The sequence below is a fragment of the Numenius arquata genome, chromosome 4 (genome assembly GCF_964106895.1).
Source record: "Numenius arquata chromosome 4, bNumArq3.hap1.1, whole genome shotgun sequence".
NCBI classification, from domain to species: domain Eukaryota; kingdom Metazoa; phylum Chordata; class Aves; order Charadriiformes; family Scolopacidae; genus Numenius; species Numenius arquata.
This window is the reverse complement of record NC_133579.1, coordinates 57709742-57997042: the sequence shown is the minus strand read 5'-3', so window position 1 is coordinate 57997042 and position 287301 is coordinate 57709742. Positions and strand designations below refer to the sequence as shown.

General features: G+C 41.2%; 11 protein-coding genes across 16 annotated transcripts; 1 reads left to right on the top strand and 10 right to left on the bottom strand.

Annotated features, from left to right (window-relative positions):
* Positions 1-57353: 57353 nt before the first annotated feature.
* MYLK4 (myosin light chain kinase family member 4) lies at positions 57354-135736 on the bottom strand. Its single transcript, XM_074146162.1, has 14 exons — positions 135220-135736; positions 120078-120336; positions 71701-71767; positions 70711-71176; positions 69719-69738; positions 66787-66892; positions 65825-65918; positions 64588-64697; positions 63311-63452; positions 60845-60915; positions 59975-60103; positions 59339-59491; positions 58917-58989; positions 57354-57401 (listed from the first exon to the last, which is right to left on the bottom strand). The coding sequence occupies exons 1-14, from the start codon at positions 135273-135275 to the stop codon at positions 57354-57356; spliced, it is 1794 nt and encodes a 597-aa protein (XP_074002263.1). The 5' UTR covers positions 135276-135736.
* Positions 124216-149792, top strand: WRNIP1 (WRN helicase interacting protein 1). The gene is made up of 7 exons (XM_074146163.1): positions 124216-124767; positions 134194-134385; positions 135282-135526; positions 142252-142481; positions 147418-147573; positions 148452-148531; positions 149021-149792. The coding sequence occupies exons 1-7, from the start codon at positions 124216-124218 to the stop codon at positions 149294-149296; spliced, it is 1731 nt and encodes a 576-aa protein (XP_074002264.1). The 3' UTR covers positions 149297-149792.
* A 10821-nt stretch (positions 149793-160613) lies between these two features.
* Positions 160614-168018, bottom strand: LOC141463667 (leukocyte elastase inhibitor-like). 3 transcript variants are annotated; one of them, XM_074146201.1, is made up of 7 exons: positions 167851-168018; positions 166531-166545; positions 165520-165657; positions 164585-164702; positions 163843-163985; positions 162920-163087; positions 160614-162181 (listed from the first exon to the last, which is right to left on the bottom strand). In XM_074146201.1, exons 1-7 carry the CDS (start codon positions 168016-168018, stop codon positions 161780-161782), a joined length of 1152 nt encoding a protein of 383 aa, XP_074002302.1. In that variant the 3' UTR covers positions 160614-161779. The 3 variants fall into 3 exon arrangements, with proteins under 3 accessions (XP_074002302.1, XP_074002303.1, XP_074002304.1); XM_074146202.1 differs by lacking the exon at positions 166531-166545 and adding an exon at positions 166404-166425 and having other exon boundaries at positions 165520-165638; XM_074146203.1 differs by lacking the exon at positions 166531-166545.
* A 1865-nt stretch (positions 168019-169883) lies between these two features.
* LOC141463666 (serpin B6-like) lies at positions 169884-179838 on the bottom strand. 2 transcript variants are annotated; one of them, XM_074146198.1, is made up of 8 exons: positions 179654-179838; positions 177303-177417; positions 176675-176852; positions 175533-175670; positions 174304-174421; positions 173931-174073; positions 172148-172315; positions 169884-171167 (listed from the first exon to the last, which is right to left on the bottom strand). In XM_074146198.1, the coding sequence occupies exons 3-8, from the start codon at positions 176840-176842 to the stop codon at positions 170763-170765; spliced, it is 1140 nt and encodes a 379-aa protein (XP_074002299.1). In that variant the 5' UTR covers positions 176843-176852; positions 177303-177417; positions 179654-179838; the 3' UTR covers positions 169884-170762. The 2 variants fall into 2 exon arrangements, with proteins under 2 accessions (XP_074002299.1, XP_074002300.1); XM_074146199.1 differs by having other exon boundaries at positions 179546-179679.
* Positions 179839-180644: 806 nt separating this feature from the next.
* LOC141463668 (heterochromatin-associated protein MENT-like) lies at positions 180645-190413 on the bottom strand. Of its 3 annotated transcripts, none has more exons than XM_074146206.1 (7): positions 190237-190413; positions 189082-189168; positions 187380-187517; positions 185184-185301; positions 184476-184618; positions 181797-181964; positions 180645-181046 (listed from the first exon to the last, which is right to left on the bottom strand). In XM_074146206.1, exons 1-7 carry the CDS (start codon positions 190402-190404, stop codon positions 180645-180647), a joined length of 1224 nt encoding a protein of 407 aa, XP_074002307.1. In that variant the 5' UTR covers positions 190405-190413. The 3 variants fall into 3 exon arrangements, with proteins under 3 accessions (XP_074002307.1, XP_074002305.1, XP_074002306.1); XM_074146204.1 differs by having other exon boundaries at positions 187380-187498; positions 189116-189137; positions 190237-190404; XM_074146205.1 differs by lacking the exon at positions 189082-189168 and having other exon boundaries at positions 190237-190404.
* Positions 190414-198084: 7671 nt separating this feature from the next.
* On the bottom strand, positions 198085-204225 carry LOC141463640 (heterochromatin-associated protein MENT-like). Its single transcript, XM_074146150.1, has 7 exons — positions 204058-204225; positions 203051-203137; positions 202524-202661; positions 201892-202009; positions 201039-201181; positions 199564-199731; positions 198085-198498 (listed from the first exon to the last, which is right to left on the bottom strand). Exons 1-7 carry the CDS (start codon positions 204223-204225, stop codon positions 198085-198087), a joined length of 1236 nt encoding a protein of 411 aa, XP_074002251.1.
* A 4224-nt stretch (positions 204226-208449) lies between these two features.
* LOC141464158 (serpin B10-like) lies at positions 208450-214843 on the bottom strand. Its single transcript, XM_074146935.1, has 7 exons — positions 214676-214843; positions 213301-213414; positions 211460-211594; positions 210944-211061; positions 210420-210562; positions 209699-209854; positions 208450-208854 (listed from the first exon to the last, which is right to left on the bottom strand). Exons 1-7 carry the CDS (start codon positions 214841-214843, stop codon positions 208450-208452), a joined length of 1239 nt encoding a protein of 412 aa, XP_074003036.1.
* Positions 214844-225988: 11145 nt separating this feature from the next.
* LOC141463621 (ovalbumin-like) lies at positions 225989-231676 on the bottom strand. Its single transcript, XM_074146120.1, has 7 exons — positions 231509-231676; positions 230848-230898; positions 230131-230259; positions 229150-229267; positions 227782-227924; positions 227449-227604; positions 225989-226384 (listed from the first exon to the last, which is right to left on the bottom strand). Exons 1-7 carry the CDS (start codon positions 231674-231676, stop codon positions 225989-225991), a joined length of 1161 nt encoding a protein of 386 aa, XP_074002221.1.
* Positions 231677-247241: 15565 nt separating this feature from the next.
* Positions 247242-251764, bottom strand: LOC141464187 (ovalbumin-related protein Y-like). Its single transcript, XM_074147002.1, has 7 exons — positions 251597-251764; positions 250888-250938; positions 250137-250265; positions 249250-249367; positions 248876-249018; positions 248447-248602; positions 247242-247643 (listed from the first exon to the last, which is right to left on the bottom strand). Exons 1-7 carry the CDS (start codon positions 251762-251764, stop codon positions 247242-247244), a joined length of 1167 nt encoding a protein of 388 aa, XP_074003103.1.
* A 9774-nt stretch (positions 251765-261538) lies between these two features.
* On the bottom strand, positions 261539-267963 carry LOC141464192 (ovalbumin-related protein X-like). The gene is made up of 7 exons (XM_074147009.1): positions 267796-267963; positions 267091-267141; positions 265704-265832; positions 264796-264913; positions 263870-264012; positions 263401-263556; positions 261539-261940 (listed from the first exon to the last, which is right to left on the bottom strand). Exons 1-7 carry the CDS (start codon positions 267961-267963, stop codon positions 261539-261541), a joined length of 1167 nt encoding a protein of 388 aa, XP_074003110.1.
* An 8466-nt stretch (positions 267964-276429) lies between these two features.
* Positions 276430-281405, bottom strand: LOC141464163 (serpin B11-like). The gene is made up of 7 exons (XM_074146941.1): positions 281238-281405; positions 280665-280727; positions 280018-280146; positions 278605-278722; positions 278122-278264; positions 277002-277169; positions 276430-276834 (listed from the first exon to the last, which is right to left on the bottom strand). The coding sequence occupies exons 1-7, from the start codon at positions 281403-281405 to the stop codon at positions 276430-276432; spliced, it is 1194 nt and encodes a 397-aa protein (XP_074003042.1).
* Between the last annotated feature and the right edge of the window lie 5896 nt (positions 281406-287301).

Genomic DNA, 287301 nt, shown 5'->3' with positions numbered 1-287301 from the left:
GCATGTGAAAGAAATTTAGACCTCAACAGAGTATTAATCCCTCTTGCTCTCTTTTATGAATATATTACCTTGAGTTAGCTGGACTCAGGTTAGAAGTACTGTGCAGCATTTATACTTGTTCAGCTGCACATGCATGTACACAAACACTCAGAGTAGCTCTTAGCTCCCCAGCTCTTCAGCACAAACACTTGGAGCCAAGAAGATCCCACATACAAGCTTTGGAAAAGACATGGGAACCCTTAACTACTGTTAGAAGACGATCAGTTAAGAAAAGCACTACTAAACAATCTGGGTCAAAGCTGTCAGGAGCTGGGGAAGGATAAATTCCAACCTGAACCACTGAAATAGAACTGCCCTTGCATAAATCAGAGCCAGTCAGGTACATTTTGACGTTTTATAAACTCATGGCTTAATACAAGAATCTAAATTGCACATCTCCTTCATTCATCTACTGCGCAGTAATGTAGCTGCATATTTACCTGCATGTACACTGAAGACAACTATTTGGCTCAAATACAAGATTAATTTTACCCATCATTTTAATTCTTATTGTAATATACAACTCAAGTATGAGACTTTCCTGAAGAGAGAAAGCTATAGTGTGTGACGGTAGCACATCAGTTTGGAAATGAAAACATCTGCTCTTCAGCTGTTTTGCTGAAATCATTTGATGATTATCTTGCCCAAGTCAAATCAGAGTTAACACCTATGGATTTTATTAAATTTATTCTTTTCATGTGAATTTTCAAATCACATCTTTGGGATGTCTCATTTTATACAATATATGTACATAATACAGTGAGACACAGGGACTATTATTTTGCATTTATACAAGAACAATGCAAAAGAGCTCCTGATGTTGCTATACTGTCCCTTAACACTCTGGGAGGCTCCGCTGTCCTTGATGCATTCATGTTTGCTATACCCCTAGACTAAAGAAAATATTGGATAGACACAGCAGTGGTTTTGTCACAGAATTATTAAACACTAAGAACGAGAAAGAAAAATAGTGTAATTAGTACATTTGGACCTCATTATGTCTGCATTTATTAAGCATTCTACTTTTGATGAAACACTACCAGAGAAGATTGGCAAGCTTTCCCCCTGTCCCCTTGATTATACGGATAGTAAAATGATAAAGATAGAAATAAGACCCATTCAGCATAGAACAGCAACACAGCCACCAAAACCCAAAATATTAATAAAGACCTATCTGTGCACCTTCAAAAACAAATGCACATCTCTTCCCCCTCACCCCCAAAACGCCACAACCAAGAGCTCCTTTTCCTCAGAAGCAGATTTTGGAGAGATAACATTGATTAGCGTGGGAAATATTTGCATTGGTTGATGAAAGCTCTCTATAAGCATAAAAGGTCCTTTGGGCTCCATTAAGGAGATTCTCAGCTGTTATGGAAAGTTAAAATGAAAAAAAAGACAAAGCCCTGTCTCCCTTCAAGTCAATTGGACTGGACTCATGGCATAAAAAGCTACGATGTGCTATGCTCTGGGGACACAAAAGTTTTGGCCTTAGATTTCAAAGCACTGAAGAAAACAAGGAAAAATATTCCTTCTGAAGGCTGAAAGAATCTATTCTTTAAAAACCATAAAGACATGGACGGTAACTTTAAAATTTCTCCAAGGGAGATAAGTACCAAATAACAACAACAAAACCTTTACAATAATTTCACTTTTTTGGAAATCCTTATTCAGCAGCTGAGCTGTTTTCAAGCCAGTAGGCAGCTTCATCTTCTCTCTGTATTTATTACTGTGATTACTGCAAAGGCAAAGACAGAGGTTCTTTATTTTTGTTTTTAAATGGGAAAAAAGTCATCACAGAGACTGTGTAAGAATCTACAGCACCTTAAGAACTGAGGCTATTTTAAATAAATAAATAATTATAAATAGTAATATTCTAAAATAAATTAAAAGGAGAAAACCCCCAAATATTTCCAAGATCCAGTAATTTCAATTTAGATGTGCTATACAAATCCTTCTTTTAGATCATCTGGTCTAAACTAGCACCATATAGTTTCAATAAGGGACTGTGGTTTTTCCCTAACTCTTCTACAAACTTTAATTATTTTAATGACAGTAATACACCTTCCATCTTGGTGCAAACCTTAGTGACTGATGATTTTGCTTAACAGTGCCATAATGCCAATCTACCACACCATTTAGGTGATGGTTGCTGTTACTTCTTGTTATTTTACATTACAATTCTCAAAATACTTTGGCCAATCATACACCCTCTTTTTCAGGCTTGTTCAGCCTAATAATACTAGGTGAATAATAGCTGTCAAGAGATTTCTTCTTTTTCAAGGCCTGTCAAACTAAGGAGTTGACTGTTGCTGGGAGTTGCCAACTACATGATTTATGCTCCTTAGTTTCGGGAAAAGTGATTAAAAAAATAGAAGTGACAAAGTGATTCAGATACTTTGCTGTTATAAAAGAACAGAACTTGCTCCCAGCCATCCTGTTCAAGCAAGTGTTTTCTATTCGTCTACTCATTGCAATACTATGAAAGAATAATGTGGAACATGAAAGCCATGAGGGGTAAGCAGTAGACATGCTCTTCTACATGTCTTTTAGATTGTTGGTATCTCAAGTCTACTACTTTTTCCATGGAAAACAATTTCCTTCTCTCATCTTTCAGTGTCCACCTCTCAAGAGCACGCACTGGAAATGAAGACCAAATACTAACAACTGTTTTTAAAATACAAATGAAAGTCTGTTGACACAATATTTTAAGCACTTGCCAAAGACTGACCTGGTTAAAACCAAATGCGTAGGGCAATACGAAAGACATCATTGCCTTGATTCAGCAAAAAATTCAATTATTTTCTTATACTGAAGTACCTGGCTGTCATTATTGGATGATTAGCCATTATTAGATTATTAGCATCTTGAATGCCTTCCTTTCAAGCCTATTCAGACCTGTTCAAGTAAAAATTCATATTTTATGCATTTGAACTGCCCTGAAATCACTCACACATACAGGAAAAACTTCCTGGAGTGCTTAGTTGAAAATATCTCTTCCTCTGCCCCTTATCCCACCCCCTCTTCTTAGGAGGACTCAAATCTCATTTTAGTCAGCATGAGCTTTGGTATTGACTGCGGTGGAGCCAAGATTTCACCCTTAAAGGGTCAGGAAAGGAAATTAAAGAAGGATTAACCTCATAATTCTCAGTCTGAAAGACAGCCAGGAAAATAGACTAATGTAGTCTCAGCTTGCAAGGTACCAAGATAACGTATTAAATAAAGAGAGACAATTATATGCATAGTAGTTTACATTACTAATGAAAAGATGGACCACCATAGGAAAATAAATGCAAATTTAACTTAAAGGGGAAAAAACACCAGAAGAACATTCATGCCATTGAGTTATTCCCCTTTGTCCATTGAGGAAAGGACTCAATATGTTGTTTATTTCAGTCTGTGTATTCCTTGGTCTCTCAGTTTTTCTTAACACAGGACTCATCCTTACAATTGCAACTCATACATGAGACAGAAACAAACATAGTGATCTTACCGAATCTTACTGCCTTTTTTTTTTTTTTTTTCACATCTCATTCAATTCTCTTGTCCATTTGCTCCCAATCTATACTATGCTTTTGTGTTTCTTCTCCCTGCACATTTGAAGATGAAAGTAATTGGAAGGGTAACATTATTTTTATCCTTTCTGTGAAGTTCCCTGGAGTCTATGGGAAACCATCTTCGCTAGGTACAAATTTAGTTATTTCCCTATGTAAGGAAAATCCCAAAGAAAATTCTCAAAGTGCTTCTGAAAGGATTTAGAAATAAGCATAACGAACAGTCTAAATGGCATTTAACCTGCATAATTAGTAATGTGCTATAGACCCAATTCTGCCAAACACTCACTGTCTAAAAATAATACTTTTCATTCAAACTAGGAGAGAAAACTCTTGGAAGGGTGTACCCTTTGCTAGTGCTTCAAAAAATCTGCTCAATTTTCAGACTCTGCTGTACTTATGGCAACTAAAAGGACCAATCAATCTCTCATCATTCAGTGATTGATCCTTTGCAGGCACAAAACATTATCTAGCTATTTGCAACATTTTCCGGGGACTCATCAAGGTAAAGAGAGATGTTTATAAAAGGCTTCCTCTCTGTTATGTAAGTCTAGACGACACACAAATCCACTAAAGAAAAATGGTAGTAGAAATAATGGACATTTTAGAAGAGAACATCTCCACTTACTTTCCATGACAGTGGAAACACTATCAGAGATATGCAATCATAGCTGTCACATCATTCTATCGAGACCAAATGCTTTTCTTTTCTAAGGATGTGAATCCAGCCCCTCCCAGTACTCCAGTCAAGCGCATGTCATGCAGTTCATCACAAGTACCTCTACCTCAGCCAGCACAAAACTTCTTCTTCCAGCATTCTCCACCACAGACCTATAGATTTACACAAGTCTCTTTCCAATGGCAATGATCTCAGTACCTCATCAGCATAACTACACACTCTTTCAGTCTTACTACATGAGGTCCTACAGCTGAGGAACAGACGGTTCCCCTATTTACTTATTTTTTAAGGATGTGATACACCCCCTTGAAATTCAAGGCACTTCAAATGAACTAAGGTTGTACTGATGGACAGAGCAGTTTAACACTTTGATTAAGGCTTTTCAACATGCTTAATTTTTCACACAATCAACAGAGCCACAAGAGTTCTTCAGATAGAAAGCAGGTGTCCGTCTCAGGTAAGCTGGTTCCTTTGCCGTACTCTGATGACTGTATTGATGAGCTCTCCACTAACTCTGACAGATACATGCAGAAACCTTAATTTGTGTTTTAACACAGAGCTGAATCCCATGCACAGTTTCCATCTTGTGATAGCTAAGCACCACTTCAGTTGTGCCTGGCAGTGACTGAATCCCTCTCTCGCCTCCTCACACAGGCCAGGTCCTCAACACATCCCTCCTATACCTTTCCAGCAAATGACTGGCACCCGGCCTGAGGCTTTATCAGACCCAACCTCTTGTTGGGCAAGTGTCATATCCAAGCCTTGGGGGCTCTAGGAGTCCCATGGAAGCTATTTACAGTTGCAGCAGCATTGCACAAGGATAAGAATAATTACAGGCAGGCAGTCTGGTTGCAAACCAGGCACACCTCCCTCCTGCAAACACTTGAGCAATCTCTAAGGCACTGAGAAGCATTTCAGTAGGCCCTCAAAAGGATCTATGGTTCAGTAAACGTTGCCACCTTTTTCACAGTAATCTCAACACATGACCACTGTGAAAAGCCAGTTCTCTCTGTAACACTTGAGCTAGATCCCCTCAGAGTCACCCATCATCGCTGTACCCAAGCACAAGGTATTTCAGGAGTTGATAATCTCTTTGGGCACCTGTGCTACCATTTGGCATAACATGACTAAGCAAGAGACATGTCAGCACAGCTTGGAGATATGATCTTGGACTGCATGATAAATAGCGTCATGATGCCAAGGGAATAAAGATGACTATGCTAAGTCTTAGTAGACCTAAGCACCAGTGTGTAACAGCTGAAGGGACTGATCATTCTGCATACCCTAAGCCTTACTATGAGCAAGGGCCTGCTGTCACAGCAGTGATGTAGCCCACGTGGAGCAATGGATCTGAAATCACCTGGTTCATATTTCACTGCTTTTGGTGTAATATACAGTCATCTAGCTTGCTCCATCACACCACTCATCATACCTTGAAATAGGGTCCTTGTTAAGCTTTTTTTGGTTTCAGCTGTTTCACTGGAATAATATGACCTTATGAGACATTTTTAAAAAATGTTTTCATATATGAACCATATTTTTTAATTTCTGCTTTCAGTCTCCAGACAAAGAATGGTTATTCTGTAATATAATAAGAGCTATTTACTGGTATTGAAACCACAGACTTACTGTAAGTTTTACAGCATTCAAAATGCAATGTAATTCTTGTCTTTTTTTTTTCAGCCTGTAATAATTTATTGCCATAATCACATCAGCACTGTCTCACTGTTTAAAAGAAAAAAAGTCTGTTGAAAAGCAGCCTGTGAAATACATGTATGTTACTATCTAAATTGCTGTTTAATAGATCAACAAGCTAGTGGCTAAAAGCAATTTAAGTCTGACCGGCAGTTTAATTCTCCTTTTCTTTTTTACTGCTCTCTTTACCTTCTCTCTTTTGACTCAGGTTCCCCCAAACACATACAGACAAACACTCTTGCTAGTTCACATAATGGTACCTTCTGCTGAAGATCAAAATTTCAGCTCTGTACCTTGACTGCAGCAATGACGACATCTGTCTTTTTCTCCCATGTCTGATTAGAGAGACTACCCAAAAAGCCACACCACACAACAACAACAACAGAGAAAAAAGAAACCCCACACCCCAAAGAAACCAAGAAAGCCCAGATATCAAAATCCAAACCCTTCAATTCCTAGGCACATAGTAAGCATGCCTACTGCCTGGGCATGTTACTCTCTAGTTAGGACTAAATGAGTTTAACTTTATTTACAGTACATACCTGAAGTCTTATCCAAAGCTCCTTAATATCCATGGGTTCACTCCCACTGCCACTCTCACCAGGATGTGAATCAAAGCTTTGCTCTGCTTCTCAAGCCAATCTCATACAAGTCTTGCCAGCTCTGCCTGGACCCAGACCTGTACAGATTAGTCCACCCTATTCAGCTCTGTAGATGTCACTGGGGGACCTTGACTCCTCCAAACGAAATCTGTTTAACATCTTGAAATCCTGATCCAGGCTCATAATTTGGTGTGACTGACATCTCCGAAATGGTAATTTGCTGTAGGCCCCCACATTGCTCCCTCTGCCACTTATTCAAGGAGGGATGGAGGCTTAAGGAGACCTCTCCATACCACTCAAGTTACATAACGCACCCAACCCCAAAGTCCCTGCAATAAGCAAGAAGTGATATCCACAGATGCTTATCAGTATAAAAAGCCCTCCTGCCTGGCACAAATTATTATTCTTTAATTATGATGCAGGAGGTGGGCTTGTGCTTATCAATTTGCTCATCACAGGAGTCAGCAGTGGTCATAAAAGCATTTAGCAATTTTCAAAAATATAATCTGGGTATAACACTGAACAAACGTGACAGAGAAATTAACTCTGAATGGCAATCTATGCAATTTACTTAATTTTAAATTTACCTGGCCTTACTGTTGAGGTAGTGATTTTTACTCACATTGTGTGATAAAAATCCATTTCTCTCCTCTGATTGTATTTGTCTTACACTACAAAGGAAATGTTCTTCATCTATTCATCAGTTCAACTTCTTTCACACAAGAAGATCCTAAGGAAACTGGGATTTCCAGAAGCGAGTAGAGTCTCCTAAAGCAGACTTACTGACAGAGAATACTTCATCAGTTTAGAGTTTCTTTTCCTCCAACCATTTATTTCAGCTTCTTTTCTCCCTTATCTTACTTCTTCTCCATCTCCCCCAAAGTTCCCATCCTCTCGGTTGCAGCAAATGTTAAGCCAATTGTTTGAGTGACTGCATGCTAAGGAAGGAGAAAATGTCTAGGGAAGGTTCATACAAAGGAGAATGGATGCTGGAAGGGGGGAGAAAAAGAGATAACTTCTAAATGTGATTCTAAAGAGTTACATTTATTGTCTGTAAAATTATGACTTTTTTTTTTTTCTTCACAGATCCACATACCAACACAACATGATCAAACAGAATTTAAACTAATTGTAACCAGTCAGATTTTGCTCACTTTACTTGGCTTGCTCTGGTTAGGGCACATACACATAAGAACATATTTGCATTTTCACACTTGGATTTTCAATTAATCTCTTTGTTCAGTCTCTAAACTTGCTGTATTCTGATGGCACGGTAGGGAGTGTCTCTTACAGTTTGTTGTTGCGCAGTCAGAAAAGTTTCCAGTTATCCTTCAGTTTTACACTGTAGAATGTAAAGTCCCTTTATGATCCTTGATTTTTCCACCACCTAACATCTTGGCGAGCATTCCACATTTTCTTGAAAGCTATTTCCTTTCTTAAGCAGTCAACCTAAATTTAGTAAAAGCTGGGATGCTGATGACCTCTACTCTTACTTATCCACAATTAGGTAATTCCACAATCACTCTCAGGGCTCTTTCACCAGGTTATTTGTCTTTGTGTCACTGTGTAATACACTCAGAATGAACTGTTGTCTGCTTGACTACCCAGATCTCATTTGGAAGAACAGACCTATCAGACCTTTTAACATCAACATTATTCAATCCTGAGTCAGACAAGATGGCTATTAGGAAGAGGCTTACAACATTTTAACCTCATAGCATGTGAGCACAGTTTGATTTTGAGAGGGTTTGACCTTTTTCCCCACACAATTCTCTCTTTCCTCAATGTAGGAAACCAGATTCCAGAATTTGGTACTGCAATGTTCAACCAAAAGCCAAAAAGATTTTGCTAAACCTATGTCTACAGTCATGTCATAACAGACATGGTGAGCGTGGGGGAGGAGGAATACAAGAAAACAAGAAAAAAATAAAAGAAAACAAATCAAAATAGGACAAGTCTGTTCTTTTGTACTGGATATGGCTTTCTTAATTCCTTTCCTCAGCTTAAGCAAAGGGAATTTTCGCCATAACCCTTTCTCTCCCTGATTTTCAGGCTTATGGGAATAAGGTTTTTTTAGAGGACACCACCTTCAATTTTTTCCTTATGATGAGTCATTCTGTCAGCCTTTACCTATGGTTTTATGCCGGTGGGAAAGCCTAGCCATCTCCACAGGGCAGCAGGAGGCAGAGACACTTCTTTCAAAGCTTCAGCCCTATCCTGACCTGAATGTCATCAACCTCATCAGCTTTATCTCAGTCCACACATAAAATAACTCCTACTAGCATTGCATATCTGTTGCTGTAGGAGCTACACAACAGGGTTTTTAAACTCTCTTCCTCAAACCTGAGGCTCCTCTTTGGCATCTCACCTGGGGCAGGATGACCAGGATGGCAGCTGAGAAAGTCGCGGATGAGGAACTAGCACAGAATAAGGGAAAACCACATAGAAGCACACAGACACACACACACCAAGCACCTACCCTCAGGGCAGGATGGGCAGAGCCACTGCAAACTCAGCCCTTCCTGCAAGGAAAGGACACTAGGGAAAACTGAATGAGGAAACAGAGAGGAAAAGTAAAGGGACCTTTCTTTCCTGAAATGGGCTTTTTTCCTAGAGGACTCAATCTTTCAGCATGTGCAGGCTTAAAACCATTTGTTTCTAAAGCAGTGTTGTCCAAGAGGACTTCAAGACTTGACTACAGTCTCAGAGCTGAGAAGCTGTCTAATGGAGAACTTTGAAACTACGTTCAGGTCAAGACACACAAATGAGATGGAGATGTACATACTACCCTAACATAGTGGATCATAGCTGTCAAATAGGCATCTTGTAGGACTGGCGTATTCTACACCAGTGATTTGGTAACACAAAGTGGTCAAAATGCACAAATTCCTTGACTGCTAATTTTCCAGCAAGGATTTCTATGACATTCTGTTTTTCTGTCGGTTTCTCACACCCCTGAAGATTATACTCCTGACATGTTCTTTAGAGCAAGAACTCGACAGCTTCTCTAGTATTTGTCACACCATTATCATCATATAGAGCATTTCAAATGGCACAGCAGACAGTATGCATGCAATTTATATAAACGGAGCTTACAATCAATAGATCCCAGTATCTAGAAAGACAACAAAAATGTGTAGGAAATCTCATTCTGTGGGGAACAGAGATAAGAGCTCCCATTTAGATTTTATGGCTGAAAATACAGTAATGGAAAAGTAGTCATATTGTACATATCCTAGTGATGTTTTAATGGAGTTGCTATGTTTTCTTGTTAGCTGAGAAGTAGTTTTCAGTCCACCTAGATACATACAATCCTTCCCTTTCGGGAAGGACTCCAGGTTCTGAATGAATTCAAGTGTGAGATTTATTTACCCTGCAGGACATATAAGCAGTGAAATAAATTACGTTAATCCTTCATTTCCAAAGCCAACTGAAGCCAGTGGGGTCTTTGATTTCATATCTACAGCCTCTGCTCTCCTTTGTCTTGAGTTTTCCCAGCCCAACAGGGGGTTATATGCTATTCTCAATAAGGGCCTTCAGGGTTCCTGGTCTTCACCAGAGGTTCAAAACTCTATCATGTAGCAAGTGACACAGGTGAAAGCTTGCTCCCAGTGTAGTGATATGTGACAACTGAAGGATTGCTTCAGAAAACAGGGAATTGTTTCAACGGTGGAAGATGACTGACGAAAGTTGAAAGTCTCAAAGAGCAGTCAAGGTGGGAAAACCCCCAAAAGATGACTGAGCCTTTCTTCTGAACCAGCCATATTTACAAGAAACAAGTACATGCCCACACTAGCCATTTAAAGTCAGAGTGTCAAATATTTAAAGCTAAATTAACCTTCGTTTGCCTGGAGTGGAGCACAAGGAACTCAACAGCAGCCAATCCTGCCCAATGCCCTGTTGCAATGACCACAAGAAAATGCCTAACACCTCTCTCAGCCCCCAAAGCCAAAGCCCTAGACACGGACCGGGACAGGCTCCTCAAACCCACTTGTGCCAAACACCTCTTGGCTGTCCCTGTCTCCCAGTTGCTGTTTGAAGGGCTCCAGTTCTCCAGGAGGCCTAAAGACCCCTAATGCCAGGTGAGGAAAAAAGCCAAAACTATACAGACTCTTATTGCCAGCTGAGCACAAGGGTTTACTACAGCAGGAATGGAAATCATTCCTTGGAAATTGAGCTCCTCTCAACTAACAGGGGGGTTGCTGAGAAATAACATTTGGGTCTATTTTTATTCAGTTTCTGGAGCTGGGCTCCCTTTGAAAGCCATAACTATTTCCCCCACACTTGAAGAGTCTAAAGCTTTGAATCTGTGACTAGGGTAAAGTTCACTGTAAGCTGTATAAGCACAACAGACATTTTGAGAGGTCTACAGTGTCTTGTGTACTTGTATGAACTGCGTTTCCAAAATCAGTCAACACCCAAAGTTCTCATACCACCCCTCCTTACTAAAGCGCCTCAGCACCTTGTTATCCTTACAAAGAGAAACGTTCATATAATGCCCCCACACGCTATTGCTGAACGGCAAGGAGAAACACAAGGACATTAAGGACAAAATCCAGAGACGAGTGAGCGGAGGGAAGTTCCACCACGTAAGAACATAAGACAGCAACCTTACTTGGAAAGAAAGTCTGATGATCCCTACCTCAGGAGAAGGTTCCAGGCTGCAGCTCCAAAGCAGATTAAGGCACCTCCAGCACCCAGGAGAAAGGAGCAGGGCTGAAGGCCCACCCCAGTCCGTCCCAGATCCTACCAGCCAGGTGCAGGCACTTCCCTGCTCATCAAGGGGCAAGAGTAAGAGGCACCCTAGTCCATCCCACCAGACAGGTGCCAGCACTTCCCTGCTCATCAAGGGGCAGGAGGAAGAGGAAATGCACTCCTTTTGGAAGGGCTGTACATTCCCCATATATTGGATTGGGAACACTGGTTCTTAATATACCGTTCTGGACTTGACTTCTGCCAAAAGCTAAGCTTTTCAACACCTGACTTTCAGACACTTAGGTAGTTTTTTGGATCTATCTTTACAAGATTTGCCAAAGATTGCATAGGAAGGCTGCAACAGTCCCAGGTCTTGAACCTCTGGTCTCCTGCAGTCTACACTGAAGTGTTAATCACAGTTTCATTCTTCCTCCCCAACAGGTTCTTTTTAAGAGTCACCGAAAAAGAGAAGAGTTATATCCCATTATAAAATATGTGACCAATCATAGAGCTCAAATTTAATGCATAGCAGCCACTTACATCAGCCTGCCAGCAACTTGTGACAAAGAATTATTCACAAAATGGCAACTGGCCTAAACTGGCAAATGCCTTTGAAAACAGAAGCTGTAATTACACATAGCATGGTTTGGGATAATTAGCTAAATACCGGTCTCTTCTTGGAAAGAGGTACTTTCCAATTTGACCTAAATAACAACTGTGAAACACAGTAGAGTGCAGAAATATTGCGGCCTCTCCCCTCTCCTTCCTGCGTCCGGCTTTCAGCTTCAGCCCTCACCCTGCGCCTCCAAGCAGCGCAGCAGCAGGGTCTGTCTGGCTCCATACACACATTGCCATCCTGTGGCCAGATTCTGCCAGCACAAGTGACTCTCAAAAGCAGGCAAAAAAACCTCCTGTGAACCGAGTTGCCGCTATTTCTAGAGAAAGTACCACATAGCACAAACAAAATAGGGCTTTATAGTAAACACTGGCTTGAGCTAGAAAATGCAAATCCAGCCACATCTTTGAACCTTTCCAGTTCAAGGTTCAGCTGGATTTACGATTCAGCAGACTGTTGAAAAATATCTGAGTAATATTGAGATGCAGGTAAGGAGGAAAGGAGCTTGAGGGAGAGGGGAAAGGAACATCAGACTTTGAAATCTTCATCAAAACCAGAAGTGGCCACCATTGACTTGAGCCCCATGCAGAGCATCAGGGAACAAAAACCAACCGGGGAAGTGTAAACACAAAGGAAAAGCCTCAACATGACAGATGACCCAAAAACCTCTGGAAACTCGACCCCCCTACCGAGAGGCAGTCGGAAGGAGGGTAAGTTGATTAGGGCAAGTGATAGGAGAAAGAAAGCAGAAGCTGAGTGGGAGAAATGGGTTTCTGGCCCATTTCAGAAAGCTGCCCTGGGTGTGGTATCCAGCCCTTTACGGCCAGGGTGAGGGGTACATGCAATTCCTGTAAGGCCATGTTTTGGTTGCCTAATTCTTTTGACCTCCATGGAGGAGGCAATATTCCCCTTGCAACTGCTTAGGAAGGCAAAAGGAAAATGTTGATTAGCACTTAGCAGAGGAAGTGGCTTATTTGGCCCTATTATAATCATGGGAACTTTGTTCCCTCTGCCCCAGTGACCACATTGGTAGCGTTAACTGGAAAGACAAGTAACTGGTAAAGAAACTGCTGAATCAAGCTTAGTCCCATACTGCTTGCATAATTTTCCTTGAACGGACATACAAGGAACCTTAACTTTCTTCATATGTTGAGCCCTCGATGGTTTTCTCCCCAAAATGCCATTTCACAGCTGCGTATTGGGCTCCATATTGGGCCAAAATCTGCCTCTTTCCCCTGGGTGGCTGCTTGGACAGCGATAAGGTTTCGACAGGGGTGCCTGAGAGCAAAATCCGGGCCTGGGATGTACTGCAGCTATCAGTCTATCATCATTAAATATGCTGAACTTGTGAATTATGTCTTGAGAGCCTTTTCTAGGCAAGGGTTTTCATGTGTGTGTTTAAAACAAAAATTTACAGTGCCATAGACATTAATTTCAGCTCAGGGTCACGCGGGCCAGAAGCAATAATGAAACAGTATTTTCATAATTGACATATTTTATGGTTGTATTATTAAATGCTGGAAAGCCAAAGTGAGATTTTCCTTAGTTCTGTTAAATTAACAGCTTAAGTCAATGGACTTATCAATTAATAGGCATTCATCTCAGCACGGGCTGGAAATCCTTCAACGCGAGCAGCTAGAGCTTTTCCAGGGCCTGTTCACGTGTTAGTGCAGAGCAGTCCAAGGCCTGGTTTAGGTCATACTTTACTTTTCATTACGGTGGTGCATTTTAGCTACGTCGTCTCCCTGCCTTCCCGTGTTGCACATCCCCCAAGCTAGCACTGGCTCTGTGAGACCCCTGAGGCTGGGGCTCTGCGGGCCATGGAGGACATCTGGTGTGGGCATTTCCACACTTCCTGAGATCTTGTTGGGTTTCAGATTATTAATGTCATTGAAAATCAGGCCTGGTGGATCTGAACACCAAAAGGAAAATCCAGGAGAAAGACTGGATTTCCCCTTCATAACAGAGCATCACTGTCCTCCTGCAGGACTGCAGAATAGGTTTCTTTTTTCCCTGTTGTCCTCAAAGGCAAAACAAGAAGAAAAAGGGTAGCAATTCAGCAACTTTCAGTGAACAGAACAGGTTAAAAAAAAGAAGAAATCTTGTGGTGTAATTTTCAAACCCTGCTTTGCACAGTGGAGACTACTGAAGCTTATTAGAACACCATGTGGGAAAATGATTTTGTTTGGAAGATGCAAATAGAAAAGAATAATTAAAGGGTAACAGAAGATCAGTTCACTTAGCACTGAAACAGACACCCTGGCCTTAGGAGCACCAAATAAAATTACCCTGAAAAATATCCACGTAATCCTCCCATCTTCTCTTTAGATAAGAGTGGGGCAGAATATTCCAGGGATTTAAGGCATCATTTGTTTACATGGTCATATTTTAATCATCTGCAAGAAGCTAAGGTTACACAACCCCAGCGTTCAAACGGTCCCCTACCTTGCTGTTTATAAGAAGTGGGGCCTGACATTCATAACGTTCCCGGGCTGCTCTGAAGGGACAGGAGGAGAGGGATGGGGAGGGAGGAGGAGGAGGGAAGAGAGGAGAGAAAGGTCAGCTCCCTTTTAAAGCATATCTGAGCTTGCTGGAAGCTTTCAGCGTGTGGGTGGTAGGTGTATCGGCTGACATGGGGAAGTGTAAGCGTGAAGCTGGCCACCCAAGACCTCAGGGTCACTGCTGACACTCCAGATCTCAGAGCTGGGGAAGGCACCTGCTCCCTTGCCAAAACAAACCATCTCCTGCTATGGGCATACTTGAAAAGACCTGCTTTTGTCAGCCCAGGGGAAGAGGGAAAGGGAGGGGGCAAGGGGGGAGGAATTAGAGGGATGTGGGGGCCTTTGGTTTTACTTAAACAGTCTCAAATAACCAGTTTACAATGCAGCGATGTTCTTCAGAATTTATTAAAGGGGGAGGGGAAAAAAGGAGCCGAGGAGGCTCGACTCCAGATCTGGTGAGCATTAATATGCATCGTGCTAGAATTTCATGAGGCAAGCGAGTTCTGTAGCCCTTGCTCTGGTGGTCCTCTGCTGACAGGATCTCAAGCCGCTATTTGTTATCTTTAGGCCTGATAAGTACATCTGGTTTTGATTCAGGTGGCCGCGAGCTTGTCTCAGAGTTGAAAAGGGTGCTTTGCTCAAATTGAATTTTCTCACAAATTTCAAACTGGGATGAGAACCAGAAGAAGCTGGGCCCTGTCACACAAAACTCCCGTTTTGCTTGCTCGGCCCTTGGGCTCGTAAAAACCTGGCACAAATCAGTTTCACCTGTTTGGCTAAGTGAGTACATGCTAAAAGTAATAAAGCTATTAGTGCAATCAGATATTTCTCCGCATGTGTTCTGATGTAAAAAGAAAAAAAAAAAAAAAGGAAAAAAAGAGAAAGAAAGCAGGGAGGTGAACTCTTCTCAACCCTGCCTGTCACATACCTTCTATGTCCCTGCAAATTAGTTGCAGAGAGGCTGCTGCCGCTTCTCCATGCCTTTCTGCCTGGGCATTTTAGGCTGGCAAGGAGACCTGCCTGCAAAAAGCTGTTCCACTCCATCGCCCTTGTCAGAAAAGCAATTTAAGTCACTGCCTGAGGTGAGGAGGGGAAGGGACTACTTTTGTCATTCACCATCTCAACTCTTTCTAGCTCTCTTTGTACCAATACCAGAGTTGCCCCACTTTTAGACAGGGAAGCCTCACCTGGCTCTCCAGCGAGGACTGCTTCAATGCCGAGCAACCCAAGATGCCCCCAGATGCAGTCACTTCCAGAGGCAAGATGGGGCCTGGGTGATTAGCTCCTGGGATGCTATAAAGTTTGAAACACACACTTCTGACACCATTTGCCGATGCAATGTATCATCATGTCCTCACGGCCAGCGTCTTTCATGGTTTATGGGAACAACTCTCAGGCAGACTTAGAAATGAAAGAATTTAAGAGGCTTCTGGCCCCAAAAAAAGACCAGTGACATCTCTAATTAACTCCACTCTGGCAACACATTTTATTACCCATAAATTTGTGGCATTCCAGTGGCGTCTCCTGCTCACACAAGATGCTCTGTAAAATGCTCTGGGAACCTGCTGGACAGAAGATACGATAAAAGCGTACTCTGTAACCCTTCACCCTGTCATTTGGCCATGTTCTGCTTGAGGAACCTTCAGAACAAAACATGGGGGGTTGTTTGATTTACTATCTATTTTCCACATCCCTTTTTCCCATTTCATTATACTTTGCTTTGTTGTCCATTTTTCTTTGCAGTGGCTTCTCTTATGTCTCATTTTTTTAGAGCTTCACCTGCCATGGAGATTAAGAAATTATATTTGTGATACATACTTGTCACGTCAGCCAAATACAGATAGGCTCATCTTAACAAAATGAATAAAGCAAGACTCTTTATGTAAAATAATAATCCTCACAGAGATATTTAAAAATTGCGTCAAAGCAACTCCCTAACCTAGATCCGACTGAAGGAATAGAAAGAATGATACTGTTGGCATTTTTCATAAGTATTTCTCCACATTTTCCAAAACTAAAATGCTATAAAAATATAAGCCATCTGTATAGCTTCTTGCAGAGAAAGGTGTCTTTCTAGAGGAAAAAATTACTAAATTTCCCTTAAAATGTTTTATATGCTAACATCTTTAAAAAGAAAAAAAAGGTGACTGGCTGTACCAGTTCCCTCTCCTAAACCTACAGAACAAGAAAACTGGCTGCTTTCTGACATAAAAGGTCAAGAAAGTGTAAAGAGCTACGTAATACCCATTTTCTCCAATATTTAATAGCAAATATTTAACAGCGAATATTTAACATGCATTTAATTCATGTATTCTTTGGGGTTCTCAAAAAAGTAGCCCATTTGCATGCTCCATCTGTGTATGTGAGGTCTGAGAGAAATTCAGATTTTGAAAGAGTCCTTGTAATTTATCATGGTCCCTTTTATTTAAAGTGCTGTGTAATGAGGTTATCATGCCTTGTTCTTGTGGATGCTCCCATGGAGCTGGCATTTTTGCATAGCATATAGACAGCCCAATGCCCAATTACCTGATTGAGCTCTAAATGAAAGAAGAGACATGATGGATGCTGAGAGGACCGCTGGCCATAAACCAAAGGAGGAATTGAGTGCCAGAGCCAAAATATTTCTGCCCACCAAGTCCCATCTTTTGGGGGGATGATTTATGTGAATGTCACATTCTTAGGCAGACCAATAGAGGTGGAAAGACAACAGAGTATTTGGGTGGCTCCTTCAGCCAGTTCTAGGCCCCTTGGGTGCTTGAGAACATCTGAAGGACTTCTCTTCATCTTTGTGGCTGTAAGGGGTTTCCTACAGCAGCTTGCTACCAGGTAGAGACTCTGCCACCTTTCTGGGATCTCCAGCCTTATAAATGCAATACCGTAACAGGTCTTCATTGACATTTGGGGAGCATTGTGGAAATCAATTTCTGTGACTGTTCTGATACCACCAGGAATCTGGTGGCCCACCCCATCACACACACACACAGACAGAGCTTTCAGACAATGCCTACTCCATCTCTTTAGGGTGTAGCTTTCCTTTAAAAAACAAACAAACCAAAACTCATCTTCAACATATATCTATTTATGTTGTTAGCATGGTCACTTTGAGTCCACAGCATTATGTTGGTCATGGTTCTCCTCCACTCACCTTCATTTACTTCATAGTGAGTCACACAGGTCTGGGACACAGAGGCAAGATGTGGATGAATGCATGCCCATAGCATAACCACTTAGGAAGTGGTTCTAGCATCCCTGTTCACACTAATCATCTGCTCTTCTAGCATCTCATCACTTTCAGTTCCTGCAGATGGGAATAAGGCACCATAATGGCAAGAGCCATAACAGCAGCTTTTGTGACTGGGTGGTACAAAACTGATTGCTGATTTCCACACTTGCTGCCCTGAATACCTTTGCCTCATTGTTCCTCAAACTGCCAGTCTGACTTTCCCAAACTCCAAGCAAATGCAACTTCTTATCTTTCATCCACTTCTGACATCCTGCCTTGCCTTTGCACCCGACCTACCAAAATTCTCCTCATTCTTGCGGTGTTTCTCTAGGCTGCAAATCACAGAAAAGGATGGGAACAATCAATAAAGAAAACATGCTTAATTTCTACTGGTGGGATGCTTCCCTCCACCCACACCGGCCTTGCTTAGGTGGCTGTGGATATAGCATGGCCCTTTCTAAGCTGACAAAGTTCATGCAGGGTCAGCAAAGCCAGCTCACTGCAAGGTCACCATCAAATTAATGTCTGCAGTGTTTCTTGGCCACTTTGTATGATCTTTAAGGAAGCGACAGATCAAAGGGAAGGACATAGAGTTCGAGGATTTTTGCCTTCTAAGTCACGGGGACAAAATGTCACCAACTGAAGAGCAGCAGCTGGAGCATCATAGAATCTTTGACCTCAGGCAGGCTGAGGTAACAAGGGAAGAGTAAAGCCCTGGAAACAAGTCGATGCCCCTGTCCCCGCAGGAGCTGGGGATCATGGCAGCAGAATAACATGTGATGGCTCCTTTGGTCTTTGTGCTGCAGCTGACACAATCCCACTGACCACGGTTTGTCACCTGCCCTTTCTCAAAACTCACCCTAACGCTCACCCTAACATTCAGAACAATTTTTCCTAACTCCTTTCTGTTCTCTCAGCTAAAATATAAGGTGGTGGAGTTAATTTAAAAACCAAAATCTCAGTACTTGCTTGGTTTTTCAGTAAGCTGTTTTACAATGATGTATGCTTTTCCTCTTTACCTTTCTCATCTTTCTTTCCACCAAATATTTTCCAACAGCCACAGTCTAACAATAAAAGCAAAATATTTAAAGTACCAAGAAAAAAAATCTGATTTAAACTGCGTGAAATAGATCACAGCCACAGAAAGCATATAGAAGTAGCAAGAATGTTAAAACTTCAGAAGAAACATACTTTAAAAATGAAGGAGTTGAGCAAAACAGGTTGGAATAAGCAAAGTCTTCTTTTAGAGTTCCAAGTTTCTAGGTTTTCTCTCTACAAAAACTTGTCTTTTTTTCATTATATATTACACAATTCTTAGGTGAAATTCTGTAAATTCAGAACTATAAATATATATATTTTATATTTTGAGTATTTTTTGTTTAATAAAATAAAAATAGGTAAAGAAAAAAAATCTATTTTAATTCAATATGTCAGAAAGGTGCTGGAAATGGCAGGATACAGGATAAGAGCAGAAAGACAAACATATTTACTTATTCTGTGGAGGGATACATGCTGTCAGTAGCATTATACTAATGTTTTTTGAATAGTTTTAATTCCAAGAAATGCTTAGAAAATTTACTTTTTTTCCTCTCCCCAGAAGTTGTACTTTTCTCCGTTTTTTAAACGGATCTTTAAAGTTAACCACAGGCATAATTACTTTTTGAAATAAGATTAGTGTTCAAGTAATTTATAATATTTAAAAAGTGTGTTAGAAGTGAGTTTTGGGAAGAAATGACCCATTCGTACAATACTAGATATCCAGAAAGTCAAAATATAATTAACCTTTGTTTGCCATACATCTCTTCCTGTAGCTAAAGCGCATTGGAAAATTTAATGTTTCAAAGTTAGAGAACAATACTGAAACAGAAAGTACTCAGTTGCAAAGCTAAAAAATTTTAAGTTATGAGAGAGAAGAGAAGGTAGAAAGAAACGGATTTCAAAATGTATTTTGTTTCTTTAAGGATGAGTATTTTTGGTGCAATCTTGAGGTCTTAGGAATTTCAGGATCTATCTTTCAGTTTATTTAATTTTATCTTTCCTTTTCTCAGCCCACAAATAATCCACACACAGATCATGATTCAGTATGTATTTTGTTTACTGATTGCAGTGGAACATATTATCCTATCACTTCTAGAGACATTTATTATGGTGTAGATCCCTCTTTCCTCAAAAGCAGTTGATCTTCACAAGTGTTTGATTTTCTCCACTGACTTGGATAAGCTGCACAACCAAACAGCAACCTTGGCTCCCCAGTTATGTGGGAAAAAGCTTAGAAACAGCTGTTTTGCTGTAGAACTCTATGAAACAATTGTGCAGACTATCCAAGAATTTAACTGCTCTATCCATGTGAATAAACTAAATCACACTATGTTTGGGTGAGATAGTGAGCTATTCATCTCCATTTTTGCAGAAAGGGAAACAGCCTCATCTACAACCATCCAAGACACACAGATGGGAGTGGAACCAGAGCATCCCAACCTCACTTAGGTTCTTTGTGAAAAGCACAGAAAAAACATGCAATGGATGCACAAATTTTATTCAGTTCCTACTCCTTACCCACACTTGAGTCTATTCTTCTTGTTGCTTTGACTTAAAAAAAAAGTATAAGTATGTTGGTTTTTTCCTTACCCTTTTGTTTCCATCCCCTCTCTTCTACCTCTGCTGAAGCTTTACATGAAAGCATTAATGAAAAACACAGATTTTCCCTTTGAGTACTCCCAGCTTACCTGGGGTTACCTACTACTGGATATCAGGTAAGAGATCTTCTTCCACATGCAGGGACATGTATCATTCAGAGAAGCTGTCGAGGAACACCTATATATTTACCCTGTCAGCTACACCTGAAAGTTTCATTAGTTAGCCTTGGTGAGTCACGAAGGGCTGGCACAGCTGTTGCAGCTGAGGAGAAAATAGTCATTGCATGTATTCCCCATCCCAGGTGAGCAAACCCCTGACTCACTGCAGTTTCTAGAGAGGCACTGAAAGGCAAAGTGAGATTGGTGAGGGTTTACCTTAAAATACCATGTAGCAAAGCGCAGCTGCTGACCATCTGCATGGTGAAAGGTGAGCAGGGGATGCTGCCTCTCCCAGTCCAACAGATCCCATCTCCACTTTGTGAATCGTGGTACGGGCACACTTATGCATCGCAGATTTTAAAACCAGAAGGGAGCACCGTTGCCATTTTAGCCTGACCTCCTACATGCATTACAAGGCAACCTGACTTGCCAGTCTTATTATAATTAAACAATTATGGGTTTTTTTTATAATGTTTTGAACACTTTCCCCCATAGAGGAAAGTTAAGCTTATTGGCAGAGCTGCTGTTCCCACAAGCCCCTTACACTGAGTTCACAGAGTGAGGGGTAGCACAGGCTGGAGCAGGTTATAGGTGCAGGAGTTTCTTATCATTCCTGTATTCAAACAAAAGACATTTACTGATGATTTTTTTTATGGCACTGAGCTCTTTCTACTGTCATTTCTGCATTATCAAAATGCTACAAAATTTAAGCGTAGACAGATCTACAGTGAAAATAGTCTGTCAGGTACATAATTTGAAGCAATAAAGAGCCCCTTAAACTTAATGGACATGGAGGCCTGAGTATGCCCAAAGGCATGGAATTTGAGGGGTTAAGGTTGAAAACTTGGGTCCTGTGAACTTTTGGTAGATTTTAAATCCAAACCGGTTCCCACCAGGTACCCACTAACCAGTTTTTTTCAAGAGGTGTACAAGAACCCAACTATCATTTTGAGGCAGCCGGAAGAGAAGTAGTGGAATAGTATAACTTGTGCACTATAAACCTGTCTGGGTATTTCTGGCATTATTGTTAAATTAAAGTTATATTAAAATGAAACACTTCAGTATTTAGCTTTCTGTCTGCCTGGCAGGTTTAGCTACATAAATCTAGTTGGAGAAAATTGGCCCATTTGAATTGGACATTGGATATGGCATTTCTGCACCATCAAGAAAATGGCTGCACATTTTTTTAATTGTTTCCCTCGCATATAATTTTTAAACAGTCTTATAAAAATGTTTTCCTTGTTTCACTCCCCACTGAATTAAGAATGCACATGAATAGTTGCCAGTTGGCCTATGCGACAGTCATTCCAGCAGGCAGCAACGAGAAAGTATGAAGTGGTTTTTGGAAGAACTACCTTTCTTTGCAAAATGCACTAGACTTTGCATAGCTTGAAAGAGATGCCTTTTATTCCCTGCAGACCACTTCCTTCAGCTCAAGAAAGAAGAATTTCCTAACTGGTGAATATAAAGGATAAACATAAAGAATCTTGCATGTACTACTTGCGATCTGCTTTGCAAGTAAACAAACTTTTTGCTGTTTCATTGAAATTTAAGTGGCTTGTATTCTCCAAAGGTTTTGACTGTGCATTAAGATAGAAGTCTCTTGTTGCTGTAGGCATGTATGGTGTTTAATTCTCTCCTGGTCCCCTCCAGAATCTGTCTTTCTCATAAACACATACATGCATACGTGTACCCATGAACACACTGATGATTGCCATGTAGTTGCTTAGTGATAGTTCTTTTTGAGGGGGTTGGAGAGGAAGTCATGGTTTCCTGGAAAACATCATCATGCTGATGTACAAAATGATGATTGAGGTGTATGGGGAGTAAGGACACCAACCAAAATGCTTCATGTTGCCAGCTTATTGGACAAAAGCCATACAAACAGGTGCAAGTTGTGCTGCTGTTCTGTAGCTGAAAGAGAGAGAGAAGTAAATCATAGAATTACAGAATGATTTAGGTTGGAAGGGCCCTTGAAGATGATCTAGTTCCAGCCCCCCTGCCATGGGCAGGGACACTTCCCACTAGAGCAGGTTGCTCAAAGCCCCATCCAGCCTGATCTAGGGCTGCATTCATGGTCGATGTCTCTGGAGCTGTTCAAAAGGAACAGAGAAGGAGACAGCTATTTTATTTTGTTGTATTAAAAAGAAAAGTCAAACAGTTTTCAAAAACAAAGGGAAAAAAAGGTAAGGTTTGTCAGATGGGAAAAAAAAAAACGAGGACGACGAGCAGTGAGTGCAGGCAGGGTGGTTACGTGGTGTGACCGAAGGCACCAGCGCTAGACTGGGCTGCAGGAGCTCCGTGCCCTGCTCCATCAACCCCCTGCCTGGAGGGCACGGGGGCTCCCGGGGCCCCCGGGGCCACCAAACAATCGCTGGTTTGTTGCAGGGTCCGGCAGCCCAGCTGGAACAACACTCCCTGCTCCAGACTGGCCTGGGGAGCTCCTCCAACTGGTAACACCGGGCAAACCTACAGGAAGCACGAATAATTGAAGGTTTTTAGCACACACACACACAAAAAATAATTAAAAAATCCTTGCAACTAATTTTCCACTCCGGCGCTCGCTTGATGCTTTCAGCTCACAGGTAGCCCTGAAAGACATCCACACACTGGGACCAAAGCCCCATCCTGACCCCAGCAGGGACCTCAAATTGATTTTTAGGAGTCCCTACCCCATAGGAATATCTCCCTGCTCTGCCCAGCTCCTCACCCAGCGAAGGTGGTTGATTTGTGAGCACAACAGGGTGAGCACAAACACCCGCAGGGGACACAAACACAGCTTCGTCTGTCCCAGGGCTCTGCCTTCAGCAAATGAGGGGTTTGCTCAGAGGCTCCCAGCCCATGACACAGGCACCGGCAGGTTGCTCCATCTTTCAGGAAGCTCCACACAGCAGTTGCAAGAGCTGCCCATGTAATGCCAGGGAAACCTGGAATAGACACCTTTTATCGCGATCTTTTCGCGTTTCTGCTTTTGAGGATTAGGTTTCTTTCAGTGTGCTCTGGACTGTGTCATCTGGCAAGAGCTGGCTTTATCTAGACCTAATTGTTTTCTCAATTAATCCTAGAGAGAGATATTTTTCCCTCTTGGATTACTAGGCTCATTTTGAGAAGATAATTTAGTGGCTTAATTTAGTGACATTAAAATTAAATTTTAACTTCAGTTTTCCCCCCCATGCTGAGGCATGTAATGAATAAGTTGCCTCCTGGGAGGGGTAAATTTCTCTCCTGTTTTCCTTAGTGGAGAAGACACTGGGGAGGAAGGAAGTAAGGGGTGAGTTGAAAAAAAATTAATCTTTTCATGTTTGGATCCTAATTCAGAGAATTAAGAGCAGGCTAAGAAAAATACAGATTAATCTTGACACCCCAGCATAGAATCAAGAGCAAGATCTTTCTGCTGCCACCACGCTTCTTCTACTCAGATCAAGTTGTGAGGAATAAAACAAACGGTGAAGGCATCTTCTGTCAGTTTTGGAAACACAGAACCCCTGTTTCCCCTTCTAGCATTAAATTGGGTAGACCAAGCCATGGGTAGCATGTTCCCCTCTTTCCTGGTGTCACCTGTGAAGGCGATGGGGCTGTGAAGGGCCAGGTGGAGACGCAGATCCGCTTGTTCCCTGCCACACCAATGGCCTCCAAATGTAGAATAACATCGGTTAGCTGACTCGGGCTATTTAGTTGTACTTCTCCCCTCTTTAGGTCCTCTATCCTGTTCCCCCCACACCGAACCCTTCCTCCATCCCTTTCCACTGTCCTCAGTTCCCCAGCAAGTCCCTGCACAGCAGCCAAAAGAGAGGTCCTGACCCCGCCATCCCCACCAGGGCAGAGCAATCCCGTGGGTAACTGGTCATCCTTGTATAAATTCTGTTCTTCCAGGCAGGCCTGGTTGGTAGTCATTCAAGTTAATAATTTCACTGGGATTTGCACAATGTCCTGGAAGTTTCCAGTCTGGAGATGCTGCTAAGCACCCAAATCTTGTGGTAATCTCTGCTGTGATGGATGATTTTTAATGCTTCTGAAAATCGGGGTTGGGAGGAGGGGGCACACTCAAGAAGCAAGCAAAGAGAGCAGCAGAGCCATCCATCCACTGCTTCTTCACAGAAGGACTGGAGTTTTAAGGGGATTTATACTATCATAAGTTATTTTTCCGGATACTATTCAGATCCCCTTTCTTATGCTTTGCACAGAAAAATCTGTTGACTGTAGCTGAGGTGAATGTGACCTTTGTCTCTCAGGGATGTTAGGAATATTGAATAGGGCCTTTTGTTCCCATAGTAATTCTTATTTTTCAAAACATACAGTGACACTCCATAAGCCAATGACAAAACAGGTTTAGAAAAATCTGATGAAGGATTAACATGTTAAAAAATCAGTTAAAGTCTGTTAAAGAATGGCAATTACATTACGAAAACTAACACCTGAGAGCTGAAATGAACTACTAGTCCTGCTATCAAAGGAACACAAAACACTGGAGTGGCAGCTGTATAATAAAACATGTATATTGATCTCCAAATTTGTAAACTAGAAGATTTAAACTTGTTGAGCAACGATATTTTCTTTTTTGTAATGTAATTCAGAAAATGTAGATGATCCGCTTTCTTCCTTGCCTGAATTTTTAGATATCTTTTTAAAATATACAGACTGCTATTAACTCATGCCTTAAAGAATTATTAGCAATTTTGTCTTCCTAAAAACTTTACCTTTTAAACATGTGCCTCATCACGTATTGATTTATTTCTCTCACATACACAAAAGTTCCTTTTCACACCTCACCTCCCCACACACAACCCCTCACTTGCACCTCACACATCGATGTAAAGAATAACACAGAAATGGCAAAGCAAGCTTTTTCTTGATATCAAGAGTGAAATTAATTTTTAAAATTCTTGCTAAGGAATGTAATAAATTTGTCCATTTAAATGTCCTAATATTTTAGAAATAAGCCATTTAAATTGCCCACATTTAAACACAAATCTTAGTTCACATTTGTCTACTAACTGAAATTATTCATGTTTTATAGAGAACATTTCCTCAAAACTTGGATAATTCACAATGAAACTTTTCAGTAGTTAATAGATTTTTTTTTATTTTTTATTTTTTACTAAGAAAAAAAAGTAATCACCTCAAGAAAAATCTTAAGAGTATTCCTTCGTAATTCTGTTTGTCAGTCTTTCCTGATGTCGCTTAGGACCAGTTATACTTTATTTCTAGGCGTGCTTCTAGAAATTAATTATTCCCATAAACGTAAAAGTTAGACTTCAGAATTGAAAGTCTAATGCTCTCTGCTGATTTCAGACTTCACTGTGTAGGTTGATCCCATTTCGTGCTGAGTGCTGCACGTTAAAAAGCAGGCAAAAAATTCATCTCCAGTGTGACTCTTCAAAGGAGCCCCTGAGATGATCTTTCCCCGTAAGCACGGCTGTCGAGTCAGAAGTGGTGGATTCAGAGGTGCAGTGAGGCCTCTGAAATGCTTTTCAAATGTTTTTACAAAAAGTGGAGAGGTTTTGTCCTTGAGAATTCTACGTGCTTTGCGGAGAGCTCATAAATAAACAGCTTTCAGGATAATGTTTCACACTTCAGCTAAGTCAAGAAAGAATATGTTACTGCAACAATTTCTAAGGAAAACGGTTCCTCACACAGCCCTGTAAAACACAGAAGTGCTTTCTGTCAAGCTTCGCCTCCATATGACTGTGTTTCCTTTGGTGTGAATTAATTACTTATATTCTTCGATCTCTTAAGTCACTGTAGTCGCATACGTAACTATGATTTTATTACTGAGATCTCAGTGTTTGCTGGTTCCACCCTCACTCCCCTCCCAAAGTGTTTCTCAAAACCCTCAACACTTCTTTTCTGGTTTTCGCTTGGTTTGGATTTTTGTTGGGTTTTGGGGTCATGGGTTTTTTTAAACATTTCCTGTTTCTCTCGATTATGAATTCGCATTTCCATCAGAATAGCAGAATATGCACCATAGTCACAGATCACACATAAATCTGTTCCCACTGGGCATGAACAAGAATATACCCATCAAAAGGGTCCTTTCTCATTAACTTACAGTTTAAGCAGTAGTTACAGAGAACACTATAGAAAATCCCTGCTGCAACAATTGCCAATTGTCTGATAAGCTCCTAGACCTATCCAGTTTCAAGAGAAAAAGGTTTTGTGTCTCACCTTGCTATATAATTTAAGAAACCTCTGTGCCGCGCGTGACGATCCCTTTCAGTGTACACGTGGGTCTCTGCTCAGGGGGCTGAGCTGCAACTTCTGAGCGACTTCCATCCACTTTATCAGATTTTAAATCAGGCTTAAATTATGAGCACTATGTTTTTCTTTGCTGCATTCTGCTGGTTCTAGTGGGGTTTCTTGACGGCTTCTCAGCTCCTAATTCAGGCTACCTGTGAGACGCACAGAAGTGTGCTGTAGGGATCAACCGGCTGCTATTTTCTCCAAGATGAAAATTAACAAAACCCATGAATATTTCTGACAAAATCCAAAAGTTTCATCTAAGAATGAGAAAAGTCCACGGCAAATAAGTGCGACAACATGTTGTTTTGTCTCACTCCCTTCTCTTCTGCTGCTTCCAGTTTTATCTCATGGAATTTAAAATCTATTCAAACTGTGTTGGCCCACTCCTGTGCCTGTGTTGTAGGATGATAATTCCATATAAAAAACAGCTGCTCACTTCTTTACATTAAGGTATAAATTGTTGACTCATATCTCTGTTAGTGTGATACAGCAATCCTAATTAACATGCAATCATAAAGCCGATCGTCTATTGGATTTTTCAGGTCACTAGTGAAAACACAGTATTTCTTTCATCATTTTCACATTATCCTGCAAATAATATTTTTCCACCCTATTGAGCTAAAAATTTCATTGTGATTCAAATATTTTATTCAAGGAATTTCATTTCCTGGATTGCCTTGCCCATTAAAATTTCATTTCATTTCCTTATATCTTGAAATATTTTTATTTTCAGAAGAAAAACCGAGCTGCTTTAGTTTGAGAGTGTCAAATCACTATTGTGAAGCGCTCTCACATTCTGTGGAGGGTTGGTTTTTTTTTTCCCAGTCAAGGTCCTTCACCAAAATTAGGAAACAGACCAAACACCAAGAATCTGGACGACGGCCACAGCAAGTACTTTTATGCTGTGGTTAAACCTTGCGGGATTTTTCGCACTACCCCTGCCCCTATAATTTTGAGTGCAGATGAGCTAAAAGAGGGTTATTTGATGGGAAAAAAAAGTGTCAAATTGAAGAACAAATGTGACAAAGCCCATGGCATCTCACAGGGACAGAGCAGGGCTTGCAGGGATGAACCCCATGACAGTGAAGTTTAAAAGAGAAACGGGGCTTTTCAGTAACTTGTTGGCTTGCCTGGCTGTTTTCTAAATGAGGTCTGTATCCACACGCTGCTTTGCAGCACCGATAGGGTTGCTTATGAGGAGCCCACAGCAAGATTTGGAAAACCCGCCTGAAGCTCATATTTACTCTCCTTTAACCCACGGCCAGGGACGTGGAGGAGGGAGAGGGGCAACAGGGGCTGCCGCGGTGGCCGATGCTGCTGTCCCTTCGCCCAAGGTAGGGCGAAGGACCGCCGGTGTGGCGGTGGCCTCGCCTGGCTGGCTGACCTCCCTCTGACTCGGGGCAGGCAGAAACAGAAAGATTTTGTGCTCCAGCAAAGCTGGGCCTTCCCGTGACCCGGGCGAAACCTTCCAGCCGCTTTCCCACAACGCCGCGCCGAAGCCTGGCTGCAGCACTCCGTTTATTTTTTCAGGTGAGTAGGGGCTGTATCAAGTACTGATTTCTCAGTTGCTTTTAATTAGGCTTCTGGAAGCCGCTCTTTCATCTCAGGCGAAGCCTGCGTCACTTCGCTCCAGCTATTTTCGGTCCTAAAGCCGCGGGTTTGCTTTCATGCGGCTAATTGAAGGCACACGGGAAAGCAGAAAAGGGCTAATCCCAACGATTTGAGATATTTTACGGTTAGGGTAAAACCACACGTTTTTTAGCTGCAGAGAGCCACTTTCTAAATTTTAACCTCACAACCAGTTCCCTGAGGGGAGAGGGGTGGCTCACAGGAGAAACCGGCTGTAACGACACGGGGTCCCACATGCTGTATGGGAAGGTCGAGCAGGTGATGGAGACCTGATGGGATATAATAGACTGCCTTTGTTTTTAAACTCTTGCTCTTCTGGTCAGTTCCTCCTTGTCTCCCAGGTAAGCAGGTGAAGAATGCCAGGGGAAGTCCAACGAATTGCCAACTAGACTTTGAAGGCACTGTGCAGGGACATTCAAGGCATGTGACTGCCATTAACATCGGCTGGACTCCTGTGATGGGAATTGCCTTCACAGGCTGGGAAATGAAGCAATAGAAGGCATTTCACCAGCTTACAGGGGACATTCATAGTTACTGTCCAAGTTTTTTGGCCATAACAGCTGTGCCACCTGTGGCCTTGGCATTCATCACCCTGTCCTGCTCAAAGCTGCTGCATGGCCATGTTGCCTTGGACGTCAGTCCTCGGTGGCTGCTGCGTGTTGTGGCGTGTTGCTGCATGTGTTGTGTGTTGCTGGTACTCCCACGCACATGTCCAGCTGCTCACTCAGGAGAAATCCCCACATCTGTCCTGCAGCTCTTGAGGACTCCTCTACTGCTGAAGTGCTGCGTGTGGCAGCAGTTTTGGACAGTCATCATGAACAAGACATCTTACCGCCTCTGTGTTTGTCCACATAGGAAGAAATCACTGTAATGACAGCTTTGGAGCTATGCTTATAGACACATACATTTTAGAGGCAACTGGGTGAAAGCTGGTGCAAATCTACTTAAAATGCATGAACTGGCATGAGTTGATATCTGCTGTGAACCCAGCCCGCAGCCTGATACACCTGAAATACCTTCTCACACCAACAACTGTTTGCAATCAGAGTTTGTCACCCCACGATATAGTTGCTCATTTTCTCAGCAGTGCCACTGAACTGCATAAGGGCTTTTGGCAAGTGTTTCTCCTGTAGCATCAGTGTATGACACTTAATAACTGGCATTTCTTATTGGACTTTGAGGCAGATAAATAACCTAGAGCAATACTCTTGTATTGATTTTTAAACACATATGTATATAAATATATATATACACACATACATGTATATATAAATATATATATCAGTTTGCAAGCATCTGTTCCTGAACATGTAGGACTATGTTTTGTGTAGCAGTTGAATGAATAGCACAAGCAGTTAGGAGCAGAAATCCCTCCATCCTGAAATGTGACAGTGCTATGAATTGTCAGGGAAGGCCCACAAAATGTTGAAGGCGGCCATTTTCTGCCCTGGCTGTCCCAGAGGTCTTTGATAGCTTTTGTCTTTTATGTTTTTGGACTCATATTTTCTTTTTCTTGCTAGCTGGTGTGGCATACAACACATTAAGCATGTGAGCAGCAGGGACGAAGTGTGATGAACTAGGAGATCAGGGATACCGCTTGTACGCTGGGCTGTGGGAAGGGCTCCAAGTTTGGGCACTTTTCTTCTTCTGGCAGTTGAGAGACCTGTAGGAATTCAGGAAAGATCCGAGTTTATGTTCACTGTACCTTGATTAAGTTACCTAGGTGAATGGACAAAGGTTTGCTGCTGTTTAATTTGTCCCTGTGTTCACTACGTACCATGGGACAAACTTTTCCTCTCCAGAACATGGGTGCAACCTCTTGACTCACAGTGCCGTATGCCCACACCTGGGGGGAAAATAGTCCCCTGCTCAGGCATTGGCAGTGGGAATACTCACAGGGTGATGGCTGTGCTCCGGGCTAACGTAACCAGCACAATACCAAAGGCTTGCGATCCAAAGGATGCAAACGGATGGACGATGCAGGGTGGAAAGAGAGCAAGGAGGCAGAGGGGTGAGAGTAACAGTCAGCAGCAAACACAGCACTGTATTTGTGGTCTTTTCTTTCTTCTTTTGAACAATTCTGTAATAAGTTAGCTAAAAATGCATTTCTGGGACAAGGCCTTTTGCAAATTTGGACCCAAAATTAACACGCTTATGGGATGATTCTAAATTGCTGAAAAAATTTGTCCTGATAGTCTTCTAAAGCAATAGGTTTTGGGAAGCCAAACTTCTGTTTGAAGGCTGAAGTGGCACCACGACTTTTCACTCTGAAATGACACTTTTCACTTCACAGCCAATCTACAGCTTCTAAAACATTTTAAAAGGATTAAGTAATTTGAAACAGAAAATAAATAATTCCCATCTTTTAGTATTTCAAGAAAATCTGAACAATTCTGCTTTGGTTTAAATGAAATGTTTTTTCCTCTGATACTTCTACTCAGCACCCGAACTGAAAACCCACTATTCATCCAGTCCCTACGTAGGTAATTGCAGTTTGAAAATGGGAAAGGTTACATAAATTATGCTCAACAGTCCTCCTACTTAATTATTTGCTGGCTATTTTCTTGTAGCTTCAAAGCACAAGTGGCTCTCAAAGCAGGATTTGAACGACACGAAGGTATAGGGCTAGCTTACAGTGGTTATGGGTTCATATTTTGCATATGGAGCCATTATTCCAACTAATAGATCACCACCAAGAGAAGCCATTTAAAATATCTTTATGGCCTATATCCTGACAGGGTAGGAGTTGTAAAAAGGTCATAAACTGTGCCAAGAAGCATAAAAAGAAGTTGGTGTTCTGTATTACAAGAAATGCAAGATAAGGTACTTGCACGTTCCAGGCATGGTGGGTGGGTGGGCAGGGGGCCTAACAATATCCAGATGGGCTCCAGAGCATGGGCTGGAGGGAGGCTCTGCAGAGTCAACCCTTTTCGTCTGCCATTTCTGATCCACGTCACTACCACCTTGTCCCTGAGTTTCAGCCTTCACCTTTTGTAGCCTGCCCGCTCCCTTAGCCCTCACTGGGCTTGTTGCCTCGTGTCCCTGTGACCTCCTTCCTTCAGTGTCTGGGCTTCTCCTTTGCCGTTCCCAACGAGCCAGGAGGCGGTACCCTCCGGGGCTTTGTTCCTCCAGCCATGCTATGCTATGGGAGACCACAAACCCTCTCCACGTCCCCTGTCAGAGCAGGTACCTGCTATCCCTGGGGTTGCTTCAGGGGTGGCAGAGGGAGCCAAATGGGTGGGCTGGTTCTGGAGGAGTTTCCAGTTGCTGGTCTCATCCCCTGACAGCAGTGAGGTTGGGGATTTGGTAACTCTGTCTAAATCCTGCGCCTACGTCCTCTCCCAGTTTCCCCAGGGAGACTTTAAAGAAAATACTGTGGTGGCTGGTGGCTGAGTGGGGTTTGTCTGCTTTTGCTCCACCACATATTTCCAGGCAGGACACACTTATGTCCCCACAGGATTTAGCACTTATGCAAAATGTCCTGTGCATTCCTGCTTTGAATTTTACTCTCTCTCTTTCAAGCAGAATCTTAAATTTTGAGTTTCTGAGTTGACTAATATTTGGATATTTTGAGAAAGCATCAGTGCCCTTAAAATGATTCATTTTTTTTCCCTGAAGGAATATGCTTTTTCCAGTCTTCTTAACTAAATCAATGGAAACTGCAAAGGGATTGATCCCCATTTATGCTGTGACTATTTTACCTTATGCTGCAAGTTTGGACAGACCATATGCTGAGTAAGTTGGATCCCAGGCTCTTCTGAGACATCACAACTGTGGAAAAGAACATTAGTGTAAATAAGATACAGGCTGTAATGAACAAATGTTTGGGTATTAATTCAGTCTTTACTTTGGCAAAAATCTCCAATTGCCTTCAATGAGAATTTCCGTACACGAGAACGGAGCAAATGCTATACAGTAGTTTTCATAACCCTTGTACACACTTGTGAGCACTTACGCAGGCGCTTAGTCCCACTGGGATGAATTGCTCAGTAACCGCTCACCTATCTTGCCGTAGGTTGCACAGGCCACTTCTGAGTAAAACCCATGAAGACCTTTGACTCAGAAAGAACATGTCCGTTCTTGGGACACTCAGGGCTTCCCTGTCAAATTTGGTCTTCTATAGATAGCAACAGTGGAGCTCTGATTATAGCTGTGCTTGCATAACTCCTGCAACTGAGATTCACTGAATCCAAAGTGGCAGAGTCAGCATTATGCCATGATTTGCTGGCATATCACATGTTAACCCTCTGCCACTGAGGCTCACAAACCTGCTGGCGCTAAATAATCATTCCCTTTCAGTCTCTTCACTTGCACTGCTCCTTGCCAGACTCCAGTAGAGATGACTTAGCCAACACCGAGCTCTGCAGGAGAGCATGGGTCTCAATACCTACATTTGTTTCTGACAGACCTCAGCCAATGTGCCTCTCTTTTTCCAGCAAGAGGGAAAAATATACTTTACCATTTCTAGCTCTGCTCCCTGCTATGCCGTCTTATGAGATCTTTTTCTGACCTATATGTTATATAGCTATCATACTTATGTAATGACTCTACTGAAGCCAGGGCCAGAGAAAGCTAATCCAGGGATTTAGGTTCGTTATGGTATGGGATTGCCTGGAGCCTCTCCTTCCACTTGCAATAGAGATGGCCAGAAAACTCCCTCACTCCAGTTAAGGTGGGCATTGTAGCCAGTAACACCCTTTCTCCAAATGTACACCAAGCACCAATGGAGTATGTGTGGGACTGGAGACAAGGATGGGCTCATTTTGGACACTACTGGAATTGTATCTGGCACTGAGGATTTAGGTTTGTGTGATAAGGCCCCTAGTGAATTCCAGCACTCAATCTCTGAAGGCTCTGCCTGAGGAAAACACGTTGGTTTCAGTTTCAAAAGATTCCAGAAGTTTAAATAACCCAAAAGTGCCAATAGCCCTTGCACAGCTACCCCCTTGTAAAGTCCCTCGTCACATGTGTTTCAAACACTGTCATCTTCTAGCCACCTGAAGCTCAGACTTTTAGATAGACTCAATATCATCTTCTCCTCTAAAAGCAAGTCCTCCACACCTGGGGTTTGCTGTGATCCCAAAAAATTTGTCCCTTGCCCGTTTCACTTGTGAAGTTGATCCTGGACACTCAAACTAGGTTGGTGCCTACAGAAAACACAGCCAGAGAAGGTGGTACCCCTCACTGTCTTCCCCCAAAGGCTGAAAGGTTAAAGCACTTACTGAGGATCTGGGAGACCCTGGTTCAGGTCTTTCCTCTCTCTGCAGTAATTTGAACCTGCATAAATAGCCAGTGTGCCAGAGAGAAAGTGAGTGATAATGTCACAGGCCACACACAAAGTCTCCCCTTGGGATGAATGACGCAGATCCGTATTCCCACATAAATGCCCTGACCTCTAGACCTCTCCTTCTCCACTCTGGTGAAGAGTTATTGCCAACAAAATGAAACAGCTTCATTGGTGGGAAAGGCCAGGCCTGGAATACCATACGCAGCCTGGTCATGGCTCACATGCACCTTCACTGGAAGTAGATGTGCGTTCAGATCCCTTCAAACAGAAGCAAGATTTAAGCTAAGACTTGACACATCCCAGAGTACTTTTCAGTGATATCATCTGTGCCTCAAAGCCACAGCTGGAGACTCATCACAACTTCTAGTGTTAAGGATGCCCATAAAAGCCCTGTAACAAACGCCCTAGCACTTTACAGACAATTGCACTTACTGGCCATTGACTACCCAGCAGGCAAGTAGGGACTGCCACCCTTACCAGCGGTAAGAAAGGCCTGGCTTAGGTGGCTATGGTCAGAGCTGCAGATCTCAAACTGGTGTGGGTGTTTTTCTGAAAGTGCACAAAACATGTCACTGTCCTGAACACTATGGCAAGGAAATCTTTTTGAGGCCCCTTTGAGTGTGCTGGGATAAGAGAGGCAAAAACAATTTCTGCAATGTCCTCTTACAGGAGAGGAATGATGAAGTGGAAAGGTGGAGCCATGCACGTTTCTGATCCTCTTCAAATTTTCCTCTTTTGCACGTGTGATGCCAGAGTGGCTGTTACCACAGTCTGAGTCTGCTGGCACGCTGAGGCACAGGGCCTCACACAGGCTCACTGTGTCCTATGTAGGTATAAATACAGCTATAATCCTTCTTGACTATGAGGAAAACCCTGTAGTTCAAGGCTTTTTGTGCATTAATGAAGAGCATTTATATGTGTATACGCAAACACTTTTAAAAGTGTAATCCTTTTGCAGATGGATGTTTTCCTACTGACCAGTGTGCTGTGAGGATAGGCAGTCCTCAAGTGATACTAAAGGGAACGATCTAATTTTCATTTCTGGACCATGGCGGATGATGGATTTTGACTTCCTTAATGCTTAAAATTCAGAGTTGTTTTTTTTGTATGACATCATTTCACAGATTAAAGCAAAATGACAGCCAAACCCCCACGGGAGAAAAGCTAACCAGGGATGAACTTCACCAGACTGAAATTCAAAGGCTTGGGTTTTACATGTTATGTTCCTCCTAAAGAGGAAGACAAGACATATTTGTACCAGTGACTACCTTTGCTCTCTCCAGATGGAAGCACACTCCTTTGCAGCAAGATGTGGGAGGGAAAAAAAGGAACCAAGTCTTTGTCCCTGCCTTCATACACGCACATGGTTCTTGAAGAGGGTCCCTATGTCACATATATATGTAAAACAGCACCCTAATATACAGTGTTGCCAAGGCAATACAGTCATACCCCTGGGAAGCTAGGTTGTGGATGAGCAGTAACATCGTGCTACATTTCTTGGACATGGAGAGTTAATCTAACATCTCATCAATAATTTGTGACTGCTTTCTATTCCTAATAATATTTCTGAGACATCATGCAGCTCTAGAAGAATGAACTATGGTCTCTTCCAGTTCTTGCATCACCAACAGGATTTCTAAGTTTAGGCAAAAAGACCAAACTGCTCCTTCAGTTATATCTGGAACTGGAAGATGTGATGGAAAACTGAAGAATTTGATTTTCAGAATCTTTATTATTAATAATGCCTCAGAAGCCAGGAAGAGCTCAGTTTGATTTTTTAGATCCAATGGTGAAGCTAGGGCAAATTGTCTTTCTATTTGTCAAACAGTAAATCTAATTCCACATTTATTTCTGTTTTCAGAGTACAAAGGCATGTCTTAGTTTTCATATTTTTCATATAACTGTGCTGCCCAAATTCTTAGAAATTTGCCTTTTCTCTTACTGTCACCCCAATCCATTAAGTAACAGTTTTCAGGCAGAGAGCATGCCATAAAGTATAGCATTCTGTTCTGCTAAATTCTTTGGTGATTATCTCAGATCTAAAAGCAGCATTGGCTTCGACCTTTAGTTATAGACTTCTCTCTATTGCTTCTGTGTTGTAGAAACATCATTTACTTTGTTCCTTAGATAAATAGTTTTCTGTAATTTTGTCCCCTTGCATTTTAACCTTTTGTTATGGAGTTAGCAGGAATGACTGAGAAAGGAACATTTCTTAAGAGCTTCTTATGCGATAGAGTGGGAAAATAAGCGTTCGTATGCTGCCAAGATTGGAAGGTAAGGAGAGAAAGGGCATGTTTGGGGCAAGCTCCTTTGGCAGGATGGGGATATTTTGTGGTAAACTGTCTTTCTAATCTGAGGTATTTCAGACCAGACAACTACAGCTGCTGTCAAAGGGAAATGCTCCTCATTTCTGCTGATCTTGCAACTTTGGATAACGTTTGTATTTGCTGCTGCCAGTAAAGGAAAGGGTTCTTCCAGAGGGCACTGCTGATCTAGAGGGCAAAGATATATATAATATTTTTTGGTATACCATGATATGTTGGTCCTAAGGGAACTCAAACATCCAGGAAAGACTGAAGTTAGAAATGTGGGTGGAAGCTTTGCAGCCCACAGATATTTCTAAATCCAAACGACATCCTGAGGAAGTGAGTCTGGAAAGGGACTTTCTCATGCTGTATTCTTTCCCAGCTATTAACAGCGTTATGTGCTTCACAGCACCATTCATGCACCAGAAATGCAATCACTTATCAGAGATGAAGGCTATTTAATCTATTAAGGAATTCAGCCTTCAGATTAATGCATGGCATGCTGCTGATACTCCCTCTCCAAACATAATGTATTGCAGCCATAAATGGTGAAATTAGGCATGACGGATTGAGACTTGCAGTCTAACTGCCTGCCAGAGGGGTTTGAGTTTTCCATAGCCACCCACACTGAAAAGAGCGTCCTTGGCCCCTCAGATGTTTTAGGTACAACTGAAGCAGTCAAATCTTTAAAGAAGTCTATTTGCAAGAGATACTGGTCAAATCTGGGCACCTATAGCAAGATATGTAAATGTGTAAGGAAGATGTTTTTGCAGTGCCCTGTGCATGCACTTTATGAACTTATTTCTTTGAAATTTTGACCCAAGCCTATGTTCCTAGCAATTGGGCAGCCCAAAATACATGATAATAAGTTTGTTGGGGTAGTAACATTTCCTTCATTTGACTCTTAGATGAAAATTTCTTTGGGACTCTCTTTCTTTAGACCACCCAGGTCTGTCCCAATCACAACATCTCTGTCTTTGTTCCAGATATCCTAAAAATTAGGCCATTTACAGTTTCTGTACATTAGAGTCTCATCTCTCTTCCCACCAGGGAGACAAATGAATAGTTGAAAGAGACAAAATGAGGGAAAAGGCAAAAATAGCAGCTGCAGCAGAATGAGTGATGAAACACACATACTGGTTTTTAAAAATGCTTTGTCAGGATGGGTTGTATAGCAATGCAGTTCAAGTCTGCAATGGACTGTTCTGCTGGAGAGGTGACAGCTTTATACTCTGACAGCAGTTCTGTCATGGGACATCTTCAGCACCGTACACACACGTACGCACGAGCAGGCGTGCATGCACACACGTCCTGCAACACAACTGGCATTACCTGGCACTGGTAACACCACAGCTAGAGCGTGTTTTACCTGGAAGTCTTGGAATTCTGTTTCTTGTATTTATGGCACCCTTATGGCACAGAATTAGCTCTGTTTTGCCAGATGAAGAGATCCAGAGTCAGGAAGCTTCGTGAATTAGGGACAGGTTAGAGGAAAAGAGCTCGGTTGATAGGGACAAATATGGAAAGGTACTCAGGCAACTACCGAGAACCTAAGTCTTTTTGGAGCCTAGATATCATCTAACTTTCATAATTCACTGTTGACAGTCTCATCAAAAAGGCTAAGGGCTTAAAAAATGTGGAAAATAAACTGTTCTTCCCTCATTTTAGAGATCTCCAAAGCTGAGACAAAGCCCCTTGGAAGGGCAAATGTTTGCACTCCTGTGTGCACTTATTAAGATTTTTTTCAGTACTTACATTTTTCACAACAGGGATATATCTTCAAAGAAAGGACCACCAACTATCTGCAAATGACTTAGTGGCCTGTAAAAAAAATACAAGTATTTCAGAAACTCTTGCAGGAATAGTACAGATTTTCTGATATTGCAAAGAGAAACACTACTTTGGAACAATGTCATGTCATTACAGATCCCATATGACGTGCTGCTCACTTGGCTGCAACAGATTCCAAATTATTCTGAGCATTTATCGTGTATCTTTTCAAAAGCTACCTGGTGCATTAACTAACCCTTTACGTTCCTTTAGTTGCATTGATATCTTGCCTATTGTGGTCCCTCTCCATCTTCCTGTTATGCTATAGTATCATCTACTGGTGGAAAAGTCTCTACTACAGTAAATGACCCTCAAATAGCCAACAACCACTAAGCAACTTCTAGAGTCAGTTTAGCAATCTGCTTTAAAAAAATAGTTCTAGGAAATGCTTTTAGGTGGTGTAGGTTTCAAATAAGAAATTAGTTCAGATCATACAAATAAACAAGAGGGGAGGAAGGTCAGCATGTTCCAGCAGAGGAGCAGAATTTATTTCCCCAACCTCAAAGTTACAATAATATTCAGGGTTCCAGAGATTTTTCTGATCAAATATTAAAGCTCTGCTTTCTACAAAGCAGGGCTGGCAAATATTTGTATTTTGTACAGGAGCAAGGCCAGAGACCTGGGAGAAAGGAGAGCGACACTAGTGCTGGAGCTGGCTAGTGAGGAAAGAAAATTAATTTATATTGGGACACCTGATTTTCTCTTCCTTACAAATGTGCTATTCTGGAAGGGGATGCTCACAGAAACTAGTTTGTGGATATAGGTGCATCAGTATGAAATCCAGATTCCTTACATCTAAAATTCAGAGTTCTGTCCAACTTACGACATGAAGGGCTGTGTTCAGGTCAGGCACCTAGGGGCAAGCATGAACACCCATTAAACTATGTAAAATGGAGGGATCATGAAGATTCCTTCACCAGACCTTATGCCAAGCAGATGTGTGTGCTTAGGAGCAAACCCGAACGGAGGAGAAATGATTTCTGGCCATTATGCAGTTGTCTTCATCAGGCATGGGGTGGCTGGGCAGGAGACCTGTCTCTCCCACTTGTCTTTGCTCAGGCTTTTCTGGCAGCAACACTGTTGTGACACCAAAGGGCTCCTTCATACATCAGCACCTGCAACTCTTAATGTGATGAGGATTATTTCTTTTCTTCCCATCCAGATCAGACCCTCTGTGCTGCTGGTGCAACTTGAAGTCCCCAGAGGATTAGTTCCCACTGTCTCCCTGCAAGTTTTGGATGAGATGGAAAAAGAAGGAAAACAGTTTTCTGTGTTGCAGAAATGACAAAGGAAACAGCTTTCATATGTGCCCGGGGGCTCAGATTGTAAAGACTGATTCGGTGCTATCTCCCAGTCACAGGTGTGGGTGTTTTTTTAGTGGAGAGGTGAGGCGGGGGGAGTTCAACAAACTCATCTGAGTTTTCTTTAATTCAAGCATTTCTTGTCAGGACTTAACGGAGGCAAAAAAAATATTAAAAGAGCAAAAGCAGGAAAGGGCCATTTGGCTTATCTTGTTCACTTCCTGAAATCCAAACAAACTTTCAAAAAAATCCATATCACACCCTATCCATTCACCCTGTTTCCCTGTGCTGAGGATGGGAGAGTCTAGACAAATCTGGGCTTTGGGAAACCTTTGGAACTTTTTCTGAAAATAGGTTCCAAATATTTTGTTAAAGGCTTCGAACACGTTGAAAAACATTAGCTGGGGGGGTGAGGGAGGTTTTTTGGTTTTATTTATTTGTTTTCACTCTAAGCACCATTGCCAAGAGCACAGGAGAGACGGGCTGGGAGGTCTGCGCCAGCGAGCAATTACTCACACGAGGCAGTCTCGGTGACTTCCTCGGGACACCACTTGCCAGCAGTGACTCATCCAGCCATCACCAAATGTCAAGATCCAGCCCTGGCTGGATATGACAGCCTCCCTGGCTCTTCCATGCCAGGTGCCTCGGGAGACCTCCTCTCACTCCAAGTGCAGGAGCACAGTTTTCCAGAGTCTAGCCACCCGGACTTCCTCTGGCTCCTCATTGGCTATGAAGTTCAGCTGTATGGCTCCTCTTTTTTTTTTGGCAGGAGACTTCTGGCCCCTGGGGTGAGAAGCAGCAGCCCTTCCGCAGCTCCTGTGCCTGGTTTGCAACCCCTGGAAGCCCAGTCTGCAGGGGCGCGCGAGGTACTTCATTTCAAATGAGGTGACTAAAAGCCTGTGTGCTCTGGGCTTTTCTCTCTGCTGACCCAGGGTGTATTTTAACTAGTGGCTGGCAGTTTCTAGACTAATGAAAAACTGATTCTTCTTTACAAGTCAGATTAAACAAGCAAACAAACAAAAAAAAAAAAAAGGGAGAAAAGATCAGCAGCAGAGATATCCACCACAATATTGGAGAGGAATTTCCTCAGAGCGTGTGCCCACCTCCTTTCCCTGCTCACTCCTCTGGCCTTCTGCTATGGTTGCCAGATAATAAATACATTCCCCTTTTCTTGAATCCCACCCTTTGCAAATATTGTGTTCTTTCTCATGTCCTGATGGAAGAAATGCTCCAGAAATGAGCCGGTCTCTCTAGGCATCCTGGAAAACACATGGCTGCTAACTTTCTGCCATAAAATTGAAGCAAGCAGTCACTTCAGCCTGTGGAGATTTAATTGACAATTCACTGAGCTAAGTGACAAAAGTTGGGAGCCTTTATCATAGATTTGACTTCTTGATGTCTTAAGCCTTTCTTGTAAGAACTAGAGAATGGGCATGTTCCATTTCCAGCTGGTTTAAGTGCTTTATCTAATCAATCTATTTGCTTAAATACAACAAAAATATATAGAAGGATTTCAGAACACTTTTACTGCTTCTGTAAACTTTTTAGTTTTATTTAAACAGTCAACAAATCCTGATGCTGTTGAAAATTTTTGACCAACTCCGTAAGGCAATTAGCAACCTCAGAAAAGCCATCAGGAAAAAATCATGGGGTGATGCTTCTGGGAGACAGCTAAGGATGTAAGGGAAAGTGTCACCAGAAAGGTAACATGAAGGGAGTTTTGACCATTTCCCAGCTAATATGAAAATCAACAATCATAATGCCACGTTGCGAGATCCTGAAGTAGCCTGACTCTTTCTTTTATGTTATTTAGCGGAGGCTGGAGGGCTTTGGGAAAAAGTTAGCTCACATGTTCCCCTGGAATACAGGCTGGGCTTTGGGAAAGTGTGGGAAATGCATGTAAATGTTTTTCACACACTTCAGCGTATCTTACATTTAGAAGTGCAAGAAGACAGAGTGAAACCTGGCGGGGGTGGAGGGCAGCAAATAAGTTTTGGTGGATCTGTGCTTCTCAGATATCCGAAACCAAGACATCATGGGGAACTTGTAAGTAATCTCTTTCTCCAATGAAACAAGGACCAGTTTCTAGTTTGGCCATGCAAAGTAACACATTTGGCTAATTGCCTGAAAGTTTGGATTAAACTGTTAATAAATTAAGCCTAAGGAACAGCCAAAATTCACATCTTGCTGCTAAAATCCGTATTTGATTGAAAAATCCTGTGGTTTGAAAGAGAAAGGAATGCTGTGCCAGTTTTATGTTGTTCTTTGGATCGGCACTTAATTGCCTCTTCAGGAGAGGCTCTTCTGTGACCTGCCCCGTGCCGGACAGAGTGAAAGGGGGAGCACAGACCTCCCCATCCTCCCCCCGACCCTCTCCTGGCTCACGCCCCACCACTTTTTTCATTAGCAAGCCTCAGGGCCCTAGTGGACCATGCCTCATTTCAGAAAGAGGAAGACAAATCCAAGGCTCTCAGCCAGTTTCTAGGGATCAATGGGCATAAATAGTCGTGGAAATGCCTGGAACTCAATTGACTTCTAAGAAGGAAAAAAAAGTAAAATCAAAGCCCCAGCCCATTCTGTAAATTGCAGCACTGGCACCGAACTTAAAATTTCAGATGTGTGGTCCTCATGTTTAAAAAGAGGTCTTCCGCTGAGTGAAAAATATAGAAGATGTTTTTTACAGATTCCATGTTGTAATAAATTCTTGACAGTAACAGAGATAGACCAATACAAACTGTGGTTTCCAAAAAAACCAAATCCCCAATATTGCACCATGGGCCTTTCCACTTTCCTGGCCAACAATCGCTTTAGATAGATTAGCTTCTGAGTGCCCTTCATCTGGTAACAGAGATTCCGTCAGGTAAATCTCACTGAATACCAGAGAGAAAGAGATGCCTTTTGATAGTTAAAAAAAGAGGAGTGCAGGGAAAAGGACAAAACCATTTTTTGATATGCCACCCTCTGTAGACTACCACTTTTTACCTCCGAGCCAATCGTGTTGCACAAAAATGACCAAGCGAAAAAGGTCAGGCTGGCAGACCCTTAACTTCAGGATAAAGGGAGACACTGGTGTTACGTTTTGCTGTTTTCTTTGGGTTCTTTGTTGAGAGGGTTGGGGTTTTTTTTTGTTCCTCCTAGTCTGAGCTCCAGTGATCCATCCATCTCTAAATGTTGACACTTTAACCCGATACAAATCTCTCTGCCTAGTTCTCTGTCTTTTCCATTTTCAGTTCAGACCTCCCTTGTGGACTTGCAGTTCACTCTCAGATCGTTAATATCCTCTGCTGGCAAATCCCTCACGATGTATGGAGCAAGAGCGCTTGCCACCGTCTGATCTTCCTTCACCTCTTACTTCCAATAAGGAATGCAACTTCAGCTGCCTTTCGACATTTCCGGCTCCTATTTTTCTACCCCTATCATTTGTAGTTGCATAAGGGCCACTTTACCTCAGTTATTAAGGCTCTTTATTTCTGCTCACTCATTGCTGATGTTTGCCTGCAACCTCACATTTCTAGAGGGTTGGGAGACAGGAGGCAGGACAGACTAAGGCAGCTGAGCACAGGCTTTTCTAACTATCCAGGATGTGGCATAAGCCCAGAAAGTTCCCCCTCCTTCTGTAGAAATAAGGATAGGGGGAAAAAAAAAAAAAAAAAAAAAAAGAAAGAAGCAGCAATCAAGTCTCAAGACCAATTTAAGCAGAATGAATGGGTCTTTGTTCTCTAGGGCAGGGTTTGCATTTATATTTGCTGTGTTAGCCACGGTCGTGATTTAATTGCACATCTTAATGACTTTTGGTGTTTCCCTTAAAGACCCAGAAGCTGGAATCAAGGGAGTCCATAAGGCCCTTTGCATTCCTTCAGAGCAAAAGGTAAACCTTTACTTTTGCAACAAAGAGGAAGCAAATTCTCCCCCAAAGGCTCCAAAACCCAAAGGAAAATAAAAGGAAATTGACATTTGTTATTTTTAAGAAGTCTCAGGATCTTTAAGCCACTCTCGGGATTTTGGAAGGCGTGATGCTTTGATGCACAAAATTAACAATGCTGCCTTTATGTTGAGTGTGCCACCACGCACAAGTTTGCTCAAGAAGCTGAGAGTAAGGACTCCCTCCATCTGCTTCGTCAGCCCTTGCAGCTTTTTTCTTATTTGCTTGATTCAAGTGGTGGCAAAGAGGGAAGATGCTGCCCATCTCACCTCCGCTGCCTTTTGAGAATGCCCATCCCTCGTGGCTTTGCTAGTTAGACACCCGTGACATCTCACGGCTTGCAAGAAAGCTGGTGTGAGCACACGCTGTACAGTGTGGAGCTTTTTTCTTATTTAAAAGAGAACACATGAACAGAGGGTTGGGGTTCACAGGAGAATGAGGCCGATGGTTGATCTCTCACTGTCCTGGGGTGAGACCCTTCCCTGCAAATCAGTGCGACCAAAGGCCCTGACCCTGTCTAACAAAATCACCAGTGACATTCTGGTTAACTTCATTGGTGATCACCGTGGCGGGAAGCAGAGCGTGAGTGGGATGGTCTGTGTCCTCTACCTTCTGCTACCTGGTTTTGCCTATTTGTAACAAACTGCTTTTTGCTGCCTTTTGCCCTTCTCTACCCATTCTATCCTCCAAACGACTAACAGGTTTGTCACTGACAGACTGGGCTGGTGGGGCTCACATTAACTTTTCTCAAGTGAGCTAGCCACCTTCCCTGTCTACACCAGGGACTTGTGGAGGTGGCATGGGCCGCAGCTGGGATAAGCACTAGGGACTCAAGTTGAAGCTCTTCCACAGAACATGCTGACTGGTCCACCAGGCTGCAGCCGAGCTGGCTGTGGACATGAGGAGCTTCACCCCACCCCTGGCTGTTCGTTGTCTTCCCTCTGCCAGAGCTGCTGCCAGAGCTGCTTTTGCGAGTGTTTATTAGCTGCTCCCTGTCAGCATGAGCCGGCTTAGCAATGATCTACCGCCTGAGCTCAGTTTTTTCTTGGGAAAGGCTGGAGAACACTCACACTAGAGGCGAAGGCACACACCTGGGTGGCAAGGGGTTGTGGCAGTAAGGATGGGTGGTGGCCAGCAGTTGGGGATGTAGCTTGTTTAGGCAGGACTTCAGAGGAGAGGTATGACCAAGCCTGGAACAGGAATGGACTCCAGTCAAGCCACTTTGCACCTCTGCTCTCCTTGCTGCCTTTAGCTTGCTTGTCTGCTTGGACTGTAAACTGTGTAGGCAAGGGACTTCCTCTCAGCTGTGGGTTAGAAGACCAAAATGAATGATAGTAGATTAATTTGCTCTCAGTTCTTTTAGGCCTTGCTTTAAAACAGTCTGCTAAACCCTCAAGAGTACTTTTTTCCTCACTGGCAAATACAATACTGCTGGAGTTCCTACCCCATCACCATCATGTGCTTACAGTGAGCCAACCCTGGACTTTTCTTAAGGCTGGGTTATTTCTACCTTCCTCCCTGTGGATGTCTTCCTTCCCTTGGCCCTCACAAACAAGGCTTTTTCTTGATTTATGCCACATTTCCTTAACAAATCTCCTCTGTTGACCCTACTTTGGAATTTAAGCTTTGATCGAAAGAATATATAGCTCCAGCCACTGGTGCCTGGGGTGAAAACCTTTGGACTGACCTGAGACACTGTTGTCACACGGGTTCTTCAGCTGGTACACAGAGAGAGCAAGGCCACTCACAGCAAACTGACATTATTTCTGGAGCCTAGTGACCACTACCTACATATCAATGTTGTTAACAAAGAAAGCGGGTCCTGTTTGTGGACTGGAAACTTCTGTCCTGGCAGCAGTGAAAGCCAGGCACTGGGAACTTGCAGGTCATAGACTAAAGTTGGTGACCTAGTGACCAGTGAGGCTAATGGCAACCAAGAGTGTGGAAACAGGCAACAGGGGAATGAATAGGAAGGACTCTATGCTCCTGTTGTACCTGACACTGAGGTGACAGATACTGGTATGCTATGTGGTATTACAGTGCCTACAGTATAAGAATGGCCTTGGAAAACCAACATATGCATACAAAAGCGACTCACGAGAATGATCCAAATATTTTGTGGTGAGACAGAAAAGAGCAACCATGCTTATCTTAAAGAGAAGGTCAAGGCGGGTCTTGGATAGTCAGCCTAGAAGTACTTCAGTGACAACAAGACATTTGCTAGTAGGGATTTGTTCAGCCCAGCAAATATAAAGCAAGAGATGATGGCTAGAAGGTGAACAAAATCAGACAAGAAGACTTTTTTTTTTTTTTTAAAATGTGCTATAGTTCAAAAATAGATTAATTGGGAGAGGTCTTACGTCATTTAATGTGTTGAAGATCAGACGAGGCAATCACAGTGATCTTCTCTGACCATATAATTTCTGGTTCTATTTTACAAATAATCATTCAGCTTTCATACAAATAGAGAAAGAGATAATATACGGATGGAACTTGAGACCTCCATTCTTGTCCTTTCTCTCAGGGCAGCAACACAACTTCTGTGCAGAGAGCAAAGACAGAATAGGTGCTTTAGTACAAAAAGGACCAACTCTAGCAGTTGCCTAATGCCCTCGCATCCCATTCAAGCTAGTAGAAGAGTACTCGTCATCTCACTTGATGTGTTTAACTTCCTACAGTGTTTCTCAACATACAAACCGTATGATGTGGAGATTTCTATTTACAACAGGTGTGCAAGTTTCTTCATGCTTTTCTACTCACATCAGCTGATTTACATGCAAATACTAGATCACATCTATTTTCTGTTTGTGTTCTGCAGAGGACCTAAAGTAGTGCTATTGCTAAAGGGAGAGTGGTGTGAACTGGCAGTAAGAAGCACTCCCAGCTCCACCATTCACTTCCCCACATTCGCCTTGGCCAGTCTCGTGTTGCACAAACTCTCGGATCCTTTTCTGATATCATACCTCAGGTGCTTCCCTGGGTCCTTCTACTTGGTGTGCTAAGAACAGGCTTGGGGTGGGGAGAGGTTAAAAGCTGTATTTAGCACAGTTTGTGCCTGAAAATAAATGGTGTTGTATTAGTCAGAGATATTTTAAAGGTCACCCATCTCCACATGCACGGGCTGGCAAGGTGGTCCCTAACTGGGGTTTGGGAGTGCCACAGCACCACGTACCCCAGCCAGCGCTGGCAGTTCTGTGTGTGTAACTTGACTTTCCAAAGCAGCCCCTCAATAGAGATGGAAGGGACCATTTTATTCAATAAGAAACAACAATGCTGACCTCTCGTGGCCACACCAGCCACTTGCAGCAAGGTATCACAAGTGGCATCTTCTCGCATCAGCTGTACACAGCTACCAGGCTCTGCTGGGCACCTCCCCTGGCCCTCGGGAGGAGGCACAAAGGGAACTGGCACCTGATCCACCCACTGTCTTTTGTGATACTTCTCATAATGGGGGCATCACCTTCCCATTGCTCCCAGATCCACCGCAGGGGTACTGACTGGTAATTTTGGCCCCAGCTCAGGAAGGTACCTATGGCCAGGACCCGACTTGCTGCTATTGCACGGAAATCAAGCTGGTTGCCCACATTTTCTTGCCTGCTGAACAGTGACCTATCTGATTTGGGAGCACTGAGCATGGCCAAGTGCTGCTGAAGCCGAATATACGCTTGTAACGCAGCAGCAGTAACAAAAAAGAGTTGAGACATGTTCTAACAAGACAAAATTCTACCTTGAGTTGATGTAAAACACATTACAGAAAATTTTATGCGTCATTTATATGTGATGCATATAAACAACATTCAAACAACAAGCTGCAGCCTGATGTGACATACTACATTTTTAATCCAGTTCTGCACTTTGCATTTTCCTCTACCTACTAATGCCTGCGGGACTAAGTCTAACGTTTCAGGCCCTCCAAATAGCTCTTAGACAGCACTTCTACCAAAAAAAAAAAAAAAAAAAAGCCTCCGCTCCTCACAGTGCGTATTTCTTAAGTCTGCACAAATGAACCATAAAAAAAATAAAGCTAAAAGCAAAACGAGGAAACCTAGCAAATGTTGGTGCCAGTTAAACAGTTCCTTTCAGCAGTCTGATAGTTTGGGTTACTCAAGTGTTATCCATGAAGTGAGCTTTGTTGGTGAGGGATCAGAAGCCCTGATGAACCAGAGGGGTACCAAGTGGCAGGCGACACAGTGCTGCTGCAGGAACTCTCAGTTGCCACATAGAGGCCATCACGTTTTAACGAGGCAAGACCCTGCCACGTGTCTTTAAATCATCTCCAGTCCCTGAGACTACATGGTCTGGAATGGCGTTGATACATCCATGGATTTGTCTTTGTTTCAGAGCTGGGGGTCTTGGTACACTCTCCATGAAAGTATGTGAGATTCTGACTGAAGGACTGAGGTCACCTCGAAAGTCGCTTGCCATGATCTGTTTTCAGTGGTCAGATGTCACACCCTGTGTATGTTTTGGAGACAGCCAAAGATAAGAGTTTATGAAACAGTGGCTGGACACCTAAAGCAAAGAGAGAAGGTGCATTTAAATTAGCTGGTGAGAAGTGGATGGCTCTGGAGAAGGATGACTTTCACCTTCCCTTCCTCTCCCTCATCTCTGCCACAGTCATACCCCTGTGTCCACAATGAACAACAGTACATTGTGCCCTGGAGACAGCTTTGCATCTGATTTGCTGGTGGTGGAGAAGATGTTCATTGTGCACCCACTGGCCATGGATGCAAGCTGGGAGCCTGAGGGTGGACATGGCCAGCTCAACACAGGAGCGGTTCTGCTGGGGGTTGTGGCCCTGCTGCTGCACCCAGAAGAGCCTGAAAATTGTTGCTCATGGAGCAAACCCTCCAGCACTGCCTCCCTCTGCAGTTAGTCCCATCGCTGGTGGTGGGGGCAGACCCCCGCGCACCGCACTCCCTGCCAAGGCTTTTCATTGATTTAGGACCTGGTCCAAAAGTGGGTAAAGGTGCTCCTCGCTTTCCACAAGCTTTATAGCGGGCCCTCAAGTGGTACAGCCTGGAGCTGTGAGAGGTTGGTCCTGCCCATGGCCAGGCACGATCACTGCAGTCACCCAGAGCCAAGGGGAGTCTGGCCCCTCGCCCCCATATACATCACCAGCCAGCACTCGCAGTACAAGGTGGCTTAGCTCTCGGATGAATACCTGCCGTATGCAAGAGACGTGATTTTTTTTTCCCCCTCCTCCCTTTTTTTTTGGAGGAGGAGGCTTCAAGAGAGGAATTTGGAAATCTCCAGTCCCCTTCCAAAAGCTTTCATTAAAACAGCCCATAAAAGCAGTCTCTGGAAACTTTAGGAGGCCTTTAAGAAAAAAAATTAAAATTAAAATTCAGTTTTATTGAACAAATGGGCAGCACTGAAAATATTCAGAAAATTAAAATTAATTTGAAAATAATTAAAAATAAGAGAAGCTTAGTGTATGTTTCCAAGTTCTGGGTAATATTAAAGAACCATTAAAAAATTGCAAAGGAAATTTACTGTGAGCAGGTGTTTGAAATAATTGGGGGAGAAAAAGGCTTGACTATTAATTAATGAAGAATTATGAATGTCCCTTGTTGGATTTTTTTCCTGTAGTCAACATATTTTTAACCACATGAACTTAGCGAACACATTTTAAAAGTGCGGAGTTGCTCTACAGACACATACAGGGAGCTGAGTGTTATTTTATCCACATTCGTTTTATTTTCACCAGTGGCATGCATTCAGCGGGAGCTGTTGAGAGGACCAAGGGAGTACGGCAAAGTCTTCCCCACCAGCTACAAAGCACGGACGTGAATATTTTCAGGGTCAAAAGCACTGAAAGCCAGAACACTCTAGCTGGCTTCAAGAGAGGCAAACGAAGAGCAAATGTGTAAGGCCTGGGCATGCACAAGAACTATGGGGTTTCACCCCAAAAGTCCTTTGGAGACCCACTGAACTCATCAGGGCCCCATGCAGACACATGAGCTTGTGCCGGAGCCTGAGGGCAGGCTCCAGATGTGGCTAGGGTACCGTGATGTTCCCAGCTGCTGCTGATGGTAGGTACCCCATCAGAAGACATTTTTCAGAAGAAAGGGGAAGCCTTTGTGTGAAGGCTATGCAGCCCTCTGACTTGGAAGGGAAATCCCTTGCCTCCTTGCATAGGAAAGATGCCAAGAAAGAGGCTTTGCCTGGGCTCACCAGCACCGTGCTGCTGAGATGATTGGTGGTCCCGGGGCTGCCTTAAGTGGGTGTAAAGAGGCAGCAGCTGCATGTCCTGCGCTCGGCTGTTGTCAAATTGTTCTCTAGCCTCTTCGCTTCCTGCAGCTCCCAAGCTCTACCAGATGGGTTGCTATGGCTTTGCTCCCTGTTGGCCAGGAGCGCTGAGCTCCCCAGGGAAAGAGTGCAACTCTTTGATTTAACTTACAGCTTAATCAGGGGGGGCATCTTGTTGTACACTTGGATCTTATACATGCAAAGCTCAGGCCCATCAAATACAGGCTGATAGTAAACGGGAGCCTTCTAGTGTAAGAAGCCAAAGTTGCTCCTCAAGCATGCTGAATGTCTCAAGTGTTGCAACCAGCGGTGAGGATAAACCATTCAGAAAAAGTGCTCCTTACTGAATATAGGCCAGTGCAAGGCAGAGGTTGCTTCCTGCTTTCTCATCCTGTAACTTTTTTCTCAATTTCTCCTCTCGCTCTTCATTTTTTTCACTAGCCAGCCCAATTTAAGGTTGATTCAATTCAGCAGGAAACATTTCTTCTGATTTCAGGCTGTCTTATTAGTCAGTGAACTCCCAGATGGGGTAAGGTTCAGCAATACTGAATAACAAGCCAACAATCCAAGAGTGACGATTTAGGGAGAAAAAAGTGACACCAGCTCCCTGCAGTGACCAAGCACCAGAAATTTCAGTAATCTCTTCTTTCCTCCGTATTACTCACAATCACTCTTCTTTTATCTTCGTGTACCTAGAGACCTTCATAGCTAGCAGTTGAGGAAAAGGCTCCGTTTCTTTGCATTACTTACTAGTATAAATGACAGGCGCATAAAATAGAGCAAAGAAAGCCCCTGGAGTAAACAAAATCAGCATTTATTCCTCAGTCATCTGTTTACAAGATTGCTTTATGTTTTTCACAAAAGAACACATATCAGAGATACACGAGTTAATCTAAAAAGCCAGATACACAAGCCAAAGTGATAAGGGACATGAAATCCATGTGCTTCATAATTTAGTTCTCACATGCCCGTCATCTAACTTTAAGAGAAGTTGCTGTGGAGTACACAAACACTAGTTCTGCCTCACCAAAATGTGATCACTAACTCTACTGACATAGCTAAACAACATATTTACAAAGCACTGTCTCTGCCAGTCTTCAATTAAGATTTGAAACAGATAGTTAGTTGTTCAGCTACCAAGCCTTCATGGAAGGTGAAACAGTCTAATGTCCCTAAATGGATTCATGCAGTGTTTAGTTTTATTCACACGAGATACAAGGACAAGTATCTATTGGTGACGATAAAATTAGTATATGAAGATGCAGCATCCTCCTGGAAGGATTTTGGAGCATCGGTGTTCATTCATCACTGCTGTGTGTTTGATACTAAGCAAAACTGCAATCGTTATCACACATTAAGAGTCCACAAGCCAAGAACTGCCCCGCTCACTGGTGCGACCAGGGGAAGGAGATGGGATGGTTTCAGGTCCCCATCAGCAGAGAGGAGCTGACACTTCTACTCACTGCTCCTGCTCACTGCTGTCAGTGATTTGTAACATCAGCATTAAATTGAAGGTACCTTGACTCTTACTGCAGCAATTTAACCACTGCAGAAAAACTATCTTGACTGAGTTTCCTTAACTGTTAAAAAATTTGGGTTCTTTTTATTTTCACTGGTCAAGACTGGTGCAAAGCCGATTTTTTTGGCAGGGGGGGTGTGTGTGTTAAACTGGGCTCTTGTGCTACTCACATCACAAAAGGTGGACCAAGCACTTCCCTTATTTAATTCTGTGGAGCTGCACTGTTACTCCTGGATGGAATCAAGTTACAGCAGAATTTAGCTTAGGCTTGTAACTTTATTCAGCTTTTAACATTAGAAGGAATATGAAAAAGAAATTAAGAAGTAGCTTCTGTTGAAATCTCCAGAGTGGATTATCACAACTTGCCAGCTGCTTATGCTGTGAAGGTACTCAGGGGAGCGACTGGCTTCAGGTGCTCACAAACATGGATACGATAGTATGGACATCTTCCTGCAGTAAAGGTTTTTACCCATTTCATAGCCTCCAGGATATTCAACATGTAAAAAGAGCTGGAAAGCCACTAGTGCCCCACCTTGAGCCAAATAAATTTGCTTCTAATCGTGATGCCAATGTTAGACTACTCTAGTATATCATGGGCAAAACTCTCTGGGACTTTCTCTAGCTGAACCTCTCCACTGCATCTATAGAAATGGGAATAACACCATCCTAATTCTTTTAAGCACCAGGTGACAGCTGTCTTTCTATGCCTGACAAGCCAAGTTGTCCTTTTATGAGTACAGTTACATCCAAGACCCTGGGAAAATTTGTCCATTACAGAGTGCCTTCAACTTCCAGTGACCTACCACAGGTCGTCCCTGCAGAACAGCCCCTATGTCATGTTCCTGCTAAAGCTGCCTTTCCAAACAGAAAGCCCTCTGCCTCTTTGCAGTCCAGCAGGGAGTCTGTATGCAAACCTGGGGGTGAAATCATCACCTAGTATAAATCACAATGTTCCCATGATGTTGGCCTTTAATTATTACAGGTCAGGAAGAATATAATGGTGTACACAGACCAAATACTGTGTCTTGACACTTTATCTGTTCCACCACAACTGATGTTTCTATATCACTCTTGTAGTACCTGCAGCCATCTCTTTGTGTGGGCGTACAGCTAAATGGAGTAATACCAGCTAGTACAGTGCCTTTCACACTTCAACTTGCTCCCTAGCACAGTAATGCAGTTTTTAAACGCAATTGCTTAAACCAACACGCAACAAAAATGATAATAAGCAAACTCACATAGATGCAGTTGACTTATTAGAACCTAGTCAATTTATTATTATCACCTAGTGGAAAATAAATAATGATGTGTCAAAACATTAATTTAATATAGTAGTCTCTAGCTATTAAAGAACGTACTTAAGGAAAACAGAGCCAAAACCAAACTTGCACACACACACACAAAACAGCATGCTGCCTCAAGTGCAATGACACAGAACTAAGAAGCCACTAAAAAGAGTCTATGTCAAGTTACTATTTCACTAAAATTATAACATCCAGAAAAGGTATAAACAAACGTCTCTGGAGACATTTTTCTCAGGCACACCACTGCAGATAGCAGTGACAATTACACAGCAGTATAATTTTTTTACTTTTAATAACGATAATGATCTTGATAATGCACCTCCCTTTTGATTTGGTGCTGACAATCTAGAGTCTATGGGGCAATAACAAGAAGTACGGTTGGCAATTTCTCCTGCTCTGCTGGGCACCCGCAGGTTCACACTTGTGTTTAACGCTGGGCACCAAATGGCACCTTCTGTCACTGTAGAGACTCACCCAGTCCAACCTCCTCCAACTGTCTTCGCCTCAACCTCATCCCCCACTACAGGAGCTGTCCCAAGAATGAAACAGTGGGGCAGTTTACAGATAAGACTGAACAGTGTGACCATCATTATCCATGTTAGTAAGAATGAAAGTTAAGTCCCTAAAGCATATTAGCCCACTGCCCAGTCACACAAGCAAGGGGCTAGCGAGGTACCCCCTCCTCAACTCCTGCCTTCTAAAAGGGCCTAACTTCTCAAGGGGGGCGAAATACATCAAGCTCTTCCGCCCTCCCTAGTAAATCACGTGAGCTTATTTCTGACAAAGCACTGTACAGATGAACTCCGTGGATGTGCGTAACAGAGACCACGTTCTACTGAGGCTCCTGGAGGTTTTGTGGCTGACTCAGTGCAACACACTCTAACACAGGGCTGATCTTTATGGCACTAAGCTCTTAATTACTACTCAGATGTATATATCCACAAATGATAAATCCTCTTAATTCAACTGAGCAACAAAGCGGATAAGATTGTCGTCAGACTGTAATTTTAGTATAGTTAATAAGATTCAAAATGACATGCAATTTATTCATACCCATGTAAAATCTACCACAGGAAAAACAAAACCCCCAACCCAATCCTACAATACTGGCACTAAAGTGCATAATGGTATCTTGCTATTCCAAAGTAGTCTGCTGCATTTTAGTCTAATCATTGAGTTGCTTACTGAACAAAAAGCTACAATATCTTGAAGGCAGTCAGAACAGGAGTGGGAACTTCAGCCCTAGCAGAAAGGTAGCTTTTCTATTTATTTTACACAGGTGAACATAAATGGTGACTAAAAATAAGCAGCCCAGTTTCTATTGAAAAGTCATACGCTCGTTTTCTTGATTTGAGACTGCTTAGTCTTTTCCCAAAGAAACTTCCATTGCTGCTAGTCAAAGTTTTCTTCAACTAAGACTACAGGTAAGGATTTGAGGGTGGCAGTGCTCTACATGGTATCATAGTTGCATGGTGAGTCATTGTGTGATAGTAGTAATGGGTCTCATGTATTTGCAACAACTAGTACAACACATCAGTATTTCTTAGATTTCATAGCTGTAAGAAGTTCTATGCATTTCCAGGAACAGTCTAAAGAGATCTACTACAATGGCTTTAAAACTTTGGATCAAACTGGCTGCAGAGAATGTCATGGCCATGATGTCCCATTAATGGGCCCCTTCTATTTCAAGATGAATGTTATCCAGAAAGGACAAAGGTATGAAAAACAATTAATTAGGTGGTGATGAATAATACTATTTTGTCTTTATGTTGATCCCCTTTAAAAAAAAAAGACATAATTTAAATATAAATACATATTAAATGTATAGATAAATATATAGAGATAGCTATATTAGTATGTAGTTTGATCAGAACTGGATTAATCAAAGAAAATCTAAAGGCACCACAATATGTCAGCATCACAGAATAAAATACTCACTACACTTTGCATTTATGTAGTTCTGAAACCTAGCAGTCAGAAAGCCATATACAGCAGGCAATAAATCTCATTATTTTAACCTCACAGCCTAGGCAACTAACGCTCAGATTCACTTAATGATGAACCATACCCAAAGAATCTCCGGTAAGTAATTCAGCTTGTTCTGACTTCCAGCTTTTTATCTAGTTAAGATTCAGAAAGGCTTGGGGGCAAGATAAGAAAAGAAAACTTCAGAAAAACAGAGGATTTTCATTTGAGCCTGTACCTAGAGGTTGTAATGAGCAGAGGACTGACTCTCCTCTTTGCCAATGGTCTTAATCAGTCCTATTAGCATTAAACAAATTAGCTGGTGTAAAATCACCCTCTGTTAAAATAACTCTGAATTATACTTGCATATTGAAGAACAGAGTCTGCATGGGTACAAGTGAATAGTGCCTTGTTTCCTTTCTTGTTTAATTAATCCAAGTGTATTTAAAGCAAACAGTAATTCATCAGGCTAAAAAATCCTAAAATGTATCATAACACGGTTGCAGCAAATTCACCTATGTGCAAGGAAAGCCTCATTTCTCACTTCCACTGGTGTTACATTAACATGGCTTTAACTTTCATTGAGCTAATCCTTAGCTCATTTTAGTGTGACAGGAAAAACAAACTTCAAATCTTCTACATAAGGCAGTTTTAAACTGGCTGCAATTTTTTTTTTTAATTATTTGACTCCAGTGTCAAATCAACCTTGGCTACAGACAGTGACAGACTGCCTTCTGGGTTGAGAAAAGCAGCAGTCAATTTAACCTGATAATTTTAACCTTAAGGAGCCTTTGATAAGTAAAACAGGATCTAAGAAAAGATAGAGAAAAATTCCTTATGAACCCAAGCTAATGTAGCACTCCCAGACATGAAGAACACAGTGTCCAGAAGAAACACCTTCCCACAACCTGGAGAAATACTTTCCTTCTTTCAACAGCTGAATAGAGAAGAAGCAGCTCAGCAATGCTGGGACTTTTCCTGCAGCTAAAGTGCTGTTGGTCCATGTAGTAGAAGTCTTGGTCATGGCAGGGGAGTAAAGCACCAAGACTGCTGATATTTTCAAATCTCTTAGCAGCAGTAACCACACAGCAGCTTTTCTGCAAAATAAACAAAACAAGAATCCAGTTAATTCAGCAGTATACTTTTTTTATTTGGTTAAACGTTCTAGGACAACCACATGGTGGTTTCTTTGTGCATAAGAAAAAGAAAGCAACACTGAAGCTTCTTGCTTACAAAGGGTTCTTGCAGCCACCTTATTTGTGAAATGTTTTATACAATATTAAAAAGACAAGGCCTCTTTGTTAAGTGGAGAAATGGTCCTGGAGGTCTCTCTTGAAATGGAGCTACTCTGTTTTTTTGCCTCTCTTGTCATACAGATCACAGCATGAAAAGGCATGCTGCAAACTTCTCCATTTATTTGTGTTACCACTGCAAGCATTTATAATGCCAGGTCTAAATCAGCTGGCACTTGAGTGTATTATTTTGGGTTAAATGTGGTAACCATACTACTTCCCTGATAAAAATAGCTAAAGGGATTCTTTAAAAACAAAGCACTGCTATGACTTTAGATCCACTCATTAAGTAAACTCAAATAAACTCCAAAAAGAAAAACACATGCAGGGGAAATAACACTGCAAAAGCCAAAACCAGGTTTTCCTGCAGGTTAGATCATGGGTAGGTTACTACGTTACAAAGCTATAAAAAGTTTATTTAAAAATAATTTTGACTGCTGTTGGACAGTCAATTTATCTCAAAGTTGATTTTGGTTGTAATAGAAAATTGTGTAATACAGTGCTTCCTGCATTAGAGAGGGAGAATTTTCACCATTTGGTTGTTGTGTGGTTAGTGGCTTGAAATGGAAAATATAGATAAAAACATTAGTCCTGAAACAGGTCAAGAAAACCCGTTTAGAAAACTACTATGTAGAAGCACACTGATGAGTGGACCAAAGCTTCGTGTAACCTGTCCCGGCACCAGTAGAGCAGAGATGAATGCTGAGGAACACAAAGACATATTCATTCCCACTGGATTCCTACTGCAGAAGCTGATGCTCAGACATTACCGTATCAGTAAGTTATATGGCTTCAGAGAGCAAGTAGGATATAATAATGGTACCTTACCCTCAGTGACCTCCAGTGTACCATGGAAAGGCAGCTTCAAGTCCCCAGGATAGCTCATTTAACTTCTGAGTTACTACACTACACTATATAAAATCTGTTCTAATCTTAGTCAAAACAAAACAAAAATTTCAGCCTCTCACAATACTATCTTTTTCACATGTTTCTGGACAAAACCTGTTGCAAATAAAACCCAGAGCATCACTTCCCCTACCAAGCAGATGATGGATGAAGGCAGCATTAAAAATTTGCTTGAAAAGTGGACTACTTTTATTTTGGCATCCATTATTTTGTTACTCATGATGCATGACTAAAAGGAAGTGGTTTTACACAGTGTGTGTGTTCTCAGCCTAATTCACATCTTGACCCTCCACTGAGTTTTGCCCAAAGATGCCCCCAGAACCCTTGAGTGGTTCCCATGGTCCTCCAACAGAGGCACCAGCTTCTGTGGTAGTTGGTAAAAGGGGCTGTGGGAATTGGTGTACTGGTTTATGGAGATACCATGCTGCCTGAGGTAGCCTTATTGCACAGTGGCTGAGTGAGTATGCTTTGGTCAAAGACCAGAGACAGAACATGAGAGCAGACTTGAGTCTCCCTGATCCCCAGGGGAGGCAAGCAAGCCAGCCCGAGAACCACTAATGAAGTGTTTGTTAATGAAAGGGCAAAGACAGGGACGTCAAAATAAAAGAACAGAGAGAGATGCTTTGTCAAAATTGTTTGAGTTGTTATAGGCTCAAAGGGCAGAGAAGTGCCCTGCCAGAACTGGGTTCTCAAAAGTGTGGAGCAGCTTCTTTTAGGGGACACCTTACTTTCATTTCTCTACAGTTAGTGGAGCTGCCCTGAGGGTCTGGCCCGTGCCTCTGCTAAAAAGTAATTACTTTTCATATTTCTACCCTTTTTAAACCATACTCGTAACCACAGCATGAAAACCTGAAAGCTTTCAACACTGAAAAATTATTGGGTGAAATCCTGCCCCATGAGAGCCAGCGGGAGCATAACCATTCCCTCTAAAATGGCCAGGGTTTGCAGCACATATGGCTTCATATATATGAATTTTTTTGCATATTGCTGTGACTTGGAATAAGTGATAGGGCTAGTTTATATTTTGAATGCTTTCCAGACAACAGTGAGGATGGTGGTGGTGAATAGAGTTCGGACCATGCACTTTGGACTATGCAAGATTTTCAGCTGCCCACTGATCCCTTCTGCAGGGGCTACAGTATTTACGTCTGAAGAAACACTTGGGACCTGAAACAAACCTTCTGTTTGGCAGCTCTTTAAGAGGTTATTGAGCCGGGGGTGCTTGAGACACACCATCACTTTTAGCCTTCTTCTAGGGGAAAAGAAAAACAAAAAAAGAAATGAAGATACCATTAATGGAGAACCAATGGAAGATCAATTGTATCTTACCTCTAGTTAAGGTAATGGCAGAACACTGCAACATAAGCATGTTTAGTGAAGCTATATTGCAAAGCACAAGAAGTATGAACAAAAAATACCAGGGGAGGAGCTATAAAGGATGACATGAGTTGTAAGGTTTCTCTTAGGGTAGGGTTACCCCAGAAGAAGATTGGTGATAGGAAGCAGCACAGCAGGTAAGCACCCTGTGTTCTTGCAGCATTTGGAAAAGACAGCCTGTTCCCCAGGTTGCAGGAATCAGAGCTTCACTGGAGCCCAACTAAAGGAGTCAAATTTTATCCTATGAAACCCTCTAAAGAGATACTTAACCATGACAAACTCTCTTATTTTTACTGTGTATGCACACTTATAAATCTTCTAATAATCTCATGGGCATTGCTGTTCTGGGAGATTATAATGAAAACTAAAAGTCAATGAAAATTACAACAATTTATTTGGTTGTTATTATTTCCCATTTTATACTACTTCTTGTTACCCTCACTCTATGTAACAGGAACACCTCACAAGGACAGAGCTGTCAGCACACTACTCAGTCCATCCTGCCCAGAACCCACACCACCTCATTAGCAGAGCTCTTACTGCTTTATTATCATCATAATCTCTATTCTTATTTTAATAAGGTTAATTTGTTAATTAATAATATGGTGTCTTAATGATGACTGTAGTTCAAAAGGCCGCTTGATATATACATCCTAGGCAACACAGCAATCATTTTATTTAACATCGATGTGCTTTGCCTGAAGAGGAGGAAGTGTAAAAATTCTGAAACTTGCTTAAAATTATCCCCCAAGGAACCACTGAACCACAGAGTGGACTCCCTTAGAATCAGCCAACGACTGCTTAACAGAGGAATAAAATCTTGTTGATCCTCCAGTTCAGCCCAACTGAATTGTTTGTGGGAACAAACAATTGCTTCTTTTGTGATGGCCACCTCAAAGGGCAAGAAGGTGCTTAAGTACAAAGGTACAGACTGGGTGAGATTCCAAGCTCTGTTGGGAAAGGTATCCCTTGAGAAGAAGTAGGATGAAATCTAACAGCACTCGTAGGGGACTTCAGGAGACCCTGAAAGGGTTTTCAAAGCAGGAAGCAGAATCATCCCCAGCTGGAAAACTCTTTTCATATGGTAATTCAGTGCTCATTTTGTAAATAGTCTTTTGCTAAGAAATGGATCAACCCAGCAACACACAGCAATTACATGATCTTATATTTCTTCCCAGTTGTGCAAGAACTGATGAGCAAGTGTGAGCATGCAAATTATAACAGCTTAAAAAAAAAAGCAAGGGGACATACATGGCTCTCAGTAGCAAGAAATGCAGCAGCAAGGAAGAATCAAAAGGAGTTAAGAAAACTGTCAAAGCAAATAGTGGTGTGGTAACACAAGAAGGCAACAGCAGTTCTACAATGCACAAGGATATTTAAGTTTAGGGACCTGGAGTCTGCAGTGGAGCTTGTGGTCTGATAACCATGGGTGTTTTAAGGCAGCAGTTGCACTCATTCTCCAGCTAAAGGAAAACCAGAATGCTATTAAGTGTTTTTCCCAGAATCTTAAAATTCAACAATTATCTCCTACAGGTCATGTGTACCGCCATCATGCAATGCTGTCATTTCAGGACACTATGCCAGATGACAGCTAATCCATGTAAATTTTGCTTCACAGCAAAAATGCATTCAGGTAACTTCAGAGCATTTATGGACACAATGAACAACATCAATGAAGTGGCATTATAATATTCTATGTGGACACAAAAAGCTTAGATAATTCATGATAGGTCTGCAATGGAGCATTAAAAGTGACACAACTGCAACATGACAGCATGAAAAATACATTTCAAAGATGCAGGGATTATATACCATTTTTCCTTGATGAGAAGCTTTGAGATGAAATCTTTGGCCTGATCAGAAACACCTCGAAATTCCTCCTCTTCAAAATCCCAGCTACAGGACAGGATATTGTTGAGGGTCTCATTGTCATCATCACCCAAAAAAGGAGACAATCCAGTGAGGCTACAGTAAAAAGAAATATGTTCAATCCTCCTGTCTTTCCCCTTCCTGTACATGATCTCCTATAACTTTCTGTCACTCCTGGCCTATCTTGCAACATGTTATTGTCTAAGAATGTCCCATTCTCTCTTCTATCTGCATGATCACCTTTCTTCCCTAACAAACCAAGCATTACTGTCTTTCTCGGTAGTTCATATTTTCTAGACCTCTGACCACTCTCATGCATACTGACTGGGAATTTATCAAGCAGCCTACAGTATTCTGGAATTGTGATGCTCAAGCACTCATGAGAAATGCACAATGAAACAAAGAAGAAAAGTTCATGGTGATTGGAAAGGAGGAGAGATTACTGAATACGGAATTTGGAAAGAAGCCTAGAATTTTCTGTCTTGGGTGCAAATTTTGTTAATCTTCCAGTATAACAACATATTTGGATGACTGGCACAGTTCAACCTCAACACAGCTTACAACACAGGTCCTACTTACAGCATATAAGCAATGACTCCTATACTCCACATATCTGTAGGAAAGGAGACAAACTCATAATTCACAACTTCAGGAGCAAGAAATTCTGGAGTCCCAAAGTTAACTCGAAGTTTTTCTCTGGGTTGATATCTAGGAAATGGAAACATTACCAGAGGACATCAATTACAGCTCTAATTAAAGTTGCATCGTAAGTTTTCTAGCACTTGGAGGGATTTCAGAATCACACAGGGAATTCAGTAGGAAAACAAGGACAAGTAAAGGTACAAAGTAAAAATAAATATACTCATATATAGAGTGAAAAATGTTTGCAAGCTTTATATCGTACTTGAGGGCAAAACCCAACCACTACACAAAGGAAGATATTCAGGTTTCAAGGACTCCTCAGAGCAGCTGTTATCATCCTTTGGGGACTTCTCCATATCATAGGCATGGAATTTTTAACCAGTAAATCCTTCACTGAGGTTATGGTACCTAATTAAACTAGAAAGTGATATAGCATGGGATATATCGTAAAAGCCTTGATGGTCTCTTACACTCACTTTTGAAGAACCTTATAATATCGGAGATGAGACCAGACCAGATACACCACTGATTTTGTCCATTTTAGCGGTTCCAAGATACTTATGTGCTTGCTAAGTCAGAATCAGCCCTCTTTCAACCTAGGACCTGAAAAAAGGCTTCAGAATAAATCTTTTTTACTCAGCTCCAAATATTCCTTATTAAAAGATATTCTTGGTTAAAAGAGAGACATTAAATTTGTCCTAAGAACAGTAGGAGACCATTATGTATCAAATATGTCATTGTAGACATGTAATTTTTTTTTCATTGTTTCCTAATTCATTTATGATTAGCAAGAACACATGCACATACCTTCTTGCTAATCCAAAATCAATAATTTTTATTTGATTTGCTTCTCGGTTCACACACAGGATATTCTCAGGCTGCCAAGAAAAATCAAAAAACACTTCAATGAGAAACAAGTGTGAAAAACTGGGCTTTTAGTAAACTGTAGGGAGAAAAACTATAAAAACACAGCAAACATCTCATAAGCACCTTTTGCTTTTCTCCTTGGTCAGATTTCTCTGCATGGGTACCCTTCCTGATCTCACATAGCAGTTGGGGTCATGTGCTCTGTGCCTTGCAACTGCTTTTTCTTCTCCTTGGCTTTTCAATTTGACATAAGGCAGCAGTTCAGATAAAGAACTCATTAGAGGGAGTGGGACAGAGAATGCAGACTTCCAAAGAGGAGTTTCAAGATGCTGGCACTGTGATTTTACAGACCTTTATAAGCTGACACTGATTTTTAAAAAAAAAAATAAATAAAAAAAATTGTTGGGCTTTGAAGTTTATCTTACAGCTTTATGTTTCTGAGTTCATGAATGTTCTGGCAGTAACTGTCTGATTGAACACTGATATATTAAGCTAGCGACATCAACTTTATGCTTTTCTCAGATATTTTATCAAAAGGTAGGATTCCCAGGTTAAATCCCTCTGGATTTTCATAGGGCCAAATGCTGTTCTTCACTTCCCTGGCAGGAATCCATTAACTTCCTAGAATTACTCCAAATTCATAGAGAAGGGACTGAGAATAGAATTTGGCCAATTATCTTTGAAATGTAAATACCTAAAATAGAGTCTCGTATTCACTGCCAGCAGTTTTACAGCTACTCTGTCTTGTTGCTCATTGAGTCCTCTTTGAAACAAACCAGCCCTCAACACTTAAAACATTAGTTAACCTTTGTCACCATTACTAATTCATTTTACATGTAGGACTTTTAAAGACCATAGGACTTTTAAACACCGTACGTCCATAGTTTCTGAGGTCCTGGACGATTACAGTCAGGATGAGTTTCTTTCAATTTCAAGCTTTCTTTCCCAAACTCATCTGTTACTGACAGCAATCTACGAACAAGCAAAACAGAAGGGAGAGCCATGGCTGGCAAGCACATGAAAAGAGGTCTCTGGGAAGAATGTCTTGGATTGTATATGTATCTTTTTGTCTGTAGTTTGACCTCATGTTAAAACTGTGCCATATCCAAGAATATAATTAATGTGTCCCAAAGAACCGTGCGAACTTCTTCTTGACAGGTTTCTAGGTAACTGGATGTTTATAAAGAAAGTGAAAAGTGAGTCTGGTCATTAATTAGCAACTGAAGCAGGTCCCAACAAGCATCTGCTCATATGCTTAACCACTACAATAATACATACACTAACAACATCAAAGATATATTATATTAACTCAGTTATTACAAGCCAAAACCAGCAGCCATAATAAAAATCTCACCAAAGAGAAAGCCACCTCGTGTACTTTTTGTTTCTTTTTGCTTTGTTGCAAAGCTCAGGGATCACTAAAAGCTTTATAGCCAATCATAAAGCTAAAGACATCATCCCATTTTATTCCTGCACTAAACAGAGGTAAGAAACAAGTCTATTAATTGATAAAAACTTGGGTTAAGGGAGAAAGAGCCAGATCAAATATTCAGTCTAATGAAAAATACCTTTACAACAAATGTTTTATAAGGGGCAACACTTAACCATCAGCAGTCAACCAGAGTAAGAATGTGCAATTGGTGGTTGTTTTTAAAAAGAAGTGAGGGGACTTTTTGTGTATGTAGTTCAATAATTCAGATAACCAAGCAAGTACATGGCAAAGAATATGCAACACTTCCCTGGGCTTTCAGCTGCACTAGCAGCTATTACCTAACCCAACACAGACATACTGTATTCGTTACATCAGCCACTGACTATTTTTATTTCTTTCATTTTAGCAAGTTAGCAAGTACATTTTAATGTATTTTCCCTTAAGTTGGCTATCTGTTGATACCTTTTCACGACCACAACAGTGTAGTCGTCAGAAAGATGTGCAGGGTTTCCACTGATCCTGAATGACCCTTGAATTTAGTTCCACTCACTCATGCCTTGGTTTCTGCATGGTAAAAAATGGGGATAACTACTACCTCATGTCTGATGTGTAAAACAGAAATCTTGTGCACCTGAATTAAATAACATTTGCACAATATCTTGAGATCCAAATATCAAAATTGAAAATAGCAAAATATTCATAGTCAGCTGCTGGCTTTCTGTAAAATCAGTCTGTGGAGAATTCAAGTGCTATGAGGCTTGATGACATATGACCACAATTCTCATCTAATTTACTTACCCCCATAGTAATTTAACTGCTCTCAATGTGGTTAAAGTAAATACACATTGGTCTAAGGAAAGCAGAATAAGGTTCTTTCTTGTTTCTGCTATGGGAATCTGCTAAGCTGTAAGGCCTACCATTAAGAAGAATTTCCACAACTGCCATTGCACAAAACATACATCTCAATTCTCTACCTTGAGATCCAAATGAAGAATGTACATTTGATGCATGTACTGAATTCCCTCGCAGATATGTTTTATGAACAAGATAGTATCCATCTCTGTCAAATTGCAGTTTTCATCAATAATTCGGTCGAATAACTCTCCTCCTTCCACACTGATAAGAGAAAGACAATGAAGTGATGACCAAGTCCAAATCCAATCCCATGCAGTTAGAGTAATACAGAATTTATACTATTGACTATTTTAATCATGCACAGTTAAGTTCAGTAAGGTGGGTCTACACTATGAGCTTGCACTCTGATCTGCTTTCCAAGAACTAGGTTCTGACACATACTGGCATAAACTTCTTCAAGTTCTGAGAGTCCAGTCTCCCATCCCTTGATACGTATGGAAGTCTTGAAATTTGAACCTTAATGCTGTCTTGAGGCATCATTTTGCACCAGTGAAATTAACAAAGTCACATGGAAAATCAAGACAACATGCTGGAGAATCTGCATTTAGATCTGTGGTCTCCTCCCTCAGAGTTTGAGGGACATGATCCAAAATTTCCATTTTAAACTGTCTAAAGTCAACAAAAATGACTTCCTAATTTCTCATCAGATTTCAGAATGCCTCCAGTTTACCTGTTCATAGCTACACAGACATTTGCCTTTTGTGATATGCTGATGATATAGGCCAAATTAAGAGGGCTCACTGAGAAATGTCCAGAATAGCCAAACTCATGTAACTTGGAACCTTCTGCCATACCTTTCAATGTTTTAGTTACACCCTTTTTGGCTTCCTTAAGACAACATCTGTTTAACTTGACTTCACAGCAGCTATTTTGGGCCTAATTATCCTGATAAGCCAGCATAAAAAAAAAACAGGTTTATCCATTCAGGCACCCCGTATAAGGATTAGGCACAACACCTATAGCTAGCTCCTCTTTGGTGTAAAATGTCTTCTCATTTGCCTCGCAGAACTGGAGATATTCTGGGAGGTCTGTTTCTTAGCTGACACATATTAAAATTTGAAATTAGAGAGAAGATATATAGCACAGCTCTATCCTCAAGTGCAGCAGTGCCTTTACAGTAACAGAAATGCGACACATCACTGGAAAAAATGCATAAATGGCTGCATGGGAAAACTTTCCTCTTAAATTCCATTTTATTTTGTTCCTGAGAACATCTTTCAGATGTCCTTTCCACCTGTAATAGCTCTATTTCTCATTTCAGAAGAAAGTAAAAAGGAAATGGACAATTCCAGCAATAGTGGTAAAGACAGAAAGAGAAAGAAAAGAACACACTTACTATTCCATAACTAGGACAATGTCATTTTTTGATTCAAAGGCATCATATAGCTGGATAAGGTTCACATGATTCAGCTGGTTCATGACATTGATTTCATTCTTCACTTCATCCTGTAAAGATTCGTATTGTTTCAGAAGCCTTTTCTCTAAGAAAGCTACATGAAACAGGACATAGTTTGAAACTGACATCTACATTATCTTCAAGTTTTCACTTGTGGCAACCAAACCCAGGGTTTTCCTTTGATTGCTCCTGCAGTGGTAGAAGTGAAGGCTAAAGGAGCTACTATACTGAACTCAGAGCTCAAGTGGGGGACTGCTTCCGTAATAAGCTATTTGGGGTGAAAGAAAGGGGGGGGACCCACATGGACAAACGGTGGATTCACAGGGATGTAAAGAAAAGAGAGAAGCAGAATAGGACTTGGTTCAACCAGCTGTAGGTATAGAAAATCAAGCTGTGTAAGCAAAGTCCAGAACAGTCCTCAAAGCCTCCCTTTGCAGTCAGGGGAAAGAGACTGGCACCTCCATTCAGCCCAACTATTTTAGACATGCAGTTTAGGATGGGCTGAATCAATCTCTGGTGGTGCCATTCTCTCTCCATTGACTATAAGGGGATTCTTGGTCATCAGCTTGGCCACAGTTGCTATACCTTAGCAATCCCAGTTAGTGGAGACAAATCCCACCCTTGAATGCCATTAATGACACGGCTGTCACACAAAGGATGCTATGCATGTCTTTCCTGTGAAAGCAAGCCCCAGATGGCCATGAGGTTTGCAAAACGCGCCAGACTAATTCTTCTCATCTGTATTTGTGTTGCTATCAGGAGCCTAGATCATGCCTGTTATCAGCATCCCTCACAGTGACATCAAGTCATTGCAGCAAAGGCTTCAGTGTGCTTAGGAGGGAATACGCTATGTTACAGGACTGACAAATGTTTTTATCATTCAAGAAAATGCTAATAGAATTAGCAAAAAAAAAGGAAATCCAAAGACACACAAAGAGCTGAAAAGAAAGTTGGAAAAATTAAGATTTTTTTTAAAAAAAAAAAAAGAGAAAACCCCAAATGAGGACTTTGATGAGTTACTAGAAATTCTGGAGGAAAAGGAAAATAGAACTAGAGACAATGGTAATTCAGCAGGTCCTATCAGTGTGATGGCTTGTGGGCCACTTGGTCATGGTCTGTTATGTAGCTGAAGAACAGTTCATTGGGGAACAAAAGACTGATATGACAATCTACCAACCTTCTGTTTAGGACCTTTCGCTTTTATAATTTTGGCTGCTAGCTTGAGACCTGTTGCTTTCTCTTCGCATTTGTGCACTTGACCAAATCGTCCTCTAGGGAAAAAAAGGAGAAAAAAAAAAATGCATCCAGAGGTACTGGTGTCAGCTCTGAATGTAAACTAGGTTAAAACCAACAGAAATCATCCTCCCCCTACTGGGTTCCGTTTCAATTACTCTATTGTTGCTATTTTGTTGTGTAGATTAGACTTGCTACTACTGATTTAGGCATACCAAAATCACCCACTGTTCTAGCTGAAATTATCCCACTTGTACTTGTATGGTTCACTGTACTCACCCCATAACATGTGATGACTAATCCTGGGGAAGTCAACATACTGTAAGGATAATAACTCACTTATATGCACAATCTGCCCCTCTCCATCTCATCATTCTCTTCCAAGGGAAAGTTGTGATTTCATGGTGAAACTAACCCTTACCCAAGACCATGCTGCCATCAAAAATGACAATATCACTCTCTCCTAAACAATGTCAGCATGACAGACCAAGTAACTACATGGCATGTCAGATTAGCTTGATGATCTATCTGAAAACATGCATGTGTTTTCAGGGATGGGACCCACTGAGAGAAAGAAGGCTACAACGTGTCTCTACATCCTGCTGGTTGCAATGTGAGGTAAAGTATTACAGCATCCCAGGAGCCCTCTCATAAAGCCTGAGGGCAGCTGGCTGACCTAGAACAATACCAAATACAAGCCAAGTCTGCTGGTGCCAAACCTTTTGCCAAAATTCACTCACACAGTAAAATCAGCCTCCAGTTTTCATCCCTCTCTAAAGCACCGTTAGAGCTTAGACTTTCATGACTTTGACTCTAGTGAGGCATGTTGCTTCCATTCACCTCCTAGGGTCCTTGGCTGCAAATTTGTGCCTTGCTTTCCACGATGATTGAGTTCACCTCACTTACCCTCCCAGGATTTCATTCTCGCTGACATTATAATAACTGCTGATCCCCACCCTTTTGGCTGAGACAATCCGGTGATCAAAGGGTGCTGGTGGTGTAGGGGTATCATCTAGAAAAGACAAAAAAGACAGATAGCATATGAGTGGTCACATGCAGTGCTTGTCTATCTTTTATTTTAGTCCGTCTTTTCCCCGGATAAGCTCATTTAAGAACTTAATACACCTACTGTAAGTTTTATAGATAGGTCTTTCTCTGTTATTTAAGACGGATTTTTTTCCAGGAGCTCTGGCTCAAGAAACAAGGTGGTGCTGGGGAGCTACACTACTAAGACAAGGACTCCCTTATTAAGTTAGCATCTTCTGCACAACAGTAGCAAGAGGCAAAGTGAACACTGGTAGACTAAACCAATGTAGCTTCATGCCCACAAAGGGCCTCAGCAATTTATTTGGAAGGAATTCAGCTTTTCCTCTTTTTTTTTTTTGTTTCTTCTTCCCTCAGGAACTGTTAGTAGGTGAGTATGTACTGTAACTCTCCAGTGGTGTAGCAAGAGAGACAGAGCTCTCCTACAGGCCCAGATAAAAGAGGCTATTTCCCAGCTTTTGCTGTTCGTAGTGAAGAATCCCCCTCTCTACTGATTGACACAACTTGCCATTCTCCACAGTGTGGTCATCACCTTTAAAGATCACATTTAGAGCTTGTGCACATGAAGGAGTTTCACCCTGGCAGGCAGCACCTGGGATTTCCTCTATGGCTCAGGACCTGGTGTGGTAGGACACACAGTAACTGTCACGTGCTGCTCTGAAGAATTTCTGTCCTTAAAAAAAGATGGCAGATAAAAGGTAAAGAGGGGCACAGAGAAGCGATGAGTTCCCAACATCACACTGCAGCAGCTATGGAGTTTCGGCACAAATGCAAGTCTCTGATATTATTGTCCGGACCTCCACGTGCTGGACCATTCTGCTGTCCTGATGTCAAAATCCCTGCTGGAGACCAGCCCTGCATGTCTAATTTCTCTTTGGATTTTTTGCAGGGTGTTGCGACTTCAATTTCATACCCACGTTGTTTTTCATTTGATTGATATTCCCGAGAGTGACCTTTGGCTGACCAAGGTGACAAATACTTCTTCAACTGGTTGGGAGGGCTAGAGCCCCAGCGTTTCAACATGAGCTCTCTGGTTTGGAATGCCGGCTCCCTTTTGTGTGAGGCTTGTTGAGCAATTTAAAAACTGTTCATTAATCCAGTGAAAATGATTAAAAACACAAACAAAAAAACCCCATGACAGCATGTAGCTGGCAGGAACACTTTGGTCATTAATGTAGCAGTAGATTGTCCTTATTCACAGTGAATGTCCATTTTTCCAGGACACCAGCTGTGTACCTAGATTTTTTTTTTTGACAGTGTTAATAACTTACAGGGTCAGGAAGTTAGTTCATGGTCAAGGAATTGTGAAAAGCTGGGGCTTCTGGAAGTTTGCCACCTACTTGGGATTCTGCAGAGTTTGAATTGCACGTCCTTAAGTATGGGCCTTTGTGTGTTACCGAGACCCACAAAATGCCGAGAAAACCTCTACCCTAAAGGCAGAATTTGACTCTAACAACACAAACTCCAAGGGCCCCAGCATGTAGATGACAGAAGAAAATGTCTTTCTGAAAGCTCAGCTCCTAAATGTTACCAAGCTTTGGGCAAGGAAGTATTCTTTTAAAGAGACTAGAGTGCCTCTTTATGCTGCAGTTTTAGCCTTCAAGATTTTCCCAGTGACAGACCTATTTTTCTTTTCCTGCACACCAGAGGCGATTTATCCCTCTTCAAGAATGACCTCCCTTTACAGATCATACATGCTCCAAGAGAGACACTCTAACTATGTCATCCCCAACAATCTGCCAGAGCTCAGGACAGGTTATGGAGATTAAAGTTTTAGTACACTATCTCTTGTTTCCTGCTACAAGAGCTTAGCACAAACATTGAATAAATGTTTCCCTTTCCCACGCCGCCCCCTCCCCCCCCCCATTCCCAAAGCAAATAAATTCATTTTGAGTCCTATGCATGCACATGCACACACATATATCTTCAAATCCTTCAGGTCATCCTCTCATGTGCCATCACTTCATATACAGGGATGGATAGGCACGGAAATTCTCAAGCTGGAGGCCTAATATTAGAAATCTCTGCTTCACCCCAGTAAAGACTGCTTCAGAGTTCGGTGGCTGAGCACCATTTATCTGACTGTTCAACAGCATCAGTCAGACTTCCAGACAAAAATCTGCATGTCTTTATTTTATATGCTGCAGTTGTTCTCACTTCAGATTGTAATGGTATGAATATAAGCAAGCTGGTTTTGCAGGACACATCCAGAGCATTGCAGATTCTGTGTTAACACGTGTTCTCAACACTTCCACAGGTCAAACAATTTTGCCACACGTGATATAATTTCTCCCACCACACTATACTTAGGAGTTTCAGCTCCTAAGGAGTTTTAGGAGGGAAAGAGTATAGTATTAGTGGAGGGGTTGTGGCAGAAGCAAATTAGTTGCGACTAATTTCTGCCAGAACAGAAGCCTCTAAGATGGAAGCAAACAAAACTGTGTTATTTCCCATCAGCTAGAATCAGGATGTGCCCATGAACAACAGATTCCCATCAGAGCTACCATGCACAACTTTTCCCACTACTAATTACAATCATGAAAGCATTCTCTTCTATAGATGTCTCTCTCTGATTGTCACTGTAATAACTGGGGAATCAAACGCTTTGCCTTTAGGGATACTTCGTGTAAGAGCTTTTTTTAGTTTTATGGATGCCATCAGCACTTTCTGCATCTAGCTTGTTCTTTTTGTTGTTCATCTTTGATTAGGCCTTCATCATTCACTCGATGCTTACTGCTACCACTAGGCTCAAATTGGCAGGTCTGCTCAGTGACTGAATTATAATTTCCTGTACCTTTTTCGCAGCCTTTACACCTGTAAGGACAAAACATGGCATTAGAGCAGAATACACTTAAAGCAGAGCAAATTTAGAAACATAGGTGAAAAATGCCTACACATATATTGCATTCAAATAACAGTAGGTTATTTTGCTTCATGGTGTAAAATAAACTTTTAATATTCACTTTGAAAAATAAAAATGACCCCTAAATTAATCATGACAGCAAAACATTTCTCTGTTACTGAAATCCTTGCCTGAGTTCTTCTAAATTTAACATTTGGCTATCAATCTCACCTTTAAAGTCATGGGAGAGCATGGGGATTTCACTCTGCTCATATAGGTTCCTGAGAGCTTAAACTTGTTTATCCCTGAAGGGCTATATTTCAATGCAGCAAAGAAAGAACTACAGTAAACAAATTTATCAGTTTAATTGCCTGGACAGAGTTTCACAGTTTTATGTTATCAATTATGTTATTACATTTTGCAGTAGCTTAATTCCCAATTGGTACACGGCCTAACCCAACCCTACTTTGCTCATGCGTTATATGCTGCTGCAGTATATAAACATAACAATGGGAGAATTCTCCTCAGAGATGAAGAATCAGAATCATAGAATCATAGAGTGGTTTGGGTTGGAAGGGAGCTTAAAGATCATTTTGTTCCAACCCCCCTGCCATGGTCAGGGACACCACCCACTAGACCAGGTTGCTCAAAGTCCCATCCAGCCTATGGTCTTGAACGCTTCCAGGGAAGGGGCATCCACAACTTCTCTGGGCGATAACCTAACATAATTTCCATGTTACTAACCTATTTCCCAAGCAAACAACCAAAGCACACTGCTAGTACCATGTACAGTAGATTGTTTGCCTGTCTTTTTTAAGGGTATAATTTCAGTTTAGAGCTCAGATCAGAGAGATTAACCAGCCACTTTGACTTGAAACTTGAGCTACACATTTTTCTAAAGCATGAGTCTCTTAAGAATATGCAGCCTGAGCTTCAGACCTTACCTTCCCTCTGGTGCACCTTGATCATGGCTTTGTGCTTCATCATCTTCATTTTGGGAAGGAGTTGGTGGTTCCTCAACTTCTTTTTCACTCTTATCAGTATTTCTCTCCCCTTCATTCTCCCTCTCCTCTTGTCTTTCATCTCCAGACACCTGATGTTCCTCCTTCCTCTCCCCATCTCCTGGGGACTCGCTCTCTATCTCCTGCCCGGTTATCCTTTGACAAGCATCATCAACAGCATCTTCATCTTGCTGCTTTTCTGTAGTGAAGGATTTCTGAACAGAGCTTCTCCTGTCTTTGCAACAGCTTTCAAAAGCCAAAGTTTCTCCTTTCTCCTCTGCCCCTTCAGTATGAAATTTGGGAGGATCCATTTGAAGCAGAACAGGGCTTTCTGTCTCAGCATTTTCCTTGTTGAGCTTATCAACTTCTTCTTCCTGAGAGCAAGACTGGCTCTTCTGGATGGACCCCTCTGTAAGTAAACAGATTACCAAGGAATCTGTCAGTAATTCTCTGAAAGGCAGTAACAATATTAAAGTAGGGTTGCGCACTTAGCATAACTTCTGTCGCATTTTCAACGAGGCACTTGCTTTCCTCTTCCACTTTCAAGGTCAGTATAAACGTCTCCAAAGCAAGAGCAGAATACTTCTTTAAAACTGCAATATCACGGGTCACAAACTCTTCCTTTCAGATGCAGCACTGGAAAACGTTTTCCTCATTCATATTAATTGTCAGCCAAGTCAAGGTTAATAAACTCCTATGTAACCTTAATAACAAGGTTAATAAAAGTGCAAAGCACTTTTCTGAGTAGTGTGCCACCATGTGCACAGGCATGTGATAAGTAGGTCAATGCTGCTTGGAAAATTTTCACTTATGCTGATGAGCACACATGTAACCCAACCAACTTCACTGGAACTGCTCAGGAGAGTAGTGGCTATTTCTATGCAGTTATACCCTTAGGAAATAGAAACTGATCAGAAAAAAAACCATTCTAACCTGTTGAATCTGGTGGCTTCTTCTCTTTTGTTCCGGTCTCATTCAAATGTAACTTTTCCTTGATGAGCTGTGGAGAAGGCAATTGATGTACTAGTCAGTGTACACAATGTTCATGTTGTATTATTCCTCATGAAATTGCAGCCTGATTTTTCTTGGTCAAATGCAAGTACTCTGTGTTCTAACACATGCTTTTCCTATAAATGATGGTGCTTATTTTAATCACTACCAAGCTGATCAGATTGGTACCACTGTAAAGTAAGAGAAATTATCTCAGTTGTAATCGACATCAGTGTTGGCATAAACAGGAAAGATCAGGATGGAGCCTTAGGGACTGAAAGAAAAAAACATCCAGAAATTAATTGGTGCACTACACTAGCTTTTGCTGTTAAAAACTAGGCTAGTTAAACCAAAGCTACAGTATTTAATATTCTAGTAAAATGTTCAGTAACAGTCTTACTGACAGATTTCAAAAAGTTTTTGCTGTTAATCAACATCTGGTAACAGAATTTTTAATGATCCAATAATTTATTACAGGCTGGCCAAAACAGTTACCAGGAATCAGAGCGTATAAACCATGTCAGCTTGGTAGCTTTCTTTTATCTACATTTTACAATGTTACAGTGACATCTAGAGGTGCTTTATACCAAGCCAGCTCCTCATAAAAAACTGCTATTACTGTGAGCTTTATGGCTATTTACTCATATTCCTATCGCGTTTGCTCAGCGTGTTTTTTCATTGGCCACTCCTAGACTTTTAGTAGGATGGTAACCACAGTAAAACATGGTGTCTGCTGTTACTCAGTTCTCCTTTTCCACCTGCCTTCTTCCTCTCACAGTACCATGAAACTGGCACTATCATTATTAGCAATACATCCGCAGCATGTGGAAAGTGCAGATACCTCCAAATATTTTCCACAGAGACTATTTTTGGTCTTTGAGCTACCAGCTGAAGCATTGTAATACGTATTTCAAAAAAATATACAGGGCCAGGCACTTAATTTTGAGTGTCTTAATCACACAAGCAGTCCCACGGCTTACTCATATTGTAGTCTGAGCATGAATCAATTCTATTGCTAAATATTTGCTCTGGTAAGCCCTCTACATTTTTTATGCTTATTTTTTTTTTTTGTCTTAATTTCATCAGGCTATATAGAAAACAGGCATGAAATTAAAGCAATGTGTATCTGCTATATACAGTGTTCAAACAAAAGGAAACTCCATGAGAAACAAAAACAGTTGAGAAAAATGGGATGAAACTGCATGAAAGGATTTCAGCAGGACTTGTTCAGAATATATTGATCTGCAAGGGACAAAGAAAATGTAATATGAGAACTGAGACTGGCAACTTTTTGGGATGCAGTTGGTCCCAGGAAGTTGCAAGCCACAAAATGAAAAAGGCCTAAATACAGGTAGTAAGTGCCCTTGAAATATAAATTGGAGCCTTGTTCACACAGAACTTAAATATAAATGTCACGTTTCCAGATGAATCACAGAGCATCAACCAATGCTTATTCTGTTTTTTTTTTAATAGTGAAAAGCACTAAAAGAAGTAGGGAAAAGCTTCAGACTTATTCATTCTGCAATGTGACCGCAATTAGTAATGCAATCAGAACCTCACCATACTGCTGAGGACATCAGTTCAGATCAAATACAGTCAGCTGAGCAAATAAGCAGAGAAACGGCCTCCAAGCTCTTTGATGCATGGGGCCAGATTTCACTTCTGCATTCAGAATTAATTGCAGGCACACAGTGCTTCCTACTAAATATTGCTGTAGTTTGCAGGTGTGAAATACAGAAGCCAGCTTTTGAAAATCTGGTGGAACACTGAACGATGCTAAATATCTGAAACTGCCAGAGTGTTACATAAATTACTACAGTGTTTATTCAAGCATCATTTCTGATCTCTTACATTTTAACAGCAGATGCAAAGCTCACACTAATTTAAATGAGAAAAAAAAAAAAAGAACGCAAATGAAACATTCACTGGTATCCTTCAGAATCAATAAATGCAGCCATTTGCAATAAATACAGGGTCAGTAGTGCACTAGAATAAGAAATACAAATATAAAGACCAGTAGTGGACTATTTGTAGACACATGATTAGTCTATACATGAGCATCCCAGTTTCCTCCATGTTTTGCTATTTGTAGAAATATGTGACTTAACTTGTCAAATCTTGACCTGGTGATAAAAACACAAACTTCTGCTCGTTATTTCTTCCCTGTAAAGGGTGGGATTGCAACAGGATCTCTAGAGCTGATGGAAGTCACCACATCCCTCCCGGCCAGTTGCACCCCAGGGGAGGCATGAAGACCTCCCTGTAGTTTGTTGGGCATATGTGCCCCCGTGATGTCCAACCACAGTCAGCCGAGCCAGCTCCGAGAGCCCACAGGTTGTGAGCACCCACAGCCATCACACTCTTCTGAAAATCTCATCTGAAAGGTGTGGTGGTTTGTTAATCCCACTCAAGTGGGATTTGTCCATCCTACTCAAGGACTCTTCATAACACTCCTCTTCCTTCAGTCTGTTATCAATGCTTTCTTAACGGTCTTTTTAACTTGATCCCTAATGGGATTTTATTTATTTATGTATTATTCTTCCTGAACTTTGGTAACATGTAACTTTTTCCAGTCTGTAATTTCTAAAATTATAGGAATCGGTATTTCTTAGTAGAAATTATGCCTCCACCTTATCTTTCCCCTTTCTTTAAGGACCTGAATATGCACAAGAAGGTTAATGGTACTACAGTCATTTTCCCGACTCATACCAGCCAAAAGCTTTCAATTAAGTTTTCACTTTAATTCCACAAAAGGTTACATATAAAAGGTTGCATTGTGACCCTGCAAAATATACCAAAGCAAAAAGGTGTCTACCTACACAAGTTGGTATTGTGTCTTCAAAAATACATACAAAACATTTTCCAGACTTAAACATATTCTTTCGTACAGAGTATTGCTAGACCCTAGGTAACAGAGACAGAATAAAAGCCCACATGATGATAAAAGAATAATAGGAAATACTCTAGAGGCTAAAAATTGAGTATAGATCAATGGAAAAAACCACACTTTCAGAAATTCTTTATAAATTTCTTTAGAAACCTGCAAGAATTAAGCAATAATACATATAAATATAACATATTTTAACAGAAATTTCAAGTGCAGCAAGAAATTAATGTTTTTTATAGACATCTGACTCCTTTTTAATGAGCTGTACTTAGTTAAATTCCTTCTTTATACTGCAGCAGTCCTACCCTTGGAATGTTTTCTTAGCTAACTTTAAAATTCTTTTTATTCACCTAATAAAACTCTTTGATTTTTTTTTCCCTACTGCAAAAATTTTGTAATGAATGGCTTCATGAAGCAGCCCCAACCTTTTAGTTAAAGGTCCTTTATCACCCCATCACATTTCATTTGATGTCAAGACACTATTCTCAACTTCAATCAGCAGATACCGAGACACAAAACTTTGAATATGCCTTAATTATATTTCCTACTCGGTGTCTCTTTCTCATGTTCTTAAGATACTTTGCAGAGCTTTACTATGGCAAGATATGCTGGTTTTGTGTAAGACCTGATCACCATTCATTTTCAACATGATTAAGTCACTTGGGCTTTGTGATGAATTCATTTCGCTTACAGCAAGAAATCAGCCATGGGCTTTGCCACCTGAGCACAGTACTGTGGATGCCCCCAGTGTCTCCACATTGATACACGGGAGAATGCATCACATACAACAAAGAACTTGGGACAACAGCATGCGTGGTGATGCCTCCTGTGCTATCCCCCAAAGCTGGAGTCCATCCCCTCCTTCCCTTTTGTGTTCCTCTTCAATACACACCCTTTTTTCCCTCAGCAATGTAAAATAGTCGGTGAGCGTATTTCTGATACAAATTTATAAACGATACAAAATGTACACATGGGAATTCTGCTTTTACTGGCAGGTGGTACATCTGCTTCCATGTCATTATTTTTCGCCACACTACACAAACTGTTGGCACCTTCAGCCAAAGATTTTGACACTTCAGTGATCTTTATAGAGCTCCTTGAACTAGATAAAAAAATCATTCTTCTATATACACTAAACTTGAGTCACAAGTACCTTTTAATAATAACCTCTGAGCCATGAGAATCGTGATTCCCCCACTAGGAAATACAAGAGCATTTCTGTGTGACCTGCTGCCTTGAAAATACACTGGTAATGAGGTAACAAACTCTGCATGAAGACACAGAAAAAATACTGAAAAATCCCTTGGAATAACACCAGCCTAGGTGAGAAGCTGAAGATCAGTGAAGCCAAAGCCTTGTCCATTCCCCACTTCAGTTTTCTGACTTCCCACCCGCTGCACTGGAGAAGCAGTGACTGGCCTGTTTCAAATGGATGCTTCCTCCTGCCAGGCCATTCTTCTCAAAACAGGGAGTCTTACAGTGAAGAGCAGAAGAGGCTTTCATGCAACCTGGCTCCTGACAGAACCCATGGCCTTGAGCGTGCCATCTGCTATGGTGAAGACACAGCATATTTGCTTTGAGGTCTAGTCACCGTCATTTAACAGAGTCATCATCAGGCTTAAGAGCAGCTTTGGAGGTAGATTTTTTTAACTCCAATTTGATTAGTATAATTTTAATGTCTCTGAAATACATGGAGGCCTGTAATAATGACCAGCAAATCCGAGACAACAAATCCACCTCCTACAACCGGAGCATTGAGTATTACCTGGCTTTGACACACTGCATCTGGGCAATCAAATCAACCTGTTACTATCACTTTTGGGTTTCTCACCTGAACAAATCAGGGGCAACATCAGGCAAGCACAACCACTGGAGACTCTGACTGTCTGTCCTACCAACATACTGGACAGCCTCACATCTAACCCTTCTCTATACTGCTCAGTGCCCTCGCACGTGTGATGACACGGACCCATGTGCTTCACAGCTGCACATGTGCTTCATATGCACCTGTGCCACAACCCCAAAATTTTCTAGGTGCTCTTCTCCACATTTTCCTCATTACCATTAAACAGCTTGTCCTCTACAGTGGGCTCCAATATTGACACAGTGTGAGAGAGGAGGAAAAAAACCCAGCCTAAAAGCCAAATCAGTGGCAGATCTTTTTGACTGCAGGCATAAACCACCCACCTGTTAAACTACTCGGGCATTTTTTTGCTACAATAATAGTTAAGTAGCTTCATTGTTAAGACAGTGTTTCTCAGCTTTACTTACTTATCTGAGCTAAGCATGCAATGATATGAATGGCAAATACCTGCAGAATTCTTGAACTGATCTTCCTAAGTTGCTTTTGGGAAATCAATGTTGGGAGATTTCCAAAGGGTTACAAATTTCAGAAATCAACCCCTGCAGCTTTGATGACTCACTTTGAATTGGACTCCAGAAATGCAGGTCTCCTAATAATGCACTTCAGTTAACAAGAAGGGAGTTTGGGTGGAGGGGAAAGACCTGGAATTTCCCCTTTATAGACAGACCTTCTCCTGTGGCACCTCACCATGCAGGCAGCACCCAGCAAATGCAATGTGGTGAGACTCTTCCCAGGCTCTGCTGGGGCTGCTGCCCAGCCACTCATCACTGCTCCTCCTCACTGGTGCACGTGTGCTGAGAACCCACGATGCTGCTGGGATGGAACCAAATTAATCTTGTTCCAGAGTGGCCACCCTTGTCACCAAAAGCCAGTGTGGTGGACACCCTGCATTTAGTTGCAATGGCACTTTCCTACTGGAGCAGGCATTCAAGCATGGTGCCCTTACTACTGGCAGATGTATCTGACTTCTGATAGGGGCTGACAGGAGACCTCACCTGAAAACTGACTACATGGCTATGATATCTGATGATAAAAGGTGGATTTTAGATGATTGGAGTGGGCAAAGACCTCTTGCTTGAGCAAATCCCTCCTACCACTGTCTCACCACGTTGAGGAACCCTCTGCTTTTACAGGAATGCTCTCTGATGACCTGACTTGTCTTGCTCTGCTGCACTTATCAGTTATCTCTCCATCTTCACCATGAGGTCTCTCTAGTTTTGCAAAGGAATTGCAATAGATTCCTAAAACTGTTGGTGTAACTGTTATGACATGTTAATGTCATGCCCATAAGCCATCTGAGGTGGTGGGCAGGCATTTAGAAATCAGCTATGCCTGCTTTGATTCCACATGTTCCTCAGAGTTGTAGCTACAACAAGAGTGCCCAGGGCAGGATCCTACCCAGGGAACATTGTAGAGCAGGCAGGAACTTCAGAAGCTAAATGAAAGCAAAATTAAACAGCATTCTGAATTGGAAGGGCATGAAACACCTCCTATGGCTGTCGGTAAGGGAGTAAAAGGGGCAAAACAAGATGAAGATATCTTGTCTGGAGAAAACATACTGGTTTTATAGACAAAGTCAGAGAGAGAATTATAACTCTAATATATTAGAGCTCACTCAAAAATTGGAATACCTCTACTAAGAACATATTTAGGTAAAGGCATCAGTCCTGAGTGGAAGAGCATCCCCAAGTATAAAAGTAGATGAAGACACTGACTAGCTGCTGACAAGCAGCAGACAACCCATCTGCTGAGATTCTGCAGAAAGCCTCTACCCTCAAAACCACCAAGGACAGCAGAAAATCTTGCAAACAGATGAAAAAAAAAAAAAAGAAAATGAAAGAAATCCTGCCCATTTGGCTGGAATATGAAAAATTCACAGAACATGGCCAATCTGGAGAGAATTTAAATACTGCATAAGGGACCCCTTGGTATTTGTAGGCAAAATGAAGGAATCAGAATGGTTATATACTGAGGCTGAATGGATCTTAAAACACAACATGGCAAACAGCAGTTTCATTGCAGACTCCTACTAAAGCAGCCAGTGAGTTGTGATTGCAGTGTGATACCTGCATGGGAGGAACAGAGGGTTCAAACAGAAAGCAGAGCTCCCACTGTTGGGGTGTTTTTAGTGTGGGAATCAGCCTCAAGCTGCTCATAAGTTATCAGCCCTATGGCAAAGCCTGCAGAAACGGCAGGAGACTGAAGTTACAGCAACCTGCAGGCAACTGCAGAAAGTTCAACACCACTTTACGATGGCAACAACAGGGATTTTCTGACTCTCCAGGTGAGTGTTCACAGGTTAATAGTATTGAATCTCTAAACTGTTTAATTTGGAGGAAATAAGTGAAGTATTATTTTACTCCCTTTCTTTATAGGTGGAAGGAATAAGACTGAAAAGGAGTTACAGTCATTTTGCAACAGGATTATCACGGACTACTTAAAAAGGTGAATTTGAGGAAAACCTCAGGACTTTTAAAGACCCTTACTGTAGAACTGCTGATTTCCCTGGGCGGTAGTAGTAAGAAAATAACTTAAAACGACAAGTAATACATGCTACTCCTCTCAGCCATGTGGTGATAGGGTCACGCTGCACTCAGTGGAAAACGGCTGGGAGACATTTGGCAGCACTGACAAAGCATGAAGTGTCTGCAGGCTACACAATATTATAACTCCAACCCAAAGCAGAAATAAACTAACCTCCTGTATGAGGCAGTGGAGGTATTTCAGGATGGCAGTAAAAGGCAGGAAAGCAGAAATTTTGCTTCAGAGGAGAATGATCTCTGTATTTTGCAGAGCACAAAAAGTCCCTGTGGAGCCTATGATCTGGAAACTGTTCCAGCTGCTGCTGAAGCCCGAAGAGAGATTACACACCCAGCTGCTTATCACCCCACCTTTACCTCTCTTCCATTCCTCCCTTCTGTCCCTGTTGTTCTGTCTTTTCCACTGCTCTCTACTTAATCCAGTTCTTTAAAATGAGCTAGTTAGGAAAAATTAAAAACCAGTCCTCCAATTAATAAAGGAAAGAGTAGCACCTCTCTAAAGACGGACAAGAGGAAATGGCCACAAGTTGCACCAGGGAGCTTTAGATTAGATATTAGGAAAAATTTTTACACTGAAAGGGTTATCAAGCATTGGAACAGGCTGCCCAAGGAAGTGGTGGAATCGTCATCTCTGGAGGTATTTAAAAGACGGGTAGACGTAGTGCTTAGTGATATGGTTTAGTGATGTCTTTTGTCAGTGTTAAGTTGATGGTTGGACTTGATGATCTGAAAGGTCCCTTCCAACCTAGACAATTCTATGATTGTATGAGGGAAGGATGGGAAAGCAGATGATTAAGCGCTATGTAAAGACAATCCACTGCCTTATCCAGATGAACCCATGGCCACCTATTGCACCACCTACTAGTAACTAAGAAAGATCAGATTATTTTGCAGAATCAGGCTGGGGACAGCCAAGTATTTGTCAGACAGCTCAGCCATTAGAACTAAGAGGTGGCATTTGCTCGTAGCTAGGGCAGGGTGGATGACAACTAGCCACATCATCCAAAATACATGACCATCTCCAGCAGAGCACAAAATTTGGTGCTGTCTTTCTAAATTAGTTGTAGTGAATGGATCACCTTGCTCACAGCAGTAAGGAAACAGAGTAAGACTGTGTACATCTAAAGTGATTGCAGGGTTGCTCGGTGTTGCCATACGGAGTTCACCTAGGATAAAAGAGATGTTGGTCTTACTGCCTGGCAGGCAGAACTTCTGCAGCATCAGCATTGTTCACAATTGTCATCAGATAGGGACTAGAGTCGGTAATAAGGATTGTGTTTAAAGAAGTAAGGATTGATTTCTGCATAATCAGGTAGATTTGTTCATTGCTATACCACCAGCTATCAGTGGTACATTTCAGGTGTAAAACTCTGCAAGGGTGAGATCCCCTATTCCTTTGCTTTTCTTTTTGCTTTTGTCACAACAATTTAAAACCTCACTTGTAAATCCAGTTGGAATACGTAGCAGGCAGAGGCACATGCAACCAACTTCACAATATCTCATAGACCAGTCTTGTCACTAACTTGCTCAGAGATGCTGTTCCTACCCCCTCAGGCAGAGGAGAGTCTGCCCTGAACAGTGGTAAATACTGGCTCCTACTAAACTGACAGCCAAGTTCAGCAGTCTCTGCTGAAGGATATCATACCATGTTCTATTATTCTTAATGCAGGGCTGAATTCAAGTCTGGTTTTACTTAAACCCAAGATGACTAAGTGTTTACTAAAGCCAGCTGTTGTTCACAGGATAGCTTGATAATTTTACGATGGTGCTTTACTAATAAATCAGAAGCACAGAGAGGAAGGTAATGACAAGCTAACATATGTATGCTATCTCATAAAACAAACAAAATATTAACAATGTAATAATATCACCAGTGTGATTCCAGATACACTTGTGCCGCCTTGCCTAAGCCCTCCTGCTACACAAGCTCCTACTAAGTCCACTCAACATCGCCGAGAGTCTGCCTAAACAAAAATGAATCAGTGAGGAGACTACAAAAGTAGCTGCTGTTGGAAAAAGACAGAGACTCTGCTCACCGCTCTCCTCTTTGGGTCTTTGTCACTAGGCTGCCTCTGTTTCCCATCATGTTCAAGCCCCTGACACTCTCTTTCCAGGCCCTTCATATCTCTGAACTCCCCACTGGGCACCGGCATCTCTGCTGTCCTGGCTCCCCTCTGGCCTGCCAGGAGCACGACCTCCTCCTCTGACCTGCACCCTCCACTGCACCCACCAGCTCCCATATACTCACCAGCAAAGCCTGCACAGTCCCCTCCGTCTCTCTATTACCCTGCATTTCTAGCGCTGAGAGCCTCACGCCTACTCAGCCCTCCAGGAGCTGGCAGTTCCTTAACATCCCAGGCCTGATTCAGTTTATATGCAGTTTAGATGAATATGCAATTCCACCGATACAAGTAGAGCTCTGCCACAAACTGCAGTGATCGCAGCATTGCAGAGATGACCTGAGGGTCTCACTACGATGGGGCTTTTACAACAGATGTTTTCACTGATGTTTTGAAAAGTAAAAGAAGTCCTAAACTCAAATGCTCAAAATAAGTAATTTCTTCTCATCAAAGTAATGGTATAGAAGAAGAAAACCTCTCTTTTTTTGAAACTCCTTTATTAAAACCAGTCCAACCTGGTGTTCAAGAAGGGCCTGTAAAAACCACTTTTGTTTTTGGTCTCCTTTGGCAGGGCAGCAACTTTTCCCTTCAGATAATGATGCTCTGGAAACAAGGGTGCACATTTTATATCCTTACATAGAGTCAGATCAGCCAGTTCAGCTGACAGAGCTTTACGAGATGCTCCTCTGCTGATACTCAGCACTGACAGCTATTTTTATAGTTTCCTACAATGACTTGTCTACCTGAGAAGTGGGGCTGCCTAAGAGTAACCCAGCTGAAAAGCACCTGGTTTGCTGTCCAGATCAGTCTGAGTAATATTGGGTGCTTCTTTTTTCAAGGAATGCCATTTCCAATAATAACTTTATGTGATGCTTTTCTTGCTCAAAAACTTTAGAAAAACAAACTCAAGAATTACTCTTAAAATGTATCAAAAAATAAAGCCTGTATGTGACTTTTTTGAGGGGAAAAAAAAAGCAGAAAAGAATATTAAAGGCAACCTTTTTGGTTCACTGTAGGTTAATTAAATATCAACACAATTTGTCAGAAGAAATTCCTTAATTTTCTAATGCTACTGGGCTTCTTTACCAAACAAAGAATAGTTAAACTACCTTTCAAGAGCCTATTATAATCAATGGAGCCTTTCAAGAGATTTTTGTGGTCTTTTAATCTGACCTGTAAAGAACACGATGAAACTCCCGTTACAGTGACACAGGCATTTTTTCCCCTGAGGAAGTTTACACAAGCCACAGCTCCAGTTACGGTAACCCTACCTCAGATCCCAGTTTAGAAGTCCTCCCTCCCCACCGATGTCAGCAGAAATACCAGATTGGAACAGCACACTTAAGTTGTTTTTTGAAATAAAGGGCATACGCATGGACATGCCCTGACCCAGGAAGGATTTTTACCAGTTTCACTAAGCTCTAGACCCCACTCCCTATATCATGACTGCTGCAACTTGATTCCCACAGATAATTATAAATCCAGGGAAGATGATAGTAAAATGTATGGCCAGGACCCAAGCCTACTGAAGTCTGGGTCAATCTTTGTCACCCATGCCAGTGACCCCTAATTATGTTTTACAACTGTAAAGAAATAATTTGAAAAAAATGAAGGTATTTATCACTCAGTAGATTTTCTATATCTTTTCCATTGAAACTTGCTCAGTTTGTTCTAATGCTTTTCATTTTTAGAGCATATTGGCTGTTTTCTCTTAAAAGTTAATGAAATGAAAAAACTAAGCATATAGCAGAACACATCTGTAGCTTGCAATGATTCCTGACAAGAGGAAACACAAACCTGGGCTCACCTTTTCATTCTTCTTCTTGAGCAGGTCAGCAGTTGTTGTCTCTGAGAAAATGTGCATCCTAAAAAGATGTCCAGCTTCTTTTGTATAATCACCTGCCTTGCAAAGTTTACGTTTTTGAACATGGTGTTTTACACTTGAAGTATGAATTACTAATGTTTTAACCTTCTCAACCAGAGGCCCTACAAGCTTCTGCAGTCCAGAAACATTTTGTTCTAGTCCATCTAGTCTTTTAACCTGCCGTTCTGCATTCCTGTTTATATCAGAAAGAGATTTTTGCATTTTAAGGCAAAGCCTCTTCGTTTCATTACTTCTCAGATTTTTATTTCTTTCCATCCTTGGTCCAGGTTCAGATCTTTCCGCCTTTACAATCTCAATGTCTTTTTCAATGCAACAGATTTCTTGAGAAACGCTGTTAAGCTTCTTAAGGACATTGTCTTGCAGAATCAACAGCTTATCTATTTTCTGTTCAAGGGAGGCAAACTTTGTATCCATGATGTTAAAACTTTCAGATGTGCTGACATCACTGCTTGCAACATGAAGAATTTGGGGGGGATCCATTCCATTATCAGGCCCTTGGTTTTGCAAAGCGTTTGGATCAAATATTTTGGCCAAGTTGTTGACCACAGACGTAGAAGAGCTCTGCCTGCTGGATGTGGTCATTTTGCTGGTATGAGTAGGGGAAGGAAATGCTCTGATGATCAGCTGCTTGAGGACAATATCAGTTGCAAATGCTTCCCATCCAGACTGCTCAGATATACAGCCAAGTTTGGCAACTCCAGCTCAACTAATTTATAACCTAGTCTCATATATTTGACTAAAACAGAGGAAAGAGACACCCAAATTATTTAGGAAGAAAAACGCCTTTGATTCATTCTTTATACGTATAAATATGTATCTGTTTCCAAATGAAGTGAATATAGAGATGCGCATCCTAAATGCACTCGGTTCAGTGACATCAGCCCTAGCAGGGACTAGAACTATTTGCACTCCAATGGAATTTGACAGCAAAAAGGCTACGTGATATGTGAGAAGCCTAAGGGTAGAGACGCTTTGGCAGTAGTGTTGTTGCTTTTCAAAAGCCTAGTATGTAATGTGATCCCTGCTCTGAAGAGAATAAGGGTCCTTACCGGGACCTTAAACGTGGCTGCTTCAAATTACTATGTCTCAAGGTGAGCTTTTCAGATTAAAACCTCTATTGCTTGGAAACCCTGTTACGTCAGGCAGGAAGTCAACAGAGTTGTTAAAAAACCAAATACATTAAAGAAAGTAAAAGAAGGAGGAGATGCAGATATTTGAAAAAATCAGAACCCCTTTCCCTACCCTAAATTTTAGCTACCACATAGCTAGATCTTTAATACACAAGCAATTCTCTCCATAGCCAGTATCTTAATTTACTTCTGTATGTATTGAGACTGTACTAATTTACCACAAATGAAGAGGCTTTTATGTTTTACTATGATCTGGTCATACTAATTCCAAAAGACAAAGTTTGATAGACTCAGTTCTTTGCTTTGTTTGCCTGCCAATAAAGGCCTCAAACTCAGTAATGAGTATTCATAACTCAAACTGTTTATATTTTGCTTTTGCAAAAGACCTTAATTTCTTTCAGAAAGACAACATTGGACAAAGAAGAAATGTCATGACTGAGAACAGGATTCCATAGATGTAGGTTTGAATTGTTGAATATTTTTCATGTTGGTTAGAAAACTATAAGCAGAATTAGAAGGAAATAATAAAACCAGAACTTCTCATCTCAAGTCAACTATATTCCACATGAGCAAGAAGCAAATCAGTATGGATCACCTTGATGGAGAAAGGCTGCCTCTGAAATACAAAGAAAAGGCTATTTGGGACAAATGACTCTCATAGATTGACCACACATGGCTCAGTCTGGACTTGTGCCGTACCTCTTATAGAAATCAACAAGCTGGTTGGAAAACAGCCAGACTGCTGCCCTACTCAAAGGATCAAGAGCTTCTTTTGTGTTCCCGGGGAATTACTTCTTTTGCCAACCTCAGTTTCTCCATCCTTTAAATGGGGAGAGTGAGGGATAGTTAGGCAAAGCACATGGCAAGCTCTGAATATCTAACACACTAAATAGCCTTTCAAAATTGCATCTGTTCACTAAATGAAGAGTATGAAAGGTCTTTTCTTTATGTTTAGGTACCAAAGATGTCTTTTAGAGTCAATCACAGTTGAAGTTTCCAAAAGTTTCCAAAGGCATTCTCCCACAGTCATTTATAAATCAACACGTAGTCAGTGTTGATAAGCTAATTCGGGAGCTTGTTCTCCGGTTACCACAGGTTAATAAAGGAAAAAAGTTCCTAGGTACTTTTGTCACCTTCTGAGAGCAGCATGTTACTGTGAGTGGAAGGTGAACTGTGTCCATGCATGACACAAACATGCATTGAAATCTCCTCTATCTCTTCTTTACATAACAGGCATTACCAAGAGGTGACCACCATGTGTTATTGTGCATAGCATATTCACTGAGTGGATTGAGAATGTTAAATGATTTTAAAATAGGAAAAGGGATAGGTAAAAAAAAGACGGGGAGTTTAGGGATCCCTATTTCATGGAAAGAATAATATACAGGACAGCAGTTAAAAAAGAGAAGAATACCAAAGCGAAGAACATCATGATAGTTCCAGCAGAGAGCAGTTGTGTCCGAATCCCTTTGCCTTCTTCCACTCATCTCTGTTAGAAACATAAACCAAACCCTCCTGACAGCTTCCCATCTGCAGAAGCTCCTGTTAGACACAAACTTCCAGAAGAGGTGTTTGCACATCTGTAAAAAGGCCAGGTTTGAAGAGCCATTCATCTTGGATGAAACACCCCTGCAGGAGTTCACAGTGAGCTTCCCCTCTGTCCCCTACACCCTCTGCACAAAAAAAAAAAAGGTTAAAGGTTTATTAGACCATGCCACCCATCCACCTAGGGCTCCTAGGCTGGGGGATTTCATAGGCAAAGCATGACAGCTACAAGGATCCTCTTCAAAAGGACCATTATTTGTATAAGCAAGGAAATTATTAAAAAGAAAAAAAAAAAAAAGGACATACAGATAGTAATGGTAAAATCATGTGTTATATTAGTGTGCACAGCCACATATGTTAAACATTTAAATATCTCCTAACAGTTGCCCAGGGAAACGTTATGTGAAATAACTCAAACCAATACTATAAACACTAATAAAAATGTTAAGCTCCGTGAGGTAAGATCCTATTATCAAATATTATCTGTAAAGTCCTATTTGATTTAATATTATGCCATGACATACAAAAATGCCAGACACACTTAAAATGTAGAAAGAAAACTATAAAAATGCTTCATTAAAAACTCATCAGTATGTGTTAGCAGTTCTGTCTGAAGCTGAAGTGAACTGGAAGAGAGAACTCCTGTGTAGTAGCTAGAAAAGAGGAATAAACGAAAGAAGGCTAACATCAGCTTGCTTTCTGGGCTCAGAAGGCTCTTGCCAGTAACTTCTTCACAGCCGGGAATCTGTGATCCCTGCCTCTTGCTCTGTAAATTGGAAATAATCTTGGATATTCAGATACCTTTCAAGAGTTCACTGAGAATTAATTACTTAAGGGAAAGTGTTACTTAAAGTATTTGGACATGTCTTTCTCTGTGTGGTGGATTATTACCACAGCTATTTTATGGAATTCAATAATATTATATGTAAATCATTTGAGATATTTTTAATAACCAAATACCTGAATGTACTTTTCCTAGTCACTGAAAGAATCTCTTAGCAATCGTACCTACCATTAATGCACAAAATAAGCCTATATAATAGCTTTCTAATTTTCATCGCACAAGTTTTACTGATGACTGGACAGTGGATTTTCCCAGCACCAAAACTGCTAAAAATCTCTCTGTTGAAGATTAAAGGTATGAGCTGCAGCAATGCTTGCCCTTCATGAATGGAAAACATAGAAAAACAACTGACCAAAATACTGCAGAAAGAAAGCAATTCCACTAGTTTTGAAGATGACACAATTCCCTATGTGCCTAACATCGCCTAGTATTGTGTTTCAGAATATTAACACTAGGCCACTACACCATGGCAGTGACAATATCAGTCCAAACGCTGACACTGAACCCTGGGAATTTTTGCACACAGGTGCAACAAACACCGACCCTATATAATATAATCCTAATCAACTGTAAAAATGGATGTTATTAATAATCTGCTAAAAGAATTTTATTTCTTCCATACAATTGCTGCTCCATTGATGTTGAATTCCTTTAAGTGGCAGTTATATAAAAAAATAACCCATATTTCTTTTTTATTTCAAGTTGAATTGAAAAAGGCGTTAAGGGAGTATGTGTAGTTTTCAAAGTATAGAGGCATCTAAAATTTGGAAAAAATTAGCAAGAAAGTAGCAATGGATAAGTTGCCACTACTGTGACTTTCACATTTTTAACATGTCTGCAAACATGATACAAGGAGCCTGAAAGAGATGTGATAAAACTTCATACTTTGTATAGACAGAGATAAAGGGGCTAAAGGTGATGACTGGACAGGCTAGAGAAGTCAAGTCTTCCTTTTGCTTTCTCTCTTGAGCTCGGACTGTGGTCAGTGTTATTTTCTCTGCATACACAAATATGGAAAGCTGGCTAGCAGCAGGAAATTATCACAGACAAGTCTGTTTACTATCCCAGCTTTGTTAGCCATCTGCTTCTGAACAGCCAGCTTCCAGTTCAGAGATGCCCAGACCAAGCTTTTGGCATGTTCTGACCCAAGGCCTGTGAAGGATAGGAGGACCTCAAGTTCCAGCACTTGGGTGTCAGTCTCATAGGTACTAGAGAAAAACATCTTTAAAAAAATTATCATAGCCCAAAACATCCAAACAGTCTCTAATCAGTAAAAAGAGGTAATACTTGCCTTTTAAATTTAATTTCCCATGACAAATTATCAGTGCAAAGAAAACAGCTTTAAATAAGTTGTTCACTTAATTTTCACCAACTCTTGGTCCTTTCATCATACTGCTGAGATTTTAACCACCCTGCCTTACCTTATCTTCTTCTACTGGACCCACATTAAAAGGAGTTTTCCTTCCCCTCCCCGCTTTTTTAGCCTGAGTCTTTTCAATTTAGTTCAGTTCTTCATATTTCCTAACCATTAAAGGCCCAGACAGAGCACCTCGTAAATTTATGGCTGCTGGCATCAAACATTACAAACAAGAGCACAAGTGGAAATGTTTGAATCGTAGAGTCTTATTCCAACTTTCTTGGGCGCTAAGCCATGTGCTGGGATATGCTGCATTTTGTGGAAGGCTGCTATCACTGAACCTCATCTGGAGATCACAGTACCATGCTTATCAATCTTGAGCCGTTCAAGACAAAGTATCTCCAAAACTCCCAAGTCCGGTTTGATATTTTACTGCTGTGGAGGCTTGGGGTGTTTTTTCCCCAGAAATAACATGGGGACGCCTGCCATGCATGAGTTTGCAGCACGTGTATGACGCACGCTGCACATTCCAGCCATTGCTCACTCACATGTATAAGCAGCATATGCTCTCCTGACATTTCTGTACCTACGTCCTGGCAAGGATCAGGTTTGCATAGAGTATGTGTTAAGGGCAGGGAGCGTGAACAATTAGCTTGGACTTACAAACAGTAATTTAGACTGGGCCACTGTAACCTCCACCTTCGGAAAAAAAGACGTTATAAAACAACCTTCCTCAATCACTCAGAGGTGCATTGTATGAAATTTTATGCAATCTAGGTAAGAGTGGATAGGGCATGATGCAATTCAAGTTATATCCATGCTGAATCTCCCTGCATATTTATTACTAAAATAGTGGGAAGACCTGGAGAAAAGTCAGCTGTCTTTATGCAGCCAAAAGACAATGTGGAGCAAATACAGTTCTTGAACTTGTATGAAAGTTTGTCTCATACCTTTAGTTTATTCCTAAAAACTCCCAGTGCTGGAGTTTCCATAACTTCTCTAAGCAACCTGGCATGGTGCTGACAATTTTTCTCTGTCAGAAGGCTTTCCTAAAGCATAATCTAAATTTCCATCTGTGCAACTGAAGTTGACTTCTTGTCCTATCCATGGATGACAAGGACAGTTTACTCTCTTCTCATCTGCAGATACCTTTTCTGTATTTGAAGTTTATTGTTGCATCTCCCCCTCAGTATTCCCTCAAGTATGTAGTTATATTGCACACAAAATTAACTTCTAGAAAATTGTAATATATCACTATAGAGAAAAAAAAATATGTTTCTTCCATGTTTTTCTAAAGAAGTTGCCTTTCTATATAAAAAGAAATTGAAGATACTCTGTGTGTATCTGTGGACATATAATAAATAATAATAATAATAAATTCCTTCGTTAAAATGGTACAAGTCAACATGTTATGCTCTATCTCCCAGAAAACAAAGTAAGATTTGGCTTTCCTTTGAACACATTAATTTCCTCTTCTATTAAAAAAAGTTCTCAAACCCCTAAAATAAAATCTTAGGACAGATAAACGAAAAACGTCAATTCATAAACATACATCATGAGCCAACTTTTCACACGCTCAGATAATAAAATTCTTATCTACTGGTTTATATTTTAATTCATAGAGTCATAGAATGGTTAGAGTTGGAAGGGACCTTAAAGATCATCGGGTTCCAACCCCCCTGCCCTGGGCAGGGACAATTTAATTATTTAAATTAAGACCTTTGTAAGGTTATCCTTATCTACTACTTCTACTTTTCTGCTGCCTTTTTATTTATTTTCATTCAGTGTCTACTTTGTGCCTTATATATATCCCTGCCCTGTATAGCTGGAACTTCCCATGTTCCTCTTCCTTCCTTAAAAATCAATTCTCTCCAGCAATATTGACCACTTTCTTGCCTTCAGCTTTTATCCTACAGTTAATCTTTATTCATTCACTTAATGAAAACTCAGTCATAAACTAAGAAAGGGTAGGGAATATACGTTAGCTAACTTTTATGAAATTCTAGGTCAAATTTATCATTCTAATGCTGTGTCTTTTACAAATAAGCAAAAAAAATATCTTTTTCTGAAACACTGATCAAGCGACATGTAGAGTTTGTTCTCTGATTGGCCATAGAGATGCACATTTTGTGGCTGGACTGGCCATAGGACCTAGCAGAGAAGTTCCAATAATATCTTTTATATCCGAATCATCAATTGTGTTTTATTGTGTTTTAGAGATAAATTATGTCTTTGTGTTTCTCCCCATTGTGACAGTCGTCATAAACTGTAGACATCCCCAGCAAAGGTGGCTACCTCTTTTAATCATTTGCAAATAAGGCGTTTTGAAGAAGACTTTTGTATCATTTACAGAATATTTCTGTAGAAACCTCAGTAAGAATCAAATTTCAGTAAGCCTCAAAGAAGAAACAACTTTAGACTTTGGGGAACAGGACAGCCACTATCTAAAATATTCAAGGATTGCTATATTCTAGTCACAAAGCAAAAAAAGTACTGTATACGGTAGTGTACAAGAGAGAGCTAATGCATGCCTGCTCTTTCTCTAGAACGTAACAACAGCTCCCTGAGAAACAATATAAGCTTACAGCTGCTCAGCTCTGAAACAAATTAGAAAGCAAGCATGAAAGCTATGAACCAGATTCAGAAAGTCATGCTGTTTACTGAAAGTTCCCAGACATCCATGATGGTAGAACAGGAAAACCATTCTCTTCCTCCTCCTCTCCTCCCTCCCACCTCTCCCAACCAAAAAAGATCCATCAACATGGATCAGGGAATTTATTCAAAATGATACATTTCTACAATCAGCAGTCACATTGGACTCTTTCACCGTAGGGGCTGAAATAACTTTATGTCTAAGATTAAGTGACATACTGTGTCATAAGTGATATACCTTTATGGTTCCCCTGGGCTCTGCCCAAAACATTAGTCTGGAACTCTGCTTAAGGTCAGAAAATCAAACAGCTTTATACAGGGCAGGAGCGTACAAGCAAGAAAAGTCTGGCACTGAACTTCATGAGGTAGGACTAGGGAATTTACTGCTCCACAGGGCTCTCTGCATACAACTACTCTACGACCTGTTAATTAATTATGAATTCTGACTTCCTTTACTATAATGACCCTGGTAACTAAGTATCCTGGAGATACCCTAGTGATAAATCATGAGAGCAAGTCCCCGAAACAAACCACAGAGCAATCCTGGTTACAGTTCAGTGATCAGTCTGCAGATGGCCTTTTATATATACTACCACCTTCAAATTTTGAGCCTCTCTGTAACCGCTCATATGAACGCTTTTGGCAGAAAAAAATATGTTAATTGAGCTGTATATCTCTCTGTAGAAAATATCTAGATCTCTGAAGACAAAAATAATGGGAGACGGTACCCACGTTCTGGGGGCGACACTCCTCATACTCGAGTTCTGCAGATCTCTTTCATGTGGAAAAGCATTCACACAGGAGAGGTAATCCACTGCAAGTTTCACAGTGCAGCGTTTATCCAGGTCAAGCACAACTCCTTCACACATGGTGTCCCACTGTTAATGGGATTCTTGGGGTGAATAAGAACTGCACAGCACATAGAAAAGCCACCATAATCAGCATCTGTCTGCTTAACAGCTGAAGCTGAAGTTCCAAGCACTTCACTGTGCACAATGTTCTTTCACCGAAGGTTGGTCTCCACTATCATAATCTCCCGCTGTCAAGATATCGCATCAAGAGTCTCACCTCCGCTTAGCTGTCCCCATTTTACTATACTAAAAACAAAACAAACCTCAAAACCCACTTTCTTAAGTCTGAAAAACACTATGTGATAAATTACCCATTAATAGCCTAAAACTCTATTTCCAGGAAGCCTGTTTAAAGGAAAATTCCTGACTTTCTGAGGCTCAAGCAGAGGTGTCATAACTCTGAAACAGAGCAATGAAAGAAGTACTGTCTCCAGGTGCAGAAGGAGCTGTACCTCATTTCATCTGCTGGGTAGACTGGTTAAAATCTTTGGTTGCAATCCAAAACTTTCTGGCAGCTAGCATCCTGTATTAAAATTTATAAACCACGAAAGGCCTTTTCTTACAAAAAAGTTAATTCAGGATGGATAGGCTGAAAAGACTTGAAAGGGACAGTCATCAGAAGTGGTTATATGGAAAATTGGATGTAAGTAACACCTTTTGCTCCATCAGAACATACTAAAAATACAGCAAATGTAATTTCAGTGAGAAAGAGAAACTGTATTGATTAAAAGTTCTTTAAAGGAGTTGTGGACAAGAGCCCCAAAGCTGCCCTGGACTGTTGTGAGGTACAAGTTTTACAAAGGATGTATTATCTTCTCCAGAAGAATCATAGTGATAGCTCAGCTTCCTTCAAGCTGCAAAACTTACCTACTGTCCAGCCCACGGTATCAGAGCCCTGGTCAAAACAACGGACATCCTCTATGGTGGCTGCCCATCCAACAGGCGGTATCAACAGAAAGAACGGTCGAGATTCACATGTCTCAGGCTGTGACTCTGTGATCAGCTAGCTTTATAAAACTAACATTTAAAAAGCAAAGGCAACTATCTTCAAATTCATTATGAGTTAACCTATTCTCTCTGCTGTAAGAACACTGCAAAGATAACAATACCTAGGCTAGGGAAGGTCCCAGTGTGACAATGAGAGGAATGTAGAGCTCTTTTGCTCAATTACTACTGATTCATTTTCACCTGTGGTGGTTTCTTCCCTGCCGCCTTCTACTGTGGGACAGGCTATGGGAGTGCAGAAGTGGGAAGAAGGGTTTGGTGATTTTTGCTTTTTTTTTTTTTTTTAAATAGCAGTAAACACTCTCCACAACTACTATTAGCCTATTCCTGCATCTTATACTCACTAAGAAATTACTTCATCCTGCTCCACTGCTAAGGCACTGCACCAAAACCAGGAATCCACTCATCCTGTAAGCAAGCCAGGGCATTGGTTACTTATCCAGGCAGGCTCTGCTGAAGCAAACATTCTTTTTTATCAGTATGACTGCAACCAGAGTTGGAATTAAACAGACTTTAACTCAGTAAATCAGCACAAAAAACTGCATGCAAAAAATACCTTGACTCATCTCTTCTTCTTCTTCTTGAAAGTCTAGTGTCAAAAAAAGTTGAATAAATGGCACATTCAAATTGAGTATGAATGTCAGAATCCAGGACTGTGTAGAAGAAGGGAAAGCACCATGAAATGCATATACTGGAAACCAGTGTTTTTAAGGAAGGGGCAATTTGAGCTGATTTTATTTGTAGGGTTTGCTAATTCTGGTGAATATTTATTGATAATTTAATAGATTGTAACTTGCTCCTGGCAAGTTTCCATAGCATACCTTTATGCTTTTAGGATGAAGAATTCAAAGGAAGGGTGTTACATAAAATTTAACTTTTGAGCTATATTTAAAAGTCCTAAAATCCAGGAAGTATTACGTTTTGATCTGTTTGTTCTATACCAATACAATTAGCCCATTCTGCTCAATTTCCTATGACAGAATGAATGAACAGGAGGTAAATAAATGTCAAAGAAATCTCCCTTCCCATCTTCCTGTCCTGCCCAAGGTGCACGTGCTAATGCCATTTTGTGTTGGTGGATATTCTCAGTGACAGAAATGCCTTTCAGCTACATGTCTTCTCTTGCAGCTATTTTCTTCCACCTAGATCATTCATTCCAAGATGAAACATGGCAAGTTCTCAGCCTTATAGCTGAACTTTGAGAGCCATCACAATCACCACCTATTTTTGTCTCCTTTAACCCCCGCATATTCCAACTAGATGATCATTCCAGATGCCCAGCCACCTGGCTGAAAAGATTAGCCACATTCAGTGCCCAATCAATGACATTTGGGAAATTAACAGTATCAACAGCCGTTACAAAGATCCTGTGTGGCACTTCTTCATTTTTCAATTACCTGATGAGATCTAAGAGGTGATATTGTAGCTGGCAAGACACTAATATATCAGACAAGTTGAGATTCACCAAATATCTTCTATAATAAAGCCTTTTTTGTTTTAATTTGTCAAGCTTTAATAGTTCAGCTTGAAACTTCCAAAATTAACATAAATCTTGGCCTTAATGTTGTGAGAAATTTCAAATTAAATTATATCCAAAAAAAAAGAAACTTAAAAAGTCATTTTGTGTGTGCTAAATATATTATCACTTCTTACACAAAAGCTGGGGAGAGGACTCTTGCTGATAATTACTTGCCTTTGCTAACTGAATTAAAAAAATGCTCTGCTCAGATCTCATCAACTTCTAAGGCTCTTATGCCAGAGATAGTCTTTTCATAGCCACATGCAAGCTGCATGGAGCTCAATTTCCTACAGGCCATCGAGTCCAGGGAGAACTTTCTTTGCAGATGCAGGGAATCTGGGCAGGATTTATCTTGCAGATGCTTCTCTCACGTTCAAGGGCCTACAGTGGCATTGGCAGATGTACCCCAGCACACTGACATCTTTTCTCTTGTGCTTTCACTTCTTTCTATGACACCTTTCAGGCAGTTTAGAATTGGCAAAGAACCTCTTTAAATGGAGCAGAGTGAGGAACACAAGGAAAGATGCAGTCAATGGGAAGAAATAAAAGTCCTGAGAATCAAGTTGCTGTGAACAGCTTCCTGTTTATCACCCAGTCCCAAAAAAGTAGTATGTGACCAGATGTTAGGACAGGTCATAAGAACTGGGGGAGAAACTCCGAGGCTGAATATTTGCCATTTTTCAGCTTCTCAATGCTTTTTTTGGGAACCAGTGTCCCTTAAGGTAGGCCAGGAGTAAAATAACAGCTGCATCATTCAGTAAAGAAGATGAGCTAAGTTTTTATTTCATAGAAATACTGCAGGGAAACTGATTTGAGAGGTCAGTTTGGGCATCTGATGAGCACAATGACCCAAAAGACACAAAGCTGGATTATAGCACCTATAACTGAAACACTAATGTGCTAAGACTAACACTAACGTGAAACTACCTTAATGTGCAGGCTAAGTAAAATCATGTAACATTTAAAGCGCTCGGCCTTTAGGCCAACTGGCTAAGCAAAAAGAGCTCTTCCTTTGGCCAGCCGTAGCTTTTCCCAGACAGAAGTTTCTTTTCATAGAAATTTTATCAACATGAAATGCTGGATAAGTCTCCAGTTTGAATAAAGTACATCGGAGTTACAGAAGTTGGCTAAATAAAACAGAGTCTGGCATTACTGATTCATTAATATTCCACTGCTGAAACAGTGTGTTTCAGACTGTAAATGCTGAGGAATTACTTTTTTTTTTCCTTTTAGGACAAAAATATTTTATTAGTGCTGCGCTGCCTGCTGAGAAGCCTCACCTTCCTACCACATCATATCATTTACACTACTGCAGTCCTACCTCTTAAACCCCTGATTTTGTGCAACTGTCAGAGTTTTCTGGGTTTTTTTTCCTTCCAGAAAGTATGAGGCAGTGTTTCATTAGACTTTGAAGAACTCCAGTAGTCAGCATTATTAAACTAGAGTCCAGAATGAAAGCCTTGTGTTAACAGAATGGCTTAAGAATAGCTTAAACTAGCTCAGAAGTGTCCAAAGCCAGGTATTTTTTCCCAGTGAGTACAGAAGAACCAAACCAATGGAGTCTTTGCCAAAATGCACACATTGTGCTTTCCTGTTGTCACCTGCTCCAAATTAAAATTCAGTTACAGTGCACACCTGCAGGCTACTGAAGTGGAGGCTTTAGGTGTTTGGCAAGTCGCTGCTGCAGGATTCAGTGTTAGTTTTATGAGGAGGATTTTAAGCTAAAGACACCAGTACCAAAGTGTGATCCATTTAGGAAGGAACTTCCACACAGGCAGCAAGAACAGGTGCAAAGCAACCTTTGCCAAAAGTAGTCCCGTTTCAGTGTGCTTCACCATTTCACTGAATTTCACTGAATTTTTAGAGTTGGAAGGGACCATAGAGATCATCTAGCCCAACTCCCCTGCTGAAGCAGGATTGCCCAGAGCATGTCAGAGCATGTTACTCAGGACTGCATCCAGGCGGGTCTTGAAAATCTCCAAAGAAGGGGACTCCACAACCTCCCTGGGCAGCCTGTTCCAGTGCTCTGTCACCCTCACCGTAAAGAAGTTTCTTCTCATATTTGAGTGGAACCTCCTATGTTCCAGCTTGTGCCCGTTGCCCCTCGTCCACTCACTGGCAACCACTGAAAAGAGTCTGGCTCCCTCCTCCTTCAACCCACCCTTCAGATACTTATAAGCACTGATAAGGTTTCCCCTCAGCCTTCTCTTCTCCAGGCTAAAGAATCCCAGCTCTCTCAGCCTTCCTTCATAAGGGAGATGCTCTAATCCTTGAATCATCCTCGTTGCCCTTCACTGGACTCTTTCCAGTAGTTCCCTATCCCTCTTGAATTGGGGAGCCCAGAACTGGATGCAGTATTCCAGTTGTGGCCTCACCAGTGCAGAGTAGAGGGGGAGAATGACTTCCCTCGACCTATTAGCCATACTCTTCCCTATGCAGCCCAGGATTCCATTGGCCTTCCAGGCCACAAGAGCACTCTGCTTGCTCATTGTCATTTTGCTGTCTACCAGGACCCCCAGATCTTTCTGTTCAGAACTTGACTCCAGCAGGTCCACACCTAACCTGTATTGGTGCCTAACATTCTTCTTCCCCAGGTGCAGGACCCTGCATCTGATATGATTATGTGCATCCAGAAGCATTTCTGACTGCTCTTTGTTAAGTCTTCAGGGAAAAGTTTTGCCCTCTGTTCACATTTACTTGTGAACTTCTGAAGGCCCCGCTTGAATGTTCAGGTGAAAGCAACTGTACCGCTATGTTATTGGAGTGGGAACCCTTCAGAAGCTGAAGAGAAAAGCTGTCATCCTCTGAACAACTCATGCAGGATGCCAGCTGCATGCACTGGTAAACAGGCCTAGCTTCTTAATGAAGCAGGTGGTCAGAACAAGAATGGCACTCAGGAGAGCCTCAGTGCTCTCCTAGAAACCTGTCCAGAAAAAAGGAAGATGGGGGAAAAGTTAGTACTCTAACTTTTCCCACTCACCCTATGTAGTTGGTCCAATCATTAATTGTATTTCTCATTCTATCTGAGAAAAAAAAAAAAAAAAGGTGGTGACGATGTTTAGCCAGCCAGGTCTGCTTGCACCTGCAATTTCCCTGTGTTTCTGCATGAGGGGACAATAGGCTATCGCTAACTTAGCATTGTTAAAATGCAAAGAAACAGACAACAGAAATGTTAGGGCTCTGGCTGCATTGTACAGCTGACCACAGTGCTCATCCTGCGTTATGCAGTACTATAACATTTAATAAACCCTCAAAAATAGAAAACACTGACTTGAAAAAACATCAGGATTAAGAAACACAGCTATGCAATATAAGAAAACTAACATTCTCTAGAAGACAGATCTTTTGCATTTCTTGATGTGTTTTCAGGCTAAATTGTTACCTTTTTTCAGTATTAAAAAAAGTAAACATAATATTGCTTAAAATAAGTTTGTTGTATTTATATTAATGAAAGATGAGTTCAGGATTCCTGAGTGTCTAGTGACTCTGCTCCTGGGACAGGGAAACACGAGAAGAGCAGTCTTGTTATGAAACAAACTCTCCTCTTACCTCAAAGGCCCTCTCCTCTCTTCCCCTGACCTATCCTCATCTGCTCACTTCTTCTATTTACAGAACTCCATTAACGTTACTCACTCTAATTTGATCACAAGTTTTTGGGCTCCATACAGAAACTGTCTGGCCGATTTCCATGGCCTCTGCCTCGTGGAAGGGCAGAAGGGAGGATCAAAATTGTCCCTTCTCACTTCATGCAGATGGTGGAAGTTTATGTTACAGGCTGGGTTTTTTTTTTTTTTCCCTTTTAAAATCTGTAATATCTTTGGGATCACAGATACAAGTCACACAATTTTTCTCTTTACAATTTGAAGGGAAGACACAAGTAGATAAAGCCGTACTGATACTGCTGTCTGGCTTTCCTCTCCTCTTCAGCAGGATAGACAGCAATTGGTACTATTACAGTGGTTAAATCTGGACATAAACAACAAGGAAAGTGAAGTTACAGAACCTCTAAAACCAATAAATCTACATCTAGTCATCTAAAAGGTGGTTAGCTTAAGGCAGGCATCCTCTACAGACAAGGGAAAGAAACAGCAAGTGATGTCTACAGGACAGTTCAACCCCATACAGGAGGACAAATGGGAAGACGTGTTCCTGGTGGTACTGCTCTCCCTCCTGACTAAAGGAGGAGACCAGCTTTGATTAGACACCTAACTTTTCAAGGGCTATGGGCAATGAAGACTAATCTCACCTTTCGCCCCCACTTTGAACATGGTTACAACTATGCTTAGAAAACAGTCCATCATCATCACAGAAAATTGAGTTACAGCTTTCAGCAGCATTTAAATTGTATCTACCCTTGTCCTCGGCATGAGTCAGTCCTGAAACCCTGCTCCTTCTGCACCACTGGGGTATGAGAGAGAACAATAAACCAGCCTATTCCCGTCTCAAAACATTATAAAGTGGGTCTTTGATTTTGTAAGAAGACATGGCAGATGGTATTTTCATCACGACTCCTATCAATGTATCTCTAATGTTGCTCGGAGAAATGGCATCAGCAAGAATCATGGATTAGACCTTGTCCTGACAGTATGAAATATATGAGGACTGATCACAAATCACAAATTATTTCCTGTCTGCCTACACAACACTGATGAGCATTGCAAAAGGGATTATTCCTCTCAAAATATCTGATTCTTACTCTTCGGAAAGGCCATTTTCATGAGCTGGAAAAAATCCACGTTCTTTGGAAAGGCAGAGCAATTTCACACAGCAATCTCACTTTGCAATTAGGCTATGCTGTTCCATTTCTTGTTAGTCTGCTCAGCTGGTTTTATGGTCTCATAAAACAGCTCATTCCTCTCTCTCTCACTTGCTGTCTTTTCTTTTTTTTGTATTTTTTTAAGAAGTATGCTGTTTCTAACTAATGCTTTTGCCTTAATCTCACTACTCACTGAAAAGTCATACATACACCTGTAAGTAGTATCATGGCTCTAGAAAATAATGATTGCTGTGACAAGATGAATGAGGAATGACTGTCATTTCTCCCAGTGCAAAAGGATGGGGACACTCAATTGAAGTATTGCGCATCAGTTTCAAATGAGAAACAACAGATTCTCTAATTACACTAAATACTTCTTGTGGAGCTTACTGCCACAGGATACTGTGGGGGCGATGGGGCAAATGGACAGATAAAAATACTGGACAAAATTAAAAAGGATAGCTTCAGCAGCAGCAATAGTGAAGATGTGACTTCTAGCCACGAGCTGCTGTCTGGAGCTAAGAGGGTCTCACTGGGGAAGAATCTCACCTCACGTTGCCCGATTTTAGGTACTGCTACTAGCCACCTGCAGCTGGGATGCTGGCCGACCTCTAAATTCAGAATATTCATATTAAAACCCCTGCTTAATTTTTTGTTATCCTTTCTTTCTGCCACTAGAACTTAGTGGAAATATTAATTACTTCTAAGTCTGTCCTACCTAACAGCATGGAAGATTTCAGTCTATTTGGCTTCTCTCCTATCCTGCTTGCATCTGGAAACATTTGGAAGCCTTGCTGTGACCTCACTCACCTTTCTGCCTGTGGGATTCAATTTGTGACTGCTGCATTTTTTTTTTTACCTAAATTTTTCATCTGACACTATGGAAAATGAATTGTGATTACCAGGAGCACAAGTCTCTATTCCCTGACCAATTCATACGATCCAGCGTGAGAATTAAAAATAGTTGTCACTGGAGGTAATGAAAGAGTTTTGAAACAAAACACTAGAATGTGTTGGAAAATGATGGCTCATGAAAACAGAAGACTTTGATAGACACATGAGGATGTTCTTCCTCTAAATAAAATTAACTGGGGAAGAAGGCAAAGCAATGCTTGCAACCCTACTGGAATGAAGCATGTCTATTTTTCATTTCAGAGCAGTTTTGCTTATTGCAGTCCTCTCTTCAGGGGTACAAAATGATTACAATGAAACTGAAAACCTTATGAAATGAGCCAGATTATAAATTGCCTTACAAGCTAATTTCAACCATTTTACTCAGTCAAAGGCTTTGTTAGCTTCTGGAAACCTACTGAACTAACTGAAGCCTACTTATTGTGAAACAGAATCAACTAAATTTGACATAAAAAGATAATTTTACGTAAACCTGGGGATAGCTATATATTTTTTTGTTTTAAATGCTAGTTGTGTTGAGGCAGAGCATGAAGCTCTGACAACAGATGTAACTGTTGGGATCTGCAAATTTTTTTTAGTATTTCTTTCTTTTCTCCTGTTACCCCTGCACTACTACTTGCCGTTTTCCTTAAATTATATGGTTTCTTAACATCATGTTTCAGCCACAGTATCTGCAGAGTACAGACAAATCCTTCAATTCTTCATTTTTGCTGTACTAGCTGTCTCAAATTTACTTCCAGTGGTAAACACGCCACAATGGGGAACATCACCATATATCAAGTAGCTGTGATCAGGCAGATCAGGTACCAGTAATTTTCCTAATGGCGATCCAGTGTCAGAGATCAAGCACGAAGGATCAGATGTCTGCATTGCCATCGTCCAGAATCAAGTGTCATGGATCAGGACTGTAACTGCAAGGAATGAAGTGTCACGTGTGGCAGAGAGGGGAACAGATACTGCCCTGGACCCCAGTTGAGGGAGTGCGTCTCTGTAGCTTCACCACTGGGCATTGAGGACTAATGCAGCAAAGGCAAAGGTGGTTAAATGATGGTTCTTTTAGGTGAGCTCAATGCCTCTTTGCCAAACATTGATTTGGTCACATAGGCATCTCTGGGCTAGCAGTACCTGCAATATTGTGTGTGCAGTTAATCTTTTTAGACACTGCTAGTCATGCATTTGACTTGCTGATCAATATATAAATAGTTACATGTTTAAGGAACATACCCTGAATGCATGTAGTGACAAAGGAACGTCCCAAACTTGCATAGCAGTGCTCCTGAAGGGAGCCAAAGGGGCAGGATTTCTTTAAATGGTCCAATTTGAATTTGAAAAGGACCTGTCATTGCCCTCTACTCCTCTTGAATACATTTTCACTATGCCCACTGCTTTCAGACTTAGTTGAAACTGGGAACTGTAGAGGAACATGAAGAAAAGAAAAATAATTGGAAGAAAAAAATCTAGGATTCTTTTTTAATACTCAAAAAAATTTAAAATATTTCTTCTCATTCGGTTCATGTTTCAAGTTTTTGAGAGCAAGGGAAAATATCAGGGAACTAAGACCAAGTCTGTGCTCAGTACCTATTTTCAGTGCATCCCCACAAGTAAGTTGCATAATACTTTTCTGACTTAGTTTCTCCATTTTTCAAACAGGGATAATAATACATCATTCAGAGGAGTCATAAGGTGTTTTGAGAGCTTTGAGACTGGAAGGAGGCATCAGGCCATGAAAATGCAAATAACTGTTATGTTGAACACAGGAGCACCTGTAACTGTCACGGATGTTATCAGAGCTGGAGTGAAGCAGATATGCATCACACTAAGAGAAAGAAAAATTCTGCCTCTTTTGAATAATGATAGTTCAAGTAAGCAATCTATTTTAACCTTTCCACTTTCTGAAGGAGTTGCTTAAGATTGCCTACTGCTACAGGAAAAATAACCCATAGAGACAAAGCCAGGAGTAATAGCTGAAGGGACATGATTTCTTGAAGTGGTCCAACTTGAATATCAAGGGCCTGTTAGCCATCTGCTCCTCTTGAACACATTGTCACTGTGCTCAGGTCACTGTTCGGAACCATTCTGTGCAAAGCTGTCGATTCTTGTAACCTGGGTGTTCAGACATGATGGAATGCCCATTGGCAGCATGCTCCTTGCCTCACACTCACTCCATGCACAGCATCTCTTAGGCCCTCGAAGTATGAAAAAACTTTCAAAGAAGAATCATTGACTTAATCCCTGTGGTAATACTGTATATGTGAAGATTACATAGGAAGTTGCTGGTAGGCTCTGAATTCATACCATTTCAGCACACCAATATGCAATCACCTGCTTAAACAGACTAATCCCAATCAAGGAAAAATTTCACTGGAAAGGGGACGGTGAGGGAGCATTACACACGCAAACAATTTACATGAATCTTGAATACCTTATTCCACTGTGGTGTACAATAATTTACACATCCCAGAGACTTACAGGTGGGCTTTAATATGAATAAACAATGCTATTTGCTTTTTTGAGGTTTCTTGGACTTTCAGAACTTACTAGAAATTGCAGAGACAGAGTTAAACCTGATTGCAAAGTAAAAGGTTTCAGGCTGCCTCACTAGTGCTGCAGTCCCCCTCACAGCACTACAAGTTAGTCTGCTCAGGCTCAGGACAGACTATTTGAGTACAGTTGTTTTAAAATTTACCTTATTTTTTAAATACTCAACAAAAGAATCTGAGCCAACAAAATACAAGGAGAAAGAGACAGATAGACTGAAAGAAAAATAAATAATAAATACATTCAGCTCTTCCACCCTCCCCTCGCTTCCCACCTTACCACACCAATCTATAGGTAGTTACAATAATCATTAACAACCTGAAACCCTGCAAATGTCTTTAAACTGGAAGGTGTTTCAGTAGCTTGCATCCTGGCTTTCCTTCATCCAAAGAGGGACAGATGAAGGCATCAGAGGAAGGCATGAGCAGTGCCTTGTACGATGATATTGTTCATTCCTTATCTAGACACTGATCATCTGGAGGCACAAATCTTTTTTCTACCTGCTTCATCTAGACCTGGGAAATAAGGTTGGTGGATGCAAGCAGCTTTAATTTTTTTTTAATGTTAATACGCAGTCACAGATCTGTAGATTTTAGGATAGGCTGAGCAGTTTATAGTCATGTATTCCAATTAGCTTGCATTAGTTCCTAAAGATTATCTTGTGATTCTCAAGAATTCCTTAGAAAACAGCTCACTGTCATGATGCCTACCAGTGCTGAACCAAAAAAGGAAACACCATTGTCCTCAGGAAGCACTCCTGGAAAGTACTGACACTAGTAAGTTCGCATAGAACATCTAAAACTATGGTTTGACTCTGTGACACATTTTGATAGTGCTTGGTATTAAGTCCTTGGTATATGAGCCATCTGTAAATCCCATCTATTATTAGCAGGGATAAAGGAAGATGCCTGGAGCCATTTAAGGAGCAGAAACAATTGGAAAGATGTGGACTTGTTATCGTTAACATTCATATCACTGAACACCATGTTCAGAAAGTCTCCTAAGCCCAGAAGACTCATCACCACCTGCAGGTACTTCAGTTCCCAGCTAGCTTTGATATAGATGGTTTATAAGCCAGAACAGAGGAGGCAGCTACAGCCGTTGCACCATTACATTTTGTGTCACAGGTCTGAACCTTTGTCAGTCCAACACCTGCTGTGCTGCTGACAACTACAGTCTTCTAACTTTTCAAGCTGGTCTGACACCATCAGCATCTCTTCAGAGGTCCACAACCTCTCAGAGGGACATGAAACCTGATGTCTGTGTTCCACTGCCCAGAGATTACTGGCAAAACCTTACAGGGTGAGCAGCACATGCCTGTTACTGCAGAACCAGCCAGGCTACGTCTATCACCAGTTCTGCACCTCAACTCCAATGTGAGCCCTGTTTTTCTGTTGGCCTGGAAAATCAGACGAATGAGCTATTCTTATACATGTTTATTCCCCAGCTATTAGAAATATGCACTCAATTTCCAGGCATTTGCAGAGATCACAAGCAGCAAGCTACCAAGAGGTTCCGAGGAAGTTAACTAGCTCCTTGCCAGCATGGCACCCAAGCTCCCTGTCTCTTAGGGCTTGAATCCTCCCACGTACAAACAGTTGTCCGCTTGCAGCAGACTAAGGATAGCAGAAATGTGTCAAAACACCCCCTTTTCTTTTACAAGGACAAGATCTTTCACTCCCAGGCACTGTGGTCAGGGCAAAGGTATGGAAAGCCTCTCTAAAGGTAATTCAGCAGCACTCAACTGATCTCTTTGGGAAGGATTTATGACAGACCCAGCATGAGCAGTTTGCAGAAGAATGTTTCATGCTTTATCTTACAGTGGGCGGCTCTGCTGTGTTGTTTAATTGCTAGGTTTGTTTTCCAAATTTCAGCCCATGTCAAGCAAGCCAAGGTACTCCGTTCTGACAGTCTCTCAAATATCATCGCAAAGAAAGCCCATGAGAATTTCAGGCCCATTATAATCAGCAAAACCTGGTTCAGAAAGTCAGCAAACAAGACTTCTTTTGCAAATTCTGAAACCTGATCTTCATACCTGTTTTTTCTATTTCTGTATCTAGATATTCCCATGAAAAGACAACTCCCAGTATAAGCTCGTTGGCAACTCCAAATATGTCCACTCAAGTCACGCACATGTGAATTTACATTCACAGCAGCTGGCTGAAGTCTGATGATTTCTGATCCCTTGCATGTATACCACAGAGCACATTTACTTGGTATATGATGTGCAAAAGAATGAAAATCATCTGGGAAAGGCAAGTGATTCCTGTATCATATTAACCCCAAAACATTTCCTCCCCACCCCTATAAAACCACAAATGACCTGACATCTTAACTGCTCTTTGTAGAATCCAGCTCCTTTTCATTCCTGAAGATAGCTCTCTCTTTTCTACAGGGAAAGGTCAGTAATGCTAAGAAATCAAAGTAAAGAGTACCAGTCACTTGACAGCAATCAGGCTAATCTCTGCTGCCCACAGTACAAAAGTCAGCGTAGGCAAAGACAAGTATTCTTCTAATAAAAATTGCTATGAACAACTCTAAAACATAAAGGTATATTCTGCCTTGTAGAACATGGAAATACCTTCCCCAAATGCCATATTCCAGTATCAACAATTCCAAAAATCTACTCTTTCATACTACTTGTGGGGTCTGGGCTAACCAGATGGCTGAACCATTTCAGAATCAAATCTTAACTTAGAACAGTGAAGAAGCCAGATTAAGTGAAATGGAAAAAGTTCTCAACGAACAACATATGAGAGACTTTGTAAATATGTGGAAAAGCCAGGAAGGCAGATGTGGAAGGAGCTGAAAGAAATTGTGAGCTTTGAGAAGACTACAGAAAATAAGATTTCTGGGGGTAGGAAGACCAGAATTGATCTCGCACTATCATACCAGGAAACACATAATCAGCAAAGCCTCATACAGCTTATATACAATATAGCTCCACTATGACTATTGTCAACTACCTTCAATCCAAAAATCAAGAAGATCCTGAGAGGAGAAAGAGCAGAAAGAAGAAAAATACAAGCTTTTTTTTGAAATCAACAAAACAACAGAAACAAGGCTCAAAACAGGATAAATAAATCTGACTGTAATATGCTTTACAGGACTGAAATCTGCATCACCTAAACCCTCTGATGAATGACTTTCAGACAACATTGGGATATTAGATATGCCACTCTTCCAGAAAGGTTTTTCACCACTGGAGGTCACTGTAAACTGTAGTTGCTCTTTATCAGCTCCTCAAAAGAAAAAAATTACACTGTGTGTACGATCCACATTTTGGGGTGAGACAGAACTGACATATCACTTGCAGAGTATTTGAAAAATACCTGTCAGTACTAGGTGAAGACTTCTCTTTGCTGGGGACAGACTTATTCTTGTTCCAACTTATTCCAAGCAGAGCAATTGGTAGACCGCTGAGAGTTTAGACATATGCCTGTGTATACACAGGGATCAGTTTTGCATCTGTCAGCCTGGCTCTCTCACCGGTCTTGCAGACACTTCCTGAACATCAGCAAACTAACAACAGGTAAGGTGATGAGGACACAATGGGAGACCTACTATTGCAGCTTAAAAAGTAATGGGGTTTGTTTTTTTAGAAAACAAATGAAGGATTATCTGCATTAGGATCTCTAAAAATGACAAATCTTTGGCAACAGTTCCTAATAAGAACATAAGCCTGCTAGATTTGAAGGTTTACATCCTGTGTAATCCATAGATCACAGTTCATCTGAATGCAATTTTCTTCTCTCTTTTCATTGCGTTCAGATGACCATTATTGGAAACAATCTTTCAAACAATTCCTAGCCCACCCCAATCAATCAGATAGCAGTGCATATATACTATATACATTACAGATCTTAAACTGAAGCTCAGATAGTAAAGGGATGTTAGTCCAAGTTCCTGTCTCCCATATTGTAGGAGTTCTACTGATATGAGTATCAGAAGGAACAGCTGATGTTCACAAAACAGAAAATTTTCCCTGGTCACTTTCAGGGAAAATAAGTATGAAAGCACTGGAAAAGAATAAAGAGAAACGTGCCTGGCTAGTTCCCAATGATTTAAAAAAAAAAAAAAAAAATCCAGCTTCATAAACCAAAGAATTTACATTTCAGTGATACAAATGAAACTCCCATTGACCACAATTCTGATAATGAATCAGTGGCAACCGGGTCAGTTTTATCTGAAATGGACATTTTATTTACTGAAATTGCACTTTTTGGTGGGGAGAGGGAATCATCCTAATGCAGGCTTCTTTATTTTCTGTTCAGTGAAACACAGCAGGCCAATTCCTGGCTTGTGTTAACCAGAATAACTCCAAAGGAGTTTGGCCTCATTTGATCTAAATGGAGAACTTCTGTAAAAGAGAAGCTATCTGGATCTCTGACAATTTAAAAAGAAAATAAAAAGGGGCCAGCTTTTCTTTGCTCCTCCAATTTATCTTTAGCTTTCCCTTTATTCCTTTGTACTTTAACCTATTTCAAGGAATCAGCAACAGAAGGCTTATCACACAATCCATGGTACAACAAAATCCTAACAAAAACCAAACCCTGCAGAATGACGCTTGAAAAAATCTTCTGATGTGATTAAAGCATTCCACCCAGTTAAGCAAAGGCTTGCTACAAAGACAAGTTCATTGAACAGTAACTTCATTGCTTTGTTGTGCCATTCTCACTTTGTTTTTATTTACACATAGAATATGAGCTCCTTGAAAGAGTAATTGTCTTTTTACTGGATGTATGCTCAGACAACCTCAAAGTACATAAATTCATAGTACCTAACAACCTGATTTAGCAAAGCATTTCAGCACATGCTTAACTTCAAGCATGTGAATAGGCTCACTGAAAATAATCCACGACCACCCACATGGTGAAACATCTCCAACCATACCCCTTAGCATGTCATTTTAGCTTACTGGATGGTAGAAAATCTTGGTTTTACACTAGGCCAAATAGTACTTGTTTGCAATTATAATTGAGGAACAGATAACAGTACTTTAAATGTCTTATTTACTTCAGAAAGCTACGCTTTAGTTTCACCTAGTTCTTTCTAATATTGAATTACTCTTTCAGACTGCAGTGGAGTACCACAAGAACCAAAGGAAGCATGGCTTTATAAGCTCATAAGAAAAAAAAAAGCAGGACAGATACTGAACAATGGATAAACAGATGCTCCAAAGCAATGTTTTGTGTTTTTTTCTAGAAAACGTTTATCTGGCATAAACCTCAGTGTTTCATTTGACACACAAATTAATTTCCATTCCAAATTCATGCTGACAAAACTCATACATAACACTACAGACATGCACTTTTCTTCTTGACCTTCCTTGCATCGATAGGTCCCTATAAATTATTATGATTTCCAAGCTAAAACACAAAATGCAGTTTCTAAAGTGAAACGTAAGTGAAAGATAATGTTGGGGTTTTATTTTTAGAGTATCATTTTTTCTTTGGTGTCTGCTGAAGATTTTGGAAAACCATTCATAGTTCCAGATGCTGCATCCATTAAGGGTATGATTCCAGATGCAGGAGATCCTGGGAACTATGAGAGACTTGGCAGACTGGAAATAGAGCTTAAATCATTATTGCCCACCCATACTCTTTCAATTAAGCATTCCACTGATTTTGGAACTCAGAGATTGCTAAGAAGCCAATTTTCTCTACCACAATCACATGGTGCTGAAATGGAGATGACTGAAGAATTTGTGGGCTTAAAGAAGAAAATATCTGCCACACACTTGGCAAATGCTAGCTAATAACATGAAGGCTTTCATACAACGTGTGTCAGAGAATACAATTCCAGGTATAAGAAACTGGTGTGATAAGGAAGACATTTCTTTAATTGCAGTGGGGTCACACTGCAGTAGCAGTATGCCTCAGGCCCCAACCTGGAAGTCAGAAAGTCTGGCTTATAGCCCTGCTTCTGTCACAGATCTGCTGGGTGACCTTGGGTGCTTCTTCTCCCCCTGCGCCCCTGCTTCTCCGTAAAGTTGTGTAACGGCCTGCTACTTAGACGGTCAAGCCTCTGATGTGACAACTGTCACTCACTTACAGCGTCCATAAATACTCTGTAATGCAGTGATACTTTGAATTGCCTGAGGACATAAGGAGCAAATGCTCATCCTGAGCTGGACTCCTAAACTATCTAACCATGCATGAAATTACTGCTAATTACATGCACAGCACAGGCATGAGCCAGCAATAGCACAGTCATCACACAAGCTTTCTTTACAAGTCCCATACTAGCCCTAACAAACATTTTGAATCAATCTGTTAGCAATTGGTGGCAGCCAGAAAATATTTCATAAGAATTCAAGAAGACAGTTAAATAAAATCTGTTTGACTTGTTAGGAATTCCAACCATGAATTCCTAGTTAAAGATGTTCATGCTTGTCCTCTGGAGTAGCAGTGACTCACAGCTGAATTTACAACTTGTATTTGTTGTACAACTTTATTATAAAGATTTTAAATATATATTTTATGATGTAGCATTATGTGTACAAGGTGTTCTCCTTACAGCAAGGAAAAAGTTGTAAATACTGTGTTTAATTAATTCAGTAACTAATATGACAGGAGAGGCAGTAGTTATATGTGGAATCAGGACAATGAAGAGAAAATGCCTTCAAAAACCTTGATCTTGTGTACCATGAGTATTTCGTCTGCTTTGTTAGCCTTGAAGACAGGGCACTATAGAAAAACACTCTCTCTTCTTGGTATCAATAACAAATTCCTCTATTTGTATTATAACAACATCCTGTGTGCTTTCTTTAGCGTAAGGTCATATTATAGAACCACATTTTTATTTCTCTCAGGAATTTCATTTGTAGACGTTTATTAGCCGCTTAAAAGTATTTGACTACATAGTACTTAAAAAAAATCACCCCTTATATACTATACAATGCCTAACAAACAGTTATGTTTTCAATATAAGCAATTAAGTGGTTTGTTTAAATTGCGAGTGAAAAATAAACCATTTTCAGCAAACGTAGAAGGACCAAGCACCACGAATTACGTTGGATTGTCCATATATGGGGAAAAATGAAGCTACTCAACTCCTCAAAATGCTCATTACACATGAGGTTTCCGTTCCAGGTGACAGAAATGCGACCTCTCCTATGCAAAGGCCCTTGTTTGGAATCCTCACACTGTGCCCAGCACTGGAAAGTCACTTTTACTGCACCGTGACTTCTGCTAAACGTGTTCACTAGACATTGCACAAGGCGCCAGAAGAGAAAGGTCACAGGGACGGTCTGGATGTACCTCCCTGCACCTCCGTGTATATTACAAATTGGCTCAGTAGGTAACCTGTAACAAGACACTTTTGAATGACCATGGCCAAAAGAATTCTTTGCTAAGCCATGCATCTAAGGTCAAAGAGGAGTTTCTAAGGGAAGACAGACTAGATTCAACATTTTTACACTGAAATAAGTATCTATGCCTTTGCTGTATCAAAACTGATCACATTTTCATATGTTTTAACAGTCACATATTCCACAGGTTATGATAAACCTCTCACCAAAGTATTCGTATGATCTAAATAAAAAAACAAGGAGAATGAACTGGGGGAGGAGGGAGTGAATTGCATGTAAATGAACACCAGAAAAATAAAGACGACATCTAGAAGCTGCTACAGATTTTTGAAATTTTAGATCCTGGACCAAATGGTGTGCGGGACCTTTGCAAAGTAATCACCATTGATGAAATGGCTGGGATCCAGCAGGCTGAGGGTTCAGAGGCATGCTTCCCCTCAACTCTCAGCATACAGCTATGCAAAGAGGGTACCAGAGAGTCAGCAATTTCATGTCCATATTACAGATGTTTCTGTAGGGATGTCACTGACTGAGAGCGTGACCTGAGGAGACTCTTCATCCATCTGTGTACCTGTTCCTCATTTTACTTCTCCCTTAGTCAGCTGTTCAGACAATGAATTCGGTGAAGTGGATTTCACCTGTACTGTACCTCACACAATCTGAGTTGGGGTCTCTGCTTGCTCATAATAACTCACATAATTATTACCAACGGCCCTTTACAACTCACTGAACAGATACAAGCTTACCACAAGTACAGTTACCTGCCACTGGCAGTAGTATTCTGCTGTAGGATCACATACAGAAAGAAAATTGATTTACTGAAAGTTACTTGTTATAGCTCTAAATTTTATTTCTTGATTAACACCGCTTTGAGGAAGGACCATCATGACCAAAGGGCAGCACTGTTCCCTCACACTCCATTAGGAAGCCAAACTCACATTTTCTCCAGAACTACAGAAAAGTAAGCGAGACTCACAGAGCTGTTTAGATCCCACCCCTCTTCTCACTTTGGGAGTTCAAGGAAGTACCATTCTCAAATATGAACTCTGGTAGAAATCACCAGCTTTTCTGATCACACCAGCCATGTGCCCAAACCTTCACAGGTTTGAGAGCCACAGGACACATATCAGCATGCACAGGAACAAGGGAGTTCTAAGAATGATTTACTTGCAGTTAGTAACAATACTTCTCTAGAAAGAGAGGGGAAAGGATGAGCCTGGAATGGACATGCCATGGGGTCCTGAGAGGACACCAGCAGTCTTGCTCTCAGGCTGCTGTTGGCTCATTTCCCCCCAAAGCTAAGGATTCAGATTATCCAGGAGTCCATGCACAAGCACAGCCCTACTGCCAGTCCTTGGCAAGGGCACTTGCTCCGCTCTTGAAATACTTCTGAGTTCATGCCACCTTTCTATATACGAAGACTTAGGAGATAGCCTGGGAAACTTGCACTTCATGATGGACCTTTTCACTCAAAATAAAAAAACGTAACTTGTATGCAGAACAATCAAAAAACAAATGTCTGTCAGATGTTACCACTCCAAATTTCAAATGGGTTCACGACGTGCAACAAAACTGGCAAAGAGCTCTGACAGTCACTGACTTAAGCAAAATTCAGGAAAAAAATACTTTAGTGCAGATAAGGACTAGAAAGCAACCTTTGGTAGTCTTAACACAGGGTATTTTAAAATCTGTTTTCTTCGCAATGCAATGGATATAGATCTCTTGCTAACAAATACCATTTAATGCACTGGTCTTAGGTATTAAAAACTGGAAAATAAATTTACAGTAGCATAAGAGTAGAAGTGCAACAAAACCAGGACAGTGGAATGAAATTAACTTATTTTTCCTTACAAACTACAATTCACCCAAGAAAAAATGCAAAATCTTAGTGAGCTAGGCATAAACAAAAAAGCAGATCCTTTTTTCAAGCTCATCTGTGAGTGCTGTAACAGCTTCAGACTGCATCAGAGAGAAAACAGAAACTCCCAACCAGACTAGATTTTTTTTATTTGCCAGTGAATCTACAGAAACCACCTTCTATAAAGAACAGAGTGCTAGTATATGTGTTTTACATGTCTATTAATTATCTTCTCTTTACCACTCTTGTTTGACTGTCTTGCAGGAAACACACAATTCTACACTATTAGCGGTTTCAGTAATTCAATGTGACTGAACTTCAGATTCAACATAGATGCGTATCAGGGACAACGTTGTCCTTGACTGTATGGTACTGAACAGCAAGCTCTTAACTTCTGTCAACTTGGTTGAAGAACGGACTTAAAGATCATTACTTAAAGTGAATGTTTTAAAAAAAAAAATCATCATTCAGTATCTGACACTACCAAATTAATTAACAATATGCATAAAACCATGTCTAACATTTTTACTTTCTGAGTGTCCCCTTAGTTTCTCCTTTCTTTCCATTTATCCATGCATATATATCATAGAAGCAGAATCAGTATAAATGGAAACAGCATCAAAAACCCTAGTAAAATCTGGCTGGTTTGCTTTTATTAGTACAGATTCCTGAAAGAACAATTTTTCTGATGGATTAGAGGACACTCATATAATGAGTTTCTTAGGTCATCATGGAAGAGTACACAAAGAATTCTACACTTTATTTTTTGTGTGCTTTCTTCGATTTCTATGAATCTTATTAATCTTGAGTGCTTATATGTGTAGTAATATTTCAATTATTCTCCTTATCAGTGTCCTGCAAGCTCCTCACACAATGTGTGATAAATTCTGTTATATGTTCACACTAGGTCATAGCTCTTTTGGCCAGTAGTACTAGAAGAATATGCAAGTGTGAGGTTGCAGACTTTTCAGATCTCAAACCTTTGACATGAAATTAGTTTTGAGATTCTGCAGGTGGATGTCTTCACAGAAAGAAAGAAAAATTTAATTTGCAGCAGACTAATTGAATTCCTAAGCATTCTGGCAATCTACAACCTTGGACCTACTTTAGAACAAGTGTCTTCCTTTTTGCCTTTCTAAACTCATATATTTCTTTTGTTTAAGCAATGTTTCCTGTTAAGAATTCTTCTAAAAGCCCTTGAGTTAAAACACTATGGGTCATCACAGCACTGTATTACCTTCTGGGAAATCACAGTAAACATACATACTATCTTTGACTGCAACACCTAGTGATTTAATAACTAATGATGCTACTTCTGTGGGGAGATAATGCTACGTTCACTTGACAACAATAGGAAAATTACGGGCATGAGCCTTACTATGGATCTCAGAGTCCCATAAGAAGGGCTGGAAACCTGGCTCTCACCATGACAAAGTGGATAACCTTGAGGCAGTCCCTTGTAGTGCACCCAGTAGAGGTCACTAGAGGATGCATCATGTTTTAATGGCAAAATAAAGCACTCCGACAGCAAGGGAAGAGATGCGTGTTCCTGAAAAGCACATCAACTGTCTAGGATTTGCTGCCAAAGAGACTCTTGTAAAAGAAAGATATATGTGCTGCTCTGGGAAAGAACAGATAGGTTTAACTGGCTACATCTGAACATAAGCAGCATTCATCCAGTTAAATAATATCAATGCTGATTAGTGAAATACATCTAACTTATTAAAAGTATATCTACTACCTGTGTATTTCCAGATGCACGGATCTCTTTCTTTCTTCCACAGCTTAACACAGTCCACAAGATGTGCCAGAGATACGAAGCCAAAAGGCAGAAACTACCTGCAATCCCGGCAGCATTTCTTTGCAGGGGTAGATCCATCCCTTTATTTTTAATCAACTGATTAACTTGGTTCTCCTGCTCTAGCAGATACAATTTGGCAGTCACCCTCAAAACCCTCCCCAGCTCTGTAAGCACCACCTAGCTAGACAAGGCTCAGACAGGCAGCAGGACCCCTTCTCACACTTCAACACATTCCCTGAACCTATAAGGAAAAGAAGTGATGGCCTACTGACAAGCGTGAAACAGGTGCAGGGATCTACACGAGATGTGTATTGCACAGACTTGAATGGCAATTACTCTGACATCCCAGAACTTCTCAAATGAAAGCAAACTACTAGCGCAATCCCTTTGCAGTTAGCAGTTCAGGCCACTAGTCATCTTTTTTTCCCTTCTAATAGGCAAGAAATGGGGAAAAAAAACCACCCAAATAGCAAAATCCAAGACAATCACTTAAAATGTGTTATGGTACACATGCACAGGAAGGTCAGTTTGAAATGCCGTGGCTTTATTGTCCACAGTCCCTTCTGCTCCTGTGCTTGCAGTCTATCTACGTTGCTCCCATATCCAAACCACTACCATGCAGAACACAGGACCCAGCTGTCTCATCCTCTCATATCCAGCATCTGCTCACCTGCCAACCATCAAGTCCTTGATCCAAAGGATGGACATGCCCAATCATTTCAACCACATGGATGCGAAATGCTCAATATCATCAAGGTAACTTCTTTCCCCTAAAATTTCCAGAAACAGACTGATTCTGCTGAATTTTTCCAAGGAATTCACTGTGATGCAAACCCTGCATGGAAAATTTTGGCTTGAGCAGCCAAAACCTGGAAAATTTTTAAACAACTGAAAACAGGATCTTATAATTGGAAATGATAAGCAACTTTAATAAAAAAAAAATCCTGCTACCAGCTTCATTATAAACCTGCAGAAGCTATTTTACTTCTAGAGATAGAAAACTAAAAGTCTGATGAATAAAGCATGTCATGGTTTATTGTCTTATATATAAGGATTGTGAAGGGTGATTACATAAGGTCTTAGGTCTATATATACAGAAGGAATCCTTATATACATCTCCATATAATCCTTATATGTAAGGAAGAAAACCTTATATATAACGATTATACATCTACTGTGCAACAGTTGCCTATAATTACAGAGCGCTAACAGTCATTAGTCTTCAGAAGATGAAGCAGTAAGAAGAAACAGTTCCATTTCCTCCCCACTTATGTATTTATCTGATTGGAAGTGAATGAGCAAAGAATTTAAAACACTCCCTCTGGCTGTGAAGAAATACGAGTATTGGAAATCTCAAGTAATAAAAATTCACAAATCAAATAATGCCATTATTTGAAAAAAGTCAAGAGATTAAAAAAATTATAATGGCTGTTGTCCTTTCCTTGGTCAATTTCTGGCTTCTGAGACTTGACTTCAGAGCACTCTCAAATCACATTTTGAGTTATGATGTAGTTGTTATGTTGCAGAGGGTGGTTTAGTTGTGGGGTTTTTCTTTCTGGGACAAACGTATGTTCTCCCAAGCATGGGAACTGGGAGCATTAAGTAAAACAAAGCTGCCTGAAATCATGGAATTACATACATTGCCACATGACAACAGTGCCGTGAATTTGGGACCTGTAGAGTGCACCACAGAAAGGATATTCCGTAAAGCTGTGCCAGGCTGAGGTTGGCAACATGATGGCTTTTGACAGCATTTCAAACAAGCTGAAAAGGTGGTTGGTAAAAAAAAACGGGCCCAAACTTGGCAGAAGTCCACTTACACTTTTCTTGCCATACCAAGCCAAGCTTTAGACATGGTGCTTTGATTTCAAGGCTGAAAAAAGCCTTAAGGGTTTTGATCTTTTCCTTAGTTAAGAAGTCTCATTGCAAACATTGAGAGTGGTAAGGCACTGGAACAGGTTGCCCAGAGAAGTTGTGGATGCCCCATCCCTGGAAGTGTTTAAGGCCAGGCTGGATGGGGCTTTGAGCAACCTGCTCTAGTGGGAGGTGTCCCTGCCCATGGCAGAGGGGTTGGAACTTGGTGATCTTTAAGGTCCCTTCCAACTCTAACCATTCTATGATTCTATGAAATGTATAGAACCCCTTGCAGGATTTTGTTAAAGAGACATTCTTGATTAAAATTGTAAAACAAGGAATAGGTTTCTGTCAAAATATTTAGATCAATATCCTGAACAGTGTTTGGGGGCAGAGAAAGGTTATTTTGGGTTAAATTATGCAACAGTGATCATTTTGCTCTCTTTTCAAAATACTGCCATGACTCTGGTCTCCCCTGGAAAAAGGAACTTGCAAAGGTATCATCACCACCATCGCCATTTCCAACACAGAGGCTGCAGAGAAAGTAACTGCTAGAGAAATTGTGGCAGTGGTCAAGAGAGAGAAAGAAGACTGAAAGGAGACAAGGCTGATCAAATTCTGCCTGGAGACAAGGAATTAGAGGACAATTGGCCATCCCCAGGACTAGCTTAACTGAACACCAAATATCGAGGATATCCAACAGCTCCAGCTGGCTAAATATTTAAAAGGTAGTCCTTAAACTGTTTTCAAAATATCATCAAAGGGATACTTTTGCATGGAAAATTGTATTGCCAACTCAAGAAACAAAATACTGATGAGTAGTAGTTTTTCCACCTTTGTTAAAAAAAAACAAACAAACAAGAAAATAAACACCTGTCCTGAGCTCAAAGTATTCCAAATGTCTATAGATGTTCAAAATTAACTGGCATAGCAACTATCTATTCAAATAAAACTAGCTAGTGGGAGGTTTGATCTTTATTAAATTATTGTTTTCTTATAAGAGCAGGACTAAGAAACCTTGAAATAAGGGAGTAAGGAAAGAGCAGCTTTGCTTCTTGCCACTTCTTTCCAGGACAGCAAGGGCAGTAGAGGTACTAGAGGTTATTGCTTATACAACAGTAAGTTGCAAATGAGCGTCACATTTTTTTAGCGGATGCTAGGATTCACATTTATGTTTACTAATAATGGGAGAAATTATATTCTGGTACATAAGACTGCAGTTTAACTCATTTAATACATCTCATTTCATGAGCTGAACTGCAGTAAATGATTAGAGTACCACTCTACCAATGTAAGGTTAAATCACTGTAAAAGAAACATTTAAATCAATGAGGTTTACCAATGCCTTTTCTTTCATTTTACAGCAAACTCTAAGCATGCAAACAACCAGTTGCCACTGCTCAGTGGACAGCAAGCAATAGGTTACCCACACTAGTTCAACTGTATCTGAGCTCTAGCTAAAGGTCCTCCACAATCCTTACACCTCCAAGGGAAGCTTGCTGATGTCTGTGCACAGGGAGCATCTCTCCTGTCACAGCATATTACCCACATGAATTACTGTATTGGCACCACGTAGCAAATAAGTAAAAGAAATGGATGGTAAGTCAAGGTAATGGCCAAGCCTTGTAGATGCAAACTGGTAAGATCCAGAAACCCTTTAGTTACACTGTCAACTAGTAATAGCTTCAACCACAGGAACTGCAGCTGTAGCTCTCTAGGTTGCAAGAACTTTAAGAGCAGAGGCATTATGCTTGCAGAGGAACCCTGAATTTCAAATCCCTTTCCCTGGGTGGTCTGCTAGAGTTCAGAAAGCTTTGAAGCTTCACTTAGGACTAAATTTAGCTTTTGTTGAATATTAATTTAATATTGTTCTCCTGAAAAAGTGGTCAATTAATTATTATCCAATGTGGGTGGGGTTATTTTGTTATTAACCTGCTAAATAGAAGCCTAGGAGCTTCAATAGTTACCTTATTAATGTTACTTCTACATTATTAATAGAAAAGAAGGTATAGCATCTGAATCATGGAGACAGGGTTTAAAAACAAGTCACTAACCCTGAAGAAGATAACTTTAAAGTATTTAAAACTGAACAGTTATTGGGGAGAGGGAGTTAGTGCCCTAATTTCAGATAGTGCTTCAAAATCAAACAATTTGAATTGCATTCTCATACCCATCATTTACGAGGTAAGAGCGAAAAGGAAGAGACTGCAGGTTTGCTGACCCGCAGCTTGCAGCTTTGGCTGGGCCATCAGAAGCAGTCTAGGTGGGGAATGTGGAGCCCACTGGGACCTAATGCAGCTGGGTAATTTGTGCAATAGCTTCACAATCAATTTACCTTCGCACAAGCTGGTGCTGCTGTCAAAAGAGGTGGTTTTACCTTTTCACAGCTGTTCATACCCTGTGCCACCCTCTCCCTTGGACCAGCACAACCCCTTGGTGTGGCTGTTCAGTGCAATGGGTCAAGGAAAGATGTGGATTTTTAGTCTTTTTTAAAATCTGGTTCTCACACATGAAAATTATTCCTAAAAACCAAAACATTTCTCACTTGATAACGTATCACCTGAAACAAAACTTTGGGTTCAACCCTGAAGACAAAACTTAGCTGAGACACAAAGCCAGGTGCTGCCAACTGTACAAATGGGGGGCAAGAGGACACTCTGAACAAAACACACACAAAACAAGGTAAAGAGCAGTTTTGCCATGCGTTATTTTGAGTCATCCTCTCCAAGAGCAAGTGGTCCTGGTGGAGAGCTGGTGTGGCAAAGAGTGCCATCTAGAGGACTGCAACACCACAGCTTGTTCTCAGCACCAAGACATACATTACACTGTAAAGTCATTATTCATAATTGATGGTCAACAATTGCTGGGTTTGCTTTCCATAGTTCTATTTTGATGTCTGGCAAGTCCGTTTCTTTTTTAGATTGGGGGACGGGCATTGCAAGAATATACTGTACTGAAAGATGAAAATGATGTTTGCTTATTTTTAAAAAAAATGTATCTAGAAAAACAGTTGGCTTGAGGAAGGGGATAATTTTCTTCTGTAATTCAGTTAGCCTCAGAATAATTATTTCTTCCAGCAAGTACACAGTTTGACCATTCTTTTTCATATGGTCTCCTGAGTTGCAACCCACTCCCATTGAAGTGAATAAATGTTTTGTCACAGCTTTCAAAGTGAGCGGGCCTTCATCCACGGAAATTACGTACTTATGCCCACAAGCATACACATGTAAATTCATACAACTGAGCAAAGTTTACTGTATTTCCTGCCAGCACAATCTTCTTTCCTTCCTTTCCTGATCACTATAATAAAACTGTTTATCAGGCAAGCAGACCAAGCTGAGACCTTTCAAAGGAAGGTCTTGGTTTTCCTTTCGTCAACGTTAACAGCACAACTAGGGTCCAATTCTGTATCCCATTGAGAAATTCCTAAAAAATTTGTGTGGAAGTTAAGTTTTGCAATTAACTTCTAAGCTTGTAAAAGCTTAGGAGAAATATAATGTATCTGGAAACCTCACACCAGTGAGGTATATTACCAGAGTTCAGCTGGACTGCCTTTCACCTTTGAAGTCTTGTCCCCAGGAGACTGATGAGCTAAAATGGGAATACAGAGCTATTTTTCCAGCTTGCATCTACCCACCAGCTGCTCATCTTCTAAACCTATTCCTTTCTCCCCTACTGCACTTCCAAACTCTCCCTGCCTTTTCTTATAGCACTCCTAATGAAGAGCGAGTTCCAACCATTAGATTGAAGAAGCAAACATCAAGAGTTTTTGCAGCAAAAAGTGGTGGAAAATCACCTACCTCAGCTACTATCTGCAATTCATCATCAAATTAAGATACATTAGGAAAGGCAAAGCAGCTCACATAGCCTTTTTCTTAAGCCTAAACGGACAAAACTCAAAGGAAGAGCTACATGGCAGCAACAGCAGTTTTTACCTTCTCGCCTGTGAAAGTTATAATTTTCATACTGGAAGAAACCTTTCTTAAAGGAGTTAATGACACCCTCCAAACCCCGACCATACAGATTTATTTTTTTTAATTCTCATTTTCACCGTAACACTAAATGAAACTCTCTAAAATAAACACATCCTACTTATATGAGACATGGTTTGTTTGTTTTAACATACAAATCATTTTCTATCTCTACAAAGTAAAAATTGTAGTACCTTACTAAAGACTGGAATAATTTTGTACAAATGGAAACACCAATTTACTTTTTATTTTACTTTACACCAATGCTCCAGCATATCATCTGAACAAAAAAAAAATATTCAAAATACTTGAAAAACTGCTTTACAATATCAGCACAATCAGCACACAAACAGCCACAGCGCAGATTTTTCAAGTCTATTCACAAACTGGTGTGTAAAATCAATTTCTCATTGCCCTATTGCAAGCACATTTTCTTAGTTCTTGTCTAAATGACATGTCAATAAAAATACTGGTTCCTCTAGACTCTCCCGTAAAAAAAGCATAATATAAATGTGTTGCAATTTCTAAACACATTTTGGCTGGTCAAAGGGTCATTTCCTGCCAGAGACCCCATATGATGATGCCCAGCACCATTCTTACTGGAGACAGGTGCAGCACACAGACCAGACAACACTGGGCCCTGCAAGCATGGCACACAGCATGTAAGCATGCTCTGCTCCCCCAGCATTAATGGGGAGCAAATGACAAAACTGCCTTAGTTCCTCTGGGAAATCTGCTCTTTCCATGGGATTCATTCAGTCCCCACTAACTCCAGAACTGTTAGATAGGACAAATGCTTTAAAAACATGAATCCAAAAAAATCCACGTTTACCTTCTGATTTTGAAGAGCTGCAGAACCACACAACTTCTTTACAACCTCTGTATTTAAGTCCAGCTGTAAATAAACCCCAGAATAAAACCACACATGCTTGTTTCTATGATTCCAAAAGATTCAAACATGCTGACCAGTCTCTCACAGCTCCAGTACATTTTCATAGATGATAATGAAAAATTCAACTCTACTGGGAAACACACAGAGTAAACTCTTTAACTACCTGAAAGAAGAAAGGGACAGCACTTTTGGAAGACAATTAATTATGCAATTAGTTAGTTAGTTACCTTTTCATCTCCTGTTCCAGGATCTGATTCACTGAATTTTTCTTCCTGAAAGCTTCTAGTCCTCTCCATTTTTTCCATGCTCTGAAAAAAGGCTGTTTTTTCCAGTCTGTTGCTGTTGTATTGTGTATGGAACTCTTCCAGCCTGTTAATCTTTAGTAGCTTCATACTATGCCCAGTTAATTTACTGTCTGTTTTCTTCTCCACTTTAGATTCATAAACCAGGGAACACTCGTAACTTCTGATTTCTCCTCCTTCTTGGCTGTACAAAAGAAAGACAAATAAGAAGCATCAGTGTCATTCGTGCATTTTACTTTAGAAAACTGCCATCGTTGCAATATTTTGTATTTCAACTCCCTCTCCTTATACTTTCTGAACCAAAGCAAAAATGCAGTTAACAGCACTAGCTGTTCACAGATACCCTTCTACCTACTCACCTACATTCAAGCAGGCTACAATTTAATTTAATTTATTCATAGAAACTATTTAGCTCAATCAAATCAATACATATTGCTGTTGCTTGCAGACCTTGCTTCTGGATCACTCCCCACTTTTTAACCACTTCAGTGGCTCCATGTTGCTCAATGTGTTCTCCTTCTCTCTGTTGCAGTTCCAGCAAGTTGATATGCAAGGACCCTGTTGTTAAGTCCACTAAGATTTTAGATAATAAACAAAGTGGTGTAGGCCTGAACACAGTCCTTCCCTCTATTCCCACTATCCTATACCACAGAAATAGGTAATTGCCAAAATGGTGGTGATTTCAGGCCCTCTGTTGAAGGCTGCAGAAGAGCACAGTCCTCAGCTGGGTTCCTTCCCACTGTAGGCCCTTGCTATGTGCCTAGTACTTACAGGACCATCAAGGCTTGTCTAATGGTAAGATTGGCTAGAAAGTTATTGCAAGTCAAGCTGTTAGTTTGAATTAATTCTCTGTAGAAGGGCTTCTATTCCACAGCAAGGTGGTGGCTTCCCCCTGCCCCCCTCAAGTAATCACTTGGTTACATTGGAAAATACGTCCTTTTGCATAACTAATTTTAAAAAAGTAAGAGAAACTACTCTAAAATTTCACTTAGCAACTCTGTGTAGACCCAGGAAATGGAGGACAAAAATGTTTTCATTGTTATTATTGCAACCCTTCCTTCACTGTACTGGAAACCCAGCTACCGAAGCATGGCTATAATGCTTTAGCTCTAGCAAGCTGAATCTCGTCAACCTCATTACACAGCTGATGGTTTCCCTTTTAACTTGCGTAAGTACCATAAACTATATGGCGTAATTAAGAATGTATATACAACCTTATAGTCATTACCAGCACAGAGAAACAGCTTTCAGTGTACAACCAGAGACCCAATTAAATCAGTTATTTTCACCCAAACACCTTCCAACAGAAAATGCTCCTCACTGTGTTTTGACCCCACACCTGTGCACATGCAATAGATTGGACATATACCTACACCAGCTGACTGCACTGCCCATAGTTAGCCCTCCAAACTCCTCCCAGATGCGAGAGATGCCACATAGTATTGTGTGTGACACAGGAGGCAGCTTGATAGTGGTGACTTTTATAGATGATGGACAGCAAAGGACAGTGCAAGCTTGCAAATGAGCCTTCCGGAGAGATTCCTGCTACCACATTATTGTAGCCCTAGAGCGCACTGTTAATATGTGAGATGCAGGGACACCAGCATGGAACTGTAAGACACTCATCATCTGAAGAAGTCATGCACCTGGTATGTAGAAATGCCAGGTCTGCTACTTCTAGCCTCTCTCACCAGCTCTCATGGCTCTGATGTCCCTTTCCATCCCCTTCAGGTTAAAGGACACTACAACATTTTCTTCCCATTTCTTAAGAGCAGGTTATTGAGTTTTTCTAAAAGCACTGACAATTGCAGGTGACATCCGACAAGGGCTCAGTCTAACCTTCCGGCCACTATTCTACAGATCCTTTGATCTACTCCACCCCAACGGGTGATGCCACATACTCCAAAGCTGTCAGAAAAAACAGGTGATGTTTCCAGATGCCCTCCCACTGACTGCATGCCTCCAGCTACTCAAATCCCACAGTGTCTTAGAGCCACCTGGCTGTGAAGACTACTTCTGGCCTGACATGACTGCAACCAAGGAAAGCTGATTCAGGCTCTCCATAGCTCTTCAAAGAGCACATCATCCTCTACGTTATGACCACCAAATGTGGTCATTCATCTAATGAGAATGACATGTCCTACTGAAAGGACATGTTGTTCCTTCAAGATGACCAATGGGTCAGTTATCTGGGAAAATATTAATGGGATTGGAAGCCCAAAGGTATTACTGGGCTCTGTAACCAAGCAGAGACTAGGACTGAGTCCAAACGTTATTGTCCTCTCCCCCATTATTACCTTAATATATCTCTGAAACAATAAGCTACACAAGTGAAAGTTTCTGAGGTGCACACAGTGAAACTTGTTTGCAAGTGCCTCCTCCACAATCCCACAGGAAAAATCCCACCCTGATCCTGTGTCACTGAGCAATGGGAGGCTATGGCATTCCACTTTTTAAAAGAAAAAAGAAAAAAATATATATGTTCAAATGGGTGTTGAGCCCCATTTCTCCCAAAGGAGGGCAAAACCCTTCCTCCCATCATTTACATTCCCCAACTTAGGCCTGGAAGATGCTTTCTTCTGGGTCATCTTCCACAAGCCGATCTCTCACTTTAAGCAAAATAGCTTGCTTCATGACGACATCTTCACTTACAGGCTCAGAAACCATACACACATCATATAAACACAGAAACTTGCGTATCTGTATGCACAGGGGGTATATACCTACAGTCCTACTGCTTTTTTCTGCCCAATAGCAAAAAAAAAAAATATTTGCACAATAAAAATATAAACAATAAAGTAACAAATATTGCACAATAAAAATATAAACAAAAAGTAACAGAATTTGCACAATAAAACTATAACCAAAACAGTAATTTTTATAGAAATGGGCAGGCAAATAAGTATCAGCCAAAATGAAGAACCCACAAAAAAAACCCCAAACCTTTTTCTTTTCACCATCTGTTTTTAGATCGTAACTCCTTCAGCCAGTACTAGGTTTACATGACGGACCATAAAGTACTTTGCTTGAAGATCAGTCCTTTGGCCTCCATCTTCAGTTCAACCAAAAACTTTTATTTCTGACCCGTTGGCCATTTGCCAACCAGCCATTTTAAAAATCGAAGCCTGGGGACAGGTACCGTTAGCCAGTAGCCAGACTTGTTTACCTCCCAGTACATCCTGACATTAGACTGACCTGAATTTTACAAGCTGGAAACGATTACGTAACAGTACATAATTAAACCTAAATATACAATTTCAGAAAGAAAACAAGATGTAATGTGGAAAGAATTACCAGCGGGTCAAGTTCAGGTGGTAAATTAGGATGCAAATGGTACCACTTACTGTGCTTTTCTTTCAAATACAACCTGCCCTGCGTTCACTTATTGGCAGGTCCGCAACTGAGAATGAAGTTTTCACACATTTCAACAAACAAGCAGGTGGACCCCTAAAATGCACAGACCTTGAGTGTTATTGATGGGTGTGATCCCAAAGTAGCTCCACGGTGCTTCAGGCCATTTGAAGGTTGCCGGTGTGACCTTGCTCTTCTCCCACCCTTTCCCCCGGCTTGGCTGCACAGCCCCTCTGTGGCAGCCGGCTGGCTGGAAACCTGCACACCACTAAACCGGCAGCGGCAACCTTGGAATCATAGCCTGAGAGACCACTGTGCATCCCAAATAGATTTTTCAACGTTTTATGTCCAGGTAGAAAAATAGTAACACAGCCTCTGAGGGATTTGCCCCAGGATAACCTGGGAGAGCAGGGGCTGAGGTCAGGCTCCCCTCAGGGCGCCATATTGGCCCCTGGCCACAGAGGCTTTTCTGCCCGTGCGGGAAGCCTCCGCGGTGCGGAGGGCTCTGAGGAGAGCATGTTGTCCCCTTCCTCCCCTCGAAACACGCGAGGCTCCCAGCGGGGCGGGAACACGACGTCGGCTTCCCTTAGTTGCTAGGGGCGGGGAGCGGGGCCGGGCGGACTACAGCTCCCGAAGGGCTACGGGCAGCGAGGGCCGGCGGCCTCGCTTCCTGCCCCGGCCTCGCCTCACGGGCCGGCGGCGGCGGGAGCCGATGGAGGGCGCCGAGGAGGAGGCGCGGGTGCAGTGCCCCGTCTGCCTGCGGGAGCTGCCAGCCGCGGACATCAACTCGCACTTGGACCGGTGCTTGCAGGCCGGGGATGCTGAGGCGGAACCGGGCTCCTCGCCCCCCTCCAAGCGGCCGCGCCTCGCCGCCGCCCTGCCGGGGACCCAAGCGCAGGGGGAGCCGGAGGAGGCCCGCCCGGCCGCCGCCGCCGCCTCCCCCCGTGTCTTCTCCCTCTTCCACAAGGGCCGGGGCGGCGGGCAGAGCCCGGGAGCCGCCGGCAGGAGGAGCGGGGCGGGGCGGGAGGAGGCCGCCGTGAAGCCGGAGGAGGGAGGCTCGGCGGCAGCAGCAGCAGCGGGCGGCGGGGCGAACCTGGCGCAGAAGCTGGAAGGGCAGCCCCTGGCCGAGCGGCTGCGGCCGGACACGCTGGGGGATTATGTGGGGCAGGAGCGGGTGCTGGGAGCCCAGACCCTGCTGCGGTCCCTGCTGGAGTCCCACGAAATCCCCTCCCTCATCCTCTGGGGGCCACCAGGCTGCGGCAAGGTGAGTGGCGCCGCCGGGCCCTGCCGCTGCTGCTCCCGCCTCTGGCGGCGGCGGTGAGCGACCGGGCACAGGTCCACACCGCGCAGCTCGGGTTGGACGTCCAGGCCCTTCTCTCTTTCACGTGGTTCTCGAGGCTGATGAACTTCAAGGATGGGACCTGTTTATTTTTCCGAACTCATCCTTTTTCCCTGTCTTCTTGGGTTCTTCTGTGATATCTTTGCGTTGGCTGATGCCTGCAAGTTTTCACTTGGATTACAAAAGCACAACCTACCACCTGAATAAAATAGAAGTGGCTCACCCCCACCAGCCCTGCTGTCTGCAGCTTGCACTTTGGTTACGCCCACCCTTGTTGGTTTAACATAATTTAGATTTGATAAACTCCAAAGCCGTTAACTAAAACATGGAAGCTGAGAAGCTTAAAAACAGCAACAAAACAGAATCTGTAAAGATACCTAGGAAATGGAGTGAAGTACTGGTAGATTACTAGTTAGGGTTTGCTTTAGCTCACAAATTCCAGCCCCTTGACACCAGTCAGCTCAGGTGTGGCAGGGCTTTCATCCACCAATAAACCTATAAAAATGCACCTGAAACTCATCAGTCTTTGCAGGATCTGACTGCTGCAGGCTCTCATTCTGCTTCTTAAGATACCAGGGACTGACCATGGTGAATCCCAAAAGGCACTGTAATTACAGCATAGCAGTGAAGGGATCCACAGCTGCAGCGAGGGAAGGACCAAATGAATGCCTCAGGTGCTGAAAGGAGTGAGTGCTCAAAGACTGTGCATGCGTTTTGTCCTTTTCCTCTGTATTGCAGATTTGCAGGGGGGTGTGGTGTGGGTGTGAAGTTGAGCAAGCAAAACACATGGTTATCTCTGTCAGTCTGACGTGCGCAGCACTAAGTTTTGCATATTGTATACAGATAGATGATTTGGTTTTGCCTAAGACTATGTGTGGGAAATCTGGGATAGGGAAGATACTGACTAATGAATTAATGCTAGCAGAGAAGTTAAGAACAGAGCAGCAGCTTGCTCTTCTCAGCGTACTTACCTGAAGATAAAAAGAGACTTGATATGTATGGTATTTGAATAATAATGCCAGTTAATCCCAGTTAATAAGGAGCAGGTGTGAGAACAATTGATAGATGAATATGGTTAGCAATGATGCAACAGGTTGTTTAGGCTAGATAACATACACCTGAAAAGAACCAGCTGGTGAACTTAAATAAATGCCACTTTCTTCAAAGTAGCTTGGTAATATCAGAAAGAGAGACCCGAAGAGATGAGGTAAAGAAGGGCTGTTTCTGAAAAAACTCATTAAGGGTGAGGTGAATTGACTGAACTGAGATGGCTAGAGAGAGAAGTGGAATTGAATTCTTTAATAAATAGGAATCTATCTTTTTGAATGAGTAACATGTTTAGGGGTCTACTTCTGTATTCATGTTCTTCTGCCTTTGGTTTCTTATATGTGTCAACAGTATCTTCTTGCTCTTTCTTGAAGCCCCTTTTTCTCCTTAGGAAAAAACCTGTTACAGTGGTGGCTATATACACTCTCTGGAAATTAGAAGTGCATTCACTGGTCTTTGGGTTGTGATCTGATGAACCCACCTTTTTTTGGCTATAGAAATGCTTTTTCAAGAGCTTGTGATAGCTTACACTTGTGTTTCAGGTCTTCTTTAGGAGCCTTCTGTGGTACTAAGGCCGTCTTTGAATAACGGGTGACTTGTTTCATGCCTGTAATAATGCAGCTTTCCCTGTCTTTTCTCATGACCTGTCGTTCTCATCCATATACCTTATGCAAAGTTGTTCTTAGTAAACTTGCTTCTCACAGAGTTTGAATTCTACTGCTCATGAGTCATCTGACCTGGCTCAAAGATTGTGCCTTTTGCCCCATCAAAGAACGGTTCCACAATTTATCTGTTACATTTTCTCTTTCCAAGTACTTAAGGTGTTGGGTAGCTCGTCTCTTTCCTAGGTTATTCCTCAACAAACAGTTTTGAGGCTATATGCTTGGACCATCCATTCCTGGCTGAACCAGAAATTCCTACTGCAAAAAGTTGGACTTTTCCCTTCACCCTTGCGTATCAATATTTCTAGGATGGTGCTGGAGTATAATTTCATCTCAAGCCTTTTTCCCCATAAATCATATTGTCTATCTCAGGTAAATGGCTGAAAGTTCTGTCCTTTACTTGGATGTTAAATTCCTGTCCTTACAGATTTAATGTGCAAGGCAAAATAGTCCCCCTAAAGATGGAAAAAGAAGTCTGTGGTTGCCTGCCTGTCTTCTTCACTTACTGTTTGGGTTATATATATATAACATGTCTAAGAACACATTTCCCGAGGAAGTAACCTGAAACGGGTGGAGGATGGACAGATTAAAAGAAAAGCTGTGTCTTTTTTTATGTGAAGAATCACATAACTTAGTGCCTGAAACTTGAAAGATCTTGTGAAGGAGAAATAAGTATTCTCACTGCCTCAGGACCTGATTGGACTGATAATCAAAAACTTCTGTTAAATACGGTCTTTTTCAGTGGGAAAATATTAAGAAATAATTGTATGTTATGTAGCTTCAAATGTAACAAGCCCACGTGCTAAGCTCTGCATATCAAAGAAAATAGCTTTGCATTAGAGATTAGGTGCTCAAATAAGAGTATAATTAGATATGTTGGTCTAAATTCAGAAGTGATGTGTAAGATGGTCATAGACTGCTTAAACCTCTTCATGCTCCTGCTACCCATGGAATCTGGTTATTGCCACCCATCTATGCTTTCTTCCATTTCTACAGCTAAATGCCATGCTAACCAATACTTCATTTGAAAAGGGTAAAGCAGAACTATGTAAAAAAAAATATAGAATAACTGGAGATGGAATTGATCCTTGTGGCCAAATTTCAAATTAATTTATGTATTGTTTGTTAGTCTGTACCTTTATGAGAAGTAGTTGTTCAACAGGCTTTTTCTAAGCAAGAAGAGAATAATCTTGGCTATTAAACCGCTATAAATGTGGTATTTCATACTGTAGGTCAAGAGTACTCTTGGAGAATTTTCATCATGAATGTAATAAAAGGTAGGTACCCGAGACAAAATACATGTGCTTTGTACTGCTCTGCCCAAGTTGATTTCAGCCTTAGCTGCACTTGACTGTTTAAGGAAGCACAATTAAAATTGAAAAGACAGAATCAGGGTACTTCTGTTGCGAGTTTATTTTCTTTTGAGTTTCCACCTGTATTGAGCCTTCTTATTTTAAGGGACTGTGATCTTTGTGTTTTTAACTTGTCATCCTAATTTCTTAGGAAGCCAAGGTGCTCTAGGTGAAAAAGCTTTGACTCTTTGTTTTACTTTTGTCACTATTAAGCGTTAACACAAGAATATATTTTCTGCTTTTAAGAAGCTGACCAGACGCAGGCCAGAAGAAGAAACGCTGCCTCAAAGAGATGCCATGGTTATTAACTTAGGAACAGTTAGCTTGTTCATCCTGACTATGCAAAATTTTAAAAGCCTGGATGAATCCTAGTGTAATCCGAGTAAGCTGTACTGTGATTTATGACACCTTAATGCAGGGATTTAGATTTTTGCTTGTCTGCCATGGGGCACCAATTTTAGTAAAGAGTTAGCGGGGGGACACAGCGTAACTTGAGCGCTCAATAATTTTGCTGCCACAGATACGGCTAAGCCTTACAAACCTGAACATTCTGTATTTAAATACGGTAAACATTCCCTCTTATGTTTGCTGTTTAACAAGAGAAAATGTAGGCAGCAAGTGTCTGGAGCCCGCTCCCTACAAAAGATAACACAAAGAACACTCACACTTGATTTTCTGGGGTCCATATCTGCAGTCTGGTACTAAGGTAAAATAAGTCGTGTTGATATGAGTGCAAAACATTAAAAACTCCTCCTAAAGACCACCAAAGTGGTCTTTTAAGTTTTTATCAAATCTGCAATGAATATGTATTTTATTTCTGGGACTCCCTTGTATTTATTTTCTTTGCTTTTATTCAAGACTTTGCTATATGACACATTGAAACACAGCAAGTCCAACTTACATGTTTTGCTCCCCACATATTTATCATACCTTCCCTCTGGCATTTTCTATTTCACTAATTCAAGTGGTTACCTAAATGGCTATTTGATTACTTGAGTGTATTTCATCTTCTCTTATTCATACTGCTTGGGGCCTGGTTTGTATCATTTGAAGTAATGAGTTCTTGTTCTTTTGATTGATTACTATGAGATTTTTAACTGAAAATACATGATGTCTTTTACAGTAGCATAGAGTGAAGGTCCAGAACACCTATGGAAAATGAATTTGTCTTTGCAGTTGCTTGGGAGAAATCTTTGAATATAGTGTGCTTGATTTTGCTTATGCTGATCTAAGCCTGGAGTAATTTAGGGTAGCTCTCTAGGCAGGGAAAACCGGAAGAGAAAAAACAATTGTATTTGTAAAGGAGATGGAATACAAAGAGACGTTTCTGGATGCAGCAAATGGAGGCACAGCTCCATTTCAGTAAACATTATGCAATGACCTTGCTTCTGTTTATGCTTGGTCGGACTTGGATTCTGGAAGTGCTGTGAACCACATGCTGTGGCTGTTGTTCAGTGACACCTTACTCCTCCAGTAGTCTCACAGTGGGCTATTTGGGGTGTGAGGAACCAAACAAGATGGGTAAGAATAGCATCTGCCCTTATATAAATGCCAACTGCTGCCACTTTTGATTGCGTTTATCTCTATAGGCAGGGTCGCTGGGCCGTGTTCATCTGCTGTCCTGCCAGTTTCCTTTAGACACAGCCCAGCTCATCTCCTGTGATGCAGGGTGGTAGCTTGGGGTCAACTCAGCAGTGCTGGATAGGACAGACCCCAGCTTTCTAAGCTGCATCCCGGGGAACTGCTCTGCTGGCTGGCATCCAAGGATGCTGGCACTCTTGGTGTCTTACTTAGGACCGTGAAACAGTGTGGTCTTTCCTGACTGCTTGTCAACCACAGTATGGCCCTGCTGCCCTCAAAGGGAGGATTGAGGGTGCGGAGAGGCTCTTGATGGCAACACTAGGCTGTCAGTCTTTTGTCATTCCTGCTGCAAACATAATTCACACTGTGGTTTGCTCTGGAACAAACCAGCAAAGTCACTTGGTGGGGAAGCCTAGATATCAACTAGATTATCTGGGCTCAGGAATAATCCATGCTGCACTGCAGTCTCGTGTGGATCTGTACCAGATCTGCTTTGGTCACCTAAACACTGCCTAGAAGACCATACAACCTTCCAGACTTCTTAGGAGAAGCATGTATGTTGGAAGGGCCCATCTAGGTACAAGGAGAGCTCTTGCACCAGTGTGGTCCCATAAAGTGTAGTATGAATGTCAACATGTAAAAAGGATGCGAGACGTGAAAAGGGCTGTGAGGCTGGAACAGAATGACTGTGAGCTGTTCTGCACACCTTGCAAGAGCTCTCTGACATGACTGCTGAACACAGATATAATCTGAGAGACCATGTGTTTTCTGTGACTGATGTCTGCAACAGCTGTTTTGCTAAATTTATGCAATTTAAGAATGAATGAGGAAAGTCTCCACAAAGAGGCAACCATAGGCAGATCCCTAAAGAAGGTCTACCTGATCTTCCACAAGAGTGAGGTAGGAATGACCTTAGGTTTCAGTCAGTTCCTTGACTGGAGTCTTCTTGACTGTGATCTGACCATGTACACTAGTCTCTTCCCAATTTTTTCAGTTCCATTTTCTGAAGAGAGCTAGGCAGCACCACTCTTTATTCCTGGAAGGGGCTTTGGTGAGCTAGTGCAGTGGGCATAGTTTAATGGCCCGGTAAGAGGTGCAAAAATGAAAAGTCCACCTTGCATCTAAGCGGGTAATCTAATGCATTGAACATCAGCATTAGTAGGACAGGCTGAATTTGTAGTTGCTTTTTACAATTTTCTTCCAGCCATGGCTGTGAGGTTGCATTGACATGGGGCAGCACAGAGAATAGGAAATAGGTTACACTCAAAGACAATTTTCCAGTCAAGGAAACTTGTGGATGTATAGAAAATTCTTGTCTCCTAGTACAAACATCCATGTAACCAAACCAGCAAATCTGATTTACTTATCCACTCTGACAGTGAGAAGTGTGTGGAGCCAAGCACGCTTTGTGGGTTACTTTTATTTAATCTGTAACTCGTATCTAATCTTGGAAGAACTGGTTGCATACCTGCTGGGAGTGAGCTTGTTTGGCTATTTTTTTGTTTGGTTGGTGGGTGTTTGTAAATCTTGGATAGTTGCAGCCTTTGGGAAAGGATATTCTCCTTTGGGCTGACATCAAGAAATTTGCAGGACAGTGGAGGAGAGTTTTGGTAGTTAAGTGTTTGTTCTGTGTGTAATGAATCTGGAAATAAGTGACCACGGGCTCGAGTTTAAAGTGTTACTCACGGGTGAGTGATGGTTCATGAGTTTCTTGGTGGATATGTTTCCACATTTTGGAAAGGCTCCTCGTGATGGCACTTCTTTAGCCTGTCTAAACAGGTAAGTCAGTAAGGTCTTGCAATTTTCAGCATAGAACTTGAGATGATAGGTGTGAGTTTGGACAGTTTGGGATAACAGAAGAGAGCTGAGAATGATTTCTGGAAGAGGCAAGGATATTGCACTGTAAGCTTTGTAAGGTGTAATTTTTAGTGAAGTTAGCAAAAGGTTTGCAAGATCATTTCTGTTCCTATTGCTATAAATACTTTATTTACGGGAAGCAATACTTCTGCTCCTACCCGTAAAGAAAAAGCACTGGTATAATAAAAGAAGCAGAATATCAACTTGTTTACATTTCCTCTTCCTACTTGTTATGCTGGTTCTGATATGGAAATATTCATTCCTATTAAATTGCAGCATTGGTGTCACTATTTAAAAGACTTTTTTCCTAATGTAACAATCAAACATACTTCAAAATTTATTTCTGACAATGAAGGAGATTCAGTGTGTTTTCTTCTGCCTTATTCTGTATCAGGTTTTTGATTTTCTTCTTATCCCTCAAATACATTGCCCCGGAATTTAGTGAGAGAAACTAGGGGTTTAGCATATTAGTTGCAGTTCTTCTGTGCTAGTGCCTTCATACCTAGACTACCCTGCTTAAGTTAAATCTCCACTGGGTTTTATGTTGTCTAGGTTGTAACCTGATAGTAACAAAGAGGGGGAAAACAGTGTAGTGTGTTACTGAGCTTTGCTTGACATGGTAGGAGAAAAAACAGCATAAAAAAATTGAGCTCATGGGAAATAATAGGCTGTCAGAGGAATGGGGGAAGTTCCATTGTGACGGGCTGTATGTGACGGGCAGTTTGACTTGCTAAATGATTAATTGTGCAGAGCAGAAGGAAGATGCCATGAACATGCCTGTCCGTGTCAAGCACTACTTTTGAAAGGCAATGCATGTTATTCTTACTGCAACCTTTGTTCACCCAGAAGTTGGCAGAGCAGGAGAAATACAAGCTGGCTGAGAGCTCTGCAACAGTTTTCAAGTAGGTTCTTGGCCTAACAGTAACCTACAAACAAATCTTTGTAATTTTTTTTTCCAAATTAGGGGTAGAAGTATGGAGTCCTGTGCATGTGTTCAAAAACAATTCCTCACTGATTTTTTTTTTTTTTTAAAACAATGAAACTATCTGTGATCTGGTGAATGAGGACTAAGATGCATTTTGAGCTACCAGTTCAAGCGGAGCTACAAGAAGAATAGCAACTTGATTATTTTTTTTTTTCTTTTTATCCTCCCCTTCCCCCCTGCTGCCACTTTTAGAAAAGGAAGAGGTATGTTTTTCCTTTTTCATCCTCAAATTTGATGTATTGGGGGTTTCCATGCTTTCAGTGATTTTTAAAGCATAAGTACATCCTCTGAAGTACATTCTGAATCAAGGCCCTTTTGTAAGGAAACACCAACTTTGCTTTTGTCAGCTTAGTTTCAAAGATAGTTTCACTTTCGGTTTCCCAGATCTTCCTGATTTCTGTAGACTTTTCTGCAAGTGCTTTCCAGCATGTCTTTACAGTCTTGTCTTCTGTAGTGATACAAGGAGGAGAGGGGCTGGTGCTCTGAGCTCCAGTATTGAGAGAGGGTCTGACACAGGATGCGAGTCTTGTATCAGGATGTGAAATGACACCTCTTCTGAAGACATTCAGGAAGCCCTTACTAAAACTAAAGTAAGAATAAATAGTGATACATCATCCCCCTTAGCCTCCCCTTTCCCACCTTGGGCTGGTTGCCATTTCAGGGACGAGGATATCCATTAAAAAGACAGAGCAGTGCTGTTAGGGCAGTGAATGAGGTTCTGCCAACACCACTGGTAGCTGCGTGGTAGGTGGTTGCTTCTGCAGCCTCCCTGCAAGAGGATCAGGTTGGCAGCACCTGCCGCTTTAACCTCAGTACTTGGAATATCTTCTGAAGCGGTTTTGTCAGCACCTGTCCCACTCCTCATCTGCTGAGGCTTTCCTGTCTTCAGTCTCCTTGGGCTCCTTCTTTAAGAGAAGAGTGAGCTCAGTTGAAGAATCACCTGTTTTTTCTTTAGCAGCACTTTCAAGATACGCTCTGCTTGGGACATGCTGGTGCCACCTGCCTTTACTAGGGGTTGTGAAGGAAAGACTGAAAATAATGCCTGTGATGTTTTCAGGTGTAGTAAACCTGCCTGGGAGGTAGTACCAGAGGTTGCTTCTGTGCTCTGGTAGGCTCAGTGAAATTCCCTATAAATAAATTCTGATTTGAAGGATTTGTCTATAAGGAAAGTAAAATGACATAGCTGCTCAGTAAAACCAGCCAACAATGTCTTCAGTCGGTTGTCTTTTACTTCCGTGGGCCAGCATTTGATTACTGTTGACTATTTAGATTTAAAGAGTTATGTTTCCTTAAGTACACCTGTAATTTTTAGTACTAACATTCTCATGCTGTTGTAGAGAGCTGTTTTCTGATTAATTTCATTTTTATGTGCAGCGGAACTAGAAAAGGCTTTAATTAACAACACTGTAGCTTTTTATTTCTTAAACATGGTTGCACTGTAAACTCTCCTGCAAGTGTCTCGGTGTAGTCCAGCTCTTTATCCATTAACATACTCTGCAAAATAACTGCACAGCGAATTGCAGTCAGCCCGTCTTCTGTGACAGAAATGTATTTGGCGAAGAGTTCTTCCATGGTAAAGGAGACAGCTGTCATTGCTGGCCTTTTCAGTATTGCGACTGAGTAGGTCTGGTACGTAAAAGTGCAGGCGTTAGAAATGCAGCAGTGGAATTGGCAGCTACCTCTAGCAGGAAGTTTTTAAGTCTTCTGTGTGCTAAAATAGCATTAACTAAAATACCTTACTCTATAAACTGTCAACACTATCCCTTTGTCCAGAACATGCAGCTTTGTTCTTTACATATTTCTTTCAAATGAATACTATCTGTGTCCAAAATAATTTTTACAAAGCTTTCTTCTATTGCTGTTTCAGACTACACTGGCACACATCATAGCCAACAGCAGCAAAAAGAACGGCACGAGGTTTGTGACACTGTCAGCCACAAGTGCCAAGACAAATGATGTTCGAGATGTCATCAGCCAAGCCCAGAATGAAAAAAGACTCTTCAAGAGAAAAACCATCCTCTTTATTGACGAGATCCATCGTTTCAATAAATCTCAGCAGGTATTGTATTACACTGCTTTTTGGAAAAAGCCTTTGCCAGCACTTCTGTAAAATTTCCCCCTTTGCCTTAGGATGATAGCTTACTTTAGGCTTTTGATTATAACGTTAATGTTTTTAGTAGATAAATTAGGGAGAAACAAAAATTAAATTTCATAACTTACTTCTCATCAATGTTTACTTATTGTGATTCAAAGATTTAAATAAAAGTCTGAGCTATAGGTATAGTTGACTTATTTCTGCAAAGTCCCATTAGTAACAGTTGCTGTACTTGTCTTCATTTCAGCCTCCTCCACAAAGGTAGCATTCTGCATTACCTTTAAAATGTCTGGAATGTGGATGCGCCTAGGCTGTTTGTTTGGTTTAATGTTGTTCCCTCTTCTCGGTGAGAAAAGAGATCATAGTCATACCATGGAAAGCTTGAGTTCTGTACTACAGGTTGCAGTTTCTATATTGGACCATACTCCAACCCTCCAATAGTTTCCTGAGCCATCCTATAGAATTATGTAGGGAACTGTAGCCCTAAAGATTGGGTCAAAGAGTATGTAGAAGTAGCCTCACTATTTGTTATATTTGATACAGCAATTTCATGATATCTTACGTTTGCCAAGCAATAAACCAAAGTCACATAAATAAACTAAAAATTTGCAGATTTTTGACACTTTCTTTTCAGCTGGTAGGATCATTCTTTGTGCAAGCACAAGTTACTAAGGTGAATAGCCCATAATGTGCTGTGTGCGTGAAATTAAATCATTTAGATAGCTGAGCAGATAAGCTGCCTGTCATATCACCAGGGGACCCAAAGACACAAATACATGAAAAACATAGCCTACTCACATGGAATGTTTCAAGTTGTCATTGATTGCGATCAGCTTTTTCTGCTTCCCTCCCATCCTCAGGACACTTTCCTTCCTCACGTCGAGTGTGGGACGGTGACCCTGATAGGAGCAACCACAGAAAACCCTTCTTTCCAAGTCAACGCCGCTCTTCTGAGCCGATGCCGGGTGATTGTCCTGGAGAAGCTCTCAGTCGAAGCGATGGAGGCGATTCTGATGCGGGCCGTCAGGTCTTTAGGGGTCCAGGTTTTGGGCCAGGGCGACCAGCACGGCAGCTCTGCGACTGGCAGCAGCAGCGAGAGCTCAGAGTGAGTACTTTATGGGCTGCAGGGTGTTAACACACACAGCCTGAGGAATTGACTGCCTGCCAGGGAGAGAATGAAGCAGTTGGGGGGTGGGAAGAGAAACTCTAGCCACTTCTAATAGTAAAGAAAAGAAGTAGCAGCATATGGCAGGGGTGGAGGGTGACAGGAGAGAGAGAATTCAAAGCACTGGCTCTCTCCATCCAAAACATAATCTCACCATCTGGATCAGGAGAGAGAGTTTTATACTTGGATCTGTAACTCCTGACTCACCCTCCCAGGATATTTAAATCCATTCTGCTGCTGAGGATTTGCTGTGGAAGCTTGTAACTGCGTCTTTGTCATGTCCTAACGGGTGTTACTTCTTGCTACTGGTTGTAAAAGCATCGTGTTACCATTAAGTGGTGGATGGGACATCCCCTCTTAAATTAATTTAGAAGGGCCTGACAAAAGTTTGTTGTTTTCTGAGAATTTAAAATAAAATCAGGGAGGATGCTATGCAGGATAAGTGCTATGGAGTATTTTATGATATACTGTGGGGAGAGGGGGCTGTTGCTATGAGGTGTTAATAGATTGTTTTAAGATAAACTTTCTTTTTCTCTGCTCCTTGTTGTCCAAGCCAGAGAGAATCAAATTAAACATTTGGGAGAGTTTTGGAAAAAACGAGGTCCAGATTTGTCCATAAGGGATGTTATCTGCCTTCTGAAATGGCTACCTGGCAAATAAGAATAATGCTTGGTACTGTTATACTTTCATGCAAGTTATTACAGTTCCTTCATGTTGATGCTTGTCTGTACTCCTAGTAAATTACAGTGTATTGACATGGAAGTAATTGGGCAGCCACTCCGTATAAAATTAACGAGAGGGAATCCACTTTGTCTTTTAGCTATATCACAGAATGTAAGCACTAAGAATCGCTAACCTGAATGCTGAGGTCAGGGCAGGGAAAAGGAAAGCTATTGCCTTTTTATTTTTAGGGTGCCCTGCCTCATGGCTTACTCGTTTGTAGCTTTAACATACTGTAGTAATGTGAATTTTAGAAGAGAGAGCAGTACTGCATGTCAGCCTTAATGTAATGGCACAGCTGTGGTTGTGACTACACCCTGACTGGGGTTCAGAGACTTTCCTTTCTGTACGGGATTAAAGTACAAGGCATAGTTTCAGCTGCAGTTGTTTGGGTTTGGGTTTCGCTAGACTCTCCATATCTGTAACCTTCCGTTAGCTATGGATGATTTAAACAGCACGGTGTGGTGCTTCATCAAACTGAAAGAAGTCTGGCAGGTAGATTGTCAGACCAGCACAGTTTCAGAAATGTATGAAGAGAGAGGGCCCCACTCCAATGGCTAACGTGGGAGCCAAGCATTTAAAAATAAAAATGGGGTTCAGAATTTAGGAGCATTTGTAGCTGTGCATTAAGTCTCTCTTGTCTTTCCTGCGGCTATCTGGTTCTGGTCTGTAGTTGATACCTACTGTTGCTGATGAATTTGGTGTTTTTTAAGCAATCCTGTCCGTTACTGTGGTTCCGGTCCTTCTTCTTGCTTCATTGGCCATACCTTTTCCTTCTTCTTGCTTCACTGTCCATACCATTTCTGCTCCTTCATTTTTTCTCCACCTACTAGTCTGCAAGAGCAGATGCATCTCATCTTTTACCTCTTCGCCTCCCTGCCTCTCTGAAGCAGGGCTGTTGTTAGATGCAGGCAGGTAACAGTGTTCATGCTGTCCTGAGGAATAAATGAAAGTCACCAATTACAGTTAAATTGGTTGTTCACTGTGCTCACCTTTGCTCCAGATTTGGAAAAGGAGCTGTAAGGCAGCATGTCCCCAGATGTGGGGCGTCTACTTTGAAAATGCTGTAGAAATCTAGTCAGAAGGCACAAGAAATGTGTATATTGCATTTTTTATTTCATTTCCCCTGTGAGTCTCCCTTCCCAAACCACAGAAGTGTAGTATGAAGTCCTGCATGTGCTGCTTGGCCTCACTTTATCAGATGGTCTTGGTATCACATGTCTGACATGATGGATGACCTAGATGAGATTTTGAAGAAGAGGATGATTCTTTGTGGTCTGTCCTATTACCTTGAAGAATAAGGTGAGGGTGAATCTTCCTTAGTCTTTACAGACATCCTGCGTGCTCAACAAGAATTCAGCCGTCAACGTCAATAGGTTTCATTGTCTCTGTACTCCGTGCACATGCAGCAGTTATCAAAAGGAAAGTGTACTCTACACGAATCTGTTTAATTAAGTTTTCTTGGTGGATTTTTCTTCTCTTGCTTCCACCATTGCTGCAGGTTTCTGATAAAGTTATGTCACCTGGCTTCTCCTTCATCCCGCTGTGGCCTTTTCTTGCTGTAAAGCTGAAATAGAGCTAGCAGGAGGTGTTACCTACTGTGGTATCTTTTTATTTGTTACATCATCATGCTCCTAAAGCTTCTTTGACAGTTTTTATATTAGTTACTGGATTTCTTTAGGATAAGGTGTGCTTTGTGTTATATTTTCACCAACTTTACCACTATCAAAGTGTGCCTCTTAAGGCCTGCAGTAAATTATGCCGAAAGATAGGGGAATGTGAAAGGAAGAAACATACTCATGAAGAAGAAAAGTAGGGAGAAGTCAATGTTAAAGATGCTTTATATTACTGAAACTTCGCTTGTGCTTTCTGCAGTTTACACTGTCTCAGTAATAGCTCAAACTGTTCCGGGTGTACACTGATACACTACACTTGTACTGGGTCAGTGATGGAGGAAATCAAATTCTTCTTTTCTTGGCCTTTTATTTTTATCATTCAACTGCAGCCCTCAGAGTGGTATCTCTAATTGAAGTCAGACAGTAAACCAGATGGTGGATTAATGTATTTGAAGTTAGATAGCACAGGAGGCGCACAGCTGAGGGAAATGGAAGGATCCCCAGTTTCCTTTTGGCAAGCCCAGACGTCAGACAGTTCAGCTTGTTAGTGGTTGTATTACAAGTACTGTCAGGTTTTGGATTCGCTGGTTTGTAAATCACAATGATGAAGGTTTGGGTCGTCAAAGTTCAGTACTTTTTTTGAAAAGTATTCCCTTTTTGGAACATCCACCCAGTATCCTTGCAGGAAATAGAGTTTCTGGAATGAGAGGCAACATTCAAAGACAATGCTGTAAGGCAGTGAGCAATACACTATCATACTGCAGTATTTCAGATAAAGAACTCTGTATTTGCCTGTAAAAATGTTGCAGTCTGTCAAGGAGTGAGTTTAGGGAGGATAATTGCACTGAGAAAGTAAGAAAGTACTGATGTATATGTGGAAGAGGCAATGGGTACTTTATGTCACGTTCTGCTAAATTATTTTCAAATCTTTCATCATACAGGTTCTCCTTGCTTGCGCTTCCTTATATTTACTCTCTGATATTGCTTACACCCTCTTTGGATCAAACGCTGCAGTGTTGTACAGGTTTCATGGGTAGTTCATCATACGTTTCATGTTGGTTCTTGGCACAAACTGTCTAGAGGGTATGGAGATAAGAAGGAATAGGAAGAAGGATTTATTATCCTGTAGTGGTAGTTTTCCATTCCTTAAGCTAGTAAATCACCTTCAGCTCAGTGAGTGATGGATCCTGGGGCATCCCTTTTGGCTTGTTTATGTTTTTGTCTCCAAGTATCATTGGTTACAAGGTACCAACATTAAGCATTGGCATGCAGTGGGTGTTCAGTGTTAATTTTGGAGAGTGAAAAAAATATGAGATTGCCCATCTGCAAGAGGATCAGGACTTGGGAAGAGGTCAGAAAGTGTGGGAGTTACTCTGCCTTGCAGTTCCAGGGTGTGCAGAAGTCGGGTAAAGGGGGAGGTTGTAGGGCACTTGAGATTCTGAAGACAGGGTGGGCTTAAAAATGTAAAATATAGCCAGTGTCTTTAGGAAACCAAAGTTTTGAAATAATAGTCATCCTGATTTTGAAATAAGGCTTCTGCTTAGTGAAGTTAAATCAACAAAAAAATGGAACTTAAGATTTTAATTCCTCAAAAAAAAAAAATCACTGAATTCAGTTATTCTGAGTATAAAATGCTACTATTTCAAAATACTGAAAGTGAATGGAGCTGAGGTTATGGAACAGGGAAGCATCATGTTATTTCCAATCAGAGATTCTCAGCAGCATGCTGTGCAAACAGCTTGTATGTGGAAATTTTCTCCTTTTAGTCTTGTTCTTTATAAAGTGCTGCACATCGTGCTGTTGTTGCCAACATGGACTGGATCAGCCTAATATGTAATATATTATTTGCAGCAGAATTTCCGTTACCAATATGTTGTGACTCGGATTTCACGATGGCAGTGCAGAAGGCTTTTGCTTGTAACCAGATTTTCCATACTTCCTTGTGCATATTTGTTTCAATTCCTGTAATAGTAATAGCTTGTGTTAAGTCAACAGGGCACATGGAGTCCTGTAGTGAAATTGAAGAGACAGGAATACAGCTTGGTTTTCTTGCCCAGCTTCTAATTAGCAAATAAATGGCAAAAGTGCTGTGAGGCCTCAACTTCATTTGGGACGGGCTGTTCTCAGCTTCTTGCAAGTGTAGTACCTGCCTTTTAGGGCTTTCAGTGCTTCCTCTACACTCGCACTCACTGAGTGCAGCTGTGGGTGTCGGTGTGAGGAATCCTCAAGCGCATGGTCATCTTCTCTGCAAACAGCAGGAAAAGAGCTTAGTCCTTGCAGGTGAAACCTTCTCTTCAGTCTGCCCTGCTGGTGTATCCAAAGTGTTTGCTCAGTGTGCAGCATATTTGGTTTTGTTCCCTGTTGAGGGAGGTGTTAGCAGCAGGATGCCTGTTTGTAGTGCCTGCTGGGTTTTTAAAAATAGCTTTTGCTTCCTTTGCTGGCTTCTTTCATTGCATGTAGAAAAATCTGGTGCCCATCTGTAGAGCTCTGTAGGTGAATGTGGCTCACTGATTTTCAAGGAATTTGATGCTTGAGATACTTGACTAAGTCCCTGTGCTGTTATATTCTTCTGCTTCCCCATTCAAACACAAAGATGGTGTTTGAAACGCCGAGGAAAAAGTGTGGTTATTTTGGAGTGCCACTGTGTGTGCATGTTATTTTTTTTTTCCTAGCTTTATCAAATATATGAGAAATAAGAAGATGTAAATAAAAATATGATGAGATGCATATGTGTATATAGATAGATTTATTTTTCCTACAGTATGGGATTTCTGCTGCCTACTCTCTGTAGCATGGGTTATGGCCCTAGAAGACATTTGTTGGCCTTCACTTGCAGTGGTGTGGATTAAGATTGCAGCTCTAAAAGTTTTTCCCTCCTGTGTGTGGGCATGAGAGGGCTCATGCCCTGTTGAAGTTTTGCCAGCACCTACTGTCTTTTTCTTTAACATAATAAGTGCAAAGTGGGTTTGCAAAGAGGAAGAGGAGGCAAGTAACAAACGTTGGTGGATACGTGTGTCTGGGAACCCTGGCATTGCCTTTTTATTCACCACCGGTAATAACAGTAATAAATCTTTCTGGTGAATGAAGTGCAGGGCTGTTGAGAATCCTTAATTATTTGGCACACAAGGGCTTCATAAGAAATTGCCTCTCACGCCAAGCTCTGTGCGTTAATCCCCGCTGATACATGTCACTCTTGATTTTCAGTCCAGTTACTAGAAATGGCTAAGTTAGAGGAGGCTTTAATTACTTAATGACAGGCTTTAATTCCACTAGCTGCAGTTTGCAAATGAAATCTGCCTCTGCCTGGCAAACACCTTAGCCATTATCTTATCTACATAACTAAAGTCTGAGCGTCAAATCCTCAACAGTACGCATGTGAAATGCACAGAGGCAGTTGGTTTGCATGTGCCCCAACAGTGGGGACTGCAGCCCAGCAGTCCTGGAGAAAACCTAGAGGAGCTTGAGGACTTTGTTACTTTCCCAGATTTTTCACAGGCTTGCTATAAGATCTCAGGAGATCCTTCACCTGCTGTTGCATTTATCAGCTCTTCCCATCTTGTTCATTTAGATTGTGTGTTCATTGGAATTTGGCCTTTGTCATGTGTTGGTATAGTCCTGGTACATTTGGAGTAGTAGGTGGCAGTAACAGTGGATTGCAAACACCGGGATGCCTTTTCTTTCTAGGAAGATGTTTTTTGTATCCCAGTGACTAAGCTGTAATACCTGTTACCATTTAAAAAAAAAAAAGAAAGTAGGATGAATATATGCTTTACAATGTAAAGAATCCTTCCAATTGTTGCTTTTTCAAGAACATCTGATAGCAGCTCTTGCTGTTGGTAGTTGGTTCAAAACCTTGTGCTAATTACTTTACATCTCACTATGTTCTCTCACGTGTATTTGGATAGCTTCCTCCCTTTGCATTGTCCTTCCAACAAGGAATTTGAAGTGCTAGCTATGAAATACTGATGGAGTAAAACCTTGTACAGTTCAACTGCTGTGCTAGAATTGTGCTCTGGCAAAACCCTACCCCTAGTTTCCGTTGAGCTTAATGAGATGAGGAAAAATAGGGGGGTTAAATAGATGAAAGCTCCTGCCCTACCTTTTTCATGTGCAATTGTATTTAACATGCATTGGGGCAGGGGGGAGTGGGGTCAGGTCCCACAGTGTTCTCCCAGGCTATGCAATGCTTAATCATGACAGAATGAGTTAATAACAAAACTTAAGCCCAGCTGCCTCTCAACAAACTTTGTAAAGAAATGCCATCTCCGGCATAATACAAAAGGAGAGGAGCGTGATGGGGGCTAAGAGTGTATGGTTATTCTGTTGCAGATTACCGGTGTACATCGAGGAGAAGGCTCTAAATACCCTGGCCTACCTTTGCGACGGTGATGCAAGGACTGGACTGAATGGACTCCAGTTAGCCATTCAGGCCCGATTAGCAGCGGGGAAGACCACTCCTTTGAATATTACCAAAGGTGGTTCTGCAGATGGCATTCTGATAACAGAAGAGCACATAAAGGAAGGGCTACAGCGATCTCACATTCTGTATGACCGAGCAGGTGAGTACCTGATATAGTCTCTGAAACGCAGTCTTCTCAAGAGCTGATAGTCTCTATAATTTCTGTTTCTTCTCCCCCTTTCATACCAGCTGCTCTGGTGGTTGGACTGAAATTTGGCCTAAAAATTACTTTTCCTTTACAGTGTAGCAGGCTTATCCAGAAATTCCTTCCAAACAGGGTTTCCTCTTACCACATAGGTCTTTCAGCTAACCTACAATTCCTATTTGCAGCCCTGTGAACAGCTGCACGGTGAAATTATTTGTTCTTTAAGGTTATTAGAATATTGTCTTTTAAGAGGGTTGCAATGTAAAGAGGGAGAAGTAATTTGATGAGGAGATTTGTTCTTGGAGGGTTGGAAATCTTCCGTTGCACTTTTGCTCCTTTGAAAGTCTTGGAAGTGCTCACATTCACAACAATATGTTATGTGAAAACCTGAGCAGTTGGCTTTATTTTTAGAGTTGCTTTTTAAGGCAATGAATTTTGTAGCTTGCTTAGGGCAGGTCACGAAAATCTAATGCAATTAAGGCTTTCTAATGCGATAACCACGCTTGCTAAGTTTGTGACTTGGCAATGTTAGGCATCACAATAGTTGGCCACTATACCATTTTATGTGAGAGGGCTAAAAAATCAGAGAGTGAATATTAGAGGTTAGGGGAATCCCCTTGAACTCATATGCTTGTTCTTTGGCAATGCTTGAGTTACTGTGCAGTGTAGTATCAAATGATTATGCCAATCAGTATTTGGAGAACTGATCAATTTTTGTTTTCCCACTGTTATCTGATATGCTTAATTAACTGTCACTACTCCAAATGTATGATGAAGGATTTTTTGAGGTTCTTTGTAAAGTACATGCCTACTTGCAGCATTCTTGCTACAAAGAGGAAATGATGGCTCATTGTCAGGAAAAAGTCAGCTGGGCAGATATTGATATGATGGCAGCTGAGAAGTCGAGGGTAGACAGGGGGAGGGAAAAGAAAAATTTTATGGGGTCTGTGGCAGGAAGAAGTCATGAGCAGGACGAAGCAGAAAATCTGACCAGTTTACTGGTGTGAGTCTCTTGCACTGTCTAGGTCCCTTGTGTGTTTGCTGTCGCCTTGTGGACGCTGTCACACAGAACTCTTGGCTTCGTCCGTTTTCCCAGCCTTCCTACACCTATTTGCTCTGTTAGAGATGGCACACAGAGTGCCTCTTCCTGAGGCTTGTGTCAAGTCTAGGTAGCATGTGTCAGCCCCTTCTCCATGACAGAAATCCTTTGAGCTCTGTCTAGGTTTTTTCTTTTTGTCAGAGATTTTCAGAGAAGGGTGAGCACAGTGAAAATTCTGTTTTTATTGATTGTAAGAATGCCAAGGAGCCTGCCACAGATACAGCAGGGTGCCCAAGTACATCCCTTTACAAAATTTCTCCCTTCTGTGAAGTAGTCTGTGTCTCAGTTGACCACTTTTGTCCATAGTAGAGAGAGCTATTTGTCCTTTTACATACAAAGGGCTTCTGGATAGAGGCTACTATATAAATGAAGAGTTTTTGTAGCATGGTTTAGGTAATATTTTTTGAATCACAGTTGTGGTGGTGAAATCTACAATTCTCTAATATAAAGTGCTTCAGCCTTATAAAGTGTAGGGACATGTAGTGTGTTCATGTAGAAAGCACCAATTAATTGATTAGTGTTCAGAGTTGTGTAAATATGGAATTTTGATTTTACGTCATTATTTTTTGTCACCTTCTGCAAAATTTGACAAATAGATGCAGTTGGGCATTCTTTTATGTACTTTCACCAAGTAGTCAAGGAAGGAAATTATTCGTAATCCAGTCATTAGGCTATTGTTCTGATCTTTGTGCCGTCATGTGAAGGAAGACAAGATCTTTGTGCAAATAATCTGTGCATTTTAGCTGGAAGGACAAAGAAACAGCTCTAGTCAAATTTCACTGCCAGCAGCTGCCTGCAGCCCTTGCAGTATGAGAGGAAACAAACTATTTAGTCATATTTTAGCTTTTAAATGCAGTTTTAAAAATTTTTATTTTGAGAAGATGATGCAGCAACTAAATTAATTAAAGCTTCAATGCAGATGGACAGTGAATAGATATTTAAGATAAAGTTGTCTCTTCTTCCTCTTATGTATTGTGTCTCTCTCTGCTAACACTGATTTAATAGGAAATGCCAAAGATAAATATCAGAATAATTGTAGGATTTTGTCTCGTTGTCTATGTGGTAACATAACTTCAGTTATGGTAAAGATTGGGAATGTGCTAAACTGAAGTTAATTTATTTTGTAATGTGGATCACGATTGTTCCTTCCTCTTCTGTGGAGGAGGAAAGAGAAGGTGTTTCACGCCTTAATCTTTTTTTGCCAGCTTTATTGTTTTCTGCTGGACCAGAATGAGAAGTCGTTTTATCCATGCTGTTGCTCTAGTCTTTCTTCCACAGCTTTCTTCTGTCCTTTATTGATGGGCAATTGATGTTTACCTTTGGCTAAGACAGAAAACAATGTGAGATGGGGACTTTGATTTTACTTCTGCCTACTACCTTATAAATAGGGGTTGCTTAAGAAGTCCAGATATTATGTTCAGTGAATGAGATCTTTCCCTGTCTTCTGCCAATCAGGCTTTAGACAAATCAGAATCTTAAATTAGCTGGAAGACTCTTTAGGGGCATAAATCAGAAAGATTTATGCATCTGTATACACTAGACCTTCCGTCCTCCCCAAAGCTTCTTGTGTGGTATCTTGTTTCTCACCAGAAAGGTATTTACCTTTGTGGGAACTGCACAGAGCAGTATTTTGAGTATCTTGATACTCAATAAAGAGTATTTTGATTCTAAAAACTCTAAAGAGTTTTGATTTCAAGATCTGGGCTGTTCTGCATCTGGGATGCAGAACAACAGTGATAGATAGCTTATCATGTGTCTGTCTCAACTGAATTGATAAGTCCAAAATCTGTACGCTGGCTAACCAGCCCAAGAGACAGAGCTAATAAATAAAGCTCTGTAAAAAGTTCTTTAATTATTTTTTATATAATTTTTTAATTTCTTTTAAAGTGCTTATAGTAACTCACGTAGAATATATATAAACTGTATATTTTAAAAAGAAACATAAAACTTCTTTGTCCAGTGTATTTTGCCTTTAATTGAAACTGCATTGAAAGTACAACTGCACGTTTTTTCTGAAGTCCAAGTCTGGTGTATAAGTATTGTCATCATTTTGGTGACTCAGTCACCAACATTCACTTTGTGGGGAAGGTAAGGGGAGAAAACAGTCCCCTTTCTCAGCCTGCGTACTCTGAAGTCCCCTGCAGGTGTGTGTCTCTAGTCCCAACCGATCTTCTGGATTCCTTCTGCCTCTCCAGCTGGTATCCCCAAGTATGACAATTTACAGGGACCCAAACAGCGTATAAAAGCACTCCAGAAAAAATATATCTGGGCGAGTGCAACCTCCAGAGATATTCAAAGGCCGTCTTCCTTACTTTTAAGAGACCAAGTGACGCCTCCTCCAAGAGGACAGTGCGAGTTCAGCTGCTTGGCTTTATTGCTACCAACTCAAGTGTTATGACGGAGCACGGACGCGCTGTTTGTGTTGGCAGGAGTAAGGACCGCATACCACAGGGCTCTTTGTGTGGAGGCCTCGCAAAAATAGCTGTCTGCTGGCCTGTGTACACCAGCAGCATTCCCCCCAGAACCATAGTGCAGTGTGAACAGCGACGAAGGAAGATGGACCTACTTTCTGACCTGGGAGGTGAAGGCCTTGCTGGCTATGAAAGGAGCAATTGCAGCTGTATGGGGACTTCGGTTTTCAAACTCAGGCACGCAGCCTTTTATTTTGCAGGGCCTACAAGTGACAGGGATGTGTGCTGATACGGCCCTCGGGCTGTAAATCCTTTTAGCCGTAGGAAGAAGAGAAGTATTAACAGATGGCTGTGCATGCAGCCAGTTGCCTTTATAATACGCACTTAGCTGTGAGCCAAGGAATGCCAAGCACTTTGAAAGATAAAAAGGCAGATTATGTGGAAAGCTTAACAACAATATTGCAGCAAAATACTCTTACAAGTTTGATTGAAAGAAATGCATAAGAATCAAAATCAGCTGCACAGAGAAAAATCGCAAGCAGGAAGGGTCTCATTCAGTGTTTGTAATGTTAAAAATAGAGGGTCAACTGTAGCCCTAAAAGATCTGTGGAATGGCTTTGTTTCTCCTTGTAGTCCGTAGCTAATCTTACATTAAACTTGAATGTTAAAAAAAAAATTCCTCATAACTCATTCAATCTTCCCATTGAACTCATCATTTCCTAGGGGTTTTCCAGGGTTCTGTGCTGTGATCCTATTTCCTCCAGATTGTATAATGTGCCATCATTGTATATCCACAGCAGCATTTCCTTTTTTTTGCTACATAATGAAGCAAACTCGTGTTTTCATTTACTGCACACTTTATTTTCAAGTTTTAGTTGGTATGAAACTTCTTTCTCTAAAATATCACTAGTGTGTAGTACTGGATTTCTGTTTCTTCTTGGTCTTCTCAAAGCTGTGTGTGCGTCCAAAAGCGATGGTCAGTGGTTTCTACGTGCTCATACTTTACTCTTTGTCAATTAGGAGATATTTGTATAAAGTCTTCTTCCTAACTGCTTAAAATATCCATATGTTTTTTCTTCTGAAGCAAGTTCGTTAGGGTACCAAATCCAAATTGTTTGCCTTGCAGTGTTTAAAAAAACACCCTCCCTTTTTATCTGCAGTTGCTCTGTTATGCTTGTGGTTTTAGTGGAATGATCCATGTGGCAAAGCATGAAGACGTTGAAAACATCTAATGAACACTGTAATAACATACACATAGAAAGAGTTTGAGAAGGCAGATTATGTTTATCTGCTGTGATCTGGTAAAATATACCATGTTCCCTTAAATACATTTATTTCCGCCTAACAGCTTTGTGTGTCTCTTCTCCCACATTCTAACTAGGAGAAGAACATTACAATTGCATCTCTGCCCTGCATAAGTCTATGAGAGGCTCAGATGAAAACGCTTCCCTTTACTGGCTTGCTCGAATGCTTGAAGGTGGTGAGGATCCGCTCTACGTGGCAAGGAGGCTGGTGAGGTTTGCAAGTGAAGATATAGGTCAGTATTTGCAGTATTTCATGTTGTTGGAATATTATGTTGAATGAAGATCTGCCAGGCGTCAGGTTTCCAAAAATTGGTGTTTGAGGAAAAAAACCAACCCTGAAACTGCTGTATGCAAAATAGGTGCAAAACACTGAAATGCTCCACATCCAAAAAAAACTTTGTGTATGCAGATAGAAACCTACATGTGGTGTCATTGTGATGATTGCCTATTGCGGGAAAAACAAATATTTTTGAGGTCAGGTTTTGTCAGTGTATTAATGTGGATTCTTTTAAACTCTGGTGATTGTAGGTCACCAGTAAACTTGTGACACAGAGAATGTGTATTTCAGGGATGTCTGCTTTTTTAGTGACTGTGGAAGGTGAACGCCTACCCTGACTTGCAAACCTCAGATTTGATAGCTGCCTCCCTAGTGTAAGGCATCTTGATCGACTTATCCAAAGTAACAGCTGCAACAACATATGGAGCACATACGTGATGGGAGAAGATTTATGAGATCTGGGGAAGCTATGTCTATATAGCAATATTTCCCCATTTTGTTCTTAGTTCCAAAATGTAAGCGAATCATACACGGGCAATTACTGCTCAGGCTGCCACCGTGTGGCAACAGATTTAGTCTGTAAATCATACGCACAATTTAGACCTTTCTTTTTTGGGGGAGACAGAAGAAGGAAGGCTGTGGCTGGAGGCGGTATATCTTATGTACCGCAAAGTATTGTACCAGAGGTTCCAACATCTGAGAACGCAACTTCGAAATGTGCATGGATCACCTTCCATCTTACAGGAAGGGAAAAAAAGAAAGAAAGAAAAAAAAAAAAGAGACGGTCACTGAAGTAAACTGACTAACCTGCTTTTATCTGATCCCTTTTTGCAGGGCTGGCAGACCCTTTGGCTTTAACACAAGCAGTTGCTGCGTATCAAGGCTGTCACTTCATTGGAATGCCAGAATGTGAGGTAAAGGGTTCATTAAGTCACTGATTTGAAAGTACTGCAAACTGTAAAACCTATCTATAATTATAAAAAGAAATTGAGATTGCAAGGACAAGGCAAATTAAGTTACGTGTTCATTCAGCATGCCCTTTCTTTGACAAATGAGAGAGCATCGTAGCTCTTAAAATATATTGTAGTCTGAAATAAAATTCACTGTGTGTTTCTTGTTAAGATACAGTATGTGAACTAATGTCATTTTGCCCTGTCCATTTTTTTTCTCTGTTATAAATAAAATAATATATTCTAATATTCTGAAGTAGCTATTCCTTTGTAGTAGTGAAAATTGTGAAGAGCTGTGTTACTGTTAAATAATAATATTCATACTATAGTAGCAGGCAAAGGTCAGTTTAAAAACGTAATCCCCGTCACTCTACACAAACAACCTGAATAACAGACCTTTTACCAAAGAGCTTAAAAGAAGTCATTTAACATTTTCCCTTTTCTTGTGTTCAGGTCATTCTAGCACAATGTGTAGTGTACTTTGCCAGAGCACCAAAGTCTATAGAGGTGTACAGGGCGTATAGCAATGTCAAAGAATGTCTGAGAATGCACACGGGACCTCTGCCGCCTGTTCCGCTGCACCTGAGGAACGCCCCAACAAGGCTTATGAAGAACTTGGGCTATGGTAAAGGCTATAAATATAACCCCATGTACAAGGAACCTGTAGAGCAGGACTATCTACCAGAAGAGTTGAAAGGAACAGACTTCTTTAAGGAACGAAAAACGTGACCTCCTTGCTCGGAATGGGTTTTGATTTTATGACTCATACATTTGTACTGAGATGGAAATTGCCCTTGCAGTTTCAGCCGTCTATTACTGTGGTTGAAAGTATTAAGCCACTGAGCCTTTTGGATACTTTCTTATCCTTCTGGTTTTACTGCTGTTATTCTGAAGGTGTTTTGTAAAGAATTGCAATTAGGCAGTGTAAAAATGCAAAAATAAGCTTTATCAGTTTAGTGCTGTTACCCTCTGTTTCAAATGAAACGGAGAAGAAATGAGAGACATCTTTCTGGCTCTTGCTGTGAGACAAGGTATATTATTGTGGTGATTTTTAAAATCGGTATCTATTTCAGATTTGAGAATGTTTGTTTATTTTCCAGAAAAATAGTAAATTGTACAGCCTCTGCTAAAATACGGTAAACAGAATTACAGTGTAATTCTTGCTCTTACAATGTTCTAGAGAGTAATTTTGTACAACAACATTTATTAAACCAATAAAGTTGTTAAAAATAATGTCTATGCATTTGTTTAAATAATCTTATGACAGCAATGTGGTTTTGAAAGTATGAGGTTCCTTTATCATCCCTACTTTCCAGAGAAAGTTTAAATCATTTTGGAAGTAGAATAGTCATGAAAATAGTTGAATTATGTTAGTTTTTTAAGTGGTATTGCTTAAAAAATTTTATTGTGTGAGGACATCTTGGGAAGTGCTTTTGGAAAGGAGATTCCTGGTAGTGAAACATGCTTATGTATTTCCAGTTGTGCTTCAGGAATTCCAATAGCTTTGAAATGGAAAGCAGAGAGACACAAATTGACTTCCTGCTGTTATAATAGAGAGTTTGGCTGCTTCTTGCTGCTGAAAACATGTCCATGTCCAAGATTGCTGTTGACTGAACATTTCAGTAAGTGGAACGTACGGTCATGGCAGTGTCCGTGATGTTGACAACATTCCTTCACTTACGTGCTGATTATTTTTCTTCTCCTCAATCCTCCTGAAGTGTGCAGTGGTCCAGTGTGCTGAAAAGCTAACAACTGTGAAAACAGCACATGACTGTGCTAACTAGCAGTTGGGTAGCAGAAGTGGACCGTGTTTGGCTATCTATTACAGCAGATAATTAGTGAAGAAGATTTCCGTTACTTGAAATGCGAAGGAGCCACTGGGGCAAGCATCCCCGCTTGTCAAAGTGCCGTGGAGTAAACTGACTACCAGTGATGGGGATGTGCGTCTTGGCTGAAAATTACATCTACACAGTAGCGCAGTGCAGTTACGGCTGGATTTGTGTGGTAACTGCTCAGGATTTGCTTGCTGCATACCCCATATACCTTTGTTACCGATGGACTGACTGCAAGGATTCCTGTCCTGATCCTGTCCTTAGTTCATGAAACGTGATGAGATCAAAGCTTCCAGTGCTTTCTGCGTAGCTTCTGATCTTCTTTTGCTGTTCAACTAAGAAAACCATGTCCCTGCTAAAAGAAGGAGGTGGCTCTGCTGACCTCCCTGAGAGGTGTCAAAAGGATACTAAATCCTCTGAAAGGACTACATACCACAGATTGTGTTGTTGGATTGGGTTTGGTTTTTTTTTTTTTAATAATACTGAATCACTTGATTTTTTTTCTGATGTGTTGCATTGGCTGAAAAATAACTGGTGCTTTGCTTTACGTTTACAGTATTACATTTAACATATTTTTTTAAAAACTTGCATCCAGCTACTTAATTCATTTTGTTAAGTAAATATTTCATTTTTGGGCAAAGGAAGAAAACTCTTTTGCGCTGGAGCCGTACCGAGCTCTTAGCACCTCTCTGGAGCCACGCTGCGTGATCCAACCCAGCCACCTGCTGGTCAGCTGGCCGCTGCGCACAAATTGCAGGCAGGTATTTCTTGACAGCAGAGGGGTTTGGTACTGTCTGAGTTCGGGGGGAGGCTACAACCGCGCATCCACAGTTTGTTCAGAGCAAGTTCCGCAGACCGGGAGGTCTGGTCTCTGGGGATGCAGTTCCAAGTAGGGAAGCCAACTTTAACTTTCCTGCAGCAGGAAATTCAGCTCATTACTCTTTATGTTTCAAGATATGATGCTGGACCTTGGCCTTGATCGAAGGTTTTCAATATATCACCTGGAAAATCTGTGCTAACAGAAAATCTGTGCTAACAGTCCATGCAGAAAATTCTGATTACTGTCGTCTCTTGACTAAAGGGTATTTGTATTGGAGATTAATTTTGTTGGAAGGCTCCTGGCTTGGTAGTCTTCATATTAAGTTCTTGTGCATGACAAAAATGTAGGACTTAAGCCAAGGATCATGGTGTAACTGAAATGTTTCAGGAATTAAACTGATTGCATGGCTGCATACTGTTACAGGGTTTCAGTCAGATTCTTTAAACGTTTCTATGTGTTCTCATTCCTCAAGTAAGTACCCCTGTTCTTCACAGCAGGATGGCTTAGCATGGTAGGAGCTACTTTGTTGAGTTGGTGTCTGCCCTTTCAAGATACGTAGAAAGATGGGAACAGAGGTGAAAACATGGATTATATTAATTTTGCCAAGAGTATTTTGGATTACTTATGCCAATGAACCGATGTTCATTTTAATTCCTAAGATACAGAGAGTTGATGGTAAGTATTTCTTTAAATGCCCCCTCATTTGCAAGCCAACCCCATCTTGAAAAACAAATTAAATCAATGGATTGGTAAACTTAAAGATGTTTTTCTGTCTTACAGGTGTACGAGGGGTTGATGTGCTTCCTTTTGACAAAACGGGTAGTTAGAAGTGTTGCGCTATTGCAGTCTGAGGTATTTTTCCATTCTTATTTTCAGTAAAAAGAATGGGATAACCTAACCAGATTTTCTTAACTTTGCTGGCACCTACAAATGCTGGAGTCTAGCTTGCTATAAAGTTGTATCCAAGGGAAACACCAGACTGTAGTTTCTTGCCTGCAGTTGGCAGAAATCTTTACTCAAAGCCTTAACTTTCTGTTTACAGCTGTTCTTTTAGTTATTTAAGACTAGATCAAACTTCCCTTCTTACAACAAATTGTGTCCCAGATGTTACAGCAAAAGTTGCACAGAAGTTTCACAGAATGATAATCATGTGTTTTGCCCTGCCTGCCTCTAGTACCCCCTGTTCTGGAGCAACTTGGGGTATCCAAGATGGACCTGATGAACATCCTCTGTGGTGGTCTCCACTCAGCAAAGATTTATAGAATCATAGAATTGTCCAGGTTGGAAGGGGGACCTTTAAAATCATCTGGTCCAACCATCAACCTAACTGATAAAAACCATCACTAAACCATGTCTCTAAGCCCTATGTCTACCCATCTTTTAAATACCTTCAGGGATGGTGCCTCAACCACTTCCCTGGGCACCCCATTCCAATGCTTAATAATCCTTTCAGAGTAAAAATTTTTCTGAACATCCAATCTGAACCCCCCTGGCGCAACTTGAGGCCATTCCCTCTTGTCCTATCGCCTGTAACTTGGGAGAAGAGACCGACCCCCGGAGGTGGAGTTTAGCTGATAGTCTCTTATCAGCCCAAAAAGCCTATGGCTGTGGAGGCTACAGCCAGTCCAGCTGTGCAGAGAGTATTATTTTTCTCTGCAGTATCTCCTCTGAGTTCCTTGCAGGCCACTGCAGAATTGCAAACAGAAACAGTCTCTCCTGTGTTCTTAGGGCTCCTGTGATGGTCCTGCCTCTGTCCTGCAAGGAAAGCGCAGAGGAAGAAAATTGGCATTGCTGAGCTTGTGGCTGAAATGAGGAAAAAGAACAAGTGTGGCAGCATGGAGAGAGTGGAAGTGAGGCACTAAGAAAGCCTGCAGGTAAGGCAAATGAATTTAAAAATAATTATTGACTGTAGCTGTTTGTCCCCTTAAATGTGGCCAAAAAAACTCTGCATCAATAGAAGCAAGAGCTGGAGGTGACAGGAAATGCAACAACGCTGTATAGTCTGTGCAACAAATACCATGGGTTTCCAGTGGAAGATGGCGTAAGGGTGATACTTAAGGATTTTCTGTAGTCAATATGAATTGTGATTCAAGTAAATACAGATTTTTCTGCCCCTGAATAAACTGTGGGTTCTCTCTTTGTAAATACTTAGTCAGTGCTTCTTTCTCCCACTATCAGCCTCTGAGCACTCGTGCATTATCCATACAGTGCTATACTGCAAATTTTCTCTGATTTGGCTGTCCTCCTGTTATTTGGAAGGGGACAAAGACCCGTAGCCCTGTGCAGAGCCTGGGTCTTTTCCTTATCTACCAACTCATGCCTCCATCCACAGTGTGTGACATGATATATAATTATTATTTTATAATGTGTGGTGATATTATGGAAAAAGGATAAGGGATCTATTCTCCACACTCCCCTACTGTTGATGAGGCTATGCCTATTCATGGACCAAATTGCAAATTCTCTAAGAACTGCAGGAAAAAAATGTTTAGGTCAGATAGATATATCATGAAGGTAATAAATTAAGTATTCTATACTAATAGATAAGGTATGACATAAAGGGGATGTGGGGATGCAGATGTAGGCATTGTCTTTCCTGTAATTTTACAGACAAGTTATGCAACAATAGAAGCTGCAGAAGATTGTTATATTAAGTACCCGCAAAGGATCATTCCTTTTTCCTCATATTACAGAGAAAATACCATAACTGTAAGCTATAAACTGTAAACCGACAAGTCTCCCAGCTGTCTAGCAGAGGCATTGTGTTCTATCTGGTAAAAAACAACTGAGGTGGCTGAAATCATAATATGACTACATTAAAAAAAAAAATAATACTTACTGTGTCAATCCCATAATAAAGATTAACTAACTTTTGAAAAAAAGCAGATGAGCACCTTCAGCGTAGTACTAGAAACACAAAATATATGACAGCAAAAATTGCAGTTGAAGGGGAAGAATTTCTCGTGCTTTGTAAAACTTTTCCACAACTTTTTGTGATACAGCGTATGATAGCCAGAAGATGATTACTCATGGAGCCCTGAGATTAAATGCAAAGTGACTGCCCAGGGTTGTACATGTGCTAATGCAAGAAGTAAGGCTTTCCATACCTGTGAAGGCTTAGACATTACCGTTTACTTTCTGTGGCATCTTTATTAGAAGTCATTGCCTAGAACAGAGGATATATTGGTTAGTTATAACCTGTCAGTGGGCTATAATTATTTTTTCAAGACCGGATTAGCTCAAGATTACCAACTAACAAACACTGAAGACTGTAACAAAAATATGAGTTTTGCTTTGCTGGGCTAGTATTTGGAGGACATAAAGTGTTGCTATTTGGGTCAGATATTAGAGGACATTCCTGGTGCATGCTTATGGAGTATGCTAGCCAGGGTTTAGTGATGAGGAATACCAGCAAAGTATGAAGACAAGTTTAGAATTACTAGCAAGACATTTCAGATTCTTATTCTTGGTAATGTTAGCTTTTATATATTGCAAGAAATCGAAACTACCAAGACAATTCAGCTGTAAAATACGTCACAACTATTCTTTTCTGGGGTTGGACATGCATTGCCAAAGGTTTTGGTCAACAGCTGCCCTGTCTTGTCTAAATGGTGGGTTATAAAACTGGCAGCAAGTATCTTCAACAGCACCTGATGAGGCCCAGAAGCTGATAATACTGATAGTTTTTTAAAGCTTTAAGCAAAGTGTCTTTCTGAGCAAGTCTTTCAACAAGCTTGATTTATGTAAATTTGCATGTTTTTCTTTTTAACCCATAATTCCCTTGTTTTTGTTGTTTCGTTGGAACTTTCTCATTACTTTAATTAATGCAGTAATTAATTAGATTAGTATTTTTATCCTGCTAGTCCTCTGAAAGGCATGGAGGAATAAGGCAAGATACGGTCATGAAAAGGTCTGAAAACTGAAAAGTTAATGGATTTTGATTCTATAAAAGTCCAGGTTAGCAAAAGTTTTCATAGCCTGTAGATCTGAGCCAGGGATCTTGCCTGGTGCTCACCTGGGAGCTTTTGAGCACTGTGTGGAGGAACATGTGGATTTAAGGTGGAAGTAGGGGTATAAGACTCCTGATTGCTTAAATGTAGCTGAATCTACACAGGAATAATGGAGTGAGGAGGCGCCACCTGAAACACTGGTTCGGAATAATCCCAGCAGCCAGGACTGCTGTGATCAGCACCAGTCATGAGGCTTCAGGCACAGAATTGGGATGGGAGCTTGGGGACAGGTCCCCACAAAGCAGCTCTTTCAGAACTGGAGCAGACCAGCGGTGGTGAGTCCTCCCTCCCTGATCCCCATGCCTACTGCTCGGAGGAGCTCAGCCTGCAAGAAGGGAGCCGAGTAGGTGTAGCATGGGGTGAGTTATGTGAGGTGGACGCACACTAATATTTTTCCTTGTGACTGAGCGTATGCTGCTGGGTAATATGCCTTGTCCTTATCTCCTTCCCTTACTTCTCCCTTCCCTTTGAAACTATCAGTCGTCTCCCCCAGTTTCAGCGCGGGGTTAGTCAAGGTATCTTTTCCAGCGCTGGAGTAAGCCTAAGCAGCATGTGTTCGCCTCCAGAGGGCAGCACAGCTTGGCAAAATGTTCAGAGCTGCTTTTTCATTCCTCAACTCCCACTAGGTTTTTCTGTCAGTCCTGAACGAAAAGAGATTTTGCCCCTCAGGACAGCTCCATCAGACAGTGCAGTCTAATGGGCTACTAAAATGTTGGCAACAACAAGTTAAAGTTTCAAAGCCTCATCGTGCTTCATGGCCTCTTTCCAAGCAAAGTATTATTTACCTTTTCCCTTCCTCCCTATGGTAATTAGCAAGATGCTAGGCTGAAAATGGAGTGGCTGCTCCCTGCTCTCTCCCTCCTGCTGATGTGCATCTTTTTTATATTACTTCTAAAGAGCGTCATCTCCACTGTTTGAAGAACTCCATGCTGCATTAAAAAGTTCATCAGAACCAGATGCACTCACAAACAGACATCTCGCCCTGCACCGTTTCCTGTCCCTCAGAAACAGACCCAAGGCAAAAACGTCCATTTCTTCTCAGGATGACATGTAAAGTCTCCATGTAGGATTGGCAATGCTGCTTTCATCAAGCAGAAGCCAATCTCCTAGTGAAATTGCTTCAAGAGCACAAGATGAAAGCATGAAATTAAAAAATAATGACGTATATGTCTTTGTTTTCTGGCTTTAGAGCCCCCGGGGCTTACCTTTTGAAGCTCACTTAAGGGCAAGAATGGTCTCTTCTTAAGAATCGCATGTTGATATACTGGCGTATTTATTTGTCTTCAGAGTGTAGAGTGTCACTGAAAAATTAGGGATGAGGTTTGGATCCCATCAGGTGACAGTTGCTTCCACTGTGAAGGAGCACCAAGCACTATCAAAATCTGCCATACCATGACCTCTTTTTCTCTTATATAAGTTGTTCCACTAAAAAGTAACACAGACCGTGAGAAAAGCCACGGCATAGCCCACGTTGGGGAATTCAATACACGTGAGAAAAAGCTTGTACTGATATAAGCTGTTTCTCCCAATAGTAACATACCAGTGTCAAAGATATGGATAGCAAGAAACATTAATTAACGCACCCAATGAATTCCACTGCAGTTTTTTAGAAAATTATCTAATGAATATTGTTTCCATTATTTAGCTAGTTTGACTCTCACAGATAAAAAACTGGATGATGTAGCTGGTAAGGAGTTGTCCAAGCTTTTATACTAAATATTTATGTGAAACCATGTCTTCTATTTTAGTTTTCTTGTTCTGTTTTTCATGCACAAAGAGTTTAAATCTTCAGTTAACCTCTGGGCTTTTTTTCCCTTTTCTGTGAGTGTTTTCTCTTGTCTTAAAAGAAAAATTCTTGGCCAAAATGACTGTCTATCATTTTCCATGATATGACTTAAAAATAAAAGTAATTAGGCAAGCTGGTTGTTTGAAGTTCTATTTAACCTGAAGATACGTTTTCTGGCCGACGTGGTTAATTCATCATCTGAATTGCCAAGAGCCACTGCGCATGTTCAGTGTGTTTCCAGCCAGGCTGCACTCTCCAGGATTTTGTCTGTGGTTTTTGTCTTTTATTAAGTAGTCAGGAATTGCATAGGGCTCTTGATGAATATGGATAAGAATATGTATTTAATTGGTACCATAAGATGACATGACAGAGCTAGACAGGTTTGCTACAGTTAAAAAAATAAAAATTAAAAAAAAAGCCCGTTTCTGATTTCAGTTGCACCTTTTTATCTCAATAGGTTCAAATGAATTGCCATGGTCTTACTCCTGTCCAGTGAAATCTTGTTGGCGGCCAGTCACCAGTGGTGTCCCTCAGGGCTCAGTTTTGGGGCCAGTCTTGTTTAATATCTTTATTGATGATCTAGATAAGGGGATTGAGTGCACCCTCAGTAAGTTTGCAGATGACACCAAACTAGGTGGGAGTGTTGATCTGCTTGAGGGTCGGAAGGCTCTACAGAGGGACCCGGACAGGTTGGATCAATGGGCCAAGGGCAATGAGATGAGGTTTAATAAGGCCAAGTGCTGGGTCCTGCATTTCAGTCACAACATCCCCAGGCAACGCTACAGGCTTGGGGAAGAGTGGCTGGGAAGCTGCCCAGCAGAAAAGGACCTGGGGGTGTTGGTGGACAGCCGGATTAATGTGAGCCAGCAGTGTGCCCAGGTGGCCAAGAAGGCCAATGGCATCCTGTCCTGTATCAGGAATAGCATGGCCAGCAAGAGTAGGGAAGTGATTGTGCCTCTGTACTCAGCACTGGTGAGGCCTCACCTTGAGTGCTGTGTTCAGTTCTGGGCCCCTCACTACAGGAAGGACATTGAGCTGCTGGAGCGTGTCCAGAGGAGAGCCACCAAGCTGGTGAGGGGTCTAGAGAACAAGACATATGAGGAGAGGCTGAGGGAACTGAGCGTGTTTAGTTTGGAGAAGAGGAGGCTGAGGGGAGACCTCATTGCCCTCTACAACTACCTGAAAGGAGGGTGTAGAGAGGTGGGTGTTGGCCTCTTCTCCCAAGGGAATAATGACAGGACCAGAAGAAATGGTCTAAAGTTGCAGCAGGGGAGGATTAGAGTAGATATTAGGAGGAATTACTTTGCTGAGAGAGTGGTCAGGCACTGGAACAGCCTGCCCAGGGAGGTGGTGGAGTTGCCATCCCTGGAGGTATTTAAGAAACATGTAGACATGGCACTTCAGGGCATGCTCTAGTGCCCAAGATTGTTGGGTTGCGTCTGTTTGTGGGTGTGGTTTTTTTGTTCGGTGGGGTTTTGTTTTGAGTTTGGTTTGTTTTTTTGTTTTTTTTGTGGTTGGACTCGATGATCTCAAAGGTCCCTTCCAACTATGAATATTCTGTGATATTAAAAAATCAACACAAATATCTGTCTCCAATACATCTGAGGACTTGCTCAGGTTTATGTGCTTTACCAGGATTTTGGTCATATCTAAATACCTAAAAACATTTAACAGTGAAAGTATTACTAAACATGCTCTGAGTTAACTCATCTGTGTAAATTTATCTCTAGGATAAAGTGACTTAAAACCCAGAGACACCTGTCCTCCTTATCCACGCTACGGTATTTACTTACCAGGAAGAGCGACTTAAACTGTATGAATCAGATAGAAAGCAGCCAAATGGTGGTGGTGGGTGGTGGTTTCTCTTTTTAAGTTACCGAAATCAAATGGCTATCATAAAGAGTCCGTGTAAGCAGTAGTACAAAGTCTGGCTTACTCATCACACCAGAGCGAGCAAATATTGCTCTGAGTTTGGGATTGTTACAAAGCCAGGTCTGCTTAGGAGAGGCCAAAATAGAAAGTGAACTCCCTCTGCTGTCATCTGAAACTCACATGTTGTCTTCTCAAACCAGCAGCCTGTTGCAAATTGGTTTTGAACGGGGAGGTTCATGCTCAAGTACTTATCAGCCCCTCCTAGGAAATTTAACTGCAGTCAGTCTGACTTTAATCTTGTGGCCCCCTGGGTTAACAGAAAAAAACGGTTTAATATGTGGGAAGTGTTTTGTTTTTTGTTTTTTTTTTTATATATTGTGGGTGTGGATTTATGACTGCTACTTAGCTAAGACTAAGGTTGGGCTCCTGATTTTATATTGAGACTTCTGATGTGACATTTTCTCATCTTGTGTGTTGTATCTTTAACTCATAAAAATTACATTTTCTTCCTTTTTCCTCAGGTAAAGCATCTCATGCTGAAAATGACCATGCTTTGAACTCAGTGAGACCTGTGTTCATTCCATAGTTCTGAAAATTAAAAATGAACAAGTCCTTTGCATGAGCTAGTTGAAACAGCATTTTATTTATTTAGAAATGTGAGTACAGTTGGCATTCCAGTTTTCCCAGCTGAAGTCAGCCCTTGTCAGTCACTTAGTTCTGACAGGAGCACAGGAAAAAAAATGAATAATAAGGAAAAACACAACCATCTTATTGTGGGACATGAATTCTGGGAGGGGAATATTTGCCAGCAGGTTTGCTGGGTTTTTTAAAATGGTTGAATGTGAAGCTGACTTTCTTGAGATTCTTATTGCTGAGATTTTTTTGTGCATCCTGTCTGTAGAAAGCCAAATTTGTCTCAATATAATGGTTCAGTTACTGAATACTGAGACCAAAGTAATAAAGAAATACATGAGCCTTCTCATAAAGCTACGCTGATTTATACTATTATGCAAGGTTTTATCTTTCTTCTGATCTCCTGGTAATTACAGCCCTAAAAGCTTTTAGACGTCATGTATCTTGCGTGCACTGACTGCGTCTAGGCATATAAAGATAAGGATGTAATTACAACGGAGTTTTTGAGCCTTAGTCAAAACCCATCTATGGCAGCAGAAGCTTTTTGCTAGAAGGCTGAAGATGAAAGCCCAGAAACCCAGAACTAATGCGGTGCCAGACTGTTCCAAATTTTACATTGGTTTTGTGCTACTATTTTTCTCAGATATTTGCAAAGCATTGGGTTTTCAAAGCGTTCGGCACAGAAGGGGTTACGTCCACATCTGCCCTCTGCAATCCACGCTCTCCTTTACCAATCTGCTGGAGCCTTTGCAACTGAGGTATTGCTGACACGGAAACGAATTTACTAATGTACAGGCCAAGTGCTTGTGGCATTTCACACAAACCGTTCCTCTCTCGCTCTTCCCTGTGGGTGCTTGCAGCTGCGGTCATTACACCGAGCAGGGGAAGCTGACGGTTCACGCAATCACCTCTTCTACTGAGTAATTTGTTTTTCAGTATTTTCACCTACTCTGAACAGGCCAAGGACTTCACGCAGCTGATCACACCTGCTGCACCAGTGGTTTTGTATGGAACCAGCCTTCAGACAGACAGTTATTTTTGTACTCTGAAATACTAAACTCTCTGCAGAAATTTCCATTTTGAACACAAGTTTAAGAAAAAGATTTTTATTTGTTGCTTAGAGACAAAATCAATATACAGTTTGCAATTACAGAAATTGTACCACTTAAAACTGAGGTTGTAAAGGTAAACATTACAGTACCCAAGATATACACAAGAAAATAACCTCCAGAAATAAACACAGAACACTAACAGTATGTAATCACAGTGGCTTTCAGGCATAAGGCTTTTGTGTATAAAGAGGTAGTGGAAGTCAGCTCTATAAATGTTGAATACATAAAGTACATGAAGACATATCCAATATTTACTGCAGATCATACACAGTCATCCTCTGGGAAGCTGAAGTATTTTTTGAGGATCACACAGATTCTGGCCAGAATCTAATGTCATATTGAAAGATTCTGAACTTGCAGAAAGGCATCCGTTAGCTGCAAGCACCTAAAATGTCTAAGTCCTGACGCACTTTCACATCCTCAGTAACTAAAATGGCACCAGACTATATATTTTAAAAATCCTCTTTAAACATGTCACCTGAATTTGTAATTAATTTCTTCTCCTCATCATCATTCAAAACCTGCAAGTTTTTTGGCTAATGACTGGAAGGGGTTACTTTTGTTTAAATAGCCTAATCCTTTCTCTATTAATAAATGTCTCTAAACAAATGTTATCTGACCTTCTAGTTCAGGACAGAAATGGGTAAACTCAGCTGTTCAGGAACATGCCTTTTGGTGCCCACAAGTATTTTATTAAGATAGCTTTGAAAAGCAAGACTTCAGGGAGGAATACCTTTGCAAGAACATCCTAGTATACGTGCATAGGGAATGGCTGGATTATTTTAAGTTATCACAACAGGGGGCTGTCAACACAGAGAAACCCATGCAAGGACGCGTACAGGGTGATCCTGTGCTATAGAAGGCACAAATTTCTTCCCAGAGTATTTCTAGTCCAATTTCAAAAGACTTCTTCTGCCTCCAGTTAAGATTTTCCCAGTTATTAAAGATTATATCAATCTCAAGAAAGAAAAATAAATTTCTCCTCAGTTTTTCTGGGATTATTTTAATGGGAAAGGCAGACTCTCATTCCAACCTACTAGGAACTCAAGGCAGGAGCATTAACTTCCTACATCAGAATACAACTCATTCAGGAGCAAAGCGTTCATTGACTACAGCAGGAACTGGTCTGCAAGTGCTGAGTTCTCTTTTATGGAGAAGCATATCTGCCGAGGAAAAGTATGCTTTGCGTTGGGTTGTGGCGAATAAAGAAAAGGAAAGGATGGTCAGCATTGAAATCCTCTTCCATAACCATGCAGAGCATAGCAATGCCAGCAGTGGCAGCTGCCGCTTCTGTGCCTTCCTCGTTCACTTCTACAAAAGCCTTGTGGACAATTTTAGAGAGGAAGAGGTCGCGTGCCCCTGATATTCCTGACAAGTCAGCCTTGCTGCCGTCAAATACATCCAACAAGCCCATAGCAGCTAAATCTGATTTAAGGTCATAGCTTTCTTCTAGCTTAAACTTTGGCAAATGCACATGAACATCAGTGGAATACAGATGCTCTGGACGTGTCCATTCCTGGAGCTTCTCTAAGGTAAGCTGCTTTTCCAGCTAGAATGAAAGAGACAAGGATCATTACGCATCACCAGTGCAGAAATACTTCATTTTCAGTAACATTTACAAGGCTTTATAAAGCACTCTACAACTGTAAAGCAACTATACAAAAATGACCATACCCATATCTTTTATAGCTCCATATAGATTAAACAAACGTTATTAAAATCAAGTTGAGTCAGTGCCGTTTTTACTTTACAAAGTAATGCAGACATTTGCTTCTTGCTGCAACGTACAGAAGGGAAAAACATGCACTGATAGCAACTAAACCCATTCTTACTGTTTAATCTAACTAATGCAATTACATAATTAAAAAAAAGTAACAAAATCAATCATCAGAGAGCTCAAAGAAGCGGATGTGTTCCCGGCCATTTAATGAAAAACAGTCTCACTACTTTAAGGCTACGAAAATACTTCCAAGGGTAATGAAAGAGAAGTTCTGTCATTAAAGATGGCAAGGCAAGATAATTCTCATAGTTAACTTTGTTTTCCCAGTCTCCCTCATGGCTGAGTTCAGCTAGCCCAAGGGCACGTGAACACAAGCCTCAAAACCAGGATACAACTTCTCTTCCTGATGCAGCACGCGCACGTATTCTTCACTGCAGTGCTAGCAGAGCACTGTCTAAAAAAATGCTTTGGTAGATATGGGGCTCTGAGAACATGGGTTCATTAAGGCTTTAATTTTGAGTGGTTGCACTTATCCATTAAATAACTGCATTAGCTTAGGTGGGTCACCTTCTGCAGTCCAGTGGAGTCGTCTTCAATGTCATCAGGTAACAGGATGATCATACTAAGTTCTCTTCCATCGTAAGGCAGCTCTAAAACACGCAACTTCTCTTCAGGGATATACCCAAAACGGAATTTCTTTTTCTGATACATCATTTTCACCGTCTTTCTTTCATTCTGGATGGACACGAGGTATCAAAAGTAAAAGTTAAGAAAATACTAATTTTAAGTACTGATAGGAAACAAGTAAGTTAAAAATTGCTTTCTTGCAAAAACTTCTCCTCCATTATATCAGGTGATTACAAAACTGCCTTCATCAGGCTCCTGACTGCCTGTTTAATAACAGTTTCTTCTCAAGACATAATGTGTTCGTATTATATTTGGTTCTCTTTTACCTTCTACACCACAGTCCTTGCAGAAACCGAAACAACTTCTTTGAGTTGCTGTACCTTTATATTGTTCTAGCCCCAAAAACGACAGCATTAAAAGTCAACAAAGATCAACTCTGTTCAGCATAAAGCAGATGACTGTACACTCTCTCGTAAAGCTGCTCACATAAGCAGAATATAGAACAAGAAAATGGGGCTTAACCACAATATGCAATCACTTTAATACTGTTTACCCACCATCACAAGCAGGCACGGTTCATAGCAGCTGAAACTGGTAGCAGACAGAAACTGCCAGGTACCAGCAGGGTCCTAAATCTATACGTGAGAATTGTCTCTGATGCTATACCAGTAAGTGAGAGAACAAATAGCTTGCTGAATACAGAAAACTACTGAAATTGATAAAAAACCCTTTGGGTGAACTGAAAACATTCATGCAAGACTTCGTGGGTTTTTTATCATTCTATCTGTAAGCAGAACTTCACTTTAGCACCTATATTATTTGAACTTTTCGTTATATATACTACCAAGACATATCTGTATTACCTTATTTAACCGAAACGGCATGTCAGTGGTGTCAGCTTCTTTAAATTTCTCTGCCCAGTTCCCTTTGAAATAAATAGCATTCACCAGTACGAGCCTGGTTGCATTATCAACTGAGCCTTCAGACAGCAGATTAGGGATTTTACCTTCAGAGGAGGCACAAAAAAAAAAAGTCACAACAAAATCTTTTAATAAGATAATGACATATAAAACATACATGGAGAAACTGATGCCATAGAAATACTACAACTATAAGCAAGTAAGAAAGTGTGTTTCAGTACCTGTCTCTTTACTTCACCATACTTTTTGATAGGACACACTACTGTAACTTTTGATAAATAGTAATTTGATGAAACTGTAATATTTTTAGCTTCAACTGTCACATATGACTCCTCATACAAGAACTAGAAAACACATTTAGGATTACTGGGTTTAGAAATATATATACAATATGGACAGGGACTGTCTGAAACAAGTTCTCCAACTCGTGAGTATAAAACTGATATGATGCCTAAACATAAGTCATCTCTCCTGCACTCATCAGCCTGAACACAAATAATGGAAAAGTCTCAGGACTTATGGTACTGTTTAAACTCTTGCTTAAGTATTTTCTGGTTCTGTCAATGCATCAAGTGAATATCCCTGGACAAAATTAAATTGTTCTAAAGGTGGCAGGAAATAAAGCCTACTCTGACTCCCAAATTACGAAACACAGCCCATTACTTTATTAACCAAAGTAGTTTACCTTCAGTTTTCTCCTCTACCCACTGGTTAATTTCTTTCCTGGCTTCCTCACAAGCCTGAAGAAAATCAACTGCAGCCAAATCAGCTCCATATAATTTCTGAGTATTAGTCAGGAAATCCTAGATTTTGGAACAATAAGAATAGCTTTCAGTGCATGCAGATAAGAAAACATTTCTTTATGATGTAGATAAGGTGCATGTCAAACAGATTATCACCCGATCTGAGGTGGGGTTTTAACAGTGCACTGCCTGGGGGTGTTCTGGGGTTGGGTTGGGCTTTTTAACTCTTCTCAGAGTAAGTCTCATAGTACACCTGTCACATATAGAGCTGATGGGGTGCTTACTGCAGGTGTTGCAATATTTACCTGTCATTCTCCTGAAACAGGCTCAAGCACAGCTAGAATAAAACAAAACTCTCCGAAAGAGCTGAAGAGGGATAAAAATAGCAACCCAGGTACACACAAAGGTATAATTCACTGGTGAAGAGGCATGTTGTTTAGACATGTTGGGCATCCCCTCCCAAATAAATACAGCGTTTTCAAAAATATTTAAGCAATGTGGTACTAGACCAATGAAAATCCTAAAAAGATGATTGCAACAGACACAGAGCTGGTTGCATCCTACAAAGCTGGTTGCAACAGAGTGGGATGTTATGATAGTTACTCTAAACTAAGAGCCTGGACAAGTAATTTTTCTCTTGAGCCCAAGAGCAGCAGAACCAAACAAGCAATGAAAAGGATTTGCTGTGTAACGTTGGTTAGGTGAGATGCACACATGTCTACGGGTATGGAAATGCACATGCACGTATGCAACGCTTTTGTTGACTGCCCAGTAACATTTAGAAATAAGCCTAGAAATATTTCTATTTCATAAATAGTCAAATAGCTGCATTTTCCCACCAGGTTCCACCACACCGTCACGATCTGCACCAGCATACCGGCAAAAATTTGTAGGACTTCTCTCCAAAAAGCCGATTGGCAAGCCGTAAGAGATAGGGAGCATCACTTCTGTTTATATCCGTAGTCAGAGCCTGAAATCTTGAATGAACATCTGCAACTTCGTCAAAATGAAACGTCTGAAATAAAAGAAGTGAACAAGCTGCTGCTAATACTGTCTCTGAAGAATTTCACTGAATTTCACTGAATTTTTAGACTTGGAAGGGACCATAAAGATCATCTAGTCCAACTCCCCTGCTGAAGCAGGATTGCCCAGAGCATGTTAGAGCATGTTACTCAGGACTGCATCCAGGCGGGTCTTGAAAATCTCCAAAGAAGGGGACTCCAAGAACATACAGTACATACAGGAGACTCCAAGAACATACAGTATATCTATAGGGTGGGTCTGATCAGCTGGTAGGTAGGTTGAAGAAAGAGAAAAGAGGCTGAAAGCTGCTTAGAGACTTCTCTAAACCTCAAAGAATGAAATTGTGCTACACTGCCTGTATCCACTGCTTGTATTAAGCTCCTGGTTTATAGGCAGTCACAGCTGAAGCTGTTGATCATAACCCCACAGGTCCCGTCTGGGTGAGGTCTGCACCCCTCCCCTCCCGTGGGGCACTGGGCACAAGGACTCATTCCCAGGTGCGGAACTGAAAAGACAGATGATACCACAAAGACACTTCACCTTTCTTGCTTCCCCCTTTGGCACAAGGGAACCTGGGGTTCTGCTTTTCAGAACATACAATCAAATCTGGCACAGGGCTTATCTGAGCACTCAAGAAAGGCGAGGTCTTAAGAAAACTCAGAACAATTATCTTTTATGGTTTTATGAAAATATAACTGCTTTTATATATATGTAATTGTATCATCTTAAATGCATTACTGCAGTCTCTCTCTACTAGTACCTCCTTTGCCAGAGGCAAGCTGGCTAGCCAAGGCTTACAGATACGACAGCGAGAGCTGCCAGACCTCACTGAGAGGGAAGACTAGACCAAAATAGGAACAGTCACATTAAAACTTAAATCCTGTATTTCTCAGCAGTGAAGCCCAGTGTGAAACAGCCACTGGATTCAAAGGAAAGCCCTCATTTTATCTCACTGGGTTTTTGGTCAGATCTTGCTGCCTGTGTTACTGCAAGCTATGTTGTGCATACAAGTTACTGAGCAAAACATCACGGAGGCAACTTACAATAGGGTTATGATCACAGAAACAAATTTCTATATGCTTGCAAACATCCCTTGACAGTTACCAGTCACTGTGCCTTAATTAGCTATGGTTTCGTAAGTAAAGCCAGGGTATGGGAACATGCATTATTGAAGGTGACTGCGCTGACACATTTTTTCCCCCCCAAGTTCCTTTTGCATGATTTCTGCTGTCAGTAGGTTTATCTTAGGCGGGGTTGTCAGTTTGATTATATGAAATATATGTTCAAAGTCTGTTTGTACAAGTAGTGAGAAAACAATGTTATTGTCTTAGTCAGTAAGCACAGCACCCCTCAACAGTATAAAACAGTTCCTTCTAAAGTCCAGAATACAAAGGTGAAATTATTCATAGGCACATACATGATGATGACTGCAACGAGAAGTCTCATATGCCCTTTTGCACTACTGGGTGTTAGCCTAACAAAGGGAAAAAATAACAGCAACCGAGTCCTTTCAGTCCAGGAGGCCTCAGGGGAAACTGGTACACTTCTATGTACACCATTTTTGCAATTGGTAATTAGGTGTTTTTAAAACTATCGCAACCTCACTTAAGGCTATGGTAAGAATAAGCATATGTGCTCAGCTCCTCCAAGATACCCGAGTGCCTGTTACCAACATACTGATACTTAAGTAGCATCATCATGTATTATCATACTTCTCATGTTTTAAATATAAAACTATATATCATTATCGTGTTTCTTACAAAATACACAGTATTATTAGCAATAAGCTTACCATTTGTAACCTTGTATTACAAATACAAGAACTACAAATAGTTCTTTGTCAAAATGGCTCACGAAAACTAATACGGCCTTGCTGCTGGAAACTCCAATCAATTTAAATGGAGACTGATTAATTAATGAAATTAGTTTCATACTTCAACAATTAACTTAGTAAGTGAAATTAAGTGAGAAACAGGGGCCATCGCAAATATGGAAAGAGTGCTCTGGAGCAGGGCAGGCAGAAGGTAACTGCAAAAAAGAGCCCAAGGAAGACTCAGCGAGCCTGACAGAAATCTTGTCCTGAGCACATAAAAATAGTACCCTCCTTTCATTTTTCCTCCTCTAAAAAACAACAATTTTTCATGTAAATAAAATATAAAGCACAAGAGAGTTTTTTTTCACTAACCTTCAGCACCTGTGCCTCTGTGTTACCTTTGGCCCCTAAAAGGACCATGGCCAGAGCGGCAGAGACACTGACAGGGGAGAAGAAAACATTTCCTGTTGGGTTGACTTCATTGAACCTTCTGAGCAGGTCAAGTGCAAATCTGCTGTTGGCATTACGCAGGTTCTCCATGGTTATAGCTGGAAAATAAACAGACAGTAAGGACTACAGGAAACACTCATCAAAAACCAACCTAATCCTGCGTGACTCACGGAGTAGAGTCTGAATTAATCTGGTTGCAGCTGGGTACAGAAACATCAAGAATTTAATTGTCAGAGCATCTTCTTCTTCTTCAAAAAAAATCAGACACATTGAAAAAGCGTTTTTTTTCCCCACATAAATCGTATATCCCAACCTTCCTATCACACAAACTTTAAAGACATTATTTAAAAAAATTCCTTGCCCTCTACCTTGAAACAGGAAGCATATGTGCTGGCAGGGTTGCAAGTCAGTCTTTCAGTCTCACAGACCCAGTGCACCCCAGAGAGCTCGCTCATACAGCTTTCCCCCCAAATCTTCTACCCAAATCCTGCACGGAAAGCTCGCACAGTAACTGCTCGGGGAGGTTTAGACACCTTTCTGCAAGCTGCCTGTCTTCATGGCATAAACCACGCCACAAAAAGGTGTCAATCCTGCCAAAGGCTTAAGTACAGGCTTACCTTCAGTGGTGTAAAGCACCACTATCTTCACCAGCCTGCTGTGCCGAGAACAAGCGAGCTACCTGCAGGCAGCAGCCAGCTACAAACACACCTGAGTCCCAAGGGGGCTGAGCAGCCCTAAGCGCATGGGCAAGAGCCCAGGGGTTTGGCTAGCCGAAGGCAACGTACCGGCTGGTGAAGGCAGAAGGGAAGTGCAGAACAGACAGAGCTTCAGGGCTGACACCGGGCCGCCGGAGCAGTGATTCATTTTGGTGAGATGCCCTTAACGTCTTGGCCCTTGGAGCGGGGTGGGGAGAACGGTGGGAGGGCTGGGTCAGGTGTCAAAACCTACCCAAGGGCTACCGGCAGTACCACTCCATGCTGGAAAACCTTCCTGCTCGCCCAGCTCAGATTCCTGCTTCTCTCTGCAGCAGGACTTTTGGATTTGGCAGTTTCCAGCCTGTTTCCTCCTCAAGGAGTTTCATTTTAGACACAGGAATTTGTGCATCTGCCCCCAGCCAGCAGCCCAGTAATGCTGTCGCAAGAACTATCCAGACCCAGCTACCGGAATTTGGGTAGTTCCAGCACAGTCTTTCTACAGGAATTGCGAATTAACACCGTCTGCTTCCACCGCCAAGCCGACAAACGTCCTGCATCTTTGCAACGTACTGTTCCCTAGCTCTGTGCTAAAAAAAGCCCCCCCAAAATAACCACCAAAAAACCAGCGAACAAACCAAACCAAACCTACCCCAAACACAAACTCGAGTATTTTTACTTTCGGTTACCGAACCGCCGCGCTCCGCAAGCGTTCCGCTGCCGCCGGCCCTTCCGCAGCCCCCGCCCCAGGGCCGGCCGCCGCGGGGGCAGTACCGGCAGAGGGGAAGGGGGAAAAAAAAAAAAATAATAAAATCTGCTTTTCCTCCTGTTATTGCCCCATCCCGCCCCAGCGAGCCTGCCTACCTGCCCGGGCCGGCGCGGAGCGGTTCGGAGCTCCCCGGGGCTGGCGGAGCCCCCGCCGGGGCGGAGCGAAGTGGGGGGAAGACCCGGATTTCCCGGGGAAAATAAAACCTAGAGCAACCTCGCACGGCCTGGATGACGGCTCCGAGCTTCGGTTGGGCGCTGCACGCAAAAGATGTCCCGCCCGGTGACAAACGCGTGGCCTCGCCCCCTCCGCTGTGACGGCTCCGAGTTAAGGACCACCCCAAACTTCACGTTCAGAAAAGGTCACGTTTAACAATTAATTCCAAAGGTGCTACGCAAAAGGCGGTTGTATTCTGTCAAGAAATAACTGTTTTCTGCATAATACAAATTTTTTTTAAAAAGCAGCATCATTTACAGTTGAAAAAAAGGAACAGCCCTACAGCACTTTCAGTTCTTTTATTGTGTCAGGAACAGCAGAACAAATCACTGCCTTAGGAAAGCTATTTCAGCTATGTCTTTGGTATTATACAGTTAAACTAACATGTTTCAGACGCTGCAAATAGGAAAAAATATACAAGAATAGCAAAAAATTGAAGCTTTGTCATTTAAATATTGCATAGGCACCATATGCTCTTTGATTACATTATTTGTTAAAAGGACTGATAGATTAGGTGACACGTAATAAAGCCAGGCGTCCGGCGGTGATGAAACAAGGATCCTCAGCCCCTGAACACCCTGTAAGGACAGCTGGTACAAAGGCATGGTTTTATTCCCATTCTTGCCTAAGCACTTGTCCAGTTATTATCCGAAAAATCCTAGTCAGGCTGCCTCGCAACACTGGGAACACACCGCCAAAGCCTCCTTTCATCTCTAGGGAATATATAATGACATCAAATGGATGACTCTGGAATTAAAAAAAAAAGGAAGGGAGCTAGAGGATGTGCTTGTCAGAAACAAAATCAACTTCCTCCTTTCCCAGGAGATGTCACTGCCTGACTAGCTGCGGGGTGGCCACCAAGAAGTGAAGTGCAACGGGGACAAGGACAGCCAAAGCGTTCACTGAGCAAGTGGGATGCTCCTTGTGTCAGCAAGAAGCGAGAGACCTCTGCACGCAGGTGCACAGGGCAAGAGAGTTGCTGTAAACGGCAGTTTCTGTGTATGTCTAAGTGGCCCTGTTATTCTAGTCGAGCCTGAGATGAAGACCACAGAAGTTCAGGCACACTTGAAAGAGACAATTAGTGCAAAAAGAGTAGCCTTTTTCTAAAGAAACAGGACATTATTGTGTAATGGTGGCTCTTCTGCCAAGACACCTCCTTTTTAGGGAGAGCAAAATCTGCCACAGAACAAAATGCTGGAAGTTTTGTTGTGCCGGATGAAGAAGAGGAAGGGATGATCAGCAGTGAATTCTGGAACGATCCTTGCACAGCGCAACATCATCACTCCTGCCGTGGCAGCTGCCGCTTCAGTGCCTTCTTCATTGACTTCCACAAAGGACTTGTGAACGACTTCAGAGAGCACCAGCTCATTGCCAGCTGACATTCCTGAGAAGTCTGACTTCCCCAAGTCAAACGCGTCGGGCATTCCCATGCTGCTCAGAAGGGGTTTCAGATCGTAATCTTCTTCCAGTTTAAATCTGGGTAAAGACACCCTTATCTCCGTAGGGTCCATCATTTCAGGATTGATCCAATCTATCAGCTTCTCATACGTAAGTTCGCTTTCCAGCTAAAGCAAAACCCCAAAGTTACATAGTTAAAATGAGAAGAGAGCCAGTTTTACATAGCTTAAAGTGGTGATTACTCTGTGTGTTTACGTAGTGCATAACATACATCTTTCTTCCAGGGTTTAGAGGGTCTCAAGCCAAAAGTTGTTATACTTCTCGCTAGAGACTATGGCCCCAGCTGAGGTCAATCCCATATGCTTCTGGTAAATACAATAAGGATCAGTCCCTTCCACATCAAGGTAACTTTTATAAACACATTAGATTGGTGGGGTTTGGGAGTTTTTGTCTGTTTTGGTTTTAGTTTTTTGTGGGTTTGGTTTTTTTTTTTTTTTTACACATTTTTAAATATGAGAAGCAAAGGCACAGAAGAACTGACGACAATATCCCAAAGGACCTGAACTCAGTTCTTCTCTTAACCACAAGATCCTCCTCCAGCTTGACAGGCTGATGAAAAAGCCTGCTCACAATGCCCTTTTGCAATCAGTGTTAGAAAGCCTTATTAATAAATTCCTTGTCCAGAGCATGAACTAGCCAAAACTTGAATCATACCTCCACAACAAGAAGAGATCCTACACTTTCCTGTAAGCCTGTTTCCCAGTGGTGGGCCAGAGACAATCTGCCAGCTGTTCAGCACAGATCATCTATGGGACAAGCTACAGGACTTTCTAAGCACTCCCCCAAATCCCCTCTCACCCTAGATGATGCTCACCGTACTATGCTTTCACCATAACCACAGCTAACCTCTGCTCCCGAGGAGGGTCGGGTCTTCTTCCCAAGTTCCTGGGCTAAGGGGGCAGCACACAGCATGACCAGTAGTGACAGAAGGCATGCCAACCAATTGGGGGGCAGGGAGGTGTGGGATATTTCAGCTGGTGTTGAGCACCAGTGACATAATAGCTTTGGAATTGAACTGCAGGTATATATGCAGTATCAAACTCTTCCCTGGAAGGATAAGACTGTCTTTGTATTTAGGTCAACTTACGCTTTCCAAACCAGTGGATTCATCCTGGATTGCATCGGGGAGCAGGATGATCATACTGAGTTCATTACCAACGTAAGGGAGCTCTAGGATTTTAGTCTTGAAGTCCCCAATATAGGTCATGTTAAACGTAGCCTTCTTGAACATCATCTGCACAGGCTTGGTCTCATTCTAAAAATAAAGAGATGTCACCAGTTAGTACAGAGCTAGTACGTTGTCTCAAAATACAAAGCAGGCATCCAGTTACTCAGGGCATTTTAGAATTTGGCTAAAGAGAACTAAACACACCACAGAGTGCAGCCCCACCACTGTCTTGTAAAGCAAGAGACACAAAGTAAGGATCCCTGAGATTTAAGTGTTTAATTACTAATGTGGAAATGCCTGTGATGTTTCCTTTTAGGCAAAGGGGTAATGACACGTAAGTTTGCTCACTTAAGAGCAAATGACACCCACTAAACAGAGTCAGTAAGACACAGGGGCCATGTTCCTTGCTTCAAATCAATACAAAATAATTTTAAAATAGGTATTTTCATTTGTAGTCCATGTGGCTCCGAGCACTACAATAAAGAGGAATTAAAATATTTTAAGATGATACTAAAAATGCCAAGAAAGAGAGAGCATTATTTCGAATTCTTAAGTCACATGGATAATAAGGAGTGGAAATATTTTTCTTTATTTTATTCTCTGCTATCTCCTTCCATGGAGCATCAGCTACTATTGTTTACATCATTATTTCCTCCTTTTCAGTTAAGGGTTTCATTGCTTTCTGCCTTACCTTCATGAGATAACCATGCAAGTAATTTTTTGTTTTTAAAATAAAGCCCATTGAAACAATGCCTACAGGAAATATGGCAGAAATTATTTTTCAGCAGCAATGACACATGAAAAGGATGGAAAAAGCAAAAAGGCCACACAGCATGTGAAAATCATCCAGTGAGTCATAAGTGCAAGAGTCAGAAAATGTCACAGGATGCTGGAAAGGCTCCTGGAATGCTAAAGCTAATCTTTGCTGCTGGACAGTTAAAGACTAGCTTAAAACTTCAGGGGATTTCCAATTGTTCCTTTGAGCCTACTCACAGACTTCTGCAGCTCACCAGTAGCTAGTCATTAGTAGCATAAAAATACAAAACTTAAGCCATTTAGTTTTACAATGAAAGAGATGTGCAGTTGTTTGCCAATCTAAAAGCAATTTCCTTGGGTAAGCCAAGGCAGCATTCCCCAACCTTACAACTTTCTCCAATAGTTACCTGGATTCCAAAGACTCTGATCTTAAAATAATAATAATTGACTAAAGAAGACTTACATTCAGAAGTTCCTGTGCATGTAGAAGTGCTCTTTTCTGCCTACAACCTAAAGGAATGTTTTTTTGTCTTATCCACACCAGTTTTATGCTAAAATAATCAAGTTCCCTGACTTCTGTGAAGTTGTTCATAACTCTCAAATAGCCTGACAGCTTCACTCTACCATTTTCTTCTCCCCAGTTCTAAGTTCTTTAACTATATAGAGGGCTATTTCTCTAATAAACAGTAAGGGTAAAGGAAAAAAAAAAAAAAGAGACAAAACAAAAGAAATACCTAATTGTTGTATTGAAGTTTCTAGAAATTGTGTGAAACTTCACAGAAACTACACAGAGAGTGTTCATATTAAAGGAGGGGGTATGAGGAATTTCATACAGCCTACCCAAGGTAACCCTGCTTGCATGTTTTTTTTTGTTATGAGTTAAATGTATTCATTTCAGAGTACTTCAGAGTAACAGTGTTATCATCAGCATTTTAACACATCATACCTTGTTAATATGAAATGGCCTTTCTGCTGTACTCTCTTTGTTGAACTGCTTTTCCCAGTTGCCTTTGAAATAGATGGCATTCACCAACACAAGTCTGGTCAGTGAATTGAGAATCCCCTCTGCCAACAGGTTCTGAATTCTACCTTTATGATACATAGGAAAAAAAATTAATAATTACATACATGCCAAACTTACCTAACATCGTATATATTCTGTAATTAATACGCTATACATAATTGTATGATTACGTACCAAACAGAGCAAGAGCTCTATGTTTGGGTTCTTTTAATTCACAATGTTGTATCTTGAAATAGCTGTTTAGCCAAGCCCTGGCTGCCATTAAATACAATAGGGCATTCTGCAAAACACTCACCTTCAGTCCTTTCCTCTACCCAGCCATTTATTTGTTTTCTGGAATCCTCTGAAGCATTCACAAAGTCAGTCTGTTCTAGTCCAGCATGGTAGAGTTTCTGACTTGACTCTATAAATGACTAACATAGACATTCAGAACAGCTTTTTAGCAATGCATTTTACTGTCATTCAGCCACAGATTATTTTTAAATATACAAAGAAAATCTGCCCACTTTTGTTCCCCACCTTCATTGTCTGACGTGTTTCAGTTACGTTTTATACCACCTATTAAAACTAGGAATTGTCCACCATATGTTAAGTTAAATGGCTTGTTTAACAACTACACTAGGAAGTTCTACACAACTTAATTGAGAATTACATGGCTAGTTTTTGGGGTTGTTTTTTTTTTTTTTTCGCTTCAGTGAGAGAACACATGATTTTGTAAGCTTCTCTCTACATAAATTTCATTGTTAAACCTCCCAGACTTTTAGAACACTTTTAGTTCACTAAACTTTTAGAACACTAATAGAATACTTTTAGTTCAGAGATGAAACTGACTTTTCTTAGAGAGAAAAAACACATAATTGTCCCTGGTTTAATATAGTTAGATCTTTATTACACAGATGCAAAGTTTTAGAGTACATTCCATGTAATTTTTATCTACTAGACAAATGAAACACTAGCATTCTTTATAAACAGAATCACTGTAAATCACCCTGGGGGAAAAAAAAAAAAAAGCAGCTTACATCTTATTGCTTCTAGGGAACCATCTATAGAAACACGTATAACAGTACCTATCATCCTTATTTAAATCATCTGATAAGAAAAGTCTTAAGTCATGTACTCCTCTTAGCATGTTCTCTGGATGACTTACATGACAAAAACTACAAAATACTGCCCATACTGAAGAGCAATAACAGTTCTTTTTATCATATTTACACATACAAGGGAAGAGAGATACATCAATCATTTCTTCCACAGCAAAAATGAATGGATCATGGAACCCTGAAGATTTAGTGTTTGATGGCTTTTACAGTGATTTGCACCAGTTGCACCTTCAGATCCTAAGCCATCTAAAAAGAGCTCCTCCACAAAGTTCAGAGACTGAGCTTTGGCACAATCCATCACATTGCTAGGCCTCAGCCTACAAAATTTGGAAAGTAAAGCCCAAAGCCTGCCTTCGGCCTCCAAAGGAAACAGGTAGCAAGTACGTTATACTAAAAACCACCACAAACTTTAATTGTTACTTACTGAGAGAAACTCAAACGTCTTTTCTCCATAAAGTCGGTTAGCAGTTCTCAGTATATATTTGGTGTTTGGATCGTTAATTTCAGAGAGAAGTGACTGATACCCATTATGAGCATCCTCACTTTTGTTCAGAGAAAGCACCTGTAGAAAAATAAACATCTTCAGTGGAGTCCATGCCTTCTCTAAACACAGTTGCTTCAGCACAAGTATTTTTTTATTTTAAAATGACTTTTGAGTTTAAGAACTGTGACTTGAAGCCAAAAGATCTTTCATCACACCTCCCATCTGGAGCTTATCGTGCAAGTCAGATATGATGCACCCACCCAGATGTTGTACAAGTAATAGATTTGGTGAAGAGTCAGCAGTATTGAGTTTCCTTCACTCAAGCCAAGCCTTAGAGGATCACAAAACGGTTGAGGTTGGAAAGGACCTCGAGAGGTCATCTGCTACAACCTCCCTGCTCAAGCAGGGACATCTACAGATGGTAGGCCAGGACTATGTCCAGACAGGTTTCAAATATCTCCAAGTATGGCAATAATATAATTTTGGAGAAACTTTTATAGATTTAAATGAAAACAAAATGTGTGTTTATACACCTCTTCCACTTTGCAAAAGAGGCAAACATAGTAACAAAAATGACTAATTATGCATTTAATACTGTCAATTACATATGTCAAAAATATGCCGAGTGGTATTTGCCACGTGAGCAAGTTTAAAAAAAATTAATGCATTTTTACATGCATACAGGGTGGATTTTTAATTATTTTTTTTATGTGTCTGGCTACATTTTCAAAACATGTAGTCTGATATCAAACCTAAAGAAGACAGAAGAAAGTATTATGCAGCTAGAGATAAATCAAACCTACAAAAAAACCCCTACGTATGTCTTTATGACATCTTGAAGGAAGATCTCCATCTCAAAAAAACCCCAAGAAACCCACAAAACAAAAACAAGGAACCTCCTAATTTCACACTGAAGGAAGCTTCCCCTATAAAAACAGGTACTGCTTACATACATACCAAAGGAAGACCTCTGCTCTGAGACCAGAATGACAATAACAGTTTAGCATAAGTGCAGGACACAACCATAATACAGATTTGTTGTTCATATTTGTTGTTAATACACTAAGTTTATTTAGACATACCTTTGCTATTTGGGCTTCAGTGTTACCTTTTGAACCCAGCAAAATCATAGACAAAGCAGAAGAAATACTAAAAGGTGAAAAGAATACATTCTGCCCACTTTTTTTCTCACACAGCTTTCTTAAGAGGTCGAGGGCAAAAGTGGTATTTGCTGCACAGAGGCTATCCATGGTTCAGAGACTGGAAGATAAAACAAAAAAAGAACGGTTCAAATTTATCTGAATACAAACTGGTAAGTTATTTCTATCTTCTACATTTCCCAGTATGAACTATGCAGCAAGTGTCATAATTAGGCTGGAAAATTATCAACTCACTGAAAAACTGATTTGGTGGAACAAGCACCTTAAATCCCACACTAGGCACAGAAGTTATTTTAGGGATTTTTTTTTTTTTTTTGCTTTTCTATTTCAATCCCATACCTGTAACAGAAACAGCAATTCCCACTGGTGTCATTGGACTCTTCACTGGGTAAATAATATTACATCTTTTGAGATTATTATATTCAAAACCATTTTCTTTATGATTTATTAAAACAAGTCTCTTTTGACTTCACAAAGACGATTATTTGCCTTTATGGGAAAACCAGAGCAAAAAGTTAGGCATCAGAATGGCAGAATTAGAAACTCTTACCTTCTCTAAGTCTATATATCTTCAGAATTACCTTCAGCTTACTCTTAGGTGTGCACTCTGTTCTAAACCTAACAGCCAGTCTGGTAGTAGTCAGCAGAATGACTTGATCTACAAGCTTAAAAGAGAAAAGAAAAAAGTTATTTGGTCAGCATGACCGATTACTGTAATTTCCTGCTGTAGTACAAAGCAAAATCAAAGTCCATTCCAGTTCCATTTTATTGCCTACAACACGGAAACACACATAATAAAAAAACCTGCTTATAGATAACTTTATGGTAGATGCACACTTGAACATATCTAACTTGATGCCCGTCATACTCTACATACATCAGCTACACAGGTAGGTAACCAACCTAAGATTAAACCACACACCTATAAAAGTAGCAATAAATACTAGAATGCTGAGTTTACCACAGATAAGCATCACCAGACATCGTAAGGTATCACCTGATAGTAAAGGTTTCTGTGTTCTGCTTTTCCCTTAAGGCAGTGCCTTGTGTTGGTACGTTGCCACAAAATACAAAACCAACACCTAGTTCATATAACTAATTCATTATCTCAAACCAATAGGTGGAGAGAACAAGTTTCTGCATGTGTGGTTTTCCACCTAAGGAAATTTCTTTCTAGTAGCTTTGCAATAAACAGTAGTAACGTTTTTCCTGTTTCTCTTCTCCCATAACCAAAAGATTAAAACAAAAAGGCAAGCTGAGATGAAAACAATCCTCCAATTCTGTCTGAAACAAGTAATTTAACTACATGGACTTCACAGCACAAATAGGAGGCACTTAGTATTTTCAGTTCATGTTGGTTACAACGAAGACCAGGGCTTTCCAACTGTCCCAATACCTGTCAGATTGCTGGCAATAAGGTTTTTTAACCTGGAGATCAAAATGCACAGGAATAGTGACAACAGCAAACAGTATTACCTAGAAAGTTTTTGTAGGTCTTCCACAACAGACAAGAATTTACAGACAAAAGGAAGCAACTCACTTTTTTCCTACCTGAAAATCAGTGCATTTAACCAAATTTTAAGTAATATTTCAACAGCCAGAGGACAAGGCTAGGAGTTGTATCTCTACAGTTATCCATACTTTCTCCGCAGCTCAGGAATAGCAACGTAACTAATACCCTTCTGATCAGGGTCGTTTTAGAGACAATACAGAATGACTGCATTCTAAGGAACCAAGAAACATATGATACAAGCACATAATCGTCAGTCAATTTTTTGCAACAAACCCCTCAGTGATAGAGGATTTGCCCACAACAAATCATTCCTCATTCTGGTCTCCCCATGGGCTCTGCAGGTCAGTGCTAAGGCACTCGTGTGGGTGTTCCTGGATGCCCCTACCCTGTGTATTGCTCTCACTATGGTTCTCAAGCATATATTCTCAGCAGTAGACACCTATGCTTTAGGACAGTCTTTATAAACAGGAAGGCTGTATCCAGATTAAGCAGCCGATACACACTGCAGCGTCTCTCCCAGCTACCAGTTCTGCCATGGGGGAACCCGGCCAGAGCAGGGTGCCGCTCTCCTCCAGCCTGCGGCCCAGGAGATACATCCCACCAAGACTATGACAGAGACTAGCGCCTGCTGTATGCGGATGCCTCCTCATCTCGCCTCAGCGGAGCCACAAGACGACTATTTCGAACACAGTCAGCGGGGGAACTCGGCGTGATGAGCATCAGGTGGTGCCCATCTCCACACAGGAAGCTGCAGTCCGCCGCACAGACATCCCTCTTCCCATTCCCTGAACCCACGCCGCGCTTTCTTGAGGGAAAGGTGCGCTATTTAGGATCTGGAGAGCCGGGAGTGACGTTACAACACTTGCAGGGTAAGATCTCCGACAGCTGTGGGTGGTGGCTCCCCCACTTCGCGCCTCTCCAGGGGCAGGCGGTGGGACAGGGGGGGCGACGAAGCCCCGCCGCGGTCCCACCACCGCCGGGTCCGGGCCCCTGTGCCCCGGCAGGAGCGGAGAGGGGCAGGGATAAGCCCCGCAGAGCTGTCGCCGTCCCAGTACGCTCGGCCACAAGAAGCCGAGGGCTCAGCACTCGCCAGGGCGTAGCGCTGGGGAACAGAAAAGGAGGGACAAGACCCTCCTCCGCACCATGAAACACGTTAAGACTCCACATTTCCGCGGTGCCCCCCTCACTCCTACACATAGAAAGCATTCCCTACGCACCGCTGCGACTCCCGCTGGCAAGAAGCGGAAACCACGCCACGAAAGGGGGGGGACGACACCAACCCTAAAAATAATAGAAGGACCCCATGCAGCCTCCGCTTTCTTAAGAAAAAAACCGCAAGCTTCCTGTAGAAAACGACACCTGCCGGACAGCGGAGCCGCCCCACTCACCCCGCCGGGCACAGCGCTCCCCTCCTCCCAGACCCAGCCCTTCCTTCCCTTCCCCCGGAAGCATTGCCGAGCTGGGGGTAGAGGGATGGGGGAAGCTCGGCCCCTCCTCGGCCGCGCCCCGGGCTTTAGGCAAAATGGCCGTTTGGCCGCTGCCGTCACGGCGGCGGCGACGCGCCGCAGCCTCTGGGGGAAAATGGCCGCCGCCCACCGCCACGGGGGCGTCTCCAACCCCTCTCACTGCTTTTATACCTCGGCGGGCCTCGCCTCGCCGCAGCCGGTGATTTTCCACCTCTGCCTCCCTCTGGTGGCGGAGCTGACAGAAAACACCACCAGTCCGTGAGGGGTTATTATTATTAATAATTATTTTTGAAGCAGGGGTTGCTTTGAATGAAATTGAGGTGTTGCAGCAGCCAGAGACCATATGGGCTTGGCCTGTGCCTCGTGTACCTGTGGCTCTGAGGAGGACAAGTTGCCCTTATAAATGTGTATTTTGTAATTATTTTTTTAAGGGAATAGGAGTGACGTGGAGCTGATGATGACTCACGGGTGGGGTGTAGAAGGAAGGCAAGGGAATAGCGGCAGGCGGCGGGCAGGGAGGGTCTGCCTCCAGCTGTAAAGCAAGGACCTAATGGAGGGCTCAATAGGAACTGGGTCTAACTGCTGCAGGGTGGGAGTAAGTGCTAAGACCGCACCTGAATCGGGTGAGGAGGGGGCCAGTGTTAGCATACATTTGTACACACGGCTGTGAAGGGAAGGGATAGAAATGCTGTAGCTAAAAGGGGTTAGGGGACAGAGCTACCCTTGATGGCCTGATCTGCCATGGTTGTCCCTTCGGAGTAGGAGAGAAGCAGAGGAGGAGCTGTGTTACAGGCCCTGGGGTGTGTGGTCCCATGGAGAAAGGGTTCAGGTCCCACTCCTTTCTGTTGTAGCAGGAGTTTCAGGTTTTGGCATTTGCTTCTGAGCTGTCTTGCGGGGCAAGGCGTAACTCTGACTAGGGTGAGCAGAGTCTGCCAAAGAAGAGGATGGTTTGGGATTTGTTGTGTTTGATAAAGAAGAGGAAAGGGTGGTCAGCTTTAAAAGTCATTGCTGGTGCTTTTGATCTCAGCACCAGGACACCTGTGGCAGCTGCTGCCTCAGTACCTTCTTCATTGACCTCCACAAAAGCTTTGTGAATAACTTTTGAGATGACGAGGTCCTTCTTAGCTGACATCCCTGTGAAATCAGCCTGAACGGGGTCAAAAGCATTTCGTATCCCCATGCTGCTCAAAGTGGATTTAAGGTCATAATTCTCTTCCAGCTTCAACTTGGGCAGGTACAGATCCACTTCAGCTTTTATCATGCTGGCTGATTTGGTCCATTCAGCCAGTTTCCTATAGGTCAGCTCTCTTTCCACCTGCAATGAGTGAGATCAGGCTGTCAGTGACTTACACCCTATTTCCTTAAAGGTGGTGAGGTATAGGCCTGAACTGTCAGAGTAGTTCATTATTTTTTTTCTGGAGTGAAGAGTATTGCTTTTTTGCTATGTGTGACTCATAATGATATTAATAGGCACTCACTATGTGAGTATATGGATGACTTTTCTCTTAGTAGTGATAAGTAACTGAAACGCATGGGACCTCAGGTACAAATAAAAAGATGTTTGCCCTGATCTGTTTAGAATCTGAAACTGATCCTGGCGTGGTCATGGGTGGCTGTTGATACCTTCTGAGTCAGGGTAATCAGCACTTAGTTTGAGAAGCCTCACCACAAAGTATCAGGTGCAAATGCAGATTGCAAATGACATAAAAATGAATTAATACAGCCCTCAGAAGAAGATAACTCCAGAGCAAATTCAGATTTGGTTCTTGCTTTCCCTGTGCTATTTCAGTAATAGAAAAGGGGACACAAAACAGGCAAAGGCAGTTGCATGGACAGACTTTTTAGGTGTAACACACCTAAAAGTAAAACACTATGTTTGCAATGTTATCAGATGCCCTGAATCCTAAGCTGAGAAGTCATGGTGTTACACTTTATGAAACACACACAGTATGCACACATCAGAACCTATTCTGCCATGGTTTTGAAGCTTGTTCTTCCTCACTCTTTTCATCTGTTTCTGTTACTGTCTCATAATGTATGTGATGCAACAGTAGGTCAGTTTTACCCGCTCCAGACCGGTGGTGTTATCATTGATGTCATCTGGTAGGAGAATGAACATGCTGAGTTCATTTGCCACATATGGAAGCTCAATGATTTTGAATTTCATGGTTGTTTCATGGAATATAAAAAACGTATCTCTCAGAAACATCATCTGTACTGGTTTAGTCTTGGTCTGTGAAAAATTCAGGCATAAAAAATAGTGTTACTTCATTCCCTAAAATGGAGGATAAAGATTACTTGCTTCATTGAACTGAAAACAAAAATTCGTAAACAAGTACAAGTCTCAGCAGCATTTGCATACTCAGTACCCTCTCCTTTGGACAGTATCATATACACCCCCTTTTCAAAGCCATGGGGATCTTTTAAAAAAATCGGCATAGACACATACGGTATCTTCCTGATGATTGAATCATGTTATATATTTCTCATTTTAAAATAAAGGAGTTGCTTTGATAAGCAAGTAACTACTATAAGTGTTTCATGTTTTGTCCCAAATACTGTATTTTTGGAGTAATTGGGGAGGGAAAAAATGTTGACTTTCTTCCCCTGGATGCGATCAACTCTTCTGCCTATTTTATACTTCCAGGCAATACTGATTGTCTCTCTTTGCCTCAGAACCATATTTTCTGTGACCTGTGCTGCCTTTTCCTCTTCCCCAAACCGTAGAGCACTGGATTACCGAATGCAACTGGAGTACGCAATAGTCTTCTGAACTCGTAAACTGTATTATGTTCACAGAGCCTTTACTACTATGTCCACTGTCGTTTACATCTGAGTTACATTTGAGTGCTTAAAGTTTATGTTTGCAGGCTTTGTACCAGGTACCCGGTGAATTAGACCCTCTCCGTGCACCCGTGTATTGGGTTTATGGGGCAAGGTTTTGGTAGTGGGAGGGGGTGCTGCAGGGATGACTTCTGTGAGGAAACATCAGAAGCTGCCTCTGTGTCAGACAGAGCCAGTTTCAGCCAGCTCCAAGATGGACCCGCCATGGGCCAAAGCTGAGCCAGTCAGTGATGTTGGTAGCGCTTCTCCGGTAACATATTTATGAAAGGTTAAAAACTGCTGTGCAACAGCAGCTGGAAGAGAGGAGTGAGAAAATGTGAGAGAAACAGCTCTGCAGACACCAGGGTCAGTGAGGAAGGAAGGGGGAGGCGATGGTCCAGGTGCTGGAGCAGAGATTCCCCTGCAGACTGTGGTAAAGACCATGGTGGTGCAGATATCCACCCTGCAGGCCGTGGCGGACCCCATGCTAGAACAGGTGGTTGTGCCCCGAAGGACTCTGCAACCCAGGGAGACCCCACTCAGGAGCAAGGTCCTGTGACCCCATGGAGAGGAGCCCACTTAGGAGCAGGTTTACTGGCAGGACCTATGACCCTGGAGGAGACCCATGCTGGAGCAGTCCATTCCTGGAGGACTGCACCCCATGGTAAGGACCCATGCTGGAGCAGTTCTTGAAGAACTGCAGCCAGTGGGAAGACCCCACATTGGACATGAAGGACTGTATCCCATGGGTGGGACCCCACAGTGAAGCAGGGGAGAAGTGTGAGGAGGAAGGAGCAGCAGAGACAACGTGTTATGAAGTGACCACAAGCCCCCTTCCCTGTCCCCCTGTGCTGCTTTGAGGAAGAGATAGAAGAGTTGGGAGTGAAGTTGAGCCCGGGAAGAAGGGAGGGGTGGGGGGAAGGTGTTTTATATTTGGTCTTATTTCTCATTATCCTACTCTGGTTAATTGGCAATAAATTAAATTAATTTCCGTAAGTCAAGTCTGTTTTGCCCATGGTGATAATTGGTAAATGATCTCCCCGTCCTTGTCTCATCCCGTGAGCTTTTTGTCCTGTTTTTCTCCCCCTGTCCTGTTGGGAAGGGGGAGTGATACTGCACCTTGGTGTGCACCTGGCCAAGCTCAGCCCACCACAACCATATACTGCGATGGATCCTAAAAGTACTCATGTAGCGTAGTAGGTTTCGGATACACAGTCACACCATCGACACAATTGCTTCAAATTGCCTGGCATACAAAAGGGGTTTGCACTCGTAATCTATGTCAAACAAGATATATGCTTCCATTGACAATTTTGCTTGCCTTTGACACAGTCCAAAAATATGCATGCAGTCAGCTACTGTGAATTGTCAGGGCATGATCGGTTAAATACTGTTAGCTCAGTAGCGTGCCCTCAGCTTATACTGAATACATCATCCTCACACACTCGGCTGAAATGACGAACCCCCGTGCAAATTCCCTTTGAGGTTTTTAGGCAACACCCAGGGCGCGTGAGGAAAGAGCAGTTGGTTCAGTTCCATTGAACCCAGAGTACACAGTGTCTCAAAAGCAGAAAGGAGATGTTAGGTGTATAAGCGGTGCTCTCAAAAGCAACTCTCTCTCCCTTTTGAAAATGGGACCTTGCTACTTAAGGAAATTTCTTACTTAACCACAGTGTTCTCAAGTGTTTTGATACTGAGCAGCTATTAATTAAAGTGAAAATCATATTCTCGTGGATATGTGTAAATAAGATAATGCTGATTTATTTTCACAATTGCCGTTCTCACTGGGTTTATGCCATGTGCCCAGCTACGAGTAGTGTTGCAGTGGCATACAAAATGCAGGTGAAATATTAGAGGTTTCTTGCTCTTCAGTAGCAGACATATCAACATATGACAATAGGCATATAGAAAAGGAATTTACCTTGCTCAGTCTGAAGGGCCTCTCAGAAGTATTTTTCTCTAGAAATTTCTTTTCCCAGTTTCCTTTGAAATAAATGGCATTTACTAAGACCAATACCGTGTGAGAATTGATAGATCCTGCAGGCAGCAGATCCTGGATTTTCCCTTCAAAATCAGACAAATAGGACTGTTATTCCAGTGTGACTGTGTAATGCCAATTTTAATTGTGCCTTCTTTGTACCTACCTATCTAGCAAAAATACTTGCATTTTGGAGATTTTTTACTGTATGTCTTTCATGGTATACATATGGTAAAAATGGCTCTGTATCTTTTTTTCTTTTTAATATTGCAATTTCAGTAGTAAATGGCATTGGGAAGTGGGTAAAGTGGAATAGCCTGGATGTTCTGTGAAGTTGGTTGCAAGCAGCTGAAGAATGCAGAAGCAAAACCCTCACTAATCAGAGTGGAGCCACTCAGTATCTACCTGTGCCTCCCTCTGAAGAGCAATAATTCAGAAGAGGCTACAGCATGAAGAATCAAGGGAAGGACCTTGTCAGGAGCAGCAGTTAGGTTTGGAAAGAGGCATGCTTCAAGCTATTTAACTGCACTTTGCTCATCATCTCCCCTCAGTTTCCATCTTTTATGGATCCTTGGCTGCAAGAGCAATAAATGTGGAAATACAATTTTTTTGAAAGTGAAACAAGAAAAAAGCTGTGTGATTGGTACTTACTCTCAGTTTTATTTTCAACCCACGAATTGATCAGTGCTCTGGCTTGTTCTGCAGCTGTCTTAAAGTTTACAGCTTGTGGCTTAGCATTGTAATGGCTTGTAATGAGCTGTAAGAATTTCTGAAAGATAGAATTGGGAAATGTATGCTTATTTAGTTAAATTTGAATGATAAAAATGTTAGAAATGATCACTTCAACAGATAGTCTATCTGCACTACAGATCTGCAGTAGTATCTGCACTACAGATAGTGCAGATACTACTATCTCTACTATTAGCACTACAATCTGCTACTATGTAATTGAAGAAAATATAATTTGTTTGAAACTGGAAAACACTTAAAATAAGGGTACATTCTATGATACATATTAAATAAGGACCTATCAAACTCAGTTTCAATGAAACTAATACTTCAATTTTTTTGTGTTTAAATCCAAAGCGAACATTTTTAATTTTGAAATATCCCATGAAACATTCTTCACAATTTTATAAAAATTTTCAAAATGACATATCATTTAAATACTTTTTTCCTCTTTTATGACAGAGTTCAGTATAAGAGGGAAGAATAGTCTCCTACAGAGTTGAAACAAGGCTTTTAGTTTGCTTTGGAGGTGAGAAACCTGCCAAGAGTTTGTGAGGACAACAAGAGATCAGGTATAAAGGGAATGCTCTGATCGAATAAAGTCGTGGCAGAAAAGCAGAATTAATGTTTGTATTGCTGTCTGCTGTGAAAAAGTTCATGGAGATGCCCAGCAAGAAATTCTCTAGATTCTCTGTAAAGCATAAGTCCGTGAGATTATGGAGAAAATGAGCAATAAGCACTCAGAAGGACAAGTTACTGGTTACTCAGGAGATCAAAACAAACTCCAAGATCAAAGAACAGTAATCTCATTTAAAACTACCTTCCAAGAAACTGGAAGATGATTAATACAACATCAGTTTAAAAAAAAAAGATTTCAAAGATACAGGTAATTTTATTTTTTTTTTGTGGTTGGACTCGATGATCTCAAAGGTCCTTTCCAACCATGAAGATTCTGTGATTCTGTAATTACAAATTCATGAGTCTGTACGGGGCAAATGAATAGAATAGGTCTAGTGGGCGTATGGATAAACATGACAAGTTGGAGGAGTGTCAACAGCATTTTGTAACAGAAAGTCTTAAATCACAAATCTGTTGGAGGTTGTTGCAAATGTCAGGAAGCATATGGTAGGAAGGTTGAGCCATTACAGTCTATTTTGATTACTATAAGGCATTTTGTACAACTTCTCACCAGAGGCTGAGCATCCGTGGGACTAGAGATTAAAAGGCTGGAAACTAAGAGTAGGAGGAAATAGTGTTCACGGAGAAGGGTTATTACTACTGGAGTACCACAGGCATCTGTGCTAAAGTATTTATTCCGTAAAACTGAGGTCTAAAATATAAATATTAAAGGATTTATAAATGATCCAGCGAAGTGTAAGGCATAGAAAGTGATTATTACTGTTTAGGAATGAGGTATTGGAGCTATAATGACCAGTTGCATGAAAAAAATCTGCCCAATAGCTTCCAAAAAGGCAAGTACAAATTTAAGAGTTACAAGGAAAAAAGTCGGGAACAAAAGAGAGTATTAGAGTGGCACTCTATAAAGCTATGGTGTGCCCATAGTCTGAGTTCTGTCTAGTCTCCCCAGTCTCAGAAATGCTAGAGTATAAAACATATAGAGACAGGGGACAAGGGTGACCAGAGATATGGAGAAGCTTCTTTTAGAGGAAAAAGGAAGTAATAACAATGCCGACAGGTTGCAGGCTCAAAAGACACAGGCAATTCCTACGGTGTATAGTTCAGCTGTGGAACTCCTGGTGCTGAGGGTTGCGGTAGATTCCAAAGGCAAGTCTGCCAATTTATGAAAGAACGGCTCATCAAGGTCTATTAAGTAGACGTGTCCTCTGGTTCAGGAAGTCCCTAAGCTGCAGACTGCTTGATGACCAGAGCAGATTCTGGAGAAGCATCACTATGCAGCCTGCCTTCTTCCCATACATTTCCTGAACTGTTGACCACTGTTGGAGAAAAATAGACTTTTTGTCTGTGGAAAGCTAGCTCCATATGGCTGTCCTCATGTGCTCACTGAAACCACAGTGCTATCATTTGGAAAATTTTTATCATCGCTGTTGACAATCCCTCTTAATGCCAAAATATTCTAAGTACAAATGTTCAACTCACAGGCAGTAACGGGTAGGTCTTTTCCTCATACAGTCGGTTGGCAGTCTTCAGCAGGTAGCTGCTTCTGGGTTTGTTGATGGCAGACAGGAGCTCTTTAAAGCCAGAATGGATGTTTTCAGCTTGCTTGTACTCAGGATCCTTGGAAAGAGACACCAATTAATATATTTTTTTTCTGTCTGAAGTGTTGCATCTGCTGTGGTTGTTTAAAAGACCTGGGTTGTTTTAATTAAAAAGGAATTTCGGGGGATGGAGCTCTTTTTTGAGTATGTTGCGTGTTTGCAACACTATGTGTAACTGGATAAATTATTTTCTGTCTGTAGGGCAATGATCTGTTTCTGCAGTGCTGTGTAAGCCTTTGGGGACATTATCTGATGGTGCACCACGGAAGTTTAATCTCATTTGAAGGACCCATCAGTGCAGGCTGGCAGCTTTTGAGGAGGTGCTCTGTTCTGACAGGCACTAATGTCAGGGCACGGGCTTACCAACTATACAGATTTTCTCTGTTTCACATGAATTTTGCTGTTGCGTTTGGATTTTGGAAGGAGCTTGTCCTGGATATCAGTGTTGGTGGGTTTAGGGAGCATGATCTTGCTTGCCTGCCAGCTGTTGCCAGCTGTTGCTTCACTACTGGACAAATAAGCCGCTACCTGTCAGCTGCTCCCCACCATCTGCTTGGGTGCAGTCTCCTCCTCCTCCATGGCGTATACCATGCCCTGCACGTGAGACACTGAGAGTCTGTGCCACTGACACATGGTGACTTGTTGTCAGGTGGCATTCCTCGCTCTAGTCTTTTCTCACTCGTGCTGAGATGTGGCCTGCCAGGAAGGACCCCTCGGAAAGAATTTGGTAGCCAAAGGACACAGGATAGCGGAATTTGGGTTTGCAAGGGGTGGGAACAGACTGAAGAGGTAACGGAGGCAAATGTCTGAAGGACCATATTAGGCAGACTTTACTACAACTCAGACAGCCAGTGAGCTGCTAAAATGAATGTGGATGTAATGATTCATCTTGAAGAATCATCCCCCTCCATCTAGGGAGAGACTGATGTAACCTCTTCTCCCCTTTTATTTCTGGTTTGTCTAATCTATTTTCTTTGAGCTTTCTTGTAGTTTCTGTGCTAAAGAAGTATGGCCTGCTGAGTTTACAAGCCTTTTGGTGTTTAGGGAGTTCATTTGATGAAAAAGATCTGGGTGGTTCCTCCTGGTGGCAAGTCTCTGGGGTGCTAATGAACAAGGATGAATCGGTATAATTAGCTTAAAGGGGAATTTTGTTTGCCTGATGTGTCCATGCATGAAAAAGGTGGAAGGGAGTTTGTTTGGAGTAAGGTGTGAATGCAATAGTTGTTTTTCACTACAGAAAAAAAGAAAAACCCTGAAGCTGATAAGAGATAGAATTGTCCTAAGCACATTTGAACAATTGATTTGTTGATATTGCCATAGACCAGCTAAAACCAAGTAAGGCAGTATTAGGGCCAGTAAAAATGCTGTTAGTGTCTCAGTTTTGCTTTTGAAGGCCTGTGTTCATGAGTTTTATGATAACGTTACCTGCTTGTTCACTTTTTCTATATATAGTTCTTACTGAAGTGAGGCAATAAATATAGACTGAAGACAAGGAAATGTTAGAAAGCTAAAGCAGTAGTTGTGACGAAAACTATCCCTTTCTCAGAGATTTTTTTCTCTGAGTCCTCTGTTGTAATAAATACCATCTTTCTTCTCTTTGGTCTCCTCAGAGAAGGCTTTGTTGTCTCAGATGAATCTTCTTCTCCTGCAGTCTGGTTAAAATGAAGAACCTGTGATGATGATAGATGTTCATAAGGACAGCTTGTTTTTTGAAGATAAATGTGCCTAAGGGTTATATAATAACGTTAGTTTTCTGTGGTAATTCACCAGTCATGCCCAGTGACAGTTACTCTATTAAAAGTTACTGAGGGCAAGACCTTACTGTTGATTTGGTCTCTATAACTATGTCATTATTATATAGATTGTAGTCACGTTTACTTCTTAATAATAGGTCACTATTATGGCTCAAATATGAATTTATTTAGATAAATGGTCAGTTCATGGAATTTATTTTCAGATCATGACCAAGCACAACAAAGAGCACAGTGCACTTCAGAGTCTTACTACTGGGACAGAAATGTAAAATTTTACATTTAATATGTTTAAATAAATGCCTATAACCTAAAAGAGTACAAGACTAAAAACTTCTAAAACTAAAGTGACCATAAGTGAAACTGTATTTTCAGTACTAGTATACCTCCATTATTGACGGGAGGATTACCGTATTTATGGACTAACTATGTCACAAGCAAAGGTATTTGTATTTCTCCTGTGCAGCCCAACACATGCTCAGGAGAGCTTACTAACTTTGGTACGCAGTATGAGAAAGCAGATCCACTGCTTCCAGAGCCCGCTGGGGTGTAGAAGCAGTGATTTTATTTCTGGCACTCCTTTTTCTAGATTATTGTAGCTTCTTATTAATTCTGCTAATAAAGCTGTCTCTTTATTACTATTTGAGCACTACATCAGGTGATTTATTCTGTTCAAAAGACAGTTAAAATAGAAGGTGGAGTTCCAAACAAGACCAGCAGTAGTCTCTAATGTCAATAACTTCCCTGTGGCAGACCACTGGCAATGCTCTGGGAACTGTAAGTGTAAGGTAAATGGAGGGATAGTGCAGAGCAGGGAGATCTTGGAAATAAAGCAGAAGAACAGTGACCTGCAGGACTGCTGGCCCAACATTATGGCAGGTCACTGTTCTCCCGTGTTGTTCCTTTCTGTTCCCCATAGGCAGAAGAATAATGGAATTTATGTGGGAACTACCTGTACAGTGATATAGTGCTAATTTCAGAGCTTACCTCAGCCATCTGGGTTGCAGTGTCACCTTTTGCACCCAGGTAGACCATGGCGAGAGCAGTTGCAATACTCCAAGGAGAAAAGAAAATGTTTTGGCCTTTGGAAGTTTCATTCAGCTTTTTGTAAAGATCTACAGTGAAGCTGTTGGTTGACACTGAGAGAGATTCCATTGATAGAGCCTGAGACAAATGGAGAGAGGTGTTTCTGAGTCTCTGAGTATCAGAGAGAGGTGATGACTGCTTCTTCACTTCTTTTTAAAAATACAAAGCTGCTAGTGGGAGATTGTCTGCACCCTCTCAAAAACAGTGTGAGGGTGTCCCTGTAATGGGTAAAATACTGCACAGAGACCAAGTACAGTCAGACCTGCATTATTTGTCCCTTCCCTATCACTCCTCAGTGTTCTCAGCTTTATTTATTCCTCATCAGATGAGCACGATTTTAGCTGGAAACGTTTTCACAGACCAATCTTGTTTCAAAAACCCATTTGCTTAAGTTTCATAGAGTTGTTCTTCAATTTTGAGGGAGTGAAACAGAGTCATTTTTCACTGTGCTGCTTTGAGCTGTTTTCTGTTACTTTAAACTTCCTATGTCATTATATTCTGCTGAAAAAGCATGATGAATTCATGCAATTCATTACATGTATCTTGAAGGCTGATAGAGATCTGTAGATTTTTATATGTTCTTTGTGTAAGTAAACTCACATTTGGAAGCTGTAGCTGGATTTGTTAGTTACTGGTTTTCAAGTAAACTCTTGTATCTTACATACAACCCGAAATAGTTCCTGTTTTAAACACCAAGAAATTTTACCTGTTTTTCTGCTGGCTCATCAGAACCTGCAGATTTCTATCCTTGTTCTGCTTCTTTTTCGAAGTATGTTGTTACAGGACAAAACCAAAGCAAACAAAAACCCCAACCCCAGGTTTAAATTAATTTTCCATATGTGGATCCAGGACAAACCCATGCTTCTTATTAGCGTATTTTACATCAATCTAATACTGTTGACAAATATTAGGATAAACTCCGAAATTTCCATTATTTACCAGTATAAGGACTACTAAAGCATGTCCTAAAGTCAATGTAAGATGGCATCAGGTGAAAGATTAAGCATTAGATCCACAAAAGCAACCGGACATTTAAATCTATCTTCAGTGACAATTTACATGCTTAAATCAAAAGCTGCAGTCCTCAAAGCCAGCTGCCACGCGGTGTTAGAGATGCCCAGAGATTCTGGGATCCTCGAGTTTTGATTTGAAAGCTTCCCAGGGCTCCACAACTGCTTTGAAGCACTCTCAGGAGCTCTTCAGAGGTGAATGCCCTGCAGCCTAGCTCATACCTAAGCATTTTTAGAACCTTCAAATCAGATCTCTCTTACTGCTGTGCCTGGAGATGCTGATACTCCCAGAGCATATCTAGTGAACAGGGCTGAGCTGAACATTTTTGCCTGAAGAATTCCAACCGACATTTCCATCTCCTGTTCCCCAAGAGTACCTGAACTGAATCTGCATGGAGCAATCAGGCATTTATCAGGCTTGAGAGAGAAAACACGTATGTGTTTCTGTGAAGTTCACTGGTCTACTAGCCCCATCAGTCATCTGGGAAAGGAGAAGTCTGGATGCCTGATCCGGTAGTTATTTGATATCAATAAAGGAGAGGCTTGAACCAGTACACCCCATGCTGAGCATCCAAAACACTGCTACAGAGTCATGCTGTCTTACGTGTTCAATTCCAGGATCAGGAGGTGTATATTCTCTCCTGCAGCCTGCACTCACTCCTCGATTCTCAATCGACTGGTAGCCTGATGATTAAGGCATCCTTCCTACAGGTGAGGAAACTTTCTGCCCTCCCAGGCTGTGCAGGTTTTGCCCAAACTGGGCTTGCATTCTCACCACTGTGCCTTGGCACTGGGTTTTTCCAAAGGCTATACTTTGCACTAAAAAATGAGCACTCCCTTTGCCTGCATGACTTTTACACTATCATTTAACCGCTCAGTTCCAAAGAATTTAACATGAATTTTTAAGACTTCCAAAGTAAAGCTAGTTATTTTGATATGAATATTTACATTACCTGAAATCCTAAGGGAGAGAAGTCTTCAGATCTGTCTTCAGTCAGGATCTGTGGCGGTCTGTGAGGCAATGAATACTTTTGGAAATGTAGAAATGTTTGCACCTCCCTTTTCTTCTCTACATCCTCTTCTTGTATTAATGTGCGTGTTCCCTCATTTGCCTGCTTCTCCTCTCTATCATCTGCTTTCAGAACTTAGAGAGAGAGAGAGACCTCCTCAAGCCAAGGCCACTGTTAGCGGATGTATGTCCTGAAACGTGAAGGCCAGTATGCCTTTCTCCCACAGGTGTCCTGCACAACCTTAGCGTTTCATCTGCAAAAATCTAGAGATTGCAGAAAAGAATTGAACCACCTGCATTGACAAGGGACATGTTGAAATAATTTTAAAGCTTCCTTTTCTTTTTACTCTACAAACTGGGGCAATGAGTAGAAACTAATCTCAAAGATATGGCTAAAAGGGAATATTGCAATAGGCTGTTAATCTCATTCATCCTGTGGTCAAATTTGAGAGGGGAAGGATTTGAATACTTGTGGCCTTCAGGTCACATAAAGCCCTTTTTTTTTGTTTTTTTTAATATTTTTGCTCATCTGTTTCAGAAAGCAGATCACCTAAAATAAATGATGAGATAAGAGTGAACACGGACTCATTCAAACTGCTGGATGTTGCTTTGAGACTGCTGCTCCTCGCAGAGGAGGTGAGGGTGGTTTAGATACCTACAGGCCCTACCCTGTACGAGCTTATTATTCCTCTCTGATGAATTGAGAGAGTTTGGACAATCTACCAAAAGCTGAAAAACTGCTTGGAAGGTCTGCTTGTAATGATTTCTTTTACCAAGAATACTTTTTGTTGAATTGGAGTAGAGAGTAGAGTAGAATAGAGAGCCAAACAGCAGAATGTGTAAAATCGGAGATCAGGAAAGGTGTAATGCAAAACAGTTAGGTGTACACAAGTGTTTTACTTTAAACCAGTGCGATTAGCAGTTCTACTGTTTTCCTTCTTTCCTCCTTTTTATCTGTGTGACTTACACTGCATTGATAAATTTCCTTTGCAATCATGTCTTTTCTGCTATGTTTATGGTTAGTTAGGAATGGCCTCTACCCACTAGTATGACACATGCAGAGTAAACCAATTACCAGCATGCAGTTGACTTACACAGAAAAAGGATCAGTACAAAGAGTACAAGTCTGTATTTTGAACTAGAATTACATTTTTGTGCTTATATTCACTTTGAATCTGACTGGTACGTATGCCATACGAGGTTTCAGGAATGGTACAGGTGCCTCCCTTTTTTCACGCATATTGTTTTTAAGTGTGTGCAGTTTTTGTGTGTGGAATATCCATCTTACTTTCTTGCTTCAGAAATGGATTAGACACTATTATGTTTAGTTATGTGCTTAAGAAATGTTTCTGCTATGTATCTGAAACTGCTGTCTATATTTTAGCTAAATAAATAGGAGAAGAAAATAAAAGAAAACAGTTAGTGGTACTACAAGCTATAAAGATTGGCCAAAAATACAGGAAAATGAAGAAAGGGTACCCAAACTGTGTGGACACTCTTTGTGGTATATTCCAGCTGCTGCAAGATCCTGTTTAGTAAGAGCACGTGCAGTTTCAAAGGGGAGAAAATTAGCCAAAGAAGAGGTGCTCTTGGTTTTGCTGTGCCAGATGGAAATAGTGAGAGGAAATACTGAATTGTTGCAACCGGAATGGTAGAAACAAGGCTTCACAACATCACAGCGCCTGACCTGTTGACCTCAAGTGGCTTGACCTGGGACAAAAAGTCATAAAAAGTCTTTTGATAAAACCAGTCATTTTTCTCTGGCATACTGATGAAGTCATTTTGGCTTTTTTCAAGCCATCTTTCATCCCCATCTTGCTCAGCATAGGTGTAAGGTTGTATCTTTCTGCCTGATTGTTTTACTCCCATACCTGTACTTTGTAAATGGTCCACTCTGAGTGGACCATTTGGGCATTTCTTGAAGATTGGTTCTCTTGCAGTTACATCTAGTAAAAATCAACACAATTTAAAATGAGTGCTAGACTGAGTCCAATTATGGATTTTTTTATTCTGCAGGAAATCCCATTCAGATGTGTCCTCCAGGAAGAAAATGAGAGCAAGTATTACATCTGTTGCAACAGAACTAAAGGATTGGACTATAAATAACATTAAAATCTCTTTAAAAGAGATTTTCTTGTGCCTGTTACTGATGGCAGAACAAAACCTTAAAAACTATGGATGCATTTTCATTTCAGTTCTAAAGTAGGGTGTTGTTTTTTACTGTGTCCTCATCTTGAATACTAATAGTACACCAGCACACTGGATTTTATTATTGTGTGCTATATCTGCCATTTCTGCTTGTCTTGCGGTCAGCTACCACAGAGGTGCCAGGGATTATTTTATGATGCTGAGATTTGCCCTGGGAGACAAAAGCCCCATCTTTCATTGTAGGATAAGCTGAAAACATGTTAGTGTAATGTGTCTTGACAGGCATAGAATCACTAGGTGACACACAGTCTGTGCTCTGTTTTCAGAGTCCTGGGACCTTTCAAGGAGGAGCTTGGGGACCTGAAATTTTGATGATACAGGACAAACCCAGGGTTTCTTGAAAGCAGTTATTTGGAAAAGCAGTCATGTAGCACCTATTACTTGGCTACCTTTGAGTATTTTAGAAAGATGAGTGCAACCTGCACTAGCTGACCCTGCTTGCATAAGGGTTTGGACCAGATGATCTCAAGGGGCCACTTCTAGCCTGAACGATTCTGTAGTTCTGTAAGCGTTAGCCTGACTTGAGAGCCAGACACAAGTTACCATGAAAATAGTACAGGGAGGCATAAATGAAGCAGCTTCCAGCGTTGCTTGCAATAGTTCCTTGGTCTAAAGGGTGTTAGCCTCTGGATGGATTCTTTTCCTTCTCTTTCAACATTTTACCTGCATCCCAAGTATGTCTTATACTGGAAGGTGTGCTGTTTGGCATCATCTCCCAAGCAAAACTGAGACTGGGAGCAACTTTGTACCAAAACCAGCCTGTTTGACCCTTTAGAGCTCTCACCAGCTGGCGGACACTGGGCTGTAGTTTCTGAGAGGCACACAGGTATTGCTTTGCAGAGCCCTGCAGTGTGGTATGAGTGAGGGGGTGCACAAAAATTAGCATGGGAAGACCTTTCATTTGGTGTGGCATGGCACTCTTCCCACCTCTTTGGACAACTTTTGCTCTTACATGAAGTGACTCTTCAAACTGGGTAAACACAATTTAGGACTTTAAATTTTTTTTTTAATTGTGATTTTTTACATCTTCATGCAAGTGTTTCTGCTCCTGAAGCCTTGCTATGCTGACTACTCCATCCTGACAATAACTTCTCTGTTCGTGTTTCTACTTTTCTTTTTTTTTGCATGGCCTTCACTTGTGTGCTTTTCCACACCTAAAAAATAAACTTCTTAGTAAAGCTGAGTCAGTAGCACCCAACTGGGCTGCAGCAAGGTAGGTCCTGGATGACAGACAGCTGAACCCTGTGCTGCAGGTTACAGGCAAGGGAGGGCAGTGATTTTAGAAGCAGCACTTTGTACAGGGAAGAAGATGCAGGTATACTTTGTTGGGTGGAGATGTATTTCTAAATAGAATAGGTTTTGTGGAGGTGGAGTGAGTTGTGAATTATAGGTGAAATTTTAATGAGAGTAAATGTTTTTACAGGACATCCCTCCTGCATTCAAATCTTGTTGCCTTAGATAATGATCTCTGACATGTGGTTATAGAGTACTGCAACAGCTACAAAGCTTTATACTATTCCACATGGCCACAAGAAAGCACAACTGCTGCCCTCCCAAGCCAACGGAGGGAACTGACGTTGCCAGTGCAGCATTGCTTGTTCAGTACTCTCCAGGGCAAAAGGGATGTTTGGAAGCTGCTCTTCTGGGCTATAGGCTCTAGGCAGACTTTTTATTTCTGGTGTGTTGTGACAGGAAAACAAGCCTCCTGAGTAGGTCCCAGGGGGGACGATAGTGCAAGAAGCAGGGGTCAAAAATGGGAAACTAAATGCTTAAAAAGCAAAGTCCAAATGTGTGTGCCGGTACAGGCAGGATGCAGGAACAACCGCAAAACCATGGATAAAATGCAAAGAGTAAATCTAATTTCGTTACCTCGGAAACTGGGGGATCCCTGAAACAGCACTCAGGTAGAGTCACACAAGCGGGGACACAGGCACTGCTGTGCTCAGTCCGTGCTACAGTATCACCAGGATTCACACAGGCATATTTTACCACTGTGCTTTGATCTTTCCCAAATCAGGGCAGGAACATCAAGCATGTTCGATAGGGTGTCTCTAAGTCTTATCTGTGTTATCTAAACACAGATTGTCCAACATACAAGGCTAAACAACAATAAGTATGATATGTGTGTTTTTGACACCCCAGCTGCAAGTCAATTGTTTTTACAATCCTCCTCGCCAATCTTCCATTATTTTCCCACAAATGCCTTGACTCAGTGGGCAAAAACTCACTCATCACAGTGTTTAATTTGATTTGGTATGTTTAGTAAATGCCTAGGATAACATGCTGAATAACAGTGTTTTCGGGGCTGTTTGAAGACTAGTGGGAATAAGACTAAGTGTGCCAGCTTTGTCAATGGGGATGATGTGGTGGTGAATTTGGAATGGAAAGAATGGAACCGTGATAGCACAAACACAACTCCAAGTTCTTTTATTGGATTAAATGCAGATCATGGTAAAATATGAAGTAAAGCATCAGTCAAAGTCTCACTGGTGTTTCTGTCAATACCATGACTATCTTTGCTGAGGTGCGCTCATAAATTACATAGTTCATCATAAATCATTGCATAAATCATACATTTACCAATGATACAAGTAGCAAGGAAACTTGGCAGATATTAGCCAGGAAACAGGTATAATTAGGTTAAATTAAAAAGAGGAAGCAGATCTGAATTCTGGATGTTTTAGATTGCATATCAATAAGAGATATCAAGAAGCATGTTGCTCATAGTTCTATTAGCATTTTTGCTGGTTCGAACTCCCAGCAACTTTAACCTACAAAGTTTAGAAAAATGAGGAAAAAATGCAAGGTGATTAGAAGTTAGAGATTAAGCACTAAGGGCTGGACCATTTTCCCTCATTGTCACATTTTTTAATGAAGTTGCAAAGGCAGGAGAGAATGAATGCAATGTGTCTGTATACACACGGTGAGACAGGGAAGGTGAGGGGCATTCTGAGATTATTCTAGGTTTGTACTGAATTTTGTTAATTTCCAACAGTCATTTGAAAGGAGTATAAGGAAACTGCATAGTAATATAAGTGCAGGTTTCCCAGTGAGGAAAAGAGAGCATATAGATTTCTGCAAGTTCTTTTTTTTTTTTTTTTCAGGGTTTTTTTCCTCTCTGGGGGATTCAAGAGGATGAACTGCAATTCCCTTGAAGTCAGCACTTGGCATGGGCTAGATGATGGCCTGTGTGCAGAGCGCTTTTATGGCTCCACCTTACTCTTGAACAGCAAAGCCAGAAGAGTGGGTTTGATGCAAGTGAGCAAAATTCTGCACTCTGTTTTCTGGGGAGGACTGTCTCATTAGAACAACAGAAAGGAGCAGTAGAGGGATGATCTCCGAGGCACAGCGTGGTCTCTGGGTGTCACCTTACTTGGGGCAGGGCGGGGAGGGGTGGGAGAAAAGGGACATACACTTTCACTATGTATCACTACATGGCTTAAGGTTGAGCTTCTAAAACTGCAGATCACGTTTTTCCATTGAACAGTGAACCTTGGGTACTGTCTGGGAGCAAGCAATAACTCATTCTAGAGGAGAGCAGAATCTACCAAAAAAGAGGATGCTCTTGGATTTGTTGTGTCTGATGAAGAAGTGGAAAGGGTGGTCAGCCTTAAATGTCAGAGCCTGGTCGATAGGTGCACTTGTAACTATTATATTTACACTAGAAGCAGCAGCTGCCTCAGTGCCTTTCTCATCAACTGCAACAAAAGACTTGTGAAAAACTTTGGAGATCATCACATCACTCTTCTCAACCATTCCACTGAAATCAGCGTTGCTGCTGAAGGCACTGCGCATTCCCATGCTGATCAGTTTATCACTGAGATCATATTTTTCTTCCATTGTGAACTTAGGTAGGTACAGATCCACAAGAGTTTTGGTCATCTTCTTGGAATCAGTCCATTCAGACAGTTTCTCATATGTCAGTTCTCTTTCCAGCTATCATTTAAAAAAGAGAAGGAATTGATGTTTGCAAGGGAAAAACAATTAAGTACGAATTAATCAATTTTATGGCAATTTAATGAATTAAAGAGTTTTTAAATGACAAATTTAGCATTTAGCTGAAAGCATGAAATATAAATTGGTTTTACTGATGGCAGGGTGTGCAACAAACATTTGAGACTTAATGCTGCAAGGTTTTGAGCACCACCCCTGCCAAATTCATTGCAAAAGAAAGACAGGGCACTCAACACCTGTGGCTGCCATCCCCTGAGGTAGTTCTTTCCTCTCTTTTAATTCAGTCCTGATGTGAAGGAAATTGCTGGGAGATTGCCAGCTGTGTGGCGGGTGGTTTGGTCCAGTTCCATAGAAATAGGTGTTAATATTGCACGTATTTCCTTGGCAATTTTAAAACAAACTACTTCCAGCAAAATCTTTCACTGCCACTCTGTGTCCTGCGCACTATGTCACCAGGGTTCAGCTCAGATCAAATGGAGGAGAGCAATGAATGGTATTCTTGACATGATAGGTGCCAAGAATTTAACAATCTTGCAATTGTAGTAACTACAGGGGCAGATCTCATTATTGTAGCAAATGGAGTCTCACAAAAATCCTAGGTTTTCAGACAGCAAACAAATGTGTGTGGGGGCAAACAAAATGAGAACAAGATGGTGAATAAACTTCCAGGACATGGAGAAGAGGTGTCTGATACCTCAGGAAGAGGCTGTGAGTACTTGTGCAGTACTGTCCCTCCGCGATGTACAGTGAAGGGAGATTTAACCCTTGCAGATCATGTAGGATTGCGTGTCAGTCATGGGGCTGTTGAAGAGCTAAGCATCTGATTATGCGCAGTCTTGACTGTCTTCAGTTCTTAGGAAACTAAGGGCACTCAGTGTGGAGGAACTTTCTTGGGATTGGATAGGTATTATAGGAAATTAATTCAGCCAGTGGAGGAGATGAAACAGCATGTCCTCAGAGGGAGAGATAGGGTCACCAGCTCATCCATTTTTTTTTTTTTTCAATGACTGAGTGGTGATACAAAATGGATGTAGGATACTTTTTTACCTGTTCGAGACCCGTAGTGCTGTCCTTGATGTCATCAGGAAGGAGGATGAACATACTGAGTTCACGTTTCACATACGGCAACTCAATCATTTTGAAATTCATTGTTTCCATTATGAGAACTGGAAATGTATTTCTCATGTACATCATCTTCACAGGCTTGGTCTTGTTCTGTAAAGTATTTACTTATAAGTAAGAAATCATTCCTTGAAAAGCAGGATGATGATGACTCAGTGCAGTAGAGGGAGATGAAACTTTTGTAAGCAGCTTTTACATTAGTGATTTGTCATTTTTTTCCAAAGCTTTTCTTGACTGAAAAATATTGCTTATCTTCGTATTTGTCCCAGAGCATTTTGTTGAGGGCTGAACTAACTGATTTTTGTCTTCTCCCCAAAATGTGCTCAGCAGCCCACAGAGGAGGGAGGAAGAGTTAGAAAAGTCTGCAAGGATTAGGGGGATGGAGCAGGTATGGGTTATTGCCTTACAATGCTACGGCAGAGAAACGGCTATGGTTTAAGAGGACAAGTGACGTGCAGTTTTTCTGTGGTCTCCTCTGTCAATAAAAACTGATTGCTCTTTATGTCACAACCCTTAACAAAAGGTAACATTAATGTCTGAGCAAAGGGGCTCATGATGAGGGGAGTTCCTGGTGAGCAGTGACCTTTGCAGGAGTATGTAACCTTTCTTGACATCTGCATCCCTTTATTCAGGGAAGCAGACAGTGTATACATGCTAATCTAAAGAGGGTAGATTTAAATTAAATATTGCCCAGAGAAGCTGTGGATGTCCCATCCCTGGAAGTGTTCAAGACCAGGTTGGATGGGGCTTTGAGCAACTTGGTCTAGTGGGAGGTGTCCCTGCCCATGGCAGGTGGGTTGGAACTCAATGATCTTCAACGTCCCTTCCAACTCTAACCATTCTATGATTCTATAATAAGGCAGAAGCTACAGTTGGTAGAAATTGCACCGAGCTCTTGTATTTTGATGTGAATTCATTGACGTCTCTTCTGGATACATACTATTAACATTTCTTCTAGTCTTGCCCAACCGTGCACCCTTTCAGAGTACCCTTTTGCTGCTGTATCTGAGCAGGTATGTTTGGGCCTTGCCAGGCTGCATGGTGCAGAGGTCCAGGTACCGTACTCACCCATGACATGGCATGGAGTTCCTGTCCACGAAGCTTGGACTCTCAGAATCACATTTCCACAACCTAGTCCTTTTAGCATTGTTTTACAAAAAGGTCTTAAGTGACTCTAGTGCTTTTGGAAATGGAAACTGTTACCTGGAGCTCACTAACATTTACCTGAGCAGCATCTTAATGTTGCAGTGAGCTGAGCACTGACACATTTTGCTGTAACCAGCTTTTCACAGAGAGCCTAGTTACCACAGGATACCTAAAGACTTACAAAATGAAAAGATTTCAGCAGTAGCTGTTGTGACCACGCTGTTTATGGTAAGAAGGATACCAGAGGAGCTTACCTTGCTCAGTCGGAAGGGTTGCGTATCTGTATCTCCTCCCAGAAATTTCACTTCCCATTCTGCCTTGAAGTAAATGGCATTTACCAGGATCAGCTTGGTGGAGTTTAACACATCTCGTGAACCCAGAAAATTCTTGATTTTGCCTTTTGAAATTGGAAAAGTTAGGTTTCATTCCAGTGTAGCACAGTGAGGACGTGAATTGATTGATTTTATCTCAGTTCAACTCCGTGGTGAAATACTCCATGCCTCAGTGCCCTACTCCCTAAAATACTCCCCTGATATAAATCAATTAGTTTGCTTACAGTTTCCAAAGCTGTTTGCTGCTAGCTGTTCTCCGTGCTAGCTGACAGGGATTGACTCTTTCCCCCCCAGAGAATGTCACAGCTTCATGGCAAGCAACTAGAAGCGGAAAGCCATGTATTGCCTCACCAGATGGTTACCCCAGGTGAAAGGAGGCCAGTGCCTGTGGCCAGTGTGGGATGGTACAGCTAGGTAGGCATCCCCACCTGCCTTGGAGCACACTGGCAGGCAGAGGTGTTTCTCCCCTCTGCCTGCTCTGCCTGTGGTGCGTGGGTGCAATGCCAGGGTCGCAGCTGTGCTTGAGGACCAGGTGATGCAGAGCACAGTGGAGTCGGTGGGAATCTCCCTCAGCAGCTCACTGAGGTCTGTATCAGGTATTTTGATCTGCTTAAGTCTGCTGCTCTTTCTCTCTCCTCCCACTGCTCGCTGTCCACATTGGAAGGCATGACCTGGCTGCTGCAGTAGCAGGTGGGGAAGCAAGGGCACCTACCCAAGGGAAATGTCAGGCTGGCTTAATAGGAGAGTAAAGATGCTGGAGTTGAGCTCAGCTTACCCTCAGTTTGTTTTTCAACCCAAGTGTTGATTTCCTTTCTGGATTGTTCCGGTGCTGCACTAAAGTTAACCTTGTGTGGCTCTGCTTTGTAGTAGTTCTTACTGAGCTGTATGTATGTCTGAAAAATAGCAAAAAAACCCAAACCAACTTCTATACTATACTGGATTTTTCAGTCTCAAAGGGAATTTGTTAGCTCTTGGACTTTTTGATATCTTCTTGGGGCTAGAGGACTGCAGGATCTTGCTTGTTACTCTTTGTTGGACTGTGAGTTAACAGTTAAGGAATAACCAAAGGACAGAAAATTTCTTTCTTTTGTTCCCACTTTCATTTGGAGAAGCAAGGAAGGCTGTGCACATCCCACAGGTGTGCTTATTTTAGTGTCTCATTTACAATTATATGTATTGGGGGTTCCAGTAATAAAACCATATGGCATGAAAAGGAATCCCTACATTACAGTCAAAGGGAAATTCATCCTTAAATACTGTGAGCAGACTGACTGGTGTTTTCCAGTTAAGTTAAGTTTATCACTGGAATCCAGAGTCAGCTTCAAACCTGTTCTATTGACAACAAGTAATTAAAATGAGAAATATTTTTTTGCACCTTTTCATACTCCTCTCTGAGATTTAACTTACAGGCAATAATGGGAAGGGTTTATCCACATAAATGCGGTTGGCACTTCTCAGTGAGTAGCTGCTTCTGGGTTTGTTGATGGCCATCAGGAACTCTTTGAAGCCAGAATGGATATCTTCAGCTTGCCTGTGCTCAGGATCCTTGGAAAGAGAAAAATGCAATTGCATTTTTGCATAAAGTATTCAAAACATGCTAACTGATATATGTGGGAGAGGGATTTGGATTCCTCTTTCTTTCTTTTTATTTTTCTAAGTAAGTTTACCATCACTGCAATTTCAGGGCTCTGTTTATGACTTGATTAACTGATTTGCCATATAGCAAACCTTCCAGACTATCCCAGTGACTTGTCCTTCCATGCTTCTTGGAGTCTAAGTAAGTGGAAGGAACTGAACATGAACCTGTTGTGATGTATGTTGGGGTTTGTACTTTAAAGAGAGGTGCAGACAAGAAATACTGGACTTCTAAAGCTGTATCTGGACATTGTGATTCTGGAGATTCTTTATCTTTGAATTTCAGTTCTAATAGATACCATTTTTCTTCTCTTTGGTCTCCCCCGAGAAGGTCTGGCCACAGAAGAAGAACCTTCAGCTCTTGGTGCTTGAGTGAAATGAAGAACCTACAAGCAGAGTTTCCAAAGGTAAGAACAAAGCATGGAGCAACTGGTGTGACTTAAAGCCAAACGGGGATCAAACAGTTGCCTTTTTTTTCTCCATATGTTAAATCACTATGCTATCTGATGCATAGGTGACTAATCAAAGGGATGGTGAAGCTGCAGCATACATAAATCCCGTAGAGTAACAATGAGTAGCACTGTTGCCCTCCCTGAGCGTCAATGCAGTGCTCCTGTCTGCACGCTGCAAGGCTGAACTCCCTTCCACAGCTGTTGCTCTCAGCAATAGCAAAGTGTTTGTGCAAACCCAAATGGTTGTCCTCATGGTACAAAGGCATCTGAACGGGAGTGTGGTGACATAGAGGAGACAGCTGGGCAGGGCTCGGCACCACAGCTCCCTTTGAGCCAGCAATGTGCCCATGTGGCACTAGGAAAGATTGGGTTGGAGGCTGTGAAGATACCAAAGCTCTTCCTATTTTCCTGCTGGGTTGTCAGGCAGTTGTTCTGGAAAGCATAAATCAAGAAAGAAAGATGCATTCTGGCCAGAGAGGGAGGGTGCTGGGATCTGCAAGCCTCCTGCCAATTAGCTAGGAGCTACTGGTGTTACCTGTTTGCTTCTCAAAGGGAATATCCCATCTGTGCATCATAGCACCACAGGATAAACTAGAAGGTCCAGAATAATTTAGAAGAAGTCGGGTTCAGAGAACCTCTGTGCTCAGCAAGTGATACCCACAGGACACTTTCTGTTAGTGGAGAAGTGGGGGACCTGATATGAAATGAATAAAATTTATTATTCGCTTCTACATTCTGTGATCTGCCTTGATTCCTTCTCACTGTGGTGACAATTTTTTTGTATCTAACACTAAATTTGCAGCCATTACAGGAGATGGGTATTTATGGGGTGTATGCTTCATAGAGCAACCTACCTCTGCCATCTCTGTTGCTGTATTGCCTTTTGCACCCAGGTACGTCAGAGCCAGAGCACATGATATACTCCAAGGGGAAAAGAAAATGTTTTTGCCCTTGTTGGTCTCATTCAGCTTGTTGAAAATATCAACTGTAAACTTGCCAACTGATGTTGAGACCAGTTCCATTGCTACAACCTGGAAAGAGGCAACAGACAAAATTGTACTATTTGAATGTTTAAAATTACGTACACACTGCAGAAATGTTACATGTGCAAAACAATGCATTGGCACCCACTAAAACTAATAGCCTAGTTGCATGTTTTGTCTTCCACAAAGACACTGTTTGCCACATTTTAGGAGCAGCAATTTCTTTTAGGTTTTTTGTTATCCAGATAATATTCTCCTATAAGTATACGTATGTCCTCTTTTTATACAGCTGCAGTTTTCTTTGTATTTCTTTCTGCCTTTGGTTTTCAATAACGTGCAGATTTGTAACCTGTCTTCCTTTTCATCCTTAACTAATGATTTATCAAAGTAATGTTCCCAAGGGAACTTAAATGCAGTTTTAGTAGATAGATTCACAACACACCTGAGTTTCCCACTGCTTCATTTTGGATCTGTGTAGAATAGGGAGCTGATAATGAGAAAGAATTTAGGCATAATTTTTAGGATTGTGTGCTTTTCCTGGCCAGCCACCTGTTCTGACTAGTATCATGAATAGCAAAGCTGTTATTTGCTTTTAGATTGTTGAAGTTTTATTCATTATGTGTACCTACCACCCCTTCTGTATGTTCCAGCAATTTTATTTTCCCAAGAAACTGGCAGGTTCCTTGAGGTTATGAGTATTCCAGTATTTAACATATCTGCCCAGTGGTACCTCTCTCATGTTGTTTTCTAGTCAAAAGACCAGAAATGTTGTCGTTATTGTTTGATTTACCAAACCACTACAGTTTACCACAAAACAATTTACTATTGTTTGATTACCAAACCACTACAGTTCTTCTGGCAGTCAGTGTGCTATCAGTACCAAATATGTACCACAGAGTGATTTTCTTTCCTTGGAGAACACAACCAAGAGAGCATCCAAAAGGAAATGTCTCTGTTTTACGCTAATGAATATTCGTTTGAGTCCCTGGCCTGATAATGTGAAGTACTGTGCCTTTGCAGAATGAAAATGGCCTTTTCTTCAGCTGAAGTATGGGACTCGTTTATCAAACTGAAGATTTTTATTAATAAGATGGCTACTGCCCTAACAAAACTTCCCTTCTTGTAATCGGTTCTGTCCCAAATTAACAGTTTTCCTTAGCCTGATAGACTTATTTTCTCTAAGGATTGACCTCTAGAAAAACATAAGGCAAGAATAATGCACTATAACACCGGTATATTATAATTTACCTGTACAGTCATGCAAGCCACAGATTACTTTTTAAAAGCGTCAGAAAAGTTACTTAAATTGGTTTAAATATTTACCTCTGATCCCGTGAGAGAGAAGACTTAGGTCTTGTCCTCGGTCAGGTTCAGCGTTTGTGTGTTAAGCAATGAATAAGTTTAGAAATATAGTACTGCTCGCACCTCCCTTTCCTTCTCACCTACATCCAAATTTAGAAATACAGTACTGCTCGCACCTCCCTTTCCTTCTCACCTACATCCAAATTTAGAAATATAGTACTGCTTGCACCTCCCTTTCCTTCTCACCTACATCCAGTTTTTTTCCACCTATCATCTGAAGCTCTTTTCTACCAAATCCCCAAAAGATCCCCAAAAAATTTTGTCCTCCTTGTTGACCTTGTCACTTTTCAGTTTTGGGCATTTCAAAGGGACAATGGAATTAAGATCTCAGCTCTATTGTTACACCACAATAGTCTACTGACAGGACAGCAGAACAGTTCACGCATTCCAATGATCTTTTGGTGTTATGGAGACAACTGGTCTGTTCTTTAAAATAAATGACTAGTAAAATAGTTACACAACTAGAATGTTTGGTTTTGCTTTCTGGATATAAGCAGATATTGTAGGCCTCATTCTCCCCTCTGGCTTTGTGCAGCTTTGACTCCTGGGTTTCAGATGTTGTACGTTAACATAAAATTTCAACCTTAGTGATTGAATTAGGCACTGGGAGTCCAGCTTCAGACTGAAGATCATTAGGAGCATAGATAGAGGCAAAGCCGTGAAGGACTATTCAGGGTAAGGGATGGACAACCCACTGGTTGTGTTGGTGAAGAAATCTCATTGCAACCATGGTTGGGAGTCATTTGAAAGAAACGCTGCAAAACGCTGAGTTAGTGCACAGTACTTGCAAGTAGTGAAGGAGGGCAAAGTCTGAAACACCACCACTGGAAGGGTTTGAGCAGGGTTGGAGTGAAAAAATACAACGGGGGCAAACATGGCACAGTAGTTGTCGCTCTGCAGTCCCAGAAGAGACACGGGCTGCTGTTGGGTGGTGGAAGAAGGAGAAGGTGGTGGCAACAACTGTTAAGACCCTGGGGGACAGGGGAAAGGGAATGGAGGAAAGGAAGGAAACTGTGCTGTGTGCTAAGAATTTTGCTGCAAGCCTGGTTACCGGAACAGAATGGGTCAAGTGTTCTAAAAAGTGACAGAAATCAATGTTGTGCAAGGCAATGAAGAAATGCCAGCAATTAAACAATTTTTTTTTTTAGTATGATGAGTAAATTCTCAAGAAATCAGTATAGGAGAAAGGTCAGCTGAGTGCTAGTCAAGATACAAGGATGCCAAGCAGGATGAGAAATGGAGGTGGCAAGGCAGAATGGCTGTTGACAAGAGAGAGAAAATCACACATATTAATTGAAACAGACATCCAGAGGTCAACCTCCTGCTTCGAGCAGGGCCATCAGTAGGTAAGGTCAGCCATAGTCCTTTGGAGAATGGAGAATCCCCAACCCTCCTAGGCCACCTTCTCCAGTGCTGTGCTGCTCATGCTGGGAAAAGGTTGTTCTCTAATGTGCAACTTGCCCTTCAAGTGTTGTGGCCATTGTCACTTGGTAATGATCTGGCACCCTCAAGAGGGACATTAACTCTGTCATCTTTGCAATCATGCTTTAAGTAGTTGAAGGAGACAGAAAAGGTGGTTCACATTTCCATTGACTTTAAAGCCCTGTGAGTGAGTTTGGGTGCATGTTGTCACGGTTTTGTTCCTCCTTGGCCTCCCAGGCATGTCTTTCCCATCTTTATTCCTGAGTCACATCAGGAAGTGCTTAAGGGACTTGGCAATGGGGACGTGAAGCCCTTGCACATGAAGCAGGGCAAGGCAGAATTGCAACTGAATGCACAGGGCTCCTATGTTATGTTTCACAGCTGAGTCAGACAGAAGGCAGCACTGTTGAGTTTCCTATGCTCCTTCCTATTTGGGAAACAGAGCCAGAAGGGACCCTGGAAGCAACTGGTCACATGGAAGAAAACAGAAAGTACTCAGTGACAGTCAGCAGTCTCCCCTCTGTCAGTAAAGAGCCCTGCCATCCCAGGAAGACATATTTCTATGTCTGTAAGTCCTGTAAGAGACCCAGTCCTTTGCTCTCTGTTCTGAATTCAGAGAGTTAGGAGCATCCCCTGCAAATGTGCATGACTGGTTAGGGCATTCTCCTCTTTAGGAGAAAGAGCTGTGACAGAAATAAATGTGTATGGGGTGGGGTGGGGGAGTTGCATGAAATCTTGCAGAAGGCGCTTAGGGAGTTAGTACTACAGGCTGATTCTCTAATTTGATCTTGTCTCAAACCAGAGAAATAAGTGACAAAGCAAAATAAGACTAAAGCAGTTCAGTGCTGGGCTGGCAACAGTGTTGAATGCATGAAAGGTTACAAAGGCACATAGGTTTTATTTTCCTCCAGTTCTATATTGTTGTTCGGCATTTTCCAATTGCTGTGGAACAGAGATCAGAAAGTACATGTGTTAGCCCCTTTGCATGCACAAAAGAAGCACCAGTATCAGGAACACAGGATTTTTGCACGTTTATTTCATTACCAGCCGTGCCAGGCTGCAAAGTTGGTGTAAAACTGACAAGAACGTGGGTGAGGTAGCCCTCCTGGGATGATCAGCTTAGAGAGCTGAAACCAATGGAGATGCAGCAGCGTTCTGTAGCAAGGAGTTTTTCCCGTTTCTTTTCTTCTTACCAAAGCAAGTGTGTTGGGAATTACTGGTTTAGATCAACTTAGTCTGGTCTGTATTGTGGCAACTCTGGTTCAGAAAGTGCTGGAAAGATGCATCAATGTTATTCTGTGTGCAGTTTCATACTTACAGTGTAGCGATAACCATTTTGGCATTCTTTGGCTAGGAAAATGAGCCAGAGGATTGAATTGCAGATGAAGAAGTAGTGCACAGACTATTGAGATGCTCTTTGTGGTGTGCATTTTGTTCATTGTTGTTGTTGCGAGAGGCTGTTTAGTAATAGTCGAGTTTCTAGGGGGAAGAGAACCTTCCCAAGAAGAGGACACTCTTGGTCTTGTTGTGCCTGATAAAGAAGAGGAAAGGGTGATCTGCTACAAAAATAATAGTAGCACCAAGACTTCGTGATGCCAGTGCTGCTGAACTGGCAGCTGCTGCCTCTGTGCCTTCTTCATTGACTTCCAGATAACATTTGTGAAAAACTTGTGACAAAAACAGCTCGCCCTTCTCTGACATTCCTGTGAAATCAGCTTGACCTTCAGTGAAGGCATCTTGTATCCCCATCCTGTTCAAAGTAGATTTGAGGTCGTATGTCTCTTCTAGTGTGAACCTGGGCAGATAAACCTCGATTTTTGTTTTCTCCATTAATTCTGGGCTGGTCCACGCAGACAAGTTTTCAAAAGTCAATTCTCTTTCTAGCTGCAGTTAGTAAAAAGAAAATCAGAAAATTACAGTGTGTTCAAAAACCTGTGCACTAAGGGCTATTTCTTCTCTTTCCTTAAATGCAGAACTTTTCAAGCTGTTATAAGAGTACAAAAAAAGCAGTACTGAAAGACCAATTTGATCCACAGTAGGTAAATGCAGTGCTTGAACTGTTCTCAGTCATTGTCAGGGAATATAGTAGGGTTAAATAGTTGTAGAACAAAAATATCAGTGTCAAGTAACAATAGTCTGGTTGATTTGCTGTTCACATTCCTGCCTTCCCTACATTTTAGAATTTACTGAAAAGAGCTTTTTTCCTGCAGAACACCCGCTAACGTAAATGAGAATTTAATGAGTTTATTATCCAAAAGCAGTATCTGTCTCTTTACAGAAGGTGGCAGTGTCCATATGTATTATCTGTGGACTTCCTGGAAAGTAATGGAAGCTGTCCAGTTTGTGGGGTTGGTGGGGTTTTTTGGAATGAAATCCTACCTGTCTGAATCAGTACAGACAGTGAATCTCAACAGGGCTGGCTTTCTGTCCTCTTTTTTGTTCAGCTGGAAGAAGAGCCAGTCTTGTAGGGTATGGGTTACCTATTTCCAGGACTGATCAACATTAAGAACCACAGAAGTGCCAGCTGCCAAAAGTCTAGTCTGAGCTCCAAGAGTTTCAAGTTCACAATGCTACACCAAGTCTGGGGTTTGCTTTTCCTTGAGCCCGATCTGTACCCTCTTTTCTAGAAACATCACTGCAACCTGATCTTTTACCTCGCACATGCATAAAATAAGTAAATAATGACACTCTTGTTTTTTCACATGATTTATGTTCTCAGTTGCTTTACCTTTTGTAGGCTGGTGACGTCACTTGGTAGCAGGATAAACATGCTGAGGTCATTATTGACATATGGAAGCTCAAGAACATCAGTCTGGACTGATTCTACGTAGGTCCAGTTAAATTTATCACTCAGGTACATCATTGGCACTGGTTTAGTTGTATGCTGCAATAAATTAAATGAGATGTTTGCCATCTTCACTGAACAGTAATGGACTGAGTTAAAGTAGCACAGTGAAAGTTTATTATACTTACTCTACCAGCTGCCCAGTGTGTCTGAGACATCCTTATGGCTCTAAATGATAGGACACAGGATCTACAGATGACCTCTGGCCTTCTGGAAGGGCACTTGGAGGCTAGGCAGGCTATCTAAGCTGTCTCAGATGACACCCATTACAGGAAGCTCTATTCCACTCTGATTTGTCTTATGGTTAAAACTGTAAATGTAAGTAACTAACCCACATAGTTTTGTTCACCTCTTTGTTTTCCCTGCCTTCAGAGAATGGAAGCTTGTTTGAAGTCAGCTTCTGACAATTTTACTTGTGGCTCAGGTGCTAGTGTGTGTGTGCAGTCTTTGTGCTAAAGATGTGGTGAAGAAAATATACTGTTATTAAATTAAATAACTTTCATGATGGATTTCATGTGGATTTAAAGACTGACAGGAATTTCTCTCCCTCACCTCTTTCACTGCTTTTTCCACCTGCCAGATATAGGTCAGTATATTGCCTTACCGTGTTTACTCTGAAAGGCCTTTGCCTGGTAGCTTCAGCTTTGAATTTTGTTGCCCAGTTTCCTTTGAAATAGAGCGCATTTGTCAGGACTAGTCGGGTGAGTGAACCTATGGATCCAGGAGGCAGCAGATTTTTGATTTTACCTAGAGAAAACAGAAGGACATTTACACATTTGTGCAGTTTTACTGTTTCGGACTATGCGTTGGCACAATTTCTGCAGATATAAGCCAGGGAAATGTTAAGTGCTAATAGAGTGTGCTTCTAGCTTGAGATTATTCTCAAATAAGTGATTGCTGGGGTAACCTTGATTTACAAGGAAGAGTAAACCACATTCCTCACATGTTCTGGTGGAAGAGACTAATTTTAATAAGGGCTTGTCAGTGGATGACTGATTTAGGAAAGCTGATCTGATTTACCTTTCTGAGGTGAATTGTTTAGCTGCCTTGGGCCCCTTGGTTACAGAGACTTTGTTCAATGCTGAAATGACTTCTTTTTGAATTGGGAGAGGAGAGACAGGAGCTTACCTTCAGTCTGGTGTTCAACCCTGGAATTAATCTCTCTTCTGGTTTCATCTGCTGCTCCCACAAAGTCAACTGATTGTGGCTCTGCATTGTAGTGTTTCTTGGCTAACTGTAAGTATTCCTGCGGTGCAAAAGAGACAGCTGTCTTATGTTTGTTGCCTGCCAATATGAATGCTAATTAATAACTACAGTCAAATCAAGAGAAAACATGATAAAAATGGCATAGACTACAAGCACAGCATTTTGTCAAAGGAACAGAGTTTTTTTTGGAAATACTCGATTTTAGTGTTTGCACCTAACCACATCTGCAAATTATCCTGAAATTAGACACACATCCCATAAAACTAAAATTTTAGTGTCCAAAGTCTCAGGAAGAGTCTTGTAGAAAATATTTATGTTAACAATATGATTTGCAGATGTAATAAAAATATTTAAAAGCATATGGTTTATGGTATGTTGTCATAGATAGATTATAAAGGTTAAATGGCACTACATAACCTGAATAAATGGCCTACCTACCTTACTGAAAGGCAGTGTTTTTTCTCCATATAACTGGTTAACACTTTTAAGCAGGTAATTTTTAGTGGCTTGGTTGATTGCAAAGTTGAGTGCTTTAAACCTGGTATGGATATCATCCGATTTGCCAATTTCTGTCTTGGAGAAAAGGAAAAAAAAGTTACTCATCTGTTGTGTAAAGTAGTTCAAAATTTCTATTTTCTTCCTTCATGCAGCTCCATGTAAAGTATTTCTGTTGAGGTGGTCTTTTACATGTATTGCAACACAAGAGGTGTTCTAAACCAGACAGCTATTAAAAGAATCCTTTGAAAGTATTAAAAGTTGCAGACATGGTATACACTCTGTTAAGTGTCTCAGACCCAAGTGGTAAGAGCCTGAACTATGTAAAACATTTAAGGGTTTCTAAGTGGAGATTGTAGAACTATATATATCCAGAGAGTGAGAGACAGAATGTAATTGTTAAACAATGCAGGGAGATTTGGCTGTGTGACTCCTTTTATTTATGAAAGCTGAGTGTGTTAGATGGAAAGTTTGCCCCTAAATATCTTAATCTTGCTCTTAATATTTTGTAAATTTTTTTTATGTTGCAGTAATTGTAGTAAATTTGTTATCTTGAAGTAACAGGATTAAATTAGTCTGGGCTCAAACTCTCAAATGAGTTCAAGGAATTTAAGCTATGAATTAGCAAACTAGTAATCTGCTGTATTCATCTTGTCATTGCATCAGAATCAGAGGCATGAAGTGTTACTTAAATTTCTAAACTGTTAGAGCGGGCCCTTTGCCCTACCCACAGCGCTCTGTAATTCTTACAATTCAGACAAGCATTACTCATAAGGAACAATCCCTCTCCTGTTCCTGCAGTGCAAATGAGTTGTTGACATAGCCCCTAAAATAAATCTTCCAGCCATAGGATTTGGCTGTGGAATGCAGATCCAAGTTCCCATTCATCAGAACTTGTGGCCACTAGGGCTTTGTGGGCAGCCTGCACAGAAATGGCTCACTCCCACAAAGAATAAGGATGACAGGAAAGAGCAGGGAGAAGAGCTTGATGCCACCATGGTTGAATTGTCAATGAGGAAAACCTGACTTCACTGACTCAGAGGGATTATGTTTGCTTTTCTGTATTTTTCTGCTGTCTTAAATTACGTATACTTTGGTACAAGACGCCTGCCAGTATGTCAAAGAAATCTCTCAGGAATATAATGATTTCCACTTCTCTAAGATTTATTGCGAGTAACTGGTCTACCTTGGGAAATTCCAACATGTTGTTTTGTTAACTAGTCAACTGAAATGGAGACTAATTTCTAAAGAAGTCTGTCTACCAAGCATAGGTAGCCTGGAAAAGTTAATACTCGGTTTTTGCTGTCTTGATGCTGCAATCAAATGTGTGGGAGGGCAGCTTTGTTCTTGTGATTACCTCTCTGAGGCAGGGGCCATGCCTGTTCAAAGAACATGCTTCTGCTGAATAGCTAGCTATTGAATAGTAAGAAAGAGAAAGAAATTTCTTTTCTTTCCTTTATCTTTGAGGAGAGATTTCTTTCTTTGAGAAAGAAATCTCTCCTCAAAGATAAAGGAAAAAGATCAAGAGGTGCATTGACAGAGAATGGTAACATTAAATTTTAAATTTTGCAAATTTGAGGTTGGCTTTTGCAATTCTATGTATAAAGGGGAAGCATGTAATAAGTATTGCATTAGATGAAGATATAGCAGGATGCCATACCAATTAATTGTATACACTACATCTGAGGTGGGCAAACACAGGCAAATACAGATGTGAAAGGAAAATACAAGCAAGGGAAGACATGACCATGCCCATAGCTTGATCACTAGATTTGGTGAGATACCTTCTGGAAACAGGCACATCGATTTGATAGATGCTCTTCCGTTCTGGAATAGACTTGCATTTTTATGGTTGTGGTGACATTTCTGGTTCCTTCAGCTTCGTTAAAGTGAAGTACCTATAGTGGAAAAAGCAATAATAAATATAAGGATAGAAAATTTGCTGGTTCAGTAAAATCTTTCAGTGATGTCATGGGACTAGTAATGAAGAGAGTCAAACTCAGATTTTATTCTTGTGTCCAGTCCTGCCAGTCTACAAAATGACATGAGCACAGTAAGCTGAGGGTCGCAGGGCAAAATTCTCATGTAACTAGCCTTTCTAGAGGAATCTGCCTGCTTTGATTTATGCCCCAGGCTGACCAGTTAATACCTGGGAAGAGACAGTTTTCTCCAGATGGAGATTATCAAAGCAGAAGTCTAAATGGAGTACTGCTACGCGTCAGAAAGCATGAAAACAATGGGGGCAGTTTCATGCCTTAAATCCCTTGCTCCAGGCATTTGCACCTTACCCAGGCTACAAAGGGGTGTGTCCAACCCTGGTAGATTTTTCAGAAGATCTATTACTTTTTTTTTTGTTTTCCCTTCTTCCTAGCAGAAGATCACTCCTTTCTTTGCTGGCTCTCTTTTGTCCTGTAAATCAGGAGTTAGATCACTCCCTTAGCAGGTGGGACAACTTCCTCTGCCTTAGCAGATGCAAACTCACAAGCATGACTTCTTAGAACAGGAGCTAGGTAACTGAGCACTGGGGTGTTCTCATTGCTGCCTGCTGAAGCTATGAGCTTTGCACAAATACGACTTACGGATTTCAGTAAGTGATTTTGCCTGTAAAATACATACCCCAAAGAAAGGGTTGTAGTCTCACTGTGTCTATTCTCTGATCTTGTGGATGTGGATTTATGTTTAGCAAAGTTCAAAACTTACAATAACTATAGGGGAGGGTCTTTTTGTGGGGGGTCATTTCCAAAGAGATGAGACACAACGTGGGAATTGTCTGTGGCAGAGTAGGAGGAGAGTCCAGGTCTCCGACTCCCTGGTGAGTGTCCAGTTACTGAGCTTTGGGATAAAGATCCCTTTTTTCTGCTGATGGGATTTAAAAGGAGCCAATGTCACCAGTGCCACTTCTCTCATTTGCGGGGGCCTGTTTCCAGAGGCTAGAGTAGACTATTTCTTTGGCCTGCACAAGTGGAAAACGGGTCTATTCATTGCAGTGCACATCAGGGGTGAAACAGGAGCTGGCATGTATGAGTGTGGAGTTTTGATTAGAGTAATTCTTCTGCTTATGGCTTTCCTCTGTTCCACCACAGTAAATTTCGTGCATAGAGGATCTTACTCCAAGATATCAACCCTTTCAGACAGCTACCTTTTGAAGCCCAGACTCACCTTTGCCATCTGATCTGCAGTGTTACCTTTGGCTCCCAAATAAACAGTAGCCAGGGCAGATGAAATACTCAAAGGGGAGAACAAAATATTCTTGTCACCATCTTCCTGACACTGATGTTTAAAAAAGTCAAGAGCAAAGCTTGTGTTTGCTTTATTCAAAGCTTCCATTGTTCTGAACCTACACAGAAAGGGAGAAAAGATGCTATTAGCAAACCACTAATTATGACTAAGTGTCTGCAAGTTTCACTTCAGTTTTTGAAGTTTCTTGGGTGATTTAAAGGCTTTCTAAAAGTATTTATCTGTATGAAGAATGAGGAGGATTAACTATTACAAAGTCATATAAGGTTTAGCGTGTCCTGTTTCACTGATGACACTAGCTATCATTTAGGTTAGGCAAAAAGCAGCCACCAATCTTGTTTTGTATTTGTTCACCAGGACTTCTATTGAACTGTCCTTTACAGCATCTTGGAGTGACAGTTCATAGTTACTTACCAGTGCCTGGGCTAGGCAGTACTGAGAGACTGTCTCTTACGACAACTTTTATGCTTCAATTTGTGCAAGAGGCTTTTGATGCTCGTAACTGTAGTGAACAAATACTCTGCTAACAGTAACAGTTAAACGATTCCTTTAGGACAGGAAAAAATGCTCCTTTCAATGCTTGGGCAAGCATCGCTTCAACTGTTGGATGCTAAGCATCCTGAATTCCCTTTTTGACTTTCAAAAATGTCCTGAAACTCTGTCTTACAGTGCTAGTACAGCTCCTAGGTTCCCTGTTCTTCTGCAGGACATGGTATCCATATTCAGTAGACTACAAATGCTGCCATTTGTCATTTATATCTCAGGTTTAGCTGAGAGCTCTAGGCAGGGACTGGGACCTATTCTGATTTGTATAGGATGGCCTTGGAATAAAGACAGTTTTTGTCCTGAGTAGTTTGCAAACCAGGAGCTGATCTGATGTTCATAAGAACTAAAAAGCACAAAAACAAATTAGCTGACTTAAGCAAACACAGTGGCTCTTTCTCTGCTATGATATCTATACTAGCCAGTGAGCTCCAGAGTCATAGAACTCTGTACAATAAATTTCTCTACCTGTATATTTTTAATACTTCTACATTCTAGACCATGCCTGTGCCATCTTACTAAATTTCTTCTCCAAGCATTTGTTGTTTCCAATTCAGATCCCTACTTCCTTTTTTTTCTATGCATTTGTCAACAAAACAACATCATCCAAGAGTATATGAAATACATAATCTCTAGAAATCATTACAGTACCTTGTTTTGTGCAGGGAGGAACACTGCTGCTCTGGGTGTCTCCAAAGTTTCTGCAGTTCACATGAAAAGTAGGGTGAATTTATAGTGTGTCTGGCCAGTTCTGCAAGGGTGCTTATGAGTCATGAATGTGCAATTTGTTATGCCCTAAAGGCCACATCCCTGTGGAAGAACTGAATCATCTCAGAGTAGGATGTGAAGTGATGGTAAGAGTGATACCATACAAAAACCTTACAAAACTGACAGCAGAAGTATTGCTATAAACACTTTTGTGGCAACAGGCTAGTAGCAACTTGAACCCACGCTACTTTAAACAACCTTTCTTTTGCGGTTTGCAGGGTTTAAAAAAAAGGCAGTTGCTGACCTACTTCTTTTATTATTTGTCTAATAGAAATTATTTCTGTGGAACAAACAGACAAAGAAAAGACAGTGACTTCTTATGTGTGAGTTTTTCTATTGGCCATTCCCTACTAAGAGAGTATTTGTCACTCCTGGTGGGTTTCTGGTTTAGAAAAATGGATTTTGCTTATCTTGGAGCATTCTAATACTGTACAACCAGGCAAATGTTGTCACTGTGAGATAGTGAATGTTGAGAAACAGGCACCAGACTGTTGCTTTTGTTATCAGTGAACGTCACTAGAACCTGGTGTGGGTCTTAAATTAGACTTCATTTTTCTTCCATTTCTGTTTCCCCACTCTAATCTGAAAGCTGCTGTTTGACCAATGTAGCACCTCAGAGTTCTATTCCTTTTTTTTCCAGTCCAGAAATGGATGTTCTGTCAAATCCTCTTTTTCTTCTTGTCTTGGCTACTAAAATACCTCCTTCTCTGATTTTCCTTTCAGTTATGCTGTCCCTTCTTCTATTGTCCTTTTTGTAGCTGTCCGTCCCTACTCTGACCCCTAAATGAAACATTCTGTGTAATCCTACCCTTGCCCTCTATTTCATTCTTTACCTCTCTGCACTGTTGATAATATCATCTTGAAAACCTGGCTAGGAGCTCCTTGGCTCTCCAGGGCTGCCTCCTTGACACTGAACAAGACTCACTCACAAGGTCTATGTCCTTGGCATAAACTGCCATCTGAGACCTTTCTTCTGACCTGCTGTCTATGAGCATACCTTTAACATGGACTTGTAGGTCAGTGGCTTGCACAGAGGACCCTGTAACGAGGAGCAAGCCATGGGAGTACCTGCAAGATTTGGTGTAGGGCATAGGAGGGTGCAGCTGCAAAGGTTCCCTTGCCAATGGTGAACCTTCTGCATGAATATAATTTGGGAACCGAAATGACTTTTAATCAGATGGTGTTTTCCTGCCCTTCGGGTCTTTTGAAATTGTAGCTACACAAAACCAGCATGTTTCAGTGAGCTGTAATTAGATGCATGTTATGTTTTCCTGAGAGCAGTGTAATGTAGGAGAGGTGTTCACTGCAAAATTAATTGCTTCCATTGCACATGGGAAAGTTGTAATCTGTTTACATTGGCCTTAAGTGATTTCCAAAGCCTAACTGATTTGAGTAATCTTTGCAAATTTAGCCATGTTGTTGAACAAGTGATTGATATGCTGGATAGACTTCATCCCTTAGAGCAATTACTGTGGATTTTCTGGTTTTAAAACAGGGGTGAATTTCATTTGCTAACTTGTAATACTGCTTGCTGCTTTAGAAGAAGTGACTGAGGTGTTTTGTTTAAGCAGAAATGCTGGGTTACACTGAACAAGGCTTGTGGCTTTGTACAAGGTTTTAAAGCTGCCTTTTTAAAACACCTCTTGAATGGCATGGATGGTCATTAGCAAAAAAAAAAAAAAGCATACCGAGTAACTAAAATTATACTTGTCTCAGAGGACAACATATGCTAAATCAATGTGATGGATTAATAACGTTTTCCAATATCCTTTTAAATTGGCACCACCAGAAGAAACGGCTCAATGGGTGGTGCCGCTGCTGACTCAGTAGCAGCGGTACTCTCGCTCCCACTCTATACTACGTCAACACAGCAGCACACTAGAAGACTTATCTTTGTATTAATAGTGTTCTTCCTGTGGGAAGTAAACCTGTGAGCTCTTTCACTGCAGGCAGTCATGTTTCTATTTGGTCAGGACAAATATTGGCATGACATCAGTGCCCAGTGCCCTGGCCAGATCCCAGCTATATAAATGCATTTTGTTTTCCTCCGGTTTCAATGTAACTTAGCACAAGTCATTGTGACTTTCCTACACAGTGTGTTGCTCTTTTCATTAGCACCTGGGTTCAGGAGTAGGTGAAATGCTTGATGTCTAAACAGAACACTATAAAGTGCTCTATAAAGGCTCTTGAGGGTCTTGAGAGAAAGACTTTCTGTCACAGAAAAGTGATAGCTTCTGCCTTCACACAGTATTTTAGATACAACTTCATGGCTGGTTTTCATGTTCAGTGGTAGATTATTTCAGCTATCAACTAACTCTGTACAGCTCTTGGAAATATGTTTTAATTCGAAACCAACGTCTTCTATATTTCAGGTAGATTAAAAGAAAAAGTGATGTTTGAAGGAAAGCTTTTCAGTTTCTCTAATATCTTCAAATACGTTTTACCAGTATAAGCACTGTTTATTTACTTGGGAGGGAAGAATTTCTGGTTCAGCCAGCAGAGCTGTTTTTGGCTCAGGCACAGCAGGCCAGTAGATTTTAAACATGAAAGGATTATAAATGTCCCCAAACCTTTAAAAGGACTTCAGGAGATACAAGAAGCATGGGGAGGAGAAGGGTTTTGAAATCTGAGAATATTTTAATCCCTTTGGAGGTCGGATATAATTTTTTAAAAATCTCTGTGATTTAAAGTTAAAAACTGTAAGTAGGACAAGGGCACAGAAACTGAAAAAATAGTAAGGGTGCTGAGTGACTAGATACATGAACTTTTCTGTGCTAAGGAGGACTCTCTTCTGGGTGATGCCTCAGTCATAGTGTAATTGACAGCACAGCATAAGCTTTTCCTAACTTTGTCAACTAAAAAAACCCAGTAATTTATATGCATCACCTAGGCTGGTTATAACAGATTTTGGTTTGTGCTATAACAGATTTTTATTTGGGCTGTCTGTGTCATCCTGAAATTTCAAATAATTTTTAAGTTTAAGAGGGATTAGTTCTTTGGGTATCTTTATTCCCTTTAAAGCTTTGGTTAGGAATACACGTGTCTTTATTTTGAAACAGAATAGATAGCTATCTCTTGTGCACCTCCTGTGAGTAAGTTTGCGAGTCTTCCCTTGCCAAGCAATCCTTGCTGACATAATCTTAACAAAATTTAAAACCTTATGAGTTGCCAGAGGGTGTGGTGAGGTTCCTGTGTAAATATTAGAGGCATTTTGCTCCACGCCTGCAGAAAGCAAAGGTGTGGTGAATTTTGACAGTACTGTCACAATTCATCATACTTTACTATTACTTCTACATACTTTGGCTTAGACACTGTAATTAATAAAGGTAGTGTTTGTCCTGAGAAATTCAGCTGTGGTAAGAAGCGCAACACTTCTGAGAAAGGACTGATTTCTGTATCTGAAAAGAGATGGTTTATCTGTTAATGAATATGCACACTGTTTTCACATATGCAAGGGTGCAGTTTTCCTTTGAATGACTCAGGCGGTGAGCATTTTTAAAATATCCCAGGTAGCAGTTAACATCAAAAATATAAAGGGTGACCTGAATTTCCCAATCATCCTGATACACAGTACTGCATTATAAGTAATGACATACGTGTGGCTTATATGCACTTTAGCCGAAATTTGTAATTTTTCAGCAGAAATCTCTCAAAGGGTGTAACTGTACGTCAACTGCACAACTATTGAATCAGAAAGCTGATCCCTGCTTTGTGTTAATGGGAGTTTCCCAGGATGCAGTGCTATAGTGCAAGATGTGCCATGTTGTAGGATGAAGAATGTGAATATCAAGTTGATGTATCTTCAAAGCACGTTTCTAAATGAGAGTGAATCCTAAACGGGAGCCTTGTGCTGATGAGCAAGATCAGGGTATAGAGGAAGGGCTCTCTTTTAAGAAACCCATTTAAACATTTGCTATTTTTTCATACAGCTCAACTGCAAATATTCTTGCCTGGTGGAATGACGAGGGGTATCATAAGGCAGTTGATATTTTGAGAAGTTTCATAGGGAGAATTTCCCTGATCCTCACTTGCGGAAGTGTATTGGAAATCTTAGCTATTAACTGATCTGCTTGGCACCTGCTGGCCCTTCGTAGTTTCACACTTTTTAGGCTACCCTTGGGACTGATCTGAACTACCTGGTTAAGTGCATAGGCAAAGCCTGGAGAGTAAACCCCAAAAAGTGGGCTTGGAATGGTATTTCCTCCTCAGACTGACAAGGACCTTGCCTGAGCTGGTTTGTCATTAATATTATTCGAACATGTCTTACCAATGCCTTTTCCATTGCAAGTTTCTTCTATCTGTCTTTCTATCTGTCTTTCCATCTGTCATGTTCTCTGCCTGTTGCACAAAGGAGCTCAGTCTTTTGAGGCTTGACATCATTTTACATGGTTCAAGTTAACAAGCTTTTCATATTAGTGACCAAGTAGAAATTAATGATGTGATACATGACAAGAAAGACAAGATGATCTCCTGTTCCTTTCTGGTCTCAAGCAAAACAAGATGGAAAGTTTTGACTTTGTTTTTTTATTTTGTTCCTCAAGCTTTTGTGGGAGATGCAAAAGTCTGAACTTCAAGGGTATTTCACTGAGGGCCTTCTTTTAAAATATCCTGGTGATCATCTGCTCTTCTTTACCAAAGCATTTCCCAGCTCTTCGGAGCTGCCCTTTCCAGCCGTGATTCAGCTGCATGCAGATCTTCATAGGTCCATTATCTTTTGGACTGGTATTTGTGGCTCTTTTAGCTCTTCCAAAGCCAAAAGCAGAACTCTCTTTGTGTAGTTTAAAACTAGTGCAATTGTCCCTTTCATCTGCTTTAGACTTTTCTTCTTGATCTGTCTCCCTTCATTTTCTAGAGCTTCGGCTTCATCTTCCGAGTCTTTCTTAATATCCCTTGCTTCTGTGGTTGCTAATTCCTTGTCTGGGAACACAGACAGACCAAGCCGTAAAGCAAGACTAATTTGAATTCAGTGTTACAGAGGCAACATCAGACTAAGGAAAGTTAGCAGAGTACGTGTAAGGAGAGGCAGAGCACTTGCCCTCTGTGGCTGGAGGAATGGGCCCTCACCCCACCTCCTGCAGGTGCAGCTGAGATGCAGCTTGGACTCTGTAGTTGATGCAGCATTATGGCATGGCAGATGATCCCTCTAGACAGTAGGAGTGGCAATGCTGTCCTCCCACATTCTTCCTTAATCCCAAACCTTCCTCTCCTTGACATTTCTCCTCTTAGAAAAAAGGCTTGACCTCAGCCCTGTCCTCTTCCTTCACTGCCCCAAGAAGTAGATAGAGATTGCCGAAGGGCAAGGAGAATAAAGGAGGACATGATGAGGGTGGGGATAGTAAGTGCCTTGGGGAAAGGATTGCTGGATAGCATGACCATGCCCAAGGGAAAAGAGACAGAATGAAAGAGAAAAGTGGGAAGAGGAAAGAGGAACTGCTCTTACACACAGCCCTGTGAAGTTTAGTGATTTCTCCTCCACCTCCTTTGTTCACCTTTAATTTCCATATCTCTGCCTTCCTTACAGGAATGCATGTGACACCTTACTATTCTCCCTCTCCATCTTGACCTCTTATCAGAGCCCCAACACTGGAATTTTACCTGTGTGACTAAGAAGTCAGCCTTCCACTGTAAGGATTTGCTCTCCTCCAGGATCCTATTCCTGTTGTCTGTAAGGTGCTGCTAATAGGAGATCATTATTTACCTGCATTGATTTTAGACCGTGGGTTGCTATTGCTAACATTTAGAAAAAGTAGGAAAGTGCTGTATGGGTTGAAGAAATAAAAGCTCAAAATTAGTTTGGAATCTTTTTTTTCCTGGGAGTAGCATGCAATTGTGAGTGTTTGCTCATGTCACAGCACAGTTAGACCATATGGTGTGAAAGTCTTTATCTTGAGATGTTTAAGAGTATAACAGTGAGGAAAGGGAGGCCAGGTAAAATGATAGCCCATTGATATCCACATATAATAAAATGGAGACAAAGTATAAATTATGCTACTAGGGCTAAAATTGTGTAGCATGAAGCTATGTATTATCTCACTTCTGCTCCTAAGCTTCATTAACCATCCTAGGAATTTGCTGTTCACAGGGTGACTAAGCAGTGCTTAGGATTTACAGAGATATTCTGTAGACTGTGGTTCCATGAGGGTTAAAAGTGAGGAGAGACACTGAGAGCTTTGTGGACTAGCCATGGGAGAAACGAAGGAACTGGTGAGGCTTATGTGGCCAACTTATATTTGGTGAGAGAAAGCTAAGCTGGCTGGACGGCTTACACTACTTCTATATTAGTAAAATTTGGATTTATGTTTAAAATGAAACCAAACAGAACATTGTGGATTCTCCAACCTTAAAGATATGCAACACTTGACTGGGAAGGGTCCTGAGCAACCTGGTATATCTTTGAAGTTAGGACCAGATGATTGGCAGCTGCCCGTTCCAACCCAGGTTACTCTCTAGCTTTGTGAACTTCAGGAGACCAATTTTTGCAAATTACTTTGTTCAACTGAGCAATATTATTTACATTCTTATGTATTTGAAGAATTAGGACTAGAATAAACAGTAGGGCTGCAGGGTCAATTTCTGTCATCTTTATGGAAATTCATTACGTGAATTACCTTCCCATTTAAGACTGCAGGCAAGTAAACAAGTGTGGTCTTGTATCTGCACAACTCACTAATCCCTTGAATTAATTTTGTCTCTTTGCACGTGTGAAATTACAAATATATATGGGGTGTGGTGGTAGAGCAGTAAAAGTCTCTTATGACAGGTCCTAAAGCTGTGAGTCTGAGCCTTCTTCCATACTTGTGCTGAAAGAAATACTGGAGATAAAAGAGAGGGTATATCCACCTGTAGCCAGCAGAGAGCCAAAGTCTCTGGGACATGGTGCTGACTTTTTTGCTTCTTTGGGGTTGGAGAGAAGAAGCCATAGCTTCCTCTGCTGGCATAAAGAAGAGGGCTTGCTCCGTAATGGGTGATGGAGGTCTGATATCTGTCACCCAACTTGGGGCTACATCCAGGCCTGTGCTTTAGAGGCCTGTTCTTTAGGTACCTATTATTACAGAAGCTACAGTCCCTCAGGTGTAGAAGGCTGTTGAAGTTTTTAGCTGTTAGACAAATATTTCTCTGTCCGAGACTTGAGAACTCCAGCATCCATTCCTTAGTGGGCGTGTGATTTGCCAAGTTCCAAAATGGTTTCAAAGTTTTCAGTGTCTGAAAACAGGACTGAGAATGCATGTGTTGGGTTTTTTCATTTGTGTATTCAAGATGGACGGGCTGCACAGCTGGTTAAAGAAGTGACTACTAAGGACAAGAATATGACTACTCATTGCTGTGCTGGCAGGAGAAGTCAGCAGAAATTAGGAGGCAGCAATAAATGTATCTTTCTACATACAGGAGCACATGTACTTGCTTGCATCTTCTGTTTATGAAGAAGTATGTTTTAATTGATAAGAGCTACAACAACCTAGAAATAGTGCAGTTTTAGAACAAATAAGCTGAAAATTAAGCGTCCTGATGATTTTAGGTGCCCTTTTTCCTTGAACAGATCAACAGAAACTCCAGAACAATAGTAAACGCATTGCTAGCTCTCTTGCAATAAAATTCCCCATTTGTTATCTCCTGACCAGCAATCGACTAAGATACAGGATAGTGAAGGAAAATATTTGAACTATTTATATGCCAGTGAAGGTGGTGCCATGTTATCTTCCTTCTTTTGCAAGATCGTGTTTGCTACCAGCAAGTTATGCCTCCTAGGTCCTGCCAAAGTATGTGTTACCTTGGGAGAAGGCGAGGAGAGCCAAAACAGGTAGAACAAGCAAAATACTGTGTGGTGGAAGTGAAAAAACATTCCACCACAGACCACGCAGCAGTGGTGCCATGCTGTGCACACAGGAGTCAGGACAGAGCTTAGCTTTCTTGCAGTAACTTCACCCCCCAAGACCTTTCACTCTTCTGGTATTTCTCTGTGGCAGTTCCTCACACGTCTGTTTCCTCCCTTGCTTCAGTGACAAAGGGAATAATTCATTCCAGAGAGAAACAATGACTTGCCATAGACATTGCTTCTCTTAGCATGATGATTCTTTTTAGTTACAAAATAAGAGCCTATAAAGCTTTATAAACACACCACAAAGACAACTAGAAAACTCCTTCCCGTTTCCCATTCCCATGTGTTCTCTGCGGCAATGTTGTGTCTCAGTGGGATGTAGATTCCGCATGTATCCAGCTGCCTTCCAAACTGCTTATCAACTCCTGTTTCAGAGACTCTGGATGAATCATGGTTTGTCCTGAAACTGTTAGATCTGACTAGTTTGAGTTACATGCATGAGGAATTATGAGTAATGCTGGTCCCGTCCTCACAGAAAATTGGTCTCAATATTGTACCTTAGCCTAGAATGAGGACAGACTCTCATTCCTCATCTGTCCGTAATCAATGAACCAGCTCTAATAGAAGAGTCATAGAGTATCTCAGGTGGGAAGGGACCCATAAGGATCATGGAGTCCAACTTCCTGCTCCTCACAGGGCTACCTAAAACTAAACCATTTGACTAAGAGGATCATCCAGATGCTCCTTGAACTCTGACAGAATTGGTGCAGTCACCAAATCCCTGGGGAGCCTGTTCCAGTGAGTGACCACCCTCTCAGAGGAGAACTTTTTCCTATGTTCAATCTGAACTTCCCCTGATGCAGCTTCATTCCGTTTCCTTGTATCCTATTGCTGGTCACCAGAGAGAGGAGATCAGCACCTGCCCTCTGCTGTCCCCCTTGAGGAAGTTGTAGACTGCGATGAGGTGACCCCTCAGCCTTCTCTTCTCCAGACTGAACAACCCAAGGGACCTCAGTCGCTCCTTCTAAGTCTTGCCCTCAAGAGCTTTCACCACCTTGGTTGCCCTCCTCTGGACACACTCTGGTAGTCTGATGCCCAAAACTACAAACAGTACTTGAAGTGGGGCCACATCAGTGCAGTGTAGAGTGGAACCATGACCTCCTTCGACCAGCTGGTGATGCTGTGCTTGATGCATCCCAGGACACAGTTGGCCCTTTTGGCTGCCAGGGCACACTGTTGACTTATACTCAACTTGCCATCAACCCAGACCTCTAGATCACTTTCTGTGGGGCTGCTCTCCAGCCTCTAGTCCCCCAATTTGTGTGTATAACTAGGATTACCACCTCCCAGGTGCACTTGAAGTACTTCAAATGAAACAGATTTGCTTAAACATGTTTTTATTATGATTAAAAGAGGAAAAGAGGACATCTGCAAGACCCATTACATATGAATACATGGAAGACAATTTGAATAGTAACATGCCACATTTGGTCATGACGATTGAGCCAAAAAGACTTAAGGAGAAATATGAATTATAAGATTTCTGTAATGCATCTTTAGGAAATGAGGAAGAGCCTTGCAGTATCAGGAGCACAAAGAAAAAGCAGTTGCCTTGTCAGAGTGGGGATGTGTGACAGTTGAGAAGTTATTATGGAAGCTTTCAAGTGACTAATTCCAGAGAAGTCACCACGAAACTTGGCCATAGAGAAACCCGGCTTAATTAGAAGGCTGCATTTTTTTTTCCATAAACCATCTGCAGATAAATGGGGTTGTGGTTTTTCAGTATGATGATGCAGCACTATTACTAACTTGCACCAGGAACATCTCTGTTCATGCTCATGCTTTCTTTGAGGCCAATATTCATTCCCTTAACGCTTCATCCATGAGTAAATAATATTACTCTGCATAAAGAAAAGACAAAGGGCCTCTGTTTTCATGGCATAATTTATCTGAATTAACTTTCTTTTTTTTATTTTTTATTTTAAATAAAGCCTTCCGGTTTTAGTAAATAGGGATGAAAGAGAAAGTATAAGTTTCTTTTTACCCTTGATACTGCAGTGCTTTGGGTCTTGCAGTAAGGGACAGAAATTCTTTTAGTTTTCTCCTCTTTAAGGGGAAACACATCTGCCAAAGAAGAGGATGCTGTTGGTTGGTTTGTGCTTGACCAAGAAGAGGAAAGGGTGGTCAGCCCTAAACTCTTCATAGACACCTGTAACCTCTGTCCCAGATCCTGTTGAGCCTACTGCCTCACTGCCTGCTTCATAGATTTCCATAAATGCTTCATGGACGGCTTCAGATATCTTCAGGGTCTCTGCTGAAGAGATGCCAGAGAGATTGGCTGATGAGCTGAACAGGTCGGTCATACCCAAGGCTATTAGAACAGATGTGAGGTTATATTTTTCTTCCATCTTCATGCGGGGGAGATACACTTTCATGTTCCTTTCTTCCATCATATTAGAAGTGGTCCACTCCATGAGTTTTTCAAAGCTGAATGAATTCTCAAGCTGCAAGGAAAAAAGCAAATGGGATGAAACCACAACTCCCTTTGTGGCAACGCATTATCAGTGGTACGGGTTTTTCTCTTTTAAACTTACTGCTCTTGGCATGGCATTTTTTCTAGGTATATACAGATTAATCTCTCTAGGAGAGGAAACCAAACTATGACTCTTTCTTCTCTGCTCTGTCCTGCTTTCTAGTTCTTTAATAGGCTCACTGCCAATTAGTTTTCTTAATGAGATGGCTAATCAGCAAATTTCATCTAAAGCTTTTTCCTATTCATCTTCTTTGCTTGAGAAATATATTCCAAAAATCATTCTGTGCTTTTGAGTTGTAAGCTCTATCTACATTTCTACAAGTAACCAGGTGTTCATCCTAACCAATTACTAATACCCCAACTATCAGTTATTACTGAGGAAATTTAGCTGTGTTCAAATGCCTCTTCATTCTTCAATTTAGATTCTTTGAGTTAGCGTACAAACATTCAATGAACTCTCATTTTTTACATAGCTTTTCCTATTCAGACTAGCTACTGTCCTGCTAGTGACAATATCTCATGCCTGTATTCTGTTCATATCAACAATAGTATTGTCATGTACATTTTATTTTCTGAAATTGCTTCAATCGTTCCAGCACTCCTCATATTCAGTTTTTAGATAGTTTAATTTTTGAAGGTATGAAGGAAGCATATTGAGCACTGCCAAACCAAACAATAATCACAACTGGTAAAGCTAACATGAACTTCCCAGGAAGCTCCTCAGTGTGCAGGAATGGAGATATAAAACCTTTGAAGTTCAAGCTGCTGGATTAACAGCCGCTTAGCTGAGAAGAATCTGTTCTGCGGTCACCAAAGTCTAACCTACTAAAGCAGTTCCTTAATCAATCTGTGCTCAGCACAAACTACTGCAGGCCCACTGAGATAGTTGCATGCTTCTATGCAACAATCCCATGTTGCCAGTGTTCAGATCTGTGCCGATGAAGTGTTTTGGGATAACTTTATTGTGAAGGGCTTTGCAGCACCTAAATTTCACTGTGTTTATGGTTTTCTGAAACCCAGCTACCAGGGCCATACCTGCTCCAGGCCAGAGACATCATCAGGCAGCATGATCAACATGCAGAACTCCCCACTGGCATATGGAAGCTCCAGGATCTTCATTTTCTCAGAAGCCATCACTGCCACTTTAAATGAACCGGTCTGATACATCATCTGCACAGGTTTTCTTTCTTGCTGCAAAACCAAAAAAGATAATACAGTTTTCACAAAGATTATTCTTAGAGTGTAGAAATATCTATTTATGATTAAAACTACTGATTGCTCTTGTTCAGGAAGATTGTGTAACAACTTGTTGATTCTCTTCATAAATTCTAGAAGACGACAACTTTAAGGTGGTGTATGCCCGTGTACCTCAGTCATTCTGAAAGGCATTGTTTGGGTGTCTTCATCCTTAAATGCTTTCTCCCACAGTCCTTTGAAGTAAATGGCATTGACAAGGACCATTTCAGTCTGGGAATCCACAGAGCCCGGTTGAAGGATATTTTTGATCATTCCTTTAAGAATGCATAGGAAAAGAGAACACATGTATATAACACATCTGCATAACGTATCTTACGTGGCAATCACAATGTTAAATGAAGGGCATAGAATTTGTGGGGAGAAGGATATAGGGCAGGGAGGGTTTTTTTTTCACTTTTGCAGCTGTAATCTTGTACTTCCAAGGTAGATTTGCTTACTGCTGTTGGCAATAGCTGTTGTTTTCTCTTTGTAAAGAATTATAGTGAGAGAGATAAGACCAAGAGATGTACTTGTTACAACATGAGTAAACCTGTATATTTTGTGACAGTGGGAAGAATGATTGGAACTTTTGGATTGTCTCCAACCCTAACAGTAAGCATAAATACTTCTTGCTTCAAACCAAAGTTGAAACATGATGTCTATATAAAGAAGGTAGCAGGAAGGAAACCAGAACCTTAATCTGCTTTCTTCTTATACTTTGTTCTTGTTTATTCTGCAGTTCTCATGCACATAGTAAGTTCCTCCCTTAGTCCTTTCCCACCAGTAGCTTAATCATAGCCTCTTTTTCTCCTTCAAAATATGACACCACACCAGAGGTTGTGTGATTGTGAATATTTTCGTTTCAGTTAAAATTAAGCTTTTTTTATCTGTTTTGCTGTTCATACCATGTTTCAAGCATGAGGGAAAGGAATGTTTTGAGGGGGCCAGGAAAAGACTCAAAGAATGGATGAACCACATGGAGATTCAGTAGGGTAAAAATCTCATTTGTGGTATACCTCTTTCTATGCATTTCATAAACCTCCCTACCATTCCTTAACTCTGTGGTTTTCCGTTGCCCTTTAGCTGTTAAGATTTCTCAAGTACCTTCTACTGCATGCCCTACTCAAGAGGCACACAACTCTGGGAAGCTTGAGGGCAAAGTGCACTGATCAAAGGATATCCAGATTCTCAGCATTAGTGTCAAACCACTTGCCAGTGTATACAAAGCATATTCTAGTGCTGTCCCTTTCATCAGTACAGGAGGTATTACATACCCACAAAGCCCCTACAGATATAGAGAGTCCTCTAAAAGGGATGTGTCTGAAGGAAAAAAAATTGTTATATGATAGTTCCCTATCTGGGAACTGAACTATTATTCAGGAGAAGGAGCACAGGGAGAGGTTTGGGGGTTTTTGTCTCCCACCTTAAGCATTCTCATATGCTGTTCAAACATGGTGGCAGAAGGGAAAATACCTATGCCGATACTTGGCTTGCTCTTACCATTTGTCTGACTTTCAACCCAGGAATTGATGACTTCTCTGGCTTGATCTGCAGCTGTTTGGAAGCTGATAGTTTCCAAGCCTCCTTCATACAGTTCTTTCACGCATTGTAAGTATTCCTGCAAAGGGAGAGTATGCACTTTTCAGACCAGAATGTCAAAGCATTTTGCAAACGTGAAAGGCAAGACTGAAATTATGAGATATGAATAATCTGCTTATTGAGGCTAATCAGTAAGCCATGATTCTAGTTCATAAGCATTTTAAGATTTTGCATTCATTGCTTCAAACAAGAGCATATGCTCACATTTTTAAAAATATTTCCAGGACTGAGTTTGATCCAAAATGGCATTCTTGGAATCATAGAATTGTCTAGGTTGGAAGGGACCTTTCTGATTATCAAATCCAACCATCAATCTAACACTAACAAAAACCATCACTAAACCATGTCGCTAAGCACTCCGTCTACCATCTTTTAAGTACCTCCAGGGGTGATGATTCCACCACCTCCCTGGGCAGCCTGTTCCAGTTAATTTCAGTTGAAGTATGGTGATTTTTTTGTTTTGTCCACTTCTTAACTTTTTATTTTGCAATGGTATTTTCTTTTAGTTTCAAATTAAATGTTCCTTTCAATAAGAAACCTTGGAATATTTTTGAAAAAACCTGAAGTTATTTTCAGGTTTGTTTTACAAGTTGAGAAAACATTTGGAGGTAACTCTTTCCAACAGCTTTATTAATTACACTTTGACATGATTGGATCATGATTGTGCTTTGCACAAACATCATCTTAGTTAGGCACATTTTTTCTCAAGACCATAGAGGTTTAGGGCTGTGATAGAGAGAAGTCATGAATCCTGTCTTCCATATGGAAGAAGATTTCTTTAGCAGAACCTAGACTTTTTGCATTACGGAAATGCTTTTGCATTACGGAAAGGTACAACTTTGACACAGAAATACATTCGGATCAGATCTTACAGCAACTTACCGGTAGGATTGGGTATGTCTCTTCAGCGTAAAGTCTACTGGCAAAGCTGACTGAATAATTGTCACTTGGTTTGGTGATTTGGATGAATATTTCTTTAAGTGAAGTGTGGACGCTTACAGATGTGCCGCACTGAATAGTTGAAATGAATACAAATAAAAAGATAGATGATGTTATTCTAGTTTTAGTACTTAGTTTTTTCATACTATATGAGAAGAGTAAAGTAGTTCAGACTCTTCTGTGTACAAAACTGTTGTTCATCCTGTATGTCTTGTTGCTTTAACTACACTGATGTAGTAATTTTCTAATATATACAATTCGGTGCTGTTTCTCTACTGTAATTTCCTCATGCCTCTCTCAGGGGAACTCTTAATTACCAGCTACAGTAACCTAGCTCCAGCAGATCAGGTAGGCTTTCCTCCACTCCCAACCAGTCCCATTTAACCAGGAACATCCAGCTACCTTGCCTAAGCATACAAATATCTATATTTTTCTTTATTTGCCCAATATTATGGTGCTGAGTTTCATCTTATGCTTGTTCTGAATCCTCTGTTACCTCCCTTCTCTATTCTTATGAACAAAGTGTTCCCCTAAGTACTGGATGCAGAGAACTAGCTACTCATTGGAGAGGGGTTAGAGCTGCTAAGAGACTGCTTTATTTGCTAGATTTTGCTTGCAGGAGAAAGTGACACAGAGAAAGAGGTGAAATTTTTTCTGTACCTGAGATTCTGTAGTCTCTCCAAATCCTGAGATTTTATCAAAGTGAAAAACCTGAAATTGAAAATAACAGTAGTTGAAATAACAGGTATGACAAAAAAAAAGGTTATGCAACTGAGATTAACACATGATGTTTGAAGTAACCTATTGGCTGAGAAGCTGGATGACTCAAAAACTGCAATTCATCTGTACCATCTGTGAATAGCTGTGCCTACTGTTGCCTGTTTAGATGATCTCTGTTTCTATTGAACATCTAGAAATCAGCTTCAGTGGGTGCTATTAATAATACTAACTTTCTTCCAACCACTCTCTTTGAAGGAAGTGAGAGCTATAGGAAATTCCTGTGAAACATTTTGCAGTCTGGAGACACGTGTTGGCTCTTTTCCTGGAGATTTTATCATCTGCTTTCCTTACTCTAAACAAAGGACCACTGGAATATGGTGTTCTCTTTGAGAATCCTACTGCTAACAATGATAAAATTTATTCCAGTTTCAAGGCTGATGCATTTGTTTAATATTATGGGAGTTTGAGGTGTCCACAGCTTTTGAAAACTCTGGATCTGGATTTTTTAGCCTCTGAGCTATGCAAGGGACATTATCATATAATTAAGTGCTGTGTCTCTGTTGAGCAGCAGGAAGGTTTAAATCCTTAACTGTAGTCTCACCTTATCGATCTGAGCCCTGGTGTTTTCTCTTGCACCTAGGTAGACCAGGGACAGAGCTGAAATGATGGTCAGGGGGGAGTAGAAGATGTTCTCATTGACATGCTGGACTTTCAGCTCCTTGAATACATCAAAACAAAATTCCGTGCTTGCTGCACCGATGGAGCCCATTGTGGAACCTGTAGTGTCTAGAGCAAACAGCAGAAGTGCGATGACAATGTAATGATGCAATACTGTACAAACACAGCACAATGCACTTTAATAGTAGTTTTTAGGCAATGAAATAGAAACAAGTAGTTTTGAAGTCATTATGTAGTAACGTGCTTATTGCTATGCTCACCTCTCATGCATATTAGAAACTCTATATTCATAAGTCTATTTCTTTCAGAATTTGTATTCAGTTGCCTTTTTGGCACTAAAGTTCCTCAGAGGTCTTAAATCTGTATGTGATTTCTGTTTACCTTTCCAAGGCAGTCCAACAACAATTGCCTGTACTTATTTTCATTCAGTGAAGGCCCGAATTCCTTGGTACTTTGTAGTACCTTTGACGAAAACAAGAAAATATGATCTGTCTTTGATATACTTGCAAAGCTGGAAATTTAAAGTGCAAATTTCAGTGGATGTGCTCTAGATTTGGATAGATATAAGTAAAAGCAGAAGCTGTCTGACTGTTTTTATTTTCTAAAAATAAATAAGTGCAGTAAAATATCTATTTGTTGCACAGTACTTACTGTCAGTAGATCATCAAAGGTTTGTATCTTTACCCTTGTTTTAGTAAGGGAAGCAAAAATAGGCAATATAATTTGTCTAAGGTCACCTAGCCTAGGAGAGACTGACTAATGCACAACATTCATATTCCACCTACTGTGCTCTCAGATATAGTTTGCTTTGCTTAAACATGTATATGCACTTCATCATAACCATTCTGAGAAATTAAATTTTGTTAGTAACATTCAGATAGATAGAAATGCAGGCATGATACAGTGGCAATATCTCCCATAATGCAGCACTGTTAAATGAATATTTGTTTGTGGCATAGACCACAAAGTAATATTTTAAGCACAAAGAATAAGCTTTTAAAAAGTCTCCTGAAAACAAATACTCGATTTAACACGTAATAAAATAGCGCAGAACAGATACGCACAGGTGAGAAGATTTGTTGAGAATATCATGTAAATATTCTGTCCTTAAAGATACCAAACGCAAGACAATAATTGCTCTCATTTTAAGTTTAGGCATAACCAAGAAATAATACAGCACAAAGCTGAATTTTCCTGGAGAAATGCTTACCTTTAGAGCTTCAGCACCAAAGGCAATACAGCTTTCCAGCTGTCTGTGGACAGACTGGCTGAGGCCTCGGGTATTTATACAGTCTGAATCGTGACCTACCCACTGCTGCCCTTCAGAAATTTGAGCTTTGACACCATAAAAATAATTTAATGGGATTAGGTCAGATTTTAGTTTCAATGGGTCCATTTTTGATTGAAGGGTGAGCAAATATTAGTTTTTTATTCTGCATAACAAAGTGTTTTCCATCAATACATCAGGACTGTTGGAGGGCAGAAAAGACTGGAAAATAATGTTCATGTTCCTTTAAACCTCATTTGCAACTAGATACTGGGATGTTAATAAAAACAAAAAATGTGAAAACCTTAGCGATGGAAAACATAGTTAGAAGTTATTAGTCAATCTGACAATAATTAGTCAATTTGTTATTATGGTTGTAGTAACAGACCAGATCTGTCTTTCAGTCGATCCTTTTTGAATGAACAAAATGCAGCTGAGCCATGCTACACAGCAGATAAGTGAGAACAGGACTTGGCCCATTATTCTACTAACAAAACTGGGGAAATAAAGAATTGTGTGTGTGAGAAAACCACTTGAGATGAAAGGCATAAGCAGGCACAGTTTCTTTGAAAAGTTGGGATATTAAAAAAAGATCTTTTGAGTGTGAAAGTTTTATAGCAAATAGCAAAACATAGCCGCAGACAAAGTAAAAAGTAGTAAATTCCAAACATGTTTGTTGTATGCACTTGCAATGCATCTCTCAGATCTTGTATGGGTAATGTAATGGCCTGGCAGATGACAGAGGAACTGTGAAATCCGGCTAAAGGAGTGTTCATGGTCTGTAGGACAATCATAATATACAATAGCAAATATATTTCTGTTCTAAAAGCATTTCAGCTATAAAAGCTATTGTTCAGTATTGAAATAATAGAATGGACAAACAATAAAGAAACCATTCTGACCTCTATAAACACTATGTGATTTTAGAAAGGCGGGGGGGATGGAATCCCAAAGTCAGTATGACATAATTCCTTAGAACATATCTGGAGATGACTATGATCTCTGTTAAGGAGAAGAGGTAGGCTGGCTGTACTGCTGTCAAAAGTTTAGACAGTGCTGTCATCTTTACCCCAGTCTGCTTCCTTTTGTGAAAATAATTGTGCCACAGTAATCTACTTTCTCCTTGCCGAGTTGTCGCCAAGTCAATCTGAGGATTTAAGCAAGACAAGATTGTAGTAGAAGTGGTTTTTTTGTTAGATTTCTGCTCCACAGGTATCAGCCAAGTGCTTTGCCTTGATTTGATTTGAGTTATTTTTGTTTTCCCACAGATAGTCTGACAGATACATATCTATACTTAAGCACAGAATAATTCTTCTCACTTTTTTTTTTGTCAGGCCTACTGCTTCTGTTTCAGACTTTTAGAAAGCCTAAAAAGCTCATCTGCTTTTTCTGATGATAGAAGTGCTTCTCAGAAAACATTATCCCTGCCTATAAATTATGTATTAGTATATTGATGGAGAAAGGGAATGGAGAATGAGTCTCCCAGATGTGTTGGTAGTCAAAAATCTCCACCATCCGGTCAATCAAACACCAGTAATGAGTTTTGTAGATGTGTTCTACTTAGCTCTTCGTATCTGTTTGTTAATACACAGATTGATGTAGACCAGGTGGTCCTGTCACACTGAAACATCCTGGTGAAATAACAAGGAAAAGAAGGACAGTTTTGCCTCTCATTGAGGCAAGGAGCAGTTTGCCAGCCAGCCAGGTGCTGGAGAAGACATCCAGCCTCAAAGGGATGCTTCTAGATACTTTAAAGCATTAAGACAGTGCTACCATAGCTGAGAAGAACGGTCGAAGATCTCCTTGAGAGGGAGGCAGTAAGGAGGCAGTTTTAGTAGGAAAATGTCAGTCTTCCTAGAAGCCTGGTCTGAGAGCATGTCTCATGGATACAGCCAGGGGAATGGGCAGCTCAGCTACTACCTCAGCTCCTCGCTCTACCCTCCCCGGCGTTCAAAGGGAGACCAGCTGTAAGGGTGAGCAAGCCTTGCGAAACTAGGAAAATATGGTGCTTTTTTAATGGAAACTCTCTGGGAGAACCACTTTCATTGGCTGAGATGGCAGATGGAGGATCCTGCATAATTTCTGTCTTATGAGAGTCTCCACTACAGGAAAGGGGCGAGTTATCCACTACAGACAAAATTGTCAGCCATTTTGTCTGAGCAGACAGCAGGTCAGGTCGGTAAGGGTTAACAAATTAACCCTGGCATATATAATTAAGCTTTTCTTTTTAATTACTTACATTTTAATGAATATGGTTCAGTGTGTCACCTCCTTTGGATGTTCTGAATAAATGCTTTTATTAACGCTTCACCATAACCTGTCTTAAAAGTGGTGAATAACAACAGGGTGTTTCTACCCCACCAGTTTGGTGTACCAGTGAGCCAAGGCACTGAAGACTGAAACAAGTACCCACATTCCCTCTTTTGTATCACAGGCAGAGTGGGTCCCCATTTCATTTGTGTAGCTCAGGAGGTGAGGTGGTACCACAGACATCAAGAAAGGCAGAAGTGCTTTCTAGTGCTAGGTGGCCAGAAGAATATCTGGCATGTAATAAAATCCTGGGAGGTGTGCCTGGACCCTGAGAGTCACAGAGAGTGTATCACACCTTGCTTTGCTTTTAAGCTTCATGTCCACAAAATAATGGTTATCTGGAGTCCTTCAAAGCTGAAGGTGAAAAGGCTGAAGAGAACACGCCAAAGTGAGCATATGCTGCTAATGCTATACTATACTAGGAGGAGCTGTGGACTCCCTTGAGGGTGGAGAAGCCTTACAGAGAGACCTGGATAGACTAGAGAGCTGAGAAATCACCAACTGTATGAAATTTAACAAGAACAAATGCTGGATTCCCCACCCAGGATGGGGTAATACTGTTTATACGTACTCATTTGGAGTATTTGAAGTGCATCTGGGATGAGGTAAGCCTGGTTATACACACAAATTTGGAGACAAGAGGCTGGAGAGCAGCCCCACAGAAAGTGATCCAGGGGTCTGGGTTGATGGCAAGTTGAGTATAAGTCAACAGTGTGCCCTGGCAGCCAAAAGGGCCAACTGTGTCCTGGGATGCATCAAGCACAGCATCACCAGCTGGTCGAAGGAGGTCATGGTTCCACTCTACACTGCACTGATGTGGCCCCACTTCAAGTACTGTTTGTAGTTTTGGGCATCAGACTACCAGAGTGTGTCCAGAGGAGGGCAACCAAGGTGGTGAAAGCTCTTGAGGGCAAGACTTAGAAGGAGCGACTGAGGTCCCTTGGGTTGTTCAGTCTGGAGAAGAGAAGGCTGAGGGGTCACCTCATCGCAGTCTACAACTTCCTCAAGGGGGACAGCAGAGGGCAGGTGCTGATCTCCTCTCTCTGGTGACCAGCAATAGGATACAAGGAAATGGAATGAAGCTGCATCAGGGGAAGTTCAGATTGAACATAGGAAAAAGTTCTCCTCTGAGAGGGTGGTCACTCACTGGAACAGGCTCCCCAGGGATTTGGTGACTGCACCAATTCTGTCAGAGTTCAAGGAGCGTCTGGATGATCCTCTTAGTCAAATGGTTTAGTTTTAGGTAGCCCTGCGAGGAGCAGGAAGTTGGATTCCATGATCCTTATGGGTCCCTTCCCACCTGAGATACTCTATGACTCTTCTATTAGAGCTGGTTCATTGATTACGGACAGATGAGGAATGAGAGTCTGTCCTAATTCTGGGTTAAGATACACTATTGAGACCAATTTTCTGCCAGGAAGGAAGCAGCATTACTCATAATTCCTCATGCATGTAACTCAAACTAGTCAGATCTAACAGTTTCAGCACAAACCATGATTCATCCAGAGTCTCTGAAACAGGAGTTGATAAGCAGTTTGGAAGGCAGCTGGATACATGCAGAATCTACATCCCACTGAGACACAACATTGCCACAGAGAACACATGGGAATGGGAAACGGGAAGGAGTTTTCTAGTTGTCTTTGTGGTGTGTTTATAAAGCTTTATAGGCTCTTATTTTGTAACTAAAAAAAATCATCATGCTAAGAGAAGCAATGTCTATGGCAAGTTATAGGTTCTCTTGAAGATATTCTTGAGACTTGAACTTGAGATATTCTATGATTCTATGAATCTATGTGTCTACATCTAAAAAGATGGTTTCTCACACCATTTATAGTAAAACTCAGATCGGTGCAACTATTTTCACTCTTTATATATTTTCTGTTCAGTGCCACTTGGTGTTCACAGGGGTTTATTTCTATTTCTATCGCAATGGTCTTCCGTTGTTGCATATAAGACTTACATACATTTAGCTCATTCAAATCTGCCTTCCAAGTGTCCCTCAAGCCTCTCTCCTAAACAACCCTTCCTTTAATCTGGTTTATTGTTCATGAATTACAGAAGTATCCAGACCAGTGTCACAGGCCCAGGTCATCACAAATGGCCTGTATCTTAGCAACTGCAAATATATCCAGAAAGCAGCTGCAACTTTGTCAGTGATCATTTTTTCACACCAGCAAGTATAGAATAAAAATGATCCCAGAGGTGTTTTTTATAGCTGATGAATTTGACTTTTGTGTAGTGTCCTGTTTCCAGACCTGCACAACAGCTGTGTAAGTGTTTGATGCAGAGCTTTGTTTCATGAGTTACACAAAAGCCATTTTTTCTCTCCAAGAATTGGAGTTTCAGGTTCAAAATACACCCACAATAAGGAAATACACAGAGAATAAGAAGCTCTGCTTTGATAGTGTATGAGAAAGACATGCTGCTGTCTTTCCTAGAGCCCTGTTTTGATTTTCTGTGCTCAAACTGGTAGTTATTGCAAGGCCAGTTGCAAGCAGCAGAATCTACTCATGGGCAAATGAAGCTCTGGATGAGAACAGGCCCTCAGAATAGCGTTAACACACAAAAGATCTTGTATAGTCTGCTTGACATGGGGGCTAGGGAGAGTAAGCAAACCTTCCTGCAGTTGGAAGGCTACCTGGGACAACTGGCACAACTCTGCAAAGCAGTACAAACAATTCTGTCACATATCCTTGTTTGACAATGCTTTCCCAAGAAAGAGGTCAGCTAAGGCTCTACTGCCCTTTCCTCTGCCAGGCATTTCATTGTGCAGCTGTCCCTAAACCAACAGAATCTTGAGTACCTACACCTTGGACACCTGAGAGTAGAAAAGGCACTTTTTATCCAAAAGGATACGAAGTCCAGGTCAGCTCACAGACCAAAGCCTCTCATCCAATCACAAAAGCCTACGCAGAACTGAGATTTTATTCTCCTTGTTCCTGCTCTTTTGCCAGTAGGAAGGAGCATGTTAATTGTTTTGTGTTTGTCTTCATTCCACATTGTGAATCTGGGAGCTGCCTTTCCATGAGGGGCAGAAGCAACCGTTCCCAGAGAGAGAAACCATTTTATCCAGTGACTGCAGCTGACTGTCTAACTGGTTGTCACTGCAGACCTTGGTGCTGTAGTTCTCAATGATGGTTTCTCTCTCAGTTGTTCTGTGGAACTGTCTTTTTTCCCCAGGCCAAAGAAAATGAGGTGTCTGGTCAAGCTCCTTCAGACAGGAGCTCATAGCCCACCTGACATCTTTCTGCCACAGCGCTGTGCCATTCTGAAGAGACTGACATTGTTGCCTGCATTGCTGCCTTGCTGTCTCACAGATTGTGACAGGCATTTGTCATTGCCTGATTATCATTGGGATATCCCATATCAGGTCTTACATTCATTTTAACCTGACGTAGGCTCAGCCTTCATTGTACAGCTGATGTTTTCTTAATGCTCCCCATGAATATTTGATCTGACATAGATAGGTTGATGTGGCTTTCATGGCATAACTTTCAATGATCACCTCCCACAGGCCAGCAACAGGTTGGATGGGAGTATCTGACCCAGAACCTGAAGATCTTTCTCACCATGACTGAATGAGTTTTAGCCTCACCTACAAGCAAAGCCTTTCACTCGCTCCCATACAGGCCACGTATCCTGCTGCTGAAGCAATATACAGGCGGTATCTGATGATAAAGGTGCCTTCATTCTGACTGAGATCAAATAAAAAAAAAGAAAGTGCACAAGAGGTGGAAGCAAGGACAATCTACCTGTCAGGAGTACAGAAACTGCAGTGATCGAATTTGAAAAATGAAAATTCTGCTGGAGGGGAACCTGACAAGGAATGTGAAGGGCAGTAAGAAAAGCCTCTTTACATAGAACAGCAAAAAGAACACTAAGGAAAAGTCAGGACGATTGGAGAAGGTTCCTGATGATTTGAAAAAGTGACTAATTTTCAGAAAGGAGAGAGAATTCAGGAGACTACAGGTCTCTTCAGTCACTGAAAAGGTGTAGTGCACTGTTGCAAGGCACTAGGGCTAGTCTTCATTATGATCTGTGATAAGAAAGGTGCTCGGACTCCATAAGATATTGCTTTAAATAACATTTATTGCAGCTCACATTAAAAGGAAAAAGGATAGTATAGATAATCTTACATTGCCTCAGGTGCAGGAAACCCCAAATTGCACAGCATTTGACAGACCATCAGTCAAGGCAGGGCATGTAGTGCAGGTCCCATCCACGGAGATAGATGTTCACTGACACTTCAGTCTTTACAGCTCTTGCAGAATTTTCTAAAGAAAACAATTCTGTTCATTTCTACTGTGAAACAAAATGATGTTCACATTAAAACATACTGCTTCACTTTATGGTAAATGCAAGGACACGGTGCAATCATCCATACCAATTGGGAGCTACCTACAGGTTCTTTCCTTCTGACTGGCATGCAAAGTTTGCCCTGCAGCCAAGGGGTATCCTGCAGCACAGCAGAGGATGGGAAGCCAACCTATATGCTTAGTACAGCACAGACCTGTGCCTTCTTGTGTCAACTGTTACGTAGATCACTAACTCCTTGATGTACAATTTTATGTGAGTTCAAATCACTACAGAAGACTATGAAGCAAAGCCTCCTGGGAGCATTTCAAGACACATGAAGGAATAAAAGGTGATGGGAAAAGCCAGCATGGATTTACCAAGGGCAAATCTCTCCTGACCAACCTCATTTTTCTCTAGGATGGGATGGCTTATTCTATAAACAAGGGGAGAGCAGAGGACATTGTACACCTTGACTCCAGTAAGGCCTTCAGCATAATCTCTGAGAGTATCCTTGTAGCCAGATTAGAGAGATATAAACTGAGTAAGCAGACAATAATGTGGGTGGAAAATTAGCTGGACTACCAGGAGCAGCAGGAGCAGGGCTGCTCCATGAGGTCAGTGAGCTAGGCCAATAAATTGTCACCCCAGGGTGAGCAATGCCCTCAGCAACTGATGCCACACCACACAATCTGACCTCAGGAAGGCACAGCCGAGTGCCAGTAAGAGGGTCCATCAACAGCCCTGGACACAGCAAGAGAAGAACCAGCACAAGGGTCTTTCTGGGGAGCCCAGGGTGAGGGAGCAGTGAGAGCTGGTTGTTCCCTATGGGACGGGATGAGATCTGCGGGGACGTAAGTCAGAGGGATAGGGGCCTCACTGACCAGGGCCCAGTCCCATGGTACCTGAGCAAGGGAAGCAGGACAGACCCTGAAATGGTGGCCACATTCAACCAAGTGTTCAGATCATAAGGCAATATCATAGTGACAGGGCAGGTCCAAGGTCAAGCCAGGAAATCGGCCTGCAAGCTAGGATCAAGAGCACCCATGCCGGGCAATGCAGGGCTGTGGGGAGCTGGAGACTGGCCCTGCTGTGGCATCACTGGGCTGATGGCCCCAGGGGGCTGACGTGGGGTCCGGGGCCAAGGGCCACATGGGGAAAGCACCATGAGAGGTCAGGGACAGTGAGGGCTGTCAGCACCCTCAGGGCTCCAACACAGCAGCCTCTCCTCTGAGCAAGGTGCGTCCTCACTCCTTACAGAGCCCTTACAGGGATCAGGAGTGGCTCAATGGCTGTTTCAGGGGACATAGAGGGCAGGGACAGCAGACTGAAAAGTGACACGGCATGAGAGGCCTAGGGCTGAGTGAGGGGGTCAGCTCACCCCAACAATTGGCTACAACCTGGGGAAGAAGGAGGGTCTGGCTGGGTGGAAGGAAGTTCACTCAGGAGCCTGTGTCTGTGGGTGCTGTGGGGAGATCAGGAAGTTTTGTAAAGACAAGGCCCTGTGTGACCAGCGACCGGACTCCTTGGTGCTTGGCAGAGGGCTCAAGGAGGCCTGAGCTCACTGTCAGGTGGCAGCAAGGGCCAGCTACTCCCCAAGAAAAGACAAACCAGGCAGCAAGGGAGCTCCCACAGCTAGCAGGGCAGGAGCCTCACCAGCCAGGGCTCAGTCCCACAGGACCTAAGCAGAACAGGCCCAGAGATCACAGACAGCTGCAGCCAAGAGTCCAAATCATAAGGCAATGTCATAGCTGTGAAGCAGGTCCAAAGACAAACTGTGAAGTCAATTCACACGTCAAAGCTAGGCTCAGGTCCAGCGATCACAAGGCAGGGCCAATGTCACACTAGGAGTCCTTGACCAGGCATGGGCACAGCTGTGTTTGAACTGGAGACTAGTACACCTCTGATGTAGCACAGAGAGGGACTGAAGGTCCAGGATATAGCTTAGAGCTCCTGGGCCAATAGGTGTGGGTAGAAGCTCCAGGTGTGGCTGGTCAAGACCATTAAAGGCTTATTAGTGCACTCGGAGCCCTACCACCCACTTATGAGCAAAAGGGATGGGCATGGAGACAAGGCTACAAGGTTCAGGTCTGAGGTCCATCAGGAGGCAAACTCAGAGACAAACATCTACAGTGTACTTCAGACAGGGATGGAAGTGCCAAGGCGCAGCTGAAATGGGCTTCTCTTGTGGGAAACAATCTTTACTTGGGTGTTTCACATAATTTCTTGCTGATTAACATTAATTTTTTGTTGTTGACTCAGGTATTGACAAAAACCAAAGTAACAAACTATGAAACAGACACTTAGACCTTTCATTCCCCTTCTCCACACTCAACTTCAGTCCAAAAACTCTCCTTCTCTGCTTCCTAGTTTCAGCTTTCTCAATACTTCCCAGTCCCTTTGGTGAAGCAGCAGGCAATGCAAGAGGTTGGGGTTGCTGTGCAACTTTCTATCTTCCAGTTGTTGCTGCTCACTTTTTTACCATGCTGTAGTTTGCTCCACAGGGATGTCCTTGCTCCAACATCGGTCACCCGTAGGATGCAGTCACCTTGGGGTGTCACTGCCCTGGCACAGGTTGCCTGTGGCTGCAGTCCCTCAGAGGTGCCTCCTCTGGCATGGAGCACCTCTTCCCAGGAGTGTGCCTTCAGCTGTGCTCTCAATGACATCTCCTTCCATGTGTTTCCTCTGTTTTGTTTCTCCAAACACCTCTCTCACATTTCTTCTGCCACCCTTTCTTAATTATGCTGGAGCAGAGGTGCCACATTTTTCTCTGACTGTCTGAAGGTTTGGCATACAATGAGTTCTTTTTGTCCATTACAGGGCCAGCTGCAACTGGCTGTGACTGGCCGAGGGCAGTTCATGTCTTCCTCTCACAAAGAGCACCCCTAGTACCAAAATGGTGCCAGTGCCCAATACAGGCTCCTGGGCCCATGCCCAGAGGGTGTGAGGGAAAGCTTCTGCTGAGGCTGGTCATGTCGTCAGGGTCCTAATGTTGGCTGTTTTCAGTCCTGGGACTTCAATAGCTGGTAGTATTTTCTATATATTATATATATATATATATATAATCCCTCAATGGATTTCTCTCCCATGGTTTTGTCTTCCTTTAAAATCATGCAAAATTTTATTATCTCCAGCATCCTTTTACCATGAGGTCCATGATTCAGCTACCTGTTTGCTGTCAGCTACCTGCATATGCATTTTTTAAACTGATTTCTACTAACTTCTTTTTATACCCTTAAGTTCCTGTGTCAGAAGATATACTGAATAGTCAATCTCTCTCATTGTCTCCATATCATCTGGGACTTCAGAAACCTCTGGTTTTCAGAACATCATTCCTCTCCTAGGAGTTTGTCTGCTTGGGCTCAGGCACATCTGAAGCAATTGTCCAGCCTTGAATCAGAGCGTTGTTTGTGATAGAGGTGTGAGATGCCTCCATTGGCATCCCCCTCACCTGAGAAAAGCATTTAAACTGAGTCTCTTGATTGTGGTCCTTGCTACCTTGTATGGCTGTGCCTCACCATGAGCCTCACCGAGCTGGACCTTGTAATGCACCACTGCAAGTGTTCCTTTTGGACACTAGTAAGAAACTTATTAAAATGCAATTTATTGGAGATAACATGAGAGAGGAAAAGGAGATTGCAGAGATAATTTCATGTCCCCTCAGATGGTGGGAACCCCAAGGTGTGCAGCTTTGGTTGGATCTTTATTCAGGGCACAGTACACTGCATATCCCATGTATGCAGACGTTCACTGGTGGTGTGATCTTTGCAGCTTTTATGGGTGTGTTCTTAGAAGTAAACAACTCCATTTATCATTTCTACTGTCAAAAAAAAGTATATTTATATAGATTTTATATTATATTTATATTATTTATATATATATAATATATATTATATAATTTATATTATTATGCTTCTCCACTTCAAGATAAAGACAAGGGATGTGCCAGCAGCACCATTACCAGGTGACAGTTCAGGGCCATCTACAAGCTCCTCCATTATGATTAGCCCGCTAAGTTTATCCTGCACCACGTGATACATTCAGCACAGCACAGGCCTGGAGTCCAAGCGATATGTGCAGCACAGCATAGCACAGCACACTCCTGTGCCTGATCAGGACAACTTTTATGCGGATCACTAACTTCTCAATGGACAACAGTCTTCAGGTCAGGACCACTACGGGCCCTGACACATGGACTTAACATCCAGGCTTGTGACTTGTCCTACCTCATCGCTACAGACTTGTTTGGGAATCACCAGACTGTGGCAGTAGCATTGGGAACTGTAGCACTGAGCACCTTGTCAGGGGAGGCCCCTGCCTTGCTGGCCTTGCCATCACCTGCTGTCCCCTTCCCTTGCTGAGCAGTCTCACCCCTGCTGATCCTTGACAATCCCCTCTCTGCTACCTCTTTTCCAGATTGAAGAATTTTAGCTCACTAGCCACAAGAAAGAGAAAACTTAACCACTGCTCCTTGTCAAATCCTTTCTAGCCAATATGTAGTTTTCAGTTTGATTCAGCATGCTGTTCTTTCTCATATATCATTTGAGAGCCCAGGATAGCTTTCTCCCTGGAGTCTAGGTGGTTCTCTGAGTGCTCTTCCTCTGGTGACTAAGATCAGAGCATACTGTCTTGTGCCTTCAGCCATGAATTTGGTTTGTTTAGGAGAAGGCAGGACTTTCTTGGAAGTCAAATGTGCAGAGAAGCGTGGAATGGTCTCAGATAATTATATTCCCCGAAGGGCAGAGAAAATACGTCAGATCCATCCGTTCCCCAAATGACATGAAAAGGAAAGGCACACTTAGTCCACAGAGCACTTCTAATGCTGTCCTATGCCACATTAAAGAGAACGTGATTGCATGTGGCTGTTTTTTGTTCCACGAACCCCTTGCAATACTGTGTACCCAAAACATCACAGCACGTAGTGAAAATGGAGTGTAGTGGATGCACAGATGGCAATTTCTTGACGTACAATTTCAGTCATGCTCCCAGGGAACAGAAAGGACTATTTGACAATACCTGGACTTCATGGGAACTGGGATTCATGTTTTTAAACTCTTGCTGGTCTTCAGAGCTGAGAAGCAGCACAGCTTCTCTCCCCTCGTCCCTTTGTAACACCCTCCCTGCTGCTCTTTGCAGAATTGCTCCCCATTGGGGCTGCAGCAGCCACATTCACCACAGCAGCTCCTGTACAGCAGGTCCTACTGGCCCAGACCAGCAATGTAGGGGCACAGTTTTGTGCCCAGCTATCAATATGGCAGAAATAGATTTTATTCAACTTTGTCGAATCTGCACTTTTACCTCTCTTTTTAGCCTCTACAGAGGATGTTTTCTCCTTCATGAAACAAATAGCTCTATCCCTTCTACAGTACTTGACTGTGATAATATTTTTTTGTTCAGGGCACAGACATCTTAAGATGCCTCTGCACTTTCATCAAATAATATTTCTATCTTTTTCTTACAAAATTACTGGGTTCCAAGCACACTGCCACTGGTCTATATTTTCAGTATATCGATCAGAATCATCTGCTTGCACAAAACTTAAAATAAGCACAAAATTGGAATCTACATTAATCTCCCAAGCCTAGTTTTCAACAGATGTCTGTCTTACAGAAGAGTGATAAACATCACTTCGTATGTTGCAGTCAGGACATTGCAGTCCTGAGTAATGTGCTATAGGCAATCCAGCTTTGGCAGGGGAGTTGGACTAGATGATCTCTAGAAGGTCCCTTCCAACTCCAACAATTCCGTGATTCCATGATTGTGTATCCCTAGTGACACCTAATGGACCAGTTTAAAACAAGAGTCAAATGCTTCTGTTTCACAGTGAAGACATTAGGTGGACTGTGTGCCTTGAAAACCTCTCTTGTGTAGTTTTAGGAAGCTACTTTCCATTTCAGCCTTGATTTTCTCCATTTCTTTGCTGTAAAATAATCATCAAGCAAAAGAACAATTATGCAAGAGAATAGGTATTTTTTTCTTCATGTTATATAATAAATACTTCCATAGTAAATGTTGATAGTTTTATTTTCATTGTACTTGGAAAGTGCAGAGTGACAGACATGCTTATTTCAGTTTAATAGCAGTTTTATAATTGTTTAATAACCTTATACACTCTGCTTTTTAGGACAATATTTTACAAATCCTGCCTTTTTTTTTTTTTTTTTTTTTTTTTTTTAGTTGTAGCAAAACTGTGTTGACTGCTTTTGGTTATAAGGGAAGCAGAACATAATATAGACAGGAAACCTTAAAATGTCATATCTTGTCATATCTCTTGAAATACTTTTTTGCTTGAATACTTGAACTGTAGCTAATCCTTTATGATTGTCTTGGGAAGACCAGTATTTGCAGTTCTACAGAATTCATAGCAGCTATGTAGAAGTATTTCCCTGCTGCCAGCTTCATCATTTCAAGTTATGTTTAATGCTGACTTTGCAAATAGTTGAGGCAGCTCCAAATACCACTGTGTCTCATTTTTAAACATTTTATATACTGATACTGTAATTTATAGTTCTGCATGTGTATCCCAGCAGAAGAGATGTTGCTTAACTCAGCAATTAACGTTAATAATCTTTTTAATTGGATAAACTGTAACCTAAAGAACCTTCCCAGTAAAGACTGTGAAACAGGACACAACATCTCTAGAGGACTACCGCGTCAATAAGAAAGATTTCCTTGTATGATTCTTGTGGGTATGAGAGAGCTGAAGCAGTCCACCTTTAAGATGAACATTCTTCTCATGTTTTTGAGGCTATCTCTCTTAGACATCAGCTTGATATATTTACTGACAATACTTAGAGGAAATCTTTTAAAACTGCCTGGAAATACAATGACAAATTAAAAGAATTTAGTTATTTGATGAGGTATATGGAGATAAATTCAAGGTGATAATAGGAGCTGTAGGGTTTACCTTGCTTAAGCTCAAAATTTAAAAGAACATTCTTAAGTTGTTTAGTGACTTCGTGTATGGGTACATTCTAATTTTGAAAAGAATATCTAAATCCTAGTCTAAACCACTTCTGTCAATAATCACTACCCACTGTATAGTGTTTCAGGTTGTGTGGTGTGGTAACCCAGAATAGGTAATGATGTGTTTATTTCGCAATGCTTTTATTAGAATAAATAGAAGAACCACCAATTAACATTCACAAAATCAATGATATGTCACTGAAACAAAGATGAGAAATTATATCAGTCAGGAAGATGTTGTATTTGGGGATGATGATTTATGAAGAAATGGCAGACTTTCTGTATGGACCCTCAGAACAAGAGACACAGCCTTATAGTATGTGCAGCACAAAGAAGCCCAAATGCCTTGCTGGAAGCAGACTGCTTTGCTGAAGTTTAGAATTTTATCTGCAAGTTTTCCAGGCATCAGTTCAAGGATGGTGGCCCAGTGAGTTCAATGGAAAGGATTATTCAGATTATTTTGAAAGCTGTACTTCTATAGAGAAACCAGATTCTCAATAGCACTTGCAGGATTTCTCACAAAAATCAAAGCACTGGCCATGTCTCTCAGGTCTTTGATGATGATGGGAAATATTCCTAAACTACCTCTTGAAAATCTCATTCAATCCTGAATATAAATCTTGAATACAAGTTGCCTGAGCAGAAATACCTGCACCTAAAGATCAGAAAAGTCACCTGCTTCTTCAAGAATATCTCCCTAGATATTGAAGACTTTTCCCTTGGAAAAAATATTGAAGAGATGAGATTATACTACAATACTACAGTAAAGGTGGTCTGTTTCTGAGGGCAAGGCAAGCATTACTTTCAACTCTTTTTTTCCTTAGGGGAAACAATATTTACCAAGGAAGAGGATGCTGTTTGTTGGGTTGTGTTTGATGAAGAAAAGGAAGGGATGGTCAGCCCTAAACTCTTCCAACTCAGAGGAATCTTTGGTGTCTCCCATCACCTCTGCTGAGCCTGCCATCTCGGTGCCCTCTTCATTGACTTCCATGTACGCCTCATGGATGGCCTCAGATATCTTCAGATTCTCTGCTGAAGAAATGCCAGACAGATTGGCTGAAGGGCTGAACAGGTCAGTCATACCCAAGGCCGTTAAGACAGATGTGAGGTTATATTTTTCCTGAATCTTCATGCGTGGGAGGTACACTTTCACTTTCCTCTTTTCCATCACATTTGGACTGGTCCACTCTGTAAGTTTTTCAAAGCTGATTTTGTTCTCAAGCTGCAAAGAGAGGCAGGGAATGAAATGCCTGAGACCGAACTGCGATGGCCTTACTAGCTGTGTTTATACCACTTGTTAATAGTTCTTTCCATTTACTTTGTGTACAGAAAAGAACTGATACTTAATCTTAAATGTATTTGTTTATCCTGTATGCTTCCTCCTGACTACAGCCTATATCTCATCTGTCTCGATGAAGTTCTCCAAATCTTTGTCATCTGAAAATTTCTTCTTCAGATCAAGGCACTTTTTGTGAAAATACAGTTCTTGAAAACACCAAAACAAATTGGCCCCAAAATTGTTACTCCTGGAAAATATTTTATTGATCCCTTCCCTGATCTTAGTTACTTTCTAATGCTACTTTTCCCATTTTCCATTTAGTCAGCTCTTGGAATGCTTTGCTTATAATTTGCTTTTTTATTTCCCCTTGGGTAAACTTATCTGATTTAGCAAACTTGAGTGCTGTCCTGGAAGACCGAAATAACTCAAAATTAAAAAATATCCTGCTAGCATATCTGTTTCTGGCACCTGATAGAGATTGGTGCATATAGCAACATCCTCTTCTGCGGGGCTACAGCAGCACTATGCTCCTGTACCTTCATTTTATTAGACTGAGCCCAGGGCTCTCCAAAGAGGTCACTCTCTGCCTGAGCTCCTGCTAGATCCTGGGGGGCTCTTGTGCTCTCCTGCCTGCCCAGCACAGCCGTGGTGTGGGCAGCTGTGATGTACATGGACAGCAAAAGGTCTGACAGTAGCCAAGTCCCACTGAAATGGTAACTCCTCTGCTTCCCTTGCCAGGCCCCTACCTGCTCCAGGCCAGAGATGTCATCAGGCAACAGCACCAACATGCTCAGCTGCCCGCTGGCGTACGGAATCTCCAGGATCTTCATTTTCTCTGCAGCCACCGCTGCCACTTTGAAGGTACTGTTTTGACACATCATTTGCACAGGTCTGCTTTCTTGCTGCAAAAGCAGAAACATGAGACAACATGACCGGGGAGCAATTTTTAATTTAAGCAGGAAAATGTACAAGCCCTATGAAAGGAACAGGGCTTGATGTTCAAGCATGCTGTCTTCAAAGATGAGCATGTTTCATGGTGTGTCATGGAAGCCTGATCAGACACAGCTATTGCAAACACTCCTTGTTGTGTAACACCCAGACTGATGGCTCTGTGAGCCAACAGCCATCCTGGCCAAAACCTGTGCCCATGCCCTCCTACCTCTGTTCCCTCCTACCTCTGTCACATTGAAGGGCATTTCCTGAGTGTCGTCTTCTTTAAATGCTGTCTTCCATATCCCTTTGAAGTAAATGGCATTCACAAGGGCCAGCGCAGTATCGAAATCAACAGAGCCTGACACAAGGAAATCTTGGATCTGTCCTTTAAGAAAGAAGCAGGGCAGAGAGTGGTAAGATAGACCTCCTCTGGTGTGCACAAATGCCTGTTGTGAAGGGTATGGGGATGAAGGGTGCCGCTTTGTGTCGGGCGTTTCATAGCATTAAGAAACCTGCTCTTGCTTGACACACTTTCTCCTCTATGAGAAGTGGAAGACAATGGTATAGATTATGGTAGATAGAGGAAAATATCTGCTACTCATTTTTCAGCCCTTACCATTTGTTTCTTTCTCCACCCAGGAATTAACAAGCTGTCTTGCTTCCTCTGTAGCTGTTTTGAAGTTAACTTCTTCCAGCCCCGCTTTGTAGAATTTCTTTGCACACTTTAAGTATTCCTGGAAGAAGAAGGATTGCAGCTGTCAGGCTGATGAGAACTTGAAAATGTATGAATGTGAAATGCAAGAGTGTGAAATGAAGCAGAATGGTTAAAAGAACAGTCAACTTTTACCCTTCTGTTTGAACATGTCAGTCGCAGCTGTTTTCCTGTAACTGAATCTTAAAGCTGGACAAGAAAGACTACTTCACATATTTAGGTCTGGCAATTTTTTCCGATAGGATTCTAAGTTAAAATTGCAAAGTACTTTCTCCATTTTACCAAAACACTTTCAGTTTAACAAACATTTTTAAGGACAGACAATGTTTGCTTCATTCTCTTTGTGCCCGCTTCTTATTTTCAATACTGTATTTTCACATTCTTAGATTTCAAAACCAAAGCTTCCTCTCACTGGGAAGATTTGATAATTGGCTTTGAAAAAATCCAAATTTGGCAATTTCAATCTTCATACTTTCATGTCATAAAATGTATTTCATTTCCCTTAAAAGTTACATTTTTCATTAAAAGCCATTTTCTAGCAAATGAACAGTAGTCTTGATCACTCCCTGTGACTTGCAAAGTTGGCACATTTTATGCCATTGTACTTTTGCCTGGCCTCCACCTAACAGCCACAGGAAGATTCAAACTCACTCTGAACTAGTTCCCCCATGCCTCACAACCACCTCTTCATCAACAGACAGTGGGCTACTGTTTGTGGTGCTTCTCTTAAGGTAGAGTCACAGGGGCCTTTATAGGGAATCTCACTGAAGTCGTGTAACAGTACTACTCACCGGAAGCACGGGGTATGTTTTTTCAATATAGAGTCTCTCAGCGATCTTGAGTGAGTATGTAGCATTTGGCACGGTGATGTCTGAGAGAAGATTCTTGAATGAATTGTGGAGGTATTCAGAAGCACCACACTGACGTGATGAGATGAAAATAAGAAGATACATTGCATTAGCTTCTTCTTATTTAGGAAATAAGACCTGAAGGGATTGTCCCTATCAGTAAGAGTCATGCTCTCCCACAGACATAGGGCTGTCACCTTTGGGACAGCAAGTGCTGTGGTGATGGTGCATTGAATTGACAAGTTCATCCTTCTCAAGCTAAGTTCCCTGTAAAGACTGCAGCTGTGTTCCTGTCACTGAGACTTCTGGGCTTTTCTCTGCCCAGCATCTTCCTGATCTGCTTTGGAGTCTCTCAGCTGCAAGTCTGACTGCTATACCCTGGCTCCAGGTGCTGAGGCCGTTTCACATGCTGTCCCCAGCAGCACTTGCCCAGGAAGGCACCCTGGTGCCCAAAGAATCCTGCCCCACACTGTCACTTGTTCTGATGCAAGATGTGCAACCTGCCATCTTTCTCTGGTTTTTAACAAATAGGCGAGTTACACCCTTCTTCCCTCCCTCCACAAACCTCCTTGGTTTGAGAGCATTTCCATGGTTTTTGACAAAGTCTGAAAGTGCCAGAAGGAGAGGCAGAACAGTTCTAGTTTTGTTCTGAGGAGAAAGTAGGACAGAAAGGGAGATCAAGTTATTTCTCTACCTGGGAGTCATTAGTGTCTCCAACTCCTGTAATGTTATCAAAGTGAAGAACCTGCAAGAGAAAATGCCAGAAATTACAAACACGTTCAAAAATTATGTGAATTTGAGATTTACACACGATGCTGGAGATAAAGATATTGGCTCAGAGAGAAAAAAAAGTGCTAACTGAGAACACAGATGAACTAAAAATTTACAACTGAGTTTGCATCTGGTTTATGCCCTCTGTGGCCTTCTGAGAAACTGTAAATACTTCTGTTTGCTTAGATAATATTTTTTCTAGTGAATGCCTAGAAATTAACTGAGTTGCATATTATGTGCTGTTAATAATATTCTCTCTTCTTCTCTTCCTGGGATTTACCTTTTTTATACATTAAGAAAAAAAAGAAAACACATTATCTGGAAGAGGACAGAATTTAGAAAAAAAACATCATATAATAAAATTTACTGACTAGTAATCCATTTCATTATTGTCCTTGAGATATTTTTCTTTTATAAGTCAAACCTAACTGCCTCTTATAGCAAAAATATACATCTTTGCTGTTTTCTCTAAATAATTCTCAATCCAGTTCTTCATTTTGTGACTTTGGGTTATTTCTTGTGCATTAAAACAGGTGAGAACCTCATCAATGGATAATATATTTCAGTGACGTTACTTAGAAGGAACAACAAGCACAAGTCAAGGTCACTTTACACCCATGTAAGTAACTTACTTTCTCCATCTGAGATTGAGTGTTACCTCTTGCTCCCAGATAGACCATGGCCAGGGCTGAAATGATGCTCAGGGGGGAATAGAAGATGTTGTCATTGGCATGGTGGACTTTCAGCTCTCTGAATACATCAAAACAAAATTCTGCATTTGCTGCAGTGATGGAGCCCATTGTGAAATCAGTGTTATCTAAAGCAAAAAGAAAGAGTCTGACTTATTATCACTAAATATATTAATTCTAATGCAAGAAAGTCAGTGCCCTTGAACCTGTGAAGTTGGTGCACAGAGTTTTTTTCAGCAAACAGAATCCAGTGGTGTGGATTTGAAAGGCAGGCATGCTTTTGGATTCATGAGCAATCAAAAATCTGCAGAGCTACCACTTATGCATAGGCTGGTGATTCTTTTGTCTGAAACTTGAGTTCTCTTTCTCTGTATTTGTGTACCACATGTTGAAAATGTTGCAAAGAATATTAGTTACCTTGAAAGAAGCTCACTAATATTCTTCTCTCATCTTTTAAGGAAAAAAGCACACACGCGTTTGTTCTCAGAATCTTCATTATTTCGAGACTCCAAAACAAGTTATTCACTATAGTTTTTAACATCACATTTAAGATGAGTTGACAGATAAGCCCTCCATGATCCAAACTACAGTTAATTCCAGTATACAATGTGCTAGTCTGAAGCAACAGCATAAGTTTTGCTAGTTTTACTCTAATTTCAGCCTACCATAAATGGAAGCCAGTTTCTTAACACCACGCACATTATCAGACGTCTCAAAAGTTAGCCATGCTACCTTCATTTTTTTGTAAATAGGGTAATGAAGGCACAGCAATGGAGACTGCAAAAGATTTACCAAATTCATCCAGTTTATAACGAACATCTATAACTAGTACATGTTCCATTCATTGTTGACTGAATTATATGTCATTGTTTTAAGTGTTCTTTAGTATTTATTATCACCTTTTTGAAAATTCACCTTAACCTTTTAATAAGACAGTGCTTGTTTAGCCTTGTGTTTAGTTTGCAGAGACCTTCACGTTTTCAATATTTAAATATTTTTTCTGACATTCTTGTAAATTTTTCCCTGTAGTTTCAGCAGTTAACATTTCATCTAACACTGAAGGGAAGGATTTTTTAGTAAAGAAGACAACATAGAGTAGAAAATACAGTACTGTAAAGTTTAATGCAGCAGTATAGTGTTTATATATAACTTCCCACATGTTGACACAAGCAGAGAGAACCTTGGTAGGGTGGAATTTCCCCATTTGCATCCACAGACCATCTTCAAGCAGTGCAAACTTTGTGCCTGCTAGAGAGCAAAATCCAGAATGCTCTACAATATGTATCACAGTCCCTATGGAATCAAGGCATGTGTGTGACAGTCATCTCTTAAGGTTGAATAATTTGAACAACAGTGCATCTAGCTGTGTCCCTGCTAGAATGGATGCTCAATCTCTTTCTAACTTGAACCACTTATATTGGTGATATAAGGTAGGTTTTTTTTATTATTAGAAATAATTCAGATAAAAACAGAAATAATTTAAATAGGAATAATTAGGAAATGTAATTATTAAAGATAACACAGAGCTCCGTTATGCTGGGGTCACCTGAACATGCTGCCTTTCTTAATTTCATCCAGAGAATATCTTCCATAAATGCTGCATAAAGCTTTAATTGCATCCCCTTGAATTTCAACAAATTCAATTTTCTCTTTTAAGTCTAAATTAAAATTTGAAGGGATAGAGGAAGAACAAAGGCTGTCATAACATATTACCAGCTGTTCAATATGGAATAGTTAGTAAACAAAGCTTTAGTTCATACAAACAAATACTTTAACTTTATGAATGGCAGAATGTGAAAGAGGAAAATAATGTAAAACACATGTGAAGGTGAGATGAGGTTTCTTCAGAAGACATCCTTTAATCATTTGTTTCTTCAACTGATATTGAAGGTCATAAACATGAGGCTTCATCAATCTTTTTTTAAGTTTTGTAAGAGATAATTATTTTTTTTTTTAATTACAAATTTGAACTTAAATCATAATAGAAAGAAATGCTTACCTTATCAGGTTCACCTGTGAAGGTAATAGTACAGCTTCTCAGCTGTACTTGGGGCAGACTTGCCGAACTCCTTGAAATATATCTTGTGTAATTTTGTGACACACCCCAAACTGCCTGTTCTGTGTTTACTAAATAAAGTGATGGATGGAGCTCAATGTCAGACATGCAGTTTTACTTGGAATAATTCCATTATTTAAAAAAAAAAAAAAAAAAAAAAGAAGCTTGAATGAGAGGATTTTACCATTTTACCCTAAAATCTCCAGAATGGAAGATTCATTCATCGTAGGGTGTGAAACCTTGCAGAAAAGGAAGGAGCATATTGAAATGACTGAAGCAGAAATAATGATAAAATCTGTTCATTGGAACTTGAATAGTAAGTATGATTTGGTTATCACAGCAAATAGTGCAGCATGGCTAGTGCAAATAAAACAAAAATGTGAGAAATTCAGTCTTGCAAAATGCCTCTAGAGAATTTTCAGTTAATTTCCATATTATTCCTTTGTAAGGAGTACCGACAGGCACAATCCCTCTCAGAGTCACCATTCTGAGAACTCAAAAAATTTGGTAAGTTGAGCATATGCAGGACTGTTTGCTGTGATATGCCCACGCTATAGTTATTGCAACTTTTCTCTCTCTTGTTGTTGGCTAGGCTACCAATATCACTAGTCTTTCTTCCCACCAGAATCCATAGCTCTTGCTGAGGAATGGAGAAACTTCTGTTACCAAGGAACTTGAGAAAAAGCACGTCCTTCAAATGTTAGTTGCCAAAGTTAATAATATTGAAATAGATTATTCTGCAAAAACTTGTATGCAGTTGCCCGGTGCCACTTACAGCCTGCATTGTAGAAGACCAAGACACAACATTTCAAAGAGCACAGTTTTTCTTCCTAGAGTAATCTAGCTCAGGAAACTCAGACATAGTCACAGTCTGTGCAGCACATCAGTACAACAAAAACATCAGTGAGCAAATTGTGGGAATACAAATTAATTTCAAAAGCAGTATTTAGAGTATCTGTATAGAGAAGAATTACAGAGCTGGAGAAAGGTGTATTGGGGAAAGAGAGGTTGAGCAGAGAAGAAAGATAAGGCTTCTGTTGCTTTTAAAATTCAGACATCAGGATATTTGGACCCCAGTCAGATGCTACCAGAAAAGGATTTGAAATTGCTGCTAAAATTTTGAAGGGTGGTTTAAGGTGAGTTGTTCTTATCCTTCTCCAGAGGTCATAGCACCAGATGCTAGGTTCAAAATGTGCCTTTTGTGTACACAGAGACCATTCTTACAGATCTTCCACAAGTAACTTCATGGCCCATCAGGTGAACAAACCAGCTGAAGAAACATTCATGGTCTGCAGGACAGTCATAATATACAATAGAAAGCATAAAGCAATCACATAATCACATAATTTCTTTGAAATAAAAGAATGAACAGACAATAAAAGAAACTACTCTGACCTCTTTCAATGCCATGTGATTTTAAAACACAAATCCAAAGTCAATATACAAAATGCCTCTGAAATTGTCTAGAGCAAATTATGCTTCTAGGGAGAGGAGGTGGACTCCTTAACCCTTTTAGTTGTCTATGCAAGTGGAAAGCCTCTGAATCAACCATACCTTTCTCTGTTATACAGTCCTTATTAGTCCCATTCAGCTGAGGATACCAGTGCAATAATAATGGCAAAGAGCTCAGTCTGGACTACCACTAGTACTTTACATGGCAGTTTGTAGCCCAGGCCGGTCTGCTACAGCCATTGCTATGCAGTGACAGTGCTTCTGAGGAAAGGTCATGAGGCCTTGCCTCACTTTTGTGGCCCATCACTGCAAATCTATTGTAAAGAGAATGAGCTGTTCTATCACAGGAGTGGTACATAAATTGTTCACTACCGTTGTGAGTCCCATTTAGCTGAAAATGGTATCGCCACGCTGGTGGAAAGACACGTCAAATGAATAAATGTGTCTGTACATGGTGAATACCTTTAATCACACAACTGGGAGTGCTCCCAAAACTGCAAGCTGCTCCTGTGGCTGCTGCCCCTTCTGCCTTTTCTTCTTAAGACTGCTTTGTTTCTGTTCAAACAAGCTTTAACACTCAATGGCCATGGTCCATTGTTGTATAGTTTACAGCTCAGAAGTCAAAGGATTAGCCAATATGTTTTACCCTGTCACTTCTGAATATGCCTTGAATCTTTTTCCTTGACAATGAAATTGTCTAGCAGTACTCTCCAGCTCACCATATGTGAGCCACCTTGGCATTTGTGCACCACCTACCTGAATCGCATTTGGATCATCATAGACAGCCTATAACTTAGTAGCTACAGAGATGCCCAATGAGCCGGTACAGTTGTTTCATAACAGCCAATTTGCAGCGTTAACGTTGTTAGCAATGGCATGTTTTTCGAAATACTTCTGAGTTGAATATATTCATTAATGAAAGGAATTGTTTTGTTTTGCAGGAGAGAAGGGGCAGAACAATCCTCCAGAACATGTTAATACACAACCCAGGTTAGTGGGTTTTGTCAACATTTCTATTTTTTTATTGGTGAAATGAATGATTAATGTAAAGCAAGTTGCAGAAGCAACAAAATTATTCCATAAATAAGTAAAAATCTTGATCACGATCAGCCACCAGTGCAGAATCATACAAATATAAGAGGTACTTCATAGTCTACTCAGCAACGTTAGATCTGTCATGGACTCTAGTGAGATTAAGCAAACCTTCCTGAAACGCTTCCTGGGATAAAAGATAATGTATTGCCCCATCCAGCACAACCATGTAATGCAGCACAAACACAAAAGGATGTGTTTTGCCACATGTCCTTGTTTGACAATGCTTGTCCCAAGAAAGAGGTCAGCTAAGGCTCTGCTACCCTTTCCATTGCCAGGCATTTCATTGTGGAGCTGTCCCTAAACCAACAGGCTCTTGGACATTTGAGCCTTTCCAAAAGGATATGAAGTCCAGGTCAGCTCACAGACCAAAGCCTCTCATCCAATCATAAAAATCCACGCAGAACTCAAGATTTTGTTCTCATCCGTGCTGCTCCTCTTTTGCCAGTAGGAAGGAGCACGTTGATTGTTTCGTGTTTGTCCTGCTTAGGGTGACTGCCAGCGATTGTTCAGTTAGTTGCCATTGCGGACCTGGGTGCTGTAGCTCTCAATGATGATTTCTCTCTCAGTTGTCCTGTAGGACTGTGCTCTTTCCCCAGGCTGAAAAAAATGAGGTGTCTGGTCAAGCTCCTTCAGACAGGAGCTCATAGGCCACCTGGCACCTTTCTGCAGCAGCTCTATGCCGTTCTGAAGAGACTGACATTGTTGCCTGTAGTGCTGCCTTGATCGTTCACAGACTGTGACAGGGATGTGCATACCTCAGTGTTGGCAGAGTGGATTTATCCAGTGAAATCCATTGGGGCCAGTGAAGGCATCTTCAGAAAGATCCTATGACGGCCTTGGTCACAAGTCACGCTTACTCACTGCGCTTGCTTAGCAGCGCACACAGTATCCAGGGGCTTCTGCTACACAGGTTCTGAACCAGTGCACACAGCAGTCCCTTTGTCAGTCACCAGAGCATGTGTGAGGTCCCTTATTCATCCCTTAAAGTCCCCAGGATCAGCCAACATCCAGGATGAGGCTGCGGATGGTCTTACCTCACTGGGTCCTAAGGAGACAGCATGGTAACCAGGTCCTGACACTCAGCATACACATAGTGCAGGACAGGTGTCCACTGGCATTGGCACAACTAGTTTACTGACTGTGCCATTCAGGGGCTTAGTTAGCAGGGCCCTTCCCCACAGAAAAGATTGTTCATGGCAGTCTGTGACTAGCACTACTCATGTCACCATGCCTGTCACTTTACCTCCCACCGCTCACTGGAAAGCAGCATGCCAGCTATCTTGGCACACGCTCCCAGGAAAAATAGCATTTTTCTTTTACACAAAGTAGGATAAACTAATCTCTTGGTTTGTTTCAACACAGACATCCTTTTGTGAAGCCTTCCTAACCTCCAACTAGTAGTCTACTGAGGTTCTTAATAATATTCCTGACATGTTTCCTGCCTCCCCTGCAGGGAAAAACTGCTGCAGAAAAGGAGAGAAGGAGAAATGTCACTGCACAAAGCTCCATGCCATCATGTCAGCTCTGCAGAAAAGAACTGGGGGTCCTGTTGGACACCAAGTTGACCATGAGTCAGCAACGTGTCCTTGTGGCAAAGAAAGTCAACAGGATCACAGGCTGCATTAGAAAAAGCATTGCCAGCAAGTAAACAGAGGTTCAGCTCTGGGCTTTCCAGTACAAAAGAGATTTGGATGAACTGGAGCAGGACCAGAGAAGAGCCATAAAGATGATGAAGTGACTAAAGCATCTGTCATGAGAGGAGAGACTCAAAGAGATGGGACTTGTTACCCTGGAGAGAACAAAGTGCAGGGGGGATCTTATCCCTGTGCAAAACTTACTTGATGGGAGGGTGAAAAGAAGATGGAAACAGACTTTCTCCAGTGAACAGGCACGAAGGAGTGGGCACAACTTGAAATAGCATAAATTCCAATTAAACATAAGAAAATACATTTGTTTATGAGGAAGGAAGTAAAGCCAAGTTGCCCAAAGTGGCTGTAGGGTCTTCATGCTTGGAAATACTCATAACCCAGCAGGATGTGGTCCCAAGCAACCTGCTGTAGCTGACCCTGCTTGAAGGGAGGAGCTTAGAACAGACAATTGGCAGAAGTCACTTCCAGTCTCAGCTGTTCTGTGATTTTGTGTTATATGTAGAGGAAGATCTCAAGGGAGATGGAGACAGCAGGGTTATCACACATTAATGTGCAAAGAAAGTACTGTGATGTAGATGAGGCACTAGGAATGGGAGTGTATGGCAAGTCCCACAGAGGAGTACTGTTTCCACGTTGTACAGGGAGTATTGAAAGGCCCTTGGACCTCTCTTTGGGCTTTCTGGAGGTGTGTTAGTTGCACCAAGAGGTGCAGAAGGTTTCAGACTTTGTCTTGCCCCCAATGCGTTATCTGCCAAGTCTTCTGTCTGGTGCTGCACAGCAGTCTGTCAGAGAAACAGGGTCTCAGTTCTTCAGAAAACAAAAATGCCAGCAGCTTTTAGAAGCCTACGACAAAAATATCAGTAACAACAAGGAGGTTTCCAAGGTTCATTTATTTTTGTCTTTTTCCAAATAAAAACTTTTGGAGCATTTTAATATTGTTAACATTTTGACCATTCCTTTTTAAAGCAGATACTCTCAGCTGCCTATTGGCATGAGAACCAGAACCATGGCTGGGAAATGGAACCTGCCAGGTGAAAGCACAGAGATGCCCAGGCAGAACACAGATCCCGGCCATGCTCCTGGAGCACTTGCACCTTTCCACTGCATGGTTGCTTGGTGGCCGAGGGGACAGAGAGGCTTGGCCACAGAGCTCATCTCTCTGGGACACAGGAAGGGCTGCTCCTCCCAAATCTCCCCAGTGATTTGGATTGCTTAGAGGTCACAGCAGGCATTCATCATCCCACTGGCCAGGTCTGCCACCCTCTTTGTGGGGAATACTTTTCCACTGCCTTTTAAATACTGTGCCTCCTACCTGGGCTGTGGTGGTCAGGGCCGGGACCTAACCATTGGTACTTTGTTGCAGGTTTGGTTCAGTATTGCTGAATTTGCACTTTTTGATGCCTCCTATTTCCCTTTTGAGAAAGGGGAAGCTTTGTACTTGCTTGTAAGTCTCATGGCTCCTTTGCTTTTTTCCCATTCCTTCTTTTTGACCTTTGCTGTCATTCAGGAAACAACATTGGTCACTGAGGCATATCTTTGTACTTCAAGCACTTTCCAGTTTAGTAATCATAGGAAGGCTATTTTGCAAATGTAAGCCTTTTCAGGTCTTCTCATTGTTTAAGTGTACTGGCTCTTAAATTTAACGAACTGGATCAACTGCTTCTGGCTACAAGATATACAAAAGGTGAATAAACTGCTTATGATAAACCTCAAGATGTTGAAATTTTGCATCTCTTGGAACTGTTCATATCACTGCCTTCATTTCTAAAGAACAAAAAGTAAAGTATACTTGGTAAAATAGCTGGGTTTACCACTGAAAAGCAGCTGAGTCTGTATCACAAATATCCTGATGGTGTTCAAATAATGTGGATGTCAGACTTGTAGCATCAGCTGCTTTCCTCTACAGATCTGCTTTTATCATACCGCTCTATATACTAATGTGTAAATAACCAATATTAATGAAAGAGTTCCTCCTGTTAAGACTCTCAATGGGGAAATGCTTTGCCTAATAGTTGTTGGTCTGCTATGGTTTTTGAGTTACATGATTTTCAAATGATTTCATCATTTAAAATGGCAGAGCTGCTGGAATAGTTCTTCCTTGAATTATTTACCAGGCTAATTGTCAGTGCATATGTATTGGAATTGTACTGAAAAATACATAAGAATAAATTAGTATTCCATTGGGCTTTTTCTTGGTAATCTGTAATACAAAGAGGAATCAAACTGTAGATTTCATAAATGCCTAGGAAACTTCATATCTATGTGATTCGTTCATTCTAAAAATAGGATTTCATACCAAATCCCATTTTACTCACAATAGTTACCAATGTAATGATATTTTGAAGGGTTTGTGGTCCAGACAATTAATATAATTCTCATGACAAGCATTTGTGATTCTCTTTTATTATGTTAACAAAAAAAAAAATCAATTGTATGCATCAAAATCAATAATGTATGATTAGAATGAAAACAAGGCATAGTATTGAGCCAATATATCCATATTTGCAGATAGCAATGGACAGATAGGAACAAAAAAGACAGAGAATATCAAGATTCTTAAAAACAAAGAGATGTAGCCTTGAAATACCATAGAAACAAAGAAGCCCAGCTGCATTCGTGGAATAATAATGTATTTGAGTTTTGAACTTCACCTGAAGGCTTTCCAGGGACTAATTAAAGTTTACTTGCTAAGCAAGTTCAACAGAGACATGGATTATTTTGAAAGCTGTGTTTTTTCACAAAAATCCCATGGAGAAATCGGATTCTATAATACCACTTGCAGGATTTTTCTCAAAAAACAAAATACTCTCAAATCTGAAGTATATCCTAATATCTTAAACAAGAATTCAGACAGCTCTTTTGCTTGGCAGTTCTCACTGAGTTCTGTATCATCTGGGTCATCCGGATACCCGTGTTTCAGGCTTTGAATCTACACTCTGTGAGAAGGCATAACCACACCCACACAAAGTTTGATCTCTTTGCAGTCTCTGAAGTGGGAGACTTTCTATGACTTTGGAAAACCTTGGCAAGAAATTCAGAATTAGATGAGGAAGTCATGGTGAGAGGACAACTCTGGCAACAGTGGACATATGCACCATTTGTCAACAGCTAAGTAATACAAATTAAAATTTACATATGCACCAATCAATAACGTACATAGCAGAATCTTATCCACAAGCATCTCCTCCAGACTGCAGATCTCAAAGCCCGTGTTTCAGGAAAAACAACATGGTTTTGTCAGCAGGATGCTACTGGGGAATGGGACGAGCACAGCCCATGGCTTTCTAAGTAATGGACTCCCAAAGGCTTGGAGTCATGCCTGTAGCTTCTTCCTCAAGTGAAAATCACTTGGCCCCTTCCTGGCTGGTGGGTGCCTCTATTCTCTGTTGGCTCAGTCTTCGCTCAGCTCAAGAAATACTCAAACCAGTATGAGAAGAGAAAGGAGTAAACATACTTGCTGTTTCCTCACCTGCAGGTATGTTTTTGCTATGGAAGCTTCCCAAACAGGCATTTCTTAGATTAGGCTTTCCACTTGGAGAAAATACTGAAGAGATGAGATTACGCTACAGCATTACAGTAAAGGGGATCTGTTTCTGAGGGCAAGGCAAGCATTACTTCCAACTCTTTCTTTCCTTAGGGGAAACAATATTTACCAAAGAAGAGGATGCTGTTTGTTGGGTTGTGTTTGATGAAGAAAAGGAAGGGATGGTCAGCCCTAAACTCTTCCAACTCAGAGGAATCTTTGGTGTCTCCCATCACCTCTGCTGAGCCTGCCATCTCGGTGCCCTCTTCATTGACTTCCATGTACGCCTCATGGATGGCCTCAGATATCTTCAGATTCTCTGCTGAAGAAATGCCAGACAGATTGGCTGAAGGGCTGAACAGGTCGGTCATACCCAAGGCCGTTAAGACAGATGTGAGGTTATATTTTTCCTGAATCTTCATGCGTGGGAGGTACACTTTCACTTTCCTCTTTTCCATCACATTTGGACTGGTCCACTCTGTAAGTTTTTCAAAGCTGATTTTGTTCTCAAGCTGCAAAGAGAGGCAGGGAATGAAATGCCTGGCGTGCAAATACAACTTCTTCTTACCATTCATTTTAATCAAGGCTATTATAAACAAAACAAACCAGAATGGTTCCTAAAGTGCATCCTATCAACACCGTTCTTGTAGTTTATTATCTGCCTCTCCAGTACTGCCTGTGTCACTGTCCTTTTATTCAGTTCTTTACCCACCTGACACATCCCCTTCTGTTCAACTCTTGTGTCTCATGAGGCACGTTTCATAGCCCAACAGTTTCATAGCCGAGCAAATTAGCCAGCTTGTGAAAGAGATTGCAAAAAAAAAGGCCATGAAAGCTTACCTACAGTTGATAGTACCTAACAAATGCAACATCTTCGACAACTTCAACAACTCTACTTAAGAATAATGGATTACATAATGCAGGCTTCATCACTTTTTCCCTTTTTTGAGTACAGATAGATAGTTTGGTATCACCTTGATAACTTTATTTTAAATGATTGGCATAATTTTTTTGCTACTTCTTTCAGAAATCCTGAATGAAGATAATACAATCCACCTGACAAGTAAATTAATGTTTTGAGTTTTGTTTCTCCCCTGCATCAGTCCATTTTTATTTCCGCTTCGCCGTTAGCATCCTGATTCACTCAGTTGTTTAGCTTCATTTTCTTCCAAGACCAAGACAAAAGTTTCATTTAATTTTACACAGTTATTAGACTGTATTTGTATTCTTGCCTCACAGCATACTGGTCCCACTTCTCTCTTTTTTTTTTCACTTTAAAGGACAAAACCATTTTTTTACTGGTTTTCATGTATCCGGCAAAAACTGACTCAACCTGACTTAAAGCAGTTTTGTTGTTTTCTTTTACTTTCTATGCTCTTCTCCTTTTCTGTCCTTGTATGTTCATGGATTCTTTCTGCTGTTCCTGTTCATTCCATTAGACACAAGTCTGCTCTGTTTTCACCATTTCAAAATGAACAATATTTTATTAAGAACATGCTTTATCTAACTTCATTTTTCGTTTAATGATAACATAATCAGAGCAATTTCTGAAAGCAGCCAATTTATGATGTTAAGTGGTGATTTTGTGAAAAAAAAATCATTAGTGATCGCTGCAAAGCATGCCTAATTCTCATCAGTTTTAGCAACATTTCCTACACAGTTCGTATGGGGAGGTGGGTGAAATAAAGAAACGAAACGAAAAAAGAAAAATCTGCCCATACATCCTCTTCTGCAGGGCTACAGCAGCACTATGCTCCTGTACCTTCATTTTATTAGACTGAGCCCAGGGCTCTCCAAAGAGGTCACTCTCTGCCTGAGCTCCTGCTAGATCCTGGGGGGCTCTTGTGCTCTCCTGTCTGCCCAGCACAGCCGTGGTGTGGGCAGCTGTGATGTGCATGGACAGCAAAAGGTCTGACAGTAGCCAAGTCCCACTGAAATGGTAACTCCTCTGCTTCCCTTGCCAGGCCCCTACCTGCTCCAGGCCAGAGATGTCATCAGGCAACAGCACCAACATGCTCAGCTGCCCGCTGGCGTACGGAATCTCCAGGATCTTCATTTTCTCTGCAGCCACCGCTGCCACTTTGAAGATACTGTTTTGACACATCATTTGCACAGGTCTGCTTTCTTGCTGCAAAAGCAGAAACATGAGACAACATGACCGGGGAGCAATTTTTAATTTAAGCAGGAAAATGTACAAGTCTGTACAGGCCAGGCCAATCTTCAAGCATGTTGCCTTTGAAGAAGAGCTGTATCTCCATTTTCCTCTCCTGTCTGCTGATGTGCTCTGCTCAGACACAGCTCTTGCAAACCTGACAGCAAGAGACCCAGCTAAATCACCTGACCAACGACCACAGCATGTTGTATGTGTATCACCCAGCCTGCGAGCTCTGCAAGGCAATAACCTGGCTTCCTGGCCAGAAGCTGTGTCTGTGCCCCCATACCTTTGTCACGCTGAAGGGCATTTCCTGAGTGTCTTCTTCTTTAAATGCTGTCTTCCATATCCCTTTGAAGTAAATGGCACTCACAAGGGCCAGTGCAGTATTAAGATCAACAGAGCCTGACGCAAGGATATCTTGGATCTGTCCTTTAAGGAAGAAGCAGAGCAGAGAGTGGTAAGTTTTATAGCAGTAGTCCTGCATTTTAGAGGTCAATCGACATGCTGCTGCTTGACTTGACTTCTGCTTCTTCAAAGGTCTGCATGCGGAATTCAGGTTCATGAGCATGATTTAATACAGAACGACTGGCACCTGGCCAGACATTTCTGCAAGAAGACAGGTAGGTTCAAGAGTGGTATACATCCCCAGGAATGTTTCTAACCAGTGCTTGGAAAAAGATATATATAGAAAAGAAGGAACAGGAGAGGGAAGCAGCAATACAGATTTTTTGTTTCTCACTGTGCTTCTTTCTTACACTTTACTCTTGATTTTCTCCCACCTCAGCACAATAAAAGTACGCAAGCTCCTGAGTCATTCCTTTCCCACCAGCAGCCTAGGGCATACATTACTTTCACCCCTGAAAGCCCACTTCTTACGCATCCAGCACATGCTTGTAAAATTATGCAATGCTCTAGAGATGGTGGGACTAACCTTGCATGAGTTAAGCTCCTCAGCCACAAAAATATTCATATAAAGTGTGCATATCCTGGCGCCTCTGCCTTTGCCAGATATGTTTAAAGCACACTGGCACTGCCACACAGGTGCAATAGAGTCATCCTTTTCCACAGGAAAAAGTGGAAATATCTGTTAGTGAAATATCCACTAATGGGGACAGGAGGAAGAAATTTCTCCTCTTATGTTTAGTCTCTCCAGAAGTTGTTCAAATACAGTTGCAAGAGGGGAATATATTTCAAGGTCCTGTCTGACCTTACCGTTTGTCTGATTTTCAACCCAGGAATTAATGAGCTGTCTGGCTTGATTTGATGCTGTTTTGAAGCTGACCATTTCCAGACCTGCTCTGTACAGTTTCTTCACACATTTTAAGTAGATCTATAAAGACAGAAATTGTAACAACCAAACTATTCATTTTTGAAAAACGGCCTGAAGGTGAAATAAAATATGGCTAAAAGGATTTGTATAGTGGTGCCATGGTAGACTGTTCTCATTGCTTACTTCCTGGAAGAATCTGCTAAAACTGGGCCAGGTAAATTATTCTGATCCATGACATTTTCAGATCTGACATTTTTATTACTTGACTAGTTAAAAGTATATATTAGAAATCTTTAAAAATTTTCTTCAAGAAAGTCCAATCCAAAAACATTGTTTCCGGTTCATTTTAGAGTGTTTTATTATCATTATGTCCACTCTTTTTTTTTAAGTATTTTTCATTATTTTTAAAGATAAGAAGTTTCTTTGATTTAGAATATTTGTATGTTTTGTTTTGAAAATGTCAAATGAAAGATTTTGACACTTTCAAAAGCTGTTTTGGAGGTAGGATTTTCAAGTGAAGAAATGTGTTGAAGTCAAATTATTTCCTGAAAAAAACCAAACAACCTATTAAAATGAAAAGGCTTTGGGGGAGCAAGCAGGGAGGGGGGAGGGTTACATTACCAAATTTTTGTTTATTACTCTGTTCATTTTTTAGCAGGGCCATCTTTTTACCTGAAATTGCTTTTCATTCAGGTTATTTTCAGGGCTGTGGCAAAGGGAAAAGCCATGGAAGCCCACACCAATGGGGACCACTAGATTAACAGATCACCTACTCTCCAGTAGGTGAGTGGACAGGCCAGTCCTCCTGGATTACAGGTTTAGCAAGAAATCACTCTAATGTAGAACTCACCGGTAGGATCGGACATGTCTTTTCAGCATAGAGTCTGTTGGCAATGTGGAGTGAAGAATTGGCTTTTGGTGCAGTGATATCAGAGAGAAGTTCTTTAAACAGTAAGTGGATATTCATAGACTTGCCACACTGAGTTGTTGATAAGAAGATAAAAAGATATAGCTGTTAGCTTATTTAACTAGAAAAAGAATTATTTATAAGGTAGAAATAACATAGAAAAACAGTGTTTGGACATTTGAGAATGAACATGTACTAGAGTCTAAATGTTCCATGGCAGGGATGTTCAATATAAGCAACTAATGATGTGCAATTAATTTATGTCATGTGATGACATTCATTCTAGGTGATAAAAAGGAGAAAACCTCAGCGATGAATCTGAAACCATATGGCCCAGGAGTGATGAGACAAAAAGAAAAATTTGGGTGTCAATGGTTGCAATTGGTGAATTGTGATAGACATAGGGCCTCTAGTTCCCAGCTTCTGCTTGCATTTTCATGGCAGCTTTCTGCTGAAGTGGTAGATGACAAGGGAGTGAGGAAGTATCTCATCATGTAGTGAAAAAAAGGATCAATTTTCTAGTGCCCTAAGAATAGCATTCCAGGTGACCCAGGCTAAGATCATGTAAGAAAAATGCACATAGATAAACAGTGGCTGGGACTTCATTTTATGAGAAGAACAATTGTGTTTAACTGCTCCTTTCTAAATGTTTAACCAGCCACTAAATGCTCTAGCTGATATTACCTTCATTTTGCCTTATTAAAAAAAAAAAAAAAATTCTTTTTCTACCACCTTTTGCTTGTGGATCCCAACATGACAGGGAGAGACATGACAGGGAGCGTGGCTTGTGTTATCTTTACAGAGGCAGCAGATTAACATGGAGGAAAGCACATGGATGGTATCAAGGTGCTGGCACCCCTCATGGTGCTCTTGGGGCAGCAGTGGTAAGTGGAGGCTGGAAAAGTCCCTGTAGCTTTTGGAAGAGTGTTGTTACTTTCCAGCTTTTGAGATTTCTGAGCTCTTTTCTGCTGGAGCATCTTCTTTGGAGTCTCAGCTGCAAGTCTGACTGCTGTACCCTGGCTCCAGGTGCCGAGTCCCTTTCAAATGCTGTCCCCCAGCAGCACCATCAGGTGTGCAGATGCTCATGTACACAAGAAGGTAGGCTGCTGCCCAAAGCATCGTGTCCTGTCACTTGTTGTGGTGCAACCTGCGCAGCCTGTCTTCTTTTTCTGTTTTTTGGTGTTTGTTTCTTTTTTTAAATTTACATCTCTTAATTTAAGACCATTAGCAGAGGTATGGGAAGGTGTTGAACCTACCTGAAGCACAGTCAGAACAAACTATTCTAAGCAGAAAAATGTGAGAGAAATAAATGTACCTTAGGTTTCTGTACCTTGGTCTGAATAGTTCCTCCAAGTCCTGCAATTTTGTCGAAGTGAAGAACCTGCAATTGAAAGTAGCAATAGAAGAAATTAAGTATGTGAAGTCCACTGAGAGTCACTGATGCTTGTGTTGAAACTATAGGTTTGGACTAACCAGGCCTGATTAACACATAGAACTGAGATGTCTGCTTTAAATCAGTTTTTTTACTGCATGGGCCACGCTGAAAATTTGTGACTACTGTCCTCAGGTTAGATTCCTCCTTTTCCAGTTAATAGTATTGAGTCTATAAACCAGCTACAACCTTAGTGTATTGTACTTTTGTACTTATAACTGTGACTCTTGCTTTCTGAATGTTTCATCTTTTGTATATTACAAGTTGTCCTTTCCACCTGGAAGGAGTCAGGTCTGGGAGATAATGTAACCTGAAGCAAGAGACCTGTCTTAACCATTCTTCAAGACTGCTCTTTCTTAATGGAAACCACAGATTGTTCTTGCCCTTCATAGGGAAAAGCAATGATAAGTGAAAACTCGGCTCCAGGTCCAAACCTCACTGTTCGGAATGTTATTCTTTTTCTAGGCAAGTTTGAATCCAGCACCAAATGTGACTGTGTGACTTTCTCCCCTCAACTGGAGAAAGTCACAAGTATGTAAATGGATAATTTGTTGCTGTGTTGAACATGATCAAAAGAAGTTTGTATCCATTTATGTAACTTACCTTCTCCATTTGATGCTCAGTGTTACCTCTTGCTCCCAGATAAACCATGGCCAAGGCTGCAATGATGCTCATGGGGGAATAGAGGATGTTGTTGTTGGCATGGTGGACTTTCAGCTCTTTGAATACATCAAAAGAAAATTCTGCATTTGCTGCACTGATGGACCCCATTGTGAAATCAGTGTTGTCTGAAGCAAACAGAAATATGACTGTATAATGGTGATAGGTAGCACTTGTTTTAAAAAGTACTGTCAGTAGCCCAGAAGCTGCTAGTTCATGGCTGGTTTTGTGATGCTGAACCAGTGAGTTATGTGAATCTTACAAATTCTGTGATCATTAGAAATATTGTAACTCCTGACCCATTTATCTCTGAATGAATGTTTGATTCCTTTCAGGAAGATACTAGCTCATCTTCAAGACAGTATCTTGTACTTGCCTTTTAGGAAGTAGGTAGTTTCATCCATGCTTCAATATGATAAAAATGACACTGAATGGATGAGTTTCCCTATGGCCGCCCACAGGACTCTGAATGATGTTTGAGACAATGCAAATTTCATATTTCATTTCTTCTGTGACTACTTCTTACTGTTGCTTAGTACAACCAGCCACAAATTTGGTGGTTGCTTTCCTGTAGTTTATTGGAATAACGGGAGTAAATTCCTCCGTAAACCCAGGCAGTTGCTTAGATGCTGAGCTATAGACTTAAGCAAGTTCTTTCTTGTAGTCCCATTTCAGATATTTAATCTCTGCTGATGTTTTTTTGTTGAGAAAAAGCACAAGCACATACATCATAAATAAGGGGTTTGGCAGTACAGCTGGAAACAGCGTAGAGCTGCATACATTCAGTCAAGTGCAAGTCCTGTACATGCAAATGAATGCAACACATTAAAGATATTCATTGAAACTTGCAGACATTATCTCTTTTGAATCTGAGACCAAGAAAGCTGCAGGCTGTTCTTATACCTCTAAAACAAAGTTGGAGGAATAGCAGCATACCTATAGTTTGGAGCAGATGTGATTGATTATGTGACCTGAGAGGCATCTGGCACTAATGACTGTGGAATCACAGACTCTGAATCATCATACTGTACCTCACCTGTGTTCTCCAGAGAGTGAGATCAAGAGAAGAGAAATGCCTTTATTCCCAAAATAATTATTAAAATTACAAAAGAATAGTTTTAGTGTCACACCGGATTTTCAATGAAAAAGAGGTATTTCTACTCAAGGCTATGATGTACAAACACTCAGATTTTGCACACCTAAAAGTATTTGACAGTCAAACAGTATGAGACATATTGATAAGGCAAGATAAATTTACTGTATATGCTGTCTTTTTACATATCTGTCTTATACTTACCTTAAAGTTCTGAAACATAATATCACTTTTTTCCATATTAAAAAATAAAAATTATACATATTTTACTTGGAAAAATACTTACCCCACAAATTTCAAAGAGGCATGTAATAATCCAGTTTGCCAGCTGAACATAAACAGATTCTCTGAGCTCTTGGTGATATATATTGTACCATTTGAGACACTCCCACTCTTAGCCTTCATAGAGTCATCTTTTGAGTCACTACCTTTCGTCACGACCTTTGATTCATTACACTTTGAAACACTGAGCAGGCCAATGTTAGACTAGTGCTGCAGCAAGTCAACCTTTATTTATTGAAGTAAAACCTAATAAAAGAATTGAATTATTTCAGCTTTTGCTGTAACTTATAAGGCTGTACCAAAGCAATTGGAGTTCAAGTCTAAAACTATGTTTCATGCAGTTTTTTTGAATCTACACATTAACATGGTTGGGCCATAGAGGTAACTAGAGCCAAATGAAAAACAAATGCAAAAAAAACCTGAGGAAAAACAGTGTTACAAATATATCCAGCAAAGCATAATAAATTTTTAATAAACCTAGCTGTAACATCAGATCAAGTGATTCTCACAGTCAAGTGAAGCTAAAGATCCCAAAATACTACTGGAAAATAAGACCTAGTCCATAGTGCAGTGATCTGGGGGTGAGCAAACAGTTCCCACCACAGTCCATCGTTAGTGAGCATCCAGAGATATAGCTGAGGAAAGAGTCTTGTATTACCAGGAAGTGTAAAAGAGTGCATCAGTCACTGAAAACCTCACTGTTTCTTTTCTTCTCACCTATGAGGGACTCTAAGTACAGAAAGTACTGTAAAACAGTACTCCCACCCAGTGTGAAGGCAAAAGTGAATACTGGGCAAACTGCTGAAGGTCTGGTATATACCCGACAACTCACTACAGTGTCTGTGCAGAGGAACAGAAGGAAATTCCTCATGGACAATGACCATCTGATGTTGCCAAAATAATGCAATTCCAAGCAGAGCCAGCTGCAGGGTGGTCATTCTATTCAGAGGGGTTTGAAATGGATTTTTTCCATGTAAGAACAAACCCAAAACTTTCTGTTTATTTTTCAAGACCAAAATAGTACTGAAAGGTGTTTTCATCTGCCAAAATTCAGAAGTGTGTTCTTGGAGTCCAAGGATCAGTGTGGATCTTTGGACTTGTTAAAAGCACAGCCACATCTATTTCTGTACCTAGGTGAGACCAAAGTTTTTACCTGAGTTCAAACTATAAGGTCTACAGCATACATGTGGATGAGGGCCAAGGGCTCTGCAGAGAAAGCACGTTTTGCTGAAATTTTGATGAAAACATTCAGAGCAGCAGTGATGAGTCAAATTAGAAGTCTGAGAATGGGCATGACAGAGGAAGAGATTTGAGGAACAGTCAGGAATTACATATCTGCTGTGTTATAAGTCAGACCCCAGAGTATTCAGGTATTCAGAAATGGATTTTAACCAGCCAGTAGGATTTAAAGGATGATTGAGGGTCAGCTTTTAATTGTCATTCTCCACAGGTCATGGTAACAAGGCCCATGGTACATGCACAGGCCATTCTCATAGATCTACAATACCTACTTTTTTACTATGGCAGGTGAATAAACTACAGAATCTGTCTGCAGGAACATTCATGGTCTGTTAGACAATCATAATGCACAATATCAAATATAATTCAATTGTAAAAAGCTATTACTCTTTATTGAATAATAGACTTGATGAGTAGTAAAGAAATAAATCTAGCATTTGTAAAGGCCATAGGGTTGGATAATAGAAATACCAAATTTGTATGTATTAAGTTGCAGAGCATACAGCAGTAGGTGCACCCTCTGTGAAAGGGAAAGGGAGCTACTTTACCCGTAACAGTGTGGTTTGTTTTACTGATATGCAGGCATGTATGTACAGAGCCTAATAATCGGGGTGGCTTTCAGTTTTCCAACTTAGAATGCATTTTTTTGTCTGAGGATGTCATAGCAGTGATGAGGATGAGAAAACCTAAAGACAGTAAGCAGCTTTCCTCTCGCCTTGTTCAATGTTCCCTATTCTGTGAGCTGGGCTGCTGTAGCTCTTATTTTATCCTATCAAACCTTTCCTACCCAAGGGCACAGGTTTTGTGTGGAAAGACATGTAGTGTGTCTTCTCTTATTCTCCCATTTTCATATATTCACATTAGAGTTCTAGCTACTGGTCAGCAGTTGCTCAAACATGCCTTTGGGGCTTCCATGAAGAGCTCTCCTGGGCACCAGCACTCCTTTGTATGCTCTGGTTCAATGTGTTTGACCTGTGTGGACATCTGTGGAGCATGCACCTGAAGGACACAACCGGCCCTGCACAGATGGCCAGTTCTTTGCCTAATGTCCAAGATTTTCTCAAGAAACATTTTGTTGCACCAGCTCCTCTAGAAGAGAGGACATAGGTGTTTCTGGTATGGTCTCCCGGCCAATATATTTGCCTTTGTACACTCTACATTTCATACCTCTGCAGCAGAATGATCACCACAACAGTCACAGCAGACACTGTCTAAAAAATATGCTGTTAATTTCAGACAGTTAGAAGAGGCTTAACTGAAAAGTCAAATTACTGAAAGAAAATTGGTTCTGTTTTACCTCAAACCAGGGCAGTTATCCACACAGGTAAACTGGTTGAGCATCTGATAACTGCTCACTTTCTGAAGTATGATAGCTTTCATAATGTGAAAAACTACTTTGTCAAGGCAGGGGAGACAGTTTAAAATATCCCAAGTAAATGAGCTCATGGAAAAGAGGAAATTTGGTTGTGCCGGTAGTCATGGGTGGGGCAGTACAATTTCTCCACAGAGTAGTCTGTCACTACACACTCTTGGGTTTGTCTTGTATGTTTTTTCTACACTGAATGTTAGTGCAAAAATGGTTGCAGAAGCAGCCTGTGAGAAGCTGAAAATGTTGGTCAGAATGGGCTATCCAAATGCAGTCAACAGAAGACAAGTGCTCTTTTGTAACTTTAACTAGGGCATTGGACCTGGGGAAATCAGATGCTTCTCCTGAAATTCAAAAGCTAAGAGAGTAGTACTGTAAAGCAAGACAAACAGGTTAAAATCTGCTCTGTATAGAAAGAGGTCACCAAGGACTCTGCTGCCTTTTGTGTCTAAACCAGTTCATGGTGTTTGCCCCTCCTCCCCAGTGTTGACATAATTAAGGAGATATTAAGCAGCAGAAAAAGCAGCTCTTTCCAGCATTTCTCTTTTTAGATTTTCACATTTAATTTCTTATGGTTGCTCAGCAGCTGTTCCACAGTGTTTGGGGCTACTGTCTGCTTATGCTTTGGATGGCCTGCCCATCTGCATCACATTTATCACATGTATACTGGCATCTCTTAATGACCATAAATGAACTGAGATGTGGCCAAAGAAGTCCCATTTATAGGCTTTCAGATGCTTTTTATTCAGTCATGGTATTTTCTGTGCTGGAGACGATCAGCTCTGTGTGATGCACACACAGTCTGAGGCAGACTGTCATTGGTATTAGTGCTAGCCCTTTTTAGACAACCAGCACCTTGTATTAAACCTCTCAGAGAGTCAGTGTGTCAGGCCTGGGGTAAAGTTAATGCCTAACATGTCCTTTCCCCTTCAGACACCATAGTAGCTGGTATGTCAATGTGTATTGTGTTTGCACAGCAACCCACGGTAAATCCACCAGTCCTCTATGCTCCTTGATTGCTGGTTGGCTCTAGCAATAAGTCAACTTTTTATAATAAAGCAGCAGTAAACCAGTGACTTTTTTTCTGCTGCAAATGTTTGCCAAAAGAAAGGAATAGGCTTGCCCAATTGCCACTCCTCGGGTAGCTGGATCTCACTCACTGCAACTGTGTCATGCTCGTGGTGCTCTCTGGCAAGAGGTGCTGCTCTTTGCCTGGTGCACACAGCTGCCCAGTAGCTCACCTATGCAACCTCTGAAGTGACCTAAGTTTAACAATGCTTTCTTCTTTTTCTTTACAGAATTAGCTCCACTAAATGGCATTTGAAGTGATACCTTACAGAGTTTGAGTCCGTTTCTTACTGGGATCATAAGAAGCCAGGACTTCCTGGCATAAATTCTTCCAATGGTTGTATTTGAAGGAAATAAGCACTAGTCTTCATATGGGGAAAAAAAGCATTACTCAAAACTGTTCTCTTTGGCTTTTTCAGTGACAACCTGAAAATCTTCCTCTGCCCTTCTTTTCCATCCATTGCAAATCTTTTGCATGTTATATATATGTTACCATGTTATACATAGATACTAAGAGGCAGTTTAGAGGTAAGCAACATGTCTGAAAAAAAAACAGAACTGCAACCATTGGAGAGAAAAGAGTCCAGTGGAAGGGTGAATATGTAAATTGAGAGTTACTCTGTAATCAGACTGTGGAAAGACACAGATCTGTCTAGTGTGGGACAAATGGGCGTTATCTTTCCATTAATGCTAATGCAAACAGTATTTGACTTCTTTTGCTTTGTGTTTTGGCAGTGTACGTGTTTGTAGGCTGTGAGGTATGCTGGCATGGTTCAACAGGCTGTGCAGCAACATTCAGCATCAAGCCTGTCCCTGAAGAAGATGCAGTGACATGCCCTCCAGGATCATGTCTGCTCCAGGCACCATTTGGAGTCTCCAGCTTTTCTCTGCTCTGCAAGCTCTGTTGTTTGGCATTGCACATTTACAAGCTACAGTTCCCCACAGGAGAAGCACTTGCTGCCAGAGTAGAGGGTTTACCTTCTATTTTTAAGTAAATATCTCTGATTTTGCAGGAACACGACCCTCTGCACTAGGAGCTGCTACCACTACAGTAGGAGCAGGAAGCTACTTTCCAGCTCCTGGTTGTTTTCACCACATTTTTGGATGTTGTATAAATTAAGATGGCAATTAGAAAAGATACTATGTGAAGAAAAAATAGATTTTTCAAATTTATACTGTATTTTTTTCCAGGTTTTGAAATTACCTAGATATCCCCGGAGCAAGTTTTAAAAAACAAAACAAAACAAAGATCATAAGTGACTACTTGTGCTGTAGTAAGGTAAGTGACAATCCTCCTTTCAGCAACCCCTTCTCCTTTGATCACACAGAGAATTCCTTTTCCTTTTCCTGTTATGAGACTCAAGCTCCTCAGGATAATATTTTACATCACTTGCCTTATCACATATGCTGTTAATTGGTTTTCTTTTAGATTTTGTCTGAAAATATATGTCTGATTATGCAAACTAATACATTCTAACGCTACTTATTTCACTCTGTTTTTTTTTACTGTAAGTAATTTATATTTGAGACAAACCAGATATACACAAAATACTGATGGCAGTCATTGAAAACCATGCATGGCTTTTTTTTACAGGCCCTGTTCATCAGAAGAGCTAACAGCCTGTGTTTGGTGTTCTCTTCTCTTACCTGCTAATTGATATGAAAACTGTGACTCTACTGGTAATTTTACTATTTCAGGCTGTATTTCATACGGAAATTGCAGCCAGCCATGTGAGACAGTTCCACAGGCTATCATGTCTGCTTTATTTAGCAATGGTATTTGTGTTGAGTATTGTAATTTACTGTAATTTTTTCTGCATATCTCAGCATTTTGGAAGAATCTGCAATTCTGAAATGTCACTACTATGTTCCCAGCATTTACCTTCTTCCCATCAGCAAGCAACAGGAAAAGTACAGTGAGTCATCAAAGAGGTGGAATATTTTTCCTTTAAAAGCAAGTACTTTTCATGTGTCTGTGGATTTTGGACATTGCCTCCCGCCAAACTGCGCAGGCTGCTCTCCTCACCTCAGTCCGTCTGCTATGTCTTCCCACCACTTACTCCACAACATCCAGGAAGTGGTTTAGAAAACTAGGTCATCAGCAAGAAAATTAACTTTACCAAAATTTTTCCTCTTGATTTAGGTCCTCCCAGAGAACTGCTTATCACTAGGGCAGGCAAGTAATAGTGGTGGCATAAGTGAGGGAGCAGAAACACATGGGACGAAGGAGACAAGGGGAGCATCCTCCTCCTCCTCAATGGCATGAGACTGGCTCAGCCGTGTCCTAAAACTGTGCTCTTAGTTCTCTGGTAAAATCAAATCCAAGAAAGTAGCAGGAGGTGAGGCTCAGGGTTTACCTTTCCTAATGACAAGTTGTCCAGTGCCTAAATTTAGCACAGTGAATATTTTAAAATGAGAGGTAATCCTTTTGAAAGGATTACCATTATTTTTACCTGCTATATTAGACTATTCCTCTGCCACTTAATTCTGCAGACTACTACATTTACTATTTAGTTTGCAGTGGTTTTATTATGATAAATGGAACAAATACAGGCTGCTCATCTGAATAGCATCACAATAGATGTTTCTACAAGTTTTTTATGCTGATGAAGAATAAAACAGAAAGAACAAGAAACTCATGGTATCAGAGACACAAAGAAAGAGAGATTTTTTTTGAAAAGCAAGAATGGGTGATCACAGCTTAAAGATTTATGTGGGAATTAAGTGTCTAGCTTACAGCCATCACGGAGCAGGCCTTGTCAGAAAAGACCTTCCATTATTCTGAAACCCTTTTTTTGTTATGTAGAAGTTTATGAAGAAGTTGGAGAACTTTCTAGCACATAAAAGGTTTCTCACAGGCAAAAATAACCAATGGGTCTGCCCATATTAGGAAAAAACAAGACTACACCAGAAATGTCTTTTGCTTTCCCTGCTCTCTGAGAACAAATCCTCATTCCAGCTTGAACCATTACCCTTGATCAACGTTTAAAGCAGGGGTCCCACAGGAATACTTTGCTACTCCCATACAAAGTGGTCTCATTTTCCTTGAGACCTATACAGAGGTTGGGTAGGTACAGCTAAATGAGACCAAGTACATAAGTTTATCCTTTTAATGCAGATCCCTATCCTCCTGTCTCCTTCATGTGGGAGGATCTATCTTTAGGGCACTAAAATCATGGGTATATTGGAGACATGCTACATTAGGAAAAGATCAAATTATGATCTCCTATGCAGATGTCTCTAGAGGTCTACAGATCTTTGGCAAATATCACACAGCGTATTTTAAGGTAGATGTCATTTTAGTGAGGCCTCCTAAAAGTAAAACATGACTGAAGTTTATGTTAGAAAGGAAATGGTTAACATTTTTTAGTTTTTTATCTCTAGTTTGACTCTTATCAGATAGTCTTTTTTACAGCAAATTAACACATTAGGATAAAGCCTAGCAAAAATGTGCTCATCTTTTGTCCTCAGTGCTTGCCAATGTGGATGTTAGTGGAAAGAAAGATCTCATTTCCAAAGTAACCTCCACTTAAGGGGAGCAATATCTTCCAAAGAAGAGAATGGTGTTGGTTGGGTTGTATCTGATGAAGAAGAGGAATGGATGGTCAGCTTTGAACTCATAAGAAATTGGGTGACACAGAGGCACTGCAGCAAGCCCCATAGCACCAACTGCTTCAGTGCCCTCTTCATTCACTTCCACGAATGACTTCTGGATGGCTTTGGAGACAACTAAACCATCTTTCCTAGAGATTCCTGACAAATCAGCTTTTCCCCAGTCAAAAACATTCATCACTCCCATCTCCTGGAGAGCTGTGTTGAGAACGTAACTTTCCTCCATCTTGAACTGGGGCAGGTACACCTTCACTCTCAGCTGTTGCATCCTATCCAAGCTGGTCCATCCTGCTAGTTTTTCATATGTGAGGGCACATTCAAGCTGTAAAGTGATATTGATAATAGTGGTTGACACCATAATGAACAGAAGGAAAAGAAAATAAGGTTCATTTTTTCCTGCTTGTCTTCTGACCACACTGGAGCAATGTTAAAGTATTGCTCTCTTTGCAGCCCCTTATGTATGCTACTAGAGAGAAAAAGAAGTATTACCTGTTCTAGGCCAGTAAAGTCCTCACAGACAACTTCAGGAAGAAGAATGAGCATGCTCAGTTCATTGTTAAAGTATGGGAGCTCTATCACTTTCATTTCCGGTTCCTCTATGAAGGCCATGTTAAAATAACCTTCTTGAAACATCATCTGCACTGTCCTTTTCTCATTCTGGAACATAAGAAACATATTAAGCAGAGAATACAGAAATATAGAAATGATCACTCTGGTTGTAATTGGTTTCAGTATTGAGATTAGAGTTCAGCCTAGAAAACGTTATTTACACTGGTCATGGGTACTTTAATGTACTTATAGCATTGATGTGTTCCTCCCTCTTAATTGTAGTTGCAATTAAGTTATCAATTTTAGAAGCATAAACCCAGTTTTCCATTTCTACCGGTGCCAAATTCATAGAATCATAGAATCATAGAATCGTCCAGGTTGGAAGAGACCCTTGGGATCATCAAGTCCAACCATCTACCCTACACTACAAAGTTCTCCCCTATATATATATATATATCCCCCAACACCACATCTAAACGTCTCTTAAACACATCCAGGGATGGTGACTCAACCACCTCCCTGGGCAGCCTATTCCAATGCCCGACCACTCTTTCTGTGAAAAATTCTTTCCTAATGTTCAGTCTAAACCTACCCTGTTGGAGCTTGAAGCCATTCCCTCTTGTTCTGTCATTAGTTACCTGTGCGAAGAGACCAGCACCAAATTACTTTATTTCAAAACTCCCTTGTTATATCATTCTTTTTTCTGGCATGTCAGATGAGGAGACTGATGCATCTGATGCAACCATGAATCTAAATTCTTCATGAATAATGTCTACATTCTTCTGAGATAATTTGTCTTTAGTTCATTTTTTTACTGAGAACAAACACTGTTCTACTGGTAAATAGTAGCAGAGGAGCTGCACAAGAGCCACTTCTGATGGGAAACAGTTACATATTTGGTTATCAAACTGGACAGAAGATGTAGCTTTCCATTGTTCTAGCTGAAGACCAGTGTTTTGTCTTGGGATAACAGAGAGGAAGAGCGCTCCCATCTCTTGCCATAGGAGACTGATACATGGTTTCTATCCCTGAGCTGTTTCAGTTCCTGCCCATACTGTACCTTGTTCAGTTGAAAATATGTTTCCTTAGTGTCTTCTTTCTTAAATTCTACTGCCCACTTTCCTTTAAAATATATAGCATTGACCAGGACAAGTACAGTGGAGGCATCAATAAACCCAGTAGCAAATAGGTCTTTGATTTTACCTTTAAAAATAATGAATTAAGAAGTATTGTTACTTTATTCAGGCAATCAGCTGCATTTGACTGTTAATAATTACTTCTGTAAATCTAAAAAGTAGTATAATGCTGTCAGAGGAATAACAGAAAGTTTATGTACAGCTTTTGAAGACAGGAACTCAAGGCGTTTTTCTACTTCTTCCTACGTTTAGTTCCTATTGAGCAAAAAATGCAGTAAGTGTTTAATATATAAAAATATATAAATATTTTTTAGAAATATATAGAAAAGGTGGAAACTGAAATTCAGACATGATATTCCTAACTGGTTGGATTGCAAACCAAACAACCTGTACATACTCTTCTTTACCTTTTGTCTCATTTTCCACCCAGAAGTTAATCTTCTCTCTGACTTCTTCTTCAGTGCATTTAAAATTGACTGCTTCCAGTTCTGCTCGATAGAATTTCTTTGTGGAATCCAAGTATTGCTGGAAAGTACAAATGACAGAATTTTATCACAAGATGATGGTTTTTATAAGAATGATAATTTCATGGCTTCAAGGCAATTCCATGAAGTAGATCAGTAAGAAAGGAATGAGTAAAACAGGCATATACGTATAAAAAGAAAAATCATTGAATTAACTCTAGCATGCAATTTTTAGAGAGCTTTTTTATAACAAAACATATTTGCAGATATATTTTTCTGTATTTTCAAGCTGTACTGAACTGCAGAAATGTCTCATCACAGCAAAAAAAAAAAAAAAAAAGAAAAAGAAAAAGACTTAAACTTAGTACCTTTCTTTAAGTTTATGTATCATTGTTATTCTGCCTGTCTTCCCCCAACCACCAAATGAAGAAGGTTGCCTTATTTTGAACAAATAACCAGGATTGATATTATCACAATGAGATGTGTGTGTATATGTATATGTTTCTCTGTATAGATACATACACTGTAAAACTTATAACTTGTATAACTTTTCTGGGCTGCTGGTCACCTTTTTCTGGCTCTGAAAATCTCTCTTTACCTAGAGTGCAAAGTTTTGGAAGAAATATAAAATCTTCATTTGAAAAGATAAAGGTGATTACAGAGATAAAACAGCACTGTTCCTAGCAATATTCTTACAAACACCTTAGGTCTGGTTTCCTGAGGAAATTATTTGTATGCACTTGCATTGCCTTGGCTGTCAGTGTTCCACAGGAATGTTATGAGATGGTCAATTCCACTTAAATTAGACTAATTGACCAAAATCTCAAAGATGCTACTTTCTTCTAAGCCTTGTCTGAAAAGGCAGCAGGGATCAGAGAGCCTTGACTCGCATAGACTTGAAGGGAAGATGGAAGAGTGAGTACAAGCATTTTATTAGAAACAGACAAGACACTGGGGAAGAAAAAAGTCTGCTGGCCACAGAGCTTCATTCCTTGGATAGAAATAACACGGCAAACACCAGCTGTATTAGACATCGGATGTGCATGACAAGGATATATTGATGGTGATTAATGCTATCATATTTTCTGGAATACCCAGGGAAAGCTGTTACCATAGATCTGTTTCTTTACATAAAAGCTTTTAAGTCACAGCTTCCCAGTGCTCTGCTGTTTCCAATGTCTGCCACTGGGCAACTGAGATGGAAAGGCTCCCTGACTGCAAGAGCTGTGGAGTGCAGTCCTTTGGCAGCACACCCTGACAATACCGCTGTGTTTCATTTCCCATCATATTTTATGACGGAAGAAATTCTGCTGAGCTCGTAACTCCCAGGAGCTATTAAAATGGACAGCCACTCACCTGGAAGAATGGATAAGTAATTTCTCCAAAGAGCCTGTTGGCAATGGTGAGAGAGCAGCCTGGTCTGGGTTCACTGACTGCAGCCAACAGAGCCTGGAACTGGGAATGGACTCCTCCAGCTTCTTTGCACTTCAAACAGGAAAACAGAAGGTCGTGGTAGGCTTGAGCTTTCCTGTGCAAAGCTAGACCTGAGGGTGAATTACAGCCTCTGTCTGTATGAGAAACCTGACTCCACCCAGTTGATATAGGCGTTGGAATAAATACATCAGGACACCACCTCCAACTTCCCAGAATTCCAACAGAATGACAAATTATTCCCCTTCAGGCCCCTGCTAGTCCACCTCCAAATCACATTGTATCCTGCAGTGATGGCTCTGTGCACAAGTGGAAGTCTGCTGGCTTAGAGCCTGGTAGGAGGAAGCTCCAAGGTGCCTTTGGCATGCCCTGTAGACAATACTTTGCGGGTGGCAACTTAAACACTTACCATGGTTTAGATTGGTACTCTTATTTTGGTTAGAAACCTATAAAATCTATACAGAGGGGCTTCTCAGCCCTGCTGTGCTTTCTGAGTAAGTGACGGTTTGCAAGGAAAAGGGCTGACAAACCGGCACCTGTTGCTTAATCTCAGCGCTGCAACTGTCTCTTACCTTCTCAGAAGGGTATTGGTTTCCCTGGCTTGCACTGCTCAAAACTTCACTGAAGTGAAATACCTGCAATGTAAATGTTGGGAGAATGCAGCTGAGTGATGGTACCTTAAAGCTAAAATAGAGTGTTGCAAGCCTATCCCAAAACACAGCCAGACACAGATGATGGGGAAAGCCCAGTTTGTCCTTTATCATGAGATCCTTGCAAGTCAACAAGTGTTTGTAGAGGGTGAGCTCATGAAATCTTTGAAGTCTTTCTTCTTACGAAAGAATACTGTGTATTCAGAGAAGGCAGTAGACCATTTCACAAGGAACCACCACTTCTTAGCCTTGGACGGTGGAGTGATACCTCCAAAACACTTTCTTTAGCACTGATGTATTCATTGAATGATCAATTACTGTAGTAGTGTTTAGTCTGGATAAGTTTGGTATGAGGAATAGCAAAAGATAAGGTTTTTTAAAGGGTCTTCTGTGTACATCACTCCTTTGGATGTTTAGGGACTCTATCAGACAGAACTATCAGCCTCTTGGCTCATACCTTGCCACCATCCTATTCTCAGAGCAAAGGAAACCCACCTCCTCAATCTGTTTAAGCGTGTTTCCCCTGGCACCGAGGACAACCATCCCAAAGGCAGCTGAGAGACTTAGCGGAGAGAAGAAAATGTTTTCATTTCTTTTTATTTTGCTCAGCTCTCTGAAAAAGTCAAGACAGAACTTGGCATTGGCTGTGCTGAGAGAGCACATTGTGGCGCTGCAATCACCTGCAAGAAGGGACACAAGGATTCATTGTTCTCATCCTTACACCTGCTAAGCTTAGATGCCTTGGTAGAGCACAGTAAGGTTTTTTGCAGTAGCGTGGCTGAATTGCTTGACACTTCACAGGCGATTTCTAACTTCCAACATCTGGGATTTCACAGTGAACTTCAGATTGAAGCAACTCATCTGAAAAGCAGCACCCTGAATGGCAGGAGAAACACGTTTTCGAAACACTGTTCTGAGTTCAGCTGTTTCTCCAACTCAAGCAACAGCTATACTTAGCACTAACCTTGTTCTAATGACAGACCCAGCTCACTTTATATCCTGATCTTTCTTGTCTTGAATGCTCCGGGCATAGCACTTAATTAATTACACTCCTTGATCAAATCTCACTCTCAGTGTCTCTCTAAAAACTTTGTGTATATTAATCAGCTGTGCCTCACATACTGTGTCCTTCTAAGGCTGGTTGCTTAGTGAATGTTCAACAGAAAATTGAACTACAGATAGGCTCCCTTAGAAAGATTTGCAACAAACATTGTGTATTAGTGGAAAATTCCAGTCATATTTTTTATTTTAACTGCAGCTTTAACACTTTTCCGAGTTATACTTTAGTTATAATCACAATTATTACTAGCGGATGATCTTGAATGTTCTGCAAAACTCTTCACATCTGACACCTAGGACAGAGTTCCTTTCTTAAGAAAGTCTTTTCCCAGTGTCTTCATCCAGCAAAGTGATGCAGAGACATCTGATCCCTTAGAAAGTCACTTCAACATTTTAGAGTTTCCACTATTCTAAGTCATTTTTGGTTTGATTCTTACTGAGAGTGAATAACTTTCTCCACAGATGTGGAAGGTACCTTCCCCCATTACATAAGAAGAATTAAATTATCCATATAAATACTTAAAATATGCAATGCTGTGGAAAGATTATGTTCTTATGAACTACCAGTCTGGATCATGCAGAGGAAGTGGGAAAAGGTTTGGTTTTAATCATCTTTTAGAAACCCACTTGGTAATGCCATTGTGCAAGTTAAGCACAGCTTCATCACACAGCCCATACATTTTAAGGTATTCCAAAACATTGCACAGCATCTTGAAAATATTCTCACTTCCTCAAAATATGCTATGTACAGTATATATGTGCTAGTCAGATATGTACGTCACTAATGCACATATCAATCTTCAGACATTTCATAGCTATGTTATTTGTAATGTAAAGGTTAAAATTAAAGATCAGGGAGATATTTACCTTCTCCTCAGGACTTCTCCTCAGTCAACTCAACTGTTGAGACAGGGCTTCTGGAGCAATGGGATATAAAGCCATTGCCACTCCCAGGGACAGCGTAATTTTCATTTGTGATGAATCACATCCTTGTCTGTTGCAAGCAGTTAGTATAATTAGGGGACCTTTGGTGGAATCTTGAATTTTTCCTTATCCCCATGAATTCATAAAGAAGTCACAATCATAAATACATCCTGAGGTGTAAAAAAAATTGTACCTAATTATAAAAAAGAGGAGTTTTCAGGGAGTTTACCTGTAAAAAAAAATTCTACAAAATTTGAGGCACGTTGCTGTCAGAAATTAATGTAAACATGTATGTTTTTCTAGTAGAAATCAATTAGTAAAGCCTCTGAAGGTGGCACAGTAGCAAATGAAAGAAAAATATAAAATATAAAAGTACCTATTTGGCCAACTGTGACATGAGGCAGTGGTTCCAGAGTGGAGTTGGGGCAATTCCCTTTGCCTGCTCTGGTCATGTGCTTCTGAAGGCTTCTTTTTTAAAGACCTTTTCCAGGGAATTTATTTTCCCTACTTGTTCTCTTCTTCATCTGGAAATTTTATCCTTAATGGACAAAAGGAATTTTGCCATTTGTTCCAGAGTTTGTTGGATGTCCAACAGCTTGGACAAACAGTAGCTTGCTTTCATTTGCATGCCATCCTAAAAGAGCAGGAGTGGTGCGTGCACAGCATGGCTGTGCCAAACAACTTTGCAGTTGTTGCAGTAATGAAGCACAGATTGTGTGCATTCCTATCAACCACACAGCACTTGCAGACTATCTCTGGTACACTTGGGATCCTATGCTTCCTGCAGAGACACTGCACTTAGGGGCTCCCCATGTGTCATCTACATCTCCTTAGGTTTTACAGGTGGAAATATGAGGGTCCTATTCCTCTCCTAGGGATTCCTGATATTTCTTCTGTAAGTGGGGAAGGCATTTATGGCATAAGGGGCAAAACATAGAAAAGCTACCCCTGTCCATAGCCTTCTTTCAAGCCCTTGCATTCTGCAGATGTGTTTACAGGAAAGCTGGATGAGTTTTGTCCAGGAAGGCTTTCCATAAGGTGCTGATGTGTCAGCTAAGTTTAGCCCAGGACTTTTCATTACTCCTCATTTTTATCAGTGACTCTGAGGCAGTCTGGTCCTTGCCTTTTGTTGTTTCAGCAAGGCATCAGCAGCAGGGGCAGAACAACCTAACTATAAGAGGTAATGTGTTTCTGGGGCTATTTTCCTGAAAAAAAATCTTCATTAATGTTTAGGTTGATGTGGGGGGGAGGGGAGGGGCAAGTGTTTGTATGAGTGTATGCAAGCACAAACACTTATAACTGTTTTGTAAGTACTTAGTTATCACTGCTAACATATACTTACATATTAACCATATCAGATACTAGGCCTCTCTGGTATTTAGAAAGCTCTGAAGGCAGCTCCATAACAGTCATAAGATACTCATGAGTTTATTTCCTTTACAGTTTGAATTTTCTCCCATCTTTTCCTTGAAGGAAACAAAAATACGTTCTTCATTCAAGCCCTGAGGAGAAGAGGGTTAGACCTGCACAGATTTTGCCTGAAGGGAATAAAGCTGTGCAGTCTGGTTTTACTTGCTTGATGTTGGGGCAAGAAAACTTCCCAAAGAACTGTCTGGTTTGCTTTCCTGATTTCTGCTGAGGAATTGGCTGCTCTTCACACAGTCACTACAAAAGCCAGCTCCGGAGCCTGTTCCTCATGTTGTCACCTAAAGGAAACCACAGAGCAGAACCGGGCAGATGCTGTTACCTTTCTTACCATGGTGAGTTATTCTCTGCATTCTTATTTTTGACACTAGGCATAGCACAGTTGGAGGAAAAATGCTGTGGAATATGAGTGGAAAGTATGTGAGTAGGAGCAGGAAGATGCAACAGGTCTAAGTCAGATCTAGCGTTCAGTCATCTCCCAGAAGGAAGAAGGTGGGTGGTTTTCAAGCAGCAAGACACAACAATGTATTTCTCTTTCAGGAATACTGGCAATTTTGAATCTGAATTAATACAGTGAGTGGAAAATTACAATCCTGGAGCACAACGGATCATGTCCTTTAGGCACAGAGGTATGTGCCTAAGCCGCAGTTCTCCTTAAAATTTTCATTCTTCTGTGTATGAATTGGTCAAGGCAGAGTTCAAATTATCTAATATGCTAGCAGAGTGAGACACTACACTCTTGGCTGTGCTTAGGTTTCTGATACTTTTGAGTTCTTAACTGTCTTAAACAAACAGGTTTCTTTCTTCTTGTTATTTCTGTGCTTCTTTAGGTACTTCTGTTTGTATTACATTTTGAATTATCCTGAAGATTAACTGTCACTCCATTGCTCCATTTTGTGGAGGTTTGTTTCACATGGGTTATTTCCTGTCAGTTATTAAATTGTAACTAATGAAGTAGCTGGACTGGCATTAATTCCCAGAAAGACTCCCATTAATTCCCATTTCATTTCCTGCTGCTCTTCTAGTATCTTCCTTTGATACTTTCTGCTCTTCTAAATTAGTATAATGCAGGTTAGACAGTGGCTTAGACAGGCATAGCTCTCTAATGCAAGTATCTGGGAAACACAAGAGCTTTTGTTCAAGTAGATTGAAGGATCTCCTGCATTGTAGGTTCTGATGAGACTCAGTAGGCAAACACCTGCTGGGAAAGATGAAGCTATAGCTCATCCTGCCTTTGGACAGGGAGCTGGACTAGGACTCACAGCACCCTTGTCAGCCCTGTGACTCTCTTCTTACTCTTGGAATAATGAAAGGTTCATTGCTGCCCCAAGGAAATTGAAGAGGATTGAAGATGGGCATGGTAGTCTCAGAATCAGGAGACTTTACCAAAGGAAAGTCCTATCTGTTCCTAATGGGAACAGGTAAATAACAGGAGGATTTTTTTGAAAGGTTACAGAGAAGTAGTTGCTGTGATGCATTATGTGGAAAGAAAGACGAAGATGTAAAAGCACTGCAAGTACAAAAGACGTGACAGGTTTTGTTTCAGATAATTAGACTACTCTGGATAGAATGCAGATTTCAAAGACAACCCTTGTAGCTGGTTGTCAGATGCTTGTCATGGTAAAGTTGCTTTCAGGCACAGAGGAGTGGATCACAGACTGAGCTGCTTCCTACCCCTGAAGTTGCCCACATTTAGTTAAGACTGCAAATAGTGTCACATCCTCAGGAACAAATACTGTTCAGCAACGCTTACATTTGCAGTCAGTTTGGCTGAAAGTCTCAAACTCTTCACTTACTAGAGATGTTTCTATTAGTGTTTCTTATGGCCTTGGGACCAGTGCCAAGGGAATGAAGACTTCTGTATATAAGTTATAAATTGCAAAGAGTTCTGATTACATGGACAGGATAAGCATAGGAAGGCCAAAACAAAGAACAAGAGTTCCACTCGGTGATGCCAATAAGCAGAACACAATTTCACAGCAAGAAGCAGTGACTCACTCACCACCAGCATGTCCCTTGTGATTATTCTTTGCTGCAACTGGACACTGCAGAATTACAGAGTACCTGATGTGCCTGAAGCTGCCTGTGAGTAAAGGTAAAAGTACCATTGGGTAAGCAGGGTAGCAAGAATAAAGTATTCCTGTGATTGTCACTGGACCAAGGATCAAGAGGGCCCACCCTATTTGCCAGACACCTGCTATGTAAGCATCACAAAAAATAACAAACCTAATACATCATATCAGAGCACTTAGAGTGATAAAGTGTCTGTGGTGATCCACAGCAACTTTAGCATGATAGGAAAATATCTCTTGAAGTGGATGAAGAAGTGGGAGAGACTGCAGATGTAGCAGGTGGTCTCAGGTCATTTGGCAAGTGAAGTCTGATTTTAATTCCTGTGATTTTTGGACTGTATGAATCAAGAACCTAGAGTAAAGCAAGTGTCACTTCTAAATTGCACTGCTGCCTGCTGACTCTCCAATACTGAATTTATTGGCAACAGAATGCAGGAATTTATGTCAACTTTACAGAGATTTGAGCCACCTCATGCTGGTCATTCAAGTTGCCCAGGAAAAGGTGAGCCCAGCACTGTTTTTTTTCCACCTGAATTTCTTTCTGTACCAGAAGTTTTTCCATGATTGCGACAGGCTTCTTTACTCTCCAGGGAGATTTAGACAAGACACAAAACGGCATCCAAAAATTCTTCATCTTTCATTCACTTATCGGCATCCAAAAGAAGCTCTAGAAATGCAGCCAGTTCTGCCTGTTGTACCTTCTCTGCTCACACCCTTTCTCACCTGCTCATAAGCCATGACTAACAGGAAATTACATTTGTAAGCAAGGATGACTGCATGTGTCTTCTTAACTGGCTTTCACGGAGTAAGGGGTTATGGCCAGGCAGATAAATATTTCTGCATGATGAGCCTATTTTATAATGCCAGCTGATCCAGGCTTTGTGACTGATCTCATTTACGGTATCTGTGGATATCATTGCTTTGTGGCAGTTTAAATCATGTTATAAGATATTTCTTTTTACCTAAATAACAAATGCAGCACTTTTTAAAGCTGTGAGATATAGAATGTCCCTAAATATTCCTCTCCTAGCTCTATCTCAAGTAATTAAACATCCGTCCACCTCAATGCATAGCTTTTC

Excerpts from the sequence above, each read along its gene's own strand:
- WRNIP1 (XM_074146163.1), top strand. The coding sequence starts at position 124,216 with ATGGAGGGCGCCGAGGAGGAGGCGCGGGTGCAGTGCCCCGTCTGCCTG. Across the intron at positions 135,527-142,251 it reads AGCAGCAGCGAGAGCTCAGA|ATTACCGGTGTACATCGAGG; the intron begins GTGAGTACTTTA and ends ATTCTGTTGCAG. Across the intron at positions 147,574-148,451 it reads GTTTGCAAGTGAAGATATAG|GGCTGGCAGACCCTTTGGCT; the intron begins GTCAGTATTTGC and ends CCCTTTTTGCAG.
- MYLK4 (XM_074146162.1), bottom strand. The coding sequence starts at position 135,275 with ATGGGAGGGAAGCAGAAAAAGCTGATCGCAATCAATGACAACTTGAAA. Across the intron at positions 66,893-69,718 it reads GTGTAAAGGCTGCGAAAAAG|ATGATACCCCTACACCACCA; the intron begins GTACAGGAAATT and ends TGTCTTTTCTAG. Across the intron at positions 59,492-59,974 it reads GGAGTCATTGCTTATATGCT|CCTCACTGGATTGTCTCCTT; the intron begins GTAAGTAGGACC and ends TTTTTACTGTAG.
- LOC141463667 (XM_074146201.1), bottom strand. The coding sequence starts at position 168,018 with ATGGAGAACCTGCGTAATGCCAACAGCAGATTTGCACTTGACCTGCTC. Across the intron at positions 164,703-165,519 it reads AGTCCTACAAATTTTTGCCG|GATTTCCTGACTAATACTCA; the intron begins GTATGCTGGTGC and ends TCCAAAATCTAG. Across the intron at positions 162,182-162,919 it reads ACTCCACTGGACTGCAGAAG|CTGGAAAAGCAGCTTACCTT; the intron begins GTGACCCACCTA and ends CTTTCATTCTAG.
- LOC141463666 (XM_074146198.1), bottom strand. The coding sequence starts at position 176,842 with ATGGATAGCCTCTGTGCAGCAAATACCACTTTTGCCCTCGACCTCTTA. Across the intron at positions 174,074-174,303 it reads GGTAGAGGAAAGGACTGAAG|GTAGAATTCAGAACCTGTTG; the intron begins GTGAGTGTTTTG and ends TGTATCATAAAG. Across the intron at positions 172,316-173,930 it reads GGCCATTTCATATTAACAAG|AATGAGACCAAGCCTGTGCA; the intron begins GTATGATGTGTT and ends CTTTATTTTTAG.
- LOC141463668 (XM_074146206.1), bottom strand. The coding sequence starts at position 190,404 with ATGGAATCTCTCTCAGTGTCAACCAACAGCTTCACTGTAGATCTTTAC. Across the intron at positions 187,518-189,081 it reads GACCAAAGAGAAGAAAGATG|GATCCTGAGTACAAGCAAGC; the intron begins GTATTTATTACA and ends TCTCTTTCCAAG. Across the intron at positions 185,302-187,379 it reads AGACCTACCCGTTACTGCCT|AAATTCTTACAGCTCATTAC; the intron begins GTGAGTTGAACA and ends TCTATCTTTCAG.
- LOC141463640 (XM_074146150.1), bottom strand. The coding sequence starts at position 204,225 with ATGGAACTGGTCTCAACATCAGTTGGCAAGTTTACAGTTGATATTTTC. Across the intron at positions 203,138-204,057 it reads CAGCAACAGAGATGGCAGAG|GTTCTTCATTTCACTCAAGC; the intron begins GTAGGTTGCTCT and ends CTCTGCTTGTAG. Across the intron at positions 199,732-201,038 it reads AACCCTTCCGACTGAGCAAG|AACAAGACCAAGCCTGTGAA; the intron begins GTAAGCTCCTCT and ends AATACTTTACAG.
- LOC141464158 (XM_074146935.1), bottom strand. The coding sequence starts at position 214,843 with ATGGAAGCTTTGAATAAAGCAAACACAAGCTTTGCTCTTGACTTTTTT. Across the intron at positions 213,415-214,675 it reads CTGCAGATCAGATGGCAAAG|GTACTTCACTTTAACGAAGC; the intron begins GTGAGTCTGGGC and ends TTTCCACTATAG. Across the intron at positions 211,062-211,459 it reads AAACACTGCCTTTCAGTAAG|GAATACTTACAGTTAGCCAA; the intron begins GTAGGTAGGCCA and ends TTTGCACCGCAG.
- LOC141463621 (XM_074146120.1), bottom strand. The coding sequence starts at position 231,676 with ATGGGCTCCATCGGTGCAGCAAGCACGGAATTTTGTTTTGATGTATTC. Across the intron at positions 229,268-230,130 it reads AGACATACCCAATCCTACCG|GAATACTTACAATGCGTGAA; the intron begins GTAAGTTGCTGT and ends CTCCCTTTGCAG. Across the intron at positions 226,385-227,448 it reads ATGTCTCTGGCCTGGAGCAG|CTTGAGAATTCATTCAGCTT; the intron begins GTATGGCCCTGG and ends TTTTCCTTGCAG.
- LOC141464187 (XM_074147002.1), bottom strand. The coding sequence starts at position 251,764 with ATGGGCTCCATCACTGCAGCAAATGCAGAATTTTGTTTTGATGTATTC. Across the intron at positions 250,266-250,887 it reads GAGACACTAATGACTCCCAG|TGTGGTGCTTCTGAATACCT; the intron begins GTAGAGAAATAA and ends TCATCACGTCAG. Across the intron at positions 248,603-248,875 it reads TGCCCTTCAATGTGACAGAG|CAAGAAAGCAGACCTGTGCA; the intron begins GTAGGAGGGAAC and ends CTGCTTTTGCAG.
- LOC141464192 (XM_074147009.1), bottom strand. The coding sequence starts at position 267,963 with ATGGGGTCCATCAGTGCAGCAAATGCAGAATTTTCTTTTGATGTATTC. Across the intron at positions 264,914-265,703 it reads AGACATGTCCGATCCTACCG|ATCTACTTAAAATGTGTGAA; the intron begins GTGAGTTCTACA and ends CTGTCTTTATAG. Across the intron at positions 261,941-263,400 it reads ACATCTCTGGCCTGGAGCAG|CTTGAGAACAAAATCAGCTT; the intron begins GTAGGGGCCTGG and ends CTCTCTTTGCAG.
- LOC141464163 (XM_074146941.1), bottom strand. The coding sequence starts at position 281,405 with ATGTGCTCTCTCAGCACAGCCAATGCCAAGTTCTGTCTTGACTTTTTC. Across the intron at positions 280,147-280,664 it reads ACCAATACCCTTCTGAGAAG|TGCAAAGAAGCTGGAGGAGT; the intron begins GTAAGAGACAGT and ends TCCTGTTTGAAG. Across the intron at positions 277,170-278,121 it reads CATATTTTCAACTGAACAAG|AATGAGAAAAGGACAGTGCA; the intron begins GTACAGTATGGG and ends CTTATGTTCCAG.